The sequence below is a fragment of the Dryobates pubescens genome, chromosome 8 (assembly GCF_014839835.1).
Source record: "Dryobates pubescens isolate bDryPub1 chromosome 8, bDryPub1.pri, whole genome shotgun sequence".
NCBI classification, from domain to species: Eukaryota; Metazoa; Chordata; class Aves; order Piciformes; family Picidae; genus Dryobates; species Dryobates pubescens.
Window position 1 is genome coordinate 2,205,775 of NC_071619.1, and position 286,419 is coordinate 2,492,193.

The 286,419-nt window shown below is 45.7% G+C and overlaps 5 protein-coding genes across 11 annotated transcripts; 2 read left to right on the forward strand and 3 right to left on the reverse strand.

The window, feature by feature from the left end:
* Positions 1-49,192: 49,192 nt before the first annotated feature.
* On the reverse strand, positions 49,193-81,890 carry SEC23IP (SEC23 interacting protein). Its single transcript, XM_054163378.1, is given in 22 exon segments — positions 49,193-49,805; positions 54,530-54,630; positions 58,545-58,707; positions 60,033-60,218; positions 61,537-61,639; positions 62,440-62,595; positions 63,532-63,735; positions 64,501-64,596; positions 65,248-65,418; positions 65,978-66,096; positions 66,768-66,976; positions 68,056-68,197; positions 68,794-68,883; positions 69,824-69,944; positions 71,286-71,375; positions 72,243-72,436; positions 73,991-74,186; positions 76,140-76,666; positions 81,397-81,568; positions 81,570-81,688; positions 81,691-81,791; positions 81,793-81,890. Coding segments are annotated over 21 exon segments (3,339 nt in total). The 3' UTR covers positions 49,193-49,805; positions 54,530-54,548.
* A 21,314-nt stretch (positions 81,891-103,204) lies between these two features.
* Positions 103,205-237,091, forward strand: TIAL1 (TIA1 cytotoxic granule associated RNA binding protein like 1). 6 transcript variants are annotated; one of them, XM_054163944.1, is made up of 13 exons: positions 216,848-217,099; positions 224,431-224,527; positions 227,749-227,898; positions 228,212-228,266; positions 228,580-228,667; positions 230,570-230,645; positions 233,499-233,607; positions 233,900-233,995; positions 234,087-234,171; positions 234,450-234,573; positions 235,050-235,189; positions 235,779-235,883; positions 236,184-236,295. In XM_054163944.1, the coding sequence occupies exons 1-12, from the start codon at positions 217,071-217,073 to the stop codon at positions 235,873-235,875; spliced, it is 1,146 nt and encodes a 381-aa protein (XP_054019919.1). In that variant the 5' UTR covers positions 216,848-217,070; the 3' UTR covers positions 235,876-235,883; positions 236,184-236,295. The 6 variants fall into 6 exon arrangements, with proteins under 6 accessions (XP_054019923.1, XP_054019919.1, XP_054019918.1 ...); XM_054163948.1 differs by lacking the exons at positions 216,848-217,099; positions 235,779-235,883 and adding an exon at positions 103,205-103,209 and having other exon boundaries at positions 236,184-237,091; XM_054163943.1 differs by lacking the exon at positions 235,779-235,883 and having other exon boundaries at positions 216,852-217,099; positions 236,184-237,091.
* Positions 106,224-151,769, reverse strand: INPP5F (inositol polyphosphate-5-phosphatase F). Its single transcript, XM_054163951.1, has 20 exons — positions 151,624-151,769; positions 135,845-135,925; positions 127,918-128,054; positions 126,415-126,543; positions 124,873-125,040; positions 124,404-124,460; positions 122,680-122,878; positions 120,954-121,133; positions 119,119-119,186; positions 118,548-118,672; positions 117,351-117,428; positions 116,517-116,637; positions 114,510-114,638; positions 114,016-114,133; positions 113,150-113,348; positions 112,144-112,215; positions 111,977-112,050; positions 110,514-110,642; positions 109,720-109,807; positions 106,224-107,865 (listed from the first exon to the last, which is right to left on the reverse strand). Exons 1-20 carry the CDS (start codon positions 151,718-151,720, stop codon positions 106,731-106,733), a joined length of 3,384 nt encoding a protein of 1,127 aa, XP_054019926.1. The 5' UTR covers positions 151,721-151,769; the 3' UTR covers positions 106,224-106,730.
* Positions 176,972-194,721, reverse strand: BAG3 (BAG cochaperone 3). The gene is made up of 4 exons (XM_054163942.1): positions 194,460-194,721; positions 182,390-182,746; positions 179,911-180,291; positions 176,972-178,287 (listed from the first exon to the last, which is right to left on the reverse strand). Exons 1-4 carry the CDS (start codon positions 194,634-194,636, stop codon positions 177,517-177,519), a joined length of 1,686 nt encoding a protein of 561 aa, XP_054019917.1. The 5' UTR covers positions 194,637-194,721; the 3' UTR covers positions 176,972-177,516.
* Positions 237,092-249,221: 12,130 nt separating the features above from the next.
* Positions 249,222-274,093, forward strand: RGS10 (regulator of G protein signaling 10). Of its 2 annotated transcripts, none has more exons than XM_054163949.1 (5): positions 249,222-249,373; positions 257,192-257,310; positions 259,318-259,404; positions 269,413-269,556; positions 273,405-274,093. In XM_054163949.1, exons 1-5 carry the CDS (start codon positions 249,325-249,327, stop codon positions 273,549-273,551), a joined length of 546 nt encoding a protein of 181 aa, XP_054019924.1. In that variant the 5' UTR covers positions 249,222-249,324; the 3' UTR covers positions 273,552-274,093. The 2 variants fall into 2 exon arrangements, with proteins under 2 accessions (XP_054019924.1, XP_054019925.1); XM_054163950.1 differs by lacking the exon at positions 249,222-249,373 and adding an exon at positions 251,031-251,122.
* The last annotated feature ends 12,326 nt before the right edge of the window (positions 274,094-286,419 follow it).

Here is a 286,419-nt window from a genome sequence, read left to right on the forward strand (position 1 = left end):
GCTGCTTTGAACAGTTCAGAACTCAGAAAGTGGTTTGGATCTATGTCTGTTATTAATTTTGTCTGACTTTATTATTATTGTTATTTAAATACAAGCCTGAATGGCATTTAACCAGAGCAAGGGTAATGCACTTAATGGCAGCATAGCATGGACGTGGTCTTAGGGGGTAGTTTTTTCTTCTCATTCCAGTCAGTGATTCAAAGCATTAACAGCCCTGAATTGGTATTTTTCCACCCCCCCAAGTAATGCAAGCACAGATGTTAGCCTTATTTATAAAAGAAGCTCCTTGCATCACTGTTTTCCAGGGACTAAAAAAGTTCAGTGAACTCATTAGACCCTATAAGAGACTTGATCAATCTGTCTGTAAAGAAGATTCATCATTCCAAACTACATCCCAGCATCAACTAGCAAACCTTAGACTTTCCAGTTCTGACACAGGTCCAGACATCTGCATAGCTGGCATTCTCTTGGAGAATGTTATGACTCTTAAGAGTCTCCAACAGCAGTGCAACCCTTAAGTGCATTTAATTGTGGACAAATAATTCCACCCCCCACCCCACCCCCCCCAGTCCTATCACTCCCTGACACCCTCAAAAGTCCCTCCCCAGATTTCTTAGAGCCCCTTTCAGTTACTGGAAGGCCACAATTAGGTCTCCTCAGAGCCTTCTCTTCTCCTGACTGAACAGTCCCAACTCCCTCAGTCTGTCCTCACAGCAGAGCAGCTCCAGCCCTCTGCTCATCCTCATGGCCCTTCTCTGGACACCTTCCAGCACCTCCAGATCCTTCTTGTATTAGAGGCTCCAGAACTGGACAGAGTGCTCCAGATGGGGCCTCACCAGAGCTGAGCAGAGGGGGAGAATCACCTCCCTGGCCCTGCTTCTCTTGCTGCAGCCCAGGCTCTGCTTGGCTTTCTGGGCTGCAAGTGCTCACTGCTGGCTCCTGTTGCGTTTCTCATCCAGCAGCATTAAAATCTTAATTTCCTTTTAATGAAAACAAACCTACTGTGTACTGCAAACCTCCCAAGACTACTCCCTTACTAGATTCTTTTTATAGTGATGGAGATAAAGAAAAACAGAAGAGAACTTCATAGTGAACTGCCCTTCATCCTTCATTGGAAAGCCACGAGCACTGAGAAAACACAGCTAGAAAGAGCTCGAGAACATGAAAAACAAAACCACCCAGAGAAAGAGGAAATTAAAGGCCACTTAGTAATGGATGGATGTGAGAATTAAAACAACCTACTCATTCTGCAATTTTACCTTGCACTGCCTCTCGTAGGGAGAAAGAACCTCTGTAAGGAAAACAATTAAGTCTGCTTTCCGCTCTAAGAGACTGCTGCAAATGCTCCTAGCAGAACTCCAGCTCTGAATTCTCCACTGGGGCAGTTTTAGGCTGTGGCTAGGAGAATTTTGCACAGATGGAGGACAAAAAGTAGAAAAGGTACCCTCTGCTCTTCTCTTTTCTCTCATATAGAGTGGAGGAAGGGAGCAGGGAGGGGGATGCTGTTGGTAGCCCCCTGGTTTTGTCCAGGGGGGTTCTTGTGCTGTCTCTAAATTGTCACTACTGTACATTCTCTACACATTCATTGCATTCCATATCGCAAGATTTTAGTGTGCTTGTAAACGTAGCTTCATTTGCCTTCCACCTGAGCCAGTCTGGCCATTTTATTTTGGGGGTGTAATTTCAACCCACCACAAGCACATTACCTTGCAAAAGCAGAAGAGCTATTGAGGTGAGGAGGCTTTCGAGAGGTTGGTTTGTGTTTCCAGATGTCTTCATTTGATTCAATCTCACCCAACCCCTTATGGGGCTGCCTGAAGAAATATTTCAAAGCTGACTTATTTCCACCTTCATCTCTTATTTATATCTCAAGCTTATGTGGACTGTTTGGCTTGCACAGGTTTCTTTATGGGTCTTTTTGGTGTAATACAAAGATCTAAATACTAGCTAGGCTATTGAACCCTGAAATATGCCTAAATACACATTGATGCTGTGAACACAGTAAGTCACACCCAGTGTCTGGCAAAGAAAAATAGTTGTATCTGGCTTACTTTTAAAGCATTTCTACACAACAAGAATACAATCTAAAAACAGCCCTAAAGGCCACAGCTTTATGAAGGGCTGAATCAAAGTCCAGCAGGAGTAGGGAGGTGATTCTCCCCTTGTACTCAGCTCTGGTGAGGCCACACCTCGAGTATTGTGTCCAGTTTTGGGCACCTCAATACAAGAGAGATGTGGAGGTGCTGGAGCCAGGGCAGAGCAGGGCAAGGAAGCTGGGAAGGGCCTGGAGAATAAATCTGATGAAGAGCAACTGAAGGAGCTGGGGATGGTTAGTGTGAAACAGAGGAGGCTAAGAGGAGACCTCTTGGCTGTCTACAACTACCTGAAAGGAGGTTGTGGAGAGGTTGGTGCTGGTCTCTTCTCACAGGTATTTAGTGACAGAACAAGAGGGAATGGCCTCAAGCTGCCACTGGGTAGGTTCAGACTGGACATTAGGAAACATTTTTTCAGGGCAAGAGTGGTCAGGCATTGGAATGTGCTGCCCAGGGAGGTGGTGGAGTCACCAAGCCTGGATGTATTTAAATGTGGTTTGTCTGTGGTGTTTGGGGCTATGTTTTAGGGGTGAGCCTTGTAGAGTAGGGTTCTGGGTTGGACTTGGTGACACTGAGGATCTCTTCCAACCTGAATGATTCTGTGATTTGCAATAATTCCAGAAGTAAAAAGATTAAACCACTGCATGAATTCTGTCTTTACCAAGAAGCAGCTCTAAAGGTAAAAGTTGAAACAGCAAAACACCAAGCAGACAAAAGAATTCATTCCCTCAGAGCTGATTTTTGCACAACCAGAGTTTTCTTAAAACAATGAATATGTAACAATGGCCAAAAAAAGACATTCTTTTAAAGAGCACATACTATATGAAATAGAAGAGTGGGTGCCTCTGCCCTAACTTGTGTAGCCTATGATCAATGCAAGTCCTCTGCAGCATAAAATTGCCTATTGGAGTTCAAGGAGTCCATTAACTACTTCACCAGCAATCAATGGCAGAAATCTAAGCAGACCTGCTGCCAAAGAGGGCATGAAGCTGCAAGAAATACCAGAGCTGTGGACTGGAGTGCATCTTTTGTGCTTATTGTAGTCAAGACAACATTTCATGGGAGAGTAGCACAGCCTGACTGGTAAGAACTGTTTAGAATTACCAAAAAAATGGAAACTGAGGGTCAAGGCAACAGAAAGGAAAGCTACAGATGGATTCCTTTTGAGTGGTCTTAAGCACTGTACAATGCCTAGTAAAAGCAGCCTCAAACAGGGGAAAATGCTGTAGAGGTGGAGTTCTGTGAAAGAGTTCAGGACCTGCTTTTGCATCGCGGTATTGCTGGGCAAGCAAAGCTACTGCATGCCTGAACAAGGCAGGAAACAGACACAGTCCAAAAGCACCCTCAGAAACAAAGCTCACCCTCAGATTCCCCATACCCAAACAGGCAAGCAGTCCATCAAGTGATAAAACTGACATCTTTGGAGTCACATGGGAAAACTCTGAGAGCTGATCACTGTTTCTGGGCCTTTTCAAAACTCTTGGCTAAAATGACTTCTCCTTCAGGAGGCTTTCCTCGGTGCCTTACTGTAGTTAACTGCTGCAAGTCCACAAACTTCGCCACCACCACACAGGAAAAGCAGCTCCCCCACCCCGTTTCAGAGAGCATTTAAGAGAACACCATTCTTCTTCATCCCCATTTACACCTTTCCAAGCCCATTGTCTCAGCTGCCCTCTGCATCTCTGGTGGAGCTGCCACAGTATTCGGCTCACTTTGATCCCTCTTGCAGGCACAAACTACAGCTGAACAGCAAACAGCCTGCGCTTGTGTGCCTTTGTAACAGCACCAGGCTGCGGAGATTGATATTGATCTGACTGCTCTTCGTACGTGAATGTCTGGAGCACAAGCTCCCTGCCTTTTACCCAGCCACACCAAAGAGGAAACAGAGCAAACAGCTTTTCAGAAGCTCAAACCTCAGGGAGCCCACCTTCAAGCCTCTCGTCTCTCCTTACCATCATACATCACACAGTTCTTCATGCACTACGTGCACACAGCATCGGCATTCTTCTCTTTGCTTGCTGGTACTGAGTACCCTGGAAAGCTGCAGTGGGTTGAGCAATACCCTTTAAAGCATAATCCCACCAAAACTGGAACTCCAGTGTAAGCAGGACTAGCTCATTAAAAGACCAGTGTTTGCTAGACCCAAGCAAGTGCCTAGAATTAGCAGCACAGCAGACGTGCTTTGTAATCTGGCAGGAATGGGATGCTCTCCAAAGGAAGAGATGGTTTCTAGCTGGTTACATGGCACAGCAGGAGTGGTTATGAATCTCTGGTCCCACATGTCCCTATGACAACAGCATCTGGCCCTGACATATCTGTGCCTTGCTTTCCTACATGCAAGTTATAACTGGATACGAGAGAGCAGTTACATTCACTTGACTGTTGTGAAATGCAATGGATGTTTGCAAAGCACTAGCAGAGCTTAAGATGAAAGGCCTCATTGTGAGGAAAAGTGGGGGTGATCAGAACCCAGGAGGAGACTCACCAAACAGCAGCCCCAGTGAGTAATGGCTCCCCAGGGAGTCTATTAGAGTGCCTCACAATTAGATTCATCACCCCTCTTCCTCTCACCACTTATTTAAATGTGATGCATAAGGAAGACCAAGTAAAGGACAAAAGCCAAGGAACAGTTCTGATAAATGGCTGCTTTCAAACTCGGTCAACCCTGTGGAAGCAGGTAAGAGTTCTCATGGACTTCATTACGCACCAAACAGCCCACATTTCAACTGCCAGCTTGGAACCCAGGTGGAAAGCCACAGCAGCTGCAAACCACTGAGCACTGAAGTACAAATACTTTTAACAGAACCCAGAACAGGTGGGATCCAGCAGCCCATTAGAGGAGCCCACCCAGGGCCACCTGGGCATGGCACAGCAGGAAATCTGTTAGTGCCCAAACACCTCACACAGAAGTGAGACCCAGGTCCATACCCCAAGGATAGCACAGAATAAGTTAGCCCTTTCCTTTCCCATCCCTTCTGTTAAGGATGCTAACGAAGTCATTACATGTTTCTTACAAAGCCATCAGCCATCCCTTGCAGACAACTGCTCCCATAGCTCTAACCTTAGCTGTAATACCAGGCAGGTGAGCACATAGTACCACACTAGTCAGGAGGCTGAACTGGGAACTAGTCACACTTTCTGGTTTATTCCTCTGGCCACAAATATGAACTCATGAATTTTACCTTGATTTTTATTTAGGACTTCAAAAAGATAAGGTAGTAGGAAGCCCACACCTTCTAAAGCAGCTCAGTTCACAGGGCTGAGAGAGAGGCAAAGAGGGGGTGAATAAAATGGCAGAGTCCTTGGAGGATCAAACTGCATCTGCACTTCATAGATTCATGGAGTTGTTTTGGTTGGAAAACACCTCTAAGATCAAGGTCAGCTGTCAACACCACCATGGCCATTACACTAGGTCCCCAAATATCACATCTAGATGTATTTTTAACCCCTCCAGCAACAGTGACCCCACCACCTCACTGAGAAACCTCTTCCACTGCCTAACCAGCTGCAGACCCATCCCCACCCATGACCTTGAGAATGAGCCCAGCAACAACACAACATTTACAGAGTTCTCTCTTTCTGAAGACAGTAGCAAATTGGACTGTGAAATATTTCACTACTACCTATTTGGCAGAGGCTGAAGGCAAACTACAGCTGTACAGCCTGGTGCCTGCACTACCCAGGCCACCCAACCACACAGAGGCTTTCCCAGAGGCCAACTAGCAGCAGCTAAAGAAACACAGGAACACAGACAGACACAGACCAGCAAGGTACCAAATGCCACACCAGCTTCCAAGTAACTCTTCACAAACTATTGCATCTCCATCAAACTGAAAGCATTTACATACCTACTAAAAAATATGATAATATTAACAAATAAGAGCAACACTAACCTCTTTCAAAGCAAGCAACCTCCACCTTCCTGCTCCCTCCAGGCATGCAAGTACACCTCTGCTCTCCCAAAGGCTTTTAAATCAGCTGCTGGGAATCAGGGCTAATGGCTGATTGCTGTTTATCCCCACAGGACTGTTAAATCAGCTGCTGGGAATCAGGGCTAATGGCTGATTTCTAGTTATCCCCACAGGGCTTTCAAATCAGCTGCTGGGAATCAGGGCTAATGACTGAGTTCTAAATGTCCCCTTGCCAGCAGGTCTGGAACAGGAGCTAACAAGTTTGAATGGGGAATGTCTTCTGTCTCAGAGATTATGTATTTTTTGTGTGTCACTGTGGGTTGGTTTTTGTTGTCTGGATTAAAAGATCTGTCTTTGTCAGCTGTCTCATCCCATATATTTGTACTGGTTCCATATGCTTGGATTCCTTCTGTTACATTTAGCTTTCTTTGCCCTCTCTCAGTGTGGTGGGTTGAAGTTACCCCCCAACATAAAACTGCCAGACCAGCTCAGCTGATAGCAAATGAAGCTGTATTTACAAACACAACTAGAAATAGATGACAACCACAGTCTAGAAATATGGAATGCAATGAATAGGGACAAAATATCCACTACTTGCATGTATCCACAATTTATAAACCACACAAGAGCTCCCCTGGGCAAAGCCAGGGGGTTACCAACAGCTTCCCCCTCTCTGCTCCCTTCCCTCCCCCTTATACAAGATAAAAGAGAGAGACACAAGAGCAGAGTAGTTTTGTTAGTACTTAGCCACAACAAGAAGCCAAAACAAAAGAGAGAAAGTTACTTTACCAAACTAACTTTATGTTAGCTATCTGACCAGTAGGATTATTTAGACCTTATCATTATCTTCCTATAAGTAATTTCTTTACATTCTACTACTTTCTGATCAAGATCTGTGGAATATCTTCTAGGCACAGCCTAAAAGCACCACACTCAGAAATACCAGGTTTCAGGCTGGGAGAGAAATTAATCGTGTCCAGTTCTGGATCCCTCAGTTTAAGAAGGACATTGACACTCTTGAACGTGTCCAGAGGAGGGCAATGAAGCTGGGGAGGGGTCTGGAGCACAGCCCTATGAGGAGAGGCTGAGGGAGCTGGGGTTGCTTAGCCTGCAGAAGAGGAGGCTCAGGGGAGTCCTTATTGCTGTCTACAACTACCTGAAGGAAGGTTGCAGCCAGGTGGGGGTTGGTCTCTTCACCCAGGCAACCAGCATCAGAACAAGAGGACACAGTCTCAAGCTGTGCCAGGGGAGGTGTAGGCTGGAGGTGAGGAGAAAGTTCTTCCCAGCAAGAGAGATTGGCCATTGGGATGTGCTGCCCAGGGAGGTGGTGGAGTCACCATCCCTGGAGGAAGAGTGCCATGGTTTAGTTGATGAGATGGTGTTGGGTGATAGGTTGGACTTGATGATCTCTGAGGTCTTTTCCAACCTGGTTAATTCTGTGGTTCTGTGATTCTGTGATTTAATTTAAGCTTCACATCTACACCAGCCTGTTAAAAAAATGCAGGAGGCACGAAATGGCACAGTGCTCTCTCATATAAAATCTTGTAACCAAGGTGTCATTTGGGTTCCCCTTTCTTTAGTCATGCTATCAGCTGTTAGCCTTCCCCAGCATCAGTCACTGGGAACTGAAATCATTAGAAAGGATTTCACTGGCAGCCTTCAGCAGGCTTTACCCAGTTGTAAGGGAGGGCAGAGTCTGTCCTCAAGCCAATGACATTTGGTTGAAATCGTTCAAAGCTCCAAGGTTCATTATCACTTTTTAAGCACTTCTTCTACAGCTATGAAAAAAAAAAAAAAAAGAAATAAAAGAAGAAGGGAAAAAAAAGCTGAAGTCTTACAGTAAGCTTTGCCTCTTTATTTCACAGAATAAAAGTGGATCTTGTTTTCTACTTCTTGGAACAGAAAAGTACTTTTCCAGCCAAACATTCCACTGAAATAGCTTTATAATCCTTGCCTTGTTTAGCAATAACTTTTAGCAAGATCCTTCCCAACAGCAAAAGAAAAAAAAAACCCAGCAGTTAAAAATAATTAGGTTACTTTCTATGAGATACTTTGGGAACAAAATGTTTCTGTGCAAAATTCATCAGAATAGTACCTGAAAAAAAAGAGGAAAAGCCACAAACACCACCCCAGCCCTCCCCCCAACTACCATCCGTGCAGAAAGTTTCTGAGAACATGTGCTACTTCTAAGTTTGAAAGCCATCAAATGATAGGATGGCTTGGGTTGGAAGGGACCTTAAAGATCATCCAGTTCCAAGCCCCCTGCCCTGGGCAGGGACACCTCCCAGCAGCCCAGGCTGCTCAAGGTCTCATCCAGCTTGGCCTTGAACACCACCAAGGAGGAGGCAGCCACAGCCTCCCTGGGCAACCTGTTCCAGTGTCTCCCCAGCCTCACTGTAAAGAATTTCTTCCTAATGCGTCAGGGGAGGTTTAGGCTGAAGGTTAGGAGGAAGTTTTACACAGAGAGAGTGATTGCCCACTGGAATGGGCTGCCTGAGGAGCTGGTGGGGTCGCCGTCGCTGGGGGTGTTCAGGGCAAGGCTTGACAGGATGCTTGGTTGTATGGTTTAGTTGATTGGGTAGTGTTGGATGATAGGTTGGACATGATGATCTTGAAGGTCTCTTCCAACCTGGTTTATTCTATTCTATTCTATTCTATTCTATTCTAATCTCCAGCCTATATCTACTCTCCTCAGGCTTTCTTGTAGGCCCCCATCAGGTCTTGGAAGGCTGCTCTCTGGTCTCCCTGGAGCCTTCTCTTCTCCAGGCTCCCCAGCTTTTGCAGCCTTTCCTAGAGCTCAGATTTACACAGGCACTTCCTTATTATTATTTTTTTTTCCATTTTTTTCCTGGTTCTTTAAAAGCAAACTCAGGCCTTCTGTGTGCACAATTACTTGATGGGAGATATTGAGCACACAGATATTTCCCTGATACACCTGTGTGGAACTGGGATGATTTCAGAGAGGGAACACAGAATCACAGAGGTTGGGAAAGACTTCTAAGACCATCAAGTCCAACTGCCAACCCAACTCCACCATGCTCCCTAACCCATGGCCTGCAGTGCCAAGTCTACAGGTGTTTTCTAACATCTCTGAGGGTGGTGACTCCACCACTTCCTCAGATATCTTGAGAAGATCATTTTCTTGGCTAGGGCACAGTACCTGGCAAAATCCAAGCAGTTAGTACTAAAGACAAGCTTCCCAAACCGGCATTAGACACCTAGATATGGCCTTGCCATATAGGAAAGACACAGAGAAGGGCCAGGAAAATGCTCAGGGGGTTGGAGCACCTCTGCTACAAGGACAGGCTGAGGGAGCTGGAGGTGTTCAGCCTGGAGAAGAGAAGGCTCCAGGGAGATCTAATAGCAGCCTACCAGTACCTGAAGGGGGCTACAAGAAGGATGGAGAGAAGCTGTTTGCAATAGCCTGCAGTGACAGGATGAGGGGAAATGGCTTCAAACTAGAGAAGAACAGATTGAGATTGGATGTTAGGAACAAGTTCTTTACTATGAGGGTGGTGGAACACTGGAACAGGTTGCCCAGGGAGGTGGTTGGGGGCCCATCCCTGGAGATATTCAAAGTGAGGCTGGACAGGGCCCTGGGCAACCTGATCTAGTTGAGGATGTCCCTACTGAGTGCAGAGGGGGTTGGACTGGGGGTCCTTTCCAACCCAGACCATTCTGTGATCCTGTGATTCTATGACTCTATGATTCAGACCATTTTGTTTCCAGTATTGGATAAAACATCAAAGAAAGCAAGGGGTAAAGGATTCTGAGACTCTACAGCAAGGATTGTGTGTGGTGCTGTCATGGATGCATAAAGGCAAACCAGCTCAATCTAGTGGAAAAACACCCCTAAGAGTGTGCCACACCTCACCTTGTGTTGGACCAAAAGGGAGATGCAGTGAGAAGCACAGCTTGCTTTGCACTTGAGTACTGATGGCTATATCAAAATGGATTTTGCTGTTTGTTGTTGTTTATCAGATTACATTTTGCCTATTTTAAGGAAGGAGACACATTTGTGTTAGATATTTTTAAGTGATTGCCTTCTAAGACCATGTAACTCGCTTCAGCTCTTGCCTTGATTGTGTACATCAGCTGTTATTTTAATGTAAGTGGAAAAGATTCTGACTTGAGAGAAACAGGGCAAAATTTCTGTCAGCTGAACCATCTAAAATGTAACCTTAAGAGCTACATATTATTCAGCCTGTCATTTCTGTTTACTTCAGTGGGGAAAGCTTTTTTTTTGCTCTCTAATCCCATTAGCCCTGCTGACATAGCAGCCTGGAGTCTGCACCATCTGGAAGCAGTCAGAGCTAAAGGAGCAGCTCTACTGGTGGTGCTCAGTTGTGCAGCCCACTGGATGCTTTGAGGAGCAAAGCTGACCTTCACAAACATAGAATCAGAGAATTATTGGGATTGGAAAGGACCTTGAGAAGCATTCAGTTCCAACCCCCCTGCCATGGACAGGGACACCTTTCACTAGATGAGGTTGCTCAGAGCCACATCCAACCTGGACTTGAATGTTTAAGCATCCACAGCTTCTCTGGGCAACCTGTTCCAGTGCCTCACCATCCTCACAGTGAAGGATTTCTCCCTTACATCTAATATAAACCTACCTTCTTCCCTTTAAAGCCATTATCCTTTGTTCTATGACTACATTCTCTTGTGAGAAGTCCCTCCCCAGCTTTCCTGCAGCCCCCTTTACATACTGGAAGGCTACTCTACGGCCTCTCCAGACCCTCTCTTCTCCAAGCTGAACTCCAGCTCTTCTCAGCCTATCCTTAGAGGAGAGGTGCTCCAGGCTTTGATGATCTTTGTGGCCCTCCTCTGGGCTCACTCCAACAGGTCCATGCCCTTCTTATGCTAGGTGCCCCAGAGCTGGACACAGTACTGTGGGTGGGATTTCATGAGAGAAGAGTAGAGGAGTAGAATGTCCTCTCTCAACCTGCTGGTCGTGCTTCTTTTGATGCAGCCTATGCTAGGGTTGTCTTTCTGGGCTGTGAGCACCCATTACCAGCTCATGTTGAGCTTCTTGTCAACTGATAGCCTCCTTCTCAATCTACTCAGCACCCAGCCTGCATTATTTGTGCTTTAGATTGACCCTACCCACGTGCAGGACCATGCACTGTAATCACTTACACAGCAAACGAGGACAGAAACTGGTTTCCACCAAACAAGTTCATCTGCTAGCCCTCTTCTCAGGATTGGCAGCTAGAATCCTCTCCCAGGATGTGCTGGTCAGCAGCATGCTCAACCAACAGGAGGGCCCTGAACAGCACCCTGGACAGCAGGTCAGGGAACAGAAGTGAGTGCAAGCTTGAGGGAGGGAGCTCCCTGCAGGAGGCTGAGGGGCAGGGTGCCCTGCATGGTGTTGGGGAAGAAGTTCTGGCCCGTGAGGAAGATGTTTCAAAGAACAAGGACATGCTCTTTGTGCCTTCTTCCAAGATTTGCAGACGAGATGCAAACCAAATCCTCTCTGGTTTGCAGAAATGTTTTTCTTTCTGTTGCCTGTTTTTAGCTTCTGAACTACAAATGAGACAAAACTCTCAAGCTGCTGCTGAAACAGCAGCAGCAGCATGGAGGAAGGACTAATGCCAGAGCTTGCATTCTGCTGTCCCTGTATCCAAGGCATGATTTAACCTGATTAAAGTCTCCATGATTAAAGTCTCCAGAGAAGGAGACTCCACAACCCCTCTGGGGAACCACTGGAACAGGATGTGGAGTCTCCTTCTCTGCAGACTTTCAAGGCCCATCTGGATGTGTTCCTCTGTGACCTGAGCTAGATTGTATGGTCCTGCTCTGGGGGAAAGGGGGTTAGGACTTGGTGATCTCTTTGAGTCCCTTCCAACCCCTAACATCCTGTGAGCCTGTGATCCTATAACCTTTCCAGAGCTGTGGGATAGATATTCACACTGTAAAACTCATTTCAAGCCATCACACTCCTTATCCCATCAGAGAGATTCAGCTTCCAGTTGCCTTTGTTGGGTTTTTTTCCCCAGCCAATTGAATTGGCCACTTAGTCACTAATCCTGATCTGGTGTCTAGCAATATTAATTAGTCTCCCTAGTGAGCCTAACAAACAGCCAAGCTTTGCATTTCTCTATTGTATTTGCTAATTAATTCATTGTGTGCATTTAACAAAGTGGTTTGTAAGAGAAGAGATACAGACTGCCAAGTCTCCTTCCCCTGTGAAATCCAGGCCTCTGAGTGTATTTGAAAACACTTCAGCACACTAACAAAAAAAAAAAAAGGCAAAACAAACAAACAAAAACCAAGCAAACAAAAAAAAAACCACCCCAGCAACTCAGAGTAATACAGAATAAACCAGGTTGGAAAAGACCTTCGAGATCATTGAGTCCAACCTATCACTCAACACCATCTGATCAACTAAACCATGGCACCAAGTGCCTCAGCCAGGCTCTTCCTAAACACCTCCAGGCATGGTGACTCCACCACCTCCCTGGGCAGCACATCCCAATGGCCAACCTCTCTTTCTGGGAAGAATTTCTTCCTAACATCCAGCCTAAACCTCCCCTGGTGCAGCTTGAGACTGTGTCCTCTTGTTCTGCTGCTGGTTGCCTGGGAGAAGAGACCAACCCCCACCTGGCTACAACCTCCCTTCAGGTAGTTGTAGACACCAAGAAGGTCTCCCCTGAGCCTCCTCTTCTCCAGGCTCAGCAACCCCAGCTCCCTCAGCCTCTCCTCACAGGGCTGTGCTCCAGACCCCTCCCCATCTTTGTTGCCCTTCTCTGGACACCTTCCAGCATCTCAACATCTTTCCCAAACTGAGGGGCCCAGAACTGGACACAGGACTCAAGGTGTGGCCTAAGCAGTGCTGAGCACAGGGCAGAATGAACTACCTGCATCGGACAGAAATGTTTATGTTAAGAGATTAAATATATTCCAGTGCAGCCATGAGAATCTGAATTTTGCTCTCACTTGTCTCCCATTTTATGATCACATAGATCATTTTGCAATAGTGCACAACTAAACTGATTTCATGACTGTGCTGTCTCAAAATTATCTTCTCTAAATTGCCAAGTAAGGGACATTGACCTACATGCAAGCAGATTTCCTTGCCCTCTTTCCTCTTCCCTCTGCTGTGTCTAATGAGTCCCTGATTTGCTGTCAGTCATCATCAAGTGTTGGAATGATTGTTAAAAGTGAGGGAAAGATTGCAGCTTGTTAGGTTTTCTTATTCTGATGAGAATGGCAACAAAGCTGGGGAGGGGTTTGGAGCACAGCCCTGTGAGGAGAGGCTGAGGGAGCTGGGGTTGCTTAGCCTGCAGAAGAGGAGGCCTGGGGGAGAACTCATTGCTCTCCGCAACTACCTGAAGGGAGGTTGTAGCCAGGTGGGGGCTGGAGAGCTGGAGAGGCTGAGGGAGCTGGGGTTGCTTAGCCTGGAGAAGAGGAGGCTCAAGGCAGACCTTCTTGCTGTCTACAACTACCTCAAGGGAGGTTGTAGCCATTAGGGGGTTGGTCTCTTCTCCCAGGCAACCAGCACCAGAACAAGAGGACACAGTCTCAAGCTGTGCCAGGGGAGCTTTAGGCTGGATGTTAGGAAGAAATTCTTCCCAGAAAGAGAGATTGGCCATTGGGATGTGCTGCCCAGGGAGGTGGTGGAGTCACCATCACTGGAGGTGTTTAAGAAGAGACTGGGTGAGGCACTTGGTGCCTTGGTTTAGTTGATCAGATGGTGTTGGGTGATAGGTTGGACTTGATGATCTTGAAGGTCTTTTCCAACCTGGTTAATCCTATCCTATCCTATCCTATCCTATCCTATTCCTTTGGGAGAAGATAAAACTGTTTCTTTTGGGTTTCCCCAGGCTTCCCTGAACTGAGGTATTGCCTTTTTCCTTAGCAGATATCAACCTTAATTCTGACAAAAGGTTTGGATAAATGTGGTCTACTTCTGATAATTTATTGACCCTTAAGACTTTTCCAGCCTCTCAAAGCAATGCTAATCAATCTTGCCTCTTTTTTTGCTCCTTTTCTTCCTTTTCTTCTGTTTTCCTTCCGAAACACCAAGTGTCAGACTTTGCTTCACTAAATTTGTTCTTCACAGTGTTTCCAGAATTTTCTATTCATTAAAGTCTACCCTGCTTGGTTGGTTTTTTTAATGTCAGTTAAAAACAAAGCAGAAACATAAGCAGTGCTAGAGTCTTGAGCCCTTTGTTTGAAATTACATGTCTGCTTTTAGATGAAAAAAAAACCAACCTCAAACCATAAGACCCATTTGTAGTTAAAATAAGTTGTTTCCCACTGTGTCTGTGAAAATAGCTATGTGGGGCTCAGGTAAACAGAGGGAAGAAGAGTTTGCAGGAAACAGATACTGTTTTCATAATAAATGTTATCTCAAGTGGTTTTATCACAGGATCACTGAAATATTCAGGTTGGAAAAGACCCTCAGGATCACCAAGTCTAACCCAGAACTCTACAGTGCAAGGTTCACCCCTAAACCATAGCCCCAAGCTCCACATCTGAGCTACCTTTAAACACATCCAGGGTTGGTGACTCCACCACCTCCCTGGGCAACACATTCCAGTAGCCAATCTCTCTGTCTGGGAAGAATTTCTTCCTCAAATCCAGCCTAAACCTGCCCTGGTGCAGCTTGAGACTCTGTCCTCTTGTTCTGTTGAGAGTTGCCTGGGAGAAGAGACCAAACCCCACCTGGCTACAACCTCCCTTGTGCAAGGAAGGCTGAATAATCCTTGGTAGCTCAAAGGAATGTGCTGCAAAGTTAACAACATTGAAGGGACAAAAGAGAACCATGTCTGAAACTCTGAGCAACCTACTTGTGGATCAGCAGCTGTCTTATTTCAGATGCAAACCATTTCTCCTGTGACAGGTGATAGATGTGAGCAAGCACTAGCGATGATGGCAAGGGAAGTGATGGATAACAGCACACCTACTGTCCAAACGCCAGGTTTGAGCCCACAGCTTTGGAGTGCCGGGTTGAGAGGTGCTGTAAATCTGCACAGCTGCAGAGGAGCCTACCTAGCAAACCCAAATAAGCTCAAAAAGGCTTGGCCAATTAGTCTTTAGATAAGCTTTCACAGGGTAGGAAAAGAGTTGGGTGCGATGTTAATTTGAACTATTTTTGAGCTTTGTGTATACACAGTGCTGGCAGAAAAAAAGAGGGGGGAGGGGGAGGAAAGGATGGCACAGAACTAGCAAAGAGGGAAAATACTGAACTGGAGAATGGGAAAGGAAAGAAGGGTAAAAATGGTTTGAATGCAAGAAGATCTATCAGGCAGAGCTGAAAAGCCAGGCCGTGAAAAGCCAATTAGCGCATCGCATATGGAAAGCGCACAAATTAAATACAGAGATCATCAAAGGGAGCCGAGATGTGGATGTTCCCAGCGTGCAGGCACAAAGGCATTTCAGTGGAGTGCATAAGAAAGTGGTTTCTTTTTCAAAGAAAGGAAATGCAGTGAGAACTCAGGAAAAGACAAGCCCGCAATGGGCAGAGGATAGATCATGAAATTCGAGCACAAAAGCCAACTCCTTCTATAATGCCTAACCCTGGCAAGACACTTCAAGGTTGAATTTATGAAGCCCTGTGCCATAAACATCACGACTCAGAAAGCTGATCTGTTACTTGATGCAATGTTTGTATTTCATCCCTTGTCTTCTGGGAGCGTTAATGAGCAAAAGCTGTATCCTAGTTCAGCTCTGTATCACTGGGACAAAAGACAAGGACCAGCGGCAGCGTTCACGTTTTAAATGATCAACAAATGCCTTGAGCATAGTCTCACTTGTCAGGCAGCTCGAGTGCTCTTTGTGGTCTGAACACATTGAGGCATGCTTTGATACAAATAACAAATTCCTAAGTGATTTTTCTGCTCTTAGAGTGGTCACCTGCTGGCTTTCGTTCGAAGGAGATCAAACAAAGAGGGGGCTGACATCTGGATGAAAGGAAATTCTCAGGCAGCGTAGGATGCTTTCGAAGTGTTACAGCTGGAAACAAAAGGTTGCTGACAAAACTGGGCTTCAAATCTCTGCAGATCATAAGGAAACACAAAATGCTGGCAAAATCAACATATGGCTTAAGGAGCATGGGTGCTTTCTACAGGCTAAATGAAGACTGGCTCTGTATCCTTGGGCAGCTGCCCCAAGAGCTGGGTCACAGACAGCTCCTGCTGCATCTGCTTCCAGGGGGAGTGTAAGGGCTGATGTCTGCCACCAGGGTGGCATGTATGGAAAACAGTTTGTTCTGGCAGTCTGTTGGGGAATCTTGGCTTAAGATTAGTTGTATGAGGAGAAGCTGAGGGAGCTGGGGGTGTTCAGGCTGGAGAAGAGAAGACTTAGAGGGGACCTTCCTTCCTAAAAGGAGGCTGTAGTCAGGTGGGGTCAGGCTCTTCTCCCAGGCAACTTGTAACAGGACAAGAGGGCATGGCCTGAAGCTGTGCCAGGGGAGGTTTAGGGTGGATGTTAGGAAGCACTTCCTCACAGAAAGGGGAAAATGACACTGGGATGGGCTGCCCAGGGAGCTGGTGAAGTTGCCATCACTGGAGGCATGTAAGAAAAGATTGGATGTGGCACTTGGTGGCAGGGTTTAGCTGATGGGGTGGTGTTGGGTCATAGTCTGGACTCAATGATCTCAGAGGTCTTTTCCAGCCTCAGTAACTCTGTGATTCTGAGCCTTCTGGGAAATGCTTGTGAAAGATCTCTGAACTGACAAAACAGGGAGAGAAAAAACAACAACAAACAAAACCAGCCACTTGTGCAGGACTTTGTAACCAGTCTTTAAAGCTTGCTTGTTACTCCATCTGCTGAAGTCTTGGTGGAACAACCATGCAGAGGAGCTGTCCAAGGAAACACAGCAGAGAAGCTACCATAAAGACTCTTCTTGTCTTCTTCTTCCTTTTTGTTTAACTCTCTCAATTTTTTTGCATTGGTGCATTTCACTTTTAAATCTACATGGAATAGGTTTGGAATAGTTTAAAGCTGCAATTCAAAATCAATATAGAATCATAGACTCACAGAATCAACCAGGTTGGAAAAGACCTCAGAGATCATCAAGTCCAACCTATTACCCAATACCTAACACCTCCTTGCAACTAAACCATGGCTCCAAGTGCCACATCCAAGCCTTTTTGAACACCTCCAGTGATGGTGACTCCACCACCTCCCTGGGCAGCACATCCCAATGGCCAAGCTCTCTTGCTGGGAAGAACTTTCTCTTTACCTCAAGCCTAAACTTCCCCTGGTGCAGCTTGAGACTGTGTCCTCTTGTTCTGCTGCTGGTTGCCTGGGAGAAGAGACCAACCCCCACCTGGCTACAGCCTCCCTTCAGGTAGCTGTAGAGAGCAAGAAGGTCTCCCCTGAGCCTCCTCTTCTCCAGGCTAAGCAACCCCAGCTCCCTCAGCCTCTCCTCACAGGGCTGTGCTCCAGACCCCTCCCCAGCTTTGTTGCCCTTCTCTGGACACGTTCAAGAGTCTCAATGTCCTTCTTAAATTGAGGGGCCCAGAACTGGACACAGGACTCAAGGTGTGGCCTAACCAATGCTGAGTACAGGGCAGAATGCCCTCCCTGCTCCTGCTGGCCACACAATATGTTCAATATCAGAAATGTGACTGCTTGAAAAGTGGACATTGCATTAGGGTCTCATTTTTTAAGCACTGGGGAAAAAGTTAAAAGGATGAAATCAAGTACAATAAATGACTCAACGTGAGTACCTTGCATGTCTTGAGGCAGTCAGTACCACAGGCTAATGCCAAGTCAGTATCCAGGATTCTTGTTGAGCTTAAATTGATGTTTTAGTTCAGCCATTATACCAAACATGCTCTGCAGTGTTTGTGGAGAGTGTGGCAGATCTGCTCTTCAAATGAGGACTTGTTCTCTCAAATAATGACAGTTCCAAAGTGAGAGGCTGCTTTTGCAATGCTTATTCACAGCACTGTAAAGACTAAGTAGCTGAGAAACCTAAGCATTCCTCTTCATATTTGGGATGCTTTATTTTTGAATGCTTAATCTTGAGGCTGTAACTAGCAGAGAGGTTTTGCTCAAGCTTCTAGGTTAAGACTGAGCGGTGTGGCTAAAATCTACTCTGCACAGCATTTCCCATCTGAGGTGGAAGAGTTTTAATCTACAGCTTCACAATTCACTTTCTATCACTTCCCTACTGAACATAAATAAATAGTAAAATATGGGGAAGCAAAAACCATTGCTCCACTTCCAGCTTGGGCTCTACAAAAGTAGAAACAGCTTTAGTGCTTCCTGAAATTATATCTCAATTCATGGAAGTGACTTGAACCAAGTACAGAAACGACCTCTCCCAAGCTTCCTGTCAAAGCTATCAAGCAGTTTCCATGGCAAGCAACGTGCCAGCAGCTTTCTGTGCTATTAGGCAGCAGCTATAAAATTAGATGGCAAGACAATCTGCATCCATAAGAACTACCAATCCACATGACTGCTATTCAGTGCCAAAGACATTTCAGGAAAGCTGAAGCAGCAGCAGTTGGCTGAGCTGCTTGCCATGATTGGCACTTCGTAAGGGTGGCAGACGTAAGGCTGGGCCACGGCAGCGTTCAGCCCTCTGACGCCTGTGGCACCTCCACTTGTTCACCCATCAGCCTCTTTCAAACCAAGGCACATCCTCTGGATGTTACTGGCAGCCCTCTGGTTTGTGGTTATTGATCTCCAGAAGATTAATGTGCTAACGCCTGTCTGTACCTCAATGTTCAAACGTTACAGTAGAGTAGTTCTCTCCTCACCCTTCTCTGTGCTCAGCAGCAGGGCAATTCCCCATGACAACCATCATCAGTACAGAGGCCCTATCTGACTTGCTGTGTAACTACTCAGAAACCTGGAAGGAGTGTTATTAAAAACAAAACAAAAGAATCATCAACAACAGAAAACCCCAACCCAAAATCTAAGCTGTCAACTGCCGATTATTTCTTTGAAACCAAATTATTTGCTGCCTCACTGGTGTTTGGCCCCTAGCACCACCTTCCCACAGAGTCTATGTTGCAAAAGACCATTAAGATCCTATTTATGTTGGAAAAGACCTTTCAGATCCTTGAGGTCCCTTCCAACCCTAACAATTCTGTGATACTAAGATCATCAAGTCCAACTATGAACTATTTTCCTCTTCGTCAGGCTGGTGTGTGGGATTGGAACAGTCATACAGCACTGGGCAGTAACTGGAGTTACTGCTGGTTACTAGTATGAGCACATTCAAAGTGGGAGATATTTTCCTGCAGTCCTTAACTGAAATCCACACCCCAAATTTAAGTAGAACTCTCAAAGAGGACCCCAGCACTGTTGGTTGAGTCACCAATGCTGGATGTGTTCAAAGGTGGTTTGGATGTGGTGCCTGGGGATATGGTTTAGGGGTGACCCTTAGAGGACAGGGTTCTGGGTTGGACTTGGTGATCCTGAAGGCCTTTTCCAACCTGAATGTTTCTGTGATTCTGTGTTTGGGAACAAAGCTGAGCTGGCATCTGAAATATATAGCTTTTAAAAGCAACAGTAAAAAAGACACAACTTCACTCAGGTAGTTTGCTTGCTCAGACCACCTCCTTCCTCCATCCCTCTCCAGAAGGATACTGTTTATAGCCTAGAGCTGACTTGAAAGAGTCAGCCCCACAGCCCCAGCTACCACAGAGTAAGTTTCCATGAAGTTCTCTGTTTTAAAAGTGCATTTCTGCTGATTGGCATCTCCAAATTTCTCAGGAGTTGCTCTAGAGCAGAGTGATCTGACTCCTCCCTGGGCCCAGTGTGCTTACCCATGGACCATGCTGGGTCCAACTCTTCCCTGGGAGCAGAAATTTTGTTAATACACTAACTGGAGCAATTGACAGGCTCACAGGATGGCAGGGGTTGGAAGGGACCCAAAGAGATCAAGTCCAACCCCCCTGCCAGAGCAGGACCATACAATCTAGCTCAGGTCACACAGGAACACATCCAGATGGGTCCTGAAAGTCTTCAGAGGAGACTCCACAACCTCCCTGGGCAGCCTGTTCCAGTGCTCTGTGACCCACACAGTAAAGAAGTTCTCCCTTGTGTTGAGGTGGAACCTCCTGTGCTGCAGCTTACATCCATTGCTCCTTGTCCTATCCCAGGGAGCAAGTGAGCAGAGCCTGGCCCCTCCCTCCTGACCCCCAGCCCTCAGATATTTAGAAACATACATTAAATCCCCTCTAAGTCTTCTCCAGGTCCCTCAGCCTCTCCTCACCAGGCAGTGCTCCAGTCCCCTCATCACCCTTGTTGCCCTCTGCTGGACCCTCTCCAGCAGATCCCTGTCCCTCCTGAACTGGGGAGCCCAAAACTGAACACAGTACCCAAGATGAGGTCTCACCAGGGCAGAGTAGAGGGGGAGGAGAACCTCCCTGGATCTGCTGGACACACTCTTCTTAATACACCCCAGATTCCCATTGGCCTTCGTGGCCACCAGGGCACATTGCTGTCCTTGTTATCCACCGGACTCCCAGGCCCCTCGCCACGGGGCTGCTCTCCAGCAGATCCCCTCCTAACCTGTACTGGTGCAGTTCATTATTCAATTCCCCACTCATTTATCCTCACCTTGACACACTAGAAGTGTTTTTTTTACAGTCCTTGCTCAAAGCTTGCATCTTGAAACATGAAGAGAGAGCTGTCAAGCCTTCGGTTGTTGTTTTGCACAACAAACCATAGGGTCACAATATGCTGGATATTTCACTTCCAAATGAAAGCAGCTCCATAAAGCCTCCTTAAATGAGTTACTTCTAGCTTTGAGCTAGAAATAACATAGCTGCAGATTCAGAGGACCTGAACAGCTAAATAGAGCTGAAAGTCTAAGCCCACCTGCAGCTCAGCCTTCAAACTAAGCTGATGTTCAGTGTTGCACATGGGCCAGCTTTGGCTGAGAGATGCAGTGTAGGTCTGCTTCTGGTACCTACCCACTTCTGAAACTCTGAATACCTGATTTTGCTGCTCCTCAAGTGTTCTCTTGAGGCTTTTGATTAACTACTGTGCTTGAGTTCGTTCTCGTATGTCTTTTAATTTATTCCACATGTAGAACAGGACACACTTAAAACCTCTCTTAGAATTCTGTGTCTCTTTATCACCCTAAACCCCAGCACTGCTAATGAGCTAACTTTGAGATCTTTGTTCATTTTCTGAGGAATTCACATATATGTGTCTGTATAGAGAGAGAGAGTACCTCCATGCCTACAAATGTTTTGGGAATGGGAGAAATTCCCTCTCCTCCTAGAACCCTATTTTCCTGGCTGAATTCTCAGGCAGCACAAGTTATTCACAGCTCAGCATTAAACTCACTCTATTTTATGGTGCAAATAAACCCCTTACCAGATGGCTAGCCAAGGCTATTACAGGCTGTCATTATTTTCCACACCCACCTGTCCCTCCAGATTAGGAAATATGACTGAGGAGTTGGTTTTCCTCCTGCACTTTCTGGTGGTGGCATTGCCAGCGAGCAGATGATGCCTGGCGGTTATCTGCAGCTCCCCCAGAGCACGCTGCTGCTGCTGTTCAGCGGGGCTGCTTTGCTCTCCTTTCTCAGAGAAGGAAAAGAGCAAGTTATAAAAACATGCCTGCCTCCTCAGAGCAAAATGCTGCCTGATGGAGAGTGCTGTGTTCCACTGCACAGCAAAAATCTGATGGCAACAGAACATGATGAAAAATCAGCTTTGTGTCCAAACACAGATGCGTGCCAGAGCCAGCAGTATCACACCCTGATAGCCAGCTGGAGCTTCCACCTTCTCTGACTTATCCCACAATCACACAAACATTCAAGTTGGAAAAGAGCCTCAGGATCACCAAGTCCAACCCAGGACCCTACTCTGCAAGGGTCACCCCTGAATCATAGCCCCAAGCACCACATCCAAACTACCTTTAAACACATCCAGGCTTGGTGACTCCACCACCTCCCTGGGCAGCACATTCCAATGCCTGACCACTCCTGCTGGGAAAAAATTATTCCTACTGTCCAGTCTAAAGCTACCCAGTCACAGCTTGAGGTCATTCACTCTTGTTTTATCACTAATCACCTGGGAGAAGAGAGCAGCAGCAGCCTCTCCACAACGTCCTTTTCAGGTAGTTGTAGAGAGCCAGGAGGTCTCTCCGCAGCCTCCTCTTTTCCACACTAACCATCCCCAGCTCCTTCAGTTGCTCTTCAACAGATTTATTCTCCAGGCCCTGCATAGCTTCCTTGCCCTCCTCTGCAGCACTGGCTCCAGCACCTCAGAGCCCCCTTCAGATACTGGGAGGCCACAATAAGGTCTCCTCAGAGCCTTCTCTTCTCCAGACTGAACAGCCCCAACTCCCTCAGTCTGTCCTCATAGCAGAGCAGCTCCAGCCCTCTGCTCATCCTTGTGGCCCTTCCCTGGATGTGCTCCCCAGATGAGGGAGTTGGGGCTGTTCAGTCCGGAGAAGAGAAGGCTCTGAGGAGACCTCATTGTGGCCTTCCACTACCATCCCCTTGGTAGCTCTCCCAGACATGGTGTGAAAGCAGAGGTGTTGTGTATTGCTGCTCAACCTATGGGCCAGCCACTGCTGATTCTCTCTTCATTTTTATTGAATGAAGACCTCAGAACCAATCTTTGCAGGACATGATACAAACACATCTACTCAGCGACACTTCCTTGCTTCTCATTATGTTTTGTGACCTTTTGGTCAGACAGATTTTAGCATGCTCTTTAAGGTCTAAGCTCAGGCAGTCCAAGAGGGTGCTCAGCACCTCTGGGACCAGAGCAGGAGCTTTCAGCAGGAGAGCTAGTCATCACAGAATCAACCAGGTTGGAAAAGACCTCAGAGATCATCAAGTCCAACCTACCACCTAATACCTAACACCTCCTGACAACTAAACCATGGCTCCAAGTGCCACATCCAAGCCTTTTTTGAACACCTCCAGGGACAGGGACTCCACCACCTCCCCTGGCTATTCCAATAGCCAATTGCTCTTTCTGGGAAGAACTTTCTCTTTACCTCCAGCCTAAACTTCCCCTGGAAGTCACAGGCTCACAGGCTCACAGGATGTTAGGAGTTGGAAGGGACCTCTGGAGATCTTTGTGTCCAACCCCCCTGCCAGAGCAGGACCTTAGACTCTAGTGCAGGTTGCACAGGAGCACATCCAGACAGGGCTTCAAAGTCTCCAGCCACCTTGTGCAGCTGCTTTGGCCACATTCACGTTCCTCAGCACCCACAGAGGCTGAGGAAGTGTGAAGTGGGTAACAAGGTGGATGTGAGAGACATACAATGTGAGATTTAGAAGGATTCCCCTATCTTCCTTCCATTTTTTCCCCCTCACAACATCAGCTCCACAGCTAGAGTTTGCAAAAACATTGGAAAATGGAAGAGTTGCCATAATTAGGCTTGAAGAGCTGTTGACAAACATATTTTCAACATGAGGCTTCAGCAACTGTGTAAAACCTCTCAGAAATAGCTCACAAACAGCAGACAGAAAGATCACTGAGAAGGGAAAGCTGCTTGCCAAAGCCCTGATGTGTCTTTGATTCAGGGTTACGAAAGGTAACTTCCATTTGCATTTTTGATCCCAGCTGTGATCTCTCAAGGCTTTACTGTGTTCAGTAATGATGAGGAATGAAGAGCAAAGGACATGGCTTAAATTTCAAGTATGTCATTTACAGGGCATGCAGTAAGGCAGAAGAAATGGTGGTTTGCTTAGGAACTTGGAAGAGTTAAGTGACAAATAAATGTGCCATGTCCCAGTGCCACTCCTAGAGTGACTTTCCAGATCAGAGCCATACCTGAGCTTGAAAGCAAAAGATACCTCTGCCAAGTGATACATATTAAATGATGTGATTTTAATTGCAGCTCATTAGTTTTTGTTGACTATGTCTAGCTAGCTCAGAAAGTGTCTAGGAGACAACAGCCTGGCCTGACATCCATCAAAGCTGATGGATGGAATGTCAGTAATTTTAATGGCCTCAAAATGATCCCTTGAAAGGCATGTGTTTTAAAAATTTAAGGTGCTTCCTCATTCCTTTGCCATCAAAAGATTTCTTTCTTGCATGCTTTTGTAGGCCCAGAAGTCTAGAAACAATCAGGTGGCTCAGGCAGGACCTGCCCTTCAATCTTGATGGAGCCACTGCTGCTGAGGTTCATGACAGGTACTATAGAAGCAGTTAAAATGTTGAAGTCTTGAGCAGCTGAGAGAAAGGTCTGACTTCCTTTCATGCTGAGAAGGTCACTAAAGTGAATTTAAAGCTGGTATGATGTCATTTACCTGGACCTGAGCAAAGCCTTTGACACTGTCCTGCACCACATCCTCATCTCCAGGCTGTTACAGGATGGGTTCCATGGATGGACCATTCAGTGGATAAAGAACTGGCTTGGCAGCTGCACCCAAAGGCTGGCTGTCAATGGGCCCATGGCCATGTGGAGGCCAGTGACAAGTGGAGTCCCTCAGGCATCAGTGCTGGGACCAGGCTTGTTTAACATCTTTGTGGGTGCCACGGACAGTGGCATTGAGTGCACCCTCAGCACCGAGCTGTGTGGTGCAGCAGACATGCTGGAGGGAAGGGATCCATTCAGAGGGACCTTGACAGGCTGGAGAGCTGAGCCCATGACAACCTCATGAGGTTCAAGACCAAGTGCAAGGTCCTGCTGCTGGGTCAGGGCAGTCCCAAGCACTGATATAGGCTGGGCAGGAACTGGCTTGAGAGCAGCCCTGAAGAAAAGGACTTGGGGGTGCTGGTGGATGAGAAGCTCAACAGGAGCCAGCAGTGAGCACTTGCAGCCCAGAAAGCCAAGCAGAGCCTGGGCTGCAGCAAGAGAAGCAGAGCCAGCAGGTGGATGGAGGCGATTCTCCCCCTCTGCTCCACTCTGGTGAGACCACACCTGGAGCACTGTGTCCAGTTCTGGAGCCTCTGTTACAGGAAGGATCTGGAGGTGCTGGAAGGTGTCCAGAGAAGGGCCACGAGGAGAGCAGAGGGCTGGAGCTGCTCTGCTCTGAGGACAGACTGAGGGAGTTGGGGCTGTTCAGTCTGGAGAAGAGAAGGCTCCAAGGAGACCTAATTGTGGCCTTCCAGTATCTGAAGTGGGCTACAAGAAAGCTGGGAAGGGACTTTTGAGGGTGTCAGGGAGTGGGGTGGGGATGGAGCAAAACTAGAAATGGGTAGATTGAGATTGGATGTTAGGAAGAAGTTGTTCCCCATGAGGGTGGTGAGAGCCTGGCACAGGCTGCCCAGGGAGGTGGTGGAAGCCTCATCCCTGGAAGTGTTTGCAGCCAGGCTGGATGTGGCTGTGAGCAACCTGCTGCAGTGTGAGGTGTCCCTGCCCATGGCAGGGGGGTTGGAACTGGCTGATCCTTGAGGTCCCTTCTAACCCTGACAATTCAATGATAGAACTGAATGACTTCTAAGTAAGAACCTGACACAGAATTAGTAGAGTTTGACAAGGACTGTCAAATGATTTTTGCAGAGCTCAAAGCACTCACTTCTGATTATTTGTGAAGAAAAAGTATCATGAGAGTCTGGAAGTGTTTTTTTTCCCAAGCCAGGCAGTTGAATAAGCTATAAGAAATAATATTTTAAGCCGATCTGTGCAATAAATTCCAAACAATCTCATGTCTGGAATTTCTAACCCAGAAGGGGAGCCCAATATTATCTCAGCAGAAGACAAAATGAGTTGAAGGAAAAGTTTTTGTTAACAGTAGTGACCTCTAAAGCTCCAAGGACATTTAGAAAGACAACATCAGCTTCCAGAAAAGCTTGGAATTCAAATAAATTGGTGTCACACAAAGCTGAGAATTGGTGCTGCCATTTCTCTTGTCCTACCCAAGCAGGGAGCTTAGAGCTGTGGCTGCTGTAAAGGCAGCGTCTCTCCATAACATCCTAAAGTAATGTTCACAATCTCCCACAAAGTGGGGGGGAAAGAGTGAAATATTCCCATGGCAACAGAACAAGCTGGAATCACTTCTACTCAGGCTGCACCTAACTCTGGGCCATCCTCAACCACGACAGGCCAAGGACTGAAGAAGGCTGCAGCTAGCAGAGCTTTTCCCTCTTTCACAGTCCCGCTCCAGCCTGACCACTCCTGAGCTCTCTCACAGCCAGCAGCTGCTTTCTCCTGCCTGCAAGGTTTCTTATGATTATTTTTCTTCTGCCAGTTTGCGAGTCCCCAGTTCTCTTACCTCATTCTTGTTTCAGTCACAGCAGGGCTGGACACAGGTGTCCTCACACCGTGGGGTTTTTTAACCCCTTTCTTTCTTCAGGGGCTTGCTGTAGCTGTTCAGCTCTGTGCTGGTGGTGGTAGGGCATGAGAAATGAAGCTCAACAGGTGGTAGGATTGCTAGTGGCAGGTGATTTATTATCATTAGCTAGCAGAAGGCAAGCAATGTTCAAGTAGAAAGTTTTTACCACACAGCAGCTGATGGGGCACTGATGTCTGTACTCGGCATGACTCTTAATTTAAACAGAGCCTCACAGTAATTATTCATCAAGTGCTTTGCCCAAAGAAAGCTTTCTTGCTATAACCCCAGAGGAGAGAATATGTAGCTCAAAGTCTGCAAAACTCATACTGCTTTGGTATCTATGTAGAACAAAAAGAGAGAGAGAGAGAGAGAGAGATTCCTTTTCTTCATTCCAGAGTAAATCATGAGCAATGCAATGATTCCCACTGAGTTACATCAGACTGGGACTAAAGACATACAATAAACACATCAGGATTTACCACAGTGGTGATTAAATCAGCCTGCTAGGAAATTTATTGATGGTATTAAAAAACACTGCAGCCTGGGAAATGCTATAATCACATTTAGCCCTAGCCCCCCCACCCCCAAAAAATCATATTTAACCACTCTTCCAACCCTAAATTTTTAACTCAATCAGGGTAAGAATCCTTAGACAGAATTTTACCTTCTTCTTTTTATATCCCTAGTATTTGCAACTAAGTAAATCTTCACATTCAAGAAAGGCTCATATTTACCTGCACTGAACTCCCAGTAGCAGTAATGACATTGGAATGACCTCAGAGGTCTCCTCAAACTGCAGGGTGGATCTATGCCAAGTAGACATGCAGGCAGGAGTGGCATTCTTGGGAAAATAAAGACAGTTTCATCCTCAGCCATGTTGTGTTTTCTCAAGTCCTTGGGGGAAGTGCAGAGATGTCTCCTTCTAACTACCCCAAAGGAGGGGGCAGAGAGCAAGCTCCTGTGTCCCTCCAGCAGCCATGCCGAGGGCTGAGCTGCATCCCCTGAGGAGGCAGCCCAAAGCTTGCAGGGATGCTTCAGCAGAAGGCAAGCCCCTGCACAGCCCTTCCCTTGCTGCATTTAAAGAGTGGCCACTAAGGAATACCAGACCTGCTTCAGGTGCCCACTTGCTGTAAATAGCATCTCTTGTCCCTGTGATGCTGCAAGGAGAGAATACAGAACCCAGGCTGGCACATACATGAGGGACAGCTTGTAGCCTCACATAAAAATAAACCACAGCAACCTTAAGATGGAGCTAACTGAAGGTTAAGGAGCTGCTACATAATGGGTTTGCTGTACTGACTTCAGAGGGGTAAGCTAAAGATTCCTGAGGAGCCATCATCCCTGTCTGTTTCAGTGGAGTGTGGCTTCTATCATAAACAACCCAAGCAGCTCCAGCAAAGAGGGCAGCAGAAGAAAGCAGCTCAGAACGATTTTGGAAGCGAGCCTTTACTCTGTAACTCTCCAGCTGAATCCTAAGCCCTCGATGTCACTATGCAAACTGCCCAAGCCACCTGTGAACGCAGGTTGGGGAAGCAGCAGGCTATTAATTCAGTGTTGTTCCTCTTGCTAAGTCCACTGCAGCTGCAGAGCCACTGCTGAAAACTGCTCCCCCCCATTCCTGGATTCATTAGTATGCTGCTCTGGTTTAAATGTCAGCAGCAGAACATGTAGCATATGATGAGTTTAGAGAGAATTTCAGGGAGTGAACTAAAATGAGCTCTCACGAGGAGCATGTGTGCTGCACTGGGTGTTACAGCCATTAAAGCAATCCACTGGCTCCCTATATATCTCCCCTTAAGCCCTAATGACACAGGGGCACATCAGCATAATTAGCCAGGGTATTTTGCTGCAACGGCTTCATTCCCTTCTCTTTTTCTGTTGTCTGGGTTTTGGGGCAGCTTGTCACTTGATGATGTTTTGGGGCTACAGAAGGCTTGCTTTAGTACTGAAAATGAGAAAGAAAGTCAAAGCACCTCAGTGAGATATAACTGAGCTGCCCCAAAATTACTCCTGAATGAGGAAGTCTTACATCATGTTCACACTAATTTCATTGTCAGTCTCACCACTGACTTCCCCAGGAGCAGGTATAGGTTGCTGCAGGCTAAACAACTGGCTTACAGTTATCAGGACAGTATATACAACCTTGGAGTCAACCATCTAACACACATGGAAGCCAAAAATACTACCAAACCTTCCTTCTGCAGAATAAAAGCCCTGAAACACCTGGGCCTTCTGTAATGGACTTAGGATCTTGAGCGCTAACACACTGCAAGCCAGGAAAAGCAGAAAACATTGCAGCACTCAAACCAAACAAGTGTTGTGCATTGGAGTGGGAGGGTCTGTGAGGGGTTTGGGGTGGTGGGGTTTTTTTGCTATGAAGAGGATGAAACACAGCTGACTTTGGAGAACTAAACAAACATTTCTGGGGCAGATTGTGCCATCTGGGCAGCTGGCAGGCAAAACAAAGCATTCCTCGTAAGGATGGATCCACTTTGCTATCAGCAAACCACTGAAATTAGGGAGGCTGTTAAATAAATCAGCCTCTTAGGACCTGTAGAAGCAGCCTGGGAAAAGGAGCACAAGAGTTGTGTGAGCTCTGACTGCTCTGGGATTTATATGTCTGTGGGCAGTGAAGCCAGAAAGGGTTAGCATCATTGTGCTGCAGGCTGCAGCTCTCCTCTAAGTGTGACTAAACCTTACTTTAAAGGATGACATAGGGATTGGACTTGATGATCTTGGAACGTCCCTTCCAACCCCTAACATCCTATGCTCCTATGATTCTTGACTTTTTGGCTGCCCTTGGGGAATAAAACTCCACCACTGGTTAGCATATGGTCCCAGTCATCAAAACTAACCTGTTAACCATAAACCTTACTCCTTTGACTCCAACAGGCCACAGACTTTTTAGCAGCTGACTGCATTCTCAACCTTCCTCCACCATCAAGTTTTGAGATCATAGAATGGTCTGGATTGGAAGGGACCTCCAAAGCTCATCCAGTCCAACCCCCTGCAGTCAGCAGGGACATCCCCAACTAGATCAGGTTGCCCAGAGCTCTGTGGAGCCTCACATACAGTATCTCCAGGGATGGGGCCCCAAACCCCTCCCTGGGCAATCTGTTCCAGTGTTCCACCACCCTCATGGTAAAGAACTTGTTCCTAACATCCAATCTCAATCTGCTCTGCTCTAGTCTGAAGCCATTGCCCCTGGTCCTGTCCCTGCAGGCCTTTGTAAACAGTCTCTCTCCATCCTTCCTGTAGCCCCCTTTGGGTACTGGCAGGCTGCTATTAGGTCTCCTTGAAGCCTCCTCATTTCCAGGCTGAACACTCCCAGCTCCCTCAGGGTGTCCTCATAGCAGAGGACCTCCAGCCCTATGAGCAATTTCATTGTCCTCCTCTGGACCTGTTCCATCAGGTCCATGTCCTTCCTGTACGGAGGGCTCCAGTCCTGCATGCACTACCCCACATAGTGTCAGAGAGACAGCTTACAGGGGTTTCCCTGTGAAGGGAGCACTTAAAAACAAGCTACTTGGTAAATGGATTTTTGGAACTCTTGCACTTCATTCTCTACAGGAGCAGTGGGGACAGGTGAGCTTCAAACAGCTGGATAAGGTCCTTGGTGGGTGTTGGTCTCTTATCTCAAGTAAGTAGCAATAAGACAAAGAGGAAATGGCCTCTGGTTGCACCAGGTGAGGTTTAGGTTGGATATTAGGGAAAATGTCTTTGCTGAAAGGCATTGGAACAGGCTGCCCAGGGAGGTGGTGGAGTTCCCATCCCTGGAGGTATTTAAAAGACACATAGATGTGGTGCTGAGAGACATAGAATACATAGAATAAACCAGGTTGGAAGAGACCTTCAAGATCATCGCGTCCAACCCATCAACCAATCCAACACCACCTAAACAACTAACCCATGGCACCAAGCACCCCATCAAGTCTCCTCCTGAACACCTCCAGTGATGGCAACTCCACCTCATGAGACATGGTTTAGCAGTCATAACATTGTTGGATCTACAACTGCAAAACTCATTTGCACCAAGGGAATCAACTCAAAGTGGCTCTCAAGCAGGGCTCCATCTATACCCTAGACCAGGCTGAACTGTGGTCATTCTAAGTGGGGGCAAGCACAGGACAAAATCAGACTGAGGTCCTGGATGGTGAGGCACCTTCCAACAGTCCTGAGGTGCCAAGCTGATCTTTACCAGGCATTTGGCCAGCCCTGATCTTTGTTAGGTGTATCAGGGCAGCTGTATCTGCCACAGGTATCCAAGCAAAGCAGAGCCAGGGACAGTGACAGTAGCCACATCCAAACAAAAGCCCATAGCAGAGGGATGAGGCAAGTCCAAGTCCAGCTAGGAAGTAATCCAGAGGTGAGGATCTGGTTCAGCCATCACCACTTCCATTTTTCACACCTGTGTTCAGGTGTAATTTCATACTTCCTGCAAGAACACATTGCAACTGCTACATCTTGAGCCTTATGAGATAACAGAAATGTCCCAATTTCATGTTCAGCATCAGCTATAAATGGAGCTGTCATGCAACATTCCATTTCTGACAAGAAACCAATAAACCAAGTGGAGAAAGAAGGGGAAAAGACATTTCTATAAAAACCCAACCCAAAAAAGCATTGATTGATGGGCACATAGCTGAGCTAGGATTGCCATGAATAATGTTAGTGACACAAGGTGCCAAAAGACAGAGTCACCAGAGAGCAGGATTTTGTGATGAGATGTAAATTGTAATCAGGAGCAGGAGAGTTCTAGGAATTAAATCCTGCTAAGCATGGAAATGAAGAAAAAATAAAGCAGAAGTATTCTCATTTTAATCAGGGTTTTGTTTTCCTTGGCATCTTATTTCATGGCAGCTATCCTGCCTATAAATTATGGATTTTATTGTTTCTTTTAATTGACAAGTGAAAGGCTTCATTAAGTGTTGGGCCTGATCCTATTCAGTGTCTTCATTGATGATCTGGACAAGGGGATTGAGTCCACCATTAGTAAGTTTGCAGATGACACCAAGGTGGGGACAGGAGTTGATCTGTTAGAAGGTAGGAGAGCTCTGCAGAGGGACCTTGCCAGGCTGAAGAGAGAGGCAGAGTCCAACAGGATGGCATTTAACAAGTCCAAGTACTGGGTGCTGCAGTTGAGTCACAGCAACCCCATGCAGTGCTACAAGCTGGGGTCAGAGTGGCTGGAGAGCAGCCAGGCAGAAAGGGACCTGGGGGTAGTGGTTGCTAGTAGGCTGAATACAAGCCAGCAGTGTGTCCAGGTGGCCCAGAAGTCCAATGGCATCCTGGCCTGCATCAGGAATAGTGTGGCCAGCAGGAGCAGGGAGGTCATTCTGCCCTGTGCTCAGCACTGGTTAGGCCACACCTGGAGTCCTGTGTCCAGTTCTGGGCCCCTCAGTTTAGGAAAGATGTTGACTTGCTGGAAGGTGTCCAGAGAAGGGCAACAAAGCTGGGGAGGGGTCTGGAGCACAGCCCTGGGAGGAGAGGCTGAGGGAGCTGGGGTTGCTTAGACTGCAGAAGAGGAGGCTCAGGGGAGACCTTCTTGCTCTCTACAACTACCTGAGGGGAAGTTGTAGCCAGGTGGGGGTTGGTCTCTTCTCCCAGGCAACCAGCACCAGAACAAGAGGACACAGTCTTAAGCTGTGCCAGGGGAGGTTTAGGCTGGAGGTGAGGAGAAAGTTCTTCCCAGAAAGAGAGATTGGCCATTGGGATGTGCTGCCCAGGGAGGTGGTGGAGTCACTGTTCAAGGTGTTTCACAAGGGATTAGATGTGGCACTTGAGGCCACAGTTGAATTGTCAGGAGGTGTTAGGTATTAGGTGATAGGTTGGACTTGATGATCTCTGAGGTCTTTTCCAGCCTGGTTGATTCTATGAAAACAAAACCCTACCTGTGATGCTGACAGCATTCCCTGTTATTAACTCTGACAGAATGTTGGGGGTGGGGGGTAAATCTCTTCAGTGTTTGGCACTCACAGGTTAGATGTCTTGGGCCATCCCTGTCTCTGTACTCACTTTGCTTTCTGAGAGGTCAGGTTTCAGCAGGGTCCTCTAACATGTGAAGTGCTGAGAGAGATTTGTAGGCTAAGGTTTCCTTCACTTCATTTCAACAAAATGAAAATACAGTGAGAGATTTCAAGCAGTATTAGAGCCTGGAAAATGTCTTTTGCCTTCCCATAGAACATCAATTATTTGACAACACTAATAGAGATTAATGAGGTGTTTGAGGTAAAAACCTGTGAAATTTGGTTTAGAGGCTGACATGACAGATTAATTATAGAATCATTCATTATAGAAGAGACATTCAACATCATCAGTCCTACCATTAACCCAGCACAGCACACGTCCCTAAGCACCACATCTGCATGTCTTTTAAACACCATTTCCCTGGACAGCCTGTTCCAGGCCTTGACAACCTTTCTGGGGAAGAAATATTTCCTGATGTCCATCCTAATCCTCCCCTGGTGCAACTTAAGGCCCTTTTCTCCCCAGTAACAAGTGATAAGATGAGAGGAGAGACCAACCCCCACCTTGGAATAACCTCATTTCAGGTAACTATGCAGAGCAAGGTGGTCTCCTCTCAGCCTCCTTTACTTCAGGCTAAACAAGCCCAGTTCCCTCAGTCACTCCTCATAAGACTTGGGCTCTAGACCCTTCACCAAAAAGAGAAGCTGTCCAAGCATAACATTCCAGTACCCAGCACAAGGCTACAAATAGAAATGGAAATCATAGAATCCAGGGTTGTAAGCCAAAGCCAACCTCTTTATCTCCAAGTCCATGTAAACTCACAGTCATGGTGTTAGGTCATAGGCTGGACTTGATGATCTTGGAGGTCTTTTCCAGCCTCAATAATTCTGTGATTCTGTTCCTCTGAGCAGCAAGATGTCTATGGGATACCTGCAAAGAGGCTGTGACTGTCTTACCCTGTTCTTCCTTCCAGTCTTCCACTTCTCTCCAGTGGAAGATCAGATCAAGCTATCAGCATCTTGTGTGAAAATGTGACTGTCTGCAGACATCTGTGTGCACTTGAGCACTTGTGCTCTCACAGGATGTTCACAGGATGTTAGGGGCTGGAAGGGACCTCTGGAGATCCTCAAGACCAACCACCCTGCCAGAGCAGGACCATAGAATCCAGCACAGGTCACCCAGGAACACATCCAGATGGGGCTGGAAAGTCTCCAGGGAAGGAGACTCCACAACCTCTCTGGGCAGCCTGTTCCAGGGCTCTGTGACCCTCACAGTGAAGAAGTTCTTCCTCTCATTAAGTACCAAGCTTAAGGATTCAGCTGTTGAATAAAAATCAGACATGAGCTGAAGGATCTGCCCCAGAAAAGGCCAACTTGGAGGCTGCAGCCTGACTAGATGTGTGCAGAAGAGGGGCAAAGTTTTGATACCCAACCCCAGGAGCACTGCAATGGCAGTGAATACAAGTCTGCTCTAAATTGTGAGGGATGTTACTGTGTGCTCAGAGGAGGGACTGTACAAACCTTTTTTGAAGTACAGTTCCCACACACACACACTTTTTTCAGTAGACTTTCACCTTGTAGTTCTTTCCTTACTCCTAAGAGTTAAAACTAAAGGGAGAAGGGGTGGGAAACAAAATGAAGTCAACTTCTGTGTTCATGCCTGACACACAAATTATCTCCCTACAAGGTCGACATTGTGCAGGCTGTTCTCCCATGGATTTCCTGCACTTGCTGGTAATTCATTCATTTTCTGGCTCATCACCTCTTCCTTCCAAGGCATTCAATGGCCCTCATGTCTCCTCAAGGAACAGGAGAGCGCCTGAGTGCACAGGGATGACAAGAAGGATGAATGGCTTGAGTTCCAACGAGGCTCTCCTTGCTTTGCTTATCCCCCTGCTCCTTCTCCAGTGCCAATGTGCATGAGGAAAGCAGGAGAGGCACTGGGAAACCTTGCTCTCCAGAAAGAGAGCTCGGGGCAGATGCTAACAGGTGAAGTGCCACTGTGGGAAGAATCCCTCTGCACAGGAGGGTGCTGCTGTCTTCACACATCCTTCACACCCACTCTTTCTTGCCTCTGGAAAAAGTTCTTGCAGTTGGTCTTTCCTTCCCATATCAAAGAAATTTTAATTAACTTCCACAGTGGTAGGAAAACCAAACCAAACCACCACCATAAACCAAACCACCCATCCTCATGGCCCTTCTCGGGACAGCTTCCAGCACCTCCAGATCCTTCCTGTACTAGGGGCTCCAGAACTGGGCACAGTGCTCCAGCTGTGGTCTCAGCAGAGTGGAGCAGAGGGGGAGCATCCCCTCCCTGGCCCTGCTGGCCACACTTCTCTTGGTGCATCAAGTGACATCTATTCATTGCATTTGAAACTTGGTGTATTCCTAAGGGAACGGCTTACAAAGATGACAAGCCATCTGTCTCTGCTTCTGGTGTTTCCTCTGCTTCCACATCCATATGTTAAGGCAGAAATAATGTTTTCAACTCAAAAGCCTAATTTGGCCTGCAAATGGCAGATTTGTGGTGATCAAACCTAGTTTAGGACAGACAGTGAAGATTCTTCCGTCACCATGTGCTGACAGCAAATTCCTCACACATAGCAGTAAAGGCTCCCTGGGTGTCAGTCACTGCCCCAGTATTTCAATGTGGTGAATTTTACCTTCACCAAGTCACAGAATCAACCAGCTTGGAAAAGACCTCAGAGATCATCAAGTCCAACCTGTCACCCAGCACCTCCTGACTAACTAAACCATGGCTCCAAGTGCCACATCCAAGCCTTTTTTAATACCTCCAGGGATGGTGACTCCACCACCTCCCTGGGCAGCACATTCCAGTGGCCAATCTCTCTTGCTGGGAAGAACTTCTTCCTAACATCCAGACTAAACCTCCCCTGGTGCAGCTTGAGACTGTGTCCTCTTGTTCTGGTGCTGGTTGCCTGGGAGAAGAGACCAACCCCCACCTGGCTACAACCTCCCTTCAGGGAGTTGGAGAGAGCAATAAGGTCTCCCCTGAGCCTCTTCTCCAGGCTAAGCAACCCCAGCTCCCTCAGCCTCTCCTCACAGGGCTGTGCTCCAGACCCCTCCCCAGCTTTCTTGCCCTTCTCTGGACACATTCAAGCATCTCAATGTCCTTCTTAAACTGAGGAGCCCAGAACTGGACACAGGACTCAAGGTGTGACCTAACCAGTGCTGAGCACAGGGCAGAATTACTTCCCTGCTCCTGCTGGCCACACTGTTCCTGATCCAGGCCAGGATGCCATTGGCCTTCTTGGCCACGAGTCCATGTTATGGACTCCTGCTTGTTTCACTCAGATCCAGGACCAGGATCAGGACCAGTTCTGCCACACTGGCAGCTCTCTCCCAGTGAATTTTCTGTTACAATAAATGTGAGCACTGTAAACAAAATGTTTCTAGCAAAATACTGCTCTGATTTACAGACTGCTGCAAGAAGGCACCAGAGGCTCTGTGCTATATATACAGACACCTGCAATGAATAGCAGTAAAAGAAAAATATTAGTCCTTTTCTCTGCAGCCAGACTGTGTGTGGTCACAGCCAGGCTTGCCTGACTGTGACCAAGAAGAAATGAGCTTAGATGAGATGCATCAGGAAACACAGGCTTCCTGAAGTAAGGCATTTTGCATTGGCAGGATAAGAGGTAAGAAGCACAGAGTGTATGGAACTGCTGGGCACTCAGAACAGGAAGGAGAGAGGAAAGGCCATCAGCTGAAGTCTTCCCTTCTGGCAGCCTTTGTGGACAGTGCCTTCAGTGATGACAGAAGCAACTGTGGGGACAGGCTCCTCCCAGCAGGACCTCTCAGGAGCCACTGTCACCTTTCAGTGTGCAGCAGGCAGAGGGATGATGCTGTGCCAGCCATGAGCACCACAGCTCACCCCCCAAACATGTCACAGCATCATAGAATTGTCAGGGTTGGAAGGGACCTCAAGGAGCAGCCAGTTCCAACCCCCCTGCCATGGGCAGGGACACCTCACACTACAGCAGGTTGCTCACAGCCACCTCCAGCCTGGCTGCAAACACCTCCAGGGGTGAGGCTTCCACCACCTCCCTGGGCAACCTGTGCCAGGCTCTCACCACCCACATGGGGAACAACTTCTTCCTAACATCCAGTCTCAATCTACCTATTTCTAGTTTTGCTCCATTCCCCCCAGTCCTATCACTCCCTGACACCCTCAAAAGTCCCTCCCCAGCTTTCTTGGAGCCCCCTGCAGATACTGGAAGGCCACAAGAAGGTCTCCTCAGAGCCTTCTCTTCTCCAGCCTGAGTAGCCCCAAGTCTCTTAAGCAGAGCCCCAGCCCCTCCCAGCAGTAGCAGCCCAGACACTGTGCTGGGTAAAGCCCAGGAGCTGCTCAGCTGCAGGAGGGTGGCAAGGGGAGTTCCCCTCCCTGCAGAGCCTACTTTTCTGCAAAGGGTTAGGAATTTTACCCCCAAAGGTTGTTTTCTGGATCAGTTTTCAGAGGCTGAGGTTGTGTGGACTTTTCTGACTCCCTCCTGCCACCAGCCTCAGTCCAAATGAATTTGGTGAAGTTCATAATCCTGACATCCTGGTAGGATTCTTCCAGCTTCCCTTCAGGGCTGTGGCTGATTCAGTGCTGCTGCTGAGCTCACTGAACTTATGCCCATTTGGAAACCTTTCTGTCCTTCCTACCAACTTTCAAGGTTTCAGTGGTGACCAAGCACAATCCCTCCAAAGTTGTTAGCCTACAGATTATTTTAACTTGTACTTAGCTGAACCCTAATTGCTTTACCCTCAGTGCTTCCAGTACAGCATCTGATATGATTAGCTATGCCATTAATTATCTTGTGCTTTAACCATGAACCTCCTGCTGAAATCCAAGGAAAGGTCAATGCACATCTAGAGAAAATGGTGCCTAACAAGAGACATTTATCAGCAAATTAGGCACAATGTGAGCTCAGCACACACACAGTCTGAAAGGTTTTAACCACAGTGGTACCTGTTATTTTGCTAAGGATATATGCTTGCAGTCAACAGGGAACTGTCTGGCTAACACTTCCCATGGACTTTAAGGGTACAAAAATCCTTTATGCATCATAACAGTTAAGCCAGATTAAAGGATGCACAAGATGCTTGGTAAGTAGGGCAGGCAGCACAGATCCTGGGCAAATCACACTTGACTAGCTGTTGGTATAGATAACAATTCTGCTGCATGTTTTTCCCCAGAAAAATAAACCCAGCAATAGTTCACTCAAAATCATAGAACCATGGTTGGAAAAGATCTTTAAGACACCTGAATGTGCTCAAGGCCAGGTTGGATGAGTCCTTGAGCAAGCTGGGCTAGTGGACAGTGTCCCTGCACATGGCAGGGGGGTTAGAACTGGATGATCTTTAAAGTTCCTTCCAACCCAAACCATTCTATGAACATCTCCAGGGCTGGTGACTCCACCACCTCCCTGGGCAGCACATCCCAATGGGCAATCACTCTCTCTATGAAGATTTTCTTCCTAACCTCCAGCCTAAACCTCCCCTGGCACAGCTTAAGACTGTGTCCTCTTGTTCTGGTGCTGCTTACCTGGGAGAAGAGACCAACCCCCACCTGGCTACAACCTCCCTTCAGGTCTCCTCTGAGCCTCCTCTTCTCCAGGCTAAGCAACCCCAGCTCCCTCAGCCTCTCCTCACAGGGCTGTGCTCCAGACCCCTCCCCAGCTTTGTTGCCCTTCTCTGGACACACCACCACCACAACCCCCCCAAAAAAACCCCAAAACCCCAACAAAACAACCACAAACACCCCCCCCCCCCCCTAAAATAGCACACACAATTTTCACATGGATCTGAGAGCCACCATGTCCCTTTGCTGGGTTCTCAGGAAAGAGGACACAGGGACAGGTCTCTAATCTGGATCCCACTTAGGTTGTCCTCATTTTCATGCAGGGAGAAAAATGTAACCTGCCTACTAAGATGGAGTGAGACAGTTGACCATTTCAAGCACTGCCAAACTGGGGTTCTTTAGCCTGGAAAAAAAAAGAGGCTGAGGGAAGACCTTCTCACTCTCTACAACTACCTGAAACAGGTTGGAGCGAGGTGAGGTTCAGTCTCTTCTTGACAAGTGATAGGTTGAGAGGAAATGGCCTCAAGCTCCTCCAGGGGGAGTTCAGGTTGGATGTTAGGAAAAATTTCTTCACTGAAAGGGTTGTCAAGCCCTGGAACAGGCTTCCCAGGGAAATGGCAGAGTCACCATCCCTGGAGGGATTGCAAAGCTGTGGGGCTGAGGGACGTGGTGACCTGGCAGTGCTGGGCTAACACTTGGACTTGATGATCTTAGAGATCTTTCTCAACTTAAATGGTTCTATAATTCCCCTCCTTCCAAGCACCCCAGGCTGATGCATGCTCACCCAGCTTTTTTCTTTGCAAGGAGACAGTTACTCTGAGTTCTGTTGGGCATAGTAGTGAGCAATGGGAACAAATACTTACCAAAACCCCTCTGACAGCCTCTGCCACAGAGGAGGACAAACTTCTAAGTTGCACAGGAATGTTCACTAAACCCTGGGCTAAAGCACAGCTTGCCCAGCCTGGGACTGGACATACTTGATGCACGTAAAGTATGTGTTGGGGATAAAAGAGCTAGGAATGAGAAGTGATTATTTCCTCCTGCTTAAGAGCAATCAGCCCTGAGCAGCTGCAGAGGCAGCCATGGGGAGCTGTGCTGCACCTCCATATGGCACACAAGTCTGGAAGAGCCTCTCATGCCCCAGTGAGGAGGAGTGTGAAGCAATTTTCCCCCTCCTCACCATCAGTCTGGGGTTTTAGGGTGGGTGGTGCTGGAAAGCAGCAGCTGGTTCACAGCCCAGGGAGAACATCTTGTCATTTCACAGATGAAATGCTCAGTGACAGCTCCTAGTGCCCCTCTGAGCTGTTGCCAGTCTGCCAGTGCAGCCCCTGTATTTTTTCCAGCAGTGGCTGTGCATTTTTTCCAGCCATGGCAGGTTTTGATAAGTGCAGGATAGAATGGAGATTTTGCTAAGTGTGGGCAAACCTACCCAGGGACTCAGGACTATCAGTTGTTGCCAGACAAACCTTGCCAGGAACATCTTGGCAAGCATTGGCTTTGGCAGTGTTGATGCCTCCTCTGTTGTGGCTGAGATGTTTGGTTCACCAGAACTTGGAGATAAACCAAATGAAAAAGCTTCCCCCCCACCCCCTTCTGAGATACCTTTAACCCAAGTCCAGTTCCCCAAGGGGCCTCAGCTGCACAGACAAGTCCAAGTAGGCAGTGGAGTGGCTAAAATAGGGCAAGAGGCTCTTGTGAGGTTACAACTTAAAGTCTGTCAAGACACTGAGTGGCTGCAGAATTAATTCATAGATTGAGCCCATTAAGTAGAATTCACACCAGAGTAAAACCAGTCCTGACTTGAGCCCTGTGAACACAGCATAGATGTGGACAGGCTGAGGGAGCTGGGGGTATTCAGCCTGGAGAAGAGGAGGATCCAGGGAAAACTAATAGCAGCCTGCCAGTACCTGAAGGGGGCTACAGGAAGAATGGAGAGAGACTGTTTGCAAAGGCCTGCAGGGACAGGACCAGGGGCAATGGCTTCAGACTAGAGCAGAGCAGATTTAAATTGGATGTTAGGAACAAGTTCCTTACCATGAGGGTGGTGGAACATTGGAACAGATTGCCCAGGGAGGTGTTTGGGGCCCCATCCCTGGAGATATTGAATGTGAGGCTCAACAGGGCTCTGAGCAACCTGATCTAGTTGGGGATGTCCCTGCTGACTACAGAGGGGGTTGGACTGGATGAGTTTTGGAGGTCCCTTCCAACCCAAACCATCCAGCCTGGCCTTAAAAACTTCCAGGGATGAGGCTTCCACCACCTCCCTGGGCAACCTGTGCCAGTGTCTCACCGCCCTCATGGGGAAGAACTGCTTCCTAACATCATCACAGAAGTTATAGGCAGTCAAAAAATCAAGAAGAGATGTCTCCAGTGGTCATGGAGATGTTGATTAGAAGGTTGGACTTGACCTTAGAGGTCTTTTCCAACCTTAATGATTCCATGGTTCTGTTACTCTCTCCTCGAGAGACAGAACCTTCCAAACAAGTGCCCACGTCTAAGCCCTTAGCCTAAACACTCTCAAACTGGACATCAACTTAAGACTGCAAGGCTCAGAGCTGAGAAACCTGGGCAGGAATGGTTTTATGTAGCCTCAAACTAGGCAGTGAACCCCTGGTTTATGTGCTGCACCAACGTCCTTCTACCCGACTCCTACAAGACTCCAGAGAGAAAATGCCTCTTGATTCCAGCAGCAGCTGATCTCAGTGTGGAGCTAAACTGCAATGACCTTGAATCACCTGGTCAGTCCTGTTTGTGCCAGCCAGGAGATCCACAGAAGCTGCCTGTGATACCACTTTGTGAGCAGAAGGCTCTGCTCCAGTAAACACCAGAACATAACCTTGTGCTGCTGGAGCGATGTTGAGCATTTGGAATCAGCAACAAGCACAACAGCTGAGGCATCATGCCTCAGTTGTCTGTGCCCACAGCTAAGGCTGCCAAGATCCTGTGTGAGCTTTTACCTCTGAAGAGCATTGGTCAGCCTGACAGTGGCAGTTTAACAGCCACAAGGCAGAAATATTTCAGCCTTTATTATCACTAGTTAGCAATATTTTTGTAGCCCCGGTGGCCCAGAGGCTCTCTGCTCACATGTGACTCTCATTTTGATACCCAGTCTTTGGTTTTGCTTCTTTTCACCCTGATATTGCTTTTCCCCTGCTTGCTCTGCCTTTCAGTGCTGCTGTTTGCCCATTCATGCCACTCCTTCCTCTGCAGTGATGCTTGTCAGCCTGACCCCTGCCACCAAACCCCTGCACAGCAAACACAGTGAACAAAACAAGAGGACTCTGTCTGTAAAAGGAAATTGGCTGTTTGCAGAGGCAGTGGGATGGTGGTGGCTGTTTAAGCCAGACACACACAGGCAGCCTTCCTCTCTCCTCCCATCCCTCTCATCCTGATGTGATGCACCTTGTTCCATGCACGACACCCCCACTCGGGAGGACAGGAGATGAAATGAAGCTCTCGCTCCAGTGATTAAGGAAGATGCTTCCCTGAGTTGTCTCACACAGCAAGGGAGGGAGCTATATGGGATTTATGTTCCCTCTCTAAGTGTTTTCCAGGAAATATGATTAAATCTTACCTGATTGATCTCACACTGTGGCTAAATCTTCTTGAAGTTTTGCTATGTGCACAATCACAGAATGCTGGGATGAGAAGGGACCTTGAACGCTCATCCAGACCAACCCCCCTGCCAGAGCAGGATCCCCTAGGGCAGGCAGCACAGGAATGCATCCAGGAAGGTTTTGAAAGTCTCCAGAGAAGGAGACTCCACAGCCTCTCTGGGCAGCCTGCTCCAGTGCTCCATCACCCTTACACTAAAGAAGTTCCTCCTCATGTTGAGGTGAAGCCTCCTGTGTTCCAGCTTATACCTGTTGCTCCTTGTCCTGTCACTGGGCACCACTGTAAAGAAGATCTGAACTGTTCTTCAATTCCATCAGCGTTCTGAAAACAACATGATGATGGAGCAGGACTGGAAGCAAGGAGAAACCATCCTGCAAGAGTTTGCAGAGTCAACATTTGAGTCAGCTCTATTGATGAAGGTAGAATATGTCTCTGAATTTTCCTGTAGACTTCAGGATGATTTTCTCATGAGTGGTTTACCTACACTCCTGTGTTTACCATCCAACTACCACAAAGCCTCACTCTGAGGACTAGGTGTTTTGTCCCTATCTTCCAACTCCCCAAACTCCCCAGCCAGCCATTCAAGTGATTTCAAAGTCATTTGACCTTTTCCACATCTTAGTTTACCAAGAAGACAGCAATAAAGCCCCATCCTATGGCTGCCTGATGTCTGCACAACAGTTCTCTCCTCCTCAATACCAAACATGTAGGCCTAGGCTATTGAGTATTTAGGGTTAAATTTGGGACTGTTTCTATTTTCTAAACTAATATGTGCAGCATGTAGATCATGCACACATGCACACCCATGTGTGTGTGCATGTAAGCAGTATGTACATCAATGCACACCTCTGCTATGAGGACAGGCTAAGGGAACTGGGGTTGTTCAGCCTGGGGAAGAGAAGACTCCAGGGAGACCTTGTAACTGCTTTCCAGTACCTGAAGGGAATGCACAGGAAGGCTGCAGAGGGATATTTTACAGGAGTGTCCACCCACATGACAAGGGGAAATGGATTTAAATGGAAGGAGAATCTTTTTAGATTGGATCTTAGGAAGCAATTCTTCACTGTAAAGGTGGCAAGACTCTGGAATGGAGTGTCCAGAGAGGTTGTGGATGCCCCCTCCCTGACAATGTCTCTGGCTGCCCCCTCTCTGGAGATGTTCAAGGCCAGGTTGGATGGGGCTTGAGTAAGCTGGGCTAGCTGAGAGGTGTCCCTGCCCAAAGCAGGGAGGTTGGATTAGATGTTCTCTAAGGTCTCTTCCAGCCTAAGCTGTTCTATGATTCTATGATTTATACCTAACCATTAGTCCCATACAGTTATGATCTCAACTCAGTTACTAGTTTCTGCTATCAGCTCCCTTTAGACTACCCTCAGGCACCACAATTTTGTCAGTGAGTTACCTCCTGAGAGGCTTCCACAAATCATTTAACAGATGTCATTACAGTTCAATCAATACACTTGTACCGGGAGCCTATTAGCGAAGGCTCTTCCAGTGCCTAAACCCACATCTGTCTGTGCCAAGGATGGGCTGAAAAACAAATCTCATCTTGTTTATTGACAGAGCTCAGCTCTGGGAGGGGGAAAAACGGGGAATGGAAAGGAAAAAAAGAAAAAGTCTCTTAACAAATCATTTAGCCAAGACAGTTTGCAGAAACGCTGCCAGCTCCAGGAAGGAGTTTCTGAGGTTATTTGTTTCTACTCTCCGACCACAGCTCCTGTTTTTCACCCAGCAGCACCATCATTATTTTCTCCACATGCAGCTTCAACTGAGAAGCCAAGGGGGAGAAATAGCCCCAGAGAGACAATATTTGTCATGACATAGCTGTGCTCCCCTTCCCCTGCTGTGGGCCAAGACATGCTGGCAGAAACCTGAGCTCTCTCTCCCCTTCAGCTCCCTTCTCCTGCTCCCATCCCACAGCACTTAGGAGCCCTTCCCCAGGAGGCTGCTACAGGGGCCACACCTGGAGTCCTGTGTCCAGTTCTGGGCTCCTCAGTTTGGGAAAGATGTTGAGATGCTGGAAGGTGTCCAGAGAAGGGCAACAAAGCTGGGGAGGGGTCTGGAGCACAGCCCTGTGAGGAGAGGCTGAGGCAGCTGGGGTTGCTTAGCCTGGAGAAAAGGAGGCTCAGGAGAGACCTTGCTGTCTACAACTACCTGAAGGGAGGTTGTAGCCAGGAGGGGGTTGGTCTCTTCTCCCAGGCAACCAGCACCAGAGCAAGAGGACACAGTCTCAAGCTGTGCCAGGGCAGATTTAGGCTGGATGTTAGGAAGAAGTTCTTCATAGAGAGAGTGATTGGCCATTGGGATGTGCTGCCCAGGGAGGTGGTGGAGTCACCATCAGTGGAAGTGTTTAAGAAGAGCCTGGCTGAGGCACTTGGTGCCATGGTTTAGTTGATTAGATGGTGTTGGGTGGTAGGTTGGACTTGATGATCTTTGAGGTCTTTTCCAACCTGGTTAATTCTGTATTCTAAGTGCTTCACAATACCCATAACAAATCTTGGCTTAGGAAAACTTGACTCAAGAGAGCTCCTCGTGCTTTCTGAGCAAAGCCTTTCCCAGCTCACACACTCAGAGCAGTCTGGAGTACAATTCTTGCTTCAGCTGCATCCATAAGACTATTTTAACATGATTACATTGAGAGCTATGTGAACATTTTTTTGGCAGGAAGGGAGATACTGCTTGCTTTCTTCTCCTCTCAGACCTTTATTCTCCATCACCAGCTCTGAAACAGAAACCCCTCACTCTTGATTGCCTGGATTTGCATGACACTGAAGCTATTTTACTGAGATACCAAAAAAAATGTTTCTTCTTTTGTAGTCTCCCTCTGTACAGGAAGCCTGGAGAACCCCAGGTATTGAAATCCATGGAGTTGAAAGCATCATTCCTCATGCACACTGGAGAACTGCATTTTCATTTCAAGCAGGTGCATTACACAGGCTTCCTGTACCCTGCAAGCATCTCAGCTGAACACTGCCACTGGGAGCAAAACCTCTGCTGATGATCACCTCTGGGCAAGTCACTGAAAACTTCCACTGCAGAAAGAAGACAAACACACACCTTTGGGCTTGGCAACAAAGGAAATAGAACTGTATGCTTTTGCAGTTAGGAATAAACTGCCAAATGAACTGCAGACAATGAGTGCTGGCTGAAGGTTGGGCTGCCAGCCAAGAGGGACCTCAACAGCCTGGAGAAATGGGCAAAGGGGAGTCTCCTGACGTTCAAAGACAACTACAAAGCCTTCCCTGGGGGGTGAACAACCTCAGTGACTTGCACAGGCTGGGCACTGACCAGCAGGAAAGCAGCTTTGCAGAAAAGGTCCTGGGGTCCTGGTGACTGTGTGAACATCATCTATATCCTTGCTTGTTTTGCCACTGTTTGGATCATGCAGACAAAGAACAAAGCTCACACACTTCCAGGTTCTCTGTCAAAACCCCATGTGCAGGGTCAAGGATGCTCCAAATGATTCCCAGTTTTACTGCACCAGATCCCAGCCAACTATAGAGATGCTTGGCTTTTCCTCAGCTTCCTTCCCTGTGCTGCCTGGGAGGCCTCCCAGGAGCTATGTGGTACCTACAGCCTGCCTTCTGCTTTCTTTCACCTCCTTCCCATCCCCATGGGAAGTGGTAATTCTTCAGAAGAGACTGCCAGTACATCTGCCTCTGGAGTGAGTAAGAAATCCCTCGCTGGCTGGGAAATGCTGAGCCCCAGCAGGGCTGTTTGTCACTGTATTTACACTGGAGTGGCTCCATTAGCCTCTGGGAAGCTAATCCTGATTTACAATTATGAAAATCAGACAGAAATCCAGTGCCAAGCTCATATTTCATTTTAAGACCTGCTGCTAGAAGACTCTGGAAACAAGCACCAGAGTGCTGCTAGGAAATCAAAGCAAGCTGCCACAGGATCACAGGATGTTAGGGATTGGAAAGGACCTCCAGAGATCAAAAGATCACAGGAGGTTGGAAGTGACCTCTGAAGGTCATAAAGTCCAAGCCCCTGCCAGAGCAGGGCCATAGAATCCAGCACAGGTCACACAGGAACACATCCAGACAGGGCTGCAAAGTCTCCAGGGAAGGAGACTCCACAACCTCTGTGGGCAGCCTGCTCCAGTGCTCTGTGACCCTCACAGTAAAGAAGTTCTTCCTCATGTTGAGGTGGAACCTTCTGGGCTGTAGTTTCCATCCATTGCCTCTTGTCCTATCCCAGGGCACAAGTGAGCAGAGGCTGTCCCTGTCCCTTCCTTCCTGACCCCCAGCCCCCAGGTATGAGGATGAAGTTCTTGTGGCAAAGTCAGCCAGGGCACTGCCATTCTTCAAGCAACTCTCTTTTGTTAAAAATCACACAATCACAGAATCAACCAGGTTGGAAAAGACCTCAGAGATCAGCAAGTCCAACCTATTACCTAATACCTAACACCTCCTGACAACTAAGCCATGGCTCCAAGCGCCACATCCAAGCCTTTTTTGAACACCTCCAGGGTCAGGGACTCCACCACCTCCCTGGGCAGCACATCCCAATGGCCAATCTCTCTTGCTGGGAAGAACTTTCTCCTCACTTCCAGCCTAACCTTCCCCTGGCACAGCTTGAGACTGTATGGTAGCCATAAGATCAACACAACGTACCACCGGTGCTCACCTGCATGCCACTCAGCACAGCGGTTTCCCCACAGGAAGGCATTTTGTCCTTCAATACTTCCTTTAAACAAAGCGCTGGATCTTGCCAAAGGTCTTCAGAAACATCTTCAGCACAGATATCAGGGCACAGATACGGTCTCCCATAAAAAAAGTGCAAGTCAGGCTGCATCAGAGCAATGCAGGGAGAGCATCACGGAATCACAGAATTCTTGAGGCCAGAACAGACCTCGGAGATCATCAAGCCCAGCCTGTGACCCAACACCTCCACATCAAACATGGCACTAAGTGCAACATCCAATCTTTCCTTAAACACCCCCAGGGATGGGGACTCCACCACCTCCCTGGGCAGCACATCCCAGTGTCAAATTCCCCTTTCCACGAGGAAGTGCTTCCTAACATCCAACCTAAACCTCCCCTGGTGCAGCTTCAGGCCATGCCCTCTGGTCTTGCCACAAGTTGCCTGGGAGCAGAGCCTGAGCCCTACCTTCCCTTCAGGTAGTTGTAGAGAGCAATAAGGTCCCCCCGTGTCTCTTCTTCTCCAGGCTAAACAACCCCAGCTCCCTCAGCCTTTCCTCTTTCCCTCTTGACCCTTCCCTCTCCTCTGGACCCAGGTTCAGCAGATCAAGTTCAGAAGATCCCCCAGAGAGCAAGCAGCACAACTGTGTTAATCGTAGGAAGCAGAAGAATAGAATAGAATAGAATAGAATAGAATAGGAATAGACCAGACCAAGTTGGAAGAGACCTTCAAGATCATGGCATCCAACCTATCAATTGAAGTAGCTCAGCAAAGCTCAGCCTTCTCACACATCCATAAATTGCTGCTGCTCCTTGGCTTGCTGTGCCCTCCCAGGGGACTGATATCACAGCCCATCAGCTTCACAGTAGAAGAAAGTGAACAAGACACCATCAGAGCTACTTCAGCATACACATCAGATCAGTCAGATCTGCAGAGAGTTGATAAATGTCAGGGTATAACCTTCCTCTCTGTGATACTCAAGATGAAAATGAGGCCAGTGCTTGTGGGTTTGTGGGGGTCTTGATGTATTCATCATTTGTATTCCAGCTAACAAAGCAGATTGTGAAGCTTAGAAAAGCTGCTCTTCAAAGGTTAATCTGCAAAGATACAAACATCTTCATCTGCGATAAAGTTTCCTTTGGCAAGCTCACTTCCCAGAACAAGATGGACTTCCATAGAATCACAGAGACCTCAGAGATCATCAAGTCCAACCTGTCACCCAAGACCTCATGACTATTAAACCATAGCACCAAGAGCCACATCCAATCCCCTCTTGAACACCTCCAGGGATGGTGACTCCATCACCTCCCTGGGCAGCACATTCCAACGGCTAACAACTCTCTCTGGGAAGAACTTTCTCCTCACCTCCAGCCTTAACAGCCTGGCACAGCTTGAGACTGTGTCCTCTTGTTCTGATGCTGGTTGCCTGGGAAAGGAGACCAACCCCCACCTGGCTACAACCTCCTTTCAGGCAGTTGTAGAGAGCAAGAAGGTCTCCCCTGAGCCTCCTCTTCTCCAGGCTAAGCAACCCCAGCTCCCTCAGCCTCTCCTCCCAGGGCTGTGCTCCAGACCCCTCCCCAGCTTTGTTGCCCTTCTCTGGACACATTCAAGTGTCTCTATGTCCTTCTTAAATTGAAGAGCCCAGAACCGGACAGAGGACTCAAGGTGTGGCCTAACCAGTGCTGAGTACAGGGCCACAATGACTTCCTTGCTCCTCCTGGCCACACTATTCTTGATGCAGGCCAGGATGCCATTTGCCTTCTTGGCCAGCTAGGCACACTGTTGGCTCATGTTCACCTGGCTGTCAATCTGTAAACCATAAACTACAGCAAGTCCAAGGGAAAGTCCCAAGATGACTACACAGCAGCAGCACATGGAATGCAAGGTGTCAAGGAAATTGTTCAGTCTTACTGCTGTCCTCAACTGTGAGAGTACAAGAGAAGATTTTTTCCAAGTTCCCTTCCTGTGATATAAACTCCAGCACAGGAGGTTCCACCTCAACATGAGGAGCAACTTCCTCACTGTGAGGGTCCCAGAGTACTGAACAGGCTGCCCAGAGAGGTTGTGGAGTTTCCTTCTCTGGAGACTTTCAAGACCCATCTGGATGTGTTCCTGTGTGACCTGTGCTAGATTACATGGTTATGTGGTCCTGCTCTGGCAGGGGGGTTGGACCCAAAGACCTTTAGAGATGTCTTCCAACCCCTAACATCTTGTGATCAAGATTTAAACCTTTTTGTTTAAATTAGTGCAAATCTCAAATTCACTGCTGAACTACTGAGGTGTTCCTGTGGGGCCTGTGCTGGATCCTGTGGTCCTGCTCTGGCAGTGGGGTTATTCTCGAGGATCTCCAGAGGTCCCCTCCAACCCCTAACATCCTGTGAGCCTGTGAAAATAGAGACATTATTCTTGAAGGTGCACAGAGAAATGACAAGAGGCAACAGACAGAAGCTCCACCTGAGAAATTCCAATTGTATATATTAGAAAAAATATTACAATCACAGTAGTCAAACAACAGAAGAGAGCCCAGAGAGGCGAAGGAACTTGATCATGAACACAGCCCTAAGCCTCGAGCATGGGAACTGCACTAGGTAACCTCTCCAGAAGTCCCTTCCAACCTATTTTTCTCTGATGAAATACAAAACCTTGCTGTAAAGATCCACTGGAAGTGTTCTTACTGATAACAACCAAAATATATACACAAAAATGTGTATTTTACATATGCCAACAAAAAGAAACCCAAAGCATACTGCATTTCAAGATTCATTTACTGCAATAACAGAGGCAGAGTCAGTAGTAAGGTTAAGTCACCAATATCAAGAAAAGCCACAATTTGCAGGGAAGTTGAAGCCAGGGGAAAGCTACAGGAGCTCAGTATTCAGAGACACGAGTTCAAAGGCTTTCAAATCATTCAACTCTATGTGAAACTGGAGTCTGGATTGCAGGTCTGCACTCAGGATATTATCTAGCACCCATATGCTTCAGACTCCTCCATCTACAGCAGCTGTTTTGAGATACCAAACTGCACAGTCAGGGTAAGGATTTAGTTCTCACAACTGAAGCCTAGCTTCACTAAAATTACCTTCATTATCAGACCAAAACATTCTTTTCAATTCTTCTTCATTTCAGATGTGAACACTGAACCAGCTGTAACAAACTGCTACACATCTTCAAAGGGTCATTTTTACTTAAAAAAAAAACCAAACCAAAAGCAACCCAAACCACAATAAAACTCTTAACAGAGGCTTAAAAAGGTCTTTATAAAATAACTTCCATCACACTTACAATAGTAAGAAAATGATTCTGGCTGGTAGCTTTTAGTAAACCTGTTGTGTGTAATCTGTATTGAAGATGGTTATCAGCGCAGTTCACATTGCATTTGCAGAGGTGGGCCAACAAAGGTGTCAAGAAAAGCAGATTATTGCTGCTTCCCAACAAGTCCTCCTTAATAAGGACATGCTGCCTTGACAGACAAAGCCTGTTTGGCAGCCAGCTGAGCCAGGAGAGCTGAAGGAGAGGAGTAATGCTTTGCACGCCAAAACCCCGCTTCTTTGGCCATCACTTTAGACTTGGCAACTGTACAACGAAGCTGCTTGAAGATCACAAGGGTGGCATTCCTTCCATCTCTTCAATAACAGTGCTGATCATCTCAAAATTGAACTTTGCTTGAAGTGACACAAGAAGGGAGAATCTGAGCAAGTTCAGGACTGGCAGAGGGGAAAAAAACCAACAAAACAGAGCCCGATGTTTACCCTGTCATTGGCAATCATGAAAATAGATTAGATGTTCCTCAAAGCATTGTCACCAGGTCCATGGGAGCAGCAGGTGTGGCTGTGCAGAGAAAACAGAACAGGTACACATGAAATGCAGCAGGGTTTGTGTGCCCACAAAAGTACTCAGAAAGTTAAATATAGAATAGAATAGATCAGGTTGGAAGAGACCTTTGAGATCATCGAGTCCAACCTTTCACCCAACAGTATATAATCAACTAAACCATGGCACTAAGCACCCCAGCCAGTCTCTTTCTAAACACCTCCAGAGATGGTGACTCCACCACCTCCCTGGGCAGCACATCCCAATGGCCAATCTCTCTTTCTGGGAAGAACTTCTTCCTAACTTCCAGCCTAAACCTCCCCTGGCACAGCTTGAGACTGTGTCCTCTTGTTCTGTTGGTGGTTGCCTGGGAGAAGAGACCAACCCCCAACATTCCATCTCAGAAGGACTCAGGGAGACCTAAAAATCACTCCATACTTATTTTTAAACTCCATTTTTCCACAGAATATGCTCCTGAAGTACACTTTTTGTGGAAAGAGCTCAGAGGATCTCATCTGCAATACAGTTTAATACAGAATTAACCAGGTTGGAAAAGACCTGAGACATCATTGAGTCCAACCTATCACCCAACACCATCTGATCAATTAAATCATGGCACCAAGTGCCTCAGCCAGTCTCTTCTTAAACACTTCCAGTGATGGTGACTCCATCACCTCCCTGGGCAGCACATCCCAATGGCCAATCTCTCTTGCTGGGAAGAACTTCCTAACATCCAGCCTAAACCTTCCCTGGGACAGCTTGAGACTGTGTCCTCTTGTTCTGCTGCTGGTTGCTTGGGAGAAGAGACCAACCCCCACCTGGCTACAACCAGGTGGTAGAGAGCAAGAAGGTCTCCCCTGAGCCTCCTCTTCTCCAGGAGACAGCAACCCCAGCTCCCTCAGCCTCTCCCCATAGGGCTTGTGCTCCAAAGCCTTTAACTTATGGTAATAACTTGCACAACTCTAAAGAGTCAGAAATAAAGATGTGATAGTTTATACATCTGCTGTTGCACACTCCTGCCTCACCAGGGCCCTCTGCAATTGAGCTGTGAAAGTAAGAACAATATATAGTGTGTTACAGTGATTTAAACAAATCCTGTACCTAGCACAGTGAAAGGTATTCCTGTGAGTCCAGTCAAAAGGCTGTGATGCTAGTGGTGGTCACACTACTAAAGAACAACATTCTCATTTGCCCCAGCCATTTAAAAACCTCTCAGCTTCCTTGCAGTTGCCTGACATTTTCAGTTTCCTCTCAACCAAGTCACCAAAATAGACCCAGGAAATGGAACTTCCCATTTCTGTGTTAAAGCTGTCCCAAGCAATTCTTTCCACTGTTTAAATGAAACTCTGCATCAGTTCCACAAAGAACAGCTTCCAGTGATCTAGAAGATCTAACCCAAGTCATTCATACCAAGTAAAAGTAGAACTCCAGAGGTTTTAATACCATTTACCCTATTTCATCATCAGTGAGCAGAAGCAAATGGCTATTGGTAGCTGCTCACCCACTTTAAGGGCAACAAATTCTTCTCATAAGTAATATTAGCTAAAGTAGTTAATGCTGCCAACCTGAGTTAGGACTAAGTTACCAGCAGATGTCAAGAAAACCCTCCCAAGACAGAACACTACACCAAGATGCTATGCACAGATGCTGTGCATCAATGACTCTCCTTGCTTTCAGAATTCATCTCCCATATCATGAAGCACAGTGGCCACCTTAGTCCCTCCTCTGCTTCTAAGAACAATGTTTGGCCAACTCCCTTCATGCCTCCAAAAGAAAATGAACAGCTAATCTGAGTCAGAGACAAAGCTGACCATCCAGCTCCTTCCTTAACTTGCCCCTGCCAAATTCTTATCTGCTTTGAAATTACCACAGTTCTCAAGAAGTTAAAGAGATGCACACCAGCCCACAGCACCATAAAGATCAACACTCCTGAGAAGTGGCAAGCAGGCTGGTAGATGCTGTCTCCTTCCCTCTGCACCCTGAAATTAAACTGGACAGCACGAGGCAGCTCTGCACATCAAAGCAGGGAAATGGGTCAGGTCTCAGCACTCAAATCAACTAAGATGAAAAGTATGGAGAGGGAGCCCAGAGCTACCTTGGGCATTTACTCTTTCCCTAGAGCAGCCCACAAACAGGGAGAGGTTGTTTCTTCAGATCATCTACTTCTTGATAAGTAAATGGATGTGGCTGTCACAGGCACTGCTGGATAATCCATTACCTTCCCATGCCACCCTTCACACCCAAAGGTCTCAAGAGAAAAAAAGAAAGGGCAAAAAGAGAAAACCTCACAGGCCAACCCTACCTGACTACTGTCAAACACTGAGGGAGAATTCTCCTTTTCCCTGCTGAGACACTTGAGCAGTTACACATTGCATAGCACCTGCAGAGACATTTCTCCTCATGCAAAAAAGATGCTGGTCTCAGAGTGTGCAGCCTTCCCAAGATACCACTTCTCATTACACACATCCCAGCGGGCCCCAAACGCCCTCCCATTTAAGCCTCTGGGATCTGAATCCTAATCTCCAGTGCTGTTCAGTCAAGCAAGTGCTGAGAGAGGATCTGAGCAATTCCTAATGGTATTACAGTCACTGGGACTTCCCTGGCTGTGCTTTGTTGCATGAAATCCTGCTGAAACAGCCTCCAGCTGTGCAGTTATCAGTGCAAATCACAATTATCTACAAACCCACTTGTGGCTTCGTGGTGACAATCACATCCCCCTCCCCTCCACTATAAGACTGAAAGATATTTCTGCAGTAATAAACTTCATGTGATTTCATCCTAAGTAGTCATAAAGGAAAAAAAAGCAGATAAAAAGTTCTGCAAATATGATTTGAAGCTCTACATAAACTGTTGTGATAACTGATCCACCACTGGCAGAGCTGGGCAGCCCAGCAGTGCCTTTTCCTCTTATTTGGCCTACCACTGGCAGAGCTGTTATCCTGGTTTGAGGCCAGGCAGATCCTCTCTTGCCCCTGTAAGGGGCAAAAGAATGAAACACACAAATGGATGGCAAAAGTGATGGAAAGTTTAAATGGAAAAGCATCAAGTGTTGTACAGAAAGCTACAAGCATAGTGACAGAAGAATCCTAAAGCCTACAGAGTCCCCTATAGCACACCCAAAAGTCTCCCAACACTTCCCATCTCCCCACCTGAGGGTATACCCAAAACACCCAGGGCTCTTTCTTCCCCCAGCACTGCTCAGCTAGTCTCAGGCTGGCCAGGTCTGAGACTGTTCCCCCACTTCTCCTCTGGGCATTAGGCCTAGCCAGGTCTAAGAGGCCTTGAGATACTCCCCCACTGTTACCCAATAGGGAGCATATCCCACAGGAGCAGAGAGGGAAGAACGAGGAAGAGAACGACTTTGCAGATGGATTTACAGGCTGCAGGATATTTTTGGTATGACATAGGCTATTTCCTGTGTCCACCTACTGGGCTGGACCCTCAGAACACCAGAGGGGTAGCTTGTGTGGCAGTAACAGGAGGCACCCAGCCTAAACTGCCCTAGCTGTGCAGCCCAACAGGGCCTTTTCCTGTTATTTGGCTCACCACTGCCCTAGCTGTGCAGCCCAACAGGGCCTTTTCCTGTTATTTGGCTCACCACTGCCCTAGCTGTGCAGCCCAACAGGGCCTTTTCCTGTTATTTGGCTCACCACTGCCCTAGCTGGGCAGCCCAACAGGGCCTTTTCCTGTTATTTGGCTCACCACTGCCCTAGCTGTGCAGCCCAACAGGGCCTTTTCCTGTTATTTGGCTCACCACTGCCCTAGCTGGGCAGCCCAACAGTGCCTTTTCCTGTTATTTGGCTCACCACTGCCCTAGCTGTGCAGCCCAACAGTGCCTTTTCCTGTTATTTGGCTCACCACTGCCCTAGCTGTGCAGCCCAACAGGGCCTTTTCCTGTTATTTGGCTCACCACTGCCCTAGCTGGGCAGCCCAACAGGGCCTTTTCCTGTTATTTGGCTCACCACTGCCCTAGCTGGGCAGCCCAACAGGGCCTTTTCCTGTTATTTGGCTCACCACTGCCCTAGCTGTGCAGCCCAACAGGGCCTTTTCCTGTTATTTGGCTCACCACTGCCCTAGCTGGGCAGCCCAACAGTGCATTTTCCCTATTACTTGGCCATGCTTTAAAAAAACCAACAAATGTATTTGATCAATTTATGACACCCCTTTTTTTAAGGAAAAAACCAAAAAAGATGCTGGTGATTGCCCCCCAGGAGCATTCTGTTACAAGAGACAGAGGCAGAGGTCTCATGAAGTAATTTACCAACACCAGTGTCTAACACCCTCTTCAGAGACAAGCAACTCCTTCCCTGGCATATCAAGCAGCACCACAGCATGGCCCTCACAGCAGTGGAGCACTGCTGGTATTTTTCCATCTACTACACTGCAAATGAAGTTTTATCACACCCAATATCACCAAGTTTTCCTACACTTGAACATTCACTAAACAACTGAACTGGGGGGCAAACATGACAAAAAGAGATCCTATTTTCTGAACATATTTGTGCTGGCAATTCTTACCCCATACCAAAAACTCTAACATCTTTTGGGGATATCTTTTGGGAATGAAGAGGGGAAAACTTGAAGACTTCCCCTGTGTTTAAGTCTAGAAATTGCTTTTGCAACCCAAATGACACTTTGCAGCTGCACACTTTGTAACTAAAACTTCAGGGGGAAAACAGAAAGTAAAGATATTTAAGCTGAGGCTGAATTTTACATGAGTGAAGGAGTTAGAACAAACTTACAAGTTCATGTTTCTCTGCATCAATGCTGTGGCTGCTCAGGATTGATATTCATAGTCCTGTATATTTCTTTGAGAAACAGCAAGGCAGTGTCTTCAGATCCCCTAGGAAGAACATTAAGCAAAGCATTATTTTAGCATGGTCCATTCTCTAGTTCTTGTAAGCCACATCCTAGCTCTCCTGGAACACACAACTCATTTCCCTCGTACTTACCTGTTGGGAATGTGGACTTACCTCTGCTAGCTTGCTTCACACTACAGTTCTTCAGCAGTTTTGCATTATTTCTGCTATCAGCCCTTGCTCAGGTGGCCAAGAAAGCCAACAGCATCCTGGCCTGTATCAGAAACAGTGTGGCCAGTAGGAGCAGGGAGGTGATTGTCCAACTGTACTGAGCACTGGGGAGGCTGCACCTCAAATATTGTGTCCACTTTTGGGTCCCTCCCTCCAAGAAGGACATTGAGGTGCTCGAGCATGTCCAGAGAAGACTAACAAGGCTTGGGAGGGAGGGGGAGGCTGGACCTTGAAAACTGGTCCTGTGGAGAGCAGCTGAGGGAGCTGTGGGTGCTCAGTGTAGACAGGAGGAAGCTGAGGGCAGACCTCAGCACTTTCTACAGCTGTCTCAGAGGAGGTTGGAGTGAGGTGAGGCTCAGTCTCTTCTCACTTGTGGCAAGTGGTAGAATGGGACGAAATGGCTTCAAGTTGTGCCAGGGGAGGTTCAGGTTGGATACTGGGAAAAGCTTCTTCACACAAGGGGCTGTCAGGCACTGGGACAAGCTGCCCAGAGAGGTGGTGCAGTCACCATCCCTGTAAGTGCTTGGAAGACACATGGATGTGGTGCTGAGGGACATAGTTGAGTGGTAGTGGCTTAGCAATAGTGGTGGAATTGTGAGCTCCAGATGAGTGGTTGGACTTGATCTCAAAGGTCTCTTCCAACTTCAGCAGCATTGTGATTCCACGCATTTACCTTTTGCTACTGCATTTTCCCTCCACTCTGCCCCACTGACTTACCCATTTGGCTTAAGTCTCCCCAGTCTATCAGTTTCTGTCTGTGATGGGCCCCTGAAGATATTCCACCAAGGGTACTTCTCAAGGCTCTCTTCCTTGATTTGCCCCACTGCATCTATCAGCACAATGTTAAACCTCAGCCCTTAGAGTTTTATCAGCAAGTTGCTAATTCTCCTCTGGTAACCAGCTTGCACTTTCTTGGACTTAGACTATATTAAGTAACTATAGTCTTCCTCCCTTCCTTACTACTAGAAAGTATGGAAATTCCCAAATATTTTAAAAACTAATATAACTCCAGTTCCATGTTTCTGAGTTGTTGCCTCCCCTCCTCTTTTCAAAATCAAATTTCAGGCTATCTGCATTTCAATTTACCATGGACAGGCTTCACTTGCTTATTTGTCTATAAAATGTTACTTAAACACACATAAACAACACCAATATTAAAACAGTAAAAAACACTGTAAAAACCAGCAAAGTTCAACAGGCAAAGTTTAACAAAGTTCCAAAGCTGCTGCAGTTGTTAGTGTAAGAGTGGCTGCTTGTGCTTCTCAAAAGAGAGGACACAGGGAGACAGTGAAGAAGATTTAGATGGTCAGAACTGTGAGGAACATCATTTACAGAGCCCCAGTACAGTTAAATACACAAGCTAAGGGACTACAAATATACTCCCCAATTGAGCACAGAGATAGTAACCACTTTCCTTGATGATCTTGGCTATTAAAAGAGCAAGCAAATAAGCAAGGAGAAGGATCAGCACTGAAGCTCTGCTCTCTCTAACACATAAAGCATTTCATTTTAGGCTCCCTCCACCATCCCCCTCAGGGAAAAAACCCAAAAAGCCCACCCAACTCTCACATTTGGGTCATTAATCATCATACTTCTCCTCCTTATTTAAATGGAAAATACAAAACAAACCAAAAAACCCTCCTTCAGCTCTACCCACAAAACAGCACTGCCACCACTGGGCCAAATAATGCTTTCCATTCCATACTTCAACCTCTGCAGAACTGCCTGCTTCTAAAAATTATTAGCTATTGAAAATAGAAACCTTCAAATATAGTACAGGGTACCAATTTAGCAGGTGCTAGACAAGAGGCTAGGCACTCCTCCCTCAACACCAGTGTTTTGCACAGCTCAGCCACTGACACCCAAGATTCTCTCCTAAATGTCAAGAGCTGTAGTCATGTTGCCAAATACAGCTGACACATCCTTTGCTCTGCCATTCTACAGGGTTGGACCAGATGACCTTCAGAAGCCCCTCCCAACCCCCACCTTTCTGTGATCCTGTGTAGCTTGAAGTGTGCTTCATTTTATGTAAGACAGCTACTCCTAAGGGCAAATACAACAGGTCAACAGCCATTGCTGTTCCTGAAAATGAATGGGTATCTTTCTCCATCTGAAACATGTGAGCACTGGAAAGAAAGCAAATTCCAAACCAGATAAGGCATTGCTGTACTGTAGTGCTGCTTTTGTGATGACACCACCTCTGCTTCTTGCTCTGTAGATTGTTGCATGTGCAAATGACCACTGCACACAAGTGGCAAATCAGAACCATCAAAATTCAAAAGAAGTTCCATTCTGCCTTTTTTTGTGTGTGTGTTTAGCTTTGACAGCAGAGCATCATCACCCAGCAATTTCATTCCAGTGTGATGAGGAAATCATGTTTTACATATTGTGGTCTAACACAATTCCTGGAGCCCCTATTACAGGAAGGAGCTGGAGGTGCTAGAACATGTGCAGAGAAGGGCCATGAGGATGAGCAGAGGGCTGGAGCTGCTCTGCTATGAGGACAGACTGAGGGAGTTGGGGCTGCTCAGTCTGGAGAAGAGAAGGCTCCAAGGAGACCTAATTGTGGCCTTCCAGGATCTGAAGGGGGCTACAAGAAAGCTGGGGAAGGACTTTTAAGGGTGTCAGGGAGGGATAGGACTGGGGGGAATGGAGCAAAAGACTAAAAATGGGTAGATTGAGATTGGATGTTAGGAAGAAGTTCTTCCCCCATGAGGGTGGTGAGACACTGGAACAGGTTGCCCAGGGAGGTGGTGGAAGCCTCATCCCTGGAGGTGTCTAAGGCCAGGCTGGATGCAGCTGTGAGCAACCTGCTGTAGTGTGAGGTGTCACTGCCCCTGGCAGGGGGTTTGGAACTGGCTGATTCTTGAGGTCCCTTCCAGCCCTGACAATTCTATGATTCTATGAATACTTTTGTTTGAAAAACTACAGCTGTCCAAATGCTCACAGAGCTCTCCTTGTTTTGTAAATGTCTGTAGCTAAAGGTGGATGTTTTGAGTGTCACAAATCAAAAGCAAGGTATCCAGTGTTATTTATTGTAATCAGGCCAGCAGATTTGCTTACTTTGTGCAAAGACAGGATTGTACTTTGAAATTAAATTAGCCAATAGTGACATCTAGGTGTGACACCCTGAAACTGACACTCCTGGGCAGTCACATTCTGTTTACCTGAACACTTGAATCATCTCAATTACCTAGCAGGTGAGCTCCCAGAGTCTAAGGCATTTAAGCTTATGGTATATGCCTGTGTGGAAAGCTGACCTCTTCCCTACCAACAGGTAATTTCAGAATTAAGTGATGAGGATTTCATACCCAGCTCTGCAACTGCCTTTTCCAAACAATTCAAAGACTACAGTGACTCTGAAAACTCACATCTCCTGAGGCATATGTACACACAGCAACCACTGCAACAACTCCTGCTCTGGTATCTTTATAATTGGTTGGTCAAACCAATTATAAAACAGATCTGGGTGTATAAACCCACTTCTTTTGGTCAAAATGTACTTGAAGTGAAACTCTAGGGCATGATTTTTGACAGGGATCACCTGAGTTTCCTTGAGCATAAAATCCTCCAGACAAGAAATATCATTCTAGCTAATACCATATTGGTCACAGGTGATGCCAACACACCTAACAGCAGACAACAGGAGCAAGAGAAATAGCAGGCATGTCATTACCAACATGGAAAGATACACAGCCACATCAGAAACACAACTATTTCCTCTTACCAGTAGCACAAATGACTCTGTAAAGCAAAGAGGTACTCATTGAAGCTTTCTATTGGCTTTTCTTGTAGAACATAATCAATGCGACGCCCTCCGTTGAGCATTCCAACCTTCACCAAAACATCTTCATCTTTTGGAGGGTCTGGACTTTCAGTGATCTTCTCAGCTAAAATTAGGGTTTACAGATGGAAATTAATTTCAAGCCACAGCCTGCTTGACTATAATCATGAAACATCACCCATCTATAAGCTCCATGTGCCTGCAGTAAGACAACAGTAACAGCCTGAGCTGACAAGCACTCCACTGCATGATCCAGAGAGTTTACTGGAACCATAGGCTAGTGACTTCCATAACAGTTTAGTTTGTTTGAGTTTGAAGAGGATAAATCTCACAAGTATTTCTTTGTATCAATTTTCCCTGAGAGGAAAGAAAGCACAACTGATTTAGAAACCTGCCCTACCAACAGGAAGTTGGAAGTCAAGCCTAAAGTATTTCATTAAAGGCTGTTAACTTTTTCTTTTGCAGAAGACACAAGTAAAATCCCAATCCAGAAGTACATCTTACATCTAATATTAATACTCCTGCAAGGGGCTTGCATGGCAGGGTTTTGGTAGTGGAAGAGCTACAGAGGTGGCTCCTGTGAGAAGCTGCTAGAAGCTTTACCCATGTCTGATGGAGCCAAGACCAGCTAGACCCAAGATGGACCTGCCCCTGGCCACCACCAACAGGAGTATTGTCTCCAGGATAACAGATTGATGAAGGGGAAAAAGTTGCTGTGCAATATTAACAGCAGTCAGACAGAGGCATGAGAATATGTGAGGTCAGTGAAGAAGGGAGAAGAGATGCTCCAGGCACCAGAGCAGATTTCCCTGCAACCCATGGTAAAGGAGATGCTGAGGCAGGTTGTCCCCCTGCAGCCCATGGAGGTTAATGGTGTAAGAGAGAGCCATCTGCAGCCCAGGACCTCCTCTGCAGCATCTCAGAAGTGGTGGTGGAGTCATCATCCCTGGAGGTGTTCAAGAGGGGACTGGATGTGGCACTTGGTGCCATGGTCTAGTCACGAGGTCTGTGGATACAGGTTGGACTCAATCCTTGGGGTCTCTTCCAACCTTAGTTATACTGTGATACTGTGACACTGTGAAGAAGGGAGGGCTGGAGGGAAGATGTTTTAAAGACACTGGCTTATTTCTCTTTACCCTGCTCTGATTTGATTGGTAGCAGTTTAAACTACTTTCCCCAAGTTGAGTCTGTTTGGCCTTTGATGGCAGTGGGTGAGTGATCTCCCTGTCCTTATCTTGACCCACAAGCCTTTCATTGTTTTTTCTCTCCTCTGTCCACCTGAGAAGGGAGAGTGATAAAGCAGCTTTGGCAGGCACCTGGTGTCTAGCACAGGGTCTGAAAAAATCAATAGCAAGCAATCACTAGCACAACCAAATTTCTACTAATTTGAGAGCATTAAGTTATAAACAAGCTAATAATATGTCCACATACCTTCCACCACTTGCTTTTCTTCTTCCTCTTTGATTTGGTTAGCTACTTTCTCCAGTTCAGCTTGGAGCTGGGTTGAAGATGTGTGAGCACGTGCAAATTCATTAAGGGTCTGCCATGCACTCTTCAAAGAGCTAATGAAACCCTGCTTCAGATCAGAGCCCATACGAGACAGAGAGTCTTTCAGCTCTTGAGAAAAAGAGACAAAACACAAATTAACAAGTCACTCTAACAGAAGGATTTCAGTCACAAACTAAAACCAGAATGATGAAACACTGTTCAACACAGATCCCACTTACTAGGAGAAATGGGCCTGCTCTGTCATGAATGTGTGTTCCCTGCTTTTCTATTCCATTCCAACAGATCAGGTGAAATCTAATTAACACACAATTGGTTTCTCACTGAATGGGTCAATGAGTTAAAACCTACTAGCAGAGGAAACATTCCAGCAGCCTCCAAATTCAGAAAGGTCCACAAAAACAGCTGCCAGCCAATCCCACCACCACCTACATCCACTCCTAACATCCCACACTAAAGGACAAGCAGAGTTTCAAACTCCAGCACTGCAGAAGAGAGCAGAGGAGCTGTGAATGTCTCCTGCAGTAGTAGTGAATCTGGAGAAGCACTCCCAGAGAACTTTATCCTGGAATTCTGTTACAGTTCACTAACTGTGTCACCAGTAATCAAACTGTCATTCAGTACTGGTGGGAAACTCTGAATGAAGGAGAACTCTTCACAATACCTTGTTAGAGCCACATGGGTTTGTTAGGTCAGGGCTCACACCTATTCCATGGAACATTTGTCTAATTCAAATTAAAAAACAATAGAGCAGAATTTTCTCCTTTACTATACACACTTTGAGACTTTAAACCTGAAACATATCTTAACAAGTACCTTGTCTAGTCTAGGGAAGCAGACTCGCTCTAATGTACCATTCTAAAGTGTAGATGCTGCAGAATTTCTCCATCCAGGTGCCTGAAAACAGGCTTTCAGAAAGGCTCTGTGAACTTGCACAACAGTAATACTGTCATTGTACAGCAAAACTGACTTTCTTTATTGGGTATGCAAACTTGAACTAGAGCACCTTCATTTGTTGTGTAGCAGTGAGCTAAAAAATCCAGTCCCTGTCCATCAGTGGCTATGGAACCATTTTTTTCCTCAGTGTTTCCCAATACTGAACTGGTGGTCATTAAGGACAAGGCAAAAGAAACAAGCAAAATTAAGTTCTGCTGCACATCATCTTCAAAACTAAGGTGAAGAAGTGATGTACAGCAATTTCTAAATGGAAGTTTGGTAATCAGAACCTCGAGATTGGAGGAACTATGATTCATTATTACATGTGAATACAATTAGGGGGCTGGGAGGAATTCCCTCTGATGTTTATGAAACAGATGAAGTCAGATATTTGGGAACATTCATTAGGCTCCTGAAATGTTACAATATTCTAATGCTTCAAGTAAATAAATTAGGAGTAAGACCCATGTATAAAATAATTATTTTTTCTTACCCAGATGAAGTCTCTTTCTGCCTTTATGATGTGGAATGAGAACTGGCTTTAAATCCATGTCTTCAATGATCATTGGTTCTAACCTGTAAGCTACTGGATCAAGCTGTTGAGAAAAAAACCATACTGACATTTAGTTATCTTAGCAGTTATTCTATTGCTCACATTCCAGTGGGGGGGGGAAAAATCCCTATTTATGGTAAATATAGAAACATTTTTTAACTATCTTCTATTTCAGCTTACAGAAACTCAGTTCATGGCCATTTAGTTTGACTGTAAGATTAAGCAGGTTCATTAACTAATTAGGTCTGGTTCTCTATCCTATCCTATCCTATTCTATCCTATCCTATCCTATCCTGCAGAGATTCTAAAGGAGAAGCACAACAGTGAAAGAGCAGCAGAATTCTCTTGCACTCTGATGAGCCCTACCAACAGGTCACTGTTTAACTGCTATTAACCAAGATGGAACAGAAGAGGATAAATATACTGCATGCACGGCAAAACCACCCAGGATTTCTAAACCTCCCAGAATCTAAGCTGGAAACTCAGAAGAACCCTGCAAAAGGCACAAATACAAACACTTGAGACAAATCTACAAGCGTGGCTTGAAATTAACGATGGCAAAGAGAGTTCTTCACGCTCTGAAAATGAACAGGGCAAATTCTTATCAAGCCAACTCATATCCAGAATTCTAATTATGGAACCTACAGCCAGCTCTACTTCACTTTTGCAGTAAAGACCACAAATACATGGAACATACATTTCAGTTGAGCCACTAAATAGAGTGATTTGGGAAATGTATGTAAGGGAAGAGGAGGTGTAATGCTCAGAGGTTAAAACTCAGTACTCTGCTTTACCATCACCTCCATCCACTAAAACCAGCTCTCCAAAGCAGTGCTTACTCACTGGATGATAGATGTTGAAGAATCCCTTGCAAGTTGGAAGCCTGTAGTTTTCATCAATCTTCTCCACACCCCTCACAGTAAGGAACACACCGATAGGAGAGCCGAGAGCAAAGAAAATGTCTGGTTCAAAGTCCAGTGCGCTGTAAACGACAGAGACCTACCCGAGAGAAATCACATCTATAAACTCCCAACTGCCACATAATGCTCAGCTGGCAAGGAGAAACAAGCTGTGTATTAAATCAACCACATTCTCACAGTACTTCCAGGAAGCTTCAGCTGCATTGCCCTCTTCACTACAAATGCCACAGTACATATGAATACCATAATACTAAAAATGTTTTCAATTTAAAACCAAAAAAATCAAAAGTAAGAAAGAAATAAACAATAGTTAAATCAGGAAGTTTTCAAGGGTTGGGTTTTAAGTTCAGCTTCAGGAAAATATTAAATAGAACAGCATAAATGGATCTTCTAGTATCTGAAAGAGGCCTCCGAGAAAGCTGGGGAGGGCCTCTTGAGGGTATCAGGGAGTGATAGGACTGGGGGGAATGGAGCAGAATTAGAAATGGGCAGATTGAGATTGGATGTTAGGAAGAAGCTCTTCCCCATGAGGGTGGTGAGACACTGGCACAGGTTGCTCAGGGAAGTGGTGGAAGCCTCATCCCTGGAGGTTAAGGCCAGGCTGGATGTGGCTGTGAGCAACCTGCTGCAGTGTGAGGTGTCCCTGCCCATGGCAGGGGAGGTGGAACTGGATGATCCTTGAGGTCCCTTCCAGTCCTGCCGCTTCTATGATCAATTTAGTCTACTATGTTAACTGTAAAGCCACAGAACAACTCAATATGGTTCATTCTGCTTCTGGAACAGAACCATGGAAGGGAAAAAACATGAATTGTGGTGGTGTCCTTGTTATAGTAAGTTTTGCTTTTCACTAATTAATCTAAACCCCTTTCCCAGCCCTCCCTCATGACCTACATTAGTATAACCTTAGTACAAAAATCCAGGGAAGTAACACAAAGTCCTCAACATTAAAAAACCCAAAGTCAAGCCAAAGGACAGCATTGCTCCAAATGAATCATTAAGATGTATGTAGTCTCACCTGGCCAGTTCCCATTTCAAAATAGTCATAGTCAATGCTCACAGAAGAAACAGAGGCACCAAGCGGAAGCTTCCTCTTTGGATGCAGCTGACCAGACTCTGCTGGGGAGACAGGACTGACTGGCTCCTTTGCTTTCTGGGCATCTTCTGGAGTCTGGAGTGTTGCAGCCAGCACTGCTTTCTTTTCTGCTGTTTTCTTTTGTTCCTTTTGAGAGAAGTTTCAAAATCAGAACAACAAAGTTCACTTCACAGCTGACAAAATTCTTTTAATATAGCCTCAATGTTAAGAAGGAAGGAAGTCAGTTGCATTTCACAGTCACAGGATCACAGGATGTCAGGGGTTGGAAGGGACCTCCAAAGAGACCATCGAGTCCAACCCCCCTGCCAGAGCAGGACCATACCATGTAGGTCAGGTCACACAGGAACACATCCAGATGGGCCTTGAAAGTCTCCAGAGAAGGAGACTCCACAATCTCCCTAGGGAGCCTGTTCCAGTGCTCTGTGATCCTCACAGTAAAGAAGTTCCTCCTTGTGTTGAGGTGGAACCTCCTGTGCTGCAGCTTACATCCATTGCTCCTTGTCCTATCTCAGGGAGCAAGTGAGCAGAGCCTGGCCCCTCCCTCCTGACCCCCAGCCCTCAGATATTTAGAAACATTTATTAAATCCTCTCTCAGTCTTCTCTTCTCCAGACTAAAAAGCCCCAGGTCCCTCAGCCTCTGCTCACAGGGCAGTGCTCCAGTCCCCTAATCATCCTTGCAGCCCTCCACTGGACCCTCTCCAGCAGATCCCTGTCCCTCCTGAACTGGGGAGCCCAAAACTGAACACAGTACCCAAGATGAGGTCTCAGCAGGGCAGAGTAGAGGGGGAGGAGAAGCTCCCTGCATCTGCTGGACACACTCTAACACACCCCAGGATCTCATTAGCCTTCTTGGCTAGTGATTAATATTTTCTTCCTGAAAACAGTTTTTACCTGCTTGGCTGCTCTGTCTTTTACAAAATTAGCTATTTTCTTCCTTGGTCCAAGAGGTATCCCCATTTCCTTCAGGTCATCCACTGTACACATGAGCTAAGGGAAAAAAAAGTATTAAAAAACCCCCCTCACCACCAAACCAGGCACATTTATAACTTTGCTAGTGACATAGATAATTTCTTATTGGCAATGATTTAGGAATCAGGTAAAAGCTGATTCTATGAAGCTACAGACATTTAAAACATTCCAAAGACATACAGAATACAGAATTAACCAGGTTGGAAAAGACCTTAGAGATCATTGAGTCCAACCTATCACCCAACACCATCTAATCAACTAATCAACACCATCTAATAAACCATGGCACCAAGTGCCTCATCCAGTCTCTTCTTAAACACTTCCAGTGATGGTGACTCCACCACCTCCCTGGGCAGCACATCCCAATGGCCAATCTCTCTTGCTGGGAAGAATTTCTTAAACCTCCCTTGGTGCAGCTTGAGACTGTGTCCTGTCCTTCTGTCATGACATGACACAAAGTGCCTTAACATAACTAGGGGGAAAATACACTGCACCAAGAAAGAGAGAGAGTCACATAACATTTATCTTCATGACCTGCATTAATTATCCTACTTTTGCAACTGCTTTCAAGCTTCATGGAACACCCCACTCAAAGAAACAAAACCAAACCCCAAACATAAACCTCCACACCCAGGGCAATGCCCATAAGTCAAGTGACTCCTACTGTACCAGAGACTCCATGTCAATTCTCTCCTTCTCAAATGTGCTCGCATACTCTGACAAACTAAGCATTTCCAGAGTCTTCTGCAAAGTAGGAAAATCATCATCTACTTCAGGCTCACAGAGGTCATCACCAGAAGTAGTAATTGAGGAGCCCAAGGAACTGGTGTCTTCAGTCATCTTAACAAAACAGCACAGAAACAGAACCACATCAAAATGCAAAACCCAGTTCAATGACTTTCTCTTAAAAACATTATGATGTAAGCTTTTCCCATCTCTGCCCATTTCTGAAGCAGAGCACAGGGTTTCCTCTGACAATAACAGACCAGCAAAACATCTATCTAAAAATTACTAAGAAAGACAAAAAGGCTTCCTGAGCTTTCTAACACTCAAAAATATTTCCTTTTAATCATCAAACATCTGGCCACAGTTTGTAGCCTGAACACAGATCGATTCTTTCCCTCTTCCACTTCTCCCCCACCATTCAGATACTGTTAGGACAAATGTATGTGTTCACAAGGGTCAAATCTGAGGACTACAATCAAATCCCATTATTGTCCTAATTGGAAGCTCATAGCTTGTCCTAAGAATTGGCACTACTGACAAAACTGCACATTTCTGCTAACATGTCCACATGTATTATCAGAACCCACAAGAGTGTTTCAGCTAATAAATTCTGAAAGGCAAAGTTACTGAAATGATCAGCTCTACTTCCTGGAAAGACAAGGAAGCAAATTACCTGTTTATCAGGAACAGCCACATCCTTCACAGTCCCATTAACACCAGAGAACTGTCCAGTATTTACTGATGAAGCCAAATCCTTCTGGTTAGACAATATGTCAAATAGAATTAAGGAACCTGGAAACAGAAATTAAAGTTGCCTTGGGGAAAAAAAAAAGTCAGATTTTCTTTTCCCTTTGCCCTATCAAGGGGTTAGTAGGTCAAGAGATGTTCTCCTCCCCATCCACTCTGCCCTGGTGAGGCTGCATCTGTAATATTGTGTCCAGGTCTGGGCCCCTCAGTTCAAGAAGGACCTCAAGGAACTGCTTGAAAGAGTCCAGAACAGGGTCACAAAGATGATGAAGGGAGAGAGACGGAGGGAGCTGGGGCTCTTCAGCTTAGAGAGGAGACTGAGAGGTGACCTCATGCATGTTTATAAGTATGGGAAGGGTGAGTGTCAGGATGGGAGTCAGGCTCTGCTCAGAGATGCCCAATGATAGGACAAGCTGGAGCATAGCAGGTTCCATGTGAACAGAAGCAAAAACTTTTTCACTGTGAGGATGACAAAACACTGGAACAGGCTGCCCACAGAGGTTGTGGAGTCTCCTCTGGAGACATTCCAAACCCACCTGGATGCATTCCTGTGTGATCTGCTCTAGGTGACCCTGCTCTGGCAGCGGGGTTGGACAGCTTTTGAGGTCCCTTCCAACCCTTAAGGTTCTGTGAATCTGTGATACTTTTAGCCTGACACTTAGTGAAGGTTGTGTTTCCTTTCTTGTTTATCCCAACTCAGCTGCTTAGCCGATTACCTAAGCTGTGCCCGGCCACGGAGACTCCTCCCTTGAAGTCGGGGTTGCGGCTCATGAAGAGGGCGTACAAGCGGTTCATCTCCAGCCCCACCTTGTCCACGATGGTCTGGCAGTAGGTGGGGCTGTTGTAAAACAGGATGTCCAGCAGGGTTTCGTTGGTGAAGTGGCGCAGGCGACCGATGCTGGGCAGGGTGATCTTCTTTATGTTCCTGGCAACACAAAACCATTAGAAAGCCTTTGGAGAAATGCAGATAATAACTTCAGGAGACCCCTCCTGGAGTACTGCATCCAGGTCTGGAGCCCCTAGTACAGGAAGGATCTGAAGGTGATGGAGCATGTCCAGAGAAGGGCCATGAGGATGATTAGAGGGCTGGAGCTCCTCTCCTATGAGGATGAGGCACTTAGTGCCATGGTCCCGTTGATTGGATAGGGCTGGGTGATGATCCTGGAGGTCTCTTCCAACCTGGCTGATTCTATGACAGACTGAGGGAGTTGGTGTTGTTCAGTCTGGAAAAGAGAAGGCTCTGAGGAGACCTAACTGTGGCCCTCCAGTATCTGAAGGGGGCTACAAGAAAGCTGGGGAGGGGCTTCTTAGGGTGTCAGGGAGTGATAGGACTGGGGGGAATGGACAAAAAAATAGAAATGGGTAGCTTCAGATTGGATGTTAGGAAGAAGTTCTTCCCATGAGGGTGGTGAGACACTGGAACAGATTGCCATCACCTCATACTTACAACCACTATCTCCACACACCCATCATGTATCAGTGCATCAGCCACTACCATGAAAATGAGGTACTGCAAAAGTGTGTGTGTGTGTATACACATATATCTCCTGGCACTCAGTGTTACTGGGATGGTCTCAGGGGAGGTTTAGGCTGGATGTTAGGAAGACATTCTTCCCAGAAAGAGAAACTGGCCATTGGAATGTGCTGCCCAGGGAGGTGGTGGAGTCACCATCCCTGGAGGTGTTTAAAGAGAGCCTGGATGAGGCACTTGGTGCCATGGTTAGTGGATTAGATGGTGTTGGGTGATAGGTTGGGTTTGATCTCAGAGGTCTTTTCCAACCTGGTTAATTCTGTATTCTGCAAAGGTACTAATATAAAAAATAATCCACACATGCCTTTCCAGCTTTCCTTGTACTCAAACACAAAAATATGAGCCATTCTCTTTTATAACCCTGTCATGCACCTATTGATCTAGCCTAAAGACAACATGAACTTCTCTTCTTATCCACTTGATAAAAACCCTCCAGCTTGTATGAAGTTCTCAGCACTAAGCAATGTACTCACCTGTCTACACCTGCTGCATCCCCATGCAGAGAACTGTGCCAGTGGACTGGGAGGAATTCCACCCTGCTCACTTTACGTTCCTCTAAAGATTTCTTAAAGTGAGTCTGCAGCAGCTTCAGAGAAACAGTCCTAAAATCATCAACTGGAGAGAAGAGAAATGAAAATCTGTTAGCAGCAGTACTCAGGTAACACACTGTTACAAATCTTTCTCCCCTTCCACAGAATACAAATGAAGGAAACTGCTAAGTGGGAAAATCTTTCCAGGTATTACTCCTCTAAGAAAATATTCTTTCTTAATATGAATATTTTTATCAATTTATTATTATTTCTTCAATATTAAGTGGATTTTTTAGGAAGCTATCTCACAGTGACTGCAGTTTTACTCCATCATCAGACATGACCTTCTCAATTTACTCAGTTGTATACTTAAAGTTCAAAAAAGAGCAAACAGAGCACCACCTCAGCCAAACAGCACCACACAAAGCAAGCATACACCCACACCCCAAACCCCGAGCCACTCTGCATGTCTAATAATCACACTTAAAGGGCTAAGCCTAACAAAATACAGGTTCTGCTTTTGGAAAATACCCAGGACAAAAAATTCTACCAGAAATTCAACTTCTTAACATTAGAGAACTTCATTTAAAAAAAAAGAAGACTGCTCATTTGAATAGGATAGAGAAACCCACACCTCAGCAGTCCAGAATACAACTCCTCATTAAACAAGCAAAACCATACCACATTCAACAATGCTTCTGAACCTCAAGTCGCACACAGGGCCTATGCCATGGACCATAAACACCAGATGGTCAATCTGGGACATTTCTCCTGTAGGAAAAGAAAAGAAAAACTCATAGTACCAATATGTACTTCAGTGGTGAAGTTTAGAGTCAAGCAACTTTAAGAAATACTTGCTTTGTAAAGCTTAGAAAGTGCCCAAGGCCAATGGTATCCTGGCCTGGATCAGGAACAGTGTGGCCAGCAGGAGCAGGGAAGTCATTCTGCCCTGTGCTCAGCACTGCTTAGGCCACACCTTGAGTCCTGTGTCCAGAACTGGGCCCCTCAATTGAAGAAGGACATTGAGGTGCTGGAAGGTGTCCAGAGAAGGGCAACAAAGCTGGGGAGGGGTCTGGAGCACAGCCCTGTGAGGAGAGGCTGAGGGAGCTGGGGTTGCTTAGCCTGCAGAAGAGGAGGCTCAGGGGAGACCTTATTCTCTCTACAACTACCTGAAGGGAGGTTGCAGCCAGCTGGGTGTTGGTCTCTTCTCCCAGGCAAGCAGCACCAGAACAAGAGGACACAGTCTCAAGCTGTGCCAGGGGAGGTTTAGGCTGGATGTTAGGAAGAAATTCTTCCCAGAAAGTGAGATCGGCCATTGGGATGTGCTGCCCTGGGAGGTGGTGGAGTCACCATCACTGGAAATGTTTAAGAAGAGCCTCTGTGAGGCACTTGGTGCCATGGCTTAGTTGATTAGATGGTACTGGGTAATAGGTTGGACTTGGTGATCTTGAAGGTCTTTTCCAACCTGGTTTAATTCTATTCTATTCTAATACATAAGATGGTTCAGGAGATCAGATAGGCCCCAAGACTCCTTTGATCAAAAAAAGCCAAAGCCAAATCACATCTTTCAATCACATCTTTCAAGGAATAACTTTAATCTTTACACTTTAGGCATGAAGAATGCACTGCCCCTCCACTACTGTCCAGTTTTTTGCACAGAACCAAAGTGACTGCAGCTCAAGCTGCAGACTCAGGTGCAGTAATCACATACCATCAGGAATTTCATCGTGGTCATCATCAATTCCACGTTTCACCACCCGTGGCCTTGCTTGACCATCTTGACCGGTGCCCCATTCATCTAGCGTGGCAGAAGGTTGGAACTGAACTATGACCTGACAAAAAGATATTGTCCAATTATAAACATTTTCTTAAAAGCATGCTTCATAACATTGGTCTGAAAGCACTGCATGGTTTAACACAGTTTTGGTTTGATTGCTGTAACTTGCATCTGAGACTCAACTGTTTGCTTCAGCATAAGCACATATGTCAAAACAAAAAGACCAAAAAACCAAACAAAACAAACAAAAAAACAACTTAGAAAACCCCAGGGCTGTTCCCTGTGGCAGAGAGCTTCACTAAAACTGCACTGACAGATTATATATATATAAAAAATAACACTGATAATCCTCATTAGCATGCAAAGCAAACAGAAGACCTGAATGAAAGCAACCACTAGTTGAAGAAACTGACCTACTCAGTGATTCTGAACTTTTAAGTCCTCAGACAAGTATTATTCAAGCTCCTCCTTCCCAGATAGGCCTCAGCATCCACTCTTCCTTAGCAGATTACAGTTTGTGTGAGGAAACTGAGCACTGCCCCTATTTATAACTAACACAAGGAATCAAAACAAAGCAGTGCTTTTCAGGGAAGGACAACATTCAGAGCAGCCCAGAAACCCTAGAAAATGAGGAATTCAGTAGGATGGCTGCTTGTAAGACTTACACTGACTCAGTATAGTCTGAACTATTTGTGCCACCAAGTGGTCTAAGGGCTTCATTAGGACTTTACTAGACAAAAACCCTTAACCAGCATTAAGTGCTTAAAGCAGGAGCAACTGTGATTCTTTCTGGCCCTTGGATTATTTTATTTATTAATTACTGCATCTGTACTAAGTGAACACTTAACAACACTTAACAGTGTTGGCCTATAAGGCTGTAGTCCATGTTTTAAGCACTGTTAGCAGACATTTAAAATAACTTTTAGAGGTTTGGGGGTGTTTTGCTATATTTTCTCATGGCCTAAAAATAGTTGCAGTGGAAAACTTCTCAAAGCACAGATACACAAACTAATTAATTTACAGTTAGATTAATGCTCTTCTCCACATGAAAGCTCTTACCTTAAATTACCTTCCATTCAGTGCAGACTGTCTGAGCTTAAACTAATTCATACTGCCTTCCCTTTGTTGCCAGTTATGCTTAGTCCAAATATTTACTAAGCAAACCCTTATTCTTCTTAGGTTTCAGAAAGCATTGTCTTTTAAGCACACAACAGGACATCGAAGCAAGCAGCAGTTCAGCGCTCTGTAAACTCTATCATCTTTGACGCACACATACTCCAATTAATCAGAAAGTCCCTTTCAAGCAAGACTAAGACTGCATTGAAGTCACACTTCCATTCACCTGCTGATTTATCCCTAAAGAATTCTGTGAGAATCAACTGCCAGAATCTATTACCTTGGGATTGTGCATAACAATTGTCTCCCCATTTGGGAATTCGAGTCTCCGATGCCACTGGTTTGTAGTTACAGCCCTTTTATACTCTGCCTGAAACAGCAAACAAGTTACACAGAATCAGTATGCCTTCTCAGACCAATGATTCCTTGGCCCTGTGCACCAACTGCAACATTAAGGTTATAACTTACAGAACTTTATTTATTCAGGAGTGTCCACATGAGGCATTACCCAAGTTGATTTTAGGTCAGAGCAGTGCAGGACCCATGTATGAGCAGCACAGACTTCCTGTCACTCCCCAGGATATGCTTTACTTAAGTTTGCTGGAAATCATTTTAATGAGACACAAAGAAGCACTTCTAAGATCACAAACACAAAGAAGGTCCAAGCTCTTCACAAATCATAGAATGGTCCAGGCTAGAAGGGACCTCCAAAGGTCATCCAGTCCAACCTCCCCACAGTCAGCAGGGACATCCCCAACTGGATCAGGCTGCCCAGGGCCCTCGCTGAGCCTCATCTTGAATATCTCCAGGGAAGGAGCCTCAACCCCCTCCCTGGGCAACCTGTTCCAGTGTTCCACCACCCTCATAGTGAAGAGCTTCTTTCTGATATCCCATCTAAATCTGTCCTTCTCTACTTTGAAGTCCTTGCCCCTTGTCCTGTCACTGCAGACCCTTGTAAACAGTCTCATCCCATCCTTCCTATAGGCCCCCTTCAGGTACTGGAAGGCTGCTATTAGGTCTCCCCAGAGCCTCCTCTTCTTCAGGCTGAACACCCCCAGCTTCCTCAGCCTGTCCTTGAAGCAGAGGTGGTCTAAGCCCCTGATCATTTTTGTAGCCCTCCTCTGGACCGTCTCCACCAGGTCTTTGTCCCTCCTCTGTTGAGGGCTCCAGACCTGTACACAGCACTCCAGATGTAGTGCAGTACTCCAGGTAAAGTGTATGTAAAGGTAACACTAACCTCTAGCTTCTCACTGAAATCCTCAGTGTAAGGAACGAAGCGGCTGTCCTTGTCTCCCTTGTAAAACCAGGTGCACCGCCGCACTTCAGAGGGCTCCTCCTCCCAGTACACAGCTTTCCTCACTCTGTCGTACAGGTACACATCATAGCGACCCCCGTCGGTGCTCAGAACCACGCTCTCAGGGTCAGGCTGGACTATGACACAAAAGTCACACTGTTACAGCACAAGTGCAAGCATTTTTCTCTCTCATCCCAACCTCAGTCACTTCTGTGATGACTATCAGGCCATGAGAATAGAACAGAACTTAGAAAAGACCTCAGAGATCATCGAGTCCATCCTATCACCCAACACCATCTGATCAACTAAACCATGGCACTGAGTGTCTCATCCAGGCTCTTCTTAAACACCTCCAGTGATGGTGACTCCACCACCTCCCTGGGCAGCACATTCCAATGGCCAATCTCTCTTGCTGGGAAGAACTTCTTCCTAACATCAGCCTAAACCTCCCCTGGTGCAGCTTGAGACTGTGTCCTCTTGTTCTGGTGCTGGTTGCCTGGGAGAAAAGACCAACCCCCACCTGGCTACAGCCTCCCTTCAGGGAGTTGTAGACAGCAATAAGGTCTCCCCTGAGCCTCCTCTACTCCAGGCTAAGCAACCCCAGCTCCCTCAGCCTCTCCTCACAGGGCTGTGCTCCAGACCCCTCCCCAGCTTTGTTGCCCTTCTCTGGACACCTTCCAGCACCTCAATGTCCTTCTTCAATTGAGGAGCCCAGTTCTGGACACAGGACTCAAGGTGTGGCCTAACCAGCGCTGAGCACAGGGCAGAATGACTTCCCTGCTCCTGCTGGCCACACTACTCCTGATACAGGCCAGGATGCCATTGGCCTTCTTGGCCACCTGGGCACACTGCTGGCTAGTGTTCAGCCTACTATCAACCAGTAGCCCCAGGTCCCTCTCTGCCTGGCTGCTCTCCAGCCACTCTGACCCCAGCCTGTAGCACTGCATGGGGTTGTTGTGGCCAATGTGCAGAACCTGGCACTCAGATATGCCACGGAAGAGAAGCTTTGTAACGCCAGGCAATCATTGTGTGCTCCTGAAACTCCTCTGCATGCTCTGTACACAACAAAAAAAGCTTTGAACAACTCCCAGATTTGAATGCTTACTCCAGAGCTGAGAGAGTTAACAAAAATACAAGCCAAGACACAGATAATCAGAGGTTCTACATGAAAATGAGATATCCACTAGGGATGTAGATCTTAACACTGTTAGCATCCAGCAACAGATAATGTAAGAGAAATAAATTAAGTGGCACAAAAACTACCTAAAACCTAAAAGTAGGTTGTAGTGAGGTGGGGTTCAATCTCTTCTCTTTAGTATCAGGTGATAGGATGAGAGGAAATGGCCTGGAACTGTGCCAGGGGAGGTTTAGACTGGGTATTAGGAAACATTTCTTTACTGAAAGAGTGGTCAGGCTGCCCAGGGAGGTGATGGAGTCACCATGCCTGGAGGTGTTCAAGAAACCTGTGGACATGGCTTAATGGCTATGGTGGTGTTGAGAGTTGGACTTGATGCATCATCTTGAAGGTCTTTTCCAACCAAGCCAATTCCATGGTTCTATGAAAATACATATTCAAGCTATGTATTAACTCTACTTATTACTGCCAGATCACCCTCCCACACATCAGTGGCATTGCTCTAATATCCTCCTTCTAACACCTTCTGTTCACCTTTGAGTAAGACATGACTTACCAGAATTATAGACTTCCTCGAGCTTTGCGGAATCCAGAAGGCTGAAGGGCAGCCATATCTGCTTGTCCTCTACCTCCTTACAGTAGAACCAGTGTGGCTGAACAGGCTCATATTGGTTCTGCAGCAAAAGAGGAGGTGCCTGGACCAGTGGACCCGCCGGCCTGGGAGCTCGGAGCTGTGACTGAGCCTGTGGAAACTGAAAACACCCACGGGCTCAGCACCTCAGTGTCACACAGTTCTTACACAACTCACCTGCACTTGCCTATGAAGAACACTCTGAGCCTTTATTCCAAACACGTTTTCCTCCCCCCCAGAGCATTCTTTTCCATTCTGAAAACATTGCTGACAAGTTGTCTGCTTTATCAGGTTTTTGTAAATTTACCCCTCTCCCATCTGAGGAAGGATGTGAACTTCAGCCCCACAAAAAAAGAACTTACAGGTCTAGCACCCTGATCACATAAAACCAGTAAGATTTAAGATATTCTCTTAAATTTTCAAAACTCAGGCTGAGCTTCCTGCTTATGGTCACAGAATTTGACATGAAAATGAAACCATCAATGCTCTTATGATCCCTTTATACCTAATTGTATGTTTGTATTAAGAGTGCCAATTTCAACAACTGGCAGCTTCAGCTGTAGCTCTCTTCCTGCAAAGAGATCAGGACAGGCAGATTCCAATCTGAAAGGTAGCCTTAGTGATGCAAGAAAAGAACTGATTTTGAAAGGGACAACAGCCTCCATAAAGCTGAGTCCATATACACTGTACAAAGACCTGGGGTTGTTCAGCCTGGAGTAGAGAAAGCTCAGGGGAGACCTTACTGCTGTCTACAACTACCTGAAGGGAGGTTATAGACAGGTGGGGGTTGGCCTCTTCTCCCAGGCAACCAGCACCAGAAAAAAAGGACACAGACTCAAGCTGCACCAGAAGTTTAGGCCAGAGGTGAGGAGAAAGTTCATCCCAGAAAGAGTAATTGGCCACTGGAATGTGCTGCCCAGGGGGGTGGGGGAGTCCCCATCCCTGGAGGTGTTCAAAAAGGGATTGGATGTGGCACTTGAAGCCATGGTTTAGTCAGTCATGAGGTGTTGGGTTGGGCTTGATGATCTCTGAGGTCTTTTCCAAACTTCTCGATTCAATGCCAACCTTATTGATGCTATGATTCTAAGATCCCAGTCAGCCCAACTAAAAGCAAGTGAAGCAAAGCAGCAGCAACTGCTTTGGTTGATGTAGTTAAAGAGAAAAAAACAAACTAATACATTGTATAGCACAGGAAATCCTGCAAGTGACTTCTGAAGTTTGTTCATCTTTAGGTTCTTTTAATCTTTACCTGTTTCTTTTCTTTAGTCAGAATAGCAACAGTTCAGGCAAAATAAAAACCACTTTTGTTGTTTTCAAGGAAAACTTTTCAAGTTATTACTCAACAGGCTCAAGGGGTTTTAACAATCTCTTTTTTTGTGAAGGTGAAAAAGAAGGAATGGAGGTTAATGCTTTCTGTCACATCAAATCCTCAACCCATGTGTTTCAAAGGATTTACTGCTAATTTGCATGACTTAGATCCTAATTTCAAGTGCTGCCTCCACCAGCAACACCAGCTGGAAAAGAGATTTCCAGTCCATATCTCGCAAAAGGATGAACAACCTGATGTCAAGCAGAGGCAGACACGATGCAGCAGCACAGCTGAAATGGCAGCAGGGTCAGTGACAGACAGAGAAGAGCAACAGAACTTCACAACCAGGCTTTGCTTCTCACCCCAGAGGCTCACACAGCTACAGCTTCAGACTACAGCTCGCTTCAGAGATGAGAAAGCTTTTCTAAAGCAGCAGTTCCAGGCTAGTTCTAGTGAAGAGATTTTGCTATCAGAAATCATTTGAGGCCTTTTCTGGGTGGTTTTTGCTGGTCTGTTTGGTTTGGTTTGGTTGTGGATTTTTTGTTCTTTTGGTTTATTATTTTTGTTTACTTGTTGGGGTTTTTTTTTGGGGGGGGTGTTGGTGGTGTTGTTTGCTTTGTATTTCTTTGGTTTGGTTAAGGGTTCTTGTTTGGTTGTGTTTTAGGAAAAGAAAAGCCTTCAGAAGATAAAATACACAGTTCAAAGAGGAAAATGACTCAAAATTGGTTTGTTCTGGTACCAGGCCACGGGGAATGATTGATATACCTCTGTCAGGGGTCCTGGAGGTGTCTGATACATCTGGACAGGCGGCACAGAGGACGGCTGGTGAGCAGGAGCATGACTCTGCTGCAGCTGGGGCGGAGTAAGGTAGGGGTTGGCTCTGCTGCTCAGGGTGGTGTGCCGGTAAGGGTTATAGCCCTGAGGAGAGGTTCCATGGGGAAGAGCAGACGCACTGGCAGGGGGGGGACAGCTCTGCTGAGGAGTCTGATAAGCAGTGACCCCGCCCTGTGAAGCAGGTGGAGCACCGTAAGAGGCCTGGGACTTCGGAATGTGCGGCGAGAAGGCATTTTGCCCATCCTGGGCCCCAGACACCAGCGGCAGCGAAGCTGGAGGCCTGGAGAAGGCTGGAGCTCCCACGGCGGGGGCAGTTGTTAAGGGTGGCTGCCCGATACTTCCAAATGGATCACTGCTGCTGGGTACTTGAGAGAAATAGTTGAAAGTCTGTGGTGGATTGGGGCTGGCAGAAGTCTGACCCAGGAAGCTGTCCTCTTCACCCACATCTGCAGAATCATCTGCAACAAAAGAAATAAAAAGGTCACTAGAGATATTGTGAGAGGTTTGAACTGGTTAGTGCATGTGGTCAGAATGTCCTGGAACATTATCACCTACTACCAAAAGGGTTCCAAAGCCTGCATATCCTTGATGATGAAATACATAATAAAATGAAACAAAAGATAGCAAGTCTTCAAGAACACTTAATATGTACCATAAAACTCACTCAGATTACACTGAAAAAACAACAAACTTAAAAATCTGAACTCAGAGATCACAGTATGACTGAAGTCAGGACCTGCCCAAGCCAACTGGCAAAGATCCCTGCTTTCAGGGCACTGGAATTCTTTCCAGTTTCCCTTATGCCTACCAAATGCAAGAACAGCTTTGGTCCATTTCCTTTCACCATGCAAACAGCTGCTAAACACAGGACTTCATGCTCTAATTTTCAGACTTCCAAGATCAACTTCAGAAGTAGAGCTTAAGGACATTCCCAAGTAGGCCAAACCTACTGTCTAACCAATCTGTCCTCACCTGCTCCTCCAGCAGAGCTCTTGCAGGGTTTCTCATTTGATTTGCAAGGTGGCTGCAACTCATCACCCCAAGCTATTTGATGAGCAGGACTCACTCCAGTTCTCCCTAAAAATCCTACTGCAGTCTGGCATAACAGCTAAATCTCTGGTGCAAAAAATAAATCCCCATTCTGCACAACTGCAAGGTAGGGCTTTAAAAGGTGCAAGGCCATGACTGCCCTTTCCCACTGAGAAAACACATAAACCAAGTCCTGGTCAATCATAGTTTGCTGCTTTGCAGTGATCTAGTAACAAGTGGAAAAAAAGTTGGTTCCACATTATCCAAGGTCTCACAGTAAACTCAGTTTAACCTGTAACAGTCTGAGCACCACCATCTGAGAGAACAGCACCTTGCAAGCAGCCAGTGCAATCTGCAGAAGCTATAAAGAGTTGCTGTCATCATCTCTGACAATCTAATATTGCCCAGGACTTGGGGAAGAAACCCCAATGTTACCATTGCTTCTCTGCTACTCAGTCCCCAGCCAAAGAGGCCAAACATCTCTGCAGCAACAAGCAGCCAGTAACAAATGTCTTTATCCACAGCCAACGTAACTGTAATCCAGAGTATCAGGGGAGCACAGGGGAATCCACAGAGAAGATTCCCTGGAAAGCTGCTGTTCTAATTAATTAATCATAAAAGAAGCCGCTGCCACAACTAGAGAAGAATATTTTAATCATCTTTTATCTAGTAATCTTTTCTGGCTATGTCAATGCAAGGCATCACCTGCAGTTATCAATTTCTTTTGCTTTTCCCTAGAGCACTTTGAGAAGCAAACACCAAAATCTCGGGGTGTGAACCATCACGTGGAGAATACTAAAACCACTTAGAAGCAATGATAAGCATGAACTCAGGCCCATGGTTTATCTCCCAACTATAAGCAGAATAGCCATTGATGCCAAATAAAAGGCCTCCATTTCCAAACAATAAAATCCTTCTCCCTTTCACATTCACAAACATTGTGGAATAGAGAGAAGCATCCTGCATACCGCTGTCAGTCCTCAGCTTTCCAAAACAACTGGCAGCAGAGCAGGCAATTCACCTCCCCGTGATCAGACCATGATAAACACACAGCAACGTGCTGAAGAGTTTTCAAGGCCTTTACCAAAGCTCTCTTCACAAAACACCTACTACTCTCCAATTCCAACTAGGTTTAGTCTAACTCGGTCCCTCCTTGCAAAACAAGGTTGGCACAGGGTCTGTCAAAGCAGAAGTTGTGTGTGTGTCTATTCATAGATATACAAGCAGTTTTCCAACACAGCACATTACTTTCTACTTTGCCTTTTCCTAAGTCTGTGAAAGCTACATTGGAACATAAGGCCAGACTGGCAGAAAACCAAGCATTTCATACCAATTTATAAACTCCCTATGAGTGTACAGCCTTGACATACAAGGGCAGTGTTCTTGCTATATACAAAACAGTCTTTCTTCAACAGCAACTGTGTGACAAGCTCCTTCTCCCTGCACGAGGTGGAACCTTGTTACTTAGATAGCCACCTAACAGCCACAAGCGACATCGACAGTGCGCTTCCTCATTGGGAACACCCTTTGCTGCCTACACAAAGTGTATTAGTTACTGTAGCCACACTCGAGTCAGAGAATGCAGCTTTCATCACAGACTCACAGAAACATTCAGGTTGGAAAAGAGCCTCAGGATCACCAAGTCCAACCCAGAACCCTACTCTACAAGGTTCACCCCTAAACCATGGCCCCAAGCACCACATCCAAACCACCTTTAAACACATCCAGGGCTGGTGATTCCACCACCTCCCTGGGCAACACATTCCAATCCCTGACCACTCTTGCCCTGAAAAAAATGTTTCCTAATGTCCACTCTAAAGCTACCCTGGTTGCACCTTAAGGCTTTTACCCCTTGTTCTATGACTAATTACCTATGAGAAGAGGTCAGCACCAGCCTCTCCACAATGTCCTTTCAGGTAGTTGTAGACAGCAATGAAGTCTCCCTTCAGCCTCCTGTTTTCCAAACCAAACAGACCCAGCTTCTTTAGTCACTTCTCATCAAATTTATTCTCCAGGCCCTTCACAGCTTCCTTGCCCTCCTCCGCCCTGGCTCCAGCACCTCCACATCTCCCTTGTACTGAGGTGCTCAAAACTGAACACAATACTCAAGGCGAGGCCTCACCAGAGCTGAGTGCAGAGGGACAATCACCTCCCTCCTCCTGCTGAACACAGCATTTCTAATGCCGGCCAGGATGCCTTTGGCTTTCTTGGCCAGCTGGGCACAGTGCAAAGCACAGAACACTTCTTACTCGCCCTTGGAGATCAAACAAATTTATGACTGCACACAGTTTTCCTAACGTTGGTTGTCAGATGCCAAACAATTCCTGATGATCAATTCTGATTATAGTTTAAGCAATGTAAAATTCAAACTCAAGAGCTTGTCCTCTCCAGCTTCAAAGTATGACTCAAGCCACAAGGTGCTCTACACAGCCAGATCCCTATGACATCTGGTTGGACAAATGGTGAGCATAATGAACCATGGAAATGAAACATTTGACAGGATATGGCCCTAACTTGGACAGAGATGAAATGTGGCACAACCTCTGGCACTGAAATTCACTCCAGTTGCAACACTACGTATCTTCATCTGATCAGATTTTAAGTGAGATGGAGAGTCTAACAATTCACCACATTAATGACACCTCATCAGATTGTCTCCCTGACTAGTTTTAAACTCTTCAGGAAATTGCCACAGGTCCTCTGTGCAAAGTTACAGGCCAGAACAGCACTTAAAAATTACTCTTATTTTTAAAAGTAGAAACCATGTATAGTTGCAAGAAAGAAAAGCTGTAAGGATTGCACCACAAAGTAGCAAACACATCAGGTACTTGGATACCTCAGGTTAGTTGGAATAATACTGATACTTTTATTTCACTCACCTTAAAAAAATGTAGCTGAACTACAAAAATGTTTCAAATCCATACCTGACAAACATTTCACCAAATCTATAGAAATGTACTCCACTGATTTCCAGCTATATCAATACTTACAAAAAGCACTGAAATTGGGTCTTAAGACTTTGGATTCAACATGCACCAGCACAGTAAAATTCAAAATATCTGACTTTTAGCTGTATCTCCAATGTTTAGGGCTTTAATCTTACACAGAACACATTTCCAGAAGGATCACTTCTTTTACCTGAAACTGCCTGAGCACCAGATTTTGTATATGGAACAGAACAGAACAGAATAGAATTAACGAGGTTGGAAAAGACCTGAGAGATCATCAAGTCCAACCTATCACCCAACACCATCTAATCAACTAAACCATGGCACCAAGTGCCTCATCCAGTCCCTTCTTAAACACTTCCTGTGATGGTGACTCCACCACCTCCTTGGGCAGCACATCCCAATGGCCAATCTCTCCCAATTTCTTCCTAACATCCAGCCTGAACCTCCCCTGGCACAGCTGGAGACTGTGTCCTCTTGTTCTGGTGCTGGTTGCCTGGGAGAAGAGACCAACCCCCAGCTGGCTACAACCTCCCTTCAGCTGTAGAGAGCAATAAGGTCTCCCCTGAGCCTCCTCCTCTTCTCCAGGCTAAAGCTGCACACGCATGTGTTTGGAACATCACGAAGGCTTTAGAAGGCAAGGATATTAAAACCGTGGTTAAATCAGCAAGGGCAAGTAAGGTGCCTACTTAACATGCTATTTTCATACTGGGATAATAGAAGATAACATGGAAGAGCTAAAAAAAAAAGAAGAAGAAGAAGAAAAGCCGAACGGAAGTACTAACAACTTTTAATTGCTGAAACAAATATGCAAATCAATGAGCTGAAAACACGATAACCATCCCCTCTCCTCCGACACCTAAGGAAAAGCCAAGCACGTCTGCGTTAAGTACACGCCAAGCAGCAGCACACAGACGTCTCAAGCAGCTTGTCTTTCCTAAAGAACCAGCGCCCGACAGCTGGCAGTGGCAACCAGCTCAGAGAGCACCACGGAACCGACACGTAGCGGGCCCAGACGCCGGCCAGGCCCGAGGTACCCCTTGGCGAACCCCGGCTCGGCTCCTCAGGGCGCCCGCCGACCCCCCATCCCCTGACGCAGCGGCACACAGGGGCTGCGCGGAAGCCCAGCGGGGCAGAGCCCTCATTCCCTCCGCATCCTCCCGACTCCCTCACAGCAGCGCCTCAGCAACCCCCCCGGGCGCCCTCCCTACCGGCCGCCAGGAGAGCGGGTTCCGGCGTTGCAGCCGGAGCTTGGCTGACCGGGATGAAGGGCACGGTGAAGTTGAAGTCGATAGCTGAAGTAGAGAAGAGCAAGTTGGTCCCGCCGCCGGTGGCCCCGGGCTTCGCTGCCGCCATGGCTGCACCCCGGCCACGTCCCTTCCCCCGCGGCAGCCCGACCCTTTCCGCCCTCAATCGCTTTGCCCGGTTGTAAAATGGCGGCGGCAGCGACGCGCCCTGACGGCCTCTCCCCGTACGGGAGGGAAGGCGGGCCCGGCCCTGGCAGCGCCGCCATTGCCGCAGGAAGAGGAGGAGGAGAAGGAGGGCGGAAGTAGGGAGCCCCCGTGCTAGGCTTGTGAGCGGGAGTCGGCGGCTGCAGGGCGCCGGCAGCCCCCTGCCTGCCCTCGTCCGCCGCGGCGAGGCTCGCCCTCGCCATGCCGTGCGTTGCCGACTGGCTCAACAACCCCTTCAGCATCGTACAAGGCATCTTCGGTAAGCGCGGGCCGGCCGGGCCGGGCTCTTCTCAGCAGATCTCTGTGAGGGCGCCCTTAACCGTAACCGCGCGACGGCCGGACGGGGCTTTCCCTCACGGGATGGTGGCGGGAGAGCGGCGGGCCTGGCCCTGCCTGAGGGGCCGAGGCCGGGGGCAGCGGGGACAGGGGAGCGCCCGTGTGGGCTGGGAAGAGGAGCGAGGGCGGGTGGCCGCTTCGTCCTTTCCGGGCGAAGAGCGAGCGGGAGCCGCGTTCCCGAGGCCTCCGGGAGCTGCGGCTTGGCGGGGTCCTGTCCTGGAGCTGTGCGATACTTCACGCCTGAGCAGCAAGATCTGCCTAGGCTTGGTAGGCCAGCTGGGGTGGGGAAAGAAAGGAAAGAAAGTGTATTCTGGGGTTCAGGAACAACGTCTGTTGCCTACACGGATTGCCGATCAGCAGGAGTGTTACCAGTGCCATCAGCTGAAGCTGCTTCTGTGCAAGGTTTGATCTTCCCTAAAAGCACATTGAAACACAATTTGCTGCAGTGAACATAAGGCAGAAAGTTGTACCCCGTTTCTTCCACTTTCTAGCTGGGTCTGTTGCAGTATTTCAGAGCTCTTCCTTGATTCTAAGCATCGGTGTTCATTTCGTTTGCCTGACAGGGCATGAGATGCAAAGTCAGTGTAATTATAAGGGGTATAAAGTAGTCTAAAATGCAGTCGTATGAGCAGAATAGAAATAAACGTTTAGATTGCTTGCTGTGCTGAAAGAATGCCCAGCAGAAATCTGTTATGTGATGCTAATACACACATAAATGTGTTTTGCTCGTAGCCCAAAATGTTCCCAACTCTGACTGGGAAAAGAAGGTAACCGAATACTTCAAGGAGAAATTAAAAGAAAACAATGCTACTAACTGGGTAAGGTTATTTTATTCTCTTGTGGTTATCCCTTTCTTAAGCTTCGTTCGTTTTATCTCTTTAATGGTTGCACTGACATGCTTTTGAGAAGCTCTTCCTTTCAGGACCAGTGTTAAGCCTAGACTTTGTGCTATGTTATTTACATCTCGGTCGCTTTAATCTGCGTTCAAAGCGAAGATGTAAAATGCTGACTGAAACAGAGAAGCCAATCCACTTGACCTCAGCGTATTCTTTTGCCCCGGGCCGTAACTGCTGAGTGCTGCCTGTTTGTGTGACTATCCTGTAGATGGCAGGAGCTGACAAAAACTGTCATTTTTGAAGGCATTCTTGCTTACCATTTACTGTGAGTCTGCAGGAAGTGTTTGTACACCGCAAGGTTCTGAGCTGCTGCTTTTAGACCCCTTCTCATCTTTTGTCGTGATTCTGCAAACTTTGTGTGGGTTGAATAGCTGCTTGAGCTTTTAGCTTTCAGGGGGAAACAAATACTTTCTGCTAAAACAGAATCAGGGCTGGTTTATGCAGTTTAGCAAGAAAGCTGTGCTTCAGGTTTTAAAACGAAGCGTGAATACTTGAGTTCAAAAGCTGATCTTTTGCTAAAAGACTGGGGTGAAAGCTGCATTGGATTAGAAACTTTCATATCAAATCTGTTCTACTTATGGCTGAAAAAACCAACCAAGAAGTGAAAATGATCAGGTTTCTTCATTTCTTCCTCTGTCAGTAAGAGTGTTCTGTAGTTAATGACAGTTTAAATCAGTGTAGATAGCAGAATTAAAAATGTTAGAAGGAATTAGAAGTGCATTTTCTTATGAGGGACTCTGTTTGGTTTTTAAAACACTGTTCCCTGTAGAGCCACTTTAAGGTTTTGTTGCATGTGGTGTTGCTTTTTTTTTTTCCAACAGAGGGTTTATCTTCAAAATCAGAAAACTATTCTTTTGCAAGTCTCATTATTTCAAGTTATTCCACATGCCTAGGCATTAATTATTTTTTTCTTTCCCCTTCTGTTCTTCCATTGTCATGGAAAGACTCTCCCAGTGTGAACTTGGAAATTAACATACAGGTTTTCCACAGCCTTTTCTTGTAAGAAATTGTGCATGCAATTGCTATGGTACCACTGGTACACGGTAGAAGTGCTGTCAAGTGGGAATAAGGCAAACAATAAATTCTATGTAGTGCTGCAGCCACAATAATTCCTACTTTAAGAGTTAGTTTCAAATGTTACACAGTTTTCATGCTGGTTCAGTGGCTGAACTGCATTTATTTTATAGTCAAGTATCAGGATTGAGAAATGAACAGGACTGGAGGCTTTGGAACTGGAAGAATTTGGGAGCTGTTCAGAGTCTGATAGTCACAACTCTTATCTGTGATAGCTATTGCAGAAACTTCTGGTGTTGAGCTACACTTTGGTACTGCTTGGATCGAGGCAGGAGATGTGATCAGAAAATATTCAGTATGCTACCTGCTAAGGCACTGAGTTGTCAGAGGCAATTAATCATAACAACAACAATACAGGGTTTGAGGCAAGTAACCGGACAGTGAGATGTGAGAATAAGTTGGTGATGGTTTGTGTGCTGATTTTTAGCTTGCCTCAGAGCATTTCTTAATATATACCAGGTGTTTAGAATAAGGTTTTTCTTGTAGGTGCCATCACTGAATGATGTTCCTGTGCATTACCTGAAACCCAACAGCTTAGTGAAATTCCGCTGCATGGTTCAAGATATGTTTGATCCTGAGTTTTATATGGGAGTGTATGAAACAGTGGACCCAAACACAAATGCACGTGTAAGTGAAATACTGCTTTGTTGCTTTGGTAAATGTTCACCATTTCATCCATTCTAGCCCTCACATCTCTCTCCTTTCTGAATGAATCCTGAGTGGAAGCTTGGGCAGGGTGTCCTGGAGGGGCTGTCAGCTGCGGTGGTTTTGGTGCAAGCGATTCATCGTCAGGGTGCTGTCAGAAGGGGGATGATGGCCTTGTCTTTTTCTTCTTGGCAGGTTTTGCATTTTGGTAAATACAGAGACGTGGCAGAATGTGGGGTAAGTTATACAAGTCATACAAATCTGGAGACTAAATACTGGACAGAAAGATGCGTTTTATAAATGCAGTGTAGCTTATTTGGAAGGCAGAGGATTCCTGGAGGTGCTGCTCCTAAAGGACAAGCTTGGATTTGGAGAGCAGAATATCCTCAACTGCTCACAGGCGTTCTGAGCTCAGCAGACTTCAAGCTGTTTCTGGTTTATTTCAAGTCTGTTTTGCTTGAGGGAAGGAGTGAATTTTTCATCTTGAAACTCTCTGCTGTGGAAGAGAATTTACTTTTGGTAGTACAGTGCACTTAGAGTCAAAGCAGCATCAACACAGCACACTCCAACCCTGGCAGTATTCAAAGCCAGGTTGGATGGGGCTTTAAGCAACCTGTTCCAGTAGGAGGTGTCCCTGCCCATGGCAGTGGGGTTGGAACTAGATGATCTTTAAGGCCCTGTCCAGCCCAAACCATTCTGTGATGCAGACTGTTTGCTTTCACTGTATCATGAGCATGTAGTCTTGCATGGATATTTTAACTTCTGGCTGAGTAACTGAATCTGTGGGGTTGGGGTTTTTTGTTTGGGGGTTTTTTGTTTGTGTGTTTGGGGTTTGGGTTTTTTTAAAGGAAAAACTCTTAATCAGATCTTTAACAAAATTTCTCTTGGTGTTGTAGCCTCAGCAGGAAATTGATCTGAACTCTTCACAAACCATCACCTCCGAGAGACAGACTTTCTACTGTGTTCCAGTGCCTGGTGAATCAGCATGGGTGAAAGAAATATCTTTTGTGACTGAGCTGGTGCTCTGTTATACAAACAGTGATTGAAATAAGTTCAAAGTTTTATTCTGAGTGACTCAGGGGAGGTGGTAGGTGTAGAAAATGTAAAAGGAAAAATGAGTGGTGTCCTGCATGCACCAATGATTGCTTCTTGATTTAGTGGGGATTTAGACAAGATTTCTCATGTTTGCTTCAGAGGGCCTTGATGATTTCTGTTGATTTCTATTTGCAAGTGCTTGGGAAAAGAAAAGTCAGTTGAGCTACAGACATCCCATTGACATCCTCTGATTAAAATTAGGACACACAATGAGATTCTCCTCCAAGAACCTGTAAGAATACCTGTAGCTGAGCACATTAAGACAATAATGCCTGGAGAACTGAAGTATTGTGGCTTTAATGGTTTGATCACAGTATGTCATTTTTATCAATGAGGACAGGAAACACTTTGAGGAGCAACAGTCTTTAGTTTCCTCTAGTGAAGAGAAGCAGAATTCTCTGAGTGGAATGGATACAGGATGCTTATTTTAACACCTTCTAGGAATTTTATATTATTTTCTTCTCCAGGGAGCTGAGGGAGAGGTCTAGAAAACTTGAGGTGTTTGCATTTTGTAACAAGAGAAGGATTTGATGCAAAATCTGTAATGATTTGGTGTCTCACACTGTGACTTCAGAATAAGAAAACTGACTTGTCATTGGCACAGAATGCCAATGCAGTTTTAAAATTAGGCTAACACAGTCTTTGAAGTAAGCTTGCAGCAATAGAAAATTGAAGTAAGCTGGACTGTAGTGAAAATAGTGAGCAGGATCCCAATGCTTACCACCATGCTAAGGAAAAAGAAAAGTGTATTAGCTTTTCCCAAACTGACTTGCAAATGTAGTGTTGCCCTTGTCTTACAATTAATCTGTTCATTTTCTGTTTCTTTTTAAAGTAATAATAATTGCAAGTCTTTGAATATTAATGCAAAGTCTTTAGGGTTGAGATGTGGAGAGGAAAAAAAACTGTTGAGATTTGGAGTTGTGCTTGACCACAGGCATGTTCTGTGAGTATGAAACAACAAAAAGCCACCCTTCCTTTTTAGAGATTGATAGTGGAATAACACTCAGGGGCTTTTAGTTTCTATTTTCACCACAGGCAATGACTGCTATAGACTGCAGGTTATTTTAGATCTCTAAAGAGAGGATGTCTGCATAACAATTGGAGTCCTTATTGTAATGTTTTGCTCCAAATGGGCTAATAGCAATTTCTTTTAATAGATTTAAACAAAAAACTCAACCAAACCAAAGCCTCCCCCAAACAACAATTTCTTTTGCTTCTTTTTGGACTTCCTGAAGTGAGCCTGTAGTTGTTATCCTTAACCCACAATTTCAAGCATACATTAGTGCCAGCCAAGCTCGAGTTAGTCCTTCAACATCCTACACACCGAGTCGCCACAAGAGGAGCTATGAGGAAGATGAGGATATGGATCTCCATCCATCTAAACAGAAGGAGCAACATATGGGTAATAATCTCTTGATGAATGCTTGTGCTGATAGCTTTCCAGAATTTGCAAAAATTTGGTTCTCCAAAACTGAAATCTTTGCAATTGTTTGGAGCAGTCCTGCAGTTGCAGCCTTCAAAACTATCTTGGTGGCTTTGTTGAAGTCCTCTGTGGTTTAAACTGAAGTGGTGTGGATGAGCTGATGGTGTTGCACGTACACTGTCTGAGTTGTTGGTATTACTTCCTACAGTTAATTCCTAAAATGAATGTTTTGCACAGCAGCTCACAAACATGTATTTGCAGCAGCAGGCTGAGATTCAGGAGTTCTTCATTTCCCACTCTGTTGCAGGTTTCTTAGTAATTTAGAGAAAAGCATGTCACCATCTCTCACACTCTGTGGGGATCTCACTGTGTAAATTGAAGCCAAGCTACATGTCACTTTGGTGCTGCTTTGCTGCTGTGTATATCAAAAACATTCTCCCAGCCTTCCCTTTTTTCCTAACATGATTTATTAACCCAGCTTCATAAAGGAAGCAGGTTAATGCCAGGCAGGTGTAGCATCCTGAATTAAACCTTATCAGAGGATGGTGTTTCAAACACCAGCAGTGTTCCAGTGGTGTACAGTTCTTTGTTATGTTATGATCAGTCTGTGAACTGACATTTTGGATGCTCATCTGCAGAGGTGCGTGGGGGTCATGGGGGTTTTCGTGGAGGTTTTGACAAGTTTTCTTGTCTTACTCTTTGAACAAGAGAAAATGGTTAGGGCCATGAGGATGATTAGAGGGCTGGAGCACCTCTCCTATGAGGACAGGCTGAGAGTCTTGGGACTGTTCAGTTTGGAGAAGAGAAGGCTCCGAGGAGACCTTATTGTGGCCTCCCAGTATCTGAAGGGGGCTGCAAGAAAGCTGGGGAGGGACTTTTTAGGGTGCTGGGTAGAGACAGGACTAGGGGGAATGGGTCCAAAGTAGAGAAGAGGAGATTTAGATTTGACTTTAGGAAGAAATTCTTCCACATGAGGGTGGTGGGAGACTGGAACAGGTTGCCCAGGGAGGTGGTGGAAGCCTCATCCCTGGAGGTTTTGAAGGCCAGGCTGGATGTGGCTCTGGGCAACCTGATCTAGTGTGAGATGTCTCTTGCCCATGGCAAGGGGTTTGGAAGTGGATGATCCTTGAGGTCCTTTCCAACCCTGACAATTCTGTGAAGATTGTCAGTCCTGTTGGAAGAAAAGATGGAATCTATTGCTTGCTTTTCTTTGGGGTTCTGTGTTTGGTTCATTAGCTGAATCCAGGTTTTTCCCTTTGTATTCTTGGCAGTTTGCAAGATAGTTTGGACTGCTTTGTTTTCCTACTCAGGCTAATAGATTTTTTCACAGCTTTATTGTTGCTGAAAGTCTATGGAGAGTTAGAGTATAAGCTGTTTTGTTGATGCATCCCTCTCACCTTTGAGAGCTAGCTGTTTCTTTACACGTGAGGCGCAGAAAAATGTTACCATTGTGGTCCTGTGGGGTTTAGGAAATTACTGTTCCCACAGTTTAAGCATTACATGTTGAAACACCTAGATCTTTACCAGAGCTCTCACACACACTTGACTTGATGCTGTAAAATGTGCATTGGTGAGACTAGAAGCATCTTACATATCAAATATATTGCAGTGTTCAATGCTTTTGTCTCGGATGTCTGCTGAACTTGGGTTAATTCTGTGGTGCTCACCAAAGAAAGTTGTTACCTTGCGTTTCTGTTTGAAGAGCCTACAAATCCTGTGTTTTCCAGGCAGTGGAAGTGATATCCATGGATGTGTGGAGCCAAAGAGATTAGAAACAGAAGCTTCTGCAGGTCATCATCTCACTTCTCCTAACTGCTCCCCTCCGCTTGACTTAAATTTTCCATTGCCAGGAGAGAAGGGACCGGCGTGTCTTGTAAAGGTAACACAAGTGGAGAGAGGATAAATGTGGCTGTGGGCCAAGTGAGGCAGGCAGAACCTGGAGTCAGAATGGCAGGAGTTAGTCATGCAGTGATTTATAGGCAGAGAAATGCTCTCTCACATCCGGAGTTCTGTTTCTGCAGATAATGACGTCGTTTCTCCTCACTGCCACATTTTCTCCTCATGAGTGCTGTGCTGGAACTGCATTTGCTAGGACTTGCACCTTCCCACTGTGCTTACTTAAAACAAGTCCATCACAAGATGTTTGAGGTGTAGCTGGTATTTAGAGGACAAATCCTGAAGGCAAAAAGAGAATGTTTGTGATGGGACAAGCCAGAAATCAAACTGCACGTTTTTGTGTTGTGTTTGGAATAGCCTTTGAATGTGCTGTGTTGACTGTGAAACTTCCAACAGAGGTTTGGTTTTGTGTGTGTGTTGAATGCTCTCTTGTTCAGCAAATCCTGGTAAATCAGATTAGAATTGTTTATGTTTGTGGAGCAAAGTTGTCATAAAAACTCATCTGTCCAATGCAAGCTTACTGACACTGAGGACTAGGACAGATCTCTTGACACAGCCTGTCCTCAGCCTACAGCTGAGTCCTGAAATTTCTTTGTGTCTGTTTGTGTGCAGTCCTGCATCTGGCCCATCTGTCTCTCTTACCTTTTGTGGCAGGTGTATGAGAGCTGGGACAGCTTCAAAGTCAACGATGTCCTGGAGGTTTATGGGATTCTGTCTGTGGATCCAGTGCTGAGCATAGTAAACAATGACGAGAGGTAAGGCTCCTCTGATGTGAAATGAAGGACGTTTTCTTCAGTGAGCAAAATATTTTGGCTATACCCATTCTACAGACAGGGAAATCCTAGAATAGTGGCTCAGGGCTTCAACCAGCCTGGCTTTGAGCAATTCCAGGATTGGAGCCTCCACAACTTCTCTTGGCAACCTGTTCCTGTGCCTCATCACCCTCATGGAGAATAATTTCTTCCCAATGCCTAATCTAATGTGCAAGTACATAGAAATTGTGCTGGAGAGGTGAATTTTGTTACTTAAAATGTTTCATGTGGAAAATGTTAGAGCCACTGTCCTGTAAGCTGAAGCCCATTGTACTCTGATGCATCCATACCCTTGGATACACAACTCAGCTCTCTTTAGGTTGGCATTGAATCAAGAAGTTTGGAAAAGACCTCAGAGATCATCAAGTCCAACTTACTACCTAATACCTCATGACTACCTGAACCATGGCTCCAAGTGCCACATCCAAACCTTTCTTGAACACCTCCAGGGATGGTGACTCCACCACCTCCCTGGGCAGCACATTCCAATTACTCTTTCTGGGAAGAGGTTTCTCCTCACCTCCAGCCTAAACTTCCCCTGGCACAGCTTGAGACTGTGTCTTCTTGTTCTGGTGCTGTTTGCCTGGGAGAAGAGACCAACCCCCACCTGGCTACAACCTCCTTTCAGGTAGTTGTAGAGAGAATAAGGTCTCCCCTGAGGCATACAGAAAGTGCTTCTATAGCTGTATGTTTTGTACTCTTTCATGCCTATTAAACTTTAAATAGTGAACAAAACTTTTTAGTAAGCTTCAAAATTAGAAATTATTTCAGAAGGAGATTTTAGAAGTCCAGACAAGTTGTTCCCATAAACAGTTCTGAAGAGCATACCAAAGCTTGCATCTCTTCGTGGAGGGTGAAAGTGACCAACAGGGGTGAAAACTGGCTTGTAATCCATTGATTTGTTTTTCATTGGTTAAAACACAACCCTTCCCATTTCACCTGCTTCCTGCAGTTATCTGCCTGACACGACACCAGCTAACCAGAGGGACTCAGGAAGTCAGTTTGTGGAATAAAACTGTTGCCCAGTCTGACATCTGTACAACTGATTGTGCTTTAAATAATTTCTGCCGCTGATTTTGTTTACCTTTCGGATAAGCAGAGCATGGAGAGTGCAGTGTCAATCTGTTCTAGTGCCAGCTTCTTAAAAGTTAACTCAGCCTGCTGGTCAGCTGCTCTTTGTTATCATCTATCTGACAGCTGATCCCAGAGTGACAGCTCAGTTGGTCTGTCAGAGGCTGCTAGGGGTTTTTTCCCTGCGTGTCATTCTATCACAAATAGACAAAAGGCTGGCATTCAGCAATGGTTTGAATGCAAACAAAAGAACTTTCTTGTCATGAAAAGAGCTGGCAGCGTGGTGGTGGACTGCTGAAGAGGCTCTGAAGTTAGAAAGCCTTTCAGCTTTTAAAACTGGTACAGCTTGGTGAAATATGTCCTTAAGGTTACAGTCATCTGATATAGAATACAGAATTAACCAGGTTGGAAAAGACCTTTGAGATCTTCGAGTCCAACCTGTCATCCAACACCATCTGATCAACTAAACCATGGCACTGAGTGCCTCATCCAGGCTCTTTTTAAACACCTCCACTGATGGTGACTCCACCACCTCCCTGGGCAGCACATCCCAATGGCCAGTCTCTCTTTCTGGGAAGAATTTCCTCCTCACATCCAGCCTTGAGGGATTTCAGGTTGTACACAACAAAGAAAAAACCACCTGGAAAGGATTTGCTGAGGCATCACCAGGGAGAGCAAAGCTTCTGTATCTAGCTCTTAAATTGAGTAGTAATTCCTTCAAGTTGCAGCTGAGGTACATTAGGATTTATTTGCTCATTTATTTCCATTCAGCCAGTGGTACAGCTGCTGTGTGACTGCCTGGAAGGGCTTGTTTGGAATAAGAAAGTCCCACGTGTGCAAACCCAGGCAAATGTCATAGATCATTGCCTTGTTTTCTTAGAAGTTACTGTCCAGGCTTCAGTCAGTACCTGCTGAACAGAGCACTCTGTAACATTGTGTTTGAAGCTGCATCTTAGGCAGCAACTAGTTCTGCAAATAATTAATATGGGTTTGTCTGGAATGTTTGGTTTGGGGGGTTGGTTTCTGGGCTTTGGGTTGGTTTGGTTTTTTGGGGGGGAGGTTGTTTGTTCTTTGTGGAAAGTCAGATTTTATTATTGTGTGAAAGTAACAATGTTTTGGTCAAGCATGTGCTGGCATTTCTGTGTGACTCAGTATTTATGGTGGCTTTAACAACCATAAAGCAGGTAGTTTGAATATGGGAGGAGTTAGCAGGAGGTGGGAGGGGATGTTGTTTGTTCTGATGTGCTCTGTTCTTGGCCTGGTTCCAGCTGCCCTTAGTCAGATGGAGAGGAATTTGTCTAGAATGTTTCTAAGTCCAGTTGTGCTGTGCCCTTTCCTAGGGAAGGCTCAGCCTTGGATCTTATGGAGTGTATGGACACAGCAGAAGAACAGAGAGTACACAGTCCTCCAGCCTCATTAGTCCCCAGAATCCATGTGATTTTGGCACAGAAACTACAGCACATTAACCCTTTACTGCCTGCCTGCCTTAATGAAGAAAGCAAAACCTGTGAGTACACGAAGGTGACTTTCTGTGTACATGTGAATGCCTGGGAGCAAACACTTCACTGCTCGGGGACAGATGCATCAGTGCTAGGCTTTGGGTTTAAATCTTGCTAAATGGAGCGACCATTCACACCACAGCACTGGACAAGAGGCAGAGTGGCTGTGTGTGTCATGCTTACACATTTATCTGTCTGCAATAAGTGTGGCATTCTATGTGCCCAAGGATTTTACCACCCAGTTCAGCCATCATATTTTCATTTGTGCTCAAGTGGACTAAGTGAACTACTGGAGAATTAGATTTCCAAAGCAGTAGAAGAGTGAAAACAAGAAAGATACTGATACCATGAAGACTCCTAATATACCACATAGAAAAGAAGGCAGTTCTGGTTTTGAGCAGCTGTGCCATTCCTTGTGGCATGTTTGACTTGTTATTTTTTTTGGTCACTGTATTATTGCATGCAAACCTCTGATTAATATTTACACTTCCTTGCTTGTGCCTTGTGTTGGTTGCCTAAGCTGTGCTACATGTAAGGGGGTGGGGGGTAGCATCGTAGGATGGTTTGGCTTGGAAGGTTCCTCTAAAGATCATCCTGTCCAACCCCCTCTGCAGTAAGCAGGGGCATCCTCAACTGGATCAGCTTGCTCAGAGCAATCAAGTGTCTGCCTTTAGGCTATTGATACTAGAAACCTGCCTCCAAAGTCTACAGCCTTCTGCAAATGCATCACACACTATCAAAGCATTTCCAGGGAGACACTGGGTGATTCAGGTTATCCAAAGCCAGGCATTGCTCAGCTGGAAGCCACTGAATGCTTGTTTATTTTTCCTAGACTGCTTTGAAGTAACCATTTTTCTCCATCAAACTCTACCAGAAAGCAAGTTTTCCACAGAGGGGAGAGGCTGAGGACCTGCATGTTTCCTGACACCACTTCTCTTCTGCTCTTTTGTCAGTTGTCTCTAACTTCATGTCTGAGCTGTCGCCAGTGAGAGCGGAGTTGCTTGGGTTCCTCACCCACGCCCTCCTGGGAGATGGCTTGGCTGCTGAGTACCTTATATTGCATCTCATCTCAACAGTGTAAGTATTTAGGTGTTTGCTGAGACTTTGTATATTCATCTTTTAAAAGAAATCTCTTATTGTGGGGTACTTGACCACTCTGAAAACAAAAGGCAGAGGTAGCTCAAATGGAACTTACTCCAGCAGTGCTTTTCTCCAGCTGGAGTTGTCTTGTCAAAGAGGTTTCACTGAACTGCTAGGGAGGTTTGTTAAAAGGCCACTTTGTGGGATTCTCAGTGTTCCTTTGAGAGTGGGACAAAGTCTCCAAGGTACATTTTTATACAGAGGTATGGAAACAATTTTTTTTCCTGTAGCTTCTTTTGCTGGATAGGAGAGAGGACTTCTCCAAGGTGGCATTTACTAGCTGCAGTAGTTGTTGTTTAGGTATTAAAAGATACTGAAAGGTCCATTCTGGGAGTTTGCTGAATGAAATGTAGACCTATGTTTAATGGGAGGTTCAGGTGACCCCTGTTTAGCATGTGATAGAAACTTACCACCTGAGCTGATGCTGCAGTTGAATGTGATCAGCCTTCATGGCTGATTAAAGTGGATTTGCTTAATGTCCTCTGATGTTAGTTTAAACTGTCACTGGATGGAAGAGCAGCATCCTTTGGCTCACTAAAATTTCAGGTGTGAAACTTCAGGCAATATGTTGTGATTGGATTAAGTATAGTTCTTGGGCTCAAATTTAATTTTGGTCTTCCTTTAAAATGAATCATAGAATTCTTAGGGTTGGAAGGGACCTCAAGGATCACACTGCTGGCTCATGTTGAGCTTCTCATCCACTAGCACCCCCAGGTCCTTTTCCTCAGGGCTGCTCTCAAGCCAGTCCCTGCCCAGCCTATATCAGTGCTTGGGATTGCCCTGACCCAGCAGCAGGACCTTGCACTTGGTCTTGTTGAACCTCATGAGGTTGTCATGAGCTCAGCTCTGCAGCCTGTCAAGGTCCCTCTGGGTGGATCCCTTCCCTCCAGCGTGTCTGCTGCACCACACAGCTTGGTGCTGAGGGTGCACTCAATGCCACTGTCCATGGCACCCACAAAGATGTTAAACAAGCCTGGTCCCAGCACTGATGCCTGAGGGACTCCACTTGTCACTGGCCTCCACTTGGCCATGGGCCCATTGACAGCCAGCCTTTGGGTGCAGCTGCCAAGCCAGGTCTTTATCCACTGAATGGTCCACCCATGGAACCCATCCTGTAACAGCCTGGAGATGAGGATGTGGTGCAGGACAGTGTCAAAGGCTTTGCTCAGGGCCAGGTGAACGATGTCAGTTGCTCGGCCTTCATCTGTTAATGTTGTAAGCTTGCCATAGAAGGCCACCAGGTTTGTCAGGCAGGATGCAAACTAATTCCATTTTTCTTATAAATAGGGGGGTGGGGAAAAGAGTTTTTTCTTGGGAAATAAATCACTTGGTTTATGGTTCTCAAAATTTCCCTTCCTCTGAGAAGGAAATAGTAGAGCACATACTTGTTGAACAGAAGTGTTGACAGCTGTAGTGGGACTCAGCATCTTCACCTTTCTCATGCCTGCTGCTGAGGTGTAAAAAGCTGTAAGACACTTCCCAGCCTTGGTGAGACAGGTAGCATGAAGGCAGATAAATCATAATGCAGAATAGATGTGAGCTGACAAGACTTGTGGTGAGAGTCTGCCCTGAACCCTTGGCCCCATGTAAACAGAAGTAATTCAGTGTCACTGTGGCTTCGGTTGCTTAGGGCTTTTTATTCTGAGCACATCTTTGTTCTTTCTAGTGGGACTGTGATTCCTCTAAGACTTAGGCCAGAATGTGTCTTCTCTCTTAGCTGGTATCACAAAAATAGTTGAAATTTGTCAAGAATGGGGAGAAGAAATACAGTAAGGAGAGGGAGGGGAAAGCTGAGGGCAGGTAAAGGAAGTGAAACAAGCATGCTGAACAGAGAGATAGAGCTCAGGCAATGAGGAAGGAAAAGGGTGAGGCATCAGGTTTACTGAGTAATAATAGAGCACAGAGAGAACAGAACATCTGGGAGATATGGTACAGGATCTCAGTCACTGCAGTTTCCTGCTGTTGTGCAGTGCTGCAAAGCTTTCCAAAGCTGCCTTCAGCCTAACCTAGCTCCTGGGCCACTGGAGAAGGAAAAGGTGGCTGCTACCTGTGTATGGATCAGTGTGGAAACCCTGCTAGCTACCAGAGCCCCTGCACAGCTCTCAGAGTGGTCAGTCCCTGTATCCCCTGTGCTCATGGGATGCTTTCTAACCTGTGCTGGTTTTGATTTAGCTATGCCAGAAGAGATGTGCTTCCTCTGGGAAAGTTCACCCTCAACCTGAGCGGCTGTCCCCGCAGCAGCACCTTCACGGAGCACATCTACCGCATCCTCCAGCAGCTCGTGCCAGCAGTAAGGACAATGGCACCACAATGCCTTCCTCTTCTGGTGGGAGATGGTGGACTAACTGCTCAAGCAGGCAAACAACATTGCAGTTAAAGGCAGGCCCCTACTGTCCATGGGGAGGGCAGATGAAAGTGGAGATACAGCTTGCCTATCAGCTGAGGTCTCTCTTTACCTCAGCATCTGGGGTGAACATGGGATAAAATCATATCCTCGTGGGTATTAAACTGACAGATGCTGCATGCTTTATTTGGCCTTTGTGGAGTGATTTGTTTAGACATTTGGGTCATTGAGTTATTGTGCCATTAGTGTTTATCCCCCTGTTCCCTGGAAAATTGCTAGTCATAACTGCATTACTGCAATGAATCAGTTGTCATTGCTTTGCTCATCCCAGATGTGCAGTACAGGTGATGTCAGCTCTTAACAGCACTGTGTTCCTTCTGGGGCTGAGTTTTAGCATTTGGGATGAAGCATTTTTTATATTAGAATCATGAAATTGTTTTGGTTGGAAAAAACCTCTCAGGTCATCAAGTCCAACCATCAACCTAACATAGAATCATAGAGTTGTCAGGTTGGAAGGGACCTCAAGGACCATCCTCTTCCAGCACCCCTGCCATGGGCAGGGACACCTCACACACACTACAGCAGGCTGCTCACAGCCACATCCAGCCGGGCCCTAAAAACCTCCAGGCATGAGGCTTCCACCACCTCCCTGGGCAACCTGTGCCAGTCTCTCACCACCCTCATGGGGAACAACTTCTTCCTAACATCCAATCTCAATCTACCCATTTCTAGTTTTGCTCCATTCCCCCAGTCCTATCACTCCCTGACACCCTCAAAAGTCCCTCCCCAGCTTTCTTGGAGCTCCCTTCAGATACTGGAAGGCCACAATTAGGTCTCCTCAGAGCCTTCTCTTCTCCAGACTGAACAGCCCCAACTCCCCCAGTCTGTTTCCATAGCAGAGCAGCTCCAGCCCTCTGCTCATCCTCATAGCCCTTCTCTGGACATGTTCCAGCACCTCCAGCTCCTTCCTGTAATAGAGGCTCCAGAACTGGACACAGTACTCCAGGTACTCACCAGAGTGGAGTAGAGGGGGAGAATCACATCCCAAAGTTCCACATCCCCAGGTGTCTTGAGCACCTCCAGGGCTGGTGACTCCACCACCTCCCTAGGCACTCTTTCAGTAAAGCAACTTTTCCTAGTATCCAGTCTAAGCCTTGTTTTGGTGACCAAGTTTGGTTTTATTGACTGTGGAGGCTCACAGCTGTAGCTCTTGCTGAAGGAAGCAGGGTTGAGTGGGAAAGGTGCTGATGAGTTGCTGTTGTGGTTGCAGTCCCACCGCCTGCAGATGACCATCGAGAACATGAACCGCTCGCGGCTGATCCCCCACAAAGACTACGCAGCCAACCGCTTGGTCAGTGGAGTGCTGCAGCTGGCCAGCAACACTTCCCTCGTGATAGATGAGACTCAGCTGGAGCAGGGACAGCTTGACACCACAGGTAGGCTTTCTGCCCTCAGCAAGAGAAATCTCACCCCGAGGTTGGGGTATTTGAAGCCACTGATGCTAATTGTGCCCCACTGAAAAGTTCCTGTTCCAAAGCTCTTTGTGGGTTTCATGACCTCCTTCACTACTTGAGCTACCTTCCTGCTAGTCTGCAGCCTTCTGAGACAGCTTGAGGTTTGATCCCTTGGAGGTTTTTGTGGGTTTTTTTATCCCCTATTTTATTTCCTGGAAGTTTCTGAGATTGTTGAGTCACAAATGCCTGATAATGAACCAAGGCAGTTCCTTGTTCAGCATAGCTTTGCACTGTGGGGAGCTGTGGACAGTGTCTGTCACTAGGTGGAGAATGCCACTCATTTGGGTAATTCTTTAGACCACAATGCCTGGGATTCAGTAGAACAGCCTTTCAGTTTGCTGTCTTAATGGATGAAGGAGGAGAACCACGTGCTGCTGCCTTGTGCTTTGTATTTGCACTGTGCATATGGAAAGCATCCCTGAAAACCCAGCTTAAAGCTGGAGCTGAAAAAGGTAGCTGTTACTGTGAGGAACAGTAAGCTGACTTGAGCTGTGTCACCAGCTTCCTGCACTGCTTTAGGCATTAATTACAGCCTGCAGAAGAGGTTAGTTGAAGTACCTATTAAAAGTTCTGTAGCTGGGGATTTCATAGTGCAGATCTCTGGTGGCTTCAAGGAAAGAAGAGGAGGAAATCACTAGAAATTGCTGTTTTGAGAAGCCTGTTGGGGGCATGCTGGGTCTCAGTCCTCAGTCCCATGCAAGCACTCAGTCTGGCAGCACCAATGCACTTCACACTTCAGGTTGAGTCTGTTTAGAAACAATCTCTTGTTGTTGTTATAATTTCTTCATGGAAATGATTCCCTGGGGTTTGAGTCTGCAGGGAGGAGGGTTTTTTGCTACTCTGTTTTAGTTCAGAATTTCACTAAAGAAAACAGTACCTTTTAGGCAAGTTCAGAGTTTCCCTAAAGCAAATGGTAAAAGTAGGAGAAATCTTTCTTTTGTGCTTTCAAAAAGGGGGGGGAAAAAAGCCAAAAGATGGCCAAAAAAAAATTTGCCATTTCCAGAAACCCCTTCCTGGGCTGGTTGAGAGGCTCAAGTGTGTGCCCTTGATAGCCAGCAGAACACTTACTGAGAAGTCATCCTTGAAGTATTGGAAGTTGAAGGCAAAAAAAAGAGAAGGTGGTTAATGTCATTTCTGCTGGCATGAAATGATCTTCTTGAAGTAAGAGTGGAAAAGTAGATTTTTAGTTCCTTGCAACAATGGCACAGGATGTTAGGGCTTGGAAGGGGCCTCCAGAGATCTTCCAGTCCAACCCCCCTGCCAGAGCAGGACCAGAGAATCAAGCACAGGTCACACAGGAATGCGTCCAGAGGAGTCTGCAAAGTCTCCAGAGAAGGAGACTCCACAACCCCCTGGGGAGCCTGCTCCAGTGCTCTGTGACCCTCACAGGTGGAACCTCCTGTGCTGGAGTTTGTCACAGGAAGGGAGCTTAGGAAAGATCTTCTCTTGTACTCTCACCTCAGGTAGCTGAGGAGAGCAGGAAGACTGAACAATTTCCATTGCCCCTTGTGCTATCCCAGGGTGCAAGTCAGCAGAGCCTATCCCCTCTCTCTTGCCCCACAGCCCTTAGATGTTTATTAACATTGATTAAATCCCCTCTCGGTCCCACCTACAGCTAAGAGCTGAGGCTGTGGCTCTGAATTGGGAGTGGAACAAAACTGAATGCTGGAGAAGGGCAAGTATCTAGCAGTTGGCTTGGAACTCTCAGAACTTACACCTCAGAGGTTTCAAATGGGAAAGTGTCCCAGAAGTGAACCATAACATGAAATTTGCCTTTTATTTATTAACTTTGCCTTTAGTATAGCAAACTGATAGCAAATCTGCACAGACAAAGCCCTAGCAGCAGCTGTGTCACTTGATGCAGTAACACTGCTGAAGAGAAATCCAAAGTGTCAGGTGCATGGCAGTCTTTCCGAGGGAGCATTCCTAGAGCTAACCAAACAGTTAATTTGTGGATCTCAACTCCTCCTAGATTTTGAACAGCTGAGTTCCAAGTAGGGTGAGTGACTTCCCTACAAAACTTGGGCAAAATGGCTGAAGAAACTCTCCTTATCCTTCTGGTCATGCTCCCCTTAAACTGTCAGATTACACTTTCTGTCAGATAAGAGGTAGTGGTTTGAGGAGATCTGGGGGTGGTTTGGGTGTTGGGGTTTCTTCTGCTTCTCAATAGGCTGTGTAGGGCCAATGAAAACATTGGCTCTTGGCACAGGTACTAGGCCAGACAAAACTGAGCCTTGAGATCCTGCAAGACTTTGTAATGTTGGTCTCAGAGACAGCCAAGTTCTTACCTGGCAGACACAAGAAGCAGCAGGATGCTCGCAAGAGGTTTTCCTAGCAGCTGCTCGTTAAAAACCGGTTGGGAAAAGCACCAAATCAGGCCTGAGATTTGTTTGGGTGCAGCTGTGAGAGGATTTGTTGCTGCTTTTGTAGGTGTGCACAACGTGACGGCGCTGGGGAACCTGATCACCTGGCAGAAGGTGGATTATGACTTCAGTTACCACCAGATGGAATTCCCATGCAATATTAACGTCCTGATCACTTCCGAGGGCCGATCGCTCCTACCGGTACGGCACAGGCTTCCTGAGCTGAGGGAAGAACTAGAGCTGGTATGGTAGCTCCTGCCTTGCAGCCTGCTGGTCCAGAGACAAGTGAAGGCACTGTCTTCTGACCAGTTCCAGAGGCCCTAGTACAGGAAGGAGCTGGAGGTGCTGGAACATGTCCAGAGAAGGGCCACAAGGAGCTCCTCTCCTATGAGGACAGACTGAGGGAGTTGGGGTTGTTCAGTCTGGAGAGGAGAAGGCTCCCAGGAGACCTAATTGTGGCTTTCCAGTATCTGAAGGGGGCTACAGGAAAGCTGGGGAGGGACTTTTGAGGGTGTCAGGGAGGGATAGGACTGGGGGTGATGGAACAAAACTAGAAGTGGGGAGATTGAGATTGGATGTTAGGAAGAAGTTGTTCCCCATGAGGGTGGTGAGAGCCTGGCACAGGTTGCCCAGGGAGGTGGTGGAAGCCTCATCCCTGGAGGGTTTTAAGGCCAGATTGGATGTGGCTGTGAGCAACCTGCTGTAGTGTGAGGTGCCCCTGCCCATGGCAGGGGGGTTGGAACTGGGGGATCCTTGAGGTCCCTTCCAGCCCTAACAATTCTATGGTTCTATGACACTGGCGTTGGTTACTGCCTTCATGCTCGTGGCTGCAGACAGGCCTGTTCAGAGGAAAACCAAGAGGTTGACCTTCCCTCCTCCTGTGATGGCAGGGCAGTAACTGAAGTCATTCATGGAGATCCCAGCAGTGGGTAAACCTGCAGCCACCCTGCTGCTCCCAGAGCCCTGCTCTAGCACAGTAGCTCCTGAGCTGATGGGCACTGGAACAGAGAGCGACAGATCTGGCACTGACCCTAGGAAAACTGAGTAGCCTGAGCTTACAAATACCTGATCTGTTGCATTCCAGCTGGGTGAGCTGGGCGAGTGTTTCTTGCCTCTCAGTGAAACTGGCTCCTGCTAAAGGCAAGGCCTCACACTGGTCTTCAAAAAGGGAACTGTTAAATACTGGAAGAATTCTCTTGGTCAAGTGTGGGAGATGGTGATTTGTGTTGCTTCAGAGGGTGTTAGCCTTTCAGTAGTCAAAAACCAGGATGTGGAAAGAGATGATATGTAATTGTATTTTTCAGTCAGATTGCCAAGTCCACTTACAACCACAGCTAATTCCACCCAACATGGAAGAGTACATGAACAGCCTCCTAACAGCAGTGCTGCCTTCTGTGCTGAACAAGTTCAGAATTTACCTAAGCCTACTGAAGCTGCTGGACTACAGCATATCTGAGGAAGTGACCAAGGTATGAAAGACTTCAGCAATGCTTCCCTCTGACTGGGAGCACCTTAGTGGAGTTACTGCATGCTCCCATTGCTCTCTCTCTGTCATTGATTCTCCTTCAAGTGTCCCAAAATCCAAGCAGAGGCATTTTCCTGTCCTGAATGTGCCTCTGAGGATTTGTCCTCCTGAGTACTTCAGTATATGCTTTGGGACCCTGCTTTCAAAAACTCCTTTTGAAAGCTAATTCTCCTCAAAGATGAAAAGCAGTAGCCCATTTTCAGTCAGGCTTGCACACTGACTGCATTGAAGGTAAGACACTGGAACAGGTTGCCCATGGATGCCCCCTCCCTAGAGATGTTCAGAGCCAGGCTGGATGAGGCCCTGAGCAACCTGGGCTGGTGGGAGGTGTCCCTGCCCATGGCAGGGGGTTGGAACTGGATGAGCATGTTCACCTTCCCTCCCAGCCCAAGCCATTCTATGACTCTGAAATGTGTCTCTGTGCAGTCTAAGGGTAGTTCCAGTGCTTAGCTCCTTAAGAGTCTCCAGTCTGAGGTGAGCTCCTGCTTGCCCCTGACTTGCACACCGCTTTGTTTGCAGGCAGTTGAAGAAGACTTCGTAGAGATGCGCAAGAGTGACCCTGAGAGCATCACAGCTGATGACCTACACAGAACCCTGCTTGTGGCAAGGTGGGTGGTGGTCTGGCTCCAAACTGGAGGCCTCCTAGCAAGCTCCTGACAGATGAAGTCAGCTCTGGTAGCTTGCAGTTGTAGTTGCATGAGGCCAGCTGGCAATCCAAAGATGGATTTTCCCTCTCCTTCGGCTCTCTTGTCACAGGTTCTTAGTTAGGCAAAGTAGGGGAAAAGGACCTGGGGGTCCTAGTGGATGGGAGGTTGACCATGAGCCAGCAATGTGCTCTGGTGGTCAAGAAGGCCAATGGCATCCTGGCTTATAGTATAGAAGGGCTGTGGTCAGGAGGTTGAAAGAGGTTCTCCTCCCTTTCTACTCTGCCCTCCTGAGGCCACGTCTGGAATATTGTGTCCAGTTCTGGGCCCCTCAGTTCAAGAAGGAGTTCAGGGAACTGCTTGGGAGAGTCCTGTGCAGAGCCACAAAAATAGAGTGGAACATCTTCCTTATGAGGAGGGCCTGAGGGAGCTGAGGGCTCTGTAGCTTGGAGAGGAGGAGCCTGAGAGGTGACCTCATTTGTGTTGATAGAGATGTGCAGGGTGAGTGCCAAGAGGCTGGAGCCAGGCTCTGCTGGGGGATGCCCAATGACAGCACAAGAGGCACAGGAAGTTCCATGGAAACAGGAGGAAGAATTATTTCACTGTGGGGGTGACAGAACACTGGAACAGGCTGCCCAGGGCGGCTGTGGAGTCTCCCTCGCTGGAGATGAATTCAAGACCTGCCTGGCTGTGTTCCTGTGTGACCTGCTCTGGCAAGGGGGTTGGACAGGATGGTCCCTTCCAGCCCCTGACAGCGTGTGGTTTCCTTCCCCCTCCCTTTCTAGTGCACAGGATCCTGAAAGGAACGTGGGTTTGTGCTGTATTCCCTCCTGAAGCCTGCCAGGAGCTGTTGCTCACCTGCCGTTTGTGCCTCTGCAGGTTCCTGTCTCTCAGCGCGGGGCAGACGACGCTGTCAAGAGAGAGGTGGCTGAGAGCAAAGCAGCTGGAGGCACTGCGCAAGGCCAGGCTGCAGCAGCAGAAGTGTGTGAATGGCAATGAACTCTGACAGCCTCTGGCCTCGGTCTGATCCTCGGTGGAGCCCAGCCTGAGCTTGGAAGGTTGTTTATAGCAGGTTTTGTAGATAATTTATACCAAAAAGCTGGGGCTGTTTCCCCTGGCAGGCTGGCCACACTCAGCTCTGTTCAGCCCCTGGAACAGACCTTTTGCCCTTTTTTTGGAGCCTGTTTTGTAATTGAAAAATTGGTAACAATGAGCAAATTTGTTTGATATTAAACTTTAATACTGAAGTTGTCAACTTCCTTCCTTCAATGAGAAGCAAATTTACCCCAGGACCCTTTCAACAACAGCAGGGGTAGGTTCTGGACTAAGCTTGTGCTACACCTCCTGAATGCTGAGGCTCAGAGCTCTCAGGCAGCCTTCAGGCTCCAGGACTCTGTGTTCCAGCAGCTGAGGCATGCTGTGCTCGCTGCAGCAGCACAATAGAGAGCACAGTGTGGTAGAAAGCAGTGATTTGATCTCACCCATGATAAGGACCCAGTATGAAATGCATCTGCATTGTGCTTGGAGGACACCATGACTACCTTCTCTCATCTCTGCTGAGCTGTGTTCTGGCACTGACTGGAGCAATGGTGGTGCACTCACAGCAAACATCTGCCTGCCTCCATGAGCAGCAAGGCAGGGTTTAAATTGCATGAGTAACAGCAATGTAAGCATTAAGAGTGGTCTCTACCTCTCTTGCTGTGCAGCTCAAGCTGGTTCTGAGAGGCTGCTCTTGCTCCTACTCTGACTCACAGAGCTAGTTTCACTGCTTCAACCACCCTTGCTTGACCCTAAAGCAGTGTGGAGTTGCAGGGTTAGGTAACAGTTGGAGTCTCTGATTCCCTAATCCACAAGGGCCTCCTTAGGCTGGTGGGGAAGGATGGAGCTAATCCACAACTAATTGCTTTAATTAATCCTTCTCTTCACCTTTTTATGTTCCTAAAAATCTTCTTTCACCCTTTCCTCTTTGCCTCCTGCCAGACTTACATGAAGCTGATACCATCTCTGCTGAGCCTGTTCTACCACCTCCCAGGGAGGTGGTGGAAGCCTCATCCCTGGAGGTGTTTGCAGCCAGGCTGGATGTGGCTGTCAGCAACCTGCTGCAGTGTGAGGTGTCCCTGGCCATGGCAGTGGGGTCAGAACTGGCTGATCCTTGAGGTCCCTTCCAGCCCTGACCCTTCTGTGATTCTCCAGAGTGAGAGAACAGGACCCCCTCCCTCTTTTTACTGCACATTTCTCTAAGGATGGCATTAGCTCAAGACACAATCTGGAAGTGGCCTTTGTCTCTGCCCACTCTTCAGTAAAACACCCAGAAATAGTTCCTCTTCAGTGGGAGCCAAGTTCTGTGCCCTAAAATGAATATTCATGGTTTCATCTGCCTTGGCCTACATTCGTCTGAAGTCAAGCAGCTGAACAAACACAGGAAGGAAGGGAAGGCTCTCCTCAAAAGGCAGCCTGGCTGGCAAGCAGCTGCTTGCAGCACTGCTTAGAGGCTGGGCTTATGCCTGTTGGTATGGATTAGGTGAGACTCTCTCTCATATTTTCTAAGTAGTAGAAGGCCATTTTGGATCACCCATAGAGCAGGTCAGGAACTGGTTTCCAGAGTGTTGCCTGACCCCCTCCTTTTGCTTGAAGATGAGAGTCCCTTTGTCCTGAAGGACTCTTGGCCTGCAGGAATCAGCATAGAGTCAATAGTTTCTTCTGCCAAAGGATGGCAAAGCTTCTGGACTTCCCTCTCTACCCCCAGTACCTTTATGGGTACCAAGGCTCAAGCAGGTTTTGTCTGTGGTTTTCTTCTCCCTCCTGGGGGCAGGGTTGTGGCAGTCCAGTGCTAGGAGAAAGGATTTCAGTCAGGATTGTGTCCCTTGACTGAGAGAGGATCTTGTTAATGTAAGTGCCTGAAGAGCTGCAAAGAGGAGAGCACCAGGCTCCTGCAGGTGGTGCCCCGTGAGCGGGGGACAAGCAGCCATGGGTAGAAACCAGAACACAAGAGATTGCTTCTGAACCTCAAGAAACACTTTTGTGTGAAGGCTGAGCACTGCAAGAGGGGTGGGGGAGCCTCCAAGCCTTGCTCCTCAAAAGCTGTCTGGAGATGGTCCTGGGCCAGCAGCTGCAGGGGTTGGAGCAGAGAGGGTTGGACTGGATGACCTCCAGCAGGCTCCTTTCACCTGAAGTCACAGCCCCACAGAAGAACCGAGGTCATCTTTTGAAGTTCAAGCCCCACAGCACACAACACACACAAAAAAGGAGGCTCCACCTTTTGCTTCCACTTTTTTTAATTAAAATATCTGATGTCTATTGCTGACATTAAAATACAGCAGGAGTCTGCTTTTAAATAGAGCCACAAGGAGGAACACTCAGAAAACACAAACCACAACCACCCCACCGAACACACAGGCACCCAACCCCACCTCACTGGCAGTTAAGCAAATAAATAAATCCACTCTCTTTATCAAAGTTTCAGCCCCTCAGGGTGAGGTGATAACCATTGCACACACACTGCACTACCCTACCCCTAGGACAAGTCTCTTGGAACACCACGTGCAGCCTATCTACAGTACACGGACTAGAACAGGGAGGCACTGGCTCTCTAAGGGTGGTTCTAGCTACAAACCACAGCAGGGTCAGATCCTGCTTTACAGTAGCTTTGGGATCGTGTCCTATACTAGACTGGCATGGCAAAGGCATTCCTGGGAACGAGTAACTCAGATTGGAGGAGGGGTTTTGACACACACAGACAAGGGTTTGGTTTCTCTACCCAGCATGAGTGGATGCTCAGCCTTTATCCTGCAAGTATGCAAAGCTGGAGCTGGTAATGAGCTTGGTTTCGATTAGATGCTGACAGCTATGCTCTAGTGCAACACTGAGCTCGTGGAGTACCACACTGCTGCTTCAGAAGATCTTTGCACGTGGACAATTGGAACATAGCTCCAACGAAAGCACAGCACAGAGGGACACGAAGGCTGAAGGACAGGTACCTGGCTTGGCTTGCTTCACAGACAGACCAAGTTACAGCCAGCTGCTAGTGTTTGGAGTTCAGGAAAAGGGAGAATGGGAACAGTTTTAGCGTGGACAAGACAACTCGAGGACGCTGGCTCCATTCCCCCTCATCTGAAAACGAGTGAGAAAAAGCAAAGTCCATCAAGTCAATCAGCACTGCAGGACTGGGGGTGTTTCAGAGTGGATCTGTTAACTTCTGTCCTCACTGAAAGTGTCCCAGGGAAGAGAAAAAAAAAAAAGGACAGAAGCTGAAAAAAAAAAAAGTAGTAGTAATGCAAATTCCAGGTTAAGACAACTAAATCCAACCCAAAAAACCCCATCACCAATTCCCCCTGTAGAGGCACAGCTGAGAGGAAGCTGCATTGCAGCCTTCCATGGAGACACGCAACAAGACTAAAGGAAAACTAAAGTGTCCTTTACTGCTAAGTGATTTTGCTGGTGCAGTGCAGGGTTAAGTAAGGTCACAGAAGTGCAGTGTCACCTTGCCTGGAGAACTCAGAGGAGCTACAAAACCAGTCTCCAAAGGACCAAAGAAGGAAAAAGAACCCAACAAAAGTCAAACCCAAACTAACTGTGCGCCGCACCCAAGGCAGCCAACGTGCTCGCCACGTCCCAGTGTCTACACTACCTCTTAGCTATGGGTTACCCTTCTGCCTCAGCTGCCTGAGGCAATCACAAAGCTTGGTCAGAACCAAATCCCTTTGTGTCTCTCCCTTCCTGTAAACAAGTTGCCCCCATGACTGATCCCAGTGTTCCGTAGCAGTTGGTGCCACAGTCGGTCCTGTCGTCCCGCTGTGACCGCCCCCCGGAGCGGCAGCTTAGATTTGAATGATTCGTGTCTGGCACTGCGTAAACATTTCTCTCAGTTCTTTCTGTTTGAGCTCGTTTAGAGCTTCTGGTTCTGCAGGGCTCTTCTGGACCTTGGCCACTGCAAAATTGATCCCTTGAGTCAGTCCTGCTTGCGTGATGTTAGCAACCTGCACCATGGAGCTGCGAATCTTTGCAAAGGGAGACACAGCTCTGCTGCCGCTGCCCTCAGCCGGGGAAGGGGTCGTGTGCAGCCCTGTCTCTAGGTTGCCCGATACAGATCCTGGGCTTTTCTGGGATTTAGTGGATTCAGTCCCACCAACAGCTAAGAGCTGAGGACGTGGCTCAGCAGACTGTACATCCAGCTTGGAGGGCCTGGAAGGAATGTCTCTGACAGCTTCAGCCTTGGCTTCTGCTTGCCTCGCTGTGTTATTGCTGGTTTGATGCGTTACGTGCTGGGGCTCTTGAGAACCAGCCTCGGCCTCCAACACACCTGACACCTTCTTTTGAGCATCCTGCACAAACCTCTGGCAGTAGACATCCATGGGCTTTGCAAGCTCCATCTCTGCACTGTCAGCAGAGGGCATGGGCACGTCCTCACAGTCCGAGCGGTCAGCCTGGGAGACAGGGCCCTCGGAGGGCACGTGGATGCTGATGCTCATCTCGGTGCTGCTGACAGACTGCGAGCGACTGCCCAGCCGCGGGGCCGAGGCGATGATCCCACAGCTGGGCAGCACATAGTCTGCCTGCCCTATGTTCTCCAGGGAGTCAGCCAGCTGGGGGTCCTCATCCGACTTGGAGTTAGTCAGGAAGTCATCGGAGTGGAAGGAATCATTGTCTGAGCCTTCCGTATCAGACTCGGCCTGGACTTGAGCATCCACCGCTGGGTTCTCCAAGGTTTCCAGGCTGCTGTCTGATTTCCAAAGGTTCACTTTCAGGTTTGGCTTTAAGAAGTTGACTTTCATCTCGGGCTTGGTAAAGCTGCCCAGCTTGCGCAGGTTGCTGATGTTGACGTTGGACTTGGTTTGTTTCACTTTCTGGTTGAGAGAGGAGAACTTGCTCAGCAAATAATTCTTGCCCTGGGCCAGGGACCCTCTGTTCTGGGACCGAATGCCAATGATGTCCTCATGAGGCTTACTGCTCTTCCTGAAAGAGAAAGAAAGGCATCTCAGGTAGAACCTGCACAGGAAGAACTTCTTTACTGTAAGGGTCACAAAGCACTGGAACAGACTGCCCAGAGAGGTTGTGGAGTGGTCTCCTCTGGAGACTTTGAAGCCCTGTCTGGATGTGCTCCTGTGCAACCTGTGCTGGATTCTATGGTCCTGCTCTGGCAGGAGGATTGGAACCCAAGATCTCCAGAGGTGCCCTCCAACCCCTAAGACCCTGTGGTTGTTACACAGGCTTACCATCTTCAGGCCACTTCTGTGACAGAGATGGGCATTTCAGTTACTCTGCTCCTTGGTTTACATAAACGTGCCCACATCGAAAAGGCAAACGAAGGAGGGCTGACAGAATGGCAGAGCCAAGCAAGGGGCAAAGCAAGCTCCTGCAGGCATTGGCAGGTGTGGGCGGAACTGGGTTTGCATTCTTTACCTTTCTAACCCTGACTTCATGCCATATTTAGCAAATAGTTTTCACAGGTACTGCAGACCAACAAGTAAGATTGTCTTGCCACACTTCCTACTCAGCTGGGAAAGAAGCCAAAGAAGCAGAAGAAACTTATTCACATGTATGCCCTGGTCACTTTTGCTTGAGAATTGCCCACTGTGACACCACACAGTTTCTGGAAGTCCTTACAGCCTGAATTGGAAGGGTCCAAAACCCTCCAAACCTATCCCTGGAGAGGGGGAGGAAGGTGAGGCTCGACAGGGCCCTGGGCAGCCTGATCTAGGTGAGGATGCCCCTGCTGACTGCAGAGGTCCCTTCCAACCCAGACCATTCCATGATTCTGTGAGCACACCCCACACTCCTCTCCTCTTTCCACCCCATTCTCCTTTGTAAAGGATTTCCTCACTGTCAACAGCTCACCAATAATTGTAGCTAAAGGTTACTTCTGTTTAATTACAGACCATTAACTTACTACAGAACATCTAAAATACCACCAGTAAGTGCTTTTAATTATCGGCTAAGCTCTCAAGTAGCCTCTTCTCTTAATGGGGCTGTAAAACAAAAACAGCTGTGCCCTTCCAGCTAACGCTGAGGCGTTCAGGAGCTTAGCTTCAGCCATTTCTTCACACCAGACCTGCTAAGGGATTTGTTACACAGATGCAGTGCAATCCAAACCAGATCCACAAGGGAGGTGATTCTCCCCCTCTACACTGCTCTCATGAGACCCCACCTGGAGTGCTGTGTCCACTTCTGGAGCCCCTATTACAAGAAGGATCTGGGTGTGCTGGAACACATCCAGAGAAGGACTATGAGGATGAGCAGAGGGCTGGAGCTGCTGGGGCTGGACTGAGGGAGTTGGGGCTGCTCAGTCTGGAGAAGAGAAGGCTCTGAGGAGACCTAATTGTGGCCTTCCAGTATGTGAAGGGGGCTACAAGAAAGCTGGGGAGGGACTTTTGAGGGTGTCAGGGAGTGATAGGACGGGAGGAAATGGATCTAAGGTAGAGGAGAAGAGACTCAGATTGGATGTTAGGAAGTTCTTCCCCATGAGGGTGGTGAGAGCCTGGCACAGGTTGCCCAGGGAGGTGGTGGAAGCCTCATCCCTGGAGGTGTTTGCAGCCAGGCTGGATGTGGCTGTGAGCAACCTGCTGCAGTGTGAGGTGTCCCTGGCCATGGCAGGGGGGTTGGAATTGGCTGATCCTTGAGGTCCCTTCCAACCCTGACAATTCTACAAGCACTTGCAGACAGTTACTACTGGAGCAGCACATGGACAGCGTTAACACCTAGCAGCACAGCTGGGTACAGATGCTTCTTCTAGGCACCACATCTGGCTGTTACCATGCACCAATGACTACTGAGGAAAGAGCAGAAGGCTCACATCAGTGAAGTACTCACCTCTCCAGCTTCTTCTCAATGATGGGCACATCCAATCCCATTGCTTGCTTTGTGATTCTCAGCATTTCTGCAATGCACTGAAGAGTGTCTGAAAGCCCAAGCACAGCAGGCTGTCAGCCCCTTAGAAAACAAGCCCTGAAATCCCACTTTCCGAAATCTACAAAGAAGTAAGTTCAATTGCCACATCACTAAGTTTGATTGGCTCTGGTGGTTGCATTTTTTTTTCCACCCTCCAAGTTTCATTTCTGATTTAAAGCTTACAAAGGAAGTTTACAAGTCTAAGCCCTAAATACCAGCCCTGTGTCACTGCCACAATGCAAGGAAGAGAAGCAAGTCATATTTATTTTCAGCTCAGAGATAAAACTCAGTGCTCCAAGCAAGCAATAAACTTTATCCCTTACCTGTGTTCATTTCATTCAGTTAAACAACAAGCAAGAGCATTTCTAGACATTGACCCCACTAAACCAATCAATTCCTCTGCTCTGTCAGAGCTCATTTTATGAGGCTTTGGGGCAGGAAGGATCAGGAGGTGGAGCTGTCTCATTCCTAGACAGAAATGTGGCTTTAAAGCCAGACCTGAAACTTCTTTTGCTTTGGCTTACAAGAGCAATGCTCCAGCGTGCACACAGGAAGCCACGTGCAGGGGGGGTTGTGTTGGTTACCCTCTCCTCACAACTGGGGGTTATTAAAAATTATCCTTCTCCAGAAGTTCCTCTAAGAGCAGTGTGGGGAGACAAAAAAGTGTTTCCTGGCGAGCCTGGCCCAGTAAATCCACTGGCATGCAGAAAACAAACCTTTTCCATCTTCGTCCGGGCTGCGCACCACAGCTCTGAGCGTGTGGAAATAGCCACTGGCCTCTTTGCATCTGTAATGCAGCCTCATGCAGGAGAACTTGGGTTTGCCAAAGAGAGTAGGCTCAGGCCCTGAGAAACACAGCAGGAGGGGAGAAAGCTTCTTTAGCCAGACTCTGAAAGAGGCACTGCAAAGGCATAACCTGAACTAATATGGAAGTGCTGTCAGCCTGTTTCAGCATCAAAAGCTGCATCCAAGTCTGGAGCCCTCGATATAGGAAGGCCATGAACCTGATGGAACAGGCCAGAGAAGGGGTTGGAGTACCTCTTCTATGAGGACAGGCTGAGGGAGCTGGGGCTGTTCAGCCTGGAGAAAAGAAAACTCTTGGGAGACCTTTAAAGGCTGTCCTGCTCTGAAGAAATCACAGAATGGGCTGGGCTGGAAGGGACCTCCAAAGCTCATCCAGTCCAATCCCCCTACAGTCAGCAGGGACATCCTCAACTAGATCAGGTTGCCCAGAGCTCTGTGGAGCCACACCTTGAATATCTCCAGGGACAGAGCCCCCAGCCACCTCCCTGGGCAACCTGTCCCAGTGTTCCAACACCCTCATGGTGCCAATCTTGTTTCTAACATCCAGTCCACATCTGCTCTTCTCTAGTTTGAGTCCATTGCCCCTTGTCCTATTACTACAGGTCTTTGTAAGCAGTCTCTCTCCATCCTTCTTGTACCCTTCAGGCACTGGAAGGCTGCCCTTAGGTCTCCTTTCCACCCAACTCAGAAATTGCACAGTTGTAGGGAAAGTTGCAGCAAGGAGATGATGAAATCATTGTTGTGCAATGGAGGGTTAAACTATCAGGGGGCCACAAAGTTTCATTCCCTTCTCTACAACTGGAATACCTTTTTCATCTGTAAAAACCAATCACATCTTTAAATACCTGCAGCAAAAACATGCTGGACTTAGCCTGCAGATGTTACATTCTCCAGTCAAGAAGTCAGCTAAGCCAGCACCACAGGGTGATTTCATAACAGCATGGCTCTTAGCAGACCTTGGTAAAAGGGAGTTTTAAACACCACGAAATGGCTCCAAAGAACAATTCAGAATCCAGGATTGAAGACAGTGCACCGAATGTACAAACCCAGGATTCATTCCAGTTGTTGCTATCACTTGATAATTAATGGAGTGTGAGGTATCCAAGGGGGCTTTGAGAGTGGGGAAGGGGAGAAACTTCAAAACCTCCCCTTGAGCAAAGTTTCCATTTCAAGCAGTAGCAAAGAGCAGGACAGGGAGAGAACAGACTCAACTCTGGCATCTGTTAGCAGCAAGGCAGCACATCTCCAGCTGTGGTGGGCTACACAGGATACATGCACACACTGAGGTTTGCTGTTACAGTTTCTCTAGGATGTTTTGGCTAAATGCTGAAGCTTTTCAGAGCACTCAGGAGAGCCACAGTCACTACATTCTTACCTATCTCTATCTTTTCCAGAGCTTCAAGACTTAACCTTTGGTATTGATTCACCTTGTCGATTTCATCATCGTAACTGGAACAAAGAAGAACCAGAATTTAAGGCTTTCTACTCAAAACAAAGCTACTAGAAATTAACTAGACATAGGAAGAGAAAGCAGTAACTTACTAGGCCACGTAGTAGGCACAATTAGAAAGTAACAGCAGAACATCCACGTCCTTGTGAGTGGCATCAATGAGACTGAAGAAGGGGAAGAAGAATAATGAAGGTTTTATTTGCCCAGCTGGTTTTTTTGGGACAGTCTACCATACCAAGGGGTTTAATTATAGTGTGTCAACATGTTTGACACTGCTACCCTTTCACAGCCACTGAAAAACCAAGGTAGAGCTTTGCACTTCACAAGTGCACAACAGACTTCACAAGCCAAGATGTAGCATTAGACTGGATCCAGGTAAGCATGGAGTTAAACCTGGAGCTACCTAACAGCTCAAATAGGTCAGCAGCAGGGCCACAAACGAAATAGAAACAAGCTATTAAAAATGCTAACAGGGAAGTGGAAAAGTACCTCAGACTCTGTTAAGGTGAGGAGTCTGAGCTTTGAATAGATACCACCACATCCTGCTTTGCTATTTTTAGGTGCTGAAGTTTAACCTGCAGGACATCTAACCACTGTTTTTCTTTTACAAGTTAGTGAACTCTGAACTTGATAAGGAGACTTATCAGTGGAGCTAGGGCTTAAGCTCACTACTCTTCATGAAGAGAAAACTAAGCTTTCCTACTACTGACTCAGTACACAAGAATTGAATCTGATCAGCTGTCTTTGAAGTCATTTTCCCTATAAAGCAGTAAGGAGGCACAACTCAAACAGCCCCTTCTGGAAACTAAGGGTGGTGAGAATTCCTCTTCATAGTGCCTACCACATTTGGGCCATGTGAACCGACTGCATTTCCAGGGGGTGGCTCAAGGGTAGCTCCAGCATGCACCCTTTTATGGCACACGTTTACAGAACCTTCTCTTTTACAACTACAAGCCTTCAGGCCCCACAAGGACTTCTGCTACTCTACAAAGCACTTGGATCCCATTCACACATGCTACCAAAATCTTTTAACAATCCCTAGTAAGGAACAGAGGTGTGCTAGCAGCAGCTGGTCAGGTATGACTTCATTCAGCAAACCTTGGATCGCAGTCAATAAGTGCCCATCCTCCATGGAATTTTTCATCATCTGGCAAGAGCAGTTTCATGTAGCTCTGCAACAGCTGGCTGATCAATTCCTGATGGCTCCTCAGATTCTCCTTGTGCAGGGCTTCATGCTCCTTCTCTTTTGTGAAGATGGAGTAGAGATCCTCTGTTACAGGGATACCCTGCATCAAATCTAAATAAAACCCACAAAGTATCAAGGGAGAAACCAGCAGTTAGAAGGGATACACAGCACCAGCCTGATGGCTTTGAACATGCTTTACAAATGGTCCATATTTGAAGATACCCTTGAAAAAGTTTGGTTATTCTTTCTGAACAGAACATTGCCTGACTTGGTAGATGTCACACTATCTTCTTTCAGAGTCAACTCACCGTTTTAAGAATCACAATGATTAAGCTTTGTCTAGAGGAGAGGTGTCACAAGACAGTTAACACTGAAACACTCTTCCTTCCCAGAAAGAGTAACTGGCCATTGGAATGTGCTGCCCTGGGAGGTGGTGGAGTCACCATCCTTGGAGGTGTTCAAAAAGGGCTTGGATGTGGCACTTGATGCCATGGTTTAGTTAGCCATGAGGTGATAGGTTGAACTTGCTGATCTCTGAGGTCTTTTCCAACCTTATTGATTCTATGAAAAGAAGTCAGAAGGAAGTTCTACAGCAAGTTAGGCTGCATGTAATCCCTCTGTTTCATCTCCAAGTGGAGAATGGCTGTTCCATATGATGTCCATTGCATACACTTGAGCTTCCAAGCTTCAGAAAAAGGTCAGAAAGACAAAGCCAAGATGATTTCATAAACTTTTCTAAACACTATGCAGTTGAGCTTGGTTGAAATTGTATTCTTACCTATGACTGCTTGCCTATAAGCATCCCTGAAACGATTCAAGTAGTATCTGTTTGCAGAATTAACTCCATCCTTCATCACCCCTGCCAGCTTTCTTTCACCAGTCCTTGTGAAGTCACCCTGTCACACAGAAAACACCAATCATGCACACATGCACCTCTGAAGCAGCAGCAGAAGGTGAGAAGCAGCTCTCTCAACCTTCTAACCACAGCCCTTCTAATCCACCCCAGAATAGCATTGCCCTTCTCAGCCACAAGAGCACATTGCTGGCTCATGGTCATCCTTCCATCCACTAGCACCCCCAGGTCCCTTTCCCCTTCACTGCTTTCCAACAGGTCCAACACTGTGTGACACAAAGGAAAGGCAAAATATATATATTCAAGACCAAACCATGCAAAGCATTTGGCTAACTTTGAGATATATAAAAGCAGTGGACACAAAGCCTGTAGCATCCCATCCTGCTCATCATCAGAACACACCACTTGCCACTCCTTACCTTTAAGGCTGCTGTGCCAGCATACTGCCTGCTTATGGCATCTCCATTGTTTGCCCATATGATCTGGTAGATCCTATTGCATTTTACTGGCAAAGGCTGTTCTGGTGGCATCACCCCCAGTTTTTTGAGCTGGAATTTGACACAGGTTATTACAAGGTTCAAGATTAATTGTGGTTTGTTTTGGTTTCATTTTATTAAGAACATGAGAACACTTGGCAAGAATTTCACTGTTAACTACCTCAGGATCTGAAAGAGGAACCCATTCTGATCATTTGTCAGTTTAAGTCAGCTGTTAGCAATGAATCACTAACTCATTGTTCAACATTTAATCACTGGATGCAGCAGTGAGGTACCAATCATGGAAGCAGGAGTCAGCCTCCCCAAAAATTAGCTGAAGGAAGACAAGTTCCCTCAGATTACTCAAGATACAGGAAACAGTTCTCTGTAGGAAATGGAAATACCAAAACAGCAGACAGGACAGAGCTTTAACATGCATAAATAAGTTAATGTCTCCTACTGCCAGACATTTGTGACCTCAAAAGCATAAAAATCAATGGAATCTCTTTCCAGTTACAAGACAAGGCACTCCAGATCCTCAATCTTCTGCTTCTGAAGCAAACATGCTGGCTCTATCTTCACACTTCCTCATCCCTTGTGGGGGATTAACACTTGTGCACTTTGGACAGTCACTCTTGGGTACTGGGAGAAAGGTATCTTACTCTTCAGAACAACTAGTACCTAAGTTTTCCCTCTGGCACAGGACACACTAATGTTTTTACACAGACTAAAGCTGCAGCCAACTGCAGTGTGCAGTTAGGCAACTGCAGGAACTTGGACTAAATCAGAAGCAAACCTCAGTGTACAACCAAAGTGCTCCAGCACCCTTTGCAAGTGATAGGTCTGTGCATTGACTCTGAAAGCTTCATTTAAGTTTCCAGCTGAGAGAAAACAAGTCCTGTGGTTCCAAGGAAATACAGAGGTAAGGTACATGGAACCCTGTCTTCTATTTTATGTCAGTCACCTTCCAGTGCTGGGGGTGTTTCTCAGCTACGAATTGATTGAAAAGTACTTCAGCTTTAATATAATAAAGATGTAGCACACCACAAGCTAATACTATGAGAAGGATTAACAAAGTCCTCTTCAGAAGAGCCTGTAACTCCTGGTTTTGAAAGATTGTCTTTGCACTGTAAAATGAACACTGCAGGATTGCTGCCCCCACCACTCATCCCCAGTACCCCACGTCAGGAGCTCATAAAAGCAGATGACAAAGAGGAACTGCCAGACGGCCAGAGCCATTCATTCTTCATCCTAATGAAGGACCCACTTTATCCTTCACTCTAGGCACAGTCAGGTTTCTTCATCTTGGGCTGGGCTGTAACTGAGGCTTCAAAGTTTCAGTTACAGGACTATTAATTCTCCACAAAGGAAGACAATCATCACTGAGCTTTTATGTCAAAAAGCAAGTGGGAGGCAGGATGGAGGAAGAAGACTGAAAGGAAGGACTGTCAGTCTGCTTGGCAATGCCTTCTCTACACAGGGAGAAATATTCCAGAGTGTGGTACTCTCAGCCATCTGGGCTATTAACATCATGAATTAAATTCTTCCCCTACACACGAGACAACTAACCTCCCTACTTGCTGTACCATAACATCTCACTACAGAAAGGCTAAAGTGACAACCAGGTTCTACTTGGATTGTAGTAGTTCAATATATCATTCAGAGGAGTGACTTACTGGAGGAGAGGTTGTGTTTTGGCTTTGTACTACTGCATCACTTACTCTAACATTACCAAATGAAAACAAGGTATGGAGAGTCCCTTCTCTGAAGGAAGACACTGGGCATCACTGTTTTGCTGTAATTGCAGATACTGCTTTCAGCTTCCTAACCCCTTTGCAAAGATCCTTTTCAGCAGAGCTTGGTTTATCAGCTCTCAAACCCAGACCTCCCTGTGAGCAGCAAGTTGTAAGGCACTCAGCACTTAAGCAGCTCTACATTAGCTATACATGCCTGCTGTTCCATGACCACTCTGGCAATAGCAGCCTGCACAACATTGGTACGATCCAGGCAGTCCATGCAGTTAACGCGAAAAATTCCTTCCTGTTTGCAAATCACACCAGCTTGGTCAACCCTTTCAAACAGAAACAGAACAAAAGCATGCTGAGACACTTAAAACCCAGGGTTATTTATCAGCTTCTACAAAACAGCAGACAACTCTACACATGCTGTGCTATTCAGAGTCCCCACTCATCGCCCCAGCCACACTCCTCCCAGATTTAACTACTCTTGGTCCCACCTCCTCCTGAGGCTAGGTTGGATATCCAACACACATGCTGGTGGGGCCATACATTTCATATGTAATCAGATGTTGAATTCAACTCATATACAATGTGAGCTTTCATTTCAAAACCACCAAAGCCAACAATGACAGCAGCTTTTCATTCACAAAGTGCATTGAACAACATCCAGTAAGTGGCTGGAGCCTGCAGCCATCCTCATTACCCAAATGCAGGAACTTTAATCAGTACAAACCAAAGCTCAAACATGCCTAAGGTTAGCAATAGCAAGATTGGCCTTCTAGGGCACGTGGGTCAAATACTAAGTGTCTCACTGCATTTAATACTTTTAGGGGTTTTATATTCCATGTAAGCCTGAGTCAGAAACCAGCATCTGAGATTTTTTTTGCTGGGGTGTGTATACCACCAACACTTCAGAACACAGGCTGGGCACCAAGAGGGGAATATAGAACATGTCAGTTATGAAAAAGTCAAGGCCTCTGAATCTTCACTGGTTTAACTTCTCCACAAATGCTTTACACTCATCTAAAAAGAGTTGAGTACCTACCAGCACCATTTCATGTCAAGAATAATATCATGAATGGCATCAGTTAGTGTTTGGACATTTTCAAACTTCATTCCTCGGCTAGAACACAGAATTTTACACAAGTTAGTTTGACCTACAGTAGTGATTCTTGTCTCTCATTATTTTATCTGTCATGTTAACAATGATAGTGCTTTGGCTAAGTGGGAGGGAGATTCTCTCCTGTAGCAAACTAAGTAACAGCCACAATTTAGAACCAGTTAAGTACAGTTCAATATCTGAACCTCAGGCAAGAGGTTCAGATCTTCAATTTCTCAAGAATTTGCATTCTTGATTGCTGCTTCCATAAGGAAGAACAAGTGAGCAGCTACTCAGGCATGTGCAGCACTCTGTTCTCATCTTGGGCACAGCCTCCACAAGGGTAACCACTACAGATTTCAAACGAGGATGTCCTACCCTGCTTTAGCAGTGATTCTGTACAAGACTCACCTACAGCACATGATCCCCTCCTCCCCCCACCCCACCAGGCTGGTTTCACTGTTGTTCTCTATTCACTCATGCTCACAGTAAAGAAAGAAACAGTCCTAGGCACTACAACAGCTCTTGGGAGAAAAGCAAACAGAAGTGACAGCTGATTTCTGATTTGAACATTTGTACTGGTATGTGTTCATAGAAATAAGCAAGAGAAATAAAAGAATGCCTTGTAGTAAAGAATGAGGAGCAGAAAGCTACATGCTTTGGAAAGCAGGTCAGCCACAGCTTTACATTCACAGCATGGTTAAGGATTTGCATTCAGAGCATACGTAAGGAAAACCTCTTGCTTCGAAAATGCTAACAGCTCCTAAGCTTTGTTTAATAACTGTATATTTAATAAGTCAGGGACACAAGATCAAACAGCAGTGCTTGGTTGCTCAAACTAGGAGCCAACCCTGGAAGTGTTCAAGGCTAGGTTAGATGAGACCTTGAGCAACCTAGTCCCAAGAGGTGTCCCTGCCCAGGACAGGAGGCTTGGAACAAGATGATCTTTAAGGCCCCTTCCAATCCAAACTGTTCTATGATTCCATGAACTTGATCTCTTATGGTGCTTTGGCTTACAAAGTGCATTCTCCCCATTTCAAAGTGTTTCATGCAGAAGTAGAAATAACAGTGGCTTTTCTCCTCCTTTCCACTCTTTCCACGTTAACAAAAGCTGTGAAGTGACATCTTGAAAAGGTTTCTTACCAGTGCTCATGGAAGTCAAACGAAACATAGGTCAGATTTGCATTGTTGTACAGAAGAACTTGTTTAAGGTAAGCATCTCCAATAATCTTCTCTCTGCCTGTCTGATCCACCAAATTAATAATAACCTGTTCAAAAGTTTAACTAATTAACACTTGTCATCTGCTGCATGATTTGCTTAGATACATAGCATGGAAAAACAAACAGCTCAAAAGTTAGAAGTTCTGTAGGCAATCTTGCTGCGGGGACAATGTTTGTTAGTTCGTACCCAAGATCAAACAAGCTCCAAAAATTGCCTGCCTAGCTGAATTTCAACACAGGGAAGCTATGAATTCACAGGACAGGCAGACCTGACGTGGGGGCAACACATTTAAGTTACTGCTGTTCCTTAGAGGTTACTTACAAGGATCCTTGAAAAACTTGGTAAAATTCTCTTTATGTACCACCCTTCCAATTAGCAACAGGCTCCTAGAAAACCACAACTCCTAACACCAAAAAGACAAGCAAGCTAAAACCATGAGCTGGCATCCCCTGCATTTTCAGGAGATGACTAATTTTCTCATGCTGCACTCACCTGCTTCTTGTAATTTCTCAGCTGCTCTTCAAAGTGTGCACGAAAACAGGACACCGTTTCGTTTTCACCTACAAGGCAGAGCAGCGTTAAGACAGCAGCAACCTGTTCAGCAACAAAATCTGTTTGAAGTATTAAGCCATGCCCAAACCTATACTCTAAAAAGCCAAGTGTGCTGGGTTTGGCTGGGATAGGGTTAATTTTCTTCACAGTAGCTAGCATGGGACTGTGTTTAGATAGCTTCACTTGAAAGTATGTAGACACAGGACACATTGCACAGAATTACTTTGATGCATCTTTCAACCTGCTCAATTTCAACATTGCTGTTGTCTTACAGTGCACAGGAAACAACATTCAAACATTCTCAATACAGAATTAACCAGGTTGGAAATGACCTCAGAGATCACCAAGTCCAACCTATCACCCAACACCATCTAATCAACTAAACCATGGCACCAAGTGCCTCATCCGGTCTCTTTTTAAACACTTCCAGTTTATTCTGGGCTTTGTGCAGAGCAGGCTGAGCCCATTTAACCCTTCCACTTATCCACCATGCACCCACACAAACACCTTTTGAAAAAACAAAACTGAGTTACAAGCCAGGTTTGCAAATTGCAGAGGGTGACACGAAGGACAGGGGCCAATACTGGAAATCTTAGCCAGTTCTCCTAAAGGACAAAAGCCACCTAAGGGTAACTAAAACCCAAACCCACTGCCCAGTTGATGCCTCAAAGCCTCAGTTCCTATTTGTAAATCTACCAAATTAAATGTAATTCCTCAATACTCTTTTGAAACTAATTCTCTTAGAAGGAAAAGTAAAAACAAACACCACAAACCTGCTCACCTCTCTAAAAAGTTGCCACAGCCCAAGCTTCTATTTGGGACCACTGAAATGTCTCCCAAGTATCAGGAAGGAGGAGAACTTAAGAGGTGACTTATTTTTACTTCCCTCCCTTTGACTTCATTTGAATGCCCAAGATGTGGCAACCAGCCATTCCTCTCCAGTAATCTCCAGGCTTTGTATAAAATCACCCAACCTGTTAGCAAAGATAGTAACTGCTTCTCAACTTAAAATCATGGGCTTTGCACAAGTTTCCAAGCTACCCCAAAGGGCCATTTTGCTCTGGATCTTGAAGACACAGGGAAGAACAGCTGTTTAACTGTCCAACATCACAGCCACCTTGGAAAGACATTTTCTTTTCAGCCCTAGAAATAGTTTTTAATGGCAGAAGGAACATCAGCAGAAGTCATCTCTGTGTTCAAAGGTGTTTGTAAGACATTTCTAAGCAGATTCTCAAACAAGAAAGGCAAACAGTCTCTTTCCAACACAGGAAACACTGCAACAAGACTAGACATAAATCAGGTACTTATTAAACAGTAAAATCCAAGACTTCTGGAAATTTACAGTGGACAAGAAGTCAGAGCTCTGCATAGCTGCAGTTAGAGTAGCAGCTAACACGAGTCAAATCATTACAAGGAGCAATGGATGTAAGCTGCAGCACAGGATGTTCCACCTCAACACAAGGGGAAACTTCTTTACTGTGAGGGTCACAGAGCACTGGAACAGGCTGCCCAAAGAGGTTGTGGAGTCTCCTTCTCTGGAGACTGTCAAGCCCCATCTAGATGTGTTCCTGTGTGACCTGTGCTGGATTCTATGGTCCTGTTCTGGCAGGGGGGTTTGGACTTGATGATCTCTGTCCCTTCCAACCTCTGAGCTCCTGTGATCACTGTTATTCCTGCCTTCTAGAAAGTGCCACCAAAGCACTAGTGGCACAGCACCACTCCAATGAACCTTTCTAAAGAGCTCTGATCTTCAGGTATCGCACACAAATACTTACTCTTGTCCAGTCGGGGCCGGGGGTTGTACCTGTAACCAACTTGGCTCCAGAAAACAGGCACAGAGCCTCTTGTTTGTATAAAGGAAAGAGTATGGTTGTGAACATGAATCAGTTGCTCTGTCTCCACATAGTTTGCCACGTTTCCGTTTTTATCGACGCCTCTTCGCTTATACCGCATCCCTAGGAGGGAGGAGAAGGATCAATTCACGTTGGAAGGTTCAACACCACAGGACTTTTGTTACCAGTTGTGACAATGCTAACAAGAGAGCTCTGGCCCAAATCCACAATGTTAAGAGTTGCTCCTAGCCTAATCTAAGGCCTGACTCTTCAGATCAAGTTTGTTCACTGATACACCAGGAGCAGTGGCCAGCAAGTCGACAGGGCAAGGCAGGCTACTGGCACTAGAAAGTCCCATATGGAGCTGGCCCACCCTAAAGGGCACATCACTTGCTGTTCTGGCAAGCTCATCAGTTCTGGCAGTTCAGCATTTTCCATGAACCTAAAGGTCCCTTTTACTGACAGATGCTCCACTTCTCACAATAAAGATCTCCCAAGCAGCCCCAGATCATCTGCATGTTTCACAAAACTGAAGGCTTCCCACCCACACCCCTCTCTTTTAACCTGTTCAGCTAGTTCTGCACAGTTACAACAGAGACTGCTCTTCTGACCACAACAGCTTTTTGCCTAGGCAGCTCTGTTCTGGTCATTAACCAGAACTCCTAGGCAAAGTGATGTGTTACAGAATTTGGGGGTTGTGGTTAATTCATTCCTCAAAATATTGCATCAATTTACTGAAATAATCTTCCTGCATTAAGGGAGAAAATCCTTCAGTTTATGCCCTGGACTAGCCATCAGATGAGCAGTGTCATTAATAGTAAGAGGTAATCCATAAGAAATTTGTCCTCTCTAGCTGTAAAACACTTGAGATGTAAGGCACAGTACAAACTGGGAACTGAATGAAATGCACTGAAGGGAGCTGTAGTACAAAGGCCAGCCCTGTATCAGGGTCAGCTCAACAGGTGCTTTGCTCTCCTGTTTTGTTGCTTTTTTTTTGGACAAGTTAAAAGCCTGACTGTGTAGGAAAGGAGTTGGACAAAGTTCAGAATACCTTATAAAGTCTGGTAGGCTGAGAAGGGCCTACCACAGTGTAAAGCAATTCAATCTATCTTTCTGTGCTCCTAAGGACAGGGAATATTTTGTTTGCCTTACTTGTTATTAGACTAAGTCAAGTAAGGTGCAATACCAAAGCATGGCTCTTATTTCACCCCTTGGCCCCACACATCTCATGGCACACAGACATGCACACATGTGCTTTTTTAACTCTATTTAGCTGCTGTCCAAGCCCTCCAAGGAAAACTTCTAAAAATTTAACTCCCACCCAGGCCTACTGAAGGCCATGAAGACACAGCTGTACACAAGGTCTTAACCAAGCTGTTCTTTTGCAAAGACAGAACTTCATCTCAGAACTGTGACCTCCAAAGATCTATTGAGTGCACACCAGGAGACTAGTGAAGCTCACTTAGTAACACCTCTAACTAACAGCTGTGTAGTGCTGCATGCCTCACAGCCTTTTCTTTTCCTCCTAACAGCAGGAAAGGCTGTAGGCACATGCTTTGGCAAGAGCTGACCATATGCTGAACAGCACAGCACTATTTCAAGCTTTATCTCCTGCATCCCTCTGCAGTGTTCAGGAACAATCCCAGTACCTTGAACTATGTTTGCCTACCAGCTCTGTGCCGACTCCGGCGTGAAATAAGTGCCACCAAAAATGTTGGATGAACGTCATCTATACAAGTTGATTCCTGAGGAGGAGTTTCAGGACTGCTCTTATCATCATCAGAAGATTCACTATAGTTTACTACAAGTTCTTCAATTTGCACAAATCCTTGTATGATGGGTATAATCCAGAAGTCCACTTCAGCATTCTGAAGGTTACAAAAAACATTCACATTCCTGTTTGCTCTACATTGCCTGCAATTATTTCTGCCATTTCTCATATTTACACACAGCTGCTTGGCATGCTTCTCATGTTTGAAGAAGTTTTTGTCATATCCTTGTCCTATTTCTTTAAGTACCACCAGCATTTTTCCTCTATTACTCCTAAGGCTTATAAATCAGAAGGAAGAAAGAAATAAAGAGCTTTTCTATCAGAAGGACAAAAGCAACTTTAGATTCTGCTGTGGAGGTGACAAGTTGAATCAAGGCAAGGCAAAAAGTCTTCTGCTCTCAAGCTCTCTAGGGACAGAAGAAAAACCTACAGCATTTTAAAGCTTCTTTCTCAGTTTCCCTAAAAGGAGTTTTCAATACAATGCTGCATATGATGTGTAAGCACATTAAAAGCTCACAGCAGTAATTTCTCATGTCAAAGACAAGCACAGCCAATTCAGATACAGCAGGCATCTGAATACAGATCATTTATTACCTAGTTTCTGCTTCAAGGCAGTTTTACAATAGGTATGTAGACAGAGTGTATTAGATTTACATAGCTAGAAGCTGAAACTTTAAGTAGAATGTTGTTAGCCTGTTTCAGTAAGCTTTATATGGACTAACTTCATACCCAAGCCAACTGCTTCAGGGCTCTGTACATGAGTGCTTTGTCATCTTAAAACCTCAAGTTATTAACCAGAATTGAGATTCACATTCCTTAATTCAAGGTTATCCATTAATATCTATAACTACTTGCATTTTTCATGTTGTAACTCTTGCATTACACACAACTTTTCACAGAGCACCTATGCTTACCCTGCAAAATTATTAAGGAGAGAGAGAGAGGCAGAGCATAACATTAGGATGCCTCCTGGTATCTTTGAAGAACCCAAGACTTGACCTAAACTGACATACTAACTAATAGTCAGTAACTCAGTCCTCTTTCTACAAAGCTAATTAAAAATTGAGATCCTATATCGAAGAACAGTTGGCTTATGTTTCTCAAAGCACTTTCCTGGCTAGTAATGTGTGTAATCTACTCTGAAGAGCTGCTCAGAACAACTTGTTCTCTATTACTGTTGCATCAGTTACTCTGTTCAAAGAGATAAATAATATTTCTCCACTTAAAAGTGTCTCAAAACCCAGGAATTTGTTTCTTTTCTGCCTCTGCCTTCTTATCAAGTTCAGCTCTGTCCAGAGATAAGCCACTTCAGAAGAATGCACATTTAATTTGCCTTCAGAAACCAGCACAAATGGATCACACTTCAAATTGCTCTGCATTGCTTTATTGTAAGAATATCTTCAATTGTTGTTGTTGATTCATTTTTAATGATCACATGCTAGCTAAAAGGCTGGGGGAAGAAGAGAACACCAGCTGCTCAGCATCAGAAGGCACAGCCCTGACCCTGACCTGTCTGCCAAGCAGGTTTTTAAGTAAACTTCTCTGAAGTGTTGAGCAAACATTTCACCTACAGCTGAAGAATGGTTCTCATAATACAAGTTACTGCTAGAAATCAGACTCACATCAATGCTGATGAGATCTTCAATCATGTGCTTGTTCCAAAAGAACCTGTCATCAACCTGTTCAAAACAAAGAGGGTAGTTTTGGCAATACTTTAACTAAGGGTTTGGTGGTAAAGGCACCAGGTGTTATTCACTACAACTGTACATGCAAGTCTACGCTTCACTGCTTTTGAATGTAACAGCTCAGTTCAAGACAAGCTGATGGAAACCTTTGTTTCACTGCACTGAAGCTGGTTGCAGGGCAAGATCTTAAGCTGCTTTATATTACACCAGCAGAGAATGCAGCCACTCAAGTTTGGGCCACAGACATTACTGAATAGCACATCTCCCAGCAGGAAAATGAAAAAGCAACAAAAACCCAACCCAAATAAAGGGGGGGGGGAACCAAACACCACCAAAACAAAGCACACAAAAAAGGCACAAGAACACACACCACAAACCCACCCCAAACCAACCCAGACACACTTACTTTCCGCCACAGTGCTAAGTTCGTTTTCTCACATGCGCTCTGCCTCTGCACAGAATTTGTTAGGTCATAGGTAAGGCTGTAGTAAAAGGAGTCTGAATCCATGAACATTTTGAACAGCTCCTCCAATAATCTCTTCTCCAGCCTCTCTTTCTCTTTGCTTTCTTTAATCTGAAAGAAAAAGTAAAGAGCTTTTTTACATCTTTGATTGATAAGAGACTTCAGGCTTTGCTCAATGCCAATGTTATCCTGGCCTGCATCAGGAACAGTGTGGCCAGCAGGAGCAGGGAGGTCATTCTGCCCCTGTACACTGCACTGGTTAGGCCGCACCTCGAGTACTGTGTCCAGTTCTGGGCTCCTCAGTTTAGGAAGGAGGTTGACTTGCTGGAACGAGTCCAGAGAAGAGCAACGAAGTTGGTGAGGGGTTTGGAACACAGCCCTGTGAGGAGAGACTGAGGGAGCTGGGGTTGCTTAGCCTGGAGAAGAGGAGACTCAGGGGTGACCTTATTGCTCTCTACAACTACCTGAAGGGGGGTTGTAGCCAGGTGGGGGTTGGTCTCTTCTCCCAGACAACCAGTACCAGAACAAGAGGACACAGTCTCCGGCTGCACCAGGGGAGGTTTAGGCTGGAGGTTAGGAGGAAGTTTTGCACAGAGAGTGATTGCCCATTGGAATGGGCTGCCCGGGGAGGTGGTGGGGTCACCATCGCTGGGGGTGTTCAGGACGAGGCTTGACAGGATGCTTGGTTGCATGATTTAGTTGATTAGGTGGTGTTGGATGATAGGTTGGACATGATCTTGAAGACCTCTTCCAACCTGGTTTATTCTATTCAACCATTCCTAACCTTGTAAGACAAACATTTTGCCACTGAGGAGCAGGATCTGAAAATTCCTAGCAGAGCTAAACACAAAAGACAGCATCTTCAGGAATCTTACACTATTACTTTTAGCAGTAAGGGCACTGAAAGCCCTTTAAAACTTTAGAGCTCTTTAGACTGCAAAACTTTTGGAGCTTACATTCAAGGAGTACGCTTCAATCCCAAGAGTGTCTATGAAGTACTGCACCTACCTGGCCTAATTTTAACAAATGTGGGGGGTTTGGACTTTCTAATCCAGGCCATCAGCATCTTCAAAACATTTTGATAAGACTGCATGGTGTTCTCTGAAGAGCTGTGCACCAAATCTCCTATCAAATTCTCTGTCAGAGAGGTTCTTACGCAGAGCGGTTTGTAGCAAGCTGTGGTGCGTTTAGGCTACGCCTTTAAAATTTAGCTACAGATTTCGAGCACACAAGTTTGAAGGCCTGGTAAGAAGGCACTCTGTAAGTGATTCTGCCAAAGTTGTACACTTAGAAAATTACAAATCAAGCCAGAGTTACATAAGCAGAAATGAAATTGAACTTGGGAGACAGAGAAGCTGCACATTCTGCAGGTTTTCACTGGCTCTCCTTTTAGGTTGTAGTACTCCATTTGATCAGCAACCACAAGCTCTGAATTACTAAGCAAACACTTTAAGAAAACACCCAGAAAACAATAGAAAGCTTTACCTTCTTTTTATTTGGAGCAGACACATTTGATTTAATTTGAGTAAGAGTCTTCAGCAGAAATTTTGTCTCATCTGGGGACTGCGTGATCTTCTCCGGCTTGTTTATCCCAAAATGATGCTTTTTGCAAAGCTAAATAAGGATATTGAATTAAAGCAAATACTTGAGCAGCCTTTAAAAAGGTCAGGAGAATTTTAAAACAAGTCTACAAAAACCAGACTGCAATATCCACAAAGCTAGGGAAGACACTCTGAAACACCAGGGGTACATACAGCTTTCCATCTAGTGTAATTCTCCCTGAAAGAGGACATTTTCTCCTGTGACTGTGTGAATTTCTGCCTCAAGCTGATATGACTTGAGTGCCCAAATCCACTTCACCTCCCCACCCAAGCTACAGTGTAAATCAGTGTTACTTACCTGGATTGTTTTCCTTTTATCTAGTCTCTTTTGGGAAAAAAATCAGCAACATTTTAAGTAAGGTTTTTCCCTTGAAGACAAGTTACAGAATTAAGATTCCCAAAGAGCATCCATTAATAAAAACCAAATAAAATATATAGTCTCTCCTGACTCAAAGGGCAAAAATGCAACAGCTTTTCCCCCCCCCAAAAAAAGTGAAAATCCATCCTAGATATCTGGGGATAACCTTGGGAGTAAGCAAGCTGAAGTACTTGGGAAAGGGCACTGCAAATCTGAGCTCCTGTCCAAGTTGCCAGGCACAGAAGCACAGAACAGGTGTGGTGTGTTCTTGCCTACACAACTAAGACCAGTATGGCATTACATCCAGATCTCAAGTCTCATTCCTGTACACCAAACTCTGGAGCAGTGCTTCAGCAGCTCTTCATGCTCCTAGAATTCTACCAAAGCTTTGGAGATTCCACATGAGACTCTCTTCAGGGAAGGATTCTCATGCTGTCATACAGGCACCACAGATAAGATCACAATTCGTCCTGCCCCTTCGTCACCACCCCCTCACGGCAAACATGTACCAAAAAGCAGCCTGAAAACAGAGCTGGTTTTCCAGCAGTCCAATAACCAGCATCTAGATGATCTCAGAATACTGAGATTTACAGGAAGTCTACCTCTGAATGACTAGGATGGTAAATCTGGAGACCTTTAGGACCTTTAAGCAAAACCCCAAGGTTCCTCTCCTACTCCACAACTCTGTCCCTTTAAATTACTGCAGTGGAGTCCATTCTGTTCTCAAATGATCTGTTGCTTAACTCCACTAATAAAACTCTGTTGCTGTGTGCCATTTTTGAGGCTTTTAATGACATTTAGGTACCATTTTATTGTCACTCCCCTCCCTAGCATAACTTGTGATTTCTATTTACCCCAAAAAAAATTTAGAACCTAAATCAAAATGGTATTTCAAAAAAAAAAGGCACAAACAGTTCAATGTCTGCATGCAGCAGGAAAACAAGAGGAGAGGTTTCACCGTTACATTTCACACTAAAATTTCACTGAAGCAGAAGGTGGAAAGCCAGAATTCATTGGAGACAGTCATACCTCTAATTCCAGCTCCTGAGGTTCTGTTTCTGAAAGTGGAATTGCTGCGATCTTTGTTATTTTGTAAACCTCGTGGTCTCCTGGCAGTTTGCCAACCAAGGCTTTCTGTCGAACCAGAAGGAGCCACCAGGGTAAATCTGGGAAAAGATTAGTAGACACTTTGATTTGCCCAGCAGGCATTTACTTTGATTAGTCTGCCAGAAGGTTCTCTGCAGTGTAAAAGCCCTGCCAGGAACCACCTGACTAGAAGGCTCCAGGGAATGAGGATTCCACTATTGCTCTGCTTTGTAATTATGCACTGCCATTAAAAGAAAAATCATCGCCCCACTGTACAAACCCATGCCTCTTCAAATCTCCAGTGTAACAAGGAGATTAGCTATTTCACAGACCTGTCCATGAGAGGTAAAATCACCACTGCTTCACCTGGTCAGCAGATGGGGAGAATCGCCTCTCTCACTCTACTCCACTCTGGTGAGATCCCACCTGGAGCACTGCATCCAGGTCTGGAAGGTGTCCAGGGAAGGGCCATGAGGATGAGCAGAGGGCTGGAGCTCTGCTGCTATGGAGACAGACTGAGGGAGTTGGGGCTGTTCAGTCTGGAGAAGAGAAGGTGCCAAGGAAACCTTATTGTGGCCTTCCAGGATCTGAAGGGGGCTACAAGAAAGCTGGGGAGGGACTTTTGAGGGTGTCAGGGAACAACAGGACTGGGGGGAATGGTGCAAAACCAGAAATGGATAGATTCAGATTGGATGATAGGAAGAAGTTCCTCCCCATGAGGGTGGTGAGAGACTGGCAGAGGTTGCCCAGGGAGGTGGTGGAAGCCTCATCCCTGGAGGTTTTGAAGGCCACACTGGACGTGGCTCTGGGCAACCTTATGCAGTATGAAGTGTCCCTGCCAATGGCAGGGGGGTTGGAACTGGCTGATCCTTGAGGTCCCTTCCAGCCCTGACAGTTCTATGATTCCATAGCAATAAGGCAGTCTCTAGGATGATGCACGTTCTTAGTATCACTAATGGCAGTGCCATTTGAAGAGGACAGCTGGAGCTCAAGAGACAGCAAGCTAAGATTGCCCCTTTGTACCTTCTGTTGTGTATAAAACAGCAAACAAGACAGGCACAGGTAGCATCTGATTACAAGATTCACGACTGAAGACATCTGGTGAGCAAACATGGACTGTGTCACAAAGCAGCTCAGGTATGTCTAAAGCTTCACAGCATCATTCCTGTAGTAGATGCATCTAAGAGGTGTAGAAATTATGCACCAAAGATCAGTGAAGCATTCCTAACAGGTGCATTCCATGCACACATCTGATCTAAAACATTAGCAGTTGCAGCTTCAGCACTTTGAAGAAAGAGGGAAACAGAACAAGCATCCCCACTGGCTGCTGGAATGTGCCTGGAGACAAACTTCCTAGATTTTAATCCCTTGGTTAAATCAGTAGCATGCAGGGCTTTTATGAATCAAAAGTATTGAGATATGGAAAAGGCACAGAAAGTCTCAAGAGAACACACATCTACACTTACTATTTCTGAGAAGCAACCAGCTGAGTTAACCTGAAGAGGTCATACACAGACATGAAAAGCCTGCTATGATTACTTAAAAAAGCCGCCACAAATGTGACAGTCGATTGTCTCATGTATTGTGTCTTTCACTACAGCAACAGCCTTTGAAAAACCTATTTAGAGCAAATACAAAGTTTGTTTTCCCTGCTCAGTAAATTCTAAACAGTATTTTATCCTTCAAGTGGAAAGGAAAAGGGGGAAAAAAAGAACAAGCCCACACAGGATAAAGTGTTTAAAGTCACAACCCATCCAGAGCTTTGCTCTTCCCCAGATTTTCCAGTATGCTCTCAGCATAGAATTAAAGCTCTGTCAAAGCTGTGAACATCTTCCCAGTAACTACACTTAAAAAAATATATCCTTGAACAGTTCAGTCCAAATGTGACATGATGTGAGTAGCAGTTTCCTCTGTCTAAAAACAAGGAATGATCACTGTAAATAGGCTACCACATATTATGGCATCCACTGCTTACTGTGACTCCACATTACTCTTTCAAGGAGAGATGTGCTTTTGGTGGGTACACAGAAGCCTTTTTATTTAGAACTACAGATCCTCATAATTACAAATGTGCTGTGAGATCCAAAAGCTGCCCCCCTAAAAGGCAAAGAGGGGAATGAAGACATGCACCACTTATTTAATGTATGTGGTCTTCTAAAAGGAGTCCTGCACTACTTCCTCAGGAAACAGAGCATCAGAACCACGAGCGCAGAGACAAGGCACATCAGATGGGACCTCAGGATATCACTCTGCTCACACAGGGTCAGCTCTGAGGCTGGACTAGGTCAAAGCTGTGCCATACATAGAGACTCCTTAAAACTGGTCAGAGGATAACAAGGGCAAGAGAACAGCAAATGCCAGGAAGAAAGACATCCTTACTGACAGAAGGTGCTGGAACAGCTTTTTCTGTATGAGCACAGGCAACACGACTTGGGGAACGCCTGCCTTGGCTTCCAGCATTCCATTTAGCTGTGAAGACGAGGTGGAAAGAAGAGGGAAGCTGAGGAAAACAGGACAGATTCCAGAGCAAAAGTGAGATGATCCTTTTAGAGCAGGAAGTGGGAATCATAGAATGGTCTGGGTTGGAACTGACCTTGGAAGGTCATCCAGTCCAACCCCCTCTGCAGTAAGCAGGGGCATCCTCAACTAAATCAGGTTGTCCAGAGCCACAGACATCTCCACCTTTTGCTGGTTTACCACTTCATCTGGAAGTGGTTAGCCATTTTCTATATTGCTTTCCTACAGGCAAAACCAATACAGCCTCTGGGAACCCACAGCAATTCAAGCTTTACAAAAGTGTAATACAAAAGGGCGTCCACATGTCTGCTCTATAACCTCATCCATTCCCACCTACAGAAGGGTGGCCACACAACCTACTCCTGTGAGGAGGTCATCTGTGTATGACAACAAGCCAGATACTCTTAAGAAAAGATACAATCTAGGGATCCAGTGAAACAAACAATTATTCCATTGGGAATGGGGGGGAAATCATACAGAGTTATTTCTAAGCAGATACACCTTAGTCAAAACTGGAAAAGAAAAATATTCCCTGGTTACTCTTCAGTTTACCTAACCTTAACAAACCCTGGCAGCAGTAAACAAGAAGAGCCCAACATACAAGTGAGTCCTGTATCCCTTTATAATTCTTTTAGAATGCAGTCAAAATCATCTTGGTGTATTTCAAAAGCCTACTTGTATTATAGCCAGAGAACACTGCACAAAAGCAGGAATTCCCCAGAAGATCAAAAGAAAACAGTCAGGAAATAATTATGTAGTAAAGTATGCCCTGAAGTAAAAGCTTCAACAACAGCCAGAGAAGCAGCATATTAGAATTGTCAGCAATATCTAAATGACTGAATCCCAAAGTAGTGCTTCTGCAGTTAAAGCAGTTCCAGAGAAAGAAAAAAGATCAGCTATTTTCTACTCAATGAGGGAAGCATGGTGTGTACAGGAAAGGAACACTACAGCCATGCCATTCCATAACACTGCATGTTTCAAATCATCTCTCAACATCTAAAGTTCATTTTTAGTGTTTTATGCACTATGGCAGAGCAGATGGTGCCAACTAATTTAAAGTACTGTACCTAAAATAAGCTATTAGCTGCCATTCCTCACTAAAACAGGAATTCAGCTCTTTTTGCTTCATTGGCAGCACACCACTGCTGTTTATTTTCTCTAACACTTGCCAAATAACTTAGCATTTAAATATGTGAAAGCATTTGGGGGAACTAATCTGTTTCCAATGGCCTGCAGTGATAGGATGAGGGGCTATGGATTCAAACTAGAGAAGAGCAGATTCAGAGTGGATGTTAGGAATAAGTTCTGCACCATGAGGGTGATGGAACACTGTTAAAACAGATTGCCCAGGGAGGTGGTTTGGCCTTACCCCTGGAGATATTCAAAGTAAGACTCAACGGGGCCCTGAGCAACCTGATCTAGTTGAGGATGTCCCTGCTGACTGCAGAGGGGGTTGGACTGGATGACCTCTGGAGGTCCCTTCCAACCCAGACCACTGGGTGTTTCTATGTGTATAAATTCACTACAAGTACCGCCTTTTCCAAGTATTATGATGTTAAAAAGGTTGCATGGAATTCCTTGTCTCTTTTCTTACCCAAATAATAAAGCAAAAACAAAAGTTCTGAGTTGTTGACTGGATGAAGTTGGAAATGGCAGCAGTTACATCTCATTGAGGAGATTTCAGATGCTGAACCACTCATTCTTTCTACCAAGATGCAGAGGCATGCTAAAAAAACAGGAGTCTTCCTTTCCTGGGGATAGAGAAAGAGGAACTCCATGTCCCTTCTATTTACTGAGTCTATGGAGCCTTTGCCAGCAATGTTTCATTTGGGCGTTAATTAACCAGCACTGGAAAAGCACATCAAACTGATACACATTAGACTGCACAGGCATGTGAGCAAGAAACACAAAAACATGCAGTGGTAATGAATGAGTTAAGTGTAAGCTGCTGAAATTAGCTAAGAACTCCAACTTTGGTTATAGGAAGATATAAAGAATTAACTCTGAGCAAGTTCTAGCACTACAATGTTGACTCTGATCAAAAGTGATTCCATTTCAGGCTACCATTAACCATTTCATTGGATCAAAATATCCTTACTTTGTATTCCAACAAAAAAAATAACACAAGCTGTTTCTCCTCCTGTGTTGAGACTTTGACAAGAGGAAACTGAGTGGCTACACTGATATTTGTATGTACATGCAGTAAGGGGACCACAAAACAAAATTAACATTCTATAAAGGAGAAACTGTTTATGCAAGAGAGATGCTTGCCTCTAGATGGGCAGATCATGCAGAGACAATTTCAATTGTGGATCTGTACCAAGAAAACTTGCAATGTTCCACTGCAGTAACTAATCCCAACAAGGCATCCAAAAATCCTCTTCCTTTTATTTCCATTCTTGCTCCACATCTTCCTACAAGTCATTTCTAGAGGAGCCATATCCTTGCATTCTGACATTCAATTAAGGTTTTGTTGTTTGGGTTATATTTCCCCTCCTCTCAACAACAGAAAGCCTCTTAAAAGATAATTCAGCACTGAGGAAGACACAAATGATACTTTAAACAGACTTTCATCTTCAATGTGAGTGTAAAGTTATGTCTAGAGGTACAACTGACCTTCTCATGGCAAAAATTCTTTAGAGAATTAGAAAACAGACCATGTAATGCTGGCTAGCTGCTTTCTGAGAGACTGCTTCCTTGCCACAGCAGCTTTCCTACAGTTCTCCTGCACTAGGCCAGCAATAATAAACAGCAAGATTAAGAGTAAATTAAATCCCATCCCTGCTTACAGCAATTTGTCCAGGCTACCTCAATGTTAAATTAAAAACAGACCAAAACTGACTACAGGGACAGTTCAAGGTCGTTTTAGGACCACTCCACCATTCCTGCATTAAGCAAATCTTTCAAAAACAAAAGATTTATGCCCAAGGCAAAAGGGCAAGCAACTTCAATACGTGAAAAGGTATTTCAGCTTTCCAGAGTTAGTCAGCATGTGCTAAGTACTTTTAATGCACACCAGTACTACTTTCTAACCAGAGCTCATAGCAAGGTTTTGAGCAGGACAAGCCCATACAGGACTCCAGTAATCCAAAAAAGCTTCAAGGTTTTCTGATCCTTATAGTCTGGAGGCAAGGGAGAAGAAACCAGAGCAACAAGTCCTCCTTCCAGCTCAGCTTTGGGAGACAAGCATTTCAACCAGCCTCCACAGCACAGTGCCCTTACTAACTGGGGATAATGGTTCTGCCATGTTAAATATTTATGCTTCTGCTGACAAAGTTTCCAGGTGACAAAGATTGATACAAGAATAAGTAATGAAGACAGGTTACTGTTACAGAGTGCTAGATGATTACATAAAACTAAATTTGAATATGATCAAGTGAGAGTTCATGGACAGCTACAGGTTTCAAGAGACTAAGACATCACAGTCCCCTCATTTTGACTGCAGTCTGATGGAGACCATTCATCAACTGCTAGCAAATTCAAAGGAGAAGCAGTTCTCAGCAGAAGGATAAACATCTGAAGGTTGTATCTTTCTTCAGACATTTAAAGGCAGAAAATAAATACCTGTTTACAGGACAGCTGCATCACTAAACACCAGGACAGACTGAACAATTGGTGATGGTGTCCAAACAATTCAGAGAGGAAACAAAAGGCTTCCCCTGGCCTAGGCAGCAACTGAACAGATGAACATAGTTGTTTCAGTAGCTCTACAGGAGACATGGAAAGACTATCAGAGATCAGGCTTATTACCTGATAATCTTGATTTACTTGACAATCCAAGCTGGCACCTGTTGAAGAGTCACATGCTAGGGAAAGTTTCAGCTCTGAGGAAGTGCCTCACAATAAGCACGCCTGCAAGGATATTCAGTTGCTATAAAATACTAGACCTTCCAGAAAGCATTTGACTAAGTCTCCCCCTTCAAAGGCTTTTTAAACAAAATTCCCTAGAGAGAGGGGGAAAGGCCTTTGTGTACTTCAGTGCTTGGTTTTAAAAAGCAAATACAAAACAACATGCTAAAAAACAATCACTGAGCACTTTCCCACAGCAGGAAAGAGTCATTACTGGAGCTAAGCCATCATTCATCATGAACAGCACATGCTGAACAGCACAGACAACCTGGATGAGAAGTTAAAATGGGATGGCAGAGTCTGAACCACTTCACATCATCAGATCTGAAAAAGGATGGCTGAACAGGTCTGTAGAATGAGCATAGGGGAAAAAGGAAATCAGGTGAAGTTCAAAGATGAAGAAGCAATGTAACCGAAAAAGACATGTCTGACAATAACCTTTGTGGAGACATGGGCTCTGAACTGCTCCTCTCAGGAACAGGACCTAGGGCTTCCAGCAAATATAGAGCCAAGCATTTCCTGGAACTAAATCTGTCATACCCTCATGCAGTGTAGTACTAGTCCCTGTCTTCCTTCCTTCCCTATTCCTACTATGTCATTGCCTTCCTGACTAATCTGTTTATATTCAATGGAGCACAAGCATCTGATCCACTTCAGCACTTAATCCATTCTGCTATCCTGGAATACATTTGAAACTTTACCTGTATTGATCACATTGCCAGGCACTACTTTAAATTCAGGGGCTAAGTATCCACAACAAAAACCAGCACACAGTCAGTGAAGCAGAGTTTATAGCTAGCTTTCCTACCTGTCAGCAAATAGATATTGGAGCTCTATTTATCTGGAAAGATTTTTCTGCAGAGCTAGTAAGGATCAAAATAAGTATTTACTATGGCTATAGGAATTTGCAGCTAACTAAAAGAGCACTGACCTTATTTTACAGGAAAGTCTTACCAGAATCAGTTGGAGATAGTTAAAATCACAATGCATTCAACATCTGCTTCTATTTTATAGCTGTACCTTACATTTAACTAAAAGTAAGCTTAAGAGTTCTTTTTAGTTTCAAACAGTCATCTACCAGGGTAGTAATTATTCTTCAGGTTTTCATATACCATCAAGAATCCAAGCTTTGTATTTGTGTGACAATTTCCATTAACCATAGGAGGACAAGAAGTGCTTGAAAGAATTATTCCATAGTGTGCAAGAATTTTACACATCTCACATGGAGCCTGCAGAACTTCAAACAAATCTCTACTCTCTGTGAATGTGGTTCTTTTTTTTACAAGAACCTGGAAAGCAGGGGGAATTTGCATCTGCAGCTGCAATATGACGACTTTGACAAGTTCACACAGTTGCAGAGTACTCCTCCACTGCAAAGAGCACTACAAATTCCATTTGAGCTACACAGTATGTTTTGAGTCAGTGATGCTACCAGAAAAGAAAGGAAAAATAAACAACAACAAAAGGAACCACACACCAAATGACACCAAAACCAGCCACATACCTGTATGAAGCTGAACTTTACCGATGATTCCTTCTACCAGCCCCAGACAAATGGGATTCCAAGCCAAAAGAAGATCAGTAGCTGCAAGGAAGAACAAAGCCCCTGTTTTAATCAGAGTAAACTCAACAGGACAATTAATACAGAGATGGTCATTCTCTCCACTTTCCCCACCTTAAAGGGTACAAAATACACCAGGATTCCTGCAATAAATATGTATGCTACTCATTTTTGTTACTAAGTAGCTACAACCAAATCATTAAGTTTCCAGTTTAAAGCCCTAACCAAGCTATTTCCCAGGTATTTCAGGGGAAAACACCTACTCGGTTTGGGCTACAAAGATTAATTTCAATGGAGGCTTAATTCTTCTAATATCCATTACACACTGTAACTTAACTGAAATTCTGCATGGCTATAGGGACACTGAATACAGGTCATGACGTTAATGTAGCTTCAAAAAGCCCCTAGATTTTAGCTTTCAGCCCCAGCTCTCTCCCTTATCTATCCAACTAGTATTTCACATCCTCTTTCCATATCCATGCACACACACACTTCCTCTTTTGTCAAAAGACTCAGCTACATGGAATACAACCAAAATATACAAGTTTTACATTTCTGCTTCTACTGTTAAGGCATTCCAGTGAACCACATAGGAAGTAAAAGAGAAAGCAGGACGACAAGACTATCAGCTTTCTCATCTATGAAGGGTGCTCCTCTCCACATTCACTCAAATCATCACTTGGTGCAAGGTAGTGAAAGAGTATAAACATGAAGAATAACCTGTGGTCACAGACACATTACTGATACCCTCAAAAAGTTTCTATTAGTATAGTATCTGTTTAAGACTCTGGGAAAGAATAAATTTCACAAGTCAAATGTTTTAAGTGAAAACAAGTGTAAAAGCAACTGATATCTGTGTAGAAGAGAACAAACTTGCAAATGCAAAGAGTATTTTCCTAAACCAGGAAGGACAAGAGGCTTGCTATCATCTACCAAAACTTACTTGTTCCAAGAAGGAAGAGTTAAAACTGCAGAAACATCCAGACACATTAAATATCTTGGCTCTCAGTGTTAAGTAGAAGAACACAAAAGAACAAGCTCACACAGTATCTGAAGATACAAAAGAGTACAACTCATCCACCCACACACACTTCATTCACCAGACCTTGGAAGTCTGAGATGTGTATCTGACAACTGACATTCATTCTGTTACTCTCTATTTTCAAACACTGTATCCGCCCTGAAATGTGTAATTGAGACTTTGCTATTCCAGGGACACACTTTTATTTTCTGACTCCGGAGCTGCTCTAGTGTCCTCAGTGTGTTTTAACTTGAGAGAATTGCCCAGGTTTGATAGCATTGACACATGCCCTTACTACTCTAAGGTGTGTACTCACTTATGAAGCTCTCATCCCTAAGTGCAAAACTGCTCGCTCTTCCCCTTACTTACCCCACTAACTAAATTCAAGCTACTGAAATAAGTGTTGCCTCTTTTTGCTGATTCCTGTCAGAGATTAACCATCACTGAGAATAAGTTCACCATTCACAGCGATCCTATCAACATTGTGGCTGCAGCACAACAGAACTTCCATCCCAAATACAGAACAAAACCAGCTTTGATGAGATTGTTTCCACATCCACCCCTCAGAGCTTACCAGCAGCGATGCAGGGCCATGCAATGCCTAATAAAATTTCTTTAATTCTTTGTGTTTACACAAATGTAAGCCTAAAAAAAGGTGATAAAGAAACTTGGAAGAGCATCAGAAGCCAAAACTGCTTTCTAGCTCTTTCTCCAGTCCACTACTAACAGAGCTGATGCTTAGTCAGGCACAAACTGGTAAGAAAAACTGCTGCTTTGGGATAAAACCCACTTGCTCAACACTGAATGACTCCAGACAAGTCTAAGGTTGCCAGTTGCCTTCAGGGAGAGGGCAAGAAGGAAAAAGGATTTGAAGTTACCTCTGAAGTGGGGAACTCACTGCTTGCTTTTCATTAAGTGTTTTCTCTCTGCTGGAATGGTTTTTGTTAACGGTTTCTCTTTCTGTCTGTTAGAAAATTCTCTCAGTAGCATAACAGATAAAGAGTTAGCATAAGAGATAGGTTTTTAGACATCAATAAGAATGTTTTAACTAAACATAAGACATCAGTACAACCTTGAGTTCTGATAAAATTGCAGCTCCCAGACACAGCTGCTGAACATGAAGGGGCCAAGATAAGAATTCTCACCCACTTGAGTGGCTGGAAAACAACTTGAAGAATTAACTAGAAGAAGAATCAGCGGCAATGTTGTCGGGAGACCAGAAGATGACAACGAAGAACCAGGAGTGAAAGGACCTTATCTATGCAAAATAAGCTTTTAGAATCCTGATGCATATGTATTGTTAGGCTCTATATAAGAAGTGTGATTAGCTCTTTCCGGGGTTCGCAGCCTTTCAGGGACAACCTTCTGCGAACTCACCGTTTCAATAAACGGATGGCTTCTTCTCTAATGATTTTAACGATCTTTAAGCCTTTATCACTGCGTCAGTTGAAGAGCTAGGCAGATCTGCTTTTGGGCTACAGCGGATCCTGGGAGTGGAGCGACCGGCACTGAGCCGGACCCCGCCTCGGGCCAAAAGCGCCCCGAAGCAAGGACCTCCGGCCCCCCTCGGGCCAAAAGCGCCCCGAAGCAAGGACTCCCCTGGAGTTACTTCGCTAGTTCCGTTGTGTTCCCCGAGACAGTTAAGAACTTTCCCTGGCGCCACTGGACATTTTTCCGGAGGGACTCCTCTGGACCTCGGCTGTCCTAGACAAGACTCACCTGTGATACAAAGCATCCTTTAAAAATTCCGGGTCTTTCAGGAAGGTCAAACCCGTAAGTCACTTTGGGACGCCAGGCGCAGGTGAAGCGAAAGGAGCAGCCGGACGCTACGTACCCACCCCTGTGCTGGCTGGGGAAGAACCAGGGTGAGCCTTTCTTCCCCCTGTAAGTGCGGGGCGCCTTTTCAGCACCCTTCCCTGTGCAGGAAAGTCGAGAGGTACGAGACCATTGCAATTGTTCGTCGGAACGGTCTCCTCGGCTTCGGTAACGTGTTTTGCGGCTCTGTGTGCATTGAGGTTTTTCTTCCCCCCCAACCTCTGCTCCAGAAAGGAGAAGGTAGGGGGGAGAGGGCGGCGGCACTGCACTGCCTCTCACCTCCCGCGCCGCTTTTGGGGGGTGCGACTGGGCTGTGTGGCCGTCAGCGATTAAGTGCTAATTGCGCTGTTGTGACTGTGCCGTTAGTACTAAGGTGTTGTGTTTCTTTGGTTCACTCCGTGATTTGCGGGAATACCCTCTGGCAGGTCCAGGGTCCACTTTGCTTTCGTGTGATACACGGTATCAGAATTTTAAGTGCGGGGTGTGGATGTAATACAGGGAGAGGTGTACATGTTCTGCTGTATGATTCATGACCTGTGCTTCACCCTGAGAGCGAGTAGCTAAACCGCTTGTGTGATTGAGTTTCTTTTCCCAGTACAAATTCCCACGGAACAAACAGAAGTTGGTGAACGTTAAGTGGAATATGTTCGTTGTGTGTTTAATATTAGGATTGGCACTTGTTATTGCTCTGTGGTGGTATCACAGAACTTGGACGTGGTCTGAAACTGAGAAACAACTAATATTAAAATACATACAAGATCAGATGCAGGGCGAAAGTAAAAGCAAAATGCTTCCCATAAGCACGGGATCAGAAAACGCAGTACCAGAAGCAGCAAATCAATCAGATTTATACTCTGTTAGACAGGGACCACAAGAATCTCCCACTGAGTTTTTAGAGAAATTGCAAACGGCCCTGAGAGAATACACAGGCTTGGACCCTGCCTCCGATGCAGGGAAGCAACAGCTCATTGCCCTGTTTCGGGGACAGTCGTCCCCAGACATACAGAAAAAGCTCCGAAAACTTAAAGAGTCTGACAGAGGAGATCTAAAGAGACTGGTAGAAGAGGCTTGGAGGGTTTTTATCAATCGAGAGACAGTGGAGAAAAGAAATTCAATGAAGAAGGGATTGGGGAAAAATCGATGTTCTTATTGTTACGAAAAGGAACACTGGAAGAAAGATTGTCCGGTGTGGTGGGCCGACACCGCGGCCGAAGCGGGCCCACCGGTTAAAATGAAGAAAAAGAGGTAGAATTTCTGGTGGATACTGGTGCCTCTTCTGTTGTAAATCAAGGATTAATGCTTCTTAGTACTGGTCTTGGAACTGAAAAAAAACCACTGGCCAACAGGACAAGGCATTTTCTTAAAACCTTTAAAATACAAAGCAAGAAAACCAATGGGAATGTATTAGATTTGTTATGTAATGACTTAACAGAATCAAATGTGGCAACAGCACTTAAGTAAGAAAGTATAATGTTGGTGCAGGAGGAAGAGCTACTGGATCTTTTAAGCTTAATTTTAAGGAATTTAGAGGTATGAGGGAAAGCAAAAAAAGGTGGGATAGATTAGGTGAAAAAGATGGGATGTATTAGGTGAAAAAACAGATACAACTATCTAAAAGACATGTTTTCTGTTTGTCTTGGCCTCCAGCGAGCCAAGAAAAATTATTTACACTTGAATGGAAAATCAGTTTAACTGGACAGTGTTATCATAAGAATTTAAGAACAGCCTCACAGTTCTGGGACTTATCATTAGAACTTAAGGCCAAGAAACTGAAGCACAAGCGGATTTTGAGTCAGCCTCTTGCAGCCTTCTCCTACACACCTGGAAGTGGGAACACCAGAAGCAGCCATCTGCAAGATTACTTCTCTCCAGACAGTAACAGACCTTGAAAGCCTTTCTGGAAATGACAGGCTAGTGCCAATTATGGATCTGTAATTATGGACCTTTATATAAACTGATAAAGAGAAACATCACTGAGTCAGGATTCAAAACCCTCAAAGAAAAAGCTAATGACGGCACCGGCACTGGGCCTGACGCAAAGACATCAAGATTGAAGTAACTAATGTTATTAATCCAGCTTCTTCTCTCAGTGGAGTTGCCACAGAACCATGACTGTCTGGAAACCACAGAAGCTGCATTTACTCTAACAGACCAGACCTGAAGGAAGAGCCTGCGAATGCAGAGGATGGCTGGAGTGGTTTCATCTGGCAAGATAACCGAGAAGCAGGAAAGCAGTGACCATTACAGACAAGTTTAAAAGACTTAACAGCTCCAAGGAAAGCAGATAAAATATGCAGAAGAGATACTACATCTATCAGAAGTGGTCCAACTGCTGAGATTGCTGTTCCAAGAAGGGTAACACTGATCCAGAGAAACGTAATGAATTGGCTGATGATGGGGCCAAAGACAGCAGAAAACACATTAAGGGGACAGGATTTAGCCCTTAGATAATAGAAAAAGCATTTTAAGCACCCAGGAGATTTGAGTATTTAAAAACAGGCTAATCCATTCCTTTAAGGATGGGACCAATTAAACAATATCAGGGTTATAATTTTAGGTAAACTAATATGGGGATTTGTTAAGGTAGAATACAATAAAACATACTGAGATATACTGGGAAAGGAAATTCCTAAGAGGAAATAGTGGCACATCAATTTCTCAAAACTGCCAAGAGGAGGGGGGTACCTTTTAGTGCTCAGAGATATCTTTTCAGATGACCAAGGGCTTTCTTTGGGAGTGCTTATGGTTATTCCACCAGACAGAGGTACTCATTGCTGTGCTTAAGTAATGCAACGGGCTAGAAAATATTGAAAACTGACTGGCAATTGCATATACCCTACAGACCACAGGCCAGTGGAGAAAATGAATCACCTACCACAATAAGTCAAAACTGCATTACTTGGAGTGCAAGGGATTTCAAGACACTGTATGTGATAGGTACACAGGGTAAGATGGGAATCAGTTGGGGAATTCTTACCTACAAAATTTTGTTATCTTTTAGAAAACCAACTGGAGATAATTAATAACATTGTCCTGGGAACATAGTTCTGTTAAGAATTTCACAGGTGACCCCTTGGCTGAGAAGTGGAGTGGACCTTATCAGGTGCTGCTTGCAAACTACACTGCAATCAAGATCAAGGAAGAGCCAGCGTGGATATACTAGTCCCAGGTGGAGAAAGCTCCAGATAAGCAGTGGACTGCTGAATCCATCAGCCCTCTGAAGCTAAAACTACAGAGACAATAAGATGTGTAAATATTGCAGCTGTTGCTTGGCATAAGAATGCACAACACCAGGCCTTCCAAACTTTAGCTAATATCACTAAGGCTAGGGATTGCTGGATCTGCACTGCCATGCCTAGAGAAAACTTGGAAGTACCTTTTCTATGGAATAATCAGTACAAATTGGACCAACATCTCATTTTCTAAATTAAACCATCCTTTGGTAGAGAATGATACATTTAAGTATGGCAGTGGTTCTGCAATCCCTGCATTGAATTGCAATTGCTAATGCTAACAAATGCTACACTTTACAGGAGGTGTGTTCCAAAAGCTAATTTTTGCCATAACAGTACAGATGTAGAGACCTTTGGTATTAAGGGAGTAGTCATAAAATATGGATGTGTCTCTGAGCAACCTGATCTAGTGTGAGGTGTCCCTACCCATGGCAGGGGGGTTGGAACTGGGTGATCCTTGAGGTCCCTTCCAACCCTAAGAATTCTATGATGGTGACACCAGCTATGGCATGGCATAAACTAACAGAGTGGCTACCCAACCCAAACTGGCTAAAGCAACTTCTTGTGGGCAGTTTTATGTTAATACTAATTGTAGTGTGGTATTCAAATATTATATGTGGTGTTGTCAGAGCCCTACACAGGATTATAGCTAATGGAAAAGGAACAACCTGAAGCATCAGTCTGAAACTGGAAAGAGGGGGCAATGAAATGGGGAAACTCACTGGTTGCTTTTCATTAAGTGTTTTCTTTCTACTGGAATGGGTTTTGTTAACTGTCTTTCTGTTAAAAATTCTCAGTAGCATAAAAGCTAGAGTTAGCATAAGAGATAGGTTTTTAGACATACAAGTGTTTTAATTAAACCTAAGACATTGGTACAACCTTCAGTTCTGATAAAATTCCAGCTCCCAGACACAGCTGCTGAACATGAAGGGGCCAAGATAAGAATTCTCACCCACTTGAAGAGTGGCTGGAAACCAACTTGAAGAATTAACTAGAAGAACAAGAATCAGCAGGAATGTTGTCGGGAGGCCAGAATGAGACAATGAAGAACCAGGAGTGAAAGGACCTTGTCTTTGCAAAATAAGCTTTTAGAATCCTGATGCATATGTATTATTAGGCTCTATACAGGAGATGTAATTAGCTCTTTCTGAGGTAAGAAACCTTTCAGGGATGACCCTCTGCAAACCCACCATGTTCAATAAACTGATGGTTGCTTCTCTAATGATTTTAACGATCATTAAGTCTTTATTACCTCATCACTTCAACACTGCACTTACTACTGAGCTGATAGCTGGTTCAATCCACCAACTGGCTGTAACTGTTTGTCTTCCAACCCTGAGGAATTCTGCAAACTGTTTGCTTTCAGGAATAGACCACAGCTAGCAAGTGTTTCCTGTCAGTGTACTTAGTATCAAAAACAAACAAAAGTGTCATTGAACTTCAAGCTCAGTTACACACACACATATATATTATACATATGTAAGTATATAAACAGACATAAGTCACAGAATCACTTAGGTTGAAAAAGATCTTTCAAACGGAGTCCAATTGTAGTTATGTACCTATGCAACATCTAATTTCACAGCAGTATAATGCACTTAAAAGAACTTCAAACACTCTGAGATCTCAATTGTGGATCCAGTAAAAATGTGGATCTCCCATACCTGAAATGGGCCAGCTGGCTATAAGGAATGTCCTCACCACCCCCATCTATTCAAATAGCCAAGACTGTTTTCACACGTGCAGATAATGGAGAGGAAATCTCTGCCCTCTGTCTCCTCTCCACAGCTCCCAGGACAGGAATGCTCCCTCAGCAAGCCCCTGTATCATTTAATGCAGCTATTTCCCAAAAGTTCTTCCCATAGCCTGACAGAGTCGCACTTTTCACCATCATTTTCACTAGCAATAGCTATTTATGTATAGAAAGTAAAAGCTGAGTAAACCCCCTGTTAACAGCCAGAGTAAATCTTTCAGCTCTGCTATGTAACTTCTGACACCTAAGTGTTAACTTTCAGGAAAAATCTCTGATACTATTTTTAAAGAGATTGGAGATTATTTTTTTTTTCCCCCCTTTATGTCTGCTTTAGATCAAAGACAACTTCAAGACTTTATTATTAGCACTGTTTGACCCTTATGACCTCTTGTGGCTTTTCAACAGAAAGGCTGCTTCCCAGTTCCAGTTCATCTTTGAACAGTGTTCCAAAATATTAACCAAGATTAAGAGATTACAAATTAACTGGAAAGATTTAAGAGTATAAACTTGAACTTCATTCTCTTGTAAGAAATAAAATGCTACTTATGTGAGCAAAATTCACTCTAATTAAGTTTTCCTTTCAGCACAGATTTCCAAATTTACAGTTAAGCTACTGTAATTGCAAAAAGATGGAGGAGGAGGAGTAAGAAGTTTGGTAGTGCAAGCTCTTAGTTGTCATGAAGTGTTGTATTTGCATATTCTCTCCCAAAACTTCGAGCAAGTTACCCCTTCACCTGTTTTAATTATCTTTGCCATTCATATGGCTCTCTTAAGTGTTGAGAGCCCTCAATCCCTTTGAATTTAAGGGCTTTGCATTACAAAAGAGAAATTAAATCATCACTACTCCCTAACCAGACCCTACACAGCCCTTAAGAAGCCTACAGCTAGGATACAGTAGGAGGATGTAAAAACCTCCTGAGCTCTCATTGCTACTACGCCTTATAGCCTTGCCTACCCTCCATTCTCCAACAGCAAGAATGATGTTTTCCAAACTAATTCAAAGCAAGCTTCTTGCAGAGTGCCTGTCTCAATGGCAGAAGAATACCACACTACAAAGTACACGGACATCCAGGAAAATGAAACTGATTTAGCTTCCTTGGACACTGAGTATCTCAAAGTTCAACTAGATTAACAGGAACAGTCCAAGTACAATCCAGGCTGTATAATGACAGATTTCAAGCAGAGGGGATGGGAGCATACAAGAAGTTTGTATTATTGCTGCAAAAACAGGAAGCAAGCGCCAAAGAAAGGAACCAACCAAAAAGAATCTTTACTATTCATTTGGTTAAAGAACACTTCTTTGTATCCTACTGCAGTCATAAAATTTTCTGAGTCACCAGGCATTGATTAGGAAACAAAAAAGAAAAGAAAGTGGTCAGTTGTCTGGAGAATATCCAGCATTACAAGGAATGGCACAGGGAACTCCTGTACTGCAAGAGGTAACAAACTGCTGTTACCAGGTGAAACATCTTCCCTCCAAACAGAATCTAACCCTACAGATGTGTGCTCTTCAAACCTTGTCACATACCACAGCAGTAAAAATGTGTTTTAGCCTGCACCCTAATTGTATTTATAAATTATATACATGTTCTACTGTACTAATATTACACCCTATAAAACATACACAACAATAGATTTACAGGGATGAAATGAAACCATTTTACAACAGTGTTTATCTTCATTAACAGTACAAAATGCTTTCTTCCCACACCCCAATGGACTCGTGCACCCCCAAGGTGCATGCCTCCCATTTCAGAGAGCAGCTGTGTAGGCAGTTAGTAGATGCACTTCAACCACTTGGAGTTAGAATCATCTCCTTACCCCTTCCACAAATCTGTAAATGCCATTCTGGTAAGTGCCCAGCCGTGACTCTTAAAATGCAAGCATGCACTAAGCCACTGAAGCTCAGTGGGGTGTTTTTTTTACTTCAGAATTTCCCTTTATTCTTCCAGACTGCTGAAATCTGCTGGTGAAACACCTACTGTCTCAACAGCAGATATAGGTAAGGAAATGATGTCTTTTATCCGTCCCAAAGTCACAACACTGTATTCATTAAGATTACTACAGACCAACACACATTCCTATTTTCAGCCTGTATCTCAAAGCTCAAGTGGTTTGTAAGTATATCCTTAAAGCCAGAACAGCAGTAGGTGGTCTGCCTTTTTTTAGGCATATGTACTTTGTAAAAGGAAAGTTATCAGAAAGGTAGGAAAAAGGCTTTATTCAAACCTACTTACCAAACAGACAGCTTAAATACTACATTCACTTGTACTGAAGACATGCTGCCTTAAAAGGTTTGCCCAGTTTCAGCTATCCTCAAAAGAGAACACAAAGCTATCCCATCCTCAAAAGATTTAAATACAAGCAGGATTTCACAGTGATCAAAAACAAGCTTTATTTATCACTGATTTATGTCAATGGTTCTTAAGAGCCATGAGAGAAATACTGGTACAGCTGTGGTGAGCCAAGGCAAAGCAAGGTGAGGTTTTCCCCTATCCCTCCCTTTTCTTCTCACTCCATAATTAGCTTTCCTCTGTGACTCTCCAGATAAACTCAAAGCAGAAAAAGAATTCTAGATTTGGAATAACTACATAAAACACAAAATAAAGAAGTTATACTCAAAAACTTGGCATGTTTCAGGAACAGGAAATAGAAGGAAAGGATTTCATGGCGCATACTACCTATCCCTCTCCCTCCTTATTTTTGTTGTTACACTATTTAATCAAACAAAAAGCAATACATCCTTTAAACACTACTGGGAAACATTTCAGTAGAGGGGGAAACTTAAGCACCAGCCACATGTGGGAAAGTTGCTACAATGAGAAACAGAGAAGGAAAAAAAAATGAAAGTTAACAATTAATGACAGACCAGCACATTTGCTGTTTTGCAACTATCTCATGGGCAAAACCATATATTTCTAAATTTGGCTCAGAACTTTCTTTTGCACAATGCTGGCATCTTATGTGATGTACTTGGGCATTTCACTGTGATCTTGCCTACTACTCTCTATCATCTTATCAGAGGTAAAGGCCCACTTACTATACTACCCAAAGCATTAACTTTTCAGACTCAAAGTATTTTCAAATAGCTTGTTTTCAATTTCAAGACACAAAGCCTATTTCAGAGCTTCTATTCAACTAAGATTTCTTCCTTAAAAGGAAATTCAAATGGAATTCCATTCATTTCAGTTCAGCTTTTCGGGAAAGAAGAAGGAATCAGAGGTGCTTGGAACAGAAATGTACAAGCCATCATTGAGTATTAATGGTCCTGCTCACTAAAGCAAAGCTTTCATGAAGAAGGGGACTGCAGTGTTTCCAAACTTCTCCTCTAGAAATCCATCCAATAAATTCTTTTTCTCTTGATACTTGTTCCTATCACTGTGATGGCTATGAGGACATGAAATGTTTTCTAGTCTGGAGAAGAGGAGGCTCAGGGGAGACCTTATTGCTCTCCACAGCTTCCTGAAAGGAGGTTGTAGCCAGGTGGGGGTTGGTCTCTTCTCCCAGGCAACCTGTGACAGAATAAGAGGACACAGTCTCAAGCTGAACCAGGGGAAGTTTAGGCTTGAGGTGAGGAGAAAGTTCTTCACAGAAAGAGTAATTGGCCATTAGAATGTGCTGCCCAGGGAGGTGGAGGAGTCAAGATTTAAGTGCATATTCTTGATAGTTTGCAGCTAATGCAGATCAGTTCTGACATCTGGTTTGTCACATACACCACAAGTACGTTGTGCTGGCAACTAAGAAAGGGTAGGGAAAAGAGAACAGAATGAGCAGGCAAGGGTGAGAAACAGTTTGGTAACCATTGCAGCTACGAAGTGTCAAAAAACAGCTTGAGGTTCCCTATGAAGTAACTTGAAATATGGAGAGTTTTTCTAAAGCTACAACTCCCTCCTCCAGAATTCATTTTCCAGAGCAGACAGGCAGTTTCCAAGACATGCCACTGAAATCCAGGAAGGTAGTTTTGTATGAAATACTTAATTCAGCAGCATGCATTAACACTTGGCCCACCATCCCTCAGAGCCATGCTTAAGACTGTGCTGTAGCCTTAAACCTACTGAGACACCTGTTGCTTTACATAAGTATTTACAGGCATTCAAACAATGGAACTACTCTTCTTCTCCACTCTACAACCATGAAGAGCAGCTGAGGAATTCTGACAAGTAATTTCTACAGGACTCCTGTAACGTCATTAAGGTCACATGTAGGTAGACTATTAGATGGTCTTCTCAGAGATCTCACACTATCAGACTCAGACACTTAACCTAAAATCTGTCTCAATGCTCTGAAAATACTGTTTGGTAACATGTTTTTCATTACAGGAAAAGCAGTTAAGAGGCACTGCAGCAGCTGCTGATTCACAACCATTTTCAACAAATGAAAATCATTACCACAGCACTAAGTTCCTAAAGTGTTTAAAACAAGCAAATGCTCATTGGTCTCTAGTTAGAGCTTCAGGGATAAAACACATCTTAGCACCACCTTGCAATTACAAGTGGAGGCCATGGAGTCCTTGAGTATGAAGCATCCAAAATTATCACTCAACCTCCTGTAGGTCTTTCTCCAAGGCAGTGGGAACCAGTGTTACTACTAGCAATAGTTTTTAGTAGCAGCTCTCTACAATCTTAATTGGTTTGGCATTACTGCTGAGGGTATCATCAAGGCCAACACAGTTTTTCACCCAGTAAAACAGTCTCATTCCTTTTTCTGTCAAGAAAATTGTGAGAAGAATTCAGTGCCTTCAATCCTTCTGCTCTTTTCTATATGTGCATACACATGCATATTTAAATACATACATTAAACCCACAACATCAATAAAACAGTATCTGTAATCTCTGTAGAACTACCAGTCAGCAGCAGCCAAGCACAGCATAAACAGTAAATCAAGTGTGAAATCCTCATCAAAATCTGATGTAAGGTATTTAAAGCATGGTTGAAGACCACATGGTTTTTTTTGCTGCACCGAAAGTACACTGTAGAGAGCTAAATTCTCAACAAAATCTATGATGCCAAAGTGACTCATTGATTTCCTGCAGGTGACTCATAAGTGCTTTCACTTCAGAGGGGAAAAAAAACACTGCAACATGTTGTAAACGCAGGCAGACATCCTTCAAACTAGGGCCAACCTCAGACTTCGCTTTATAGCAAATATTTACTGATGCCTTTTTGCCTTTTTTAAGTCAAGCTGTTCACGACTCAAAGAGGTCAGAAATACAGCCTTCAGGATTAACAAATTTCTCAGCATGCCTTTATAGTTGAGGAAGGAGCATATTATGAAGCTCAACACCAACTCTTTCGAGTCAGACCTGTCATACAAAGCAGTATTTTGCAAGGTTTGGCAGTATTATCTATTTCCACCCCTGAACGTGTAGAGATTAATTCAGAGGAACCTCTGTGAGGCAGAATAAAGCCAAAGCCTGCCAAAAAACCAGTAAAGACACATCATTAGATTATAACCCTTTGATGGACCGCTAAACATGTCAATAAACCCAAGTTATGACTTTGTTTTGTTTAATATGACAGTGACTCATCACCCAGTAATCCATTTACTCATTTCCGGTCAGTGGCCTCCATTGGCATTTTATTATGTCTGATCATTTATAAACTTGAGGATCTCCAGCTTAGTTTTAATAAAAGCAAGAAGCTACTGATCCAAGAAGTACTTCTTGTGGGGGAGAAAAAAAAAAAAAGAGAAGTTTCTTCCCTGGTTTACATTTAACATACTAAGGCTTTTTCTTTTCACAGCCCTAGAACCCACTTTGCAACAAGACAACCCACAGACAGGACTAGAAAAATAGAATTAGAAACACATTGAAATGGGAAAGCATGAGCAACAAAGAGATTCAAGCAGGCTAAGAGACTTCAGTATCACGTTCCCTTTCCTCAATACAATAGGCACACATGTATACTGGCTAAAAAGTTAAAGATAGGCTAAGGACAAAACCCTGCTGAGCATATGCAGGCAGGCAGGCTGCTGGGCACTGGCAATGCCTCCATGAAATTAATGGACTTCGGAGGGGAAAATAAATAAATAAATCACAGCCACGGCTGCCAGAAAACAAGCAATCAATGCTTTTAAAATTAAAGCTCTCAATCTCCTAGTACTACAGTTCACTAGTTTGTGCTTTTATTGCTCTGGGTCAAGTAAGAGCCTATGCAGATGATTGTAACTACAACAAACCTAACTATAACAAATCTAAAACTGAAGGTTGGGTTGTTTGTTGTATTTCCCCCACCCCCCGAAACAATGCACTTCACTGAATAGTAGCATTGTCTGCTAACTTAACATCAAATATTTGGTAAGGCAATTTATAAATCGAAGTATGACTGGCCTTGCAACCATCAGTGAAGCTGCAGGACAATCACAGGATGTTAGGGGCTGGAAAGGACTGCCGGAGATCATCGACTCCAATACCCCTACCAGAGCAGAGCCATAGAATCTAGCACAGGTCACACCGGAATGCATCCAGAGAAGGAGACTCCACAACCTCTCCAGGCAACCTGTTCCAGTGCTCTGTGCCCCTCACAGTGAAGGGGACCCTCCTCACGTTGAGGTGGAACCTGCTGTGCTGGAGTTTATACCCAAGAATACATCACATTAACTTGAGGTAGACTGTGGAATTTTATCTGAGAGATACAAACCAAAACCACACCGACAAGACACAACTCAAATATAAATACGTAACAGCAGAACGAGCAGCACGAAGAACAGTTCTTTGGATAAACAGAGCTTACAATGGTATTTGATGTTTACACATGGAGTTTTTCCAGCCTCTGAAAGAAAGCTCATGAAGCGTACAGTACTCAGATAACCAGCCTCAGCCAGATACATGCTTAACTGTTGGGCTTTTTTTTTTGGTATAACAAAGGATCCAAGTTTTAGAAAAGCTGCCAAAGGTCTGTTGAAATATCCAACAACTTAAAGCATTTTTAACTTAGAAGCAGGCACACTACTGTCCTTTACATCGAAGCTACACATATTACTCAAAGCAAGCTATATCTAAGGATAGTATTTCATTTTATAGACACGTTTACTGACTAAGCTCCCAGGTAGGCTGCTATAATTAACACTGCTGCAAAAATCTCCGTTAACACAACTCACCGTCTACAATTTTTGTTCACACTACCTTCTCTGCAGCTTGATATTAACACACCTACCCCCACTCTGGAGCTGCCACTTAAACCACCTATAGTCGCTACAAGAATTTGAGAGCAGTTTACAAGCGTAGACACCTGTTCAGTTTCCCCTGAAAGAGGACACCTGGGAATACATTTCTTCGAGGACGCCGTCACAATCTATCACACTAGCAAGCATCCCTTATATAAGGCTGACACCGACACGAGATGGCCCTTTCCCATTTAATGATGCTCCCCCAAGGGTGACCCGGCGCATTTCAACATGATGAACCATTCGGGTTACACACAGGGAGCTGGCAGGGGCAGCTTTTGTCGAGAAACAAACACACGGTGCAAGAGCAGCTCCTCAGCACGCAGAAGGTTCGCTTCTCGCTGGGCCACCAGCGGGGACACAGGTGACCTCCCTCGGCAGCTCGCTGGGAACCGGGGCGATGGAGAAGGGCAGTCGCTCCCCGCCCGCTCAAAGCTAAGCCCCGCGGAACCGACTTCCAGAGAGGCCTCTGGCATCCCTCGCCCTCACCCAGGGCTCGCTACAGCTACCGGGCGCTCTCGGCGGCTCTGGGGGCGGTCCCCTCAGCCAGTCCTCGGAGGGCAGCGCCACCACCGCCCTTCCCCTCAGCGACCCCCTCTCCGGCCATTGTCAACCGCCGTCGTGCCCCGGCTAGAGCACCCCGGGCGGGTGGGTGCCGGCCCGCCCTTCCCCACACAGGAAGCAAGCAGGGACGCGCGCCCCTGCCCCAGCCCCGCTGTCGCGGCAGGGACTCACCGGCTCTCAGCTGCAGGCTACCGTCCCTCCGGCTGCACCACAGCGCCCGCTCCCCGCTCTGCAGGATGTAGTGGTCCTTGGCTTGGAACAGCTCCATCCTCGCACACCGCCACCGGAACGGAGGGAGCGAGGGAAGGCAAGCGGCAGCTCCCGCCGCTCCGCAGCCGCGCGGCTCCGCGGGCGGAAGGGGGAGGGCCGGGACGAGGCGCGCTCCCGAACCGAGCCCAGCGCTTCCTCAGCCGGCCGGGTACGAGCGCGGGTTCCGGCTCGCTCCTCCTCACGTGACGCTGCCCCTCAGCGCCTCGGCCGCGCGCTTAAGGGTGCCGCGGGGCGGGGCTGGCGGGGTGCGAGGCGCGGGGCTTCGGCTGCCGCTCTGCTGAGCCCCGCGCTGAGAGGCAGACCCTGAGGGGCGGCTGAGGTGGCCGCGGTGACTCTCCGCGGTGGGGGCTAAGTGCTGATAACTCCCCCGGAGGTCTCTTGGTTCTGATAGAAAGGTGTGCACCCTCCCCCCAGCGTCTGTGCGGCCCACCACAGACGGTCTCCCGCCGGGGGTGAGGTTAGCCCAGCCCTGCCTGACGTGACTGGGGGTCCTGGTTTCTCCCGGCTTGCGCTCTCCGGGTCCTGGTGCCTGAAGGAGATCCGGGTCCCCGCAGGGCCTGGAAGCCTTTGGCGGCACCAGCGGCACAGCCGCAGGAGGCTGTAAGCATCTACCGCAAGCGGAGTCCCAGCCGTGCCTGCAGCCCCCAAGCTTTCTCCGCAGCCACAACCAAGCCTGTCGCCCCCAAGCTTTCTCATCTGTTCCCGAGGGGCAACAGCTACAATAATTGGTGGAAACAGGCAGGAGCTGACAGAGCCTATCAGCTAGTGGTGAAAGGAAACAGCGCAGGACTCACTCAGCACCGTAGCACAGGACTCACTGCGATTTTAAATATTGATACCGGAAGGAGCACCTCTTGACGCAAGGGTAATTAACCCTCCCTCCTCTCCGGGCTGCACTGGAAAATGCACCAGCGAACACAGACCCTTCTCAGCCTTACCAGCCACAGGTTCCCAGAGCTTTAGTTTGTTTACAGAAGCTGTGAAGTCACTCCCCTGTGAAATTGAAGTAGAAAGGCACATAGCTGCAAAGCATCCCATCCTCCCTATATAACTGCTGGGAACAACTTGGTTTGGTGAAAGAGCATCCGTGGTGCATCTTGGAAATTAATGATGCATGTAAGTAGTCCCACACAGTACCAGAAAACCAATTTTCTCATTGTTTTATTTGTTTTCCGCTATGCTTCTTCCTTTAAGGAATTATTCAGGGGTTTTTTAAAATGTTTTTAAGCAGGCTTTGCATTATTTTGAATGTGGTTTATGTTTTTTCTTTCAACTATTAAGCTCTTTGCTTCTGTGTTGCCTTTTTTATTTTTTTTTTTGCTTTTAAGTACACCTGAATAATATAGGAACAATATGAATGGAGCTGAACTCTCTTTGATTGAGTAATAGATGCTGGTATCTCATAATGGTTTCCCCTGGGCGGGGATGGAAAATGATGCACTACGCTTTTTTGCCTTCAGACCCTGAAAGTGCTGTGCTTGCCCTGCAGCTTCCAGCACTGTCCTGCCTGGTTCTTGTTTGTAGCAGCCAGTGTCACTGGCAGAATGCTGACAGTGCTAGTAGTTCAGATCACTCCTACAGGTACTTCTTAGCATTTGAATGAATAGATCTCTGTTGAATTACTGTTTGACTTTCCCATAAATACAACATCAGGTGTTTTCAAAGGCATATCAAACATAGGCATCAATGCAGTATGGGGATGACTTGGCCCACAGTTTGTCTCCTAGCAGACCAATGTGTGCTGTTTTCTCACTTCCAAATGTGAGTGCCATAAAATGAAGCCAGGCCTAGCCCAAGTAGAGAAAGCATTGTGAAATTTCAGGTAGAATGAGCTGTGATTGCACTGGAACATACCTTGTGTCATTAACTGAAAGCTCCTGGTGTGCAGGGAAAGTTGTGTCTTGCTTTCAGCTTTAGCTGTTTAAAAGGGACAGCAGGAGCCTCACGTTTTTCAGATGCTCCGCTCAGTAAAAGCCTTGCTGCAGCTTCTCCTGCAGAGAAGACACTCTGTGACCCTGCAAGGAAGCTGGCAATTGACAGCTGAAACGACTCTTGTGTTTTGCTCTTCTCTCTCCTCCCTGCCTTGCATTATATAGTTCAATCACAGGCAGCAGGTGTCTTAGTGGCAGTAGCTGCAGCCTCCCCCTTCTCACAGAGAAATGTGTGAAGCCTTAAGGAAGAATTATTTAGATCTGAGATTTGCTAAGATGGAAGGTGAGGCAGATTTTTGAGCAGCTGACTCTTCTGAAGTCGAGGAATCTCTTTTAGATGTCAGTTGTACATACCTGCCTGCCTGAAATACTGTGTTGTTTTCTGGACAGTGCAAATAAACACCTTGTTCAGTGGTACCATTCCATTTGACTTATACATTGAATCAATTCTCTGAGAAACCCTTAGAGACATTTAACTGAGGTAATTAATTTTATTTTGTAAGAACAAATGACAATTAATATGAAAGTAACAGTAAGAAAGGTGTCCTGCCCCATGCTATGGGCTACTCCCAGTCAGAGTAGCTCCACAAACAGTTGACTTGGCGTTTGTCACACAACAGGAGGGTGGAAATCTCTGTGTGGGGCATGGGAACTAGCAGCTGAGGGCAGAGATTCCAGAATGAGTCTGTCCTGTCAGTGGCAGACCCATTTTAGGAGTTTCCCTTCCCTGCCAGGGATTTGTGTTTCCCTTTGTCATGCCAAATCAAGTTCCTTTGGACACACGAGCTGGGAGCACTGAAGCCTCTGCTGACAGAGGGGGATAAACTGCTGGGGAGGTCAGCCTTTTCAACTCCCAAATAAAAAGATCTACTCTTTATTAGTAAACTACCTACCACTGAGGAGGAGGTAGAGAACTTGGGAGTGAAGTTGAGAGGGATGGGACACATGGGGTTTAACATTTGGGGTTATTTCTCATTGTTTACTCTGACTTGGTTGGTAATAAAGTATATTTTTCTTGAGGTCAAGCTTGGTTTGCCCTTGATGGTAATGTGTGAGTGGGCTTGGGTTTTCTTTGGTCATCTTTTTTATGCCAAAGTAACTCCAGAGGCCTTTCTTGTTACCCTTCATATTCCTTGCCAGTTTTCAATCTAGCCACACTTTGCCCTTCCTATTTGCATCCCTGTATGCTCAGGCAATGCACCTGTGTTTGTCCTTGGTAGTCCCTACCCACTTACACTTTCCATATGTGCCCGTTTTGCATTTGAGCATAGTTAGAGTTTCCCCATTCAGTCAGGCTGACCTCCAGTTGTGCCTGCTGCTTTTCTTGCAAGCTGTCTTTCTTGCAGACAGGACAAACTGGTTTGCCTGTTCCTGTAGGCCAGGTGGTTCTAATGTGTTCTTACTAATACAAGAATAGGAGTAACAAACCCATGATGTTATACCCTTACTGTCTTGAATCAAATCCATGCACCACGGCTTCTACAATATTCCAATCGCATTCTTTAATTTCCCTAATCCATCATCAAATATTTGCTAAGCTGATAGCTCCCTGACTGTGTGAGATGATTCATAAATGATGATGCAAGAAGGGCTCTTCAGTTACTTTCCTCTTCTGATTGTTTTTTGGGGGGAAGGCTTTTGTGTGCTTTTCTGAGAGGTTGCATTATGTTGAACAGATGCTCTGAAAGGTTTGCTGTGAGAGGGAACTTCCTCGGAACGAGAGTAACACAGCAGACTCTTCTGATCAGTGATACAGCATGTAAAAAAAGATTTGCTTGTGACAGCTAACAGTTCCTACCAGAACACTGAGGGAGTGCCTGTAAATGTCATTTCAGTATTAAGTACTCTGAAAAATACTTGTGTGTTGTGTTGTCCAACAGGAAAACACAAACCCTCTGGAATGAATATTCAAGGGAACAAAACCTCTCAAACCCAGAAAAAGTAGCTCAGCATGAGGATTTTGGCATGATTTTAGTTGTAGCTTGCTTTCCACTGGACTAGCATTTCCCTGTGGTAGCTGTAGTTATCTCTCAAGGAAGAGGAACTCTGGCATTTCCTCATTGACTTCCCCAAGTTTCACTGAGCATTTTCCCTTCCGAGCAATGTGTACGTGGTTGGCATTTGCAGTATAGTATATGGCTTATGTATTGATTTCCCTCTGTTGCACCTACTGTTAAGACCAGATCAATGAGACCATTTGCAAAAATAAATGAGACTGTTTTGCCTGCCTCTGATTCCTTTATTCTACAGTTACGATTTTCACTTTGCAGATTACCAGGGTAGACCAATTGCTCATGAAAAGATTCCTCATTCTATTGCTGGTCTGCCTTCACCAGGTAAAATCTTATTTGTAGTACACCAAGACCTCATTTCATTCATCATTTCTCCAAGGTAAATGTCAGGCTGCTCTTCAAGGCCACTGTCATAAAATTCACAGCCAATTTAAGCCAGATTCTTCTTGCTTTTCCTCATCTGATCATCCGGGCATGCTCCTGTCCCCGTGGTTTTGTAAGTGCACAGAGCAGAGCAGAGTCCTTCACCACACAGATTCTATTTTTTGCTCCACAGTCCCATTTCAGTCTATTCATTGATTAAGGGCTGATTAAGCATTAATCCCATGGGCCAGAAAGCATCAAGGAAATTTACACAACAGCCTCCTTTCTGTCTGGTGTGGGCTTTGCACATTTGCCTGATGAGGCTTTCCACTCTGGACCTGTGTCTGAGCAAAGGGACTTGCAGGGCAGATGTTTCTAAAACAGACTTCCTCAAGAAGTGCCTTTATTAGGGTGACATGAGGTCACAATTTGGGCTTCTGTGGAAGCATTTCAAAGAGAACTTTGTCTGGTTGGTGATTCTAGCTACAACTCAGTATTTAATTCTAGGTCATGAGGGTGCAGCAAAATAAATGTAATAAAAATGGAATGGAAATCCATTATCAACCCATTGAAGATACAGCCAGCAAAAATATAATCTAAAACAAAACATCTGAGCAAGTTAATAGATTTATTACCCTCTGGAAGAGCTTGCCTCCTTTTCTTAAGAGTGAAAGAATTAATATTTTTTAAAAAATAAATAAAAATCACCAAACCACAAAAAAACCAAATGAAACCCAAGACTTTTGCTCTTAGAAAAGATGAAAAGTAAAATTTTAGGAGCACAAGAATTTAATAGAATAGAATAAACCAGGTTGGAAGAGACCTTCGAGATCATCGTGTCCAACCTATCATCCAACACCACCCAACCAACTAAACCATGCAACCAAGCATCCTGTCAAGTGTCCTCCAATGATGGTGACTCCACCACCTCCTCAGGCAGCCCATTCCAATGGGCAATCACTCTCTCTGTGCAAAACTTCCTCCTAACCTCCAGCCTAAACCTCCCCTGGTACAGCCTGAGACTGTGTCCTCTTGTTCTGGTACTGGTTGCCTGGGAGAAGAGACCAACCTCTGCCTGACTACAACCCCCCTTCAGGTAGTTGTAGAGAGCAATAAGGTCACCCCTGAGTCTCCTCCAGGCTAAGCAACCCCAGCTCCCTCAGCCTCTCCTCATAAAGGTTAGTTATTTAGTTATCTATTTTTCTGACAGCATTTAGCCAATTTCAATTGATTCTGTAAAGAGCTTTCTTGGAAGTTGCTTCCCCCCCCCCCAGTTTTGTTTCTATTTTAGTGTCATAGCAACAAAAAACATGCAGTTATCTTTGTAATAATATTAAGGTTTGCTGAATTTAGCTTTTCCCTCAAGATTTGTCATACTTTTGGTCTCTCCTTATGAATATGACTGCTCAGAAATTTGATTGTAAAGCAGCAGAGTAGATGTAGTCCATTTTTTGCATAACTTTAGTTGCAGTTAATGCTGTTGAGGCTGAGTCTCAGCTAATGCCTGAACAACAACAATATTGCCAAGAACAGAAAGGTTACACATTTCTTTCTACCACTTTTCACCCTGCTTTTGGCTGTCCTGTGGAAAAGAAATGTAGGAGTTAGTCAGTGCAAAAAAACTGTCAGTTGAATGTGATTGAAATAAATGCAGGAAAAGTCTAACCCTCCCTGTTTGGTGACTTCTTTTTCTGTTGCTTTGTTTGTTTGTTTAGGGTTTGGTTTGGGTTTTGGTGGTGGTGGGGTTTTTTAATCACTTTCCTCCTGCTCCCCTTTCTTATGGTACATTAATTTATATGATATTTATTGATTATTAGACATTGTTTATGTTACTGTTGGGCCCAGGAGCTCTAGTTATGGATAAGGACCCACACTGTGCTAGGTACTGTACAGAGCATGGTGACTGTTCAGATTCCATAGATTCACAACCATTACAAAAGGCAAAGAGCAATAACAAACTGAGATGTTTAGGAACACCGTCCCTGGAGGTGCTTAAGAGGAGATCAGACGTGGCACTTGGTGCCATGGTCTAGTCATGCGGTCTGTGGAGACAAGTTGGACTTGATGATCCTTGGGGTCTCTTCCAACCTTAGTTATACTGTGATATTGTGAATGGACCCTAAGAAATGAGATGTTCCTGACCAGCCTGGAAGCCACTGCTCTCAGCATTCCAGGATTTAGGAAGTAGTTCTTCACCATAAGGGTGGTGAGAGGCTGGCACAGGTTGCCCAGGGAGGTGGTAGAAGCCTCCTCCCTGGTGGTTTTTAAGGCCAGGCTGGATGTGGCTCTGGGCAACCTGCTGTAGTGTGAGGTGTCTCTGCCCATGGCAGGAGGGTTGGAACTGGCTGATCCTTGAGGTCCCTTCCAACCCTGACAATTCTCTGATTCAAGCATCTCAAGGTGTGAAGAAAGCATACTTTGAGACTCCATTTGGTTATTACATTTTTAATACAAAATATTTATATTCTATCTCTCTAGCTGACTTAATTGTCCACAGTGTGACTAACATGCCTCTAAAATAGCATGGGTACTTGCACAGTCACAGCAGAAGCCTATGCAATAATTTGTTTTGGTGTTAAATTCTCCTTTCCTTGCCCCAGAAGTGTTCCAGAGGGAACTTTTCAGAGTAAGGTTTGACATTCAGCAACAATACTGCTAAAGCCAGCTTAAATCATCATTTCCTCCTTCCCAGCTGTGTGTTTCTATTCCTGTACCATGCCTGCACTGTATAGCCACAAGCATTTGTGCAGCATATTGTGAACTGAATTCAGGGAGCTAATGCAGATGCCAAATAACCCAGTAAAATACTGTTTATGAAACTGGACTCCAAGTAGTAACCGGAGTAGCAGTAACCTACCTGCCCCTTCTTGAATGCAAATAGTCTGATTTTGGGGAGTCAGAATTCAGTGTCAGTCACTTGGCAATTCATTGAGCTGCCAGGCAGTGCAGAATCAGATCATGTCTATATTACAAATGTGCTAATACCAACCCTGCCTACATTAGCAAGCAGTGCAGTACAATAGGAAAGAATTTAGTGGTTGCACTTGATGATCTTAGAGGTTTTTTCCAACCTAAACAATTCTGTGATTCTGTGATTTAAAGCACAACACAGCAGGCATTGAGGGTCCAGCTTCTGCACTATGCATGTTCCAGGACCTTCATTTAAGCTGGGATCTAGTTTTGTCCTACAAACCCCTCAGCAACTGGAGCACATCAGACATAGACCTGGAGTGCATCTTCTGGTTTCATTCCAACTGTGAGGAATCTGATTCCTCATCCACACATAGAGCAGCTGTGAGGTACAAAGATGAGACACAGGGGGTGCTGTCTGAAGGAGCTTTCCCAGAGACTATAGATTACTTTCCCAAATGATACCAACTGGAACAGGAGGAGTCATTTTCTGTAAGCCTTTCTGTATCTCAGCAGATTTGCCAGCACAGGTATGCTGGCTGAAGAGGTGATTATTTTTAGCACCACAACATGAAATTATTCTAGCAGACATACTAAAACCTGACTGACTTACATACTGTCTAATAGAGATCTCATGTGCAGAACCTCAACTTCTCTGTGAAGCTGCAGTTGTGATAAACACATCAGCATGTAAGAGAAGAGCAGGGATGTATGAAGTTCTAAGAGTGACATTGAGTCCTTTCCTCCTGAGAGCAGAACCTCTAGCTGCCAGGCAGTAATTTAGGTCAAAAACACACTATCAGCTTTCCCTTTATGTGTGGATAAAAAAGTTCTCTATAGAATTTGCAGTCCTCAAGCTCTTGATGCTCAGATAAGTACTGTACTGGTAATTAGAATTCTTATGATTCTCAAAGGGCTAAACCAGAAGATTAAAAGAACTTTATTTTCCTGTGAGATTATATGTTCTATACTTGGATCACTGGGACAGATGATCATTGCTATACACAGGCTAAAAGTGTTTATTGCTGGCTTTGCATTTCTTGTGCAATGATATGTAGGTCATTGTAAAACCTAGAGAAAGAAGATAGACATAAGACTAAAAAATAGGACTGAAAATCTGAATCCTTGTCCTGTGTGCCTGGCCTTGCATTAATATCTTAAGCTCTCTGTACCTCTCTTTTACCTATATGACTGAAGATAGCATTTCCCTACTTTGCAAAGGTATTGATACGTGCAAAATGTTTTCAGCTGCTACAGTGAAAGAGTTTATGCTCTTATCTATATGCAGACACGTGAAAGCAAGGTCTGTATTTTATGGAAATACTAAGACAATAAATTCTGTAAGACTATTTGTCCCCAGACAAATCAGGGAAGTGCTGCACTGTCGTTGAAGTCAGCCTGGTTTTGCACTTGTGAATGGGAATGCCAGTGAGAAGCCAAAGCAGAATCAGAGCCACATGGAACACTTGAAAATTATTTGCATGCTTTGCAGTTCTTTTGACACAGTATACTTTTGAACAATGTATATACTGCATATCTCTAATAGCTTTATACCCTGCATCTCTGATGATGTGTGATAAACCAAAGAGCTGTAACACTATGACTGATAGGTAGCTACACAGATGACTCAGCCTCACCAGATGTTTCTGACAAGAGGTCAAAGCCATTCCTGAAGAAAATCTGTACATTTCCTGGAAACTACTTCTCAATAATTAGCTCTTTGGGGGAGGAAGCACTCTAGGAATTATAAGGCACTATTGGATGTGTCAGGGCATGAAAAGCCTCCCATATACACCACTACACCATATAGGATGTAGGAGGGGAAAGAAAGTCTGTCTTTGAGTGGTTGCTGGAGGGAAGAATGACAAGCATGTGTTGTTGCAGCAGTTTACACTATGTCAGCAAGCTGGTAGAACCAGGTGGAGACACAATAGCCTTGGAGAAGCAAACACTCCTCTCTGAATACTGGCAGAAGATGAACAAGGCTCCAGAGAGCAAGAAAATTGTTTGGGCTTCTAATTGTCTTCCAGTGACTGCAAAATCAGTGGGAGGTTATAGCTTTATATCTGCCACTGAATCTGTGGCACTGTCCTGAGCCTTCTGAAAGAGAAAGAAGGAAGACTCAGGGAGTTTTAGATCAGTCAGGCTCTTTTTCTGAAGTGAAAGAAAACAAACCAACCAACCAAAACAAAACCCACCCCCACCCCCCCCAAACAACAGCAAAACAACAAAAATAAAACCAAACCCAAATCAACCCACCCCCCCAAAAAAACCCCAACCAACCAACCAAAAAACACCAGGAAAAAATAAACCAATCAAATTATTTACTTTCAAGTACCTGCAAGGGAACATAATGTTAAGAAACAGTTAAAGTAATACATTTGAGATTGAGTCTATAGCCTTTCTTCTTAGGACAATCTAGCAGTCCTGGGCAGCAGCATGTGTCTGCACCTAATATGACCTTTGAGCCTCTCTCTTGTGATTTTCCCATCACTACCTAAGGAAATAGGGTCCAGTTAGGACACCCCTGCATTGCCAAATGGTTAGAAAGTGTCTCTTGTAGAGTGGCTGCTAGTAGTTAACTCATGAGTTTAGTACTGTCCCAAAGCTTCACTGATGGCTCAAATCATGAAGTGCTAGGAGGGCCTGGAAGGCCCCCGGGTGTGAGGATTCCATCATGAGATTATTGTGGTGAGTTGAATAAATTCTCAGAAATTAAAGAAATGGCTGGCAAGAGAAAAATTCCCAAGAGGAATGATTGTTTGGGTAAATCCAAGCTCAGGAACAGCTGGTTAATCAGGAGTTCTGGGGTAATCCCAGATCATAAATTGATCAAACAACCAGTAATAAAAACAAGTACAAAAATTCAAACCACAACCCCCCAGTTGTACTGAAATGAATATACAGGAGCATTATATCCAAGAACCTATGCAGTAATCCTTTTACTCCCTGAGCAAGAACTCAGTGGGGATACTACATTCAGTCTGATACAACCATTTCAAGAAGTTGCCAACTGAAAACAGGCTGAAGAAAATCAGGGACAATAGAACTTAGAAGCTGTGATTTATGATTTGAAGTATTAGGATTCTTTAGACAAGTTTCTTGTAGGAAACAGTCTTCAAATGCATAAAAATTGCTGGAAAGAGGACAAGAAAAACTGGTTTCTGTGTTCACTGATGTTGAAAGGTGCCTGTGACTCAACCCCTGTGCTCACAGCAAGGTCAGCTAGAGCGGGTGGCACAGGGGGATTCTGAGTATCTCCAAAGATGGTGACTCCACAGCTGCTCTGGGCAGCCTGTGCCAGTGTTTGAGCACCTTCACAATGAAGAAGGTTTTTCTTAAGTGGAATTTCCTTTATTTCACTTTGTGCTCATTTTGTCTTGTCCTGCCACTGGATACTCAGTAGAGTATAGCCCTGTCTTCTTGTCTTCCCCCCGATCAAGCCTTTATAGGCATTGATAAGGTCCTCCCTGAGCCTGTTCTTTTTGATGCTAGACAAACCCAGATCTCATCCAAGATAAGACAAGAAGTGGTGAACATAACTGCAGGAGGAATGAGTTAGAAATGAAGAATTTGGATAAATAAGCATGGGAATAGACTGCTGACTGAGATTAGCCAGGCACCATCCACTGCTAGTGGGTTTTAAGAGAGCTTGGGAAGACAGGCATGAAGTAATGTGAGCTCTTCCTATTGCAACCTTGATGATTTGTTGCAACCTTTTTTTTACTCTCAGCCTCTTTGCCCATCTTGACATTCCTTAAGCTTCTTTTCGTCCCTCCCATTCTGCCTTCCTTCTCTTGTGCTAAAGCTTGTGCCAAGGCATAGCAGCAGCAGCACAGAACTGCAAATACTTGCCAGCTAACCAGAAATGGCAACATTTGTCCTACCTAATCCTCTGCTTGCTGCTTTTCTTCCAGTTGAGTCCTGAGCCTTCAGATTAATGGTCCTGGTGTCATGTTCAGGTCTTGTGATGTTATTTAATTGAAAACTCCCTCATAGTAAGTGATGTGCAAATTGAACTTAACATCCAGACCCACCTGTGGAACTGTGGGATTGTCAAATTTCAGGCCAATGGATTCTAGCACTTCCTTAAGGCTTTAGATATTTTCTCAGAAAGTTTGGTCCATGGCCTCCCAATTTGTTGATTTAATGAAGAAAAACTGCCTGCACAAGAGTTTTGTTTCTGTGCTGTTCATCAGTGCTTTTTCCCCTGAGCATCTCTTGTCTAAATGGACAAAAAGCTTCCCCCCAAAAAGGAAGCTGATGTGCCATTTCCCTCCCTACTCAGCTATGCTTACTGCTTTCCAGAAGCAGTAGCTCTTAATGTGCCCAACTCTCTCTCCCTGGCCCCCCCAAAAAACCCAACCAAACGAAACCAAACAACTGACAAAACAAACACTGAGCAAGTCCCCAGATAACTTCCCTGCTCAACTCAAAGGGTTGAAATGAGGTTTCTGAAACCAACTGGTGCATTATGCATGCAATTGTTCTGTTTGGATGATTTGATTTGCCTCAAGCCTCAATGTTAATTATAGTGAAAAAGATAAATACAGACTCTCTATAGAAATGTGCTAAGAATCTTAAAAGCAGAGGCTGCTGCCTCCTTCTTAACCAAACACAGCATCCATAGGCACGTTCACTTTAAGGCTAACAAAACCAGCTGTGGTCACAGATTTGATTCTCAGCTGGGTTTATGTCATTTTAAGTAGCCATGCATCCCCCAATTCTGTTCAGCATATTTAGATTCAGGTTATGGAAGATAAAATAAACTGTGTCCTGCTGCAGCAGGGTAATGCCTATGGAAAAGGATTCAGGAAGGAATGGGAACCAACACCGCTGGGTTACACCACTGATACTGCAAATAATTTACCATGCCACTTGTGAACTCAAATAATAAGCATATAACCTGTCCTTGTGGGGTGTTTAATGTCTGGAAAGCGCTTTGGAATCATGCCATTTCACAACTAGTTAAATAAGTACACCTTGAACACTTCAGCTCGGTTTTAGGGCTTTCACTACAAGAAAGTCATTGAGGTGCCGGGGTGGGTCCAGAGAAGGGCAGCAAAGCTGGTGAAGGGTCTGGAGAACAGGGCTGGTGAGGAGCAGCTGAGGGAACTGGGATTGTTTGGTGAAAAGGAGTCTGAAGGGAGGCCTCATTGCTCTCTACAGCTGCCTGAGGAGGAGGTCAGAGTGAGGAGAGTGTTGGTCTCTTCTTCCTAGTAACAAGTGACAGGACAAGAGAAAATGCTCTCAAGTTGCAGCAGGGGAGGTTGAGACAAGATATTAGAAGAAAGTTCTTCACTGAAAGGGTATTCACTGGAATAAGCTTGGGTCACCATTCTTAGAGGTGTTTAAAAGATGCATAGGTGTGGTGCTAAGGGACATGGGAGAGCACCAGCCTTGGTAAAATTAGGTAATGGTTGGACCTGATGATCTAAAAGGTCTTTTCCAACCCAAACTATTCCATGAATCTACACATCAGAGCATGCAAAGTTCCTTGAGATGGAAATCCTGTGAAAAACAATTCCCAGCTGTTGTGATAACAGCGTGAGTTTGTGTGGAGAGTACTCCACTACACAAAGACCAGGGTTTGCTCCATGCATTGCATGTCCTCTTCTTACAGCCCCATTTTTCATATTAAAAAGGTGGGAGCAATCTGAAGAGTCAGACACTTGTGACTGCTTGGCAGCTTTTGTTGCTGATGTAAGTTGCTTGGAAATAGGCTATGCAATCACTTCTCTTCAGGGAAAAAGTGGCTTAGATGAATTCTGGCTTGGGCAGGCTTTGAGAAATAGCACCCTCCCCAAAAGAAAGGTTTATTGGGTGGCTGGTTGTGATTTTAACAACCTGCTCTTTTCAAACAAGTCTTTCAGCAATCAAAGTGTTTAGGCTGGATGTTAGGAAGAAGTTCTTCCCAGAAAGAGAGATTGGCCGTTGGACTGTGCTGCCCAGGGAGGTGGTGGAGTCACCATCCCTGGAGATGTTTAAGAAGAGCCTGGATGAGGCTCTTGGTGCCGTGGTTTAGTTGATTAGATGGTGTTGGGTGATAGGTTGGACTTGATGATCTCTAAGGTCTTTTCCAACCTGATCTATTCTATTCTATTCTACTCTACTCTACTCTACTCTACTCTACTCTACTCTACTCTACTCTACTCTATTCTATTCTGGTGTTGGTCAGAAGGGATCCCTGAGGATCCTCAGTCCAACCTGCCACTTGAAGCAGCACTTCATTAAAAAGCTGAGCAGAGGTTTTGCGTTTTGAGGTTTCAGAAGCCCAGACCAGCTCCCCGGTGCCCTGCAGTGAAAAATCCCTCTGATGCAAAGCACTGGAGCTCTCCAAGCCCTGCTCCTGTCATGCTGAGGTTGGCAGGGCATCAGCCATCTCAAGTCAGCCTGCTGCTGAGCGGAAAACGATGCTCACCACCTGCTCAGGCACAGCAGTCCTGTCTCGGTGACTGTCCCTGTTCCTTGCGGCTGGTCTCAGGTGGGGTTTTGTTCATATCGCATTCGTATCAAATAGCTGCGTTAGAACACGAACCTGCGCTTCTCGGTGCGAGCCCCGCGGCCGCCGGCGGGCGGCGGAGGCACCACCCGCGGGGCTCTGGTGCCCTCTGCTGGCCGCCGGGGACCGTGCGCGTCCCGGGTTCCACGTCACGCTGTCCTTGACGTCATAGATGGAAGTAAGAAGCGCGGATAAGGGCAGCAGGCGGCCGGAATAAACGCCCGGGCTGTGTTTCCCACTCGCATGGCCCTAGGAAGGCTCGTTTTGTCACGGTATAAAGTTACAGGGTGTACGCTGGGCTTAATAGCAGTTCTGCAGCGGCCCTTTTGCTTTCACAGTAACACAGTATCACCAAGGTTGGAAGAGACCTCAAAGATCATTGAGTCCAGCCTGTCACCACAGACCTCATGACTAGACCATGGCACCAAGTGCCATGTCCAGTCCCCTCTTGAACACCTTCAGGGACGGTGACTCCACCACCTCCCTGGGCAGCACATTCCAATGACGAACGACTCACTCGGTGAAGAACTTTCTCCTCACCTCCAGTCTAAACCTCCCCTGGTGCAGCTTGAGACTGTGTCCTCTTGTTCTGGTGCTGGTTGTCTGGGAGAAGAGACCAACCCCTTCCTGGCTACAACCACCTTTCAGGTAGTTGTAGAGGGCAATGAGGTCACCCCTGAGCCTCCTCTTCTCCAGGCTAACCACCCCCAGCTCCCTCAGCCTCTCCTCACAGGGCTGTGCTCAAGGCCTCTCCCCAGCCTCGTTGCCCTTCTCTGGACACACTCAAGTGTCTCGATGTCCTTCTTAAACTGAGTGGCCCAGAACTGGACACGGTACTCAAGGTGTGGCCTAACCAATGCAGAGTCCAGGGGCACAATGACCTCCCTGCTCCTGCTGGCCACACTATTCCCAATGCAACTTTATGGAACTGTTGGCTGCATGAGAAATGCTAAATTAGCAGTTACTGCCACTGGTTGGACTTTGCCTTTATTAGAGCACCATGCAGCAAAGAAAGTTAGCTGGAAACACATTTCTTGTCTAAATCCCAAGTAACTTCAGATTTTTAGATTTCATCTGGAAAGATTCACAGAGCTTGGTGTTGCCAGGGTGTGCCTTCTGCACATGCCCTGCTTGAATCATGCCTGAAGCAGCCACGGGAACTAACACGAGAATTGGCCTTTTCCTCTTCCATCATTTACATAATGTACTCAGAGTCTCTTCCAACTTCTGGCAACAAAAGAAATTTCAGCTGTGAAGTCCTTGAGACAGAAAATCTCCCAGGGAGAACAGGGAACATTGTAAGCACAAAAAGTTCCCTGAATTTCCTGCTTCTTTGTCTTACAGGCAAGGATGCATCAGGAGTTGGTTACACTGATGGATCAGGCTCTGTCAACAAGTACTGGAGACTCAGGCAGAGTTCCCCCTGGAAAATTTCTGGGCAAAAAGGAAAACTGTCACCACATCACACTGATCCTTTCAGCCTGGAGAGAAAAAAGGAAGCTGTGTCTTTCTTAACTACACACACTCTGCATGAATGTGCAACCAGGCCAGAAGGCTGGGTGTTTATTTTCATGTCTCTAGAGACCATATCTGCAGTATTTACATTGGAAATCACAGGTTGTAGAGTTCAAAGTTAATGAATCATAGAACTGTTAGGGTTGGAAGGGACCTCAAGGATCATCTGCTTCCAACACCCCTGCCATGGGCAAGGACACCTCACACTACAGCAGGTTGCCCAGAGCCACATCCAGCCTGGCCTTAAACACCTTCAGGGATGAGGCTTCCACCACCTCCCTGGGCAACCTGTGCCAGTTTCTCACCACCCTCATGGGGAACAACTTCTTCCTAACATCCAATCTGAAGCTACCCAGTTCTAGTTTTGCTCCATTCCCCCCAGTCCTATCCCTCCCTGACACCCTCAAAAGTCCCTCCCCAGCTTTCTTGTAGCCCCCTTCAGATACTGGAAGGCCACAATAAGCTCTCCTGGTGCCTTCTCTTCTCCAGACTGAACAGCCCCAACTCCCTCAGTCTGTGCTCACAGCAGAGCATCTCCAGCCCTCTGCTCATCCTCGTGGCCCTTCTCTGGACACCTCCCAGCACCTCCAGATCCTTCCTGTAACAGAGGCTCCAGAACTGGACACAGTGCTCCAGGTGAGGTCTCACCAGAGTGGAGCAGAGCAGGAGAATCACCTCCCTGACCCTGCTGGCTATGCTTCTCTTGATGCAGCCCAGGATGTGATTGGCTTTCTGGGCTGCAAGTGCTCCTGTTGAGCTTCTCATCCACCAGCAGCCCCAGCTGAAGGAGTTTGGATGGTACAAAGTCCGAATCAATCAATTACAAATGCTTTAAGTGTCCCTGCAAAAACCTGAGAACACACTTTTTAAATGGAATTAATGCAATCTGGAGTCATTAGCTTGAAGTGGTGAGCATAAGGAACACATCACTCTCTAAGTGAACTATTTATTATCTTCCCTCACCTTTCTCTGCATGCCATTTGCCTACAGATTCTCTGCTAGAGTGATGCCAGTGAGTCTTCCCAAGCAGTGTGTCCTGAAGCTGACAAACCACAAGCACAGAAAGGGCAGTTTGTACTCTCAGCTGTGGCCCCAGCCGAATCAAGTCTCTGGAAACACCTCTGTGAGTTATGCACTGGTGCATTTTTCAAGCACTGCTGAGAACAAGAAAGCATGACTTGCAGAGGAGAAATAAAGTGCTGCTGTAGCAGAAAAAAAAGGAAGAGCTCAGTACACATTCACAGATGATCATAAAGATGTGGCTGAATTCCACATTCCCATTCAATAAAAGCACAAATTCAAGTGAATGAGTAAAAGCTGTAAACCTGTTCTGGATGAACACTTATGTAGGGCCTGATTTTGTAATGGGCTGATTCATTCCCTCCTGTTGAAAAGCCAAGCCTACCACATGAAAGCCAAGCCTACCACCCAACCTGCTCAACAGTCTCAAAAGGAGGTGTCACTGAGAATAAGGTGTTTGAAACTGAAAACACTCTGCTCAGTGTTTTTCCCACTGTAATTTACAATCCTTTCCCTCAGTTAGGTTGTGCCCAGTTTCAAGCCTGCAGGAAATTAAGAGCTGCTGCTGGAGTTCAGCGTGGAAGTGCTGCTGGAAAAAATCCAGGGCTCATTCTGCCCAGGTCTGCAGGCAGATAGAGGCAGATAGAGACTGATGGATTAGGGTTGTTGGTAGAGTTAAACCTCGGAGCACTAGAGTTACAGTTATGGGATAAAGAGGTGCAGAAACGAGCTAATGGCTTGCTTTTTTGGTTTATAAACTCAACCAAACTGTAATCCCTCTGCTAGGGGATTGCTGTCATCAAGCAAGTCCCAGGCTGGAAACGTTTATTGGGTTTATGTGAGAGTGTCTCATGCAGGTGGGCTTCTGCAAAGCCTGCTGTGGAAGCCCAATCTGAAAGTAGCCCAGCTTTTAAAATGCTGGATATGGCAGTGTTGTTTGTTACAAGCAGGCCTGCAGGAATGCAAGGCCTCCAGCACCCTGCAAACCTGCTTTAACCTGGCACCTTTTCCAAGCTTTTAAAAAACCCCATAAAGCAGAGGAATGCAGGCATCCACTGGAGCCTGCCCCCGCTGCGTGCAAGCATCCTGCCAGCGTGTTTACTCCCTGGGGTAATGAGCACGGGCAAGATTAGGAAGCTTGTTTTACTCTTACTGGAAAGCATTTTCCATCACAGCCCTTTCAGCTGCTTTGCAAACACTGCAGGAGGGCATTCTGCCTTGGGGCTCACACGCTTGGAACCTGTGGTGCTGGCAGTGGTGGTGCTGGAACCCACGGGGAGCTCCTCGTGCCAGTGCACCATAGGGCACTGAGAGAATAACACACAGCAACTTGAATGCCACAAGCAGCATCGAGGGAAGCAGGACTCACAGCTCACAGCCTGTCCTGGTTCTCTTGTCAAGTGATGTCATGTCATGTACTTCAGACTGAGTTTGCCTGGGCTATGGCATGACTACATATCATACATTGTCCAGAGAAGGGCAACAAAGCTGGGGAGGGGTCTGGAGCACAGCCCTGTGAGGAGAGGCTGAGGGAGCTGGGGTTGCTTAGCCTGGAGAAGAGGAGGCTCAGGGGAGACCTTCTTGCTGTCTACAGCTACCTGAAGGGAGGCTGTAGCCAGGTGGGGGTTGGTCTCTTCTCCTAGGCAAGCAGCACCAGAACAAGAGGACACAGTCTCAAGCTGTGCCAGGGGAGGTTTAGGCTGGATGGTAGGAAGAAATTCTTCCCAGCAAGAGAGATTGGCCATTGGGATGTGCTGCCCAGGGAGGTGGTGGAGTCACCATCAGTGGAAGTGTTTAAAAAGAGCCTGGCTGAGGCACTTGGTGCCATGGTTTAGTTGATTAGATGGTGTTGGGTGATAGGTTGGACTTGATGATCTCAAAAGTCTTTTCCACCCTGGTTAATTCTGTCTTCTGTACACAGTAACTGGAAGCACCAGAGTGGGAATGTCTGGACATGAGTGTATGGTCATGCTGTAAATCAGAGGCAGAGGAGGAACTAGAACTCTGTGCTGCAGAGAGCCAGTTTCTCAGCTCTATCAAGTACTTATCCTCTAATTTCATAGCCATATATTGTTTCATAGTGTAGTCAAGCATAAACTATTTAAGGCAGGGATTCTCTGTGCAGGTAATTGTATGTTATGTAGCAATCCAATGTGTCTAGTTGTTACTGTGAAAATAAAAAGCAGAATAATAATTATAATGGTTGCCATTATTTCTGCCTTCCCTAGTGGTGCATATTTTCCTTGAGGTAATCAGGGACTTGTTGCTATGTAGTTAATATTTAAGGTACCTTAAATACTTTAATGTGTCTATCCCTGCTGTTTCTAGGCAGCACTATTTGTTTATGATATTGTTATACAACCCTTTCTACCTTATATCCTTTATTCAGTGTAATCTAATATAGCCACACAGTTAAATTTCAGTCCTGGCAGTTTTGGTGTTCTCTCCATGAAGTAGCATATTAAAGCAAGTGCTCTTCATGCTAGCTCTGATGTAGATTGATTGTGTATGGGCATGCATTGCTTACGCTTCCTTCCTTCCTTTGTGCTGTCTCCAAAACTGAGTGAAATACTTAAATAAGGGCAATTAAGAGCTGGTGGTGATTCTCTGTGTGCTTCCAGCACCCAGTGCAGGTGCTCACATGTTTTCCAAAGTACAAAATGATGAAGTTTTAAAGTAAGTCAGAAGATTTTCGCATCTGGGGCGTGAGAAGCCCAATTTGTGTTGGATTATAGTTACCTTCATCTTTGCCCTCACGCTCCCAGGCATGCTCCTTCTCAGAGCTGGCTTTAGTCCTGATACACAGGCACACAGAAATTTCAACAGATGTTTGAATTTAATGGCTGAGGCTCAAGATCACCTCGAACTGCAGAGATAAATCAGAGTTGAACTCCCAACTTTTTTTGACCAAGCTCTCTAAATTGTACCAAGAAATCTTCAGTGGCAAATCTGCTGTATCTCACTCTTTCCTAAGTGGTAGTAGGAATAGAAAGTAAGAGGTTTCCTGGTAGTTGGAAAGGCAGTTGAGGAGCATCTCTCCTATGAAGAAAGACTGAGAGAACTGGGACTGTTTAATCTGGAGAAGAGAAGGCTGAGAGGGGATCTTATTAATATCTATAAATATCTGAGGGGTGGGTGCCAAGAGGAAGGGCACAGGCTCTTTTCAGTGGCACCCAGTAATAGCACAAGGAATAATGGATATGATCTAGAACGAAGAAAGTTCCACCTCAACATGAGGAGAAAGTTCTTTACTGTGAGGGTAAAGAACAGGCTGCCCAGAGAGGTTGTGGAGTCTCCTTTTCTGGAGTCTTTCGAAGCCAGCCTGGATGTGTCCCTGTGCTGCCTGCTCTAGGTGATCCTGCTCTGGCGGCAGGGTTGGACCTGGTGATCTCTGGAGGTCCCTTCCAACCCCTAACATTCTGTGATTCAGTGAAAGCAGGAATGAGGATGAAACAAGAACTCACCAGAAATGATGACACTGAGGGGAGGTCCTGGGGACCAAGTAACCACCCCCACCTACTGAAATGCTTAGCTAGGGTTATGCTGGCATTTCATCAGCCCTCTGGAAGTAAAAATCTCTGTGATCGTGGCAGCTGGGCAATACTGCTTTACATTTTTCCTTAATTTGGAGTTTATTTAAATGAAACAGAAAAACTCACCCTAGGTTAAATGTTATGGCTCTTACTAACAGATTTTACACTCTGAGCTGTGCATTTGGAGAGCTAAGAGAGACTACTGGCTCCTCATATTCTTTGCCACAGATCTACATGGGCTGCAGAAAACATACATCACCTGCCTGCCAGCCCTGGGGGAAATGCACAGAGAATCGCTCCTGGCATTGCTCATTTCTGCAGAAGGAAGGAGCCAAGCTGTCCTGACAGGCAGAAATGGCTGAGTACTCGAGGTTCACCAAATGATGAAAAGCAATAAATCAGGGCTTCAAGTAATCCACGTCGATGGTTTTGCAAATCTAATCTGTTCACTGTCAGTGCTGCAGAAATACAGCAAAGCCAGGCACAGAAATACAGTGAATGCACACCCTGCTTGCTGCTAAATTCAGTGGATTTCTTCTAGCATTTCAGAACTAAGATAACACTCCCTTATTTTGTGTTTTAACTCATTTTATATTTGTGAAGCCCCACAGACAGATCCTCTGTCCACTGAGGAGATGGAATAGAAGCAGTTAACACTGGGAAGTTTGTCCCATTTTCTTGCCTGCTCACCTCAGGTACCATTCCCCATTAGGAGAAGCTAATTCTTTTCATGCCTGTTCAGTCTCCAGCCTTTTTTAGCAGTACTCCCAGGCATGTTATCAATTAGTGCTAATTCCAACAGCGGCTTCTGCATTCGGTGTGGACCACGTCACAGAATCCTGCACCGTCCTTGTGCAGATGTCAAATGGAAGGGAGCAGAGATGAAGAACTCCACATTTCCATATTCCATGTTCAGCTGAGACATGAAATGTCTCTTTACAGATGGTGCCCTTTGGAATGATTTTCTGAAATATGCATGGCAAATGCACTTTTCTTTTTAGAATCATGATTGAATGCAACACCCTCTACTTCTGCTTGCCCTGCAGTTTGCTGGTGCAGGGGCATATGGATATACTGAAGGCTGGACCTGTTCCCTCCTCCTGTGTGGATTCCCAGCTTCTGGAGGCAGCAGGGAAACTTCTGGTAGGCAACAGCTGAACTAGCCTCTAATTCTTACCTTCTTTGGTTTTTTTAAGGTGCTGCTTTTTAAATTCTGAAAAGGTATTTGGCTGAGAATTGGGACCTTCCCCTGCATGCTAACCAGCTTCTTGCCCATCTCAAAGTAACTCTTGCTTTGGATTGCACTGGCTGGTGTGCAAGTACATTTGTACCTAGCATTGCAAAGAGCAGCCAGACTGTTCGCAATCACTTGGTGGTTCACAGGAGTGTGGATTGATACTGTAGACAATACTGTGAGTGTGTTGTTTGTGTAGAGCTGGGAAATCCAAACCATCCAGCACAAAAGGCTCTTGCTTTGTGCAGCAAGGCTTATGTAGCTTAGTGTCATCCATTTAAGTGAATACTTTGTCTTAAAAGTAGCTTAAATAGTGCATCTGAATCTCCTGTGTACCGTTAGGAGGTGCTCCTACCCACGTGAGCAGAAGGTAAAAACGCCAACAAGTTCATTGGAGCTGATGCTGAAACCATTGTGTTCACATTTCAATCAGCAGATTTTGATTTTCAGTCTTTATGGTGAGGAAATCCTATCTTGTCTAGTTAACTTCTGACTTTAATCTGTGCTCCCCAGCCAGCCCTGGAGTTCAGATGAATTTTTTCTAGAGGCCTCCTTTCCCCAAGTGGCCCACCAAAAGGGCAGGGTATGTTTCTGTCACAAAACCCTGTTATTGATCACTATTGGCTTTTGTTACAAACCCAAAGGCCTATCTGGTGTTAAATACAGCAAATGATTTAGATTTGAATTTCATAAAACACCTGCATTTCAGTACTTGGGCACACAGGACCAAAAACACAGAAGCTACTCTCTGTAACTAGTTCTTTAGTCTAAGCCCACTTTACCCTCATGATCCCATAGTGTCTTTCACTTGGCAACCTGCACCTTTAAAAAGATCAATACCTGCACATCTAAGGAGGGAGATTAAAGAACTAGAATGAAGATCTTCTCATAAGCATGTCTTGACTAACCTTTTTCCTCTTCAACAGCTGCATGCCAGCCCCCAGCAGCTTTATTTCAGCTGTCATTTTTTAAAGTGCCACTAGACATCCTCCCTGAGGACACTGCTACTGAGACTAGGGCTTCCCTAAGCAGGCAAACATTGCTGCTGAGTGCAGGGCAATGACCTGCCTCTACACACGGTGCTGTGTTGCTTTCCTGCCTTCTGGGCGGAGTGTCACTTGTCCTCTTCCTTCCCCAGCTTGCCTGCAAACACATCTGAGCTAATACGGAATTGGAAGCAAAACATATCCCAAATGCAGGGCTTGTACCTCCCACTGGACACCAGAGAGTGCCACAGGTCTGTCTTAGCATGTCCTTGGGGGCAATGGAACTACCTGCTACCACTTCTTGGGGGTATGCTATGGTTTGGCCATGTGTAAATAGTCAAAATGCTATATTTAAAGGAAACACAATGCCTGACTGCTGGGATAGTTTAAATATAGAGAACAGGCCACTACTGGCATTTAAAATATCACTAGCTGGACAAGATAGTGTGATCAGAAAATAGCCTAAGCCTTTACAGGCTTTTCATATCCCTCTTGCTACTTTTAAATGAGTTGAAACAGTGTCCTTCACTGACTTGGGGGATTATTTGCTTCTTGAATATATTAAATGCTTGGGCTGCCCAGCAAGGTGGTGGGGTCAACAGCCTGAGCAGTGTTTAAGAAGAGACTGGATGAGGCACTTAGTGCCATGGTCTAGTTGGTTAGATAGGGTGTGGTGATCAGTTGGACTCGATGATCTCGGAGGTCTCTTCCAACCTGGTTGATTCTGTACCCAAAATGAGTAACAGGCCACTTAATGTTACTTATAACAATCTTTGGGGTATTTTAGTTTTTATAAATGGCTACTGCAAATGCAGTGTCTCTCTGGATGAACCCCTTGTGTGTTTCACAGCACATCTGCCATTTATTGTAGATGGCTGTATTTGAACAGTAATGCAACTTAATCCTTACCCCTAGTATGAAAAGCCCAATTACCTTCTACCTGAGTTTCAAAGCTAGGTTTCCACACTTAGTTACCCAGGGTCCAGCCAGACCAGCTAGTACCATGCTGCAAGTTAATGAAGGATTTTCACTGTGATCAAAGCAAGGAAGCAAGCAGGCTCTTCAAGAGGAGATCAGAAGCTGGCATGGGATGAGTATGAATCTTCAGCTACTCCCTCCTTCACTACTCCCTCTCCCAGCCCATACACAAAATATGTAGCTACACTGATGTGTCAAGACATACATGCTGCTTTGGGTGTAGTTTACTCTTGAGCAAGAGAGGAAACAGAGAGGATGACTCAAAGCAACAGTCTTCCAGCTCCAAGGCAGCCAAATGTACTTTCCCTTATTAGGCCAGATCATGAAACCTGGCTTCATTTTGAGTGGGACCTAACTTAATTCTGCACTAGTATCACTGACTTTAACAGTCAGCTTTTACAGTACTGTTCAGCAGAATGTTAACTCTACCTCTAGCTTTGCTCCTTTAAAAATTAGTGGTTATCATTAAATTTGACTCCACCTACTCTGACCAACACTGAATAGCATAACATGAATCAGGCTCCATTAGCAGTGGATGACATGTCTTAAAAGGATAGCACCTGTTTAACTTCCTGTAAATGCTGTTTCTATGACTGCAAGCTGAATTGCCACACTGCCACCTCAGCTAAGGAGATGGGGTTTGATCTGGATTACTTCAGTGCACTGCCAAGAGTAACCAGAAAGAAACAGGGCCTCACCTCCCCCAGACTTTGACTACAGCTTCACTGTAAGGACCCCCAGTTGATTTTCCTCAATTTAACTATTTTTGTTACATGATGTCAAGAGACACGTGTCCTCCGCTGAAATGTAATCCTGCAGGAGGAATGTGCCACTGAAGTGAGTTCACACAAGAATTATGCAGGCAGATGAACTTTTACACCCCTTCTGCTAGAATGCCCACAATGCTGCTGCAAAGGCTCCAAGAGCCAAATGGTTACAAGACATTGTGTATTCATTCTTAACAAGGTGGTGTTGACTATCAAAATGAAACTAAAAGCAGCATCAACCTTCTACCTACTAAGCAGAGGGTTCACAAGTCAACTGGTACTTCAAAATGCTCCTTGCATTACAATCTACATGCCCTAGTGCTATTGTAAAATAAAGGCTGGCAGTTCTAGAGGACCGTTCTCAACTTGCTCCCTAAACCCAGGTTGTCAGATGGGTCTAAACCCAACTTCCAATCTAATCTCATCCAGTCAGAATGCAATTCAGCAAGCAATCAATTGCCTTGAGCAGCTGTGTTATTCTCATATGCTGTACACATGCTACCAGGTCCAAAGATTATGCATTTCATAAATGCAAGTCAAAGGCAACTTCTGAGGTGTAGTGAGGACTCAGTCTGCACTGCTCTGACTCTGCTGCTTTCATGTTACATGGACAGAGCTGAAGTATGTTTTATGTCCCTTGTTTAAATATAAGTTGCTAACCACTTACAACCCCCATGAAGCATTGCTTGAACTTCACAAAATGAGAGGACTGCCTCTTGGTGTCTCTGGCTTTCTGAATACAGAAGAGTGCTTGGCTGGAAGTTCAGAAGCAGCTGTTAACAAGACTAAGGATTTTGTGAAACAAAGCCAAAATGCTGTAAATTTCTGTAAGACAACAGCAGTAGATAAGCATTTCTTAATGTTCCAAACATTTCTGTTACATGGTGAGTCAGGGCAGAGGGAGCGGGAAAATAAAAAACCAAGGGTAAGCCAACTTCTTTCCTCAAGCTGGGGAGGGACTTTTTAGGATGACAGTGACAGGACATGGGGAAATGGATCCAAGCTAGAGGAGGAGAGATTTAGATTAGACATTAGGAAGAAGTTCTTCACCATAAGGGTGGTGAGACACTGGCACAGGTTGCCCAGGGAGGTGGTGGAAGCCTCATCCCTGGAGGTTTTTAAGGCCAGGCTGGATGTGTCTCTGGGCAACCTGCTGTAGTGTGAGGTGTCCCTGCCCATGGCAGGGGGATTGGAACTAGATGATCCTTGAGGTCCCTTCTAACCCTAACAATTGTACAATTCTCAATCCACCACAGATGTCATACAGCAACATGAAAAAGGAGCAGGTGAAAGGCACATTTAATGGTTGGACTTGATGGTCTTGAAAGTCTTTTCCAACCAAAATGGTTCCGTGGTTTTTGGTCTTGATGACAAGAGCAGCTGTCAGAGTCCACAATGGTGTGCTACAAAGAAATGTCTGCTTTTTTAGAACAGTGCATCTGAAACCCATCATTGCCCTTCATTTCCAGTTGATAAAACCACAAGACTAGATTAGGCTTCTATATTATTTTATTTCCCTCTTTAAAATATAGCATCGAAGTCCTGCACACATATAAATAGCCCTACAGTTTCTTACACGCTTTCTATCCATCGTTAAAGTGCCCAACTGTGAACATTAAAAATAAAACCATTGCTGTTAAGAGTGGCTATACTGGTAGGAGGACTGATATTCTGACAATGCAGGCCCCTGATTTTACAAAAATCACCTGCAGAAGAACGCACCCTGAACACGCATCCACAGTAACCCTGAAGGAGTTGGTTGGGGGTAGTTTTTTTGCCTCCCCCCCTCCCCACTCGGCTGATCTGAAAGCAATTAATGTACAGGGTTTATTTTTGAACCATGTCTTTTACATAGTGTAAGAATAAAGGATTAATACATTACTTTCTAACTCCCTCCTTCCCCCACAAAGTGTTTACTGTGTCCCAAGCTGCTATGTTGATTAAAAACCAGTTGAAAAGAGCTCTGGAAATGCATGCAACTCAAAATTCACTTAAACACACTTTAAGTTATTAAGTCTGAGAGATCTTAGTTTCAGCACGTGGCTACGGTTCGGTTGGATTATTAGATGTGTTTGTCGTGGTGGCAAGATTGGTAAACACTTCTTCCTTAGTTTCAGGCTGATGTCTTTCCATTTTGGTTTCCTCTTTAGCATCTTTATTACTGGGATCTCCCTTGCTCTTGACTACCACAGGTTCGATCTCCATGATTTCCTGTGGTGGCTTAGGCTCTGGAAAATTTGGCTGAAGTCCATCAATTTGAGCAGGTTCTGGGACATCTTCTGCTTTCTGTTCAAGTCTTTCCAAAATGTTCTGGACCTTCCTTACACCATCTCTCCTGGCCTGGCGCACATCTGCACGACCCTCAGGGTCCACCGAGTCTAGGGCTAGCAACTCTTTGGTCAAATACTCTTCAATCATCAAGTATTTTTTGTCAGTTTTCTTGCCTTCAAAGGAGTTGACGGCCTGCTCAAGCATTTGTACTTTCTCCAGAATTGCCTCCACCTTCAGCACACCAGGATGCTTTTGAGGTTCTCCTGTTTCCACTGTCTTCGGGGCTTCTTCAGGAGGAGGCTTTTCCTGCGGGGGAACAACCTTAGCTGGGGAGGGAGCCTTTTTATCGGCTTTCTCTGCCGTAGCCGGAGGCTTCTGGGGTGGTAGTTTAGGATCCGGTTCCTGGTGGGTGACCTGAATTGGGATATAGGATGCTGGTGCCTCAGGTTCAGGTGGAGGGGCTGCTTTGTTTTCAGGTTTGATTTCAGGCGGTGGGGGTGGTGGTCTTGGTGGCTCTTGAGGTGGGACTTGCTGCTGAGAAACCTGGTGAGCAAGGCAAGTTTGTGTTGAGACATAGTGAACAATGCTCCTCGTTTCCTTCTAAAGAACAACCTAACATCCCCTTGTCTGTACTTCTACAACTGCTATTTTTGCACACTTGGGGTTGATTCCTCTTCTCTGAGCACTGCTGGATTTTACCAGTTTAAAATACAAAAGCACTGTGCTGAAGAGTTGTTGTTCTCAAGCCACTGCAGATTACAAGTGCCAATTGACTCTCAAAGACCTTAACCTTCGACGCACCAAATCCTGCCCATGCTCACTAAAATCAGCCTTACAGGCAGTTTTGTAAGACAGGACCTTGGAGCAAAGCCCTCTCCTGACTTAAGCCCCTAAGATCTGTTGCAGCTGACTGCAGCATGGTCGAGACTTCATCCCTTGGAGTGTGGCTAACTGAGAGGTGGTGTTTCTTGAAGAGCCAACTGCTGACTTTTAATCACGTTTTGGGCTATCTGCATCCTGTTCCTGTTTTCAGGGCATTTTTTCCCCCTCTCCTAGTGGTTGTTTTTACTGATTTTATCTTCAGAGTATTTACATGCAGAGGTTACTGTGTCAATCTTATTAACTGTAGTGATTAGAGACAGTCCCTGGGATTACTGCAGACCTAGCAGCCATCACATCTCTTGAAATTGAGATGCAGTTTTGAAATCTTAGCAGAGAACTGGAACTTGTGACATCTGCTTTTCCCTTCTCCTGCCACCCCCTGCACTTATTTGTGCACACACAGAGTGATTTTGGAAGGGGAAGAGATCCAGCTCTCATGGATTCAGATGGCTGAGCAAAATACCTACACATCTGTATTTCAGTGGCCTGCACTGACAATCTGTTACTGTTTTACCCACTTAAGTGTAAAATATCATTGGGGAGCTGAAATTCTCACCCAGAAGAACAAATGAGCACTGTACCCTAAGAATGCAGCGTTCAATCTGATGCTTTTGTCGTTTAGCTCTGACACCTGGGGCTTCAAAAATACTGAACCTCATTCTGCTCCTGTCAGTTGCAATGTGAAATCCCCCCAGAGGGGAAATCAAGGCTTGCTTTTATACATATCCCCTTCCACACACTCACAGCTGTCAAACTCTCAGTCATCTTTAACTGTAGTAAAAATTTTGAAGTGGAAAAAAAAATATTCAATGAGCAGTGTGTTCTATGAGCAAGAGCAGGCTTCATGTAGCAAGCACAGAAGCTCCAAGACCGGATTCTGCTGATGCCCTTTGTAACTGAAATTACTTTGTGCATCTGATGCTATCCTAAATGGTTCTGAGGCATCAATGGAGGTCTGTTTACATAGCTGCCATAAATCCCTCAGACCTGATTTCCTTCTGACAAACACAATGCAACATCAGTGACCTCACTCTAATTACACCAAATTACACTCTGATGAGAGGAAAACCAAACTGTCTGTTAAATCATGTTTCAGTGATCCAAGGACTCCACAATCCTGATAGGTGGAAGGCAGCTTGCTGCTACTATTATTTCATTACCTCCCAGTTTGTTTAAATCCAGAACCGGAGACTGCTTTATGTGCTTTCATGTTATCTACTGGTATGAACTGATCTTTCAGCGCTAGCCACGCTGGACAAAGCAGTTCCCTTCCCCATCACGTACCTGGGGTCTGTCTACAACTGTCTGCACTCTGATGGGAGTCGGGGGCTGTATCTGGGTGGTGACTCTGGCCGGTGAACTCTCCCGGCTGGATGAGCCCCTCTGAGCCACTCTGAAGGGAGACTGCGCTCGCGCTGCCTTCGGCTCCCTCTCATCTGGCTGGATTTTGTGATACACTGGCTGGTGGGCTTGGTATTCGCCCTGCTGGGCAGGGTAGTGTGTCTTCTGCGCCTGGTGGTAGACTTGCGTTGGCTGCCGCTGGATATTTTCATGGATCACGGGAATTGGAATATAACCGCGAGGGAGCTGATGGCTTCCCGCGTTGGGTCTGCCAGAGGACTGAGGGGAAGCCGTCGAAGAATCGGAAGCTCCAGGAGATTGAGGCTGCCGGGAAAACAAAATCCACTATCAAATCATGAACATTTTGTGCTCACAGGACATTTCATTTCCAAAGAGAAAAGAAGGAGCTGGTCATAGAAACTCTGAACTCCTGTTTCCTGCACACAGGAGAGCCACTTCCTTGTTTTTTTGGCCAAGGGCCTCACTAGACAAACCACAGAACTTGTAAGAGAGCATCATTATAACAAGTAGAAACCTGAGCTACAGCATTCCCAGCCCTCAAATGAGCAGGGAGTGGATGCTCAGTCAAGAGTGTTTGCTGCTTTTGCATGGCTGTTCCTGTCTAAACCTGTTAAATTTGAGGCAAACTAAAGTTAAGCAAACAAATTACGTGCTGAAGACAAAAACAACCCCCTGACAAGCACACAGCATTTAGTCTTCTGATCCTGGTCACACTAACAGGTTTTGTTTGGTTTGTGGGTGTTTTTAAGCATGTGATTTGGTAGCAGGCTATGGCAATGATAATGAACATATGGCTAATGCCCTTTTCCCCCCACACAAGACCTTCTAACACCTTAGCCCCCTAGCACCAGCAGCAGGAGCTGCATTAAGCTTAGACCTGCCATTAGCAGGGGCAAGCATTGAGCTCACTGCAGAATCCAGTTCCCAGCATGTCCCAGGTTGTGGGGCTGCAGTCTGGGGAAAGGCAATCTGTTTGCTCACTGCTCCTTCCCGCCTCTTGCTATGCCAATCCATCACCTCACCTACTTTGCACCAACTCCAGCAGCTGTCAGGCTACTCTGACCAGTTTCCTTCACTAAATAAGAGCGAAACAATTATTTCCCGATGGGTTTGTTACACAGCTCAGTGAAAGGCCAGGTCAGACTGGAGCTGGCAGGAGCAGGGGGCAGGACAACACAGTGAGAGGCAAGGGCAGCCAAGGCAGGAGAGGAAGAGGACAAGACTCCTCTTTTGGTGCTGCTGAACTGCTCAGCTGCTCATGAAACAGTAACCTTAACTAACTAACTTCCTAATTAACTAGCTAAGTGCTGGTTTGTGTTATGATACCCACCACTGCCACTACTGGTGGCCTCGTTGACATGGGGTTTAAAGGCACAATCACAGGCTCTGGTCAGCTGATACCCACACTGTGCTGCCTAAATTTGTAACAGCAAGTTCCGAGGTCCTCAGCAGTTATCTTAGAGGACCTCAAGGCACAGAGGACATTCCTGAAAACACTCTGTGTATGAGACAAAGCTGCGCAGCGTTGGGAGGAATAAAAGCTGAGCCTCTGGTCTCAGCACTGCACGAACAAGGCATTTACTCAAGACAGCTGAGAAACCTGCTAACAGAATTTTAATTACATTGTTCAGACTCCAAACAGGTTTCAGAGAAGAAGCCACCTCTGCTGAATTACAGACCTGATGATACATTTTCAGCCTGGTGAAGGCTGAATTTCCTGTGCATTGTACTTTGAATAAAAACAAGGTTGGTATTTCCATATATTACAGGAACAGCAAGATCCCACCTTATGAAACACGAAGCAAGCAGGGTGACTTACTTGTTCTCAAGGAACTTCACAGCTTGAAAGTATTTTAACGTGCCACTGGATGACAAAAATGCTTTCCACTTCGCTTTTACAGCTATCTATGTGTAAACCTGTACATGTAATCCAACTGAAGTATTAAACTAGAAAGCAAAGACCACAGCAGTACAACTCGGGAAGTGACCCAGGGTTGTTAGCCACCTGGCCACTGTTATTTTTATCTCTCCCACTTTGTTCCCTTTGGTTCCTGACTCCTGGTGCAGAACACAGGAGACCTGCCCGTATCCTCTGCTGGTGGGGGCAACAGTATAAACCCTAAAGTACCTCTCCCCTGCCGCAGGACCTGCAGGGCTCAGAGGCTGCCGTTCTGCAAAAGCCATTCACATGCACTGATTTCTGCAGGCCGTGCCAGAAAGGAGCCACGTGCTCACGCTGCCGTGACCGAGCGCTTTTGCACTTTAACGCTGTGGAAGTACTGGGAGAATGTAATCCTGTGGCAAGTTTGGCTTTCTGAAGGACAAGCTACCCGCGTGGCATTCAGGTCATCAGTGCTGCAAAGACCAATGCAAACACACCCCAGCAACGCTGAGAAGTTACCTCGGGTCCGTGTGCGGCCGGCGCTTGGGCTGCCGCAGCTGCCGTTGTCTGTCCACATTGTTTATCCGTCTGAGAAGCCTCCGCCGGTCCCCTTGGAGGGGACTCGGGGCCGCCATAGGCCCCCCTGGGAGGTGGCTGAGCCTGCAGCGTGGTAGGCACAGCCTCCGTCTTGTACCGCTGGGCAGCAGGCTGCGGAGCAGAAAAGCAGGGGTGCTGCTGTCTGCCATCGATGCCCTCGTGGATGACAGGAATAGGGATATAGCCAGCCCGGAGCTTGGGGTATCCCACGGTGCCTTCTCTTGCTGGCAGCTGCTTGGGGCTGTCACGAGATGGACCGTTTGCTGACGACTGGCCTTCCTACAAGTTAAGAACATCACATAGCATTTGCTGGTAGCTCAGCTCAGTACACCTGGTAAGAGAAAAGGGCCTAGTAGTCTGTGCTGAAAGCAGTATCAGCTTCGTATGACAGGTTCAGACCATCTTGGGCCTGTGCAGGACAGCCAATAGCAGGTACTAATACTACAGATATACAGGCAAGAGAAGAGTAAGCTACACATCTGCTTAGGTATCAATAGTCTTTCACCCCCAATTCTCATAAATACCAACTCTGCTTCACAATACCTGCCTCAAGCAGATTTCTTACTTAGCATGCATTACTTCCACTCAGCCACCAGCCCACCCCCTTCAGATGGAGCTCCTCCAACTCAAACAAATGCCTGTGAGACTGGAGACATTTCTGTACCACCTCTCAAAACCACTCAGTGCTATAGATAACATCTGACAAGAAACTTTTAAGAGAGCCTAACCCCACCAGAAGCACAGTGTTTGCTGCTGGTGTTCTTCCCACAGGCTACCTGAAGTGTTATTAATGCTGCACACTGAAGGAGAAACCAACTTTCACCTACAGGAGGATCCAGTTCAGTAACTACTGAAGGACAGGAGAAGACAGGGTAACATAATGAAGAGGAAAAGGCTGAAAAGCAAGCTAGAATGAATCCCTGTGTTGTCTGAGTACACTCCCTGGACAATGTCAAAGCCCTGGCAAGGGTGGAAGTGGTTTGTACTAGGAACCCTCACAAGTCCTCTAGTAAGTTCTTCCTGCATGGGTCATTCTATTTTGAGGCCCTGAGAGGGCCAAGTTCCAGATGTATCTCTAAGTCAGATCATATAACAAGCACCTCTGTCATTCAGAGGGTAATGTCATTATTCAGTAAGAGGAGAATTTAATAAGGGGACATATGGTGCAAGTGTTGGAAACCCTATTTTTAAAGAGGTGTTTAAGCTGCAAAAATATTTAATGTCACTTCTGTACATATTAATGTCATAATTAAGAATTAACTGTTTCACCAACCAGATTTTGAGTGTTCTTCCTATATGACAGCATCCTCTTAGACAGTTAAGTTTTAAGAACTCTGGTAAGCAATAAAACTGCAGAGAATGAAGGCTACAATTTAGGCAAGCTAATAAAATAACAAGCACTGAAAGCAACAAGTTCAGAGTCAGAGCCCTGATGCTGCATTTCCTTTTGCTCATTAAAAAAAAAACCAAAACACCAAAACCAACCAAAAAAACTCCACAAACAAAGGAAAAATTCTGGAGGAGGCATAGAGGAGAGCCTAGAAAGTTCGCCCAGAGAAGCAATTTTGAAGTCGGCTTTTCCAGTTGTGGAACAAGGATGATCTCATGCCAACGTCTGCACCAGGATCCACCGCCGACAGATGAGTCACTTTAAATTCACCCGATCGGGAAATCACAGTCCTCTGCCGAACGCAGGCCGTCTAGGGGGGCTGCAGGACTCCCGAGGGCCAACAAGCATTTGCCAGCTCACCTTCTACCGGCGCAACCCCGAGCCCGCATCGCTGCCGGCGGCTGCCTCCGCCAGGAGCTGGAGGGCCGCGCGGTTAGGGCCAGCAAACTAACTGCCGGGAAATAAATCTGAGGTGCGCTCAGCTAGCAACAATGCGAGGCTCTGTCGGCAGCCAAACGTCTGCCGGGCGATCGGAGCCGCGCAGGCTGCCAGGCAGGGAGGCGAAGTGATGATTCGACACTCGGAAGAAGCACCTTCGCTGCTCCGCTCTGCGCCCACCGGCTGCTCCGCACCGGCTGCCCGACACAGGCAGCAGGCGGTGGGCTGCGAGCGTAACCCGAGAGCCCGCAGCCGCCCACCCCACCTACAGGCACGGCTCCCACCATTGTGAAAAGGAGATTCACTCACTTCCAGCGCTGCCAGGCTCTTCGTGGGAAGGGGTTAGAAGCGGGCCAGCAGCAGCTACAGGTGTCCCGACACGAGAAGGCTCTTGGCCACACCTGCTTTATTCCACCTGGATGTACAAATCTGCTCTAAGGAACCAGTTGCCAGCACCACGATCAATCATTGCCAAGGCTCCAACCTGTGTTTTCTAACTGAAACAATTCTATGACAGCGTCCCACTCTCCCCACCCTCCATAAACCCCCTGCTAGGAGTCTGACCATGGGAGTCCCCTCCCTTGTCTGCATTTTCAGACCCTTGAGGCTGCCTTTGTTCTCAGCAGTCTCAGCAATCTGAGAAATCTGCCTCTGCAGCTTAAATCCCGGTGAGAAACACAAAAGCAGCAGCCCAAACCCAAAGACAAATCAGGCTGGACTGTTTTTTTCAAACTACTCTGCTTACATCTGAAGTGAAACTTCTGGCAAGTTTACTACCTGTGTGTTGTTGGTAATGAAACACTGGCCCCTCTTTCAGAACCACAACAGAAACTGTACTTTTGTACTTTGTCATTTATTCTTACAGCTCCAGACTCGTGCTGCTCCTGTGGAGAGTTAAGTACTACACAAGTTGGTCCTTTTTTTCCCGGCTTTCTTCCTCCTGTAGTCAGGTCTGCTAACCACAGAGGAATTTTGTGTATCTGTCTCTAGACATTGCAGTCATATATGGAGCAAAGGCACAAATGGACCACCCCCTATTCTATTTCCACTGTCAGTTGTTGTGAGGCTGACAGATCAGATTTAGGAAAGGTGCTGTCATTATTGCACAATGTTATCTTCATCACGTAATTAATACTGACTTCTAAACTTATGTTAGTTTGCATCACCGCATCCTCACCATGCCTTCTTTCCTGTTCCCTTGCATCCCACCGTTTCCTACGTCCATGAACATGCACAATCTGTGTACTTCAAAGCACCCCACACCAAAGAACAACACTGCAGCACCATGACTGAGAGGGTTCAAGTAAACGGCTGCAAGTGGTTTGGGTTTGTCTTTCAGTGAGAATCCAAAATAACAGCAAGTGCACGTGGGTATCAGTACCCCCACGCCAGGCCTTTGGCCAAAGCAGTTCTGGTTTGTGCAAGGGAGCCTGCAGTTATAGCCTGGACAAACAGGTTCTGGAAGACTGCAGGAGAGGCTCAGGCGTGCCTGGGGACACTGCAGAAAGCGGGGAGGACCAGAATCCAGCTCTGAAAAGCACTCATCAGAGTGCTACAGAAGAGATTTGGGGATTCCCTCTGACGGCTTTAATTCCTGCTTCACAGGACAGCCAACACAAGTAGCCAAAAATGGACTTTGGTTTTATTTACCTTCTACCAAAGATAGTTCTTGCTCATTCTGTTATCAGGCACGTTATCCGAGACAGCCCGGCACTTGCACGTAACACAGATGTGCTCGAGGAAGTATGACCAATAAATGAATGACAAACCTTAGCCCATCGTCCTTCTCAGCTTAAGTCTAACAAACAGGAGGCCAGCTCAGATTTCTGCATTAAGAAAACTGAAGTATATAACTCCTGACCTCATCCAAGGGAACAAGAAGGAAGTTCTTTGGCAATAAAATTTGAGTGTGGCTGTAAGCAACAGACTATCAATGAATTTTCCCATAAAGACAATCAGCACTGCAGGAGTCCCAGCTGTGGTGGTCACACCCTCACTTTACACTTGAGAGGTAGAATAGAATAGAATAGAATAGAATAGAATAGAATAGAATAGAATAGAATAGAATAGAATAGAATAGAATAGAATAGAATAGAATAGAATAAACCAGGTTGGAATAGACCTTTGAGATCGAGTTCAACCTGTCACCCAACACTATCTAATCAACTAAACCACGGCACCAAGTGCCTCACCCAGTCTCTTCCTAAATACCTCCAGTGCTGGTGACTCCACCACCTCCCTGGGCAGCACATCCCAATGGCCAATGAATCCCCAAAACAGGAGGAAGTACAGAAGTGGGGAAAAAAATCCCTTGAGCAGCCGACCGATTTTGACAATAGTCCTGGCCTGCGGTTCAGGTAGCCTGGAACACCACCAGAAACTCAGACCTGATCCACCATTTCAGGCGGTGCTGAGCACATGTAAAGGAGCCATCATTGCTGGCCAAAGAAGAGGAAGGGGGAAAAAAAAAGGCATGGCTGTGTTTTGGCCACTCTGCTAGTAGGACAGCCAAGCCATGCCAGGAGATGTGCTCGGGGGGAAGGACAGCACTTCCACCGCCCTGGACGAGGACACGCGTTTCTGTTGTGAGGCCATCACCACGATAAATAAAGGTGCAGTCAAGCACAAGTTGTGCAACTGGAAAAAACTCTTCATACCCCTACAGCCTACTCTTGGCTTCCCGTGGGAAGGGCATTGTCAGGAGTGACACCAAAATCCTCAAACTTGCTCCAATTCTTGAGTTCTGACACCGTGTGCCACTGGAATGTAAAGGCAAGAGGAAAACCACAACCTGGCAACTGAACTCCTGGTGCAGCTGTACTGTCTATCCAGAGTGGATGACATGCCCCAGGGACTGCTCAAGTGTTATTCCAGACTGAAACACAGAAACCTGCAAATTCAGGCACTGCTGATGTCAGCAAATTGCCATCAAAGTCATCCGGATGGCTGTACCAACATTCTGTGTACACCCCAGATTACTTCAGTAGCTGTATCTAGCTTGGAATCTCCCTTTTGAGACTGCCTGCATAATACATTTTTCATTCCTTTTGTACTTAAATGGTCTCCAGAAAAAGCAGTTAAAAAGCAAGTTTTGCTGCCATCACACTCTTGCATTTTTCTTCCTTCTTTGCAGCACAGTAAATCTGGTTCTCCAAAGCATGTATGTATCACACACACATAGCACCTCTGTAGCTCCTGCAGGGCAAATATTCAAACCACTCTTGGTTTTGTACATACTACCTAGCAAAGGAGCACAAATTTTAACATTACCAAGAGATGAAATAGCTTTCTATATGCAGACAGGTCTCCTGACTTAAGTATGGTTCTAAACTTCTAAGTTGCTGCTGTGAAGAACACCACACAAATAGAAGTATTCTGGTTGCTCAAATGACTGAGAAAATGCCAGTGTCTGACAGAATCTGACTTGAGAGCACAATTCCCCTGATTTTAAGCCCCGATCCTATGTATTCAAGAAGAAGGGAGTAGTATGGTTGCCAGGAAGGTGGCTGGGGTTCCATCCTTGGAGATATTCAAGGTGAGGCTTGACAGAGCTCTGGGCAGCCTGATCCAGTTGAGGATGCCCCTGCTGACTGCAGAGGGGGTTGGGCTGGATGACCTTTGGAGGTCCCTTCCAACCCAGACCGTTCTATGATTCTGTTCTTTCCCAGCAGAATGTAACCATATAGCTGACTGAAATATGGTAACTAAGTTTTCTTTGCACATGAAGGCCAATCTGTTTTTTGTCAGAAATTACCATGAATAACCAAAACAAGCCAGTACTATCTAAGTCACATGTAAGAATGATGTACCAATTCTGTTTATCAAAAAACCCCCAAACATCTTATGTCAAGGAAAGGCAAAACTTTAACCATTAGAACTGGAGCCCATAGCCACTGGTATTTTACTTTTGTCCCCACCTTTTTTTTCCCTTTCTCTTGTTGTACTAACTCAGTACATCAAAACTAACACACCAGAGCTTTGCCACTGATAGAAATCAGTATACCCAAGTACTTCTAAAAGGTTTGTCAGCAGTGCTTTAAGTGTATTAATCATAGAATCACGGAATCAACCAGATTGGGAAAGACCTCATCCACATCAAGTGCTTTATTAATACTTCCCAGAGAACTGCACAGGTGGGAAGGGGGAGAGCGACTTGGCTCCCAGCACTGACCCTAAGCTTCCTACCGCTGTTCCTCATCCACTCGAGATTTTTACATTCTCACTCTTTTACTCACAATTTGTGCTTAAATATATACACTGAGCACACAGGCATTTGAGCAAGATATCATTAGCTAATGACTGAAGGCAACCATGAATAAACTGAGTCTCATGAGCTGTCTCAGTAGACCTTCGTGTCAGCCGCATCATGTAACCCATTTACAGCCCAAGTTGCTTTTGATGTTTGACTTGTTGAAGGCTGAGTTTGATTTCCTCACATACACATGTGTAGGCAAATAGGCCTTTTATTCTCTCTTGTAATTATCATCCTGTACTGCATTAATGCCTGCTCTGACTGATGGAGCACAATGATGTCATTAGAAATAAACAAATGCCATTAAAAATTGAAGGGGAAATCTTATCTGAAGCTTTCCAGCCCTACCGAAGCAAACATGTTGCCTATCTTGCAGCCTAATCTTGTTTCAGGAACCAGAGCTGCTCTTTTTTATCACCCAGATGATTCTTTCTTAAGCTAAAATGCTTTGGCACAGACATGATGACGCTTGCCCTTTATGCCTGGGAGTGGAAGTTGGCCTGTGCACAGAAAACGTCTGATGGGCCACGTTCAGGGAAAGAAGCAGTGAGTGCTGCTACCAAGAGTTGAGCACTCTTAGGAGAAGGCTGGTATCACCACCCACCCTGTCAGCTTTCAGGGACAGCGTTGAAGAAAAGCCCTTTAGAGCACTCACAGAAATACCCTTGTCAAGGGTGATGAGAATGACACACTTTACTCAGTTATTTCTGTTCGGTGCCTGCTTACCTAAGGAGCTGGTGGTCAATCTGTTGCTTTCCTGCTATTAGCTGTGACTCAGAGATCTGGAACACGGAAGAAAGTACAAGCCTCGAGAATCAGCAAAACAGTGCCCCATGGAAAAAAGGAGAGTGAGTAGCTAACAACTGAAGAGTCAGCTGTGAATTTTGCAGGTTACAATCAGGGTCTACCTTTTCATCTACGTTTCATTTTGCACACAGCTACACTGCACCCTCTTTACCATTCATGAGCCCTTGCCACCAGCCACTGAAATGTACTTTCATGCTACCTGACCTGCTGGGCAATGTCAGACAAGCCACTTCACCACCCCATGTCTCATTTTCCTGTCTGTAAAAGCAAAAAGGAAAAACCCAACAGCTTCTGAAGCATATTTGAAGATACAGCATTTTCCATCTCTAATTAATGGAATTTGTGTGAACAAGCCATTTGTTCTACTTTAGAGTCAGCTTGGCATGAAGAGGGGACATTAGCTGCCACAAAAGAAGGTAGAGACAGAGCTCACCTAGAGAGTGATACTGTCTACATACCCCAAAGCATATTGGATTGTTACCTGCCTTGTCATGGTTCAAGTGGGAACAATTCTATTTTTGCCACATAGATAAGGAAAAGTCCTGCCTATATGTTTAAATGTTAAAAAGTATGATTCCTAGGTAAGAATGCTGCCACCTGCCACAAGAATTCTTCCTTTCTCCCTTAGATAAGAGGTATGCTGTGTCAGGAGTTACACAGAACCATGCAAGACCTTCCCTGCTTTTCCTTTTGCCTGACTGCTCAGATGCTGGCACATTATTTCTAGCGTCACTTCTTCACGTTCCTTTCTCTCATTTCAAATGTGATCCACCCATGGTTTTCAGATTTTAGTGGTATCTCCACAAACCAACCCCCTGCTTACCATGTTCTGCTTTGGAGAACTACACAAAGCAGCTTCAAAGACATCTGGATAAAGCCACTACACAGCCCTCCAAAAATCCCCTGGTGCTAATTTCACCATTCCTACATATTATGCCTTTTCTGTACAGTACTTTTTAATGCAGTAACTCATTTATTACCCTGTGACAGACTGCACAGCAGGGTAAGTAATGTAATAACCACTGCAGGTGAGACAGACCTGGATTGTTACCTAGCCTTATATCCCTTTCCACTGAAGTGAACCACTGCAAAAGATGCAGCATTTCAGGGAGGCTCTACTGAACTTGCAATGTCTAATTTCCAGTCAGCTCAATCAGGAATTTTTTCAGTCAATTCTAACATGAGAAGTCAGTGCTCAAAAATAAGCTCACTGCTAAAGAGATGGGAATTGAGTGACTCAAGACTTATGTGGGGAAGCAGAAGGGAAAGAGATGCAAGTGATGAAGGGTAAGGATGGAAACTTAGATGCGGTTATTTGTTCCCCACATACCAACAAAGCCATCGGTGAGAGGGTAAGATGGCAGCTTCTTCCTTTGTCTAGGCCTCTGCAGCCATAGTTGCAACCATTAAAATACATCACTTTTATGACTGCTCCCAGACTTTGTGGCTGGCTGCTGCAGCTTTTATCTCAAACCTCAGGCATTAGCAAGCTATTGATCCCTGTAATATTAGTTCAGTGCAGCCCAGCACAGTCAATTCCTTTTGGTCTATTTTTAGTTGCACTGCATGTGGAAACAACATATGGAAGGGGCATCAATAAATACTTACACAAGCCTTGTTTCTCTTTTCTTCTATCACTATCAACATTTTAGGGAATACCAAACAAACAATTTCAATGTCCTAAGACAATCTTATACAGAGTGTGCTGAGCTGTGCTGGCTTAAGTTAACACAGAAAATGCCAGCAATAGATAAGCACAGGAAATCAGTCATTCTGCCAAAGAGAAGATAGGAAGAGGGTGACATTGCTCAAACACTTTTTCAGTAAAAGGCACAGACATGCTTCACTGTACTGATTGTACCTTATTCTTTGAATGCCTTCCTATTAACTGATCAGACACTCAGAAGAGAGTCATTAAGCTACCAAGAGGTTTGCTAAAATGTTTGAATTTCAGTCATTTGCAAAGTCATGGCTTGCTTCTCACCGGAGTATGGCAAGAAATTTTCACTTCTGTCTCAGGAAGATCTCTCTGGTCCTGCCTCATACTGCAAAGATTTCAAGCAAGTAGAGCTAAACATGCAGGGGAAGGACACTCATACTTCATGTGTGTAAAAAAAGGCCAAACTGAAGGAGAAAATAACAGAGATTCGTCTGAATTGATGAACACCTCTAAAATGCACAGTTAAATACAAGACCAAAGTCTGGTTCTGTTGATTTTAAAAGGCTCAGCCATGGGTTGAAATGTTAAGAGCCATTTCTCCCTTGCAGTCTGCAGAGTTACATCAATGGCAAGCCTAGAGAAAGTGAGAAGACCAAAGTCAACCTCTTAGGAAAAATGGAGCTTCATTATCACTACCATCTCAGCTGTATTACTTCACCAGAAAAGCTGAGGTAGCTTTAGACCTGTGCTCCAGTCACTGTCCACCTATGGCACGATACCTGTTTGTTGCTATAGGCCTCCAACAGCTCAGTTTGTTGCCTAGGTCTCTTCAGAAACAGCACAAATATTCAGAGAATACTGATGGATACAGTGCAGTGCTTATTTGAAGACCATCACAAAGGAGATAAAAAATTCCTGGTTTCACTGGTTGATTTCAAGGAAAGCAAGACAGCAATAAAGTCAGTGTGAGTTTGATCTCGTGGAAGTCTGACAGGTGCAGTCAGCTTCTGCAATTCTCACATCACTTCCAAGACAACCAAGTTCTCTCCTTTGACCTAGACTGAGAATGAGGGCAATCAGAAAGCTGCCTGTTTCTAGTCTTCCTTCTCCCTACATCTGTGATTTTGTCCTTCCAGCCTGTTTAAAGTCTAATGCCATCAAAAATCCCTACTGGATTTGAAATTCAGTGTCAGGGGGTGATCAGCCTTCTTTGGCATTGCCCAACAAAATCTTGTCTGGGAAGAGAAATACTTCCTTTGGGCCTGATTCTGAGATTCTTTTGCTAAGTAGTACCTGTCCTTCCAAAATACACCGGTACTTCGAGGGTTTCAGAAGCTGACCACTAATTCCAGAAGATATTCTTAACTCAGGCTCTGGCAAATGGCTCTTGTGAGATCAGTTACACACTTCTATCATCATGAACTGGAGGGTTTTTCTTTGAACAAGAGACAGGAGCTCCCAAGTATCAACTATTTTCCACATTCATCTCTGAAAGCCTTTCTCCCTCCCAATGAACAATCCCAAAGCACACAGATATTCTTGTGCACAGTGAGCAGAAATGGATTTTCCTGATTGGAAACAAGAGTATCCCACAAAAGCTGCTCAAAAGCAGCTCAAAACCCTAGCTGTGATCACCTCTGCAAGTTGGCCGAAGAGGCACCTTTCATTGCCACGGAGGTGACATCAGAGAGGGGTCAACATTTGTTTTGTTTCAGGCATCCACACAGCACAGCAGGGATCCCTCAGCCTATCTCCAACTCTGTTTTCAACACAATTACCAAAAGCAGCTTAAAAGTGCCTTTCCTGTTAAATAGGCTGGTCTCAAGTGCTATTTCCATTACAAAAGCCTTTGAGTAAACAGAGCACTTTTCTTCTCAAGTATGTTTCATGGTTATAAAAAAACCCCACATACTATTTATTATTTTTATTGCCACAACAGCCAGTGTTACCAGGTGCCTCATTACAGCAGGAAGACAGTGCCTCCAGAAAGGACTTAAAACACTTTTTCCTATGCCGCTCTCAATATTCCCATTACCAAATTACGTTTTCCAAGGTCTCCCTGTATTATTACCAGAATTATGTGGGGTTTTTTATAGATTAAATTAACTACCCCTTAAAAAGCTGAGAAGAGATTTAATGTGTGGTAGAAAAGTCAATCCCTTCTGTTCAACACCGAGCGTTCCGTCACGGTCTGTGCTCACGACCTGGACAATTACTATTTTAAGAAACATTAAGTCCTTAAAATACTAACGCTGTTGAGTGCTTTGGCCCTCACGTTTTACGTAAGGCTTCAGGAGAACAAGCTGCAACAAGAACGCTGAAGGTACATTTCAAAGAGAGCAGCTACCTCCCAGCCGCTCGACTTTTCCGCATGCTTAAGCACGCAGTTAAGTACAGTTCAGCACCCAGCAGCACTTCATCTCCAGCCCCGCGGTTCACCCCGGCGCGGTGGGAAGGGTCCTGCCCCAACCAGGCCGAGCTGCAGCCGCTGACTCCCCAGGCCCGGCCGCTCCTGCGGGGCTCGGCTCCTCCCCGGCGGCAGCCGGCCGCGGGCTCCCGGCCAGCCGCACGGCACCGCGCCGGCCACCCCCGCCGCTCGGGTACGTGGCGGAGCCCCCTGCCAGAGGGCAACCCGGACAGCCGGATCCCAGCCCTGCCGTTCCGCCGGGCGGCGGACGGGCAGGCCAGCCCGGCGTGCCGCGATGCTGCTCGCCGGGAAGCGCACGTAAGACCCGGAGTGAATCGCGTTCCCAACAGGCAACTTCTACTTCGGCTCAAGTTTCCAGCACTTTCTGCTCGCAGTTATTGCACTGAGAAAACACCAGCGCGGGCCCAAGAGCTGTGCTCCCCGAGGGGGCTGAACTCCCCAAAACCCAGAGGATGTGACCCGAAAGGGCCGTTCCTGAGAGCCCCGACAGAAGCACAGCTGCTCTCCCCTCCAGGGCTCTCCTTCCATGGACATATTTGGACTGAGATACAGCTTTTCTCTGAGCATGCTTAAGAACAAAACCAGACCAGACAGCAACTGAGAGGACTTGAGACCAGAAAAAAAAAATCAGAACAGGAAAAAGGAAAAAAAAAAAAAAAAAAAAAAAAAGGAAAAGAAAACTCGACAAGTAGAAGTCTGGGCTAGGTGGTGTATCTTTCCAGGGCTGTTCACAGCTGGAAAATAGATGGAGGTCCGCGTCTCCTGGCAGGCCGGGCGGACTTAGCCAACTTTAAATAAACATTACAGGGCCGAGGTATCAAATGATTTAATGCACAAAAAAGGGCCTGCACTGCGTCAGAGACAAAAGGCAGCTCCTGCCCTCACTGCATCGCCATGCGCTGGCGGGGGCAAGCGCCCGATCCCCCTCCCTGACCTACCCTCATCCCCCCCACCCCACCGCGGGCGGCCCCTCCAGGACGGGACACCCGGAGCCGGGCGCGGTGCCGTCCGCCGTACCTGCGCCGCCGCCGCCCGCAGACGCGGGTCGCTCCAGGTGGTGGTGCGGCTGTTGTGATCCACGAAGAAGGGCCAGCCCGTCTGCGGGTCGATCTTGATCTCCCAGCCGGGGGGCAGCGGCTCGGCGCTGCCCTCCATCTGCGGTGGTGGTGGTGGGGAGTGAGCGGCGGCGCTCATGGCGGGCCGGGGCTCAGACTGTACAGTGCCGGGTGTCCAGTGCCGGGCGGGGGCGCCGGACCGGAGGCTTTATCCGCCGCGGGGCGGGGGGGGGCGGAGGCGCCGGGCTGGAAGTGTCTGGAAACGGCGGCTACGCGGGGTGCGGGGGGCGGTGGCGGAGGAGGGACGAGCAGAGGAGGAGGAGGGAAGCGGAGGAGGAGGAGGGACACGCAGAACCTTGGCAGGCTGGAAACTTCTGGTTGTCTCCAGCACGGCTCGACAGACCGGGGGTTTGCCGGACGCGTTTCTCCGGGGTTCGGGTCGTGCCGCCCCGAGGGCTGCAGCCCAGCCCTAACCTCAGCCCTGCGGCACCACACATGGACGGGGAGGGGTGTCCCGGGTTCGCTCTGCACGCCGGCTCTGCAGGGCCGCTGCCCGGGACAGCGCTCGCTGCAGGCTCGGGCACACGCATAGGAAAATGCACAGCACGGAGCTGCTTTGACTGCTCTGGCCGGTCCCTGCTGCGGCTCTAAGTCTGCTACTTCAGAGCCTGCGTGGTGGGCAAGCGGTGGCCACCTCCGTGGAAGAACATACAGCCCTCTGACACATTCGCGTCCTTTGACGAGGGCGCGACTGCCTCCTCTACTGCCCAAAAGCCCAAAGCTCCTCCTCGAAAAGCTTCTTGCCCGTGTCTGATAATTCGAGATTATAATGAATAAATAACCAATGTTTCTTCCCAAATAAGGGTGCGGGAAGGCATTGTTTATCACAGCCCGTCTGAACTCTCTGAGTTCTTTGCAAACGTCTCAGCCCTCAGTTTCACTTAGAAATACACCTGAAGGCAACGAATGTGTCTGAGCTTGAAAATCATCTCTTTCTCCACGGGCGCTGTATCAGCGTGCCATGCCGTCAGCGTGCTGAGTTTGAGGTAACTGTACTTCACCATTATACCACTTGTGTCATCTGACAGTCACACCGAGAGCCGCAGATGCCTGCTGAGAGTTACTTTAAGTAGAAGAGTGAACGCACGGTGCGGTGCCCCTCAAGCGCCGACGTTACCTGCTGCAAAGCTGTTTGTTTCAAGAATTCAGGGTATGCGTTCCTTGCACACGGATGCTCATTACCGAGGTAACTCTTACTTCAGAAAAATCTGGCTGTTGCCACCCCTGGGGACAGTCAGGATCTCCCGCTCGGGGCAGGATCAAAGATCTCTCGGTACTGCTTGACACCCATAGTAGTTCCTCTTGTGACGGAGGGGGCTGGTTTTATCACGCTGATAAACGAAGTTGCTCAAAACTTGCTGCTTCATTCTTGCAGTTCCCACCCTGCGCAGCCCTCACCTTCAGAACCACGCTGTGGTCCATTGCAGACCTGTTTTTCTGTCCTCGTTGTTGTGTGCCTTTGACTCAGAAGTATTGCATTTTCCCCGGGGCATTTACCTTCAGATGTCTGCACTATCATCAGCATTGCTAACTTAACCTATTTCCTACAGCAACAAGTCGTATACCTTGCACATCTGACATCCTGGACTCGCTGCGATACCCGTCCCTTGACATATCTCCCACCCCTGCTACCTCTCATGCTCTCTCTCAGCGACCTGAGACCTCTGCTCAGGCTCCCTAGTGTCAGCAGCTTCCTCAAAAGATGTAACATCAGAGATTTATTCTGCTTTCAATCTGTAGTGATCTGCAGAGGAATTTCACTCTCTGTCTCCTAACAGAAAGGCATGCTCAGACCATATGTTCTCTGTAGCATATGCCAGAGTCATTGCCAAATCAACCAAAGCAGCTGATGCAGGCACAGGGGGCACAGATGTTAAAAGACCTCGCAGGAAAATGACTTCTGTACGTTGAGCAAGTGATACATACGGGGTCTGTAGCTGGTGCAGGGTAAACAGAGACGTGAAGAATGGTGGGTCTATTTGTTTTGCTGCAGCTGACAGCTAATCCTGTACTCAGCAGAGGTAATGAGTAAGGTCAGCAAGTAGGTGACAAAATAATGAAAGGCAAATTCAGCAGGGTATCTAACAGGCTTCAGTGACATTTTTGTGAGGGCATGTCCTGCTAAGAAACAGAGGGGATTAGATTTCACAGGAATTAGCAGGGCTAGTGGTTCAGGATTCACTTGAGCTGCTGCAGGAAAGAAACCCATGGGTGGACAAGCATCCAGCTGAAGAGACAGCAGTCCGGGCTGGGAAGGAAAAGCATTTTAGTGATTGAATTTAGCTGGCCAGACCTCATGCTTTTACTGTAATTAAATTGTCTTCCTTGACACGTAGCATTTAGCCTGGTTCCTTGTGAAGGTGAAAGGACTCCCAGTGATGTAGGTTATATGGGGTAGCAGTACAGGGATTCACTTTTCATTCCCTTGTGCTGTGTCATCACTGGGCCATAAGTGCAACCCTGAGGCAGTATGGCTTCTAGCTTGTGTTGTTAACCGTACCTCAGATCAGAGTGATTTATGGAAGTGCTCATGTAACAAATGGTGAAAATCCTGGGCTCAGGGACAATTCTCACTAAGATAAGTAAATCTCTGTAGTGTTTGGCTAATCTCAGGTGAGAGTCCAGGCTCAGGGTCAATCTATTCCATTTTGGAAGGGAAAACAACCAAGAAGCATTCGTTGGTTTTTGACTTCCTCGTATAGGTGCAAGCACAGCACCTGGGACTCCTCCAGATGCCTATCCACACAGTGCTTATCAGTCTAAGCAGTTGCTCCAGGGTGTTTCAGTGCAGCTAGAAACTGTGTCATTGTACCTACCCAGACTCTACTGTGCCTTTACATATTTCATTGTCTTGAAAACGATTCTATGTTGTCTCTGCTTAGCCTGTATCCAGTTGCTCTGTCACCTGATGACCCCTCACAGGTGAGAAGGGGAACCAGGAAAAGGAGAGGAGACTTGCAGGTTGAAATAAAACTGGATTTAATGTAGCAAGCAAACTAACACCAATGCCAGTGTAAATGACACAAAATTACACATGGCAGCCACACTGAATGGGAAAGCAGTCCTTAGGAACAGACTGCTAAGCAAGACCCTCCCGGCGTGGGGAGAAGAGGAAAAGTAAACCAGCTAGAAAATTAGGCACAAATGGATTTCCAAGGAAGAACCCAGGACCCCAAAGCAAAGCCAAGCCAAGCCACATCTTCCTCAAGCTATCAATTGCATCATTTCCCAATTCTGGCCTTAAAACTGCGGAGAAAATCTGTCTCCACTTCTGAGTTCTGTGATGGCCTGTGGTTACCTGGGTCTGTGGGTATGGCTACTTTCCAGAAACCTCAGGGCAGCATTAATATGCTAATAGAAGAGTATGGACCACCCTGGGAAGTCACTGCATGCTGCCACATCTTCCTTGGATCAGGAAATGTCACCTACAGTTCACATCAAGTCTCTGGTTACAGAGCTCCGTGAGACGTTTGGGCATGTCTGCGTGGACTGCCCTGCTGCAGAAGGCTCCCTCCCAGGCACCCTCCAGCCCTAGCTCTGGCTGCACAAAGCAGCACCGTTGTGACATTATAAACGTTATTTGTTGTATAAATAAGCAGATCTCTCTGGTGTGTCAGGAAACAACATGTCTTGGGGGAAGCTCTAAATTGGCTTTCTACCTCCCGAGTACCTGTGGCAACTTAGCAGATCTCCTGGATGGCAAAAGGCACCGTTAATTGGGACTGTGGGTTAAAATGGTTGTTCTGGATCAGGGATTGCAGAGAGCTGTTATTGATGAACCTGTGGGTGAGGGATGCATATGGCACGTGTCTAGTGCTGTATTTCCAAGCAGGCATCAGGCCAAGTTCTTTGCTGGATGCATTTAAGATTGAGTCATATGAAAGCTCTGTTAATAAATGCAAGCAAGCACACCGAGTTTCTCAGTCTTCAGATCCAAGAGACATGATTAATTTGACCAGCATGAATTCCACTGCCTGCTGTTTCATACAAATCCAAAGTATCATAGTATCATAGTATCAGTCAGGGTTGGAAGGGACCACAAGGATCATCTAGTTCCAACCCCCCTGCCATGGGCAGGGACACCCCACACTAGAGCAGGCTGGCCAGAGCCTCATCCAGCCTGGGCTTAAACACCTCCAGGGACGGGGCCCCAACCACCTCCCTGGACAACCCATTCCAGGGCTTCACCACTCTCATGGGGAAGAACTTCCTCCTCATATCCAGCCTGAATCTCCCCACCTCCAGCTTCATTCCATTGCCCCTAGTCCTATCACTACCTGAGATCCTGAGAAGTCCTTCCCCAGCCTTCTTGTAGCCCCCTTCAGGTACTGGAAGGCCACAATTAGGTCACCTCAGAGCCTTCTCTTCTGCAGAAGAGAATCAACACTGAATAGCCCAGAACTTCCCTGGTCCTGCTCCGTGGCTCTGAACCATTTGAGGTAAAAGACAAAAGGTCTCAGCTGCAGATTCTCTGCTAACTGTAACCAGAGAAGTGCAGAAGTTTGGCCTCATGATTTGCACAGAATTGTGGATTTGCTTCTATTCACAGTACAATGTAAGAGCTACTGATACAACTGAACCCCATGCTTCAGAAAATGAAAGAGCAAAGTGATTGATAATCTTGTACTAACCTGCCACGTATGCTGCAGACCACTCTTGACCTGATTTCCAGTGCTTGTTTGGTAGGTAATTTGGTGCCACCCACACATGGTCTGACCTCACAGTGACTGCTGTACCGCTGCAGACGTCACATGTTTTGTATAGCTTGATCATGTCATCTGCTGATTTGAGTTACAGCAATAATGCACAAATTAGTGGAGAGATAAATCTAGTTCCTATGAGCATTAACAGGAAATGCAAGGCACTAATGAGAGACTGCTAAGTGTACTGTCTAAAAGGGCTACACTAAAGCTGGGGCTTCCCTAAAACACACACTCAGGTTTCAAACTTCAGGTTTTCTGAACCTGAAAAAGACTCTAGCAGCTAATTCCAGCACACAAAACCCCTCCAAACCAAAATGAAACTCAAACAAAAGACTTACCCAAACACAACAAACTAAACAACTGCACTACTTTTAGGCTATGCCTTTCATTTTTTTTTACAGATCTTGATCAGAAAAGTAGTAAAATGTAAAGAAATCACTATTGGGTGTGAAAAGGAAAATAAAGATAATTGTAAACAGTTTCACTGGATAGGTAGGTCTACCATAAGATTGGTTGCACCATAACAATTTCCTCTCCTCTCCTCTCCTCTCCTCTCCTCTCCTCTCCTCTCCTCTCCTCTCCTCTCCTCTCCTCTCCTCTCCTCTCCTCTCCTCTCCTCTCCTCTCCTCTCCTCTCCTCTCCTCTCCTCTCCTCTCCTCTCCTCTCCTCTCCTCTCCTCTCCTCTCCTCTCCTCTCCTCTCCTCTCCTCTCCTCTCCTCTCCAAACCTCTCCTCTCCTCTCCAAACCTCTCCTCTCCTCTCCTCTCCAAACCTCTCCTCTCCTCTCCTCTCCTCTCCTCTCCTCTCCTCTCCTCTCCTCTCCTCTCCTCTCCTCTCCTCTCCTCTCCTCTCCTCTCCTCTCCTCTCCTCTCCTCTCCTCTCCTCTCCTCTCCTCTCCTCTCCTCTCCTCTCCTCTCCTCTCCTCTCCTCTCCTCTCCTCTCCTCTCCTCTCCTCTCCAAACCTCTCCTCTCCAAACCTCTCCTCTCCTCTCCAAACCTCTCCTCTCCAAACCTCTCCTCTCCTCTCCAAACCTCTCCTCTCCAAACCTCTCCTCTCCAAACCTCTCCTCTCCAAACCTCTCCTCTCCTCTCCTCTCCAAACCTCTCCTCTCCTCTCCTCTCCAAACCTCTCCTCTCCAAACCTCTCCTCTCCAAACCTCTCCAAACCTCTCCTCTCCTCTCCTCTCCAAACCTCTCCTCTCCTCTCCTCTCCTCTCCTCTCCTCTCCTCTCCTCTCCTCTCCTCTCCTCTCCTCTCCTCTCCTCTCCTCTCCTCTCCAAACCTCTCCAAACCTCTCCTCTCCTCTCCTCTCCAAACCTCTCCTCTCCAAACCTCTCCTCTCCTCTCCTCTCCTCTCCTCTCCTCTCCTCTCCTCTCCTCTCCTCTCCTCTCCTCTCCTCTCCTCTCCTCTCCTCTCCTCTCCTCTCCAAACCTCTCCTCTCCTCTCCAAACCTCTCCAAACCTCTCCTCTCCAAACCTCTCCTCTCCAAACCTCTCCTCTCCTCTCCAAACCTCTCCTCTCCTCTCCTCTCCAAACCTCTCCTCTCCAAACCTCTCCTCTCCTCTCCAAACCTCTCCTCTCCTCTCCTCTCCAAATCTCTCCTCTCCTCTCCTCTCCAAACCTCTCCTCTCCAAACCTCTCCTCTCCTCTCCAAACCTCTCCTCTCCAAACCTCTCCTCTCCAAACCTCTCCAAACCTCTCCTCTCCTCTCCTCTCCAAACCTCTCCTCTCCTCTCCTCTCCTCTCCTCTCCTCTCCTCTCCTCTCCTCTCCTCTCCTCTCCTCTCCTCTCCTCTCCTCTCCTCTCCAAACCTCTCCAAACCTCTCCTCTCCTCTCCTCTCCAAACCTCTCCTCTCCAAACCTCTCCTCTCCAAACCTCTCCTCTCCTCTCCAAACCTCTCCTCTCCTCTCCTCTCCTCTCCTCTCCTCTCCTCTCCTCTCCTCTCCTCTCCTCTCCTCTCCTCTCCTCTCCAAACCTCTCCTCTCCTCTCCAAACCTCTCCAAACCTCTCCTCTCCAAACCTCTCCTCTCCAAACCTCTCCTCTCCTCTCCAAACCTCTCCTCTCCTCTCCTCTCCAAACCTCTCCTCTCCAAACCTCTCCTCTCCTCTCCAAACCTCTCCTCTCCTCTCCTCTCCAAATCTCTCCTCTCCTCTCCTCTCCAAACCTCTCCTCTCCAAACCTCTCCTCTCCTCTCCAAACCTCTCCTCTCCAAACCTCTCCTCTCCTCTCCAAACCTCTCCTCTCCAAACCTCTCCTCTCCTCTCCAAACCTCTCCTCTCCAAACCTCTCCTCTCCTCTCCTCTCCAAACCTCTCCTCTCCTCTCCAAACCTCTCCTCTCCTCTCCTCTCCAAACCTCTCCTCTCCAAACCTCTCCTCTCCAAACCTCTCCTCTCCTCTCCAAACCTCTCCAAACCTCTCCTCTCCAAACCTCTCCTCTCCTCTCCAAACCTCTCCTCTCCTCTCCAAACCTCTCCTCTCCAAACCTCTTCTCTCCAAACCTCTCCTCTCCTCTCCAAACCTCTCCTCTCCAAACCTCTCCTCTCCTCTCCAAACCTCTCCTCTCCAAACCTCTTCTCTCCAAACCTCTCCTCTCCTCTCCAAACCTCTCCTCTCCAAACCTCTCCTCTCCTCTCCAAACCTCTCCTCTCCTCTCCAAACCTCTCCTCTCCAAACCTCTCCTCTCCAAACCTCTCCTCTCCTCTCCAAACCTCTCCAAACCTCTCCTCTCCAAACCTCTCCTCTCCTCTCCTCTCCAAACCTCTCCTTTCCTCTCCTCTCCAAACCTCTCCTCTCCTCTCCAAACCTCTCCTCTCCTCTCCAAACCTCTCCTCTCCTCTCCTCTCCAAACCTCTCCTCTCCAAACCTCTCCTCTCCAAACCTCTCCTCTCCTCTCCAAACCTCTCCTCTCCTCTCCTCTCCAAACCTCTCCTCTCCAAACCTCTCCTCTCCAAACCTCTCCTCTCCAAACCTCTCCTCTCCTCTCCAAACCTCTTCTCTTCTCTTCTCTCCTCTCTCACTTTGTTGCTCAGGAGAGATACTAACTTGTTTCTGCTTGGCTGCATTGTTTTGGTGAAGTCTAACAGCAACTTTCTCTGCTTGCTCTCTCTCCCCCTTCTTTGGCCAGGGGGTGCTGGGTGGGCAGGGAAGGAGAAGCTTGTAGCTTCTCCTGGTCTCTGACCTGGGGAGCTCTTGTGGTGTTTGTTCATTGTAAATATCTGTAAATACTGTAAATATTGTCTATTTGTACCTATTCCATTGTAGATTGGAGTTTTGCCTGTAAATACAGCTTTCATTCGCTTCCAGCTGAGCTGGCCTGGTAAAGTTAATGCTGGGGGCGAAATTTCAACCTACCACACCAACCAACCAACCCCAAACAAACAGAAGTTTCTTTTCTTTTACCTTTTGGAGGCTCGCTCCAGCTCACTCCAGAGGTTGAGGACTACTTGGCTGCAATAGCCTGCTAGCAATGGAGCAAGACTGTGTGTGCACACAGAGGTCTTTTGAATCTGGGCTACTTAGACATTTTTGTTTCACCATTTTTGCCTACTTATTTCTACATGGTTTGAAAGATTTCTTTTCTTTTTTTTTAATCCCCATGGGTGGAAATGCCACAGTCCTGATATTGTAATACCCCAAATCTTATTATCAGTGCCTCTTTCCCCCTTGTACACGGGGGCTTTGGACACAAAATACTGTACAAAATGTGAAGTTAAAATGACAGCTTGAAACAGACTCAAGAATAAAATGTGAAGGTCAGTGTTTTGGGGGAAACAAAGCTATAGTTAAACTATATGAATTTAGTTAAAAGAAATTTGGGGGGGGGAAAGTTAAGTTTAGAGTAGGGTTCTGGGTTGGGCTTGGCGATCCTGAGGGTCTATGATTCTGTGATTTCCACCTGGAATGCAGCCTGCCTCAAATCAGGGAGCGAATCTGCCTGTGAACACAGCAAAAGCAGCTTTCATTTCTGTGTTCTGTATGCAGAGAAAGCAAAATTCAATCCAGAACACAGGCAGCAGAAGACAACTTGAAGTTTTAGAGCTTCTCATTTTCCTAATGTGTTCTGAATGGCTATGTGCAAGTTAGGTTAATAGTCACCAAAGAGGCATTGTTGGTTGACCATTCTTCCCAAGTTAGTCATACAGAAGCCTAAGGAGACAGTTCTTTGGGGTAAGTGGTGACTCAGGGAGCAGAATAACCCTGCTTTACCTGGTTAGCAGTCAGGAAGAGTGCGCTGGAGTCCGTCTCAGCAGCTTTCTCAGTTCGGCAGTGGCCACCTTCCATCAGTATTTGCAGGCCTCCACCTAGTGGATAAAAGGCTCTTCTCTACTCGAGGCTGCAGTCACCCAAATGAACTTATTTTTAAGATTTGCTGACAGATCTCAGCCCAAAACGAACCATTTCCAGGGCTGAGTGTGCCCAGTAGCAGGCACACTACAGAGACTGGGGAAAACAACTGAAAAGGGAACTCAAACCTCCTGTTTTGTGAGTAAATTGATCCTTTCAGAGGCAGCAGCAGAAGATGGCACATGTGGAGGCATAAGTATTTCTCCAGTTTCTGTGGGTACTGGAACTGGTTTGATGACATCAGTGCTCTGTCCCTAATCAATCAATCAAAGTATTTTTATTCCCATTAATTGAAGAAGCAGATACAGAGCTGACAGAGCTCTCTCTCTCTTGCTGGCATGCTGGAATCATGAAAGAGGCAGTAGACTAAGAGGGAAAGAAACAAATGTATATGTCCTTTACTCTCCCTTCTTCTGGCTCTCTTTCTTGGAGCAGCATCTGCCTGGGAATTCAGGTTTGGAAGTGCTAGCATTTCCTAGCCACACAAAGAGCTTTGTGGGTCCGTGCCAGGAATGCAACCCCTCCACTTCTAGGAGTGTGGCTGGCTGCTCAAGGCTAGCTCACTGATAAGAGCAGTTGAGAGGAGTTGGAAAAAGCCCCAGTGCCTCCCCCCTTGTTCATGGGAGCTGCACCACGGCTGCACTACCATTATCACTGTTTACTTGAGGAGGAAGTCCATTATTTGGGGATTTGACAGCTGTATCTGCAGGATGGGCAGCTGTGAGATGGAGTCTCTGGACAGCATTCCTAGTTGTACCAGCTATCTGATCAGCACAGACATGGCCATATCTAATCAATACTGCAACAAGTGAGCAGGTAAAACTCTGTGCTGTTAACAGAATACACACAGGTATTAACTGGTCAAGATGCTGAGAGGCCTGGAGCATCTCTCTTATAAGGACTAGCTGAGAGACCTGGGCCTCTTTAGCCTGGAGAAGACTGAGAGGGGATTTTATCAATGCTTATGAACATCTAAAAGGCAAGTATGAAGAGGATGGGGTCAGAATCTTCTTGGTAGTTCCCAGTGACAGGACCAGGGGCAACAGGCACAAGCTGGAACCCAGGGGGTTCCACCTGAATGCGAGGAGAAAATTCATTACTCAGATGGTGTCACAGAGCCCTGGAACAGGTTGACCAGAGAGGTTGAGGAGTGTCCTTCTCTGGAGAATTTCAAATCCTGCTTGGATTTCAAATCCTGTGCAACCTGCTCTGGATGACTGTGCTTTAGCAGGGGGGTTGGACTAGATGATCTCCAGAGATCCAACACCTGCCATTCTATGATTCTGCACTGGAGACCATTACCTTGTGTGTGCTGAACTTTGAACTGGCCATGAAATCAGGACAAATCCCCACTTGCATAACCACCTTCATAGAATTAAACTATATACCAAGTCATGCTTAGGGGTATAAAAAGAGACTGGATGAGGCACTTAGTGCCATGGTTTAGCTGATTAGATGGTGTTGGGTGATAGGTTGGACTCGAAGATCTCAAAGGTCTTTTCCAACCTGGTTAATTCTGTATTCTGTTCATGGAAAAGTGAGTTTTGCCACAATGGATTTTAATAGCCTCTTCAGCAGTAAAGAAATCCATGCAGAAAATCTTAGTCTGCCTACTCCTGGGGAAAAAAACCAAAACCAACAACCAACAGAACAAACCAAAACCCAAAAAACGCCAGAAAAACAAGAAAATTCAGAGGAGGCATTTCTAAAACTCTCCTGATCAGAGGAGTGAATCCTACTCATAATCATTCTTCTCTAATTTCCTTGCTAATGGAGTTGGGTAAGCATCCCATCTGCAGCAGAGGCTCTGAGTCATGTTCACATGTGAATGTGGCTAGGATGGCTCAGTAATTACTGCCTGTACCTATCAGCGTTGTGTCCTGCAGCATCCTACCTCTGCAAGAGCTGCACAGAATGAAACATCTCTGAGGATTAATCTGACCTGTCAGTAATTTCCTTCTCAAATGAGAGCAGAGAGCTGTAATCTGTATCTCTTGATCACAGATTATTTTCTTCTGCTATCCCTGCTCAAGGGTCAGTAGTGCCTGGTCAGGCAGAGATGTGGGAAGCCAGGGACTCCACTTGTGCTGGCTGAGTCAGGACTGCATCTCTAAAGCTCTAGAGGAAGCCTGAAACCTGGATAATGCACAAAACCTGTAGTTCATTGCAGCAGCAGTGGAATACTTTCCAAACTCAATCAGTTTTCTGAAAGAGAAGATTAGATGATGCTTATCTTAGGTTGCAGAACTGCTGTTACTGTAACTGATGATGACAATCTTTCCCCCCCCCACTTCTATTCTGCTCTGCAGTACCTACCAAGATTGTTTCCAATCGAGCTCATTTTAACCACAACAAAGCTATTTTCTTTTCCCAGTGTTTAGAGTTCTCAATAGCCCAAGGCAGTGGAAAAGCAGATTTGGGGCTGGAAGGTTTTTTTTCTCTGTGTGTGTGTACCATCTTTCTATATTCTCATATTTTATTTTCTCCTGTTTTATTTTTGGCTGAGCATCATCTAGTCTTTATTCTTCTGGGGCTTACATATCAGTTCCATTTAAAAAAACCCACCAAACTACAGATGGTGCAAACCACAAAAACAGTGGATCTGATTTCCAGAGGGTTATGCTGGCATGGAAAGATCTTTGCTAAGCTTTAGGGCAGCACAGCCTTCCTTCTTTTGTTCCCTGGTGCTGGGAGAGTGGCCTCGCAGTTAGCTGGAGTAGATCACTTCCAGCTATCCACAAATCCTGAGCTGCCAAAATAGTCTGTCTTGGCAAGCTGGGAGAGCCAGAGGACAAATCTGCTGCCCTGGTTGTTCCTTCCATCCCACAAAACCTTTTGAGATTTCTTAACTGTTGGTGATTTTCACTGATCTTTTGTCTCTGTGCAGAAAAATTAGAGTATCATCCCCAAATAATTCAGTGCTTAGGGCAGTCACTGGGTTGTGGTTCAAGCCTCTGGGTAAGACCCAGATCAGAGACTTCAACCTTTCTTTCTCACAGCCCATTTGAGCTCTATACTACAAGATCATTGCATGTACTTTCTCTGTCTTTCCTCTTCTCTGAAAATTTCACTGTCAAAGCTCATAGTCCTGAGAAAAGTTTGGCTTCAAGCAGCCAGGAGGTTCTCATGAAGAGGCTGTTTGGTTAGTTGGGTTCTTTTAATTCCTTGGACTCTTTCGAATAGCTTCTTTTTCTTTTTTAGCCAGGCCCCAGCAAAAATGTGTTTATGTAGTCCTGCTGCCTGCCTGCCAGTCACTCCCATGGCCACTTGCACATAAATTCCAGCAGGAAGAATGTTTCAAAAGCAATTGCATCCCAGTGCATTCCATGGAAATGAGCAGTTGGGCAGAGTAGAGAAACCCATAGGAACATGGCTTGCAAAGAAGAGTGGAAGCCAGCTGCTCAACATCTGGCTGCTGGCTAATCAGCATGGACTTACCCCACCACACAATGTGATATTTTTGCCCAGTGGAGATATTAACAGGAGATTGGGTGGGAAAGAATGACTAGAAATAACCCAACAATCCTTCTCATAATAAACCAAAGCCCAGAGGTATTTTGAATGCTAATGATGTTTGGAGAGGTTGTCTCCTATAAGCAGATGGGTGTGCTCTGTGTGTGTGCTGAGTTTCTTTTCAGGACACCAGAACATGGACCTATGTGCAAAAAAATCCATATCACTGTTTGCTAAAGTCCATCATGAATGGGATAAACATTTTTGCTTTGCAAATGATGTGTTAAGCCTTTACCCTCCACTGCTTTGGTCAATGGGAGCAGAACCAAGTTGTGAGACTGAAGTTCTGCACAAATCACCATGCTTAGAATCATACATTGTTAGGGTTGGAAGGGACCTCAAGGCTCAGCCAGTTCCAACCCCCCTGCCATGGGCAGGGACACCTCACATTACAGCAGGTTGCTCAGAGCTATATCCAGCCCGGCCTTAAAAACCCCCAAGGATGAGGCTTCCACCACCTCCCTGGGCAACCTGTGCCAGGCTCTCACCACCTTCATGGGGAAGAACTTCTTCCTAACATCCAATCTGAGTCTACCCATTTCTAGTTCTGCTCCACCCCCCCAGTCCTATCACTCCCTGACACCCTAAACAGTTCCTCCCCATCTTTCTTGTAGCCCCCTTCAGATACTGGAAGGCCACAATTAGGTCTCCTGGGAGCCTTCTCCTCTCCAGACTGAACAGCCCCAGCTCCCTCAGTCTGTCCTCATAGGAGAGCAGCTCCAGCCCCCTTAGCTTCTTAGCTTCATGTCTTCCCTGTAAGCAATTCAATGCCTGAACATACAGGAAGGACTTGCAAGAGAGGGAACTGAGCACACAGTCTGCAATAATATCAAGCAGACAGCAAGACTCAGTAGAGGGAGAAACAGTTTAAAAGACAGATGCATGATTGGGCCCCTGTACTGGAGATCCTTAAGTGTGGGACCCTGTAACCTAGGAGTGTCCAGGCAAATACATCTTATATCGTTATTATTTTTGTTCTTCCCTAACAGGAATGCAGGTAGAAGATCTCCCAAAAGGTGTATTTTGTTAAGAGAATTTCAGGTGGCCACACACACTCCCTAATGAAAGGGTATTCAGGTGGACTTTGTGCAGAATCCTTGTCTTGTCTGTGGACAAGGTTCCTCTTTTTGCCTATTTCAGGACTAAAGTATTAGAAACAAAGTCTTTGTTGGAGTTTTTGATGCAAGGTTGAGCATCCATAGCACAGGGTGTTCATGTGGCAGGAAATCATAGAATTGTCAGGGTTGGAAGGGACTGCAAGGATGATCTAGTTCCAACCTCCCTGCCATGGGGTTTTAACAGCATAGTAGGAGTGTAAAGAAGACACAGAACCTAGTACAGTGTTCTTCTTTATCACCATTTATCATAGCTGAATACAAATGTTGAGTGATTATGAAATAAGCATAATGAACACCAAGGCATTTTATAACCCATTAAGTCTTATGTCAGGAGTTTGGAACAACATCTCTTTTGGCTCTGGCCAGGCAAATAGAGAGGAAGGCAACAAAGCTGGGAAAGAACCTGGAGAATAAATCTAATGAGGAGCAACTGAAGGAGCTGGGGCTGTTGGCTTTGGAAAAGAGGAGGCTGGGGGAAGACCTCATTGCTCTCTACAACTACCTGAAAGGAGGTTGTGTAAAGGTTGGTCCTGGTCTCTTCTCACAGTGATAGAACAAGAGGGAATGGCCTCAGACTGTGCCAGGGTAGGTTTAGGCTGGACATTAGGAAGATTTTTTTCCCAGCAAGAGTGGTCAGACATTGGAACAGGCTGCCCAGGGAGGTGGTGGAGTCACCATGCCTGGGTGTGTTTAAAGATCATTTAGATGTGGTGTTTGGGGCTGCAGTTTAGGGGCAAACTTGTAGAGTAGGGTCAGTGGCTGGACTTGATGATCTCAGGGGTCTTTTCTGACCTGAATGATTCTCTGAAATAAAGGCATATCTTATCAAGTTCTGCATCATGGTTTGGCTACAAGAAACTCCTGAGCTGCAAGAATCAAAGTGTGAGGTAATAGTAATGAGCAGGTCAAAGAAAATCGTGCTGCAGGGCAGGTGGTGGGGAATTTTGAGCAGATTGAAGTTACAGTGACTCCGTGTTCTAGAGGTTGGTTTGGGAAAATCAGGCAACAGCTGTCAGTGGCACTACATCTGGCAACAATTGGTTGAAACTGAAGGGCTGTTAACTTCATGTTCAGTCAAGTCCTGACTTAAAAAGAGTATCAGATTTGGCTCCTTTGCTTTAAGATTACCAGACCTAACAAAAGGGACTTTGGGACCTGGTCCATCTTCCATTTGCTGCTCATTAAGCAGATGTCTTCTGTTAAGATGTCCCAGGGAGCCACATTCTCTTGGATTATATTTGACCAGTTTCATGACAGAAATGAAGACACCATGAACATCTTAGTAATAGAAAGCAGCTCCAGCTGAGGCAGAGATACAATCTTCAAAGTGTCTTTTTGTTAGCTTCAGGAAAGCAAAGCTGCATCAATCTAGCTGTGTGTTCAGCTCACTGATTTTGTCAGACCACATTTTGCTCCTGCTGCCCCTGTGGGATCCCATCCAACATTTTTGCAGAGTTTAAACTGTGATCAGATAGGAACAGTGTGGCACAACAGAAGGGTTTCTCTTATTTTAGGGTATGTGTGTGTTTTCTTGTTGCAAACCAAGAGTTGACAAGTAGATGACAAATTCTACATGGCATTTGAAGTAAACTTCCATTAAGCTGGCAGCGTCTTTATGTTTATTTTTGGAGGGATGACCTTTGGATGTGTGAAGGCCCTAGATGCTTCCTGATTAAGTTATACTTCCATGTGAGAAACACTTGCAGCTCAGAGGAACAATCAATGAAGATGTCTTTGGGTTTCTCACAGCCCTCTGCTCAAACTGTAAGATACTTCAGTGGGAGGGAATGTTGACCTGAAACAGAAAGCTGAAAGGTAATTTGCTTTCCCCCCACCCCTTACTTGCAGTTCCTCATGCTGTCTGTGATTACAACCAGATGCTTTAGAAGGAGGATGGGGTCAGTGAGCTACATGAAAAGACCAAACTTGACTCTTCTGATATTGACCTGTAGGTAAGAGTTCTTTCTCTCAGAAAAAGGTAACTGATATTAAAATAAGAGAACATTTCAGTGCTGCTAAAATAAACAAGCATTTCAATGCAGCAAGCTGAGCCTTCTTTCAGTTTTGTCATTTTTAAAGCTTTTAATCCTTTGATTGTTCCTTTTCCATTCACCTATGCATCACTGTTAATTAATTTACACTGCTCAGCTCCCATCCTGACCTGGCTCTGGTCTCCTCCCTGCCTGCTGTGAGGAAAGAGGCTTGGGTATGTCTCTATGTGTGTGCTTAGCAGTTGCAAAATTCAAGTAGCTCAGCTATTAACCCTCTCTCCTTGTAAATGTCAACTTTCCAGCTATGTCAGATAAAACATAAATACATTTCACAGCATCACAGAATGTTAGGGGTTGGACGTGACCTCCAGAGATCATCCAGTCCAACCCCCCTGCCAAAGCAGGATCACCTAGGTAGTCCATACAGGAATGCATTCAGGCATTTCATTTGGGTGGGTTTCGGGGGGTGGGGGGGGAATAAAAGAAAAAGGCCAACCCAAACCCCTAAGGTCAGGAGTGGAAAGCATGTTCTCAAGATAGGATTTAAGCTCAGGCTCCTTACCTGGTTGTTTCCAAGAATTCTGTCCTAAGTCCCACTTTGCACACAGGAGTCTGACCAGTCCGACAAAGGGCTGGCTAAGAGTCGTGAGACCTCCGAATTTCACCCCAGGTGTTTCTATTACACATCCAAGAGCTTCCCTGTCTGAAGTCTCACTGCACCTGCTGTTCTTTGGAAGGATAAGTTGATCTGTAAAAGAAGACAAATGAAAGTAATTAGATCTAAAAGAGGCTGCATATCAGGGCTAACCATCCTGATGCTGAAGTGAGTATGGTGGAGAGCAAGACTGTATTTAGGTCTCATTTCCTTCCCCCTGCTTCTCAGCAGGACTCTGACCTGGCCATCCTGCATTTGCAGTGTCACTGCTGCTCTGAGTTGTGCAGGGTAAGAATAACCTCACCCAAGGATGCTCTCAGGAGCTGAACTCACAGAAGTGTGCTGCATCCCCTCCTCCTGCTTCTTGCTTCTGGGAAAGAGGCTGTGCCAGAGGCTTCCCTGTCCCCAAGGGTGTCCCTATTCCTAATTCCATGTTGCCTTCCCAGGATAGCTTACACTGCTTTCCAGGTAGACCTCTAGTGGCCTAAGGCAACCATTAGGACCTTGAACCTTTGCTGCATCTTGATTGCCTCCACAAATCTGGAAAGTGCAGGTTCTGGAGAATAAAAACTAAGAGGTAAAAAGTGTTTTGATTTGAGAGGCAAGGTGAAGACAAGCTAGCAAACCACCTCTGGAAAATTTCACTGCCACAGCACAGCTTCCAGACTGGCTGTATGTAATTAAGAACAAGGTATGCAAGCTAACAAGTTCTTTGAGATAAGCTGCTCTGACAAAGAGATAAACCAAGAGGCTGGTCCAAAACAATTCATTTGCTGGAGTCTATAGTTAGTGAAAACTGTTTGCAAGGGAATGTTGTTGCACCATCAGCTGGCCACTGGGATAAGCTGAGTGGTGCTGGGAATCAAAGATAATTGGGTGCCCACAGATTATAAATGCTGTCTTAATTTCTCATTTGATTCCTTTATCATTTGATGTGTTTGTCATTTCATTCCTAATGCTTCCTGCCTTCTCGGTCAGTGGTAGGAGTCTTGAAACAGTAGGCTGCTGACTTGGAGCATCTGAGAGACTTAGCTGGTAGCTTCAGATGAGAAAGAGACTCTTCACAGAAAGAGTAATTTGCCATTGGGATGTGCTGCCCAGGGAGGTGGTGGAGTCACTGACCCTGGAGTTGTTCAAAAAAGGCTTGGATGTGGCACTTGAAGCCATGGTTTAGTTGTCAGGAGGTGTTAGGTATTAGGTAATAGGTTGGACTTGATGATCTCTGAGGTCTTTTCCAACCTGGTTGATTCTGTGATTCTGTGATCTTACTTGAAAATACTACTGGTTTGGCAGGAGATGGGAGACATGAAATTTCTCTGTAGAATTAAGTTTCTGCTTTCCATTTATAATATAAATTTAATTAAACACACATTTGCTGGAAGTTCTTCTTAGTAAGAAATGATTCATTAAAAAGAAAGCAGCAAAGCAGTGCTTTAGAGAGGCAAAACACCACGTAAATGGTGTTAGCTCTCATTAAATGGCATATGGAGCTGCTTGAAAAAGTCTCTTGCACAGTCAAGTAGTATCCTCAAGCATCTTTATATCAGCAAAGAAAACCAGCTCAGTAGAGTTGAAAAGCTGATCCTTTCACTGCGACACTAAGTCAACTGTCTTAGTTGTGTTGCTCCAAAATTCAGATCCTCTTGGTTTGACCAAGTTCTCAGGACATAAAGCAGCAGTTTTGAATGTCTCCAGAGGACACTCCACAAACCCCCTGGGCAGCTTGTTCCAGTGTTCTGTCACCCTCACAGTGAAAAATCTCTCCTCATGTTTCCATGGAGCTTCCTGTGCCTCAACTTCCACCTTTGCCTCTTGTCCTGTCATTGGGCCTCACCAAGCAGAGCCTGGCTCCAGCCCCTTGGCACTCACCCTTTACACGTTTCTAAACATAAATGAGGTCACCCTTTGGTCAAGCTTTCTGTGACACCCTGAACTGGTATAAGGAACTAATGCTGGATTCCTACCAAAGGCCTCCTTCATTTCACAGAAGGAATCCCATGATGTGATTCAAGAAACTTGTGAAGCGTTTTTGGTAGCCATTCATTTTGGAGTCATTTGGAATAAATTATCTCAGTTACCAGCTCTTCATGCTGTAGGAACACTGTGAATGACTAACAAGATAAAACAGAAGCACCAGTGCCTCTGTAAGTTTTGATTAGTACAATCTGGGAAGCCTGAACTCAGGAAACAATTTTTTTCTGCATTTAAAAAAAAGAAAAAAAAAAGAAAAGAAAAAGCAAGTATTCTTTATTGCTGCATTAGGCAACAGTAGTTGTGCTGTCAAGGACTTGGCAGTTGTGCCACTGATGCACATTACTGATGCTGGGCAGTCATGGGCACTGTAACACCATTCTGCCTTGCAGCACCTCATCTGTCACCCTGCATTGTCTCTTGGAGCTATAGGCACTGGAAACTATCTTAACCTTCAGAGAATGCCTGTGGTTTACTGCCTAGAGGCCAAGGGTGTGAAATGAAATGAAATGAAATGAAATGAAATGAAATGAAATGAAATGAAATGAATAGAATAGAATAGAATAGAATAGAATAGAATAGAATAGAATCAACAAGGTTGGAAAAGACCTCAAAGATCATCAAGTCCAACCTGTCACCCAAGACCTCACGCCTACTAGACCAAGTGCACCAAGTGCTGCGTCCAATCCCCTCTCGAACACCTCCAGGGACGGTGACTCCACCACCTCCCTGGGCAGCACATCCCAATGGCTAACAACTCTCTCTGTGAAGAACTTCCTCTTCACCTCCAGCCTGAATTTCCCCTGACACAGCTTCATTTAGAGATGGACAGACAGATAGGTAGGTTGGTAGTGAGGTAGGTAGGTAGGTAGGTAGATAGATGGATGGATAGATAGATAATAGGGAGGGAGGGAAGTAGGTAGACAGTCAGGTAGATAGAAAGATAGGTAGATAGACAGGTAGGTAGGTAGGTAGATAGGTAGATAGATAGAGAGATAGATAGATAGATAGATAGATAGACAGATAGATAGATAGGTAGATAGATAGATACATCATATTTTTGATAGATCATGTTTTAGATACATCCAAACATCTGTATCTTATGACATGACCTTTCTCACTACTTTTAAAAAAGTTTCACAGGCAATGATAGTTAAAAAAAAACCCCAAACCAACAAACAAAAACCCCCAAAGCAGACAAAACCAAGCTTTGAAGGGCATGAAATGAGGACAGCTTGTGTGAAACTCTGTTAAAGCTCTAGTGCAACGTTTTTTTCAGGGAAGAGGGGAATGATATTTAATGCTGTTCTGCTAAGTTTGGAGGTTTGGGGTCATTAGGACATGGCAGAACATTAAAAATATTCTCAGAGTAGCATATGGAATTAAATTACTTGTAGTTTCATTCACTCTTTTAGCCCAAAGAGTTTACTGGGAACCATTGCTAATCTGCATGTACTGTGCCAAGGTTTCAGTCTGCCAGGTGTGGCTCACACACATCCTGTAGCAAATTTTAGGGGAGCTGCAGAGCAGTGTAAACTGCTGCTGTGCTGCTGGTCAGTTTGCATCTCCCTGTGCAGGCACTCCTGAGTGCCACACAGATGGTTTGCATCAGGAGTCAGTTTTGCCCCTGCTATAGGAATATGTGCTTGATATCAGGTCACAGACTCGGGTATATGGAGGGCACAGTGCAGGCCACTTGAAAGTGATATGCTGCAGGTGCTTGCCCCCACCACCAGTACCCATCACCTCTCTGCCTGTTGCTCCTGCCTCCTTCCACTGCAGTTGCCAGTGGCAATATCTGACAAAAAAAAACCCCAGAGGTTTGATCCCTGCTGGATGTGCAGGGTTCTTTACGTGCAGATCTTTGGCTATTCAAAACCCATGGTCAGAGTGTTCCAGCAATTCCTTCTGTGCTTTTTATGTAGGTGCCTTTCTGTGTTTTTAACACATTCAAAAAAGTTACTTAAGCCACCTATATCCACATCCACGAGCTAAAATAGCTCCTTCCAGAAATACATGCCTGGCAACAGTCTTGCCTGTTGAAGACAGGAAAACATTACTGTGTGAGCAGCAGGCACGGAAATAGCTAGTTTGGTAAGAATATAAGCACTTTTCTCCACAATGTTACTATTTTGGAAGAGGGAGAGTATTTTAGGGTACTTGAACATTCAAGATGCAGACAAATGGAATTTCTTCCAGAGTAAGAGTGCTGTGATTATTCTGCAGTAACTGCACGTGAGGATACTCATACTCTGCCTAGGCAGAGCTATTCTGACCCCTGTCCTCACTGACAGTTCCTAACTTAACTTCTTACTTGCTAAAGCGAAGTTACCATAAAAAAAATATTCCTCTATTAAACCTTTTATTTGTTTATTTAGCAAGAACAGTTTAATGATGTTGGCAAGGATTATTATGTTTGATGTTACAAAGAGAGCACTTCCAGGAAAAGAATTTCCAGAAACTATTTACTTGATGCCTCTGCTGAAGTTGCTGAGGAACACCCAAGGCTTCTCCCTTCAAAACTACTCTGAGACATCACCACCATTCCCTTGTTCCTTTGCCCCGAGCCCCAGTTGCTCACACTGAGATCTGCTTTGTGATACCACTTCCCTTTGGGGTTCCAAGTGCTAATTGATGGTGTTGTATTCTATGCCTACAACAGAGGTTGGTTTGATGGTGCTCTACAGTATGTTTCTTCTGGAACACCTCATCATGATGTATGTGGAACCAAATGAGATGGACAGCCCTGTTTACCCATGGTCTCTGCTCTCGGTGAGCCCCTTGAGCATTACACATCTCGTAGCCATAACTAATCTTTACAGTTGAAAGTATTTGCACACTGTGCTATCTGAAGACAGGCAGGCTCTGCTGTTGGTAGTGTGTGTGCAGGGTATGTAAGCATGGTCTTTGCTTGTGAAGGTGACATGCATCAGGAAGAGTGTGACCAGCAGGACCAGGGTAGTGATTGTCCCCCTGTACTCAGCACTGGTGAGGCCACACCTGGAATACTGGGCTCAGTTTGAGGTGCTGGAGCATGTCCAAAGAAGAGCAACAAAGCTGCTGAAGGGTCTAGAGCACAAGTCTTCTGAGGAGCAGCTTAGCCTGGAGAAAAGGAGGCTGAGGGGAGACCTTCTCACTCGCTACAGCTCCCTGAAAAGAGGTTGCAGCAGGGTGGGGGACAGCCTCTTCTCCCAATTAACAGGACAAAAAATGGACTCAAGTGGCTTCAGGTTTACGCTGGACGTTATAAAAAGTTTCATTACTGAACGCGTGGTCAAGTATTGGAACAGGCTGCCCAGGGCAGTGTGAGTCCCCATCCCAGGGGCAATTAAGATGTATAAACGTGGCACTTTGGGAGACAGTCTAGTGGTGAACTGGTAACGACTCTCTGTTCATCGATGAGTCGTGTAAGTCAGACGCCGCTCAGGCAAGCACACGGAAGCACGGTCGGTGTTTGCAGGACGACCGCCGAGGAGTACCAGCTCCCTTTATTCCTCATTCGCGCTTCAGCGCCGACTTTAAACGTCACGCCTCCTCCACACAGAGAAACCCTTGGGGCTCAGAGCAGGCTTCCTTCAGGTATTCCTGCAGGCCGACGCTGGCGGCACTAAAGGGGACAAGCCTGGGCCTGGAGCCGGGGATGGGGGTGGACCCCGCTGCGCTCGGCGCGGCGCTGGCGGGAGGCGGCGAAGCACATCAGTGAATCTTCCCGGGCTGCTGGCAGCCAATCCACGCCGCGCTGCCCGCCCCCCTCACGGGCCCGCTCCCGCCAGGCATGCTGGGAGTCGTAGTTTCTTCCGCCCGGCTCCTGCTGGGCCCACGTTACGGTTCGCGGTCGGAGGACTACAGCACCCAGACGGCTAGGGGGCTCCGCTCGCCGTCCCGCCGCGCTGTCGCCGTCAGTGCCTACGATCCCCAGCGCGCTCTGCGGCGCGGCGGCGGGGCTGGGGAAGGAGAATCCGGTCCGAGAGGGAGCGGGCCAGCGGGGCGCGGCTGCGCAGAGCGCGGCTTCCTGAGTGTCTGGTGGCGGCGGCCATTTTGTGGTGCTTCTTCCCTCTGCTGTTCGGGCTGCGGTGTCGGGACCTGGCGAGGGGACGAGACGGAGCGGGGGGAGCCGGGGCCCTCACCCTCACCTTCCCTTCGCCTCCCTGCGCGGCGGAGCCCCCCTCCGGCGCTGCCCCCGGGTGCAGCTGAGAGCGGCGCTCACCCACCATTATGGAAGACGACGGGCAGCCCAGGACCCTGTAAGTGGGGAAGGGGCCGCGGGGTTGCCGCGGGGCCGCGGCAGTGGAGAGGCTCTGGGGGTGGGGAGTGAGCCCCGGTGGGCCTGGGGTGGCGAAGGCCGGGCGGGCGGCGAGGCGAGGCAGGGAGCGGGATGCGCTCCCGGAGGCGTGCGTGGCCGGGCCGCGGTGGGGGTGGGGAGAGGGGGGGCAGCGGGGCCGGTGGGGCGCGGAGGGCGAGAGGGTCCCGGGAGAGCGGGAGGACGTGGCGGGCGGGAGAGGAGCGCAGTGTGGCGGAGGGCAGAGCGTGTGCGGGAGGGATGAGGAGCGGGGTCTGGAGCTGGCCGTGGGGAGGGGGAGCGGGTGTCGGCCGAGGAGCGGAGGGAGGGGAGAAGAGACTGGGCAGCAAAGGAGAGCGCAGCTGCCGGCCGCGGAGACGGGGAGGGCGCAGGATTCGGGGGGAAACCGGAGCTGCCGCCGTCGTGGCGGCAAGGGGACTCGGGCTTTAAGTAGGTCTGTATCCAGTGCCTGGGGGGGTGTAGGTGGGGTCAAAGGCAGCCCCGCTGCCCGGCCCGCGGGCACAAGCCCCTCCCGGGGCCGGCGCCAAGAGGAGCTGGTCGGGTCGCCCGTCCTCGGATCCCCTTCGCAGCGGTCCCGGCAGTAGGAAAGTTCTTTGTGTTCTGCCTGCGGTGGGTGGGATGGGGAAAGCTGTAAACCACGACTTTCTAGCGGGCAGATAGGAGAAATTGCGTTTCCCTCCAGTATTTTACCGTGTGGTTCAATAACAGCCTCCTGGGCACTGGGAAAATAATAACTATATGTTGGCCGTGTCTTTCTAGGCAGTGTTTAATCACTTGGTGGCCGTCATCTGCTTTCTGATTTAAAATAAACGTTCGAGCTTTCTTCCTTGCTGTTGAGTTCAACTCTGTAGTATTGTTTTGATGGTTTTTCTTTGTCTTGTTGACTTATGGGGGGGGTGGTGGTGGTGATGGAGGGGGAGTTGTGTGTCTGTATGGTTGGTAGCACGTAATTCTGTTGTGGATTATTGTTACTAGTGAATAGATTTTCAGTTTCCAGTTGCCAGAGGATGTTAGGTGCTGTATGAACAGTTCAGGGTTCAGGCTGTCCATATAAGAAAGGCAGTCTCAAGGTTTAAGCTGTCCCTATGAGAAACAAAGCTCAAGACTCTGCAAATGAAATCCTTGTCTCTAGGTTTTGGGACAGTAGCCTTCAGAAAGGCTTTCAAAGATAATTTGGGCTGAAGGGCACTTTAAAGAAACTACTGAAACAAAGTGATGTTTCTCGTGAGTTTTGTTTCCACAACCAAAACGATGACTTGGCATTTAAAGCCTTTTGAGACAGCTTATGCTTTTCTCCTTCCTATGCCTGCAAAAGTTCTTTCAGCTTGTTTGTGATGTAGTATAAGTACTTAACTTAGTACTTGCTCCCTGAGATGCATCGTTTAAAGAAGCATATCTTGAATGCTTTTTGTGTTGACTGCCTAAATGATGTGAGTTTGCTTGGCCCTGAGAGTGGACGAAGTTTTCAGAGCGTTGCTTTCGAATGAGAGAGGAGGGAAAAGGGCAAAGTTAACACAGTGTTTTACTTGGGTTTATTTACAAGATTCCAATGTTCCTCTTTTCCCCTATTGGCTCCTCTTATTAAAAAAAAACACCAAACAAAGGCTATACCTGGACTGAGTTTTCAGAAGTTCTTTTATACCTGGACTGAGTTTTCAGAAGTTCTTTTATACCTGGACTGAGTTTTCAGAAGTTCTTTTATAGCTGACAAATGTTGCTACTACCCAGGAGTGAGTTCTTTTTACTAATGCATCCATAGGTCCTGACAAGATCCATAGGTCCTGACAGAAACAATCTTTACAGCTGCCCAGGGTGTTTTATTGCACGTATGTGATGCTCTGTTTAATTTGTCAAACTAATAAACAGCATGTACATTAATTTCCTAGTAGTTTTGTAGTAACTACAGTCACATAGGTTAGCTTTCCTGTAATTATTTGATTTTTTTCCCATAGAACACAGTTCTGCTCTAGCATTTCTCATCTCTCACTCTTTTCCCTACTTTTATCTGAAATACTTTTGCATTTAGGATCGGGTGTTGTGCTTCAGAAATGATTGTCCTGGGAAATACTTTTCTTGTAGAGCAGTTCTGGTAAATTAAACTTGCTTTCCCCCAAGAACAACTAATAACATTGTGAGTTGAACTCCTTGGAGTTGTTTGTTTGTTTTTTACAGGGTTGGGGGAAGTAGGTGAAGAACAGTTTGTTTCGGTAGCTGTTTGACAACTTGCATAAGCAGTTGGTTGATAGTTTTGAGTGATGCTTTATGAATGTCTGGAGTATTTAATTTATTCCTCAGGATAGAAAAACTAAACTTGCACATTAGAAAGGAATTTTTTTTTTTTTTAACACTTGGAAGCATGTGGTTTTTTTAATTATATAAAGCTAAGTCTACCTAACCACCGTTCACCTAACATTTATGCCCATCCTGAATATCTCAGGAACAATAATTGCTTCCATTTGCAGTACTTACAGGGCTGTTAGGTTGTTTTCAGTCATGATAGGTCAGTCATGAACCTCTAAGAATTCAAAATATTTTCTGAGGCTTAATATAGAAAATCTACACCATTTGCAATTTCATTTCTCACATTTCATAACTAGTAGGCCTGTATAGAAATATGAAGAAGAACATGCAGTATTTTCTGCCAAAATTTTTTCCTTAGTCCTCTAAACAATTTGGAAATGTGAGAAGGGGGGGGGAGCCTTTTTGTAGGATTTGCAACAGCCCTCAAGTGAAATGTGGTGAGGGAAGCTCACAATGTATAATTTTTTAGCTGCTCCTAAAATGAGCTGTGGTCTCTCTTTTTATTTACACACTGCTTGAAAGCTCTGTTTTCTGAGTACTGTCAGATCTCCTTCCATCACAAGCTGTATGAAAGTCTTCTTTCTACTTTAAAGTGGAAACTAAGCTCTCAGAAACCTAATGTGTTGCTAATGTTATCAGCTGTCACTGATAAGGGCAAGAAAAGTTCCAAATTTGCATGTTCTTATTAATGGTTTTAGAAATCACTTAATGAGCAGTCACTGAACATCTACAAGTTGTGTCAGTAGCTTTGCTGTGTTATGTTCTTGGTGCCATGGAATTTGTAACTGAAGCAGCAGCTGGATGCTCTTCTACTTTCTTGCAGCTCTGTTGTAGTGGAATATTGTCTGCTAGTGGAGTCTATGGAGTGGATTTCTCTTGGCATCATTTTATTTCCAGTAGCTCCTAGTACTAGGCAGAGATGGTACTAGAATTTCTATGGGCTTTTCATCACATCAGTTACCTTGCTGCTTATCAATATGGAATCTGCTGATTGTTGTGTGTTGTGCCTGTGAGTGTGAAAACATATTTACTATCTTTCCTCCAAATAGCATGTAGGGGAGTTTTGTGGATCCAAAAGTATTGGCTGTAAATATCCCTTTGTTTGCTGCCTGTTTAGGACACAATAAAAACCTGATTCACAAGATGATGATTTTTCTGGTCAAGCCAAATAGTTCAATTCTAAAACTCATTATTTGCCTCTTGTATTCTTTGGATAATTCCACAAGAGATAGGGGTTTCAAATGCAGTTTGTTGTTCATTGTGTTGTCAGCACCATTCAAAGCTGCAATATATTGAAATGTATATCAGGAGGTAAATTTATATCTAGATATATATGGTTGGGGGGGGGGTGTGTGTGCTTATTAATTAGTGGTTTAAGTGCTGCAGAGGGAACAAATACTGTTGCCTGCATGCAAGAAGCCACTGCTTATGCTGCCCAGTAACATTAAGCAAGACAACAGCCTATAAAAGTATAGAATCAGTAAGGTTGGAAGAGACCTCAAAAATCATCAAGCCCAACCTGTCAGCCAAGAGCTCATGACTACTAAACCATGGCACCAAGTGCCACGTCCAGTCCCCTCTTGAACACCTCCAGGGATGGTGACTCCACCACCTCGCTGGGCAGCCCATCCCAACGGCTAACAGTTCTCTCTGTGAAGAACTTTCTCCTCGCCTCAAGCCTAAACTTTCCCTGGTGCAGTTTAAGACTATGTCCTCTTGTTCTGGTGCTGGTAGTAAGTGCTGCTTCACTGGGGGGGTTTATCATTTGTTTTAAAAGCCTGAATAACAGATCCTTAAGAATACAACCAACCCAAAAGCTTGAAGTGCCATGCTCTAGCGTGTTAAAAGCCATATGTTTTCTTGAGGTGTGGTTGTGCTTTTTTTGGTTTCATGAAGTGGAATGGAAAATACTGCTTCATTATGTTATACCATGTGTAGATTGAGTCAGAAAGGGGGAAATGGGGTGCACCTGTATAGGCTGGCCTTGTGTGGCGGGTGATTAGCATCAGCTAAGGAAAGGTTTGTGTTTCCAGAAAGGTCTCTGTTTCTAATGTGTTGTATCTATTTCTTTCCTTGGTGATACAGTATCCAAGTGTTGTACACTGAAGATGTTTTCTTGAATGAGGTTTTGAAGTCATCTTATAACTGTACTGCAACCTACTTAAAGGCATGAAAGTAACCATCAAAGCTTAACATTTGGTGTATTGTTGCAAACTTGTGGAAGTTTATGTTCCCATATTTTACAAGCAGTTCAAAAGTTTGGGTCTCTGTGGATGTTGTCTTTGCTCCATGAAGCTTTTTTGTGAAGTATTCTCAGCATGTGTATTACTCAAGTTTCAGAGTGCTAGCAACTTGTGAAAGGTATTAATGTCTTCTGACTCTGGTAAGATTAAACATCAAGGCAGTATTTATGATATACATGTAGAGAATTAATGGGCTGTTAGGATTTCACATGCCCTTTGAATCCAGCAATCAGATGGTCCAGAATTGCACTGATTTTCCATGAAGAGGCAGCCTGTTTCATAGCTGAAGTTTATGATGCAGTGTTCTTGCTCACAGCCATCCTGACAAAGACACAGTGGCCCTGGAAAACCACCTAGTATGTTTTCTAGCAGTTGGTGTGATTTATCTTTCCTTAATTGAGTAGACTAATAAGGAATGGTGCTTTTTTTGTTTGTTTTGGGGTTTAATTTTATTATCAGACCAAGAGGAATTCCTCAGGTTGTTTTTCAGAGTTCTTGCATTTCCAAAGTGCATATCAATACTGCATGGGAGAGGCTGAGATTTTGTTTTTCAGTGCTGGTAACTGTACTCCTTACTGTACCTGATTTTGCAGTAGCAGTAATACTAACGGGACTTCAGTGCCTTTCAGTTCATGTCACTGCTGCTGTACAGGTCCTAATCTCAGTATGCTGTTAAGGCATGGTGTTAACTACTAGTGTTCTACAACATGCAAAGGAAACAAGTGCTAGTAATAAGTTCCCAGCAGTACCAACACTTCTATGTGGAATGGGCTGCCCAGGGAGGTGGTGGAGTCACCATCCCTGGAGGTGTTCAAGAGGGGACTGGACGTGGCACTTGGTACCACGGTTTAGTCATGAGGTCTGTGGTGACGGGTTGGACCTGATGATCTTTGAGGTCTCTTCCAACCTTGGTGATTCTATGAACTTCTACTGGTAATGATATTTTCCATCTGATTTTAGTACTATCTGCAAAGGTTAACATTACCATTTAAAACTATTGGCGATTTACAGTTTAATCTTGGTGAATGATTAACAAAAATTTAGTTAAGGTTTCAGAGGGAAAGTGTGGATAAATGTTTAACCGCTGCGTTTCAGAGCACAGAACTGAAAAGTCAATGCCACAGGCAGTTTGTCCTGTCAAGGGTCTAACACAGTTCTGCAGTTTTTAACTTCTTCATTCATCTGCAGACTGTGTTGTTATGAAGCAGGGATTGGTTCTGTTAATTCATGCATACTTAGGAAGAAACTAGAGAGTATGTGAGGGCTCATAATGGCTCTTTCTCTATTCAGGTGATGTGATACAGAAGAAATTCACTCTGGCTTCTGCGTAGCATTCAACTCCTGCCTGAGAAAGTGCAGAACTGTTGCAGTCACTGAAAGATTAACAACATAGAAATCTGTTGATATGCTGTGTAGTGTTCACGTGAAAACAAGTAGAGTCCATTTTGGTGTCGCTGACGCTGGATGAAAACCCAGTTGTCCAACAGAATTTCTTCAGAGTTTTTAAAGGGACGCCTGTCAAGCGAAAGGAGAGTGCACTTGCCCCATTGTACTTAAAAGACCAAGAAATGCTAGTTCACATTTATGCTCACTGTAGGGCATTAACAGCTCAGACTGACTTCAGTTTGCTCTGTTATGACATTCTGTAATGGGTCAGAGTAGAAGGAATAAAATGTTTATTGTTTCAACAGCTAAATCGTAAAAGTTCTGCTCCTGTTGTCGGTTGCATTTGAATACTTTGTCTTGACAGGCTTACTTATAAATATAGTGAATGGCCCTGTGCTGATGACTTCTGAGTACTGTTGCTGTGACAAGCCTCTCTCTTAACTGATCCCTTTGTTTACAATTTGATTACAAATTAGTCACTTCTAGGAATTCAGTGTTGCGTGCATGACTTTCTCAGCCCTTTCTGTGGCCTGGTTTTGTTTGTTGTGAGTGTGAAGTGTGGAAGTATTTCTAAAACTCTGCTATTGGATTTCTGACTGCCTGGGTAAATCTAGGACTACCTAAACTTGATAGGTATTTCTAAAACTTGGAATTATTTCTAAGGTTTTATAAATTTAAAAAAACCTGGAAATGTGGGTGGTATTAAAATCACACTGCCCACATTTGGGGGAGTTTTACAGGGGTGGTCGCTGTTGAGATTGGTGCTGCATGGAGCATTTTTGTGGCATAACGCTGCATAAGCTGCCTTGCTGTTGCTGAGTGGACTGGTCTTCCAAGTTTTCAGGAAAACAGAAAAATTGAGTTGGTCTCTTGCAAGGCAGCACAATTGATGTTTGGGAGCTACCAGTGAGCTAATAGGAGTTAGATGTGGATTCGTACACAGATTCAGAAGTACTCTTGATTAGCTGCTCAGTGGGAAGCTGTACTTAAAACATCTTTACCCAGTTAGTGGCTTGTTCTGCCCAACATTATCGAGCAATGCTTATTCCTGCTTTTGACATTTCTCCTCTAAAGAGATAATTGGCACTTGATACTGGTGTCCAGTTCTACATTTCAATCAACCTTCATGTTCTCAGTTGTGTGGCCAACTTCATCATTTATAAACGATGTAAATGCTGTGTTAAAACTGTATCATGAAATAATTTGTAAATACTGCCTTTAAGATACCTGGGGTATTTAAGGGGAGGTTCTTCATAGTCATTTAAGACTTCAAAAGTGTAACTTCATTTGAGAAAATGAAAAAAATCCTGGTTTAAAATGTTGGTTTTTTTGTTTCTTTGTGTAGCTATGTAGGAAACCTCTCCAGAGATGTGACTGAAGTTCTTATACTTCAGTTATTCAGCCAGATTGGACCATGCAAAAGCTGTAAAATGATAACAGAGGTAAGGCTTTTCACGTTCAGGGGGGTAGCAAGTGTAATGTAAATGGGGATAAAGCTGTGCAAAAGGAATGGAGTTGGAGGCTTCTTTTGGCACTGCTGGTGGTGGGGTTCTTACATTGATTCTGTGTGGCTTTGGGGGTAACTTTTCAGAGGAGACCTGTTGTTGTGTGCAGTCGTATACTTTTTGCCTGCAGCTCTGGCATACCTTTTGCAAGCTGATGACAAGATTCCACTTTGTTTAAATGATTGTTAGCCCCTCTTTTAAGAACCAAGTTGTTCTGATGATGAGTAACCTTATTGTTTCTAGTGTTATTCATGCATTTTTCACTTTATTTTGACATGACCCTCAGTAATTCTTTTCCCCCTCAAATAATGATTCTTCACTATGGATGAAAAGTAAAAAAAGTGCTTCAAAACAAGTTTTGGTCTTCCTGAGCTGCTTCTGTGCCCCAATGCATGTAACTCCTTTGCACATGTCTGCTTTTTAAAATGATTCTGTTCTTGAAACGAAGTGACAAAATTTCCCTAGTAGTTGGGATAAGGTCTTTTGTACAAAGTCTTGGTAAGTATTAACACTTTCTTCTCTCTCTTGTGTACTTTGATACATTTAGGGCTCATAGCTGTTTCTGTGAGCTTCTTGACACACCCTAGGCAACTTCTTCTTCCCTAATATTTTTCCTCCTGCATTTAGACCTGATAAAGTTTGAGCAGAGTAATTGAAGTTTTGCTAGGTTTCATCTTTGGGTCTTCAGCTCTGGTTTTCTGTATGCTCTTCCTACTTTTTACTACTTCTGCTTCATACTGAATTGTAATTGCAGATTTCCTGAGCAGTCACATTATATTGTCAGGATTGTTAATGAAACTGTAAAGAAGCAAGTCTTGCCACTAGATTTCTTTCAGAACACTCCCGTGGTCTTCTTTCAGTTTAGCACATGGCTTTTTGGTTTTTAGATGCTTGTTACCTACCTGTTGCTTGTTTGGTCACTCATCTTTGTCTTGGTGAAGTACCACATGGGGAAACTGTTAGTTAAAACTTTGTAGTGAAAATGAGCTCTTAAGTTTATTGGAGAAAGATTACTAACCAGAGGAATATCAAGAGTGCAGTTGTTTTTCTCTGAAGAGACTTCTGTCACACACAGGTACTGCTGCTCCAGCCTTTGGCTGACAGATACTAGCATCAGACTGAGTTCTTGAGAACCAGATGAGAGATTCCAGCAGCCACTTTATCTTGGTTTAGGTTTGTGGGTTTAAGATTTTATATAACCATAGGAATAACAAGTGAGACTATGGAATAAGTAGATAAACAAAAATCTACTTGCAGCTACATTCAGTCGTACAGAGGTGAAGGGACTGGGCTGACTTTAGCCCCTGTCACCAAGCAGCCGGCAAGTGCAGGTTGGATTCTAGACTGGAACTGGCCTGCAGCTACAGCAAGTGCTTTTGATGTCAAAGTACCTGTCCATCCTTCTAATTGGCGTGTTGCAAGCTTTCCATAGGCACTGAGCTACATTTAAGTGGTTCTTCACCTGTCTGTTGTTAGCACCGTCAGTCAAGTTTATACCTGAATGCTTTCAAAACTTCTCTGGTAAGCCCCACTTTAGCCAGGTGTATGAACTGTTTGCTCAGCTCTTTTTCATTTGCAGAAAATGTCAAGCAATTAGAGATCTCTAGTGTTTATTTGGGGTATATAATACTCGGGGGGTGTCTTGAACACCTAAAGATCTGTGTGTCTGCAAAAGAGGCTCTGCTCAGGTTCACAAAAGTTCATACTCCTAAAGACGACCTCTTCACAATCTAAAAGTAGAATTGCACTTCAGCTGAAGCAGGAATTGCACTAAATTTGCTGAGCCCTTATATGGATTTCCAAACTTCGTTTTCCGTGTAGCAGGAAAATAGTACAGGAAGTTACTGGTTTGGGGCATCTGGGGTGAATGTGCTTTTAGAGCTCTTCATGGCTGTTGTTACTTAAACTCTTTCTTTATGGTCTGAGGTATATTTTCTCTCATCTGTTCATTTGGCATCAGTTAGAGACACTTAATATTGACAATGTTTAGAAGGATGACTTCAGACTACTTGATAATTGTAGATGTATGAAGGCCTTGTGATCAGTTCAGCTATTTAGATCTTAACAGCTTCCCTTTTTCAGCTGTAGACAGAACAGAGTTTGAAGCTGTATGACGCGGGTTTGTGGGGCGGAAATGGAATTTCTGTGTGCATAAAAGCATGTATGAATGTTCAGAAGTTAAAGAGTAAGACTGATAAAAACCTGGTCTTAACCTCTTGGAGCCACACTCTACCAAACGCTGGGGGAGGCTGATATGCAAAAGTACTGATACCAAAGCAGTTTCTTTGTCTGCTAGACCTTTCCCTATCCGTGCAAGCGACAGTCTTTTAGTTTAATACTAACGTTTGTCATCTTTTGGTTCACGTACCTGCAGAGTAGTTAATGTAGATATTTTGGTGTAAACCCCTAGTTTTTACGCTCACTACATTTTGTAGGCAGATAAATCCAGTGTTAAACTTGACATTTTAATTATCATTTCCTCTTAAACAACTTCCCTGGAAACTTTTAGGTTCTTTGCACCTAACAACTCTGGTACATGTAATACTTCACAGAGCCTTGTTAGTATTTTTAAAGGTGATTTGATAGGCCATCCTCAGAACCAGCTTATATTCAAGATGTAATGGAGTAACAATCAATTGATGATCAGTTTTTCCCTCTCAGACTGTTTTGAGCAACTCTTACACTTAATTGCTTGGTATATAGTTTTCCACTTGAAACTGAGAATATGCAACTTCTGGATAGCTGTCTGCTAGTGATTTTTCAGGCAAATAGAAGGAAAGGTTTCTTAAGTAGGAGGAGAGAACACTGGTGAGAATGTATCCTGAGAACAAACCCTTCAGGCTTTTGAGTGTGTATACATAATATGAGGCAGAAGACCTTTTTTGTGCTTTCCTCCCTTCTTCACCTTTTCCCTCTCCTTCCATCCAGTCTGCAGATTGCCTTTCTGGTAGTTGAATTATTTTTAGTTTAGTGAACTTAAAGCACGGAGCCCTCCTGCGAAGTCAGCTATACTTCACAGATCCCCAGACCTTTATTAAAAAGGCCATCTGAATTCTTGCATTTAAGTGTAATGTCAAAGGCTATTTCATAAATCTGATGCAAATAATTCTTAAAGTTTCTAGCTATAAGTAATATATTTTCCTGGATTTTCTTCTCAGCAACCCGATAGCAGAAGGGTCAACTCTTCTGTTGGATTTTCTGTTTTGCAGCATACAAGCAATGACCCTTATTGCTTTGTGGAATTTTATGAACACAGAGATGCAGCTGCTGCATTAGCTGCTATGAATGGGAGAAAAATTTTGGGAAAGGTAAGTTGCTGGCTTTGTCATCTTAGATTTACGTTGTGTAGACTTGTGGGAAAGCGTTGCTAAAACTGTGGGATGTTCATTTTGTTGAAGATGTTTGAAGGGTTAAGTATTGGTAGAATAGTTTTTAAAAACACTGATTAAAAGAAGTTAAGTCTTGTTTGGCAAATGTGTTGTCTGTGATGTTCAAATGCTGACAAGTGTTTTCGTGTTGAATGATGATTCCTAAACGTTGACAGTTGTAACCCACCCTTGAATGAACTTAATAAATGTAAGGATTTTGTGGATTTATACTAAATCTTATACTTATTTTCAGGAGGTCAAAGTAAACTGGGCAACAACACCAAGTAGCCAGAAAAAAGATACATCCAGTAAGTAAAGTAATGCCACAGTATTACTTCTACACAAATCCTTCACAACGTGGTAATGATTTGTTATCAGTGCATCACAACGTAACCTTTCTCCTTCCCATCTTGTGTTTAATAGAAGTTTTGCAAACTAATTCTTCTGTTTCTGCTTTACCACTGGGGAAACTGGAGTGGACAGATTAAATTGCTGCTGCTCATCAAATGGAATCCTTGGGCGCTCCTGGTGCCCAGTGCTGTGTGCAGAGCATCACTTTTCTCAGGAGCTGGAATTTTAGATAGCAGTTAAATATTTGATTAGTAAATTATTTACTTTCAGATCACTTCCATGTGTTCGTTGGGGATTTAAGTCCAGAAATAACAACAGAAGACATCAAGTCAGCATTTGCTCCTTTCGGTAAAATATCGTAAGTATCAGCATAAACATTTCCAATATCAGCTAGAAATTAGGACATTGAATATGTGTTTCTGAGTTGAAATGTTTATTTCTCACTGTTCTAGATCATTTTTCTGATGCTAATTTCTTTGTGTTGGGTGGGCAGTAACGAGGGGTGGTTGGTTGATCTCAGTATCTCTCATGGTTGTAAATGCAGTAATGTAATTGTGCTCTGGTTTTGCTGAAAGCAATGTGCCTTTAACCTGATTTACATGCTAATGTCCTTCAACTTTGTATTGCAATTTACTTACTGTTCCTAAGTGTGACTTTGTTGTTCAGAATGTCTGCAGGGAGTAGTGACTTGAAAAGGGGTTTATGTTGCATCCTCTGTGTTTTCTATGCATTCATACTGTGTTTCATGAGCAGTATAGAAAACTGGGCAATTGGAATATGGTCTTATGAAGCTGTAGTTGAATGACTTGTGATTGTTTGGGGAAAAAGCTAATACTTAATGAGAATTAAATCTGCTTTTGGGGATGAATTAAGATTCTAATGCTTAAATGAAGGGTGGATTTACAACATGTGCACATTTCTGTCAGTTAAGAGAATGTTTCTTTAAACTTCTCATAGATAATTCAGGTGGTACTAAATCACCTGGTGTTTAATCAAACCTGTTTAACATTACAAGAATCCTTAAGTGCTAAAGGTTATGTCCAAAAAAAAAAAAAAAAAGTCTGTTAATGCTCTATGAGTTTATTATATTTATTAAAAAAAAAAAAAATCTTCCAAAGTTGCACATGAAGGTTTTTGTACTACTTTACAGGAATATATTTCTAAGCAAAAAAAAAAAATTCTTATTTTTCTCTTGTTCTGTACTCATATTTTTAAATGAATCATAAATCTTATTTCTTACCTCTGCTGTTTTGTTTACTTTGCTTTTTGTCTCTTAATGTGGTAAGTAGTACTGTTTTAAAAATCAATTTAAAGAGAATAATTCAGGTTTCTGTTTCTCAATCTATATTTATACCTGAGACCTGCAGTTTTTCTAAAGTCCAAGTCACAATTAAAAGTAATAGCATTCTGGTTATTTTGCAGAATTGCTCATAAGAATGGACAGGATCTTGAAGGCTAACTGCAAGGAACTGTGCACACTGGAACTCAGTTGTAGATTTTTTCTCATTTCTATTTATTCTTATTATACATTATTTATATATACATATTTTAGTATTTACATTTTAACATTCTATATTCAGTGCAGTTCTATATTTCCAATCATTTTAACTTACTCACTAAAATTTCTGTGTAAATTTGTTGTTTTCGTACTGGTGTGCTTAGCATTGTTGTTAGTTTTATTCTCCTTTCTTAAATTTCTGAAAATGTCAATTTTTCAAAATTTACAGCTACCCAAACTCCAAAATGATGGTAGAGAATTGACCAAGAAAAATAAAGAAATCTGTTAACAGGCCATGTATGCCTTTTAATTCCTATTTTTTCCTCTTTTTCGATTTTTTAATATTTCATATATTTTGTATCACTAGGCAGAAGACATTTAACTATTTAGAGAATGCATGGTAAATTAGATAGAATTGTTGCAGTAATTTATAGAACAGTAAACCTTAGAGGACCCTAGCCGATAGAATAGTAGAGAAGGAAACTTTGTTTCTCTTATACTTCAAATTTGAACATTCTAGTTTTAGCCAGTATAGGCTATGTGGATAGGTTGCATGTTTATTACATGTTATTTTTTTTGTCCTACTGCTTTTTTCTAACAGGTAAAGAAGCAATAGGGAGAGTTCAGGAATGATTGTAGTTTTAGGGCTAACTGAATTTATAAGAGAAAATTATGCTCACAATACAGTGTGTGTGGTTCCTTTTAGTTTTTATTTTGCAGGTTACTTATATTGCCCTCATATAGCTGTGCTTCTTTTCACAGGGATGCACGGGTAGTTAAAGATATGGCAACTGGAAAGTCAAAAGGCTATGGTTTTGTATCTTTTTATAACAAACTGGTGAGTAATTGCAATGTAGAGTTAAAATAATCGCCTATTTTCCACTTCTAGTCTTGCTTACCACGTATCAGACTTTCCCAGGGGAGATGAAGTGGCTTGCATGGGACATATTTACTTCAGTCAGAAGCTGCCATTATTTATGGTTAAGGGTTGAAATGCTTCAGATGACAGCAATGTGGTGAGACTTGTGAAAGAAGCTGGTTTGGGTGGGTTAGGATAGCTCAGGTTGGTCTTTGGATCCGTGTCTCCTACAGTGAGTTGGGTTCTGGTCCAATCAGTAACGCTCTGGGTCTCTTAGCTGCAGCATCACAGCAGGTCCTGTGTGAGGGTAGGAGCCCCTGCTGAATGATGTCCTGCAGTTGTCAGTGTGAAGGAGTCAGTGTGACACCATGCAGCTCTATTTGGTGTGTGCCAGATTCAGGTTCATACCAAAGCTCAGTCTTCCTAGGATCTAATGCAGCCAAGTGTGTCATATGCTGTAGTGTGGCTGGATTCATTTGCTGGAGCTCCACATCTTGGTAAAGCTCCTGGTTGGTCCTTTGCTTGAGTCGTTAGAATGTTTTGAAATCCAAGATGGTTCTTTGTAGTGAGTAACTAATTTGCAGCTAAGAATGGATTCTGTACTTAGAAAGTATTTTACTTATGCATATTGTAAAGGTGAAGGTTCTTGGTTTGGTGTTGGATGGCGGTACATAACAAGTAAGGTTATGTGTGCATGGGAAGAAATGTTTCCAGCGGGCAACTGGAGCCCCTTCTGATGTAGCTTTGTAGAATTTAGGCAGTATAAAAATGGCTGATAAAAACAGTGCTATGCCTTGCCATTTATAGCAATGCAATTATTGACTCAACAAATTTGGAAGTTAAATGCTTGACAGCATAAGAAGTCTGTGAAAGTTATTTGGAAAATCAATCTGTATGTGTTTAGAAGAACATTTAAGACAATGTGGGGAAACAAAACCATTTTCCTTAAATACTCTGTGTAGGAAACAGGCAGAGTTAAGGATTTTAGGCATGTAAGCCTGTGTGGTCAAAAGTCCTACATGTTAAGACTTTTTTTTCCCCTCTGCCTTCTGTAACAGTTATCTGGAGCTGAACCCAAATTCCAACTTGTTCTACTGATTTCTTTCCTTTGTGTTTGCAAATGCATTAAGATATTACAATGGAATGCCTTGATTTAGTTTATTTTTCCACTTGGAGTTCATTTCTTTTGCATGTGTCACAGATGCAGTGGACGGGAGGAATAGAGGTCTTGTTTCCTTCTACCCCTCTTCCATTGTAATACTGTCATGTTTGGTTTCTGTGACTGTAGGAGGAAATGTTGTAACAGACATATGGAATGCAACTTACTGGTTTCTTTTAAGACTGAGTCAGCAAACCTCCAGCTTTAAAATTTGTATTTGTTCTGCAGAATTAATGGATGGATTTTAAATGTGATACTAACAAATGCTTCTAAAACCCAGGTCTGTATTCATTGAAACAGCAGCTGCACCTATAGTGTTAAGGTATAACCATCCTATGCTGGTAGTTTAAGGCCTGTTTTTCAGAGTTTGTCCTGCTAGACTTGGGGAAGAGGCATTTCTTCCCAGCCCTTAGGTACTCCAGTCCTGTGCACACCACAGTTACAAGACAATTAAACTCCTACATTGAAGTAGAACAATTACAGCATGGACTCCATTTTTGTCATAGCTAGGATGCTCAGGACTGGCAGCAGGATTCAGTGGAGCTGCTTTCCTTTCCTAGTAGTTTGTAGCTTAAGCATTGTATTTTGGGAGCAAGGGTGATTTAGTAAGTTGGGAAATTTTATTGTCTGGTGGTTTGGATTTTGTCTTTTAAGTTTTTTTTCTTATTGGTCATCTTACGATTTCTTTGTTTATGCATTGTCTTCAAAATGAACACTGTGTAATTAGAACTTAGAATCGAGGTCACGAGTGATGAGTTTGGGACAAGTCTGTAATAGCTGCAAGCCTTCAGTGTGAGGCAGGACAGTGCTAGCTACTTGCCCTTGACTTGTTCCCTATGTTCTTTTTGGTGTTTTCTGTCTTCAGCTTTCTGCTCTTGGAAAAGCATTTCAAACATGAGTACTCTTTGCTCTGCTGCTCTTCTTTCTAAGAATTGGGGGAAAATTGTTTCTTGCAACTTACTAGCAAAATTACCCCTTGCTTAATAGGTATTTCTGCTTATAGTGTGAACTTAAAGATTGTCTTCTAATTCACGCTCAAGAAAAGAAGCCGTGTGGGCCATGGACTCGTGTGTGTGTGTTCCTAGTGACTGTAATACCTAGAGAACTTACCAAACAGTCAATGCTCAGATCTGTATTGTGCCTCCAGAGGGCAGAAGAGACAGAGGGTTGTGCAAATGATAAATAAAAGGGAATTTGCATGCTCAGTCTATTTGTATTTCAGCATTAGAGTTTCTTGGAAACTACCACTCGGCCTTTCTGGAACTGTCAGTGTTTCTACCTAAACATGGTGTATTGTCTTGAGCAATTCCATCTAGCATCTCTATGACCCTTGTGCTTTTTTGGGCAGCCTTCAGATATTCTAACACAGCTGCTGGTTCTATAAAGGTAGTGTGTGTGTATATATATATGACTGTAGTTGGCTTCTGACTTGTGTAAACAAGAGAGGTGGGAGGAAGGTTTTACCATATCACTTGTGAGGGTCTTCTCTGTACCTGATGGGCTTCAAGTTATTTCATTGTTGCCTGTTTGCATTGGTTGCTTACAGTCATGCACTTTTTAATACTGTTGCTCGTTTTGTCAATAGAATTCAATGACCACCAAGTTTTTCTTAGAAGCAGACTTGCACATACTACTTTTTGAAAGTGTTCTGATGTTTATTTTGATCTCTCTAGGATGCAGAAAATGCTATTGTACACATGGGAGGCCAGTGGTTGGGCGGCCGTCAGATCAGAACTAACTGGGCAACGCGGAAACCACCAGCCCCCAAAAGTACACAAGAAAGTAAGACCTTCATGCCATGCTGTTTGCTCTCTTGCACTGCACTGTTCAGTGGAGGAATAAAACATAGTGTTGCCAAAGTCATGCCACTCTAATTACCTGTCTAGCTTGACTTCCAGATCTTAAGGTATAGATTTTTTTTGTTATATCGATGTAGTGCTGGCATTACTGCTCTGTCATAGAACATTGAATGTGTTTGTTAAATGTGTAATCGTACCTGTGTGTGAGGTAAGTATCTTCTGGGACTCTGGTTGCTGTTGACCTACTGCTTAAAAAAAGCCTTCTCTCTTTATAGATAATACAAAACAATTGAGATTTGAAGATGTAGTAAATCAGTCAAGTCCAAAAAACTGTACTGTGTACTGTGGAGGAATTGCATCAGGGCTAACAGGTAGGAGTTGGTTTTACTGCTTTTTTTCCATTATGGAAGCTTTTTTTGGATGCAAAGATGGTTGCTAATTCAAAACCATTGTATGTTGTAGATCAACTTATGAGACAGACTTTTTCACCATTTGGACAGATTATGGAAATAAGAGTGTTCCCAGAAAAAGGTTACTCATTTGTCAGGTATGGAGAGAGGAAAACAAGATCTGGTTTTATTTGTGTAGTAATGTTTCACCTTCTTGTAACTTCACTGGATGCACTAAAAGCTTTCACTGCATGTTCATGGTGAAATTTACAACTTCTGAAAGGGGCCACCAGTCCTTTCACCTGAGGATCTGAGTATCTGTGAAAGCAGATGTTTTACTCTGGATTTGCTGTCTGTCTGGAGACTCTGGTATTTGCAGTGAGGGGAAAGTACTCTAAAGTGTAACATCACATCAGTTTGTTTTTTCATTCTTTAGATTTTCAACCCACGAAAGTGCAGCGCATGCTATTGTTTCAGTTAATGGAACCACAATTGAAGGACATGTTGTCAAATGTTATTGGGGTAAAGAATCCCCTGATATGACTAAAAACTTCCAACAGGTAACTGCATTTAAACCTTTTCATTGTGTTGCAATTGTGTACATGTCGGTGCTACCTTCCCAGTTGTAACAGCCGAGTTCTGTGGTAGAGTTCTTCTGAAATTCCATGTTCTGTCTCAGTTATGTTCCAGCTGTTCATCAAATTGGGCTAATGATTTTGATGAAATATCAATCTTTCTGTCTTCTGGATATGATTCAAGATAGGGAGAAACTCGGAGGTAATTCTTATTATTGCTACTTCACTAGCCGCAGACTAGGTGACTGTCCAACCAAATGTCCTTCAGTGTTTCAGCACACACAAACACTTTTTTCAGTACAGGGATCTAATTAAGTCACAGTGATGTCTTGCTTTTCTGATCTCATTATTGCTCATTTTAGCCTTGTGATTGATATAGCTGAAGTTTTTGCCTTCAGCAGCACAAAAGGAACATAATTCATCTTCATGACCTGAAGCTGTATGAATTATTCTCTCCTTAGGTGGATTACAGTCAGTGGGGGCAATGGAGCCAAGTATATGGAAATCCACAGCAGTATGGGCAATATATGGCTAATGGGTGGCAAGTACCATCATATGGAATGTATGGCCAGGCATGGAATCAACAGGGTTTTGGAGTAGAGTAAGTAATTGGATTGAATTATTTTTTGAATTTATTACTTTATTTTTTTTTTAAGAATATTCCAAGTGTGTGAGTTTCATTTGGTGCAAGGCTCATACAAGGTTTCAAGCCTTGGGTGGACTCCTATGTGCTTAAAACCTTGTTTAATAGTTTCCATGGACCAAATAATGGGGCGAATCACTCTGCCTTGTACTCCATCACGTGTTTTATGCGTGTGGGTGTCTTGAGACTGAAGACCTCCTTGACACAAAGACCTCCTTCTATGGTAGAGTTTTTTGGGTGGTGTAAAGAAACTTTCTGGATTCTGACTTGAGGTGATGAATACTGGAGAGTCTGAGTCCAGCTATTTGCCTAAAGGGTTTCTAGCTCCAGAGAGAAGTGGTTATGTACTGAGCATTTTAACTTGGGGCAGTTTCAGTATTCGGGTGGGCTTTTAATACTTGATCTCTTCAAGACTGAACTCTTCACAGCTTTTTCTTTTAACATACTTGTAAAAATAACTTCTTTGTTTACGTAGTTCTTCATTATCTCTTGCCAATTAAACATATTAAGCCCTGATAAACCTATCACTGGTATTCATGCCAATCAGGCGTTGGGGAATTTTGTGCATTTCTGCATCACTGATGTTGACGTACAGCCACCTGCGTATGTACATGCCTTTGGAGGCGGTTGTCCCATGCTACTAGTACCTGAGGTTTGTGGGGCTTCTTTTTTTTTCCCTTTGTTCTTAAAAAAGCTTTAGGATGTTTTCAAGAACCAGATGTTGTAGCACTTAATCTGAATTAATGATTAAAAAGAGAAAAGCAATTGTTCTATTTTGGTCTGAATAGTAGCGTAAGAAGTATGTTTCTATGTTCTCTTCTTTTTTTTTTTCCTTTAAGTCTGTTGTCCTGTAAATAACTTGACTAGCTTGCATGACTGTTTTTTTTTTTTTTTCTCATCTTTTCCCTTTTTTGTTGGTTTTTTTTTCCTAACCATCCTGTTTCTTTTTAAGCCAATCTCCATCTGCCGCCTGGATGGGTGGATTTGGTGCTCAACCTGCCCAGGGACAAGGTGCTCCTGTAATACCTAACCAAGCTGGATATGGTATGGCAAGCTACCAAACACAGTGAGCTGGGACTCTGTTTAAAAAGTGTGTATTTCATGATAGGCTGCAGTTTCCAGTGACATTCTGAAGACTGGAATGTAGACAATGGAGAGGAGAGAGGAAAAAAAAAAAAAAAAAAAAAGAAAATATTTATTTTAAAAATGGAAATGTTTGGAACCTTTAGCACAGCTTTGCTTTGGTGAAGGACACAAATGTCTTCTAGTTCTGCCTTTTTAAGTTTTTGTTCATGATGGATATGAACATGTTTTTCTTTGTGTACAAAAATTAAAAATAAAGTCAATAAAGACAATTCTGACTACAAATTTTGATATAGAAGGAGAAATGGGTAATGAATTTGATCTCTAGGTTGCCATTCCATTCTATTTTCTTTTATTTGGTCTGTCCTCAGTGTTTTATATCACTGTGCTTTTTAAGAGCAATGCCGTTGAACAGCAGCGAGTTGCTTTTAGTTGGACACACATCCTGAAATAAACTGTGGACCAATCAGTACAACCCTGCTAGACAGTATTGGTTTTTCAAGGAACCCGTGGGCATAGCTGAGAGAGTATCTCTAGGTCTTGGAATAATTTTTTTAAATAAAAAGTTTAATTTTTCTACATGCATAAAGGAAACTGATTCAAAGAGCAGTTCGGTCTACAATGGAAAACAGTACTGTCTGAGGAGCTTCACCTGACTTTTACTGTCCACGTTCAGGCGCACACTGAAACTTTTCAGAGCTGGTTTGCTTCTTAAGACTGTAGTCATTTTGCATTTTAATTTTGAGAAGTAAAAAAAAAAAAAAAGGAAAAAAAAAAACCAACACAAATGTTTGGGGTTTTTTTTTGTTTGTTTGTTTGCAAGTTTGCTGTTTGTATTGAAACCAGACAGCCATACTTGTGCTTTTACATGAAGTTTGAAGGCTACACGTTGTAAATACTTCATAATTGCAGTGTTTCAAAAGCATGCTCAAACCTAGAAGTAGCAATGTAATTATTCAAAGTAATACTTAATATACTCTGCTGCTTTAAATGCAGTAGATTGACAAGAATGTGCAAGACTGACATTTCCAAAGTTGGCTATTATGTAAAGTCACATAAAGAACTATAACAAAGAGCCTTAATTTTAATTTCATAAATCTTTAATGCATCACCTTTTTTGTCATTAGAAATACAAATTATTATTCTTATTATTATTTTTTTTTTTGCTTTACATTATTTGGTATGTAAATACCTTGGTTAACAACCTTGTAAACCTATTTCAAGGTTATTATAAGTTGTATAGTATCTTGAGTGTTTTGGAAAATCTTGATGTTTTTTAAGTCTAGAAATATTTTGCCCAAGAATTTTTTAACAAGATTGTTGAAAACATCTTATTTTAGAGACTATTCAATGTGCCATTTGGTAAATGGAGATGCAGTTGAAACAGTACACTGAGTTGTGACTTATTTTCAATTAAAAGTTTTTTGTCTTTATGGGTGGTTTGCATGTGATGAACCTGTACAGAGGCTGGGTTGTTTGTGTACTGAGTGTGTAAATGGATAAATCATGAAGATGTTTAAATGGTATACTTGGGTTATTTCTGAATTATTTTATGGATACATTGATATAAACTGCCTCAATAAATTTGAAGTTGAAAATGAATGTAAGTTAGATACAAGTACTGTGTCTTACCCGTGACAGCTAGAGGGTGCAGGTGTTTCAGCCTTACACCCAAATACAGAGGCAGGCACAACCTAAAAAAGCCGTAGGATTTGCAGTGATAGTTCAGTGAAGCAAACCTGCATTTTAGAGGCAGCAGAATGTTTGAATTTTTTGTTTTGGAGATGATGGCTCTAAACGAGTGTCTGAGGAGCCACATGGTTTAGCTTTTCTGTTTCTTCCCGTGCAGGTGTTGCAGGTCAGAGTAGATTTTGAAATGGAAACTTGCAGTTTTGTTAAACCCAGCCAGGCTGTGCAAATAATGACACTTAATACTGTAGCAAATGGCATGAGGTGGTCTTTTTTTACCTCCTCTTCTACTTGACATGGTAAATCGTACCTTGACTTTTGGATCAGGTTGAAAGTGAGATAACCTGGAAGAGCGATGTAGTCGGTTGGCTCAACTGTACCCAGAGATATTTGGAACTCTGGGCTCCCAGTGCATGCAATAATGACTGAAGTGAAGTGTGGAACCGTAAGTGATGACAGAACTGGCCCTTTTTCTCTGTTTTTCCCTTTCTGGTACACCCAGTGTTTCTCCACTCCTGTTAGGAATCTTGTTTGCAGGACTCTCTTGCTTTTCTATACATTTTGTATATATGTGTATATCAACGCGAGGATCGGCCTATACATTGTAGTTTGGAAAACAAAACCACAAGTAAGTCTGCAGTTTTGTTACACTTGTGAGGAATGGGCTGCCCAGGGAGGTGGTGGAGTCACCCTCCCTGGAAGTGTTTAAAATGAGACTGGATGAGGCACTTGGTGCCATGGCTTAGTTGATTAGATGGTGTTGGGTGATAGGTTGGACTTGATAATCTCAAAGGTCTTTTCCAACCTGGTTAACTGTGTATTCTGTAAGTCAGTAGCTATGTTCCTTGAGGAGCTCTTAGGCTTCACTTGAAATTTCTACATCATTCTAGGTGTTTGACATATGACTGTGTTCTGGGTGCATGCTGGTATGTAAGCAGTTCTGTTCTTTAGGCACTACTGAAGACTGAGACGATGCAAGTATGTCGCCGCGTAAATGCCCATCGATATGGGTGTAAGATTAAGGCAGTGATCTTTCAGGTCTTGATGTGTAGATCACCTTAAATCTGATTATTTAATATGCCTGCTGTAGAGCTGGGCCGTACCTGACTGTATTTCAGGATGAAAGATAAGATATACTTTCTCATTTTTAAGTCTTTTGTCATTGATTTTTATACAGCTTTTCCTTAATGGTGATACTCCTTCGCAGGCTGCTGGAGGTAACGGGAGTCTCCAGCGTCCTTCAATGTTTTCTAGAGCACTGCAAGGAAGAGTTGTCATTTGGATTGCTTTCTACTCAGTAGTGTTCACAGATGCGTCACTGACAGTGTTTTGGCACCAAAGAGCCTCTTGCACCATACTGCTTTTATGAGTGACTGTTAAACTGTTGTAATTCCTCTCGCTACGGAAATCAACCACTGCCTGACCCCTTGCCACCAGGAGTTGGGTTTCGGGAAGTATTGATCTATCATGGCTTAATTCGCTGCGTGCAACCTGAAGCAGGGTTGTAATCTGCACTTGGAGAAGGTGTTCAATAAAAGTGAAACATGATCAAGGGCTTACCCTGTATTGTCATCTGTCAAAACCTTGTCCCTCTGCTGTAAAACTGCCGACGGGCACGCGAGGCTGAACTTGTGAACTGTGCATTTGCAAGCGTGTAAGAGATGCTTTATTTAAAGTTTCTCCCTACAAAACCCTTTTGTATTTTGCAGAGGTGCAGTAGTGAGGATGTACAAATACAAGGTGACCTGGAGCTTTTCATCAGTCCTGCCTCCTTGTGTACATTTCTTACCAGTTTTCAGAAGTACTCTTCTTGCAGAACCTTCTTCCGTACTAAGATAACTTCATGAGCCTCTATCAGAACAGTTTCCCTCGTTTCACTTGCCAAAAAAAAACACAAGTCTCTTGGTGAAAAAGGCTTAGTTTGGCAGAAAAATTGAGTGATTTGTTTTTCTTGTGTTTGTACACAAGGAAGCAGACTTCAACTGTATGGACATGTTTAGTGTCTGATACTTCATAATTATCTGACTGTTATCAAACAGGGCACAAGTCTTTGTGTTTAACACGTGGAACTGTTTCCTGGTCAGCAATAAAAGATTCTGTTGCACTGTTCTTACATTGCAAGACACAGGCCATCGTTTATTCACTGTGCTCCAAAACAAATGGATGGGGTTTGTCAAGAACTGCCATATTCCAGCTTCTCTCATCATGTACAGATAGAGTTTGGGATCCGGATTGCTGCTGTGATCAGAAAAGGAAGTTGCTCCTTGGAAACTGAGGATGTATTTGTTCCGGTCACACGTGGTGCCTGTTCAACAGTGGTAGCTCCAAGGGGTTCACTGTAATAATGTTGCAGGCAACTGCAAGACAGTTGCAGTCAAACAATTCCCAGCTGCTGGGAAGGTCTTTGTTGCTTCTCATTTCAGCCAACTTTCAGGAGTCCAGTCGATTGTAGGGGAAAAAAAACCCCAGGTAGACACAAATGCAAACCAAAAAACCCAACAACAATAAAAATTTAAACATCCTGGGATTTTTCAGTATCATGTGGATAAAATCCACCCCCCTTACTACCCACTCAGGTCAAAGAAAATACTGAAAGGTTTACTGAATGTTTTACTTGAAAAGAAAATGGGACTTTGTTGATGAGTGGAACACCGTTTCTGTTGTCTTTCTGGGGACATGTGCTGATCTGCATGGTGGATGTGAATGGCATACTCTGCTCACTGACATTTAAAGGGTAATGACTCAAAAGTTAGCTTGACATCAATAATGATTATTTGAATACAAGTTACTCTTGCTTAAATACACAGCCACTCATGCTTTGATTAAAGCAGATCTGAATCTTCTTGGTTGGTAAAGTATTCCTGATATGCAGTGGGAAGAAACATTGCTTTCCCTTGTATCTTGACAGCTTGGATAGCAAGAGGACATCAGTTTTCCAGAGACTGCATTTTCTTGTTTAGAAGAGAAACACTTAATGGAGTTGTGTCAGGGAATTCAGTGTAAGCTGTCATGATGGGTAACAGCACTTGACTGTTTCTCTTAGAAATCAAGGGTTCAGTTGCAATTCTTTGCATCAACCCAGGTTCTCACTGATCCACAGATCTTTGGCAGCCACTTGCAGGGAAGGGAGGAGAAAAGGGGAAAATGTTGAGCACGGCTTGCCAGACTAGTGTGTGTGGTGCAGCAGCAGTGCCAAGTCATATTGTCAGACACATTAAGGTCATGACAGGCTTCTGCAGATGCAGCGGCAGCATCTATAGGATTGTGACTGTTCAGCTACTTACTTTATCACCTGGCTTAAAATAATGTTGCTTTAAAATGACAGAAAGATAAACCACAATCTCTGGCCATTTTCTTTTTGATTTCAGAAAAAACAGATGCATGTTAAACAGCAAGGCTAGAATGCCTGAGCTGACCAAACAAAAAGAGTTTAAAAGGAGCAAATTGCATTAAGCATCTGACTTTGCAGGCCTCTGTTTAATGTAGACCTCTTAGCTTGGCATTCTGTTGTCTGCATGTGTTGACCCGTCTGTCTGAAGTAGTTGGAGATATGCACAGCTGCCTGTGGAATGTCTTCCTAGACTCTAAACCCTATAATTCCTGGAACAGGGGTGGGTGGGATTGGAGTAAGAATCATGAGTCGTTAAGCACAGAATAATGTTTACATTTCCTAGATGGAGACTGAGTTACTAGAGGCAGTTCTGTAGAAGTTTGAGTACCACCAGCGCTGATGAAAAGCTGCTGCCTTCCATTTGAGGAGCAGCTTCTCTGACCTTAATAAACAGTGGGAATTATTATGAGGGGGCTGGTCCATGAAAAATGCTCTTTGTGGGTTCTTTGGTCCTTTCAGTGAGGCAGATCTTTTTCATTCTACAAATGATTTGTTTCCCTTAATGTTGGGTTATCAAGCATGGTGGGAAAGACCAACTGATATAATTCATTGCTTAATTCAAATCTTCCAGGTACTGACTGCAGGGAAACTAACCCTCCTGGTTACTGAGAGAGTCATTTAATTTTGCAGTATTCCTTTCTAGAACCATTTCTGCTTCATTTTTACTTGCACCTGAAAGCACGAGGAAGCTACACAAATACACTTTAGACTGTAAAGATGGAATCAACATCTTGGAGCTGCTGTCACAACCTACAGCTACTATGCTGCATCACTGTTGTACATCTAAACCCTGGAAACACTTCTGTCTTGCTGTTTGCTTCAAGTGCAAAGCTTGTGTTCTGTAGAGAAGAAATCTGCCCTGTGTATCTGCAAATAGAGAAGGCTGATGTCCAGCACTGTGTTCTGAACTCTTGTTTTCTTGGTATGCATTAGGGCTTCTTGGCAGGTACATGCTGTGGTTTTGTAGGAAAAGTTTCTGTTGTGTTTGTGACTAATTATCTGAAAATGTGGCTAGTTTCAGACAGCCTTTAAGAAAACCAAAATTTGAATGTTGCTAAGATACTGCTCCCAGATGTATCTTGCCCCCTACTTGGATTTATGTGCTGTGTGGAATAAGGATATGAAAGTCTATGAAACCTCTCTTGTGTCCCTTAAAAGGGACATTTTAGGAAGTGAGCAAGTGACTGTGAACTTGCAGAGGGCAGATAACAAGGCCTTGTTCTAGAAGTGTAACAGCTGCTCATCTGTATTGCTAATATATTTTGAAATGGTCAACACCTGAGGTCAGAGGACCAACACCATCACTGTTTGTTGCATTTGTAAGGTTTAAGGTCAGTATACAAGGTGATGCTGCGTTCACACTGACTTCTGAGTGCGTCTCTCCCAGAATCTTTCTGCTGTGTGGCCTTTAAGAAGCAATCTAGAACTTGTTCTCCAAGATGTGTATGTGGAAGTGGGATAAGGTATGTGATACAGTGCTTTAAAAGCATGTTACAAGGCCACAGCATCTAGCACCAAGTATCTGATAAAGCTGTATAGGTTAGAAAATGTGTTTCATTAAAAGGGTTCTACAGCAAAATCTTACTGGAAGGTATTGCCAAGAGTTGCTCTTGTCTGTTATCACTTCTAAGAAAGAGAAGGCAAGATGCAGTCTCATCAGAAGTCTCCCAATCTGCATTTACCAAGGCTGAAGAAACAGGCCTGCCTTCCTAACTGACTGTGTTGTAGAAAACTCAAATGGACACCAGAATTGGGTTTAGGATTCAGGTACTGTTAAGGCTCTGTAGTGTATTTGCAGTACCCTGTCTTGCTGTGTTTCTCACTTCAGCTGTGTATGTTTCTAGTCAACAGAGCTGTACTTGTTTTTCATGCACAAGGAGCCAACCTGTTGCACTTGCACCTCCTTACCAGAAACTGACACTGACCCTCAGGTAGAACTTTTCTTTGCTGTTCCTTTGTACTGATAAAAATCTTTGTTTTCTGTACTCTCTGCATGTTTTAATACAGCTCAGTGTTGAAAGCATGTGTTAAGTGCTTCTGTTTTCTCTCTCCTTTTTTGTTTTGTTTTGTTTTCTTTCTTCTTTCTTTTTTGGTATTTTCAGGTTTGTACCAGACTGGATAAATGCACAAAACCTTGAGATTTCTTTGTTGGTCCTCCACCCACCAGTCCCATCTACTTGTAGTCCAGAGTGGCTTAAAATACTGATAAGGTTTTGATGATTTCTTTATGCATTTGTATTTGAATACATGAATACTGTTTTACAGAGTCAAGGTTTTTATTGCTGCACAATTGGTTGTTGAGAAACACATTTCTTGTTCTCAAGTTCTAATATAATCTGCTTTATATTCTGAAAGCTGATTTTTGAAGCCTGCAGGTACCCTGGAGAGTCAGGAGGGGAGAAAAAAGACATTTACCTTTTTTTTTTTCTTCAATTTAAAGGCAGTATAAAAGGAAAATAAAAATGCATTTAATACTGACTTAGTGAAACACATCCTCACCATTAGATGGGAAGAACAAGGTAAAACTCAGCTTAAAAAAATAAATCACTCCCTTAAGTTGCAAGCTTTGAAGCACTTCTGTGTTTTTCTCATTGACATTTGTGAAGGGGATCTAGGTGTAACCAAAATAAAGCAAAGCACTGCTGGAATGGTTTGGCCTCTAATTCAGTTCCTGCCTGTTTAAATGTTACTGCTCAAGTTTTGCAGTCTGTGTTTTGGCATGCATAAAGCTGCTGGAGTTGGAGGCATTGAGGAATGTTCCACAAGATGAGGGATAAAAGTTGACCCTGTGAACCTCCTTAAACTAGAAAGTATTACAAAGGAGTGAGTCAGTGTTCTTTCAAAGTGAGGGGTGCTGGACAAATTCCCCTGATTTATTTCAGCAGGCCTGAAATAGAATGAAGTTCTCTACCAGAATTCTCTGCAAAGCTATTTCAGGCTGAGTACCTTGCAGGCAGACTATAGTTGGGGTTTTTGTGTGTGTGTGTATTTAAAAGGTATAAAATATGTTTTACTATCTCCTCTTTTACTCTGGCATTTTTGTGACTCCTCAGGTAGTAATTTTATTTAGCTAAGACTTGGAAAGCTTGATTTGAAACTAAAAATGGCTTGCTGGTTTAAGGTTAGTGTAATAAAACAAGAGTGACTCTTGGCTTTGAACTGGAAAAAGCCCCCACCAAACCAGATCTTAATCATATTGCAATCTCCAAAAGGAGAAGGTTTAACCTCACTCTAGTGTATTCTGGAAATGATCCTGTTGCTGATTTCTCTGTGTTTAAACTGGGAGAAAATATTTCTTAAACCCTAACCATATATGAGTTTGTGATGTTCTGTGTGCATTTCAGCACTGGCTGGTTTAGAAGGAAAAGCTTTTGTCAATCCACTGTAAACTCTAAAGTGAGCACTCAGTTTGAAACCTGGTTTTATGTATTGAGCCAGTGATGCTCTGAGCAGGCTGTGATTTCAGTGCATATGTTTTCATGGTTTAAAATGCCTTCCTTTTCCTGAGCAGCCCACAATTTGCTCTGGTCACATCTAACCTTACTTTCTTCTCCTATCTGTAGTGTCAGGAGGCTCAGTTCGTTCTTCCATAGAACATCTACTAGCAGATCACTTTAAATTCATGTGGGCAGAATGCTGAACTCTTAAGCTGTATTTAGAAGGTCCTTTGAAATTTGTGAAATTCAGAGTAAAATTACAGTAATGAGGTTGAGTTTGCTCTTTGAATCTTTTACAGAAGTGAGGATGCAGTGGTTAGCTCTTGGACTGACAGACAAAAGTGTGCTTGCTTGCTTTAGAGACTTTTTGAAGGAACTTAAAAGCATCTTGTCTTCTGTCTTCTAGCTTGTAAAACCTCACTGCCAGTTATGAGCCAAGATTGTTATTAAAAATTCCTGCAAGGATGCTGCAGTTTCAGTAGACCAAGCAGAAGGCTACCAGTAGAAACCCCAGTGCATGAGGTTTTGAAGCACACTAGTCCAGTCAAACTTGCCATGTAAGTTCTGTTTCTTCATAGTGTGTGTTCTACCACATGCCCTGGCAAAGAAAATGCTGCTGGGGCCAGTGGTGCTCTCAAGTCTTGCTGTACGTTTGAAGGAGCCAGAGGACATTTACAGGTGGGACAGCAATCTGACCTGGCAGATGGAGAATGTGCTGAATCAGCAGTGTCTGATGCTGCAGCTCTGGCAGGACTGAGAGCTGTTCCTGGGTACCTGTCCAAAGGAAACTTGGCAGTTTTTTTACTGCTGGGAGTCTCACCTCCAGAACAGGTGGCTGCACCATAGCATAAACCAAGGGCTGTGACTGACCTGCAGGGCTGTGACTGACCTGCAGGGCTGTGGTTTTGAAGTGCTTGAGAAACAAATGCAATATAACTGGAAAATAAACTTTGCAAGTCTAACATCAGATTCTAAAGGGTGGGGATTTGTGTGTGTGTGCGTAGTAGGTGGGAGATTCCTACTTTGAAGGCCTCTCCTTGTTGTTAACATTGCAGATTTTAAGTTCTTGCAGTCGTGTAAACCCAAGTACCTCTGCTTTAATCAGTTGCATTATGTTGGGTGCAAATGAAATTGGGCCTTTAAATCATTAATCAGGTTCCTCATAGTCGGTTGATGAGTTTTGAGTTTTTCAGCTGTAATTTGGCATTGAAAGGAGCTGCACATTTTACAGATCTTTCTTGTGATGTTAATCATAGTTCACTGTGTTCCAGGATAGATTTTATTTTTGCAATGGCAGCTAAGCACAACTGCTTCCACTTCTTTTCAAACCCAGCTATTTAATTTTACCAAGGATACAGGTAACATTTTAAAATAGAACCTTTAATACCTTTGCCTCAAATGGCAGATTTATCAAGTGTGTTTGAAGTGCTGCTGCCTTTTTGAGTGTCTTGCACATTCTCATTATCTTCCTCGCCATCTCCTTCCTCCCAATATCTAGGGGAAATTGGCTGAGCTTTATCCCAATTGTTAAACCTGCCCTCATTTGGGCTAATGAGCAGTCCAGGGTTTGCTAACGAGCCTTGCATGTACTAGAAGGAGCAGGAGACTGAAGGCTCAGGTTTTATATTCAGTTCTAAGTGAATTTTGCTGTTTGAATGTTACTGACTAGTGCTGAAAGCGGAAAGAAAAGCTGGACATAAACTATAATCGGATGGTGTGATTTCACTTAGCAAGGGGATCTCAGGATTGCAGTACATCTCAGTTTCAATGGTACACGATCCTTTAGGTGTCAGTGCAGGACTCCCTTAAGTGCACAGGGTGCATCTTCGGCTGTGCCTTACCGGCGTGGCTGGCTGACAGCCAACAGGCATCAGAGAAACTTGTGGGGTTGTGTTAGTGTGAGGATATTTAAGGGAAGCTTTACCCTGTGAAATGAAGGAAAAGCTGGTAGGAGGGTTGTGTTGCAAGGTTTAAAGTCAATCTAAGAATGGATTGATTTGGCATGTGGACACTGGCATAGTATGAATTAAGTCATAATTGAAGTTGCATGTGGCTTTGTACAGATGTCACAGCCTGTTTGTGAAAAAAGACAGCAAAATCCCCAGAAAATGAACCACATCTGAATATTTCCACCAGATGCACCTGGAAGGAGAATTCCCTCATGTCACTATGTCTAATGAAGCACTGAGCCTTAAAAGATGAGAGCAGAACACATGGAACAGCTGGGAGCACCAAGCCTGACAGCGCAGGCACTGGTGTGCCCACCACAGGGACCTGTCTCTGCAGGAGTAGCCCAAATGCTGCTTGTGTTCTCAAGGAAAAGGAAGGCAAACGGGAATCTTGGAAACAAAGTTTTATATCAAGGAGAGGAAAGGAATTGAACATGTCCTGGTTTCTACAGGTAAATCCACAGCAGACCTGGAGGCCAGGTTTAGAAGTACACAAATGGAGTGCCAATGGACAGCTGGGCTTCTTGGAGACACCAGCACAGGAGCATGGACCCATGGGCACCATCTTTGGTCTCCAAGCAGTGTTGTATTTCTTACATACTCCCACCTCCGAATCATGAAGTCTTAAAACTACTTTGGTAATTTGTTGTCATTCCCTTAGTTTGGACATTATGTAGTTGTCCTAGGACTATTTTAACATTTAAAATCAAAACCTTGGGGCTCTGTGACCTGATACTTAAAAATAAAATCTGGTGAGATCTGTTCTGCTTCAGTGTAAATGTACTGCCCTAAAGTAACCTGGTGCAAATGGAGATGACTGGGGCACGCATCCAAGCCGTCTCCTCCCCAAACTGACATTGTCATGGTGTGTGTTCCTTTCCCTTCTGCCTGTCCGGCTGCCTTGCCTCGTGGCTGTGCCACCTGGGTGCTGCTGCTGGTGTGGTTTTACTACAGGCTGTTCTGATCCTCGCAAAGACAGGCTAGTCGTGGCCCAAACATCCTTGTGCCTGTCTCACAAGCCCGTTGGAAACACCACATGCAGCTGTTGAGCAGTTCCCTCAGCAGCAGAACAAACTTTTAAATCCACACCAAGAGCCAAGAAATCTTCACCGGCCAGTGCAGCTTTTTTGGCCCTGGTGCTGAAGGCAGAAGTCCAGCGGTGTGCAGGCCAAATCACTTCAGCTGGAAGGTATTGTGCTGTTGTTTGTTTTGGAAGTGCAGATGCAGAGTATTCTTGTGTGCACTGTTCTGGTGTCACCCATTCCCAGGAACGAAATCTTTGTCCTCATGCATCTAAAGTGGGAAGTATCCACAGGTTCCAGTGAAACGGAGGAGCCCATACGCATTCCCCCTGTGACCAGCACTGGTGATAAAAGCATCACTGTGTGTTCAGGGTGGGGATTTGGCTTAGGTGGAAATAAAACAAGCGTTGGCTTGTCTGCTAGGAGTGATTTCTGTGACTTTTTAGATTATCGATGCTATTTCCAGTAGGATTGAAGCACTGCCATCGCCTCCCACTACTGTTCTGTGCTTCCCAGGATAATTGTCTGTCGGTAGCTTACAGTTTTGTCAGAATTGGACAAATTTCTCTCATTGGTTACAATGCTGGATCTTTTGTTTTAAATTAAATATTTTGCTAAAATGCTATTTCTGAAAGGGCAATTGCCTTTTGTTAAAATTCTATTTGTACCCTTCCTGTTAGGAAACAATTGTTCTTCCGTGCCTTGGAAAAGCAAAGGAGCTACCCTAGCACAAGAAACAGAGTTTATGGTGATTTCTGGTAAGAAAGTGCACAAATTCATTAGGGTCTCAAGGAAGTGATTTTGTTTCTTAAACCTGCTCAACAAAAGCTAAACTGCGGCCGGTGGCTGACAGCTGGCTGCTGGATGTCCAAGAGTGTGATGAAAGGAGCAGACTGGAGTGCAGGAGGCTTGAGCCTGGGCAGAGGAAGGATGAGGGAGAGATAAGGGTGGTGGCTGGGAGGGCAGGGAAAGGGGATGAAAGTAGAGAAGGCTGGAACAGCCGGGGGCCCACAGCAAAGGGGCTTAGGCTGGGATGGGTGCTTTCCTCTACCGGCCCTGGAAGGAGAACGTAGACCCCAGCATCGCCACGTTGCGTTCGATGGTTTGTGCCTCAGTGTAACGCAGACCTGCTGCCGCTGCCCTCGCCCCGAGGGGCGAGTGCGTGTGGAAGAGCCGGGCCTGGCTCGCCGCCCCTGCCCGGACTCGGGGTACTGACACCACCCGCTCCCCCGCCGCCCCGGCCTAGCCCACGGCCGCCCCTCCGCCCCAGCCCGCCCCGGCCGGGCGCTGAGCGGCCCCGCGGCTTGCGGGCGGGCAACAGGCGTGCGCTGCCTCCCTCTCAGGGCCCGGCTGACGGCGGGCTGGGCGCGGCCGCGGCGCCTGTCAGGAGGCGGCAGTTGGGGGGCTGTGGAGCGGAGGGCGGGACGGGGCGGCACAGGGCACCTCCCCGGAGGGGAGCGGGGAAGGCGCCGCCGCCCCCTCCGGCTCCGGGCAGCACGGGGCTGCGCGGCCGCCCCCCGAGATGTTTAACCGGGCCGTGAGCCGGCTCAGCAGGAAGCGTCCGCCGTCAGGTAAGGGGAGTGAGCGCCGCGACCCCCGGCAGCAGCTGTCTCCGTCCGAGGAAGTGCCGCTGGCAGGGGGAGGGCTGCGCTTTCTTCCGACCCAGCGCGTCGGGGAGGGGAAGCGCGGCCGACCCCCCTCCCGGCGGCGGGGGATGGCGAGCGAGGCGGGGGGGGCTGGCCGGGAGCGGGTCTCCCGCCCTTTCGGCGGCCCGGCGCTGTGCTGGGCTTTCCCGGGGGCGGGCTTCCCGCCCGCGGGGTGAGGGGAGCGGGGGCAGCCCACGCCCGGCGGCGCTCGTTGCTGGGCTCCGTTACCGCGGCCGTGCCGGCTCCTCCGCCCGGCCCTGTGCTGAGCGGGCTGAAGCGCCTCGGCGGGGAAAGCTCACCTTGATGGAGAGCCGTCCCGGCACGGTCGCAGTGTGCCCGGCGTGACTGCGCCCGGGCTCGTGGCGGCGGCGGGGCCAGCGCTGGCAGGGCTGCCTGCCCCGCGCCCTGGGGTGCAGTGTCTGACCCTGCGCGGGGGAAGGAGCGTGGTGCTTCCTCCGGCAGCAGCTGCACGGAAGGGGGAACTGGATTCGGCTCGGGCTTATGCCTCGTCAGCCGAATTTTAATTGCGAGCTGCTGCTGCCTGTCGCTGTTACTGGCAGCGAGGCGACAGCCCAGAACATCTCAGCGTGGCTGTTCGAGCTCCGAATTGATTTGGAAGAGTTTGCCTTTGCAGGCAAAGGCTTCGACTGGAATGGAAGTTACTGAGGTGTAATAAACGTAGGGCTTGGCAGTTCCCTCTGCAGACAAGCATTGTAACGTGGGTTTGTGCAGTTACGGTGCATCTTACAGTGCAGGGTCCGGATGCAGGCAATACAAAGAGGGTAATATTGCTAAAGCAACTGGGGTGCAAGTTAAAAGCTCAGAATCCCAGAAAATAACACTACTTATGCTCAAATACTGTGTTCAGTTTTGGGGCCCTCACTACAAGAAGGACACTGATGTGCTGGAGCGTGTCCAGAGACAAGCAGCGGAGCTGGTGAAGGCTCTGGAGAACAGGTTTGGTGAGGAGTGGCTGAGAGAACTGTGATTGTTTAGCCTAGAGAAGAGAAGGCTGAGAGGAGACCTCTTTGCTGTCTACAACTACCTGAAAGGAGGTTGTAGCGAGGTGGGGGTCGGTCTCTTCTCATAAGTAACTAGAGATAAGACCAGAGGAAACAGGCTCAAGTTGCACCAGGGGGGACTTTAGATTGGATATTAGGAAAAATTTATGTACTGTAAAGAGTGATCAAACCCTAGAGGCTGCCCAGGAAAGTGGTGGACCACGGTCCTTGGAGGCATTCAGAAGATGTGTAGACATGGCACTTTGGGACATGGTTTAGCAGGCATGGTGGTGTTGGGTTGATGGTTGGGCTTGATCCTGGATGTCTTTTCTGCCTACTCTGGTGTGCAGTAAGAAATTAGAACCTTTCTAAGAAAAGCCAAACATGGGGCTTTGTCTAGGTTTTTTTAAAGGACATATGTCTGGTGAATGCTTCCACAGATGCTGTAAAAGCGGAACGTCCCTGTAGTTTCCTTCCCTATAGTTAAAAGTGGAATCCAGTAGCCATCTGTTGTTAGACATGGTCAAAAGAGGATGTTGGGTCTTATGTTCTGGACAGCCCAAGTGTGCAAAGGGGAGCCCTCCTGTAGGGAAAAGGTCTAAAATTCAGCTGCCACTAGGAAATAATTGTTGTGTGAGGAGGATTCATCCAGTCACGCTTGGATACATGGAAAGTAAGGGGACTTCCCTTTTCAGCCGCCTACTGGTGAAGTTTCCCACTGTTTCATAACTTTGGATTTATTAGTTCCAGACTGGTGTTTGTTGCTGGATAGGCATTCTGGTGATCGTAGGATAAGACAAGGTGTTCGGAGGCCTTTGAGAGTAATGCTAAAGGTTTGTGGCTCACAGCTTTATGATCCAGGTGAACAAGGGGAAAAACTTGGGTGATGCGATCAGGAGTTCTTCAAGAAGAACTTGAGAAGGCTTTTGTTAGCCTTGTGTATTGCTGCTTAAGTACAGAATAAGGACTATGCCATTTGCATGATTCTTCTGTCCTGTCTACTGTTTGTGTGCCCGTTGCTTTTTGCTGAGGAGTTCGTAAGGAGAGGGAGAGTTAGGCACTTGGGTGAGGGATGCATCCAGCGGGGGTTCTGTGCTGTTTGATGCGGCGCCGCGCGGGCTGCTGGATCAACAGCCGGAGAGTGCCAACGGCTCGGGAAACGGCTGCAGTGCGTAGCCCTTTGGGAAGGCAGATGGATTAGCATGTCTAACTCAATTAGCTGCCTCCGAATCGCTACGGCTTTGATGGCTTTCTGCAAGTTCGCGTGCTCGTTGGAAGCCAGGGCCAGAACCGTGAGGTCTGACCCGCAGAGTTGTGTGTTTGGATGTTATTGGCGCTTTCCGTGGTTTTCAGTCCAAGTGTCTGTTTGGAGAATGCAAATATTTGCCGGTTTTGATACCACACTTGAAACTGCTAATTGCAGTGTTGTTAGCGCTGCACTTAGCCTTACATCCATCGCTCACAAAGAGCTATTATGCGCAGCCTAGTGCAGCGGTGCTGTTGTGTGCGGGGGGAAGGCAGCTTGTGAGATGCTTCTCTGAAATAACGCTCCAGCTAATGGGACTGCCTCTCTGCTGCCTTAGTGTAGGCTTCTTCTCTAAAGTCGTGGTGCTGTTAAAACGAGCACTTAATCATTTGCTGTGTGTGTGGAAGCAGCTGGCTGCTGCAAGTCGTGCTCGAGTCGTGCACTCAGTGGAAAGTTTGCTTCAGCGGGGACTCTACGGCCGTGCTCCGCTGGGCTGGCTTTGTTGGCTTCCTCTGCCTCGCAGCTTCTCAACGACAGCAAACGCTCTCCTGTGACAGTGAGAAGTGTCCTTAGCACAGGTATCCTCTGTTGTACGCCCTCTGTGTTACTTTTACAGGGGCAATGCTGGAAGAACTGCCATTTTGTACTGCCCTTTTCTTTTTGATGCGCAGAATTATCTCCTCCTTTTCAGGAGCAGCAAATGTCTGCCTTCCTCATTTAAATGTTAGATTAATGTGTATTGTTTTGGCCGCTGCATATTGGTGCCTGGCTTGACACTTCCAAGTGTGTGTTTAACAACTTGCTCAGCAGATGATTTTTAACAGCAGCAAGTTATCTTTAGAAATAGCAAACAGAGATGAACAGGCTTCAGGAGGGTCAGTCATGTAATTACATTTATTGCAATATGGCCTTCTAAAATAAATGGTTTCAGACTTTCATTAGATTGCTCTCCAGTGGAAGCATCATTTTTTAAGGTAATTTAGGAATGTGTTGTGATGTGGAGATTAGCCTCTCAAGTCAGTTGTGGGGAAAACTGCTTTGCTCTTTCTTTTTTTTTAAGCTCTTTAAAACAAATCCTACAAATCACACATCAGATCTGCTAAATGCAGGCAGCATGTGGAGTGGGAAGTTATGATCATGACTGGAGGGTGGGAGAAATGTCACTTTTGTATTAGGAAAAAAATGTTTGTGATGGTGTATTTAATGGAGCATAATAAAAATACCCAGCAGTTTTAATATCCTTGTAACATTTCAGGGTGTTTCCCACTGTCATGTATCATGTGCAGCCTACTTACATTCACATTGAAGAGGAGTGCTCATGTTTCATGATGGCTGCAGAGGAGCGCCGCACATGGGAGTTAATGGTATCCAGCCTGGAAGGAGAGAGCTTGATCAGCCCGTGCCCAGCACACAGACCTGAGCCCTCCACAGCTGTTGGCATGCTCCCTGGCATGACTTTGGCCCCTGCCAGCAGTGCTGCCCGTGGCACAGCTGGTGGGGTGGTACCAGCTAGGCTGTTTGGATGCAGTTACCGTGTTTTCGGGGGACTGCGGAGCTGCACTACCTGACGGCGGGATCCCAGGGTGGCTTGGCAGAGCTGCCCAGCAACATCCTGTAGCTGAGAGACCTGGGGCTGTGTAGCCTGGAAAAGAAAAGACTGAGAGGAGATCTTAGTAATGTTTATAAGTATCTGAAGGGTGGGTGTCAAGAGGAAGGTTCTAGTCTCTTTTCAGTGGTGTCCTGTGATAGGGCAGGGGGCAAAGGATGCGAACTAGAACCAGGGAAGTTCCACCTCAACGTGAGGAGAAACCTCTTTACTGTGAGGGTGATGAAGCAATGGAACAGGCTGCCTAGAGAGGTTGTGGAATCTCCTTCTCTCGAGATTCTCACATTCCTGTGTGACCTGCCCTAGGTGAACCTGCTTTGGCAGGGGGATTGGGCTTGATGATCTTCAGAGGTCTCTTCCAACCCTCACCATTCTATGAGAGCTTCCTGCTCTGGGGTGGTCCATCTTCAATCAGTGAGGGGGCAATGAAAGGGCTGCATTGTGCAAGCAATGGACAGACAAGCTTCATTTTGGTATCACAGCACTTCTTGGGTTGTGGGGAGCTACTTGGCTGACAAAACAGAGTAGTGGGAGCCTGCACAGCAAGGCTCAGCAGAATAGGTGCTAAGAAGACGTTGTATAGGTTATTTCCTTCAACACCAAATTTTTGTCTTCTAAAGCTGTAGGAGGAGAAGATAGGGAGAAAGGGAACATGGCCATGGGAGAGCTTTTGGTGGCAAGGAATAGATGGGGATGTGAGCAGTGGATGGAGTTGGGCTGTGCTGGGTAGGCTGGAAGAGAGAGGAAGCTGGGGGAGAGCGGTGGTCAGAGAGTCTAGAGACTGGCCAGCAGGAAGATGAGAGAGCAGTGAAAGCAGCTGAGGGGAAGCAGATCGATGTACCCTGGGTGTGTGGGAGCTCTTGTTCCAGCCTTTGTCCAAGCACTAGACTTGGGTTTTTTCCTTTTCTTGTTGTTTGTTTTCGTGGCCCCAGGTCTGCCCTGTGTGGTATTGGCTTGTTGAAATGCCTTCTTTTCACAGTAATCATCAATGTCCACTTAAAACCTGACCGGAAAAGAAACCCTAGAAATGAGATCTCATTGCCTGGTGTTCTGTGCTAAATCAGCTATTAAATAAGGGAATTCAGGCTGCTAGCAGCTGTGCACACAGAGCTGCCATTCTGCTTGCAGGGGAGAGTGGTCACAACAAGAAATGCAAGCTTGTCAGAGGTAATTGTGATCTGCTTCAATGTGCTTGGCTATTCCCGCTTAGATCTCACAGATTTGTCTGAGATTAGATGCCCAGATACTTTGAGTCAGGCTCCTAAAATAAATTTTGCAAGTGATGATCAAGAACCACATCCTTTTGCAGGAGGGGAGGGGAGGGGAGGCTGAGGCACAGCTAAATGGCTGAACTCTTGTGTGGCATATGAAGTCTGCAGCAGTAGTTTGGGGACAGTCCTCAGGTTCTGACTCTTGGCCTTTCACTGGTAGGCTGTTTCTTATACAGAGCTGTAGGCAGGCTTGCTGCTTTGGAGCCCAGTCCATCACAGTCCTCACCCAAACTGGTTGTGGTCTTGGAACCTGACAGGTTTTGTGCAGGCAGTGGAGTTACAGAATCACAGAAAACACCTGGTTGGAAGAGACCTCAAAGATCATCCAGTCCAACCTTCAACCCAGCACTGAAGGCTCAATATTAAACCACATCCCTCAGTGCCAGGTCCGCACACTGCTTAAACACCTCTAGGGATGATGACTCCACCACTGCCCTGGGCAAACCATTCCAATGTTTGAGAATCCTCTCTGTGAAGAGATATTTCTTAGCATCCAGCCCTGGTGCAGCTTGAAGCCATTTCTGGTCGTGTCACTTGCCACCAAGGAGAAGAGTCTGCCCCCTCCTTGCCCTATTGTCCCTTCAGATAGATGTAGAAAGCAATGAGGTCTCCCCTCGACCTCCTCATCTCCAGAGTGAACAACCCCAGCTCCCTCAGACGCTCCTCATGCATTTGTTGTGTAAGATGTTTCATGTTCCTGTTGTAAGAGCAGGGCAGGCAAAGGGGAGACTGGAATGATTCTGTGCAAAATGCAGCCTGCAGTGACCATTAGCCTCAATCACTTCAGACACCGAAGAAAGGAACCATCTGTATTGGGGCACGAGCGTAGATCTCTCAGTAGCAGGCAGTGGATATGGAATCCACAGCTCCAGAACATTTACCTCTTTTCCAGCTTTGTAACTTCTCATGTATTATAAAATCCTTCATATCAAGGGAAAAGAGATGTTCATTCATTTACAGCAGTGCTGCATCTCACTGTTAGAAAGACAAGCAGACTCTGCAGGTCCCTACCAACCAAAACTCAGTAGGCTTTGCTGTTTTGCCAGTATTTTGTAGGGCTTTAACCTTAGCATTTATCATTCTAGCTACCAGCTGAAAAGGGCATCTGATAGTACAGCTCTGCAGAGATAGTTCCTCGAGATACTTGCTGAGGCTCAGTTTCATGCTGAAGGAAGGGTTTTTAACAGAGCTTAAGTGGAAGCTACTGAGATCCATATTTCCAGTAAGTTGGCAGGAAAAAATGAAGAGGTTATAAAAATAAGTAGAAGCTGTGTTGATTACAGGAAGGGTTTTGTGCACCTTTCCAGCATGTAGGCACCTGAAGTGAAGCCCTTGACCTGACTGCTTATGGCCTGCACTCCTTTGTGTGTGAGGGGAAAGGAGGCCAAGCACTTTGTGTCTGGTTTAGAGTTACTCAGATCAGCAGTGAAATTCCTGGAGTCTTCCCAAGTGACAGGTTTTTCTGATGAGCAGCCAGCAAACAAGGGGTTTTGGCATCACCAGCCTTGCCTGTAACATGCTGTGTCCAGTTCTGGGCCCCTCAGTTCAGGAAAGATGTTCAGTTGCTGGAAGGTGTCCAGAGTAGGGCAACAAAGCTGGGGAGGAGGCTTAGGGGAGACCCTACTGCTGCCTACAACTCCCTGAAGGGAGGTTGTAGCCAGGTGGGGGTTGGTCTCTTCTCCCAGGCAACCAGCACCAGAACAAGAGGACAGAGTCTCAAGCTGTGCCAGGGGAGGTTTAGGCTGGATGTTAGGAAGAAATTCTTCCCAGCAAGAGAGATTGGCCATTGGAATGTGCTGCCCAGGGAGGTGGTGGAGTCACCATCACTGGAGGTGTTCAGGAAGAGCCTGGCTGAGGCACTTGGTGCCATGGTTTAGCTGATCAGATGGTGTTGGGTGATAGGTTGGACTCCATGATCTTGAAGGTCTTTTCCACCCTGCTTAATTCTGTATAATTGTCCCTGGGATAGAAAAACTCAGAAATTGCTATCTGTGAGAAGTCTGTCTTGAAAGTGAGACATGGGCACAGCCTGGTACACCTTGTAAAAGCAGAACTGCAGTGGACTTGAAAGCAAAGAGAAAAAAATGTCCAAATAGCCCTTGCCCAACATCAGCTCAGCTGGAACGAGGCTCCTCTGCCAGCTGTCTTCCTCTTCAACTGGGTTAACAGATTTTACTCGGTTCTGCTGCTAACCAAAGCATTCTTTTCCTTTCTCTCTGCTTTTCCCCAACTTCCAGTGATGATTCTTTTCTTTAAAGTAACTGTAATGTGTGTGACTGACCAGGATCTGCTTTCTGGGAGCCAACGCTGTTGACGGTGCCAGAGCAAAAGGCAAATGATCCTTTTCCTGCATCGTGTTCCACATGCAAAACGGGCTTGAACTCCTATAAACCAGTGACAGTGCCTGCTTGCATGCTGATGGGTTATGTAACTGCAAGGCATTTTTGCCTTCTTACAGGCAAAACAGAAGGCAAATATGTGTCTCTGTGTGTTTATTTTAAGCTTTCTGGTGTTTCCTTCAAAGGGTGCGGGGGGCAGTGGGGAAGGAACCTGTGTGATACTCACTGCTGCTAACAAAGGTGGTGGGTTTGTGTTTTTTTCCCCCCAATTGTTTTCCAGAGATAAATGACAGCGAGGGTCACCCAAGCAGCAGCCACCAAGCCTTGAAAGGAACCTCAAAATGGGCTACATCACTAGAGAACCTCCTGGAGGATCCGGAAGGAGTGAAACGATTTCGGGTTGCTATATTACCTATCAGTACTTATATAAACCCCAAATTAGGATTGAAAGCTGAATGAGGCTCAGCATAAATGCTGCAGCTGTGCCAGTGCTGTGGGGCACATAGGCATGCATCCCTCAAGATCTCTCTTCCCCATGAGGGTGGTGAGGCACTGGAACAGGTTGCCCAGGGAGGTGGTGGAAGCCTCATCCCTGGAGGTGTTTGCAGCCAGGCTGGATGTGGCTGTGAGCAACCTGCTGTAGTGTGAGGTGTCCCTGCCCATGGCAGGGGGGTTGGACCTGGCTGATCCTTGAGGTCCCTTCCAACCCTGAGAATTCTGTGATTCTATGTGTACCCTGAGCAGAGGTGGCAGAGTTGGAGCTGTGGCATTTGTGCTTCTGAGGTAGTGCCGTTTGCCCACTGCTGCCCCAGCTTGCTCTCATCAGGCACGTGGAAGACTTCTGGTTGCATCCTTTTAATCGGATCTCTCGGCTGTTGTAAGGATTAACAAGTTCCTGTTGGATAAACTACAGCCCTTGAGCCACTGATCTCCCTTGCCAAGTGTTATTTGTCTCTGAGGACTGATCCTGCACTCTGTATTCTCACACACTGTTCTTATGTTAAGCAATGAGTTACCAGTGACAGCTCCTGAGCCAGATGACTCTGTGTGGCTCTTACTGTGTTGCAGATTTCCCTTTGTTTACTACAAGGAGTGGGCTTCTGCAGCTCAAATGCAGGTTTGAGGCTTCACTAGGTGACAGTGGTGATTTGGTTTCAAGGCCTTCTTGCCATATGAGAGCTACCTGAGTATAGTTTTACCATACCAAGCACTGATAAAATGCACTGGGACGAAATGATTTGAACAGTGATGTAAACTGGAATTACAAAACACTCTGATTTAGAGTTCCTGGGGGGGCTGGGGGGAAATCTTGTAGTCTTGGTGCTGTTTAATTCTTGGTGTTACTTCATCTCTGTTTTCTAGCACTTGAAAGAGAAAGCTGATGGTCTCAGAGGTATAAATATTTCAGTCATTATCTTCTGTAAAGAAATTTAATGTGCATTTCCCCACCCCCATTTTAAAACAGGCCTCACTTTGGGTGGAATGTGCTTTGTTTAAACACTGTCCAGAGAATGCAGATACATCTTCTGCTTCAGTTTACTTAAGTAAATTTATTGCCACTGATGATCATGTTCAGAAACACTTTTATGTGCAGAGATTTTACTCATTAACAAAAAAAATCAGAAAGATCCCAGATGAGAATCTCAAGTGATCTGTGACTCTCAGACCATTCCTAATCCTCACCTGCTAATGAATTCATGCATTTTTGGAGGTTTCTCTTTGAGTAATGACAGTAGAATTACTCAAGTTATTTAAGGGAGACTGAAGAAACTCTGCTTGTTAGTTATTCACAGTATCAGTCAGGGTTGGAAGGGACCACAAGGATCATCTAGTTCCAACCCCCCTGCCATGGGCAGGGACACCCCACACTAGATCAGCCTGGCCAGAGCCTCATCCAGCCTGGGCTTAAAGACCTCCAGGGATGGAGCCTCAACCACCTCCCTGGATAACCCATTCCAGGGCTTCACCACTCCCATGGTGAAGAACTTCCTCCTCACCTCCAGCCTGAATCTCCCCACCTCCAGCTTCATTCCATTCCCCCTGGTCCTATCACTACCTGAGAGCCTGAGCAGTCCCTCCCCAGCCTTCTCGTAGGCCCCCCCTCAGATACTGGAAGGCCACAATTAGGTCACCTCGGAGCCTTCTTGAGCCTTACTGATGGGCTCTGAGATGAAATGTAGCTGATCATCCTCCTGGAATGTGCTTTCAGAGTGCTGAATGTGTGATTTTTTTTGTTTGGGTCTTGGTAGTGTGCAGAGGTTCTGGTGCTCTGTATTATGTAAACCCATACCCTGGTAAAGCCTAGCTGTAGGCAGCTCCCAGTTTTAATAGCTATAGTAGGAAGAGAGGAAAAACAACTGAGAAATTGAAGCCTGACAGTTGTTTGTTTGTTTTCCTTTTCCCTAGGAATTTTTAAAGAAAGAATTCAGTGAAGAAAACGTTTTGTTCTGGCTAGCATGTGAAGAGTTTAAGAAAACACAAGGGAAAAAACAGGTAGGTTTCCTAAATAAATCCCTGACTTGTCAACAAAGTTTCCGTAGCAGAGCTGGAGTCCTGATGTTTCTCTTGCATAACATTCCACCATCTGAGTGGAAATTAAGTGTATTTGAAGGAAGTGCCCTGAAATCAGGGGGATGGAATTGTTTGGAAACAAAGCTGGTTCTAGTTCAGATCAACAAAATGCTGGAGCTGTCAACTTTCCCATGTTTTGAGAACTCTGGGCTCTTCTGCTGTTGCTTGGGAGTAGCAAAAGGTTGGATTCAGTGGTGTTGCATCATCTGGGTTGAAAATACAAAGATGTTTCATTCAGGACTCTCTCTTTTTTGTGTGTGTTTTGCTTTTTAAAGCATGATGGCTGTTCCATGAAAATACCATTGGAATATTTTAGTGGTTACACAATAGAGTGCAAAGAGTGGTGATCAGTGGTGCCAAGTCCAGCTGGAGAGCTGTAACTAGTGGAGCACCCCAGGGACTGGTGCTGGATCTGGTCCTATTCAACATCTTTGTCAATGGTGTTGGTGAGGGGACAGACAGACAGGCAGGCAGACTCTGCTCAGCAAGTTTGCTGATGACACCAAACTGGGAGGCTTGGCTGAGACACCTGAAGGCTCTGCAGCCATTGAGTGAGACCTGGACAGACAGAAACCTAATGAGGTTCAGCAAGGATAAGTGCAGAGTCCTGCACCTGGGAAGGAAGAATAAGCTGCACCAGTACAGGCTGGGAGGTGATCTACTGGAGAGCAGCCCTGGGGAGAAGGACCTGGGGGTGCTGGTGGATAACAAGTTCTGCATGGGACAGCAATGTGCCCTGGTGGCCAAGGAGGCCAATGGGATCCTGGGATGCATGCAGAGGAATGTGTCCAGCAGATCCAGGGAGGTTCTCCTCCCCCTCTACACTGGTGAGACCTCACCTGGAATATTGCATCCAGTTCTGGGCTCCACAGTTCAAGAGGGACAGGGATCTGCTGGAGAGAGTCCAAGGGAAGGCTACAAGGATGCTGAAGGGACTGCAGCACTGCCTGGTGAGGAGAGACTGAGGGACCTGGGGCTGGTTAGTCTGGAGAGGAGAAGACTGAGAGGGGATTTCATAAATGTCTATAAATTATCTGAGGGCTGGGGGTCAAGAGGGAGGGGACAGGCTCTGCTCAGTTGCACCTTGGGATAGGACAAGAGGCAATGGATATAAGCTCCAGCACAGGAGGTTCCACCTCAACATGAGGAAGAACTTCTTTAGTCTAAGGGTCATAGAGCACTGGAGCAGGCTGCCCAGAAGAGTTGTGAAGTCTCCTGCTCTGGAGACTTTCAAGCCCCATCTGAATGTATTCCTGTGTGAACTGTGCTAAATTCTATGGTCCTGCTCTGGCAGGGGGGTTGGACTTGATTATGTCCAGAGGTCCCTTCCAACCCCAAACATCCTGAGATCCTGTGAACATAAAGAGAAAACCAGCACAAACAAAAGGTTTTGCAATACCAGAATGAAGTTTTGCCTTCTCAGATGACATGCTACAAAGCAAAAGAAGTTGACAGCTCAAGAAGAGGTTTGAACTCTTCATTAAAATTGATACACACTTGCAGAGTATTTCCATTTTCATGAAAGGTTTATTTTTCTAGTAGAAAATACTCTACTGGAATTTTTTCAACCAGCCACCTTCAGTAATTTGTTCCCACTGCTTGGATCTTGGCCTATGATTGGTTCCATCAGGAGCACTGAATCTACTTCCACATTTAGCTTTTGAAGCCTGTGGGGTCAGGCCTGCAGTGTGGACCAGGTTTTCTTTGCCTGTTTCTGGAAAAGTTGTTGCTGTTTTATTATTTTTTTGGTAGCAATTTCAGGTTCATTTTCTCTTTGAGATGAGGATTTTTGTGAGCATCAGATGAAGTTGTTTCAAAGCTCTCAGCTGAGCGTCACTGTCCCTAAGAATCAGACTCTCAAATCCCAGAAGTCCTGTTCTTTTTTCTGAGGTCCCGTCTTTTCACACGTGTGTGGTGTTTCAGGAGGAGTATTTTAGAAGGCAGAGGGGGCAAATCTACAGCCCCTTTTGTACTCTCCTGGGCAAAGTAAGCTGAGTGCCATGGACATGTCCAGAGAAGGGCAATGAGGTTGGGAAGGGGTCTGGAGCACAGCCCTGTGAGGAGCGGCTGAGGGAGCTGGGGTTGCTTAGCCTGGAGAAGAGGAGGCTCAGGGGAGACCTTCTTGCTCTCTACAACTCCCTGAAGGGAGGCTGTAGCCAGGTGGGGGTTGGTCTCTTCTCCCAGGCAACCACCAACAGAACAAGAGGACACAGTCTCAAGCTGTGCCAGGGGAAGTTTAGGCTGGAGGTGAGGAGAAAGTTCTTCACAGAGAGAAATTTGCCTTTGGAATGTGCTGCCCAGGGAGGTGGTGGAGTCACCATCCCTGGAGGTGTTCAAAAGGGGACTGGATGTGGCACTTGGAGTAATGGTTTAGGTGCCATGAGGTGTTGGGTGATAGATTGGACTTGATGATCTGAGGCCTTTTCCAACCTTGTTGATTCTATGATTCTAAGAGGAGAAGCTGGGAACAATCCTACTTAAACCTTCTTCAGATGGGACCATAGTGCTGTGAGTAAAATCATCAGGCAATAGGAATCAGGTGGGTGCAGCTCAGCTACTAGGAGCATTTATTAAGTGCAGGTGTAGGAGAGCAGTGCCCAGGCTGCAGTATTCCTCTCTTAAGGTCAATCAAATATTGTCAGCTGGAACTGTTACCCAGCAGGTTTTCAACAGAAATACATCCCTGGATTTTCAACCAAAGTTGTTGTTGAGAGGGCAGTCTGCATTCTGTAAATGCTCTCTGTTTTGCACTGAAAATGTACTCCCTTCAAAACAGTTTGCTTCTCTCAGTTGTGAATGGCTTTTGGTATTGATAAATCCATCCAGAACACAAACCCAGTGATTTCTGCAGGAAGATGAAGGTGTGCCATTTGATTGTGCACTCTCTCAGATTGGAGCATTTAGTTGCTGGTTAAGGTCCCCACAGGCAGATGTTCTTCAGCGAAGAACAGCTCATGGGGCTGGGTTTTCTGTTAGATGTAAGGCAGAAAGAAATAAAGGAAGTGAGATGGGATGCTGAGGGGACTGTGCTAGATGCCACTGTGATGGCCAGCTGTATCAGTAGCTGGGGTGAGGCCAGGAGTCCTCTTCCCCCTTGCCTGTACCAGCACATTTCAGCTGCAGCCTGCATGGGTTGCACTGGAAGCCAGCTCCTGCCTGGGTGGGCACAGTAGCATCAGTCCCACGGGCCTGGCTCTGCTTCAGCAGGAGCTGCAGCTCTCATTACTGGCAGTTTGTGACACAGCATTTTCCCTCCTTTGTCCCCAGATGTCCATGCAGCCTCTTGGCTGCTATGTCTGATGTGCTGGGCTGGGGATCTCCCTACTCCATTGAAATCATTTGCTTTCTGAGGTGGTGAAGCAGAAGCCAGCATCACAGTCCACAGCCAAATGGGAAGAACCCTTGGCTTGCACAGGGCAGATGTTTTTCCTTTGTACTTCATGCAGTGTCCTTGCCAAGTGATGTGTAGCCTTTTTTGATGCTGCTTGGACAGGTATCAAACTGCATTTTTAAATGCAAATGAAAGTGGAAGGTCCTTCTGTAAGGTCCCATGTTTTGCAGAGGGATAATAATCCTCTTTTTCCTTGCTAGATAATTCCCTTCTTTTCAGCTATTTTAGGACTGTGCATGCTGGTACAGGAAATGATAAATTGATATATAGAAAATGAGAGAATTCTTGAATTAATTGCCAAATGACTGGACAGAGACTAAACTAGGTTCCTTTTAGCTTAATTATTCAGTACCAATCGTTACACAGTCGATCTGGAGTCTCACACTGCCAAAGCTGTGCCAGCCAGCTAGACTAAATATGCTTTAGAGTGACACAGGCTTACAGTAAACTTTTCTAGCTCCTGCTTGGGGATGGCTTTGTTTAGATAATTTACTAAGCTAGAAAAAGCACTAAAAATAGAAATCTTTCCAGTGTTTATGGTAACATGAAGCATGGATTTGCCCTCTGAAAGTGACTGGTGCAGAAATCACTTTGTGTCTATTTGATCACAGAAACATTCAGGTTGGAAAAGCCCCTCAGGATCACCAAGTCCAACCCAGGACCCTACTCTACAAAGTTCACCCCTAAACCATAGCCCCAAGCACCACATCCAAACCACCTTTAAACACATCCAGGCTTGGGGACTCAAACCACTTCCCTGGGCAGCACATTCCAATGCCTGACCACTCTTGCTGGGAAAAAATTCTTCCTACTGTCCAGTCCAAACCTACCCAGTGGCAGCTTGAGGCCATTCCCTCTTGTTCTGTCACTAATTACCTGTGAGAAGAGACCAGCAGCAGCCTCTCCACAACCTCCTTTCAGGTAGTTGTAGAGAGCCAAGAGGTCTCTCCTCAGCCTCCTCTTTTCTACACTAACCATCCCCAGCTCCTTCAGTTGCTCTTCATGAAATTTCTTCTCCAGGCCCTTCCCAGCTTCCTTGCCCTGCTCTGCCCTGGCTCCAGCACCTCCACATCTCTCTTGTACTGAGGTGCCCAAACCTGGACACAGCACTCAAGGTGTGGCCGGAGCTGAGCACTAGGAGACAATCACCTCCCTACTCCTGCTGGATGTGAGCAGAGGATTCTAGGCCAAAGTTACCTATTTTATAACCTTCTTCTGATTAGAACTGGCTTACCACAGAAATGAGCTCACAGACACATAGACTTTGGGTCACTTGAAGCTGATTTCCATTTGACCTAGATCAGATACTTTGTGGGGTTATCCCCTATTTTTAAAGTATAAGATAAACTTTTCATTACTTGCCATGAGTGTGTGGGGTTTTTTCCTTGCTCAGTTTAAATTGGTACAAAGGTCACCCCCTGGCCCATGGTTTAAGCATCCTTTGTGCCTGGTGTTGTAGTAACCCTTCAGGGTCAGCCTGGAGCAGTGTTTGGTTCTCTACAAGCAGGTATAGCATTAGTGTGGCTGGCTCAGTAAACTGCTGTCCTTCCCTCCTGTCCTTTCTGGTCCTTGCAGGCAGACACAGGCTCACCCTGCTCCTGCTTTCTGTTGCTTGCAAACTGTCTGACTGCTTAAGTGCCTTTCCAACAAAATATCCTGGCCCTTTCCTCAAAGCTGATTGAATTTGGTTCAGTTGTTCCTCTAACCGCAGTCACATGGGCTCTGCCTCGAAGCGGACTTAGATCAAGCCAACACAGGCACATCATGCAAGATGCTGTGCAGATACATCTTCTCTGCATCCTTCCTCTTGATTAATGTGAGCTGCTGTGCAGCCAGAGTTGCTAGATCAGGGGACCAGAGGGAGCACTGGCAAAGAGTGCCCAAGCTGTTGACTGGGAGGGGGCAGCCTCTTCTCCTTGGTGGCAAGCCACAGGACTAGAGGAAATGGTTTCAGGCTGCACCAGGGGAGGTTCAGGCTGGATGCTAGGAAATATTTCTTCCCAGAGAGGGTTCTCAAACATTGGAATGGTCTGCCCAGGGCAGTGGTGGAGTCACCCTCCCTGGAAGTGTTTAAGCAGTGTGTGGACCTGGTGCTTAGGGACATGGTTTAGTGTTGACCCTGCAGTGCTGGGTCCAGGATTGGACTGGATGAGCTTGGAGGTCTCTTCCATCTGGATGTTTGTGGTGATTCTTTTGTGTTGCCTCTGGACTAGTGATGAGAGCACTTAGTCAGGAGAAAGCAGAAATGGAGTTCAGACCAGACTGCTTCAGGAGTTTGTGTTTGTTTTCCTGTTTGGCTGAACTAATACCAAATGCATGCTTGTTTGAGGGAGCAGGGGAGGTTTTCAGCATTTGCAGAGCTAGACAGCAGGCAGACCACATTACTGGTCTGGGCAGGTTTTAGATGGACTGGATTCAGCCTGCCATCTTGCAGCATGGAAACACAAACTCCTTCCCTCAGCTCGAGACACATCCCTGTCATTTTAAACATTCCTGTAAAATGGAAGCTAAAATAGAGATGGAATTTTTTAGTGAAGGTTGAGGAAGGAATTAGGTCAAGTCCACATGTAGCAGTGAGCTCTGCTGCCACCCATATGGTCCTCATCTTTGGACACATTTAATTATTGAAATGGGAGTGGTGGGATTAAGTGGATTAAATATAACTTCAGCTATTTTATTGGAGTTAGTCATATGCTGTTGCATTTTTTGCCTGTGAATGGAATAAACAACATGGCCATTGTGCTACTTCCCAAGGTTTGAATGCTCCTTCTGTTGCAGCTGAGCTTTCCAAGCGTGTTACAGATTGTAATAGATGCTTTAAACACCAGGGAATCTTTTCAGCCGTTGCTCAAACCCTCCAGGATACCCATGTGGTGAAGGTTCACAGAGAACAATCCCAGGACAAAGCACACCTTCTTCAGGAGAGTCTTCTGCCACTTCCCACGTGGGACGTGGCAGCGGTTAAGCGAAGCTGGGTAATGAATGCTGCACAGCTGTGAACTGCTGGAGCCTCTTCTGACGAGCATCTGGGACTTCCATTCACTTCATTTGGAGCCACATATGCTGGAGAGCTGAATTTGACCTGAAGAAAGGAAGTGGGAAAGGGATAGTGTATCCACTTGAAATAGTGAGGGGGATTTCTGCAGGCAGAACTTTGTACTCCACGTGGGAATTTGGCACGGATGCTGGGGAGAGCACACAGATGGAAGTGAGGAGTGCCAGAAGTCCTTTAATAAGCACCTGTGAACAAGAGCCCAGTTTAAGTGGTGTTTAAATTCCAGAGTCCAGTCCCCTGTGCTGAGGCATTCATTTCAGGCTGAAGCCACCCACTAGATGGGGAGCATTGCTGTTTCCTCTGCCTGAGCCTCTCCCTGCATATCATTTGGGGGGTGCCTAAACATGCTGGCAGCTTGAACTCTACTTTCTTTTAACAAGAATTGAAATACTGTAGTTCAAACTGCTGCTCTACTACTGAAGCATACTCACAGCAGAACAGGTGTTCCATGTGCAGCAGAACCTGCTTTAGCTCTGGCCTTTAGCTGTGCATTTCCAGCTCTCCCCATTGCTATAAAGTGAGGTCCCCAGCATCTCTCCAATGACCTCCTCTCCCTACCACAGCATTTTCACTTCCTTTCTTGGTCATTCTGCCCTACAGACTCCAGAAATCCTCCCCTGTTTGCCAGCCTCCCACACCATCCTCTTGTTCCCTCCATCTTCTTTAAACTTCCTCACAGTACTTCTGGTTTCCTGTTTTCCCTCAGACCTTTCTCTGCAGTGCCCAGCTTGCTTCTGTGTTCCTTGGGCAAGCAGCACCTTGTCTTGTGGCCGAGACAGAGCTCTGTGTGCATTGATTAGCCAGCAACAAAGTACCTGCTGGCAGTTCAGGTAGAGTAGGTAACTCCTGAGCATACCTGGCAGCTTTCCCTTTGGTGCTTATGCTGCTTTTTTCTCTCCCTTTCTTTTGCCACTGATTCAGCAGGAGAATGATTATTTCTCAGTCCTTTGCCCCCTTTTTAAATATGACTGAAACTGGAGAGCAGGTTCAAGAGTTACTTGGGTAGGACTGACAGTCATATGATCCCTTACACCTGCTCATGTGATAACAGCTAAAGGTACCTCTACCGTGTCTGCATTGGGGTATTCACTTCAGTGAACGCAGTCACACCTCTGCCTGATTGCATTAACTGCCCCTTCAGCACAGGCATGGCTGCCCCAGTCCTCTCTGGAAAGATTTGCAATTGGTAAAACCAATCTGACCTGACACCTGACACTCGATGAATGATCTGCTTTGAAAAGAAATACCCCTGGAAAAATATGTGCCCTTGTCAGCAGTGAGAGAGTTAACTCTTTAGGCCTTGTGAGTTGTCAAGCATGTGTAGCTTTCCTTCTAATTATCCCCAAATGTTGATTCTCAGCCATAAAACATGAAAGAAATTCTGTGACTCCTTCACAGGCAAGAGTTTAAAGGCTTCCTTCCTCAGGCCCACTCCCATCAAAGGCGCAGCCCTCTTGCCAGCGCTGGTCTGGAGATGTGATTGCTCATTAGATGTGCCGTGGGGAACACTGATGAGTACCTGTGGCTAAGGATCACACAGTGCCTGCTGCTGCACCAGCCTTGTTTTCAGCATGCAGAACTCAGATGGCAGCAGGGAAGCAGAGAAGGCCAACAAGGCTGGTGAGGGGTTTGGAGCACAAGTCCTGTGAGGAGCGGCTGAGGGAGCTGGGAGTGTTCAGCCTGGAGAAGAGGAGGCTCAGGGGAGACCTTACTGCTCTCTACAACTACCTGAAGGGAGGTCGTAGCCAGGTGGGGGTTGGTCTCTTCTCCCAGGCAACCAGCACCAGAACAAGAGGACACAGTCTCAAGCTGTGCCAGGGGAGGTTTAGGCTGGATGTCAGGAAGAAGTTCTTCCCAGCAAGAGAGATTGGCCATTGGAATGTGCTGCCCAGGGAGGTGGTAGAGTCACCATCACTGGAGGTGTTTAAAAAGAGCCTGGCTGAGGCACTTGGTGCCATGGTTTAGTTGATGAGATGGTGCTGGCTGATAGGTTGGACTTGGATGATCTCAAACCTGGTTAATGTTGGATTCTGTAAGCTTGCCTTCCGCCTGGCTTGGCTCTCTTCTCCCCCACTGGCTTTCTCTTATCTGTCCTTCTAGTTGAGAGGGAGCCTGCATTGAATTTCAGAGGGTTGTGGGCACTCAGTTATGGCTGTGAAGCTTACAGATGCTAGGGAGGGTCTAAATGTTATCACTGTTACTGGTTTATCAGGGGAAGACCACTGAAACAGGATTGCTGGAATCCAGACAAACATTAACAAACTGCTTTATGCAAGTCACACCTAGCCTTATTTATCAGCTTTCAGAAGCTCTTGAGGGCCTTATCTTTACCATTAGCCAAAAAAAATAAATTGGTTTTTGAGTTTTCTAATCATGTAGCCAGCATTGCATGTGAGCTGCCCTGAGGTACCAGAGCAGTTATGGCAACACATGTAGTATGACAATATCACAGTACATGAGAGGTTGGAAGGGACCTCCAGGGATCATCCATTCCAATCTCACTGCCAGAGCAGGATCACCCAGGGTAGTCTGCACAGGAATGGGTTTGGAATATCTCCAGAGAAGGAGACTCCTCAACCTCCCTGGGCAGCCTGCTCCAGTGCTCCATGACCCTCACTGTAAAGAAGTTTCTCCTCATGTTGAGCTGAAACCTTCTCTGTTCAAGCTTGAACCTGTTGTTCCTTGGCTTATTGCTGTGCACCACCCAAAAGAGCTTGGCCCCCTCCACTTGCCCCCCACCCCTCAGATATTGATAGACATTGATCAGATCCCCTCTCAGTTTTCTCCAGACTGAACAGCCCCAGGGCTCTCAGTCTCTCTTCACAGGGGAGATGCTCAAGTCCCCTAAGCATCCTCCTGGCTCTCTGTTGGACTCTCTCCAGCAGGTCTCTGTCTCTCTTGAGCTGGGGAGCCCAAAACTGGACACAGTATTGCAGGTGTGGTCTCAGCAGGGCAAAGCAAAGGGGGAGAAGAACCTCCCTAGACCTTCTGGATAGACTTATCTTGCTGCACCCACTGCAGTTGGATTATGCACTAACTCTGCTCAATTTTGCCTTGCAGGAAGTCTCCACAGTGTGTGTTCCCTCTGGGTTCCTTGTGCATGCTGGTTATCTGTTAGTAAAAACAGTCTTCCAAGTAGTGAAGACAGAGCCTGGTTGATGATGTTGAGCAGTTTTAGCTGGATTCTCAGATTCAAACATCCTAACTTGCTGTTTAACTTAAATGCCAAATACTTCCACCAATGTCAGCGTAGTGGTTGGCCTGCAGAGCTGTTTTTCCTGCAGTACAAGCAAATGCTGACAGATCAGATAACCTATGTGTGTTTGTTTTGCTATTTGTTTTCTCTTTTGATTCAGACTGTGTTTTGGTTTAAGATGTGGAGCCTCCAGAAGCGACCCAGAGCAGTCTCCCAACAAAACACTGACATATTACAGGGAAGATTCCCACAGCAAATAACTCTCTAAGTGAATCTGTCCTTTTGCAGATGCAAGAGAAAGCTAAAGAAATTTACATGACTTTCCTGTCCAGTAAAGCTTCCTCCCAAGTCAATGTCGAAGGCCAGTCCCGTTTGAATGAGACTATTTTGGAGACACCTCACCCTCTCATGTTTCAGAAGCTCCAGGACCAGGTAAAGTTATTTTCTTCAAGAGCACAGTTTCATGAGCTTTTGTCTGCTTTTAATTGACTCTACACACAGGCTGTAGAAGAGCAGTGAAGCTGATGAGGGGTTTGGAGAGCACGTCGTAGGAGTGAGTCTGGAGAAGAGAAGGCTAATGAGAGATCTTTTTGCTCTCTACAGCTACCTGAAAGGAGGGTTGTATTGAGGCTGGTGTTGGTCTCTTCTCCCAAGTAAATAATGATAGGACAAGAGGAAATGGGTTTAAGTTGTGCTAGGGGAAGTTTAGACTGGACATTAGGAAAAAGTTCTTCACTGAGTGGTGAGGCATTGGAACAGGCTGCCCAGGGAGCTGTGGAGTTGTCATCCCTGGAGGTGTTCAAGAAGCTGTAGATGTAGTGCTTCAGGATACAGTTTTGTGGTCATGGTGGTTGGGTTATGGTTGGCCTTGATGATCCTAAAGGTCTTTTCCAACCCTAATGATTCTGTGAGTCTATGAACGTTGGGAATCTGCCTACTGCTACCTGCGGCACAGATTGCCTGGGTCCCTACCTACCTCGTCAGTCCCTGCCGCCACCGGGCAGGCACCTGGTTAACCCATGCCTCAGGTAGCAGTGGATTAGATGAAGTTTTCTCCTGAATTCCTCTGCTTGGTAGCTTGAGAGGCATCCAGCTGAGTAACTTTGTGCCCACGTTTTCCTGTGTATTTGCTGGTGCTGAGTCACTGCTGGTGTTTGTTTCCGTAGTTGCCACAAGTTTCCTTGAGAGCTCAAGATGCTTCACTTTGCTTTGTTTGGGTATTTATTGTGATACTAACAGAATGCAAGTTCCTGAAAAGGCTCCTCTTCTGTAACACACACACACACAAACACAACTTGAAAGAGGAGCTGGGATCTGCTTTGCCTTTTCCCACAGAACTTGGGAGGTCTGGTGGAAATTAGGTGCTGTTTGGCAGGCAGATCTTCTGGTGGTAAATTTTCTTTGCTGTTTCACTTATTTTCAAGCATAAGTTATGGAGTGAGTCATTCTTATCTGCAGCTTTCCACCACTTGCAGCCTGTACTATTTTTAATTCCTGTAGCATCCTCAGGACTACCTTTAGCTCTTTTGTGGAGAAACAGCATGCTCATTTGAATAGTCTTTCCAGCACATTTCACATCAGGTATTGAAGCCTTGTTACTTGGGCACTGGCTGGGTCAATCAATTGAAGTGTTCTGAGGAGCAAAGGCTCTGCTGTGTTTCAAGCAGGTTTCCAAATCATTAGCAGTGGAAATGTCTGAGACTCAATTTCCATATGAAGAAGCAAAGAGTTTTTCATGGAAGAGCTTCTCTGACTTGGCTGGGGGGGAGAGGGGAAGAAAATGTTCTCATAACTTCAAGCACTGCAGTCCAGGGTGGGTGATTATGAGACTGAAACTGGAGAGGCTGCTGGAGTTTGAATGTTTTGCAGTTTCACAGATGAACATGCACATGAGCAGCCAGGGATTAGTAATACCTGAACTGTAAACATATGAGACCAATGGTAAAGGAATCCCACCAGTGTGGGAAGGAAAATCTATGAACCTTAAAACCAAATGCAGAGCAGTTATGGGTTGGTGCAGGTTTCCACTGCTTGAAACTTGTGTTTACTGCTGTTAGATAATAGTTCAGGAAGAGTTATGGGCTTTTCTACTTTTCAATCCTTATAAAGTTAGGAAGGCTGGTATAATTTATTCTCTGAGGGACAGTGTTAACTACTGCTGGCAATGTGTGTCTGCAGGATGGAAAGGCACAGCTTGAAAGGCACAGTCTGGTCTCTACAGCATTACTGGTAACTTGGACTTCAGTTCTCCAGAGACCCACTGATGTAAATGGGGCTGCCTGTGGGGTGTGGGTTTGTGCTCGTGGGATGGCCTTAAACACATAGCTTGGAGGCAGTCGTTCATGGTGTCCCTGCCCATGGCAGGGGGGATGGAACCAGATGATCCTTGAGGTCCTTTCCAACCCTAGCAATTCTATGATTCATGCTGGACAAAGTGGTGTTAGTGGTTCCTAGAAGTCTAGATTTCAGAATTCTGATAGGGTAAAGGTTTCTGCTCAGGGAGATGATGAGATGAGGGGATGGAAAAAGAGGGTTCTGCTTTTGCATGTGACTGCAAAATGGCTCTGTTCTGTGTAGTTGGCTCAGAAGGTTTTCATCTTACAGGGCTCTTTCTATCTGGGAGATGCTCTAAATGATACCAGGAACAAGAGGGGTCTAAATTCTTAGCACTGACTTAAGACATTTTACCAGATGATGTCTTCCTTACATTTTTTTTCTGCTTGAGCCAGTTGAATAAGTTTAATTATATTTTAGTTAGCCAGCACTGGGAGATGGAATTTGACTTTGCTTAACTGCATTGATTGGGTCTGCATTGAGAGGGTGTGTGTGGATTTTTGCAGTCTTCCATGTGTGTACCTTTTAAAGCAAAATTTACCCTGTTTTAAACCTGAACTTAAGTATTGAAATACATAAAGAGTGATTAATGACATCCTTTGTTTAATTTCTTTGCAAGGGAGATATTTCAGCCAATGCACAGAGAAGAGCAGTCTGCTTTTGTGTTTGCTTTTATCTGTCCAGATTCTTTGAGACAGGAAATCAGAAAGCAGTTTGAGATATTACTGTTTATCCCAAGAGACACTTGTATGAGCTGGTTGTACTACCATAGAATGGTCCAGGCTGGAAGGGACCTATCAGTTAGGAATGAGTCCTGTAAAGGTAAAGCTGGAGTTATCCAGACATGAGTTATCCACACAGGGATTATCCACACATGCAGGTCAGTATCCAGAAATTTGTCTTGGACATTGAGTTACTCCAAGTACCATCAAGCATAATCAGTCATGAAGCATGACTCAGAGCAGCTCCACCCTTGAAATAATAGGCAGAGGCTGATGAGGGCTTCAGTTTTGCCTCAATTATAGTTTTGAGGTTGACTTTATTTCTTCCACTCTGTTTTAAGGCTAAGCAAAATACAGCCCTGACCTTGACACCTGTGTGGATTCCAGGCTGTTCTCTCAAGCCCTTTTGTTTACAGAAAACTCCAAATGAGTTCTAGCTGTTCAGTCTGCACTGGGTATAAATAGGAGAGGAAGCAGTTATGTTAAGGGACAAATCTAAACTCAAGGCCTGGGAGATAAGAGCTATACTCAGCACTGACATCATGTTTCCATACTGTCTGTACACTGGTTGTGAGAAGAGGGGCAGATCTTGGCACTAGTGAGAAGCCCTTCAACCTTCAGTACGAGGTTTTCAGAACTGGCTGTTGTGAAAACCATCATCTGATTCTTGGACTAGTGTGGAGATTACTGCAGAACAGTGACCATGGAGGCTGCAGCCCTTGCAACATGCAGCCCCTGGTGAGAGTTTGAAGTGTGTTTTAATGGTGTGTTTTTTAGGAGTACTTTAGTGCTAACAGAGCAAAAAGACGCTGGAGTTGGAAGGAGACCCTGCAAGAAGGATGGAGAGAGATTGTTTACAAAGGCCTGAAGTGATAGGGCAAGGGACAATGGCTTCAAACTAGAGAAGAGCAGATTTAGATTGGATGTTAGGAACAAGTTCTGCACCCCTGTGGTGCAGAACACTGGAACAGGTTGCCCAGGGAGGTGTTTGGGGCCCCATCCCTAGAGATATGGAATGTGAGGCTGGACAGGGCTCTGGGCAGCCTGATCCAGTTGAGGATGTCCCTGCTGACTGCAGAGGGGTTGGACTGAATGGCCTTTGGAGGTCCCTTCCAGCCCAGACCTTTCTATGATTCTGTGAATTCAGATGCTGGTTGCCTCATTTAAACCCAAGTTTTGCTGAGGTCATTGTGTTTGTGCTTTTTCTGCCCCCCCCTTTCCCAGATATTCAATCTGATGAAGTACGACAGCTACAGCCGCTTCCTGAAGTCCGACATCTTCCTAAACCTGAAGAAGTCTGAGGAGCAAGAGGAGAACCCTCCAGAGGCTCAGACTGCAGCCAAGAGAGCCTCAAGAATTTACAACACATGATGAGGAATCTCATCAGGAGAAGGCCATACAATAACTGAATTACACTCAGGAACAGTCTAGGTTTATAGCAGTTGCATTTAGGGCTTAAAAAGCTCAAAACCTTTTTAGGAGATTCTTACCTTCTTCATTGCTAGAATGACTAATTTTTGTTTTGCATGCTGGCTATTAACCCAGCACCCATGTGGTGCTGAAAGGCTGGGTCTTCCTCCAGAGCATGAATTGCATTTCATATGTCACATGTTAAAAGTGCTTTCAATCTCTGTGTTTTCCTCTGTGAAGTGGCACGGTGATGCTCCGTAGGAGTCAGGGTGGTTGGGTTTCTTCTTTCTGCCGTGTAATTTTTGTTTGTGGCCAGCTTTTGCATCCTGGATTGCTGGGAGAGGCTGTTGAGGAGTACACTGCACCTGAGTTTGTCAAGGAGTCTTTCACAGCAAACTTAACCACGGAGGGACAGCACCTTTCAGGGTTCAGCTCAGTCGAATCCAGTCCTTTGCTGTGTAACTTTGTCCTTTCGGGGTGATACCTTTTTTGCTTTGCCTTGGTTGTTGTTGCACTTCTGTAGCCAGGATTTTAATTTATGGCTTTCTGGAGTTTGCCACATTTTATTTTATCTTTTTTTTTTGCAGTAGACAATCACCTTCAGAGGATGGAGTAACCTGTAGTCCCTTGGGAGCAAAAGCTCTAAGACAGAGTCTCTGAAGAGCTTCTAGACAGTCATTAGGAAACCTGAGAGTTACCATCCCACTCTGGGCTCCTCACTTCAGCAAAGCCATGTCCTGCAGGTCAGCACAGCAGCAGTGTCAGATGCTGGTGTTGGGAAGCATCTGGTACCACAAGAATACTTTGGCAAAGAGCCAGCCAGCAGAGTCTGGCTTTGTGACACTGAAATTTTTCTACTAAAGTCATGCTGCCTCATTTTTTAATGGTTTTCCCCATTTTTTTTCTGGTTTTGCCCCAGAGAAGTATTTAGTACCATAGCATCATTTCAGGGCTTCCTAACTGTAGCTTCTGATAGCTGCAGTGGGACAGGAGGCTGGCGCTGTGGTTTAGCCATGCTCACATCAGGCTTGAGAAAAAGGGGAATTCATTTCTGCCCAGAGCAATCAAAAGAGGAAATGTCAGAGTGGTAAAGGAAATGCTCCCCCATGAGCCTTCCATGTCTGGCTGTGTCAGAGCTGCACCTATGGCCAGACAATTTTTAATGTGTTCTTCTGGGGTTTTTTAATGTTATTAAACTGCAGCTGAAGTTAGCTCTGTGCTCTCTGCTTACAGGCTTTGCAAGTGTGTAGCCTCTCTCTCTCACATTCTCTTCATTAATTTACTCCTTCATGGTTTGCACTGCTGCTCTTGAACATTTGTTCCTGTGCCCCCCAATCGAAGTGCACAGTTTAGCCTTTCATCACTTTAGAGTTGTTGTTTGTTGGTTTTTTTCAGCCAGAAAGGCCAGGTATGTTTTGCTCATTACTGTTGCTATCAGCAACTTAAAACACAGACTGTAATGGTTTTTTTTGAGGGTACAAACTCACTTGGTAGACTTGATTATTTCTTTTTAACTCTGAGCCACTCTTGCAGGTAGTAGTGTGTACAGCAAACCGTTTCCATCAGCTCTTCCCTAGCTGGATGTAAGCAGGGGGAGGGGAGGGGGGGGGAGTTCTGATTTCCTCCCCCAGAGCTAAATGGGCTGTTCATTTCTAGACAATCAAAGAGGAGGTCAGTGCCTCCTGATGTATGGTTTGAGATGCAGTTCTTGTGCACTGAGTTCATTCTCCTTTTATGCTCTCAGAAGGTTTAATGGTGGAGTCATGATGTTGCTTCAGGCACTTTCACTGATACCTGACCTCACGCTTCAGCTGTGTTGCAGTGTTTTTGCTGAATGGGAATGACGTAAGCACAGGCACGAATCCTTTTGCTGCATTGGTGCCTAAAGAATGGGACCATCCAGTTCTGGACTTGCCCAAATCTTTGTAACCTTAGGATTGCCTCTTTTGAAAACCCACTCTAGTAACGACCTCCTAATGCCTGCAGCAGCAGAGGGTGGAACCTCTGATGCCATCCAACTCCTTGGGAGTGGGCAGCTTAAACCCATTTAGGAGCTGGAATGTGTCTCTTCCCAGTAATTGCAGCAGAAGTCTTGGTGACACCAAAAAGTGCAGGTGGGACCTTCATGGGCAAGCTGCAGGATGAGCTCTTCCCACATTCCTCTCGTGGATGCATGGTCAATTCTTTTTTAATCATATTGATTTAAAAAATGCACGAGTGAGGGAGAAGAGTCTTTGGCTATCATGTTTTAAAGCAGGAGTATGAAATCAAGCCAGGAGCTGTATGAGCAGTGGTGGAGCATTAAAGAGAGGAAATCTCTTGTTTGTAACAGCTTCCAAACAACATTTTCCTTGGCAATATGCTCCCAGGCAGGTACTGTCTTATTTGCTTGTTAAGAGCAAATGCCCCCTAGGAGCAGGCACAAAGGTGCTTTGCCTTCCTAGCAACCAAACTTTATTCAAATGGAAATGTCTTTTTTAGCAGCATCTCAACGCCTGTGATGTTTCTTTCAGTACTTAGGATGTTTCTAAGATGATATGCCGAAATCCACACAAAAATTCTTCACCTTTGAGCTGCTCTTTTGCCCTAGCAGTTAATAATAATCCATTGCCCCGTTTGCTGTCTCATTTGTGGTGTCTGGTTTGGGTTGGTTTCTTTGAGAAGAAAGTCAACAACTAGACTTGCAAGGTACAGAAATAAATCAAAGCTGTGTTGTTTTGTTTTGTTTTCCTACCCATCGAAGTGTTTGTATTTTCTGGTAAAAGGGCAATCAAAGTAAAAACCCTGCGAGCAGATGTCTGTAATTGCAGCCTTGTATGTCTGTATGTGTGTGGAGAAGGCTAGTTTGCTGCTGTTGACAGCATCACTGATCAAACTTGCTTTGAGAGACCTGTGAGGTTTTCTCTGTGTGGCATAGAACAAATGGCACAGAGAGAAAAAGAACTTGAGTCTCCCTCCAACTCAACCCCTGCATTCCAGGAACAGCTCTAAACGTTGCATGGAACCTCAGGCTGTAAGTGGATACTCAGAGTTGCTTTAAAGATAGGATCTGCTCCTCCTCGTAGAACTTACACTGAAGGTATGAGCACAAAAAAGAGCAAGCAAGAGAAGTTTTGTGCCTGATTGCATGCCTTGAACTATTGTGTGTTTCTCAGCTGAAAATTAAAGCCTTCTACAAGCGCAGCAAAGCCGTGTGCTGACAGTTGTTTTGTCTTTGGAGCACAGTTGGGCCAAGAGCTTTTCATATCCTCTAGTTGTCTCTTGGTTTTTTTTAACTTTCAGTCCCTGTAAACACAGCTGCTTACATTCTGCCACAGTATGTTTTTTCTCTTGGAAGATGGGATGACACCGTGGGGTTCCCTTCTGAGTGAGTCATCGAGCAATTGGCAGAAAGTCTCTTGAACAGCAGAAGATGCTGCTTGTACCTTCATCTCCTCCCAGCTCTTTGCTGCCACTGCACTTCGTGCATCACCCTTGAGTCAAGGTGCTAGCCTGTCAGTGTGGAGAAGGAAGGTTTGAAAAACCATAGGGAGGGAGGGGAAAAGGTTGAAATATTCCCGTTTGGGTAAGAGTTTGGTACGTGCTTGTATTTTGACTGGAGATTCAGTGGGGTTTTAAGTGAGTAGCATTTGCATCTGGGTCAAAAAACAACCAGGGTTGTGATGCAGAGGGAGATCCTCAATCATGCCGTGATTCAAAGCTGGGAAGGGATGTGTTCCCCTTTTATAAACTGTTTATAACTTCCTTCATCTTAAAACAGATCAGCAAGCCTCACAAAGTCACTCAGCTTTGACCAGTGCCTGCCCCTGACCCCCCAGAACAGTTGTTTACACGGGTTGTTTTCTGTCCCAGAGACAGTCCCTCTTGTTTTAAATCCAACACAGCTAATGTCCAAGGGCTTCAAGGACTCTTCTGGCAGAGCAAGCTGCTGGGCACCCTTTCTCCAAAGGATCTGAGTAGCTTTACTGTGTTGCTGTGTGAGTGCTCAGCAGCCGCTGCCTGCCTTTTGATCGCTCCAGGTTTTTGGAATGCTTTCCAAACTTGACCAGGAGTAAGTGAAAGGTGCTTTTCATCAGTGCTCTTATGTTTTGACTGATGGCAGTGGCAAATCCGCTTCAGTCCGGAGTTACCAAGCGCCCGATGCTGAGGGGCTGGGGGTGGTGGGAGAAGGAATAGCGGAAGGCGTTCTACGGAGTGCTGTTGCCAAATTTGTCAGCGCCCTCTGCTGGCTGCCGGCGGAATAACAGGCAGGGATCCCGATCTCCGAGGCAAGCTGCGGATACAGGGAGGTCACAGCTGTTGCCTCAAATATGATGGACTTGGTGAGCTTTCTGTGGCCAATAAATGCAGCTAAGTTAAAATACTGCCCTGGAGTACTAAAATGGCTGGCTGTCATTACAGGCAGTTGGTGTTGCTTGGAGCAGAACTTAATCAAACGGAGGATACCTGCTGATAAGAAAAGTGATTAAAGTGGCTTTGAAAGCTGCTGTTGTAGAGCAGGTGATGCTCTTGATCTCCTGAGTGTACTTCATGCTACAAAACTACTTCAGCAAAGGGCCAGCAGCTGTCCCTTCCCCCTCTGCTCTTCCTGCTGTGGGCTGTGCTTGCTGGAGTCGCTCAAAGACAGGACATTTGCTGAGGGGAGCAGTGACCAGCATGCTGAGTATTGTAGCCCAGCCCCGGGGCTTCTTTCTACCCTGCTCTTGTACTGCTTTGGCTTTTCCAGAGGTAACACCAAAAATCAGAACCATTGCCTGTCTGCACTCCAATGTTACTCCTCAGCCTTGCATAGCTTCTTTCACTTTACACACAAATGTGCAAGGCAGGAGAAGAAGTTGGCTGAGGTAGGGTAGAGACAGGGAATGGGAAGAGTTAGCTGCTGTTCCATGTCTCAGGCAAACACTGAAATCGCTGTCAATGGGATGTCCTGACACCACCTGAGAAACGCCCAGGGGCTCCTCCTTTTCTTGCCATGTACATTTCCAGCAGTGTCTGGCTGTTTGTTCCTTTCCTGGAGCGTGGCTGCAGCAGCCCCTTGGTGTGTGTTTTCCCAAAGGAATGCCTTGTTGGTCTGTGAGCTGCTCTGGCTGGCTGGATCCCTCACACAGGGAAATGGGGGTGTTCAGTGGGGCTCCAGAGCGAGGTGCCAGCCAGCCAGCAGAGTTAAGGTTGTATCAGGGTTAACAAATGTGGTTTGTGTATTTGTCAGGCCCACCTCAGCTGCCCGTGGGATGTGATGGCTTGTGAGCATTTGGAGAGATAGATTTCAAGTGGTTTTCCATGTCATTATTAAAACAAGGTGGGAACTTGATGTATTTGAACAAGTTATGCTAACAATTGAAGCACTAAAGCTCTCCCAGCAATGCCAAAGACATACTGACCCAGAGGCAGATTAAAACCTTTCAGGCTCTTTTTCAAGCCACAATGCAGAGGAACAGCCCAACACACATTTTTCTCAGTTCCTGTGCTGTATTTGCTGGCTGCATCATTCTTCCATGCTTTGAATAGAAGGTTTAGACATTCCTTCACAGTGCACACAGCACAAAAATGGTCCTTTTTGCACGCCTGGTGTGCTACAGAGATGGGCCTGGCAGCAAGGAGCGTGGAGAACAAGATTGATGCCACTCTCTTTTAGTCTGCTGAGAGATTACAAGTGGTATTAAACTCCCAAAACTGAGGGGCAGAAGGGGAACACAGTGCTAAGGATATGACTGAGACTGAGAGTCCAATGGAGGGCTACAAGGATGCTGAAGGGACTGGAGCACTGCCTGGTGAGGAGAGGCTGAGAGCCCTGGGGCTGGTTAGAATGGAGAAGAGAAGGCTGAGAGGGGGGTTAATAAATGTTTATAAATATCTGAGGGCTGGGGGTCAGGAGGGAGGGGCCAGGCTCTGCTCAGTTGCACCCTGTGACAGGATGAGGGGCAATGGATGTAAGCTGCAGCACAGGAGGTTCCACCTCAACACGGGGGGGAACTTCTTCACTGTGAGGGTCACAGAGCACTGGAGCAGGCTGCCCAGGGCGGGTTGTGGAGTTTCCTTCTCTGGAGACTTTCAAGCCCCATCTGGATGTGTTCCTGTGTGACTTGTGCTGGATCCTATGGTCCTGCTCTGGCAGGGGGTTGAACTTGATGATCTCTGGAGGTCCCTTAGCCCCTAACATCCTGTGAGCCTGTGAATGCCTTGGTACATGGCCACGCTGCAGGGACACAGCTTTGGTGTTTTCTTTGGGAGCGAGTCCCTCTCTGAGTGAAAGGAAAATCCTTCTCTTGCTTTTCTTCCGCTGTTCTGTTAGCCACCACTAAACCCCAGGATTCTCAGTGCCCTGACAAGGTTGCTTGGCAAATCCACAGGCCTAGAGAAGCCCTCTTGGATTAAAACTGCAAGCTACCATGTAATGGAGAGACCGGAGCGCGCGGGACACCTCCGGCTGCTGGCTCCTCGTCTTTGTCACCGTTTCTCGTTAGGGAAGTCTGAAATTACCAGGGTTGGTTTGGGTTTTTTTCTTTTTAGAGCAAAGCTTTCATCCTGAAGCCAGCAGAGTATGAGCTGCATGCCTCATCCTTTCATCCCTTTTCCCCCCACCCACTTCCTTTTCTGCTGCAGAGAAATAAGTGAACTCTTTGTGATCTCTGCTTTCAGAAGGGTTTCATCTCCCAAGCTGCTTAATAGATTATCAGCAGTGTCCCAGCTAGCAGATGGCTGGAAGTGACAGCAGCAGCAGCAGTGCTGCAAAGAATTAAGTAAATGGCTTCCATCTCAGGATTGGGCTCCTTCACCACGTTGTGGAGCTTTTAGGCACTTCCCAGCCACTCGGGGTGGGTGCTTGTGTGTCATTTACAGAGCATGAACAAACCTCTCTGAACCAAACGTTTCCAGCCTCGAAGGGACTTGTTGTTTTTGGAGTCATCCTCTGGCCTTGGGCAAAGGCTTCAGGGAAATCATGGCCTCTGTAGTTGGGCCAATAGCACTGTCAACTTCAAGATGAACTGTCTTCTTCTGAGCTCCAGATTAGGCAAGGAACCAACCTCTTGCTGTAAGCCACTAGCAGCAGTCAGAACTCCTGAGTGGGGCAAATTTCTCTCTCTCTTTTTTTTTTTTTATCCCTTTAAATTTTTTCTCCTAATTGTTTGTGTTTGTTATTTTGACTCCTTGCTCTGCTTTGCTAAACTATCCCTTTCATGTGCAAGTGTGGAATGTTCTTCTGTGAGAGGAGAGCTGCCAAGCCCTGAATCAGGCTTTTTTTTCCTTTCCTCTTTCCTCTTTCGTTTTCACTCCCCTCTTCAGAGGCTACAGGCTACCAAAAGCAGAACTTGGAAGTGATGAGGTTTTTTCAGGGCTCAGCATTTTCAAAGAGGAATGCTCAAGTATGTGACTGACCCCCAGCCAAACACCCAGCCAGGTGGAGTTTTGGGTGGGGGGAGGGGGGTGTGGCAGGGAAAAGCAGCCAGGGGTTAGGCAGGCTGGAGTTAACCAGGTTGGAAAAGACTTTTGAGATCATCAAGTCCAACCTGTCACCCAACACCATCTCGTCAACTAAACCATGGCACCAAGTGCCTCACCCAGTCCCCTTTTAAACACTTCCAGTGATGGTGACTCCACCACCTCCCTGGGCAGCACATCCCAATGGCCAATCTCTCTTGCTGGGAAGAATTTCTTCCTGACATCCAGCCTAAACCTCCCCTGGCACAGCTTGAGACTGTGTCCTCTTGTTCTGCTGCTGGTTGCCTGGGAGGAGAAACCAACCCCCATCTGGCTACAAACTCCCTTCAGGCAGTTGTAGAGAGCAAGAAGGTCTCCCCTGAGCCTCCTCTCCTCCAGGCTAAGCAACCCCAGCTCCCTCAGCCTCTCCTCACAGGGCTGTGCTCCAGACCCCTCCCCAGCTTTGTTGCCCTTCTCTGGACACCTTCCAGCAACTCAACATCTTTCCTAAACTGAGGGGCCCAGAACTGGACACAGTGCTCAAGGTGTGGCCTAACCAGTGCTAAAGGGAAAATCCACCCAGCTGACACTGCCAATGGTAGCTTGTGTTTGAGACTGTGCTGTTAAGATTCAGCTGTCCTCATGGTACGTAGGTGGTGCCCCAGCAAAGCTCTCAAAAGGGATAGGACTCTTGGAGCAGGGCAGCTGTAGCTGCACAGTGAAAAAACCATCATTCACCTCCCCATCATTTCTTAGTTTGCCCAGTTCAGCTGGTTGCCAAAAGCATGACATATGTCCTGCCAACTTTCATCTCACTTGTGTGTGGCAGCAATATCATATTAAGCAGCATTTTGCTTCAAGGCACGTCTTGCTTCACCAGAGTGGGAGATTTATGATCATCAGGGCTGCGGCAGAACGCAGCACCCACTTCCCAGAAGATGTGCAGGCGTCACAGCCACCCTCTCTTTGCTCTTGGTGGTGCTCACCCTGTTCCTTCACCCCTCCAATTTTGTGGAGGCTTAACCCACACTGAGGCTGTTGCTTTTTCTCCCCCTCACAGCTTACAAGCAGTGTGTAGCAGTGGTTGCACAGTGGCTGTGATGGATCACAAGCCCTCCTCTTGATGACAGGCTCACAGGATGTCAGGGGTTGGAAAGGACCTCTGGAGACCCTTGAGTCCAACCCCCCTGCTGGAGCAGAACCATAGAATCCAGCACAGGTCACACAGGGACACATCTAAAAGTGTCTTGAAAGTCTCCAGAGAAGGAGACTCTCTGGGCAGCCTCTCCCAGTGCTCTGTGGCCTTCACAGTGAAGAAGTTCCTCCTCATGTTGAGGTGGAACCTCCTGTGCTGGAGTTCATATCCGCTGCCCCTTGTCCTATCGGAGGGCGCATTGAAATCCTCCTCTTGAAATCACCATTACTCATCACAAGAAAAAAGGAGTGATGGGGAAAATTGTGGCTGACAGTGATGTGAGCATCCTTGTTTTCCCTTGAGAAGTATGCTAACCTCTTACACAGTGTAACTTGTTCCATCACCCATTCCATGCTGGTTTTTTCTCCTAACATTTAGATGTATCACGCAGCTCTGGTGCATTCGTTCACCTCTGCAGCAGCCTGCAGTGAGGGCTTTGCCAGCCACATCCCCAGGCTTGCAGAGCAGGCACATGGTGAGGTGGAGCATGAGCAGGAGGCCTGCAGGAGGGCTGCAGTCCCCTTGACCAGGACGTGGCCATTGTTTCTGTTTGACCACAGAAAACAGCCCTTGTTTTTCAGAGATCTGTAAGAAGCTGAAGTGGGTCACAGCACACCCTCAAATATAAAGGGGGTCCCCACATACTGTGCTTGCTTGGCCATCTCTCTTAGCTCATCAGGTGAGCTAGGATGTTTGGTTTGAGTTGGGCAGTGCTGAACCTCAGTCAGCCCTGACTGAAAACATCACTGTGGAAGAGGGAGGGTGCCCAGCAGAGCAGCTCTGAGCCTGCTCCTCTCAGATGGAGGCACTCTCCAGCAGCACTCTGACCTCCAGCTTCCCATCACAGCACAAGATGAATGCTGCCTCACAGAGTGGAAGATACTGCTCAGAGCTTCAACCACACGGGGAGGCTTCGTGGAAAGCATCTGAATCACTGCTGGTGCTGGTGAGTCCCTCAGGAACTGAGGCAATGGGGATGGGGCAGGCTCTTGGGGCTGGTAAAGTGACTGCTGCCTTTAAAAATGCAGAGAAGCTTTTGCTTGTGAGCATTTTACTATCTTTGATTACTATTTCTTTGCTAAAAGACTAGAAACTGAGGTTTCAGCCTATCCCTGTTGTAACTGTACTAACCTCTCTCTCATATCTATCTATGTGTACATATTGCATGCATATTGTACCTTGCAGTCACCTGTTTATGGCAGCCCAGAGGTGCTGTAGGTGGGCTTTGCAGTGGCTAAATCTGCGAGGTGTGCTTTCCACGTGTGTTCCACCAAGGTTGCAGTCCCATTTATTTCTGCAGCTACCAGCACTAATTTAGAAGTGATTCAACCAGGTGACAGCCTTTGCACCTGCTGCAGGTTTCATTAAATTAACACCATCAATAGATTTGCATTTTAGAAACCTGTCTTAGGGGCCTGGTTGGACTGACAGAAGCCAGAGACACAATCTCCACTGGTGCATTGGTGCTGGGGTTTTCAGAGGCTCGAACAGTACCTGGAGCCAAGGAGGCATTTGTGTCCTGCTGCAGGGTGGCAGGCTGGATCTGCTGCATGGCCATCTCTTATAGTCAACATCTTGTAGAACTCCTCTGTGCCAGGATGGGTTAACTCTCACCCTCACAACAACCAGTGGACACATTCCCTTATGGCCAAGAAAATCTATGGTATCTCGGGGTGGATTAAGAGGAGTGTGACCTGCAAGTCAAGCAAAGTCCTCCTTCCCCTCTCCTCTGCCCTAGTGAAGTCACATCTCAGACCTTGTGTCCGGTTCTGGACTCCCCAGTTCAAGCGAGACAAGGAACCGCAAGAGAGAGTCCAGAGGAGGGCTGTAAAGATGGGGAGTGAGAGGAGCATCTGATGAAGAAAGGCTGAGAGAGCTGGGGCTGTTTAGCCTGGAGAAGAGCAGACTGAGAGGGGATCTGATCAGTGCTTAGAAATATCTAAAGGGTGGGGATCAAGAGGATGAGGCCAAACTCTGTATAGTGGTGCCCAGTGACAGGACAAGGGGCAACAAGCACAATCTGGAACCCAAGAGGTTCCATGTGACCATAAGGAAAAACTTCCTTGCTGTGAGGGTGCCAGAGCCCCTGGAGCAGGCAGCCCAAAGAGGTTGTGGAGTCTCCTCCTCTGGAGAGACTCCAGACCCGCCTGGACATTGTGATCCTGGGAAACCTGCTCTGGGTGACCCTGATTTAGCAGGGGAGTTAGACCGGATGGTCTTCAGAGGTCCTTTCCAACCCCACTATGCCGGGATCCTCATGCTGAACCTCCACTGTCTCGGCTCCGCTGTCCTGTGGGCTCGGAGTGGGGTGCTCACGGCAGGAGCCGTAACAAACCAACCATCCGCCCTCCCACCGTTGCTCCGGGGACCCCCGCGTCCCCCCACCGCTGCTCCAGGGATCCCCGTGTCCCCCCACCCCGCTGCCGCGGGGATTCCCGCGTCCACCCCCGCTGCCCTTTCTCACCCCGCGGCGGCCGGCAGGGGGCGCGCCGGCGCTACGGTTGGGCCGCGCTCGGCGGCAGGCAGCGCGGCGGCGGCCCCGAGCTTCGCCCACGGCGCTCCCGGGCTGTGGGAGCCTGGGGGATCTTCTTACGGTCGCTGTGTGCCTGTCCGGGAAGTCTGAGGCGGCATTGCGGCAGGAAGGGGATGGGAAACGAGCAGCCAGACACTGTTCTGTCTGTGTCTGCCCATTGGGACTTCATGCTCAACCTTGCTCCTGCTAGGAACTGAGGGCGTGGAGCTGTCGCATCCCTGCTTCTCCTGGGCTTTCAGATCTGCACCAGTTTCCTCCAACATGTAAACACCAAGTGGAGTGCCACGTCCCTGCCTGCTCTAGTCAGCCATGGAGAACTGGCTTGCTTCATGCTGGCTGTCAGGAGATGATGCCTGAAAGGGCTTTTAGCCCTGTGAGTCTCAGGCAGAGCTTCACCTCTGGCTGAGCTGGGCAGTCCATAGAGGCTGCTTGTGAGGGGAAGGGGACACAGCCTAGGCAAGAAGGAGCTCCACCTGCCCCATGCCCCCATTTGAAGGTTGGTGGAAGGATCCCACAGTGCCAGCTGAGGTCTCAAGAGTCAAGGCAAGGTGGCTTAGCAGCATAGGGGATGGCTGGAGGAAAGCAGAGCACCCAGAAGGATTTTGCCTGTATTCAGTTATTATCCACACAGTCTCAAATAGAATCCACGTGGATGTGAGCAGCTGCTTGATCTTTAACTTCAAGCTGTCTTTTTTTTATCACTCCTTCTTTCCCAGATGCTTTAGCACAGTGACTCTTCCACTTTCCTCTGAAAATGATCTGGGCACTTTAGGGTCTTCAGGGAAATGAAGAGATAAGAGTCTTGAGGGTCTTCTCTGAACCTGCCCTTCCTCCCACTGTCAGAGAAGGCAACCAAGGCAACCCTAACCCATAGCTTCCTTCTCCAGCACAAAGCAATTGCAGCAATGCTGTCCAAACAATGACCTTTTTTTTTCTGGCCACCAAGGGAGCTGTCTCAGGGAAACCAACCTGGCCTTGCTAATTGTGCTTTTGACTCTCATTCTCTGTCTGTGATGTTTTCGGTAGCAGTAGCAAAATTTGGCACCATGGATGAGCTTTTCGTTGACTTCTAAGTACTGCCCTGCTACTGGATAGCTTCTGTCTGAAGAGAGGGAGAGCTGCAAGCAGAGCTGCCAGGGAGGTGGTGGAGTCCTCATCCCTGGAGGTGTTCAAAAAAAGATTGTATGTGGCACTTGGAGCCATGGTTTAGTTGTCAGGAGGTGTTAGGTAATAGGTTGGACTTGATGATCTCTGAGGTCTTTTCCAACCTGGTTGATTCTGTGAACAAGTGCAGATGATCAGAACACCAGGCACTCACTGCACCGGGGGGCAAAGGACATCTCTTGCTGGGGTATTGACCTACTATCAGTGATGTGACTTCTGCATCAATGCTTCCCCCTCTTTGCTTTCCTCTTTGCACATTTTCCTCAGACAGCTGTGCTGAGGTGAAGAGCTAAAGCTGAGCTCAGGTACTGTCAGCTTCCTGGTTTGCCACCATTTCTACAGGTGTATTGGCCAGCTGTGGCAAGGTGTACTACATGGAGTGGTGGCAAGAAGAAAGCATGGCAGGGAAGCCAATTTATTTGTCTCTGTTTGAGGAGAGAGGAAATAGGAGGCAGTGTGTGGAAGGAAGGTGGAGGAGTAGTCAATGGGACCAGAGCTGATGGGAGGAAGAAAATGGA

Coding starts and splice junctions, on each gene's coding strand:
- INPP5F (XM_054163951.1), bottom strand. CDS start 151,720: ATGGAGCTGTTCCAAGCCAAGGACCACTACATCCTGCAGAGCGGGGAG. Junction 118,673..119,118: donor TGAGAAATTACAAGAAGCAG/GTGAGTGCAGCA, acceptor ACTTTTGAACAG/GTTATTATTAATTTGGTGGA. Junction 110,643..111,976: donor TCTGGAAAAGATAGAGATAG/GTAAGAATGTAG, acceptor TGTGTTTCTCAG/GGCCTGAGCCTACTCTCTTT.
- BAG3 (XM_054163942.1), bottom strand. CDS start 194,636: ATGAGCGCCGCCGCTCACTCCCCACCACCACCACCGCAGATGGAGGGC. Junction 182,747..194,459: donor TGCGGGCGGCGGCGGCGCAG/GTACGGCGGACG, acceptor CTTAACTTGTAG/GAAGGCCAGTCGTCAGCAAA. Junction 180,292..182,389: donor CGGCCGCACACGGACCCGAG/GTAACTTCTCAG, acceptor TTTTCCCGGCAG/CCTCAATCTCCTGGAGCTTC.
- TIAL1 (XM_054163943.1), top strand. CDS start 217,071: ATGGAAGACGACGGGCAGCCCAGGACCCT. Junction 228,668..230,569: donor GCTCCTTTCGGTAAAATATC/GTAAGTATCAGC, acceptor TTCTTTTCACAG/GGATGCACGGGTAGTTAAAG. Junction 233,996..234,086: donor AATTGCATCAGGGCTAACAG/GTAGGAGTTGGT, acceptor TGTATGTTGTAG/ATCAACTTATGAGACAGACT.
- RGS10 (XM_054163949.1), top strand. CDS start 249,325: ATGTTTAACCGGGCCGTGAGCCGGCTCAGCAGGAAGCGTCCGCCGTCA. Junction 249,374..257,191: donor CAGGAAGCGTCCGCCGTCAG/GTAAGGGGAGTG, acceptor ATTGTTTTCCAG/AGATAAATGACAGCGAGGGT. Junction 269,557..273,404: donor TTCAGAAGCTCCAGGACCAG/GTAAAGTTATTT, acceptor CCCCTTTCCCAG/ATATTCAATCTGATGAAGTA.